The following is a 241,554-nucleotide window of genomic DNA, read 5'->3' on the forward strand; positions in this document are numbered from 1 at the left end:
GGTCTGGGATGAAGATATCAATTTAGATGTCATTAGCATAATCAGCATTTGAAGGTTTAGAAATGGCTGAGGTTGGCTAGGAAGAGAGTACACAGAGGGAAGTGAAGGGAGCCAGGAGGCCCGAGGAATAACGCATTTTAGGGTGGTTGAATAGACAAGGAGAATGAGGAGAGACCTGTGAAGAGAGAGTAAAACCAGAAGACTAGGGGAACAAAAACCAAGAGAGGAGAGCGTTTCAAGACTGTTGGAGAGGTTTGCTTAGAGTGTGGAAAGGTCCAATAAGATAAGGATAGAAAAATATTACTCACTGATGACTTTGACAAGAGCAGTTTCAGTGAAGTGTGTGTGTCGGGGGGTCACACTTCAAACAGCATACAACAGGTTGACAAATTAACTGGAGGTGTTCTTGCTTTGACAGCACGTATAGTAAAACTGGAACAATACAGAGAAAATTGGCATGACTCCTACATACAGATGACACACAGATTCGTGAAGTGCTCCATATGTTTTGTGTATGGATCTGACTTTTGGACAACGTTAGCTTTTACATATTCAAAAAAGAAAATTGAACCAACAAGAATGAAAGGGATCCTAAAACTGAATATAAACAGACAGAAATAAACCTAACTATATTTAAATAAGTAATATAACCATTCTGAAGGAAAATAAAAAACCGATCAGGATAACTTTTGAACACAGTACTTTGACTATATTCCCTTAGTCTAAAAACAAAACAAAAATGCAAACAAATATTGAACATTATTTAATAGATTGTTTTCGGGGACTTCCCTGGTGGCGCAGTGGTTAAGAATCCGCCTGCCAATGCAGGGGACACAGGTTCGAGCCCTGGTCCAGGAAGATCCCACATGCCGTGGAGCAACTAAGCCCATGTGGCACAACTACTGAGCCTGCGCTCTAGAGCCCGCGAGCCACAACTACTGAGCCTGTGTGCTACAACTACTGAAGCCCATGCGCCTAGAGCCCATGCTCCGCAACAAGAGAAGTCACCGCAGTGAGAAACCCACGCACCGCAACGAAGAGTAGCCCCCGCTTGCTGCAGCTAGAGAAAGCCCGTGTGCAGCAACGAAGACCCAACGCAGCCAAAAATAAATAAATAATTAATTAATTTAAAAAAAGATTGTTTTCTTTAGTGGAATGGATATAGCAATTCTGAAACTATTTGGTGTATATCATAACACTGAACAAATGAAAATAAGACGTTGATGCCGTTGAGAGCCAGAGTTCTCACTGTGGGAAACGGGAGATGCAAATCAGGAATTGGAGAAAGAACCCTGTGGTGTTGAACTGGAATTAGAGGTACCAGTACTGAATTCATGATTAAAAATAGTTGAACTATCTTAAGCTGCCTTTCCTCCTTGGCTCTGTTTACTTAAAGGGCCTAGAAGCAGTTACTCCCCAGTAGCAATGGATATATCTGGTGCCCAGATCTCGGCTTCTAAATAGCATTCCCCACCTAAAGGAGTGCTCTTTTGGAGAGAGGGATGATTTCCAAGGCTAGACAGGGAAAATACTAGATGAACCTGGAACACGGTATTATACCAGAAAGCAAGGAAATGCTAAAAAAAAATGAGCATGTGTTAAAAGGACACAGAAACCAGCTTAAAGGGGGTCTCTATGGCCAAATCTAGGACAAGTTGAACAATAAAATGAATAATGACAATGATGGATTATAACCTATTAAATAAAATAAGAATCCATGAGTTTTTTTTTTTTTACTGGTGATAATAAACAAATATATAGATAAATAAGAGAGAAGGGAAAGATCTTGCTTACAATAGAATGCTAACTAAGAAAATGTAGATGGGCTAATGGAGTTATAGAATCACCATCTTTTTTCTTTTGGCTGCACGGCTTGTGGGACCTTAGTTCCGCGACCAGAGATTGAACCCAGCCCACAGCAGTGAAAGCACATAGTCCTAACCACCGGACCACCAGGGAATTCTGTAGCATCACCATTTTGCAACTATCATAGTAATTGATTCAGGCAAGAATTATCAGTGAATGTGGAAACCTTTGGGCAAAAGTTTTGACGAGGAACAGGATATTTACATAGTCTCAGCATACCTCTCCACAGATTACTCATTATTTACATAGGAAAAAAATACTAACTTTTTTTTTTTGGTGCAGTGGTTAAGAATCCGCCTGCCAATGCAGGGGACACGGGTTCGAGCCCTGGTCCAGGAAGATCCCACATGCGGAGGAGCAACTAAGCCCGTGCGCCACAACTACTGAGCCTGCACGCCACAACTACTGAGCCCTCGTGCCACAACTACTGAAGCCTGCGCGGCTAGAGCCTGTGCTCTGCAACAAGAGAAGCCACCGCAATGAGAAGCCCCCGCTCATAGCAGCTAGAGAAAGCCCGTGGGCAGAAACAAAGACCCAATGCAGCCAAAAATAAATTTTTTAAAAATTTTGCGCCAAAAAAATACTAACTAGTGAAGACCTAGCAGATACCACCTTAACCAACTGATCAAAATGAATACGATCAATAATGGGACCAGGTAACTCCGTATTTCTCCTCATGTGACACACCATCCCATAGGTGGTATTCCTGCCCACTCCAAAAAAAGAAAAATGTAAATCTCATCATAAGGAAATAGGACACAAACCCAAATAGAGGGAAATTCTATAGAACAATGGCCTGTACTTAAAAAAAAAGTCAGTATCATGAATAACAATCTATTTTAGATTAAAAGAAATTAAAGAGTCATGACAGTTAAATGCAATGCATGATTAGGGATCAAGCACTGGATCAGACCTTGTATAGGATGGAAAACTGCTATATAGGATATTATCAGGCCAATAAGTGAACTTTGAATGTTGACTATAAATAAGAATTATATCAGTGATAAAGTTCCTGAATGTAATCTTCATATTGGGGGTGGGGGTGGGGAGAGGGGTGTATAGGTATGTAAGAGAATGTCCTTGTTCTTAGAAAATACACACTGAAGTACTTAGGGTGTTAGGGGTAAAGGCTCCAATTCAAATGGTTCAGAACTCCCCCCCCACCACACACACATACATCTATATATTTATGTGTGCATGTGTACACATATACACACACACAGATAAAGAGACTGTGGCAAAATACTAACTTTTGGTGCCCCTGGATAAAGAGTATATGGGAACTCTTTGTAATATTTTTACAACTCTTCTGAAAGTTAGGAATTATTTTAGAGTAAAAAGTTTAAAAATAAATTGGAGATGAGTAAGTAGAAACAGTATGTAGATAACCCTTTTGAGAAATTTGGCTGTGAAGGGGAGCAGAGAAGTAGACCCAGAGTCAGGGTTGTAAAATATCTCTTCGAAGATGGGAGAAACTAGAATAGGTTTGCATGGTGATGAGAACAATGATGGGCCTCAGTTCCTCCTTTTTAAGAAGAGAGATTTGATGATATACCCTTTCCTCAGGCCCTCTAAGACTCTCCTACCTTTAGATAATGTGAGCTCCTCTGAAAACACATTTTATTCCTTAAACTTCAACCAGGAAAAGACATTTGGGCTACCACTGGAGGGCAGTACAAAATGATGCTGCATGTCATTCTGATGGTTTTATTGTTTCAGCTGCTGGAACAAAACAAAGCCATTTACATGATTTTCTCTCAAATGTGTTACAAGAAATAAACCTCCTTCTAACGCACAACTTTTCTTTTTTTAAACATCTTTATTGGAGTATAATTGCTTTACAATGGTGTGTTAGTTTCTGCTGTATAACAAAGTGAATCAGCTGTATGTATACATATATCCCCATATCTCCTCCCTCTTGCGTCTCCCTCCCACCCTCCCTATCCCACACCTCTAGGTGGACACAAAGCACCGAGCTGATCTCCCTGTGCTATGCAGCTGCTTCCCACTAGCTATCTCTTTTACATTTTTTAGTGTATATATGTCCATGCCACTCTCTCACTTCGTCCCAGCTTACCCTTCCCCCTCCCCATGTCAAGTCCATTCTCTACGTCTGTAATGCACAACTTTTCGCAAATGTTCTACAGAAGAAAAGCCCAGCATAATTCATAACAGGAGTTTGGCAGGCGGAGTGAAGTGGTGAGAGGGTCTTATGCTTGGAAAAATGCCTGTCACATAAGTTTAATAAAGAATAAATGATAACGGAAAATTTAGAGCATGTCAGAGTTGGAAGGGACCCTAGAGAAGGATGACTGCAGCCCCTTTTTTAAAGATAGCACCTTGGGTCCAGAGGAGGGGAAGGACTTGGCCAAAGCTACAATGACAGAGAAGGTAATGGTTTCAACATTTATCTGGTTAGTCTGTGAAGACAGATGTTGTGATATCTTCAAATGACATCATAAATATAGCTTGCAAAGAGACTGACCCCATCATTGATATTGATACTGAGTTCCTGAAAAAATTGTGACACCTCAGTTGCGAGACTGTGTCCCTTCCGTCTTCCTCAACCTTGGGAGAATATGACAATTTGCCTTCCACTCTTATCTGCTGCAACCGGTCCTAATGCTCTGGACAGCATAATTCTGATCATATCCAGCCTATTTCCCACACCTTTCTCACAGGAGCTTCAGACCCATAAGGGATCACTGTCAGGCTTTCCTACCAACATTGGGGGGTGGAGTTGAAGGCTATTGGAAAGAAAGTGAATGGGCATGCGGCAGTCCATTGTTTGGAAAGAAACAGCTGTATCCGTGCATTCGAGGGGAAGTGATCTTAAAAGGACAATCAGAAAATCCTAGTGAAATGTAAAAACTCTAAATATGACCTAAGTACATAAAGGAAAAGAAAGACTTTAGACTGATCAAAATACAGAAAGCAATATGACTTCATATCATGCTAATAAGTAGACTCAATTACATAGAAGGCCCCTAATGTCACTATTACCTACATAAAATGTTCAGGCATTAGCCTGGCATTTTAGCTCCCACCCCGTGCTCCAGCCATTGTTTCCTGAACACTCGCTGCCATGGTACAACTGCTATGATATATCAGGCTATGCTTTATACTTGCTCCATTTTGAGGCTCATCTCAAATGCCACCTTCTTTGCCTGCATTCCTTTATCTGACCCTCACACTTACTTGAAGATTCTTTTTGGCTACAGCCATTGCATGTGCCTGTCTTTAGCATTCATTTCATTCTGCCTTGTCTTCCCCACTACATAGTGAGCACTTTGAGGTCTTACTACTACTATTTTTTTTTAATTTATTTATTTTATTTATTTACTTTTGGCTGCTTTGGTTCTTTGTTGCTGTGCACGGCTTTCTCTAGTTGCGGCGAGCGGGGGCTACTCTTCGTTGCGGTGCATGGGGTTCTTATTGCGGTGGCTTCTCTTGTTGCAGAGCATGGGCTCTAGGCATGTGGGCTTCAGTAGTTGTGGCTCACAGGATCTAGAGCACAGGCTCAGTAGTTGTGGTGCACAGGCTTAGTTGCTCCGTGGCATGTGGGATCTTCCTGGACCAGGGCTCGAACCCGTGTCCCCTGCATTGGCAGGCGGATTCTTAACCACTGTGCCACCAGGGAAGCCCTACTACTATTATTTTAGGGATCGTTTCCATTCATTAATAATCTACCAATAATCTTTCTTATCTTTCTATACCTCTCCTGTCTTTCCAGCTCACTCACTCCAACAGTTCTTTCGTTCCCCCCTTGGCCCTACAATCTAGTGATCCTAACACCTGTTCACCATTCCTTACCCATTTCATCTCCTCTCACTTCTCTTTTTATCCACTTCACTTCCAAGGTCCAATGTTATCATCATTCCTTTGATATGTCCTCTCCTCTCCTGCCCTGTCTTGCTTTGTTATTTTGCTTCACAAAATCCCTACCCTGGACAATCTAACTCTTCACTTACTCTCCACCTTTGGGAAAGTGGGTGAAGAAAAACCCACAACTATATCAACTGGACTCTTAAAATTCATCACCACTAACCTCATGTGGGCCGTTAGTGCTACCTGGGAATCATTTTATTTTAAAAGTCCATCCACTTTCCCTAAATGATTATTTCATACCTTTTCTTTCCTCAAACTTCTGACACCTTCCGCTTTCTTTTCCCTCTCAGCAGATAGCTCACCCACCTGCATCCATGCCGGCATACCCAGTCCTCTCTTCGGTACTCTAAAAATCAATCCTTTCCCTTCTGCTCCAGCAATCGTCTCTCTTACCTACATAATTAATACTTCACTTTCCAAAGGATCATCCCATCAGCTTAAAAAAGTGCTATGTTATTTCTTACCTTAAAAAACAAAATCTCTCCTGACTCCATATCCCCTTCTAGCTACCACACTTGCATCTGCTGTTCTTTTTACCTTGATTGTCACCCATCCTAGACATACTCTTGGTCAGTCTCTTACTTTAAGTCTTTTCTCAAATGTTTCCTTATCCATGAGGACTTTTCTGACCACCCTTAGACTCTCAACCTCTCCCATATAAGCTCATATAAGCTCCCATCTATCTTTCTTCCTTCCCTAATATATTTTTCTCCTATCAGCTTATGATTATATATATACATATTCATCTGTATGTGTATATATGTATACAATCATAAGTAAATAAGGAGAAAATATATGATTTATAAATTATATTTATAATTTATAAATATATATTATTTATTTATTTATAATTTTATATATAGTTTATATAATTGTCACTCTTCCCCCATTGAAATATAAGCTGCATGAAGGCAGAGTTTTGTTTGTTTTGTTTACCGTTGTATCCTCAGTACCTAGAACAGTGCCTAGCACATAGTAGACTCAATAACTATTTTTAAAATAAATGAACAAATCCTCATGATAACCCTACAAGGTAGATCTACTTTTATCTCCTCCATTTTATAAATGAGGGAACTGAGGTTCAGATAGGTTAAGGAACTAACCTTAAATCACACAACTCATAAGTGGCAGAGCTGAGGTTGGAATTAAGGTGTGTTTTCCTTTAAAACCCACAACTTTAACCACTGTGGTATACTGCCTTCTCTATATCCCTGCAATCAGTCTTCTTAAGTCTATCACCACTGCCTCTGCCTCTCTCCAATAACTCTTTTTTTTTTTTTTTTTTTTTAATTTATTTTTGGCTGTGTTGCGTCTTCGTTTCTGTGCGAGGGCTTTCTCTAGTTGCGGCAAGCGGGGGTCACTCTTCATCGCGGTGCGCGGGCCTCTCACTATCATGGCCTCTCGTTGCGGAGCACAGGCTCCAGACGCGCAGGCTCAGTAGTTGTGGCTCACGGGCCCAGTTGCTCCGCGGCATGTGGGATCTTCCCAGACCAGGCTCGAACCCGTGTCCCCTGCATTGGCAGGCAGATTCTCAACCACTGCGCCTCCAGGGAAGCCCTCTCCAATAACTCTTACCGGGATCTCTAAAGCCTCCATCCTTGACCCCACTGCTCCATCCATTTTTTTGTTTAATTAATTTATTTATTTTTGGCTTCGTCGGGTCTTAGTTGCAGCATGCAGGATATCTTCGTTGAGGCATGTGGGATCTTTCGTTGAGGCGCGCGGGCTCTTTGTTGTGGTGCCCGGGCTTTTCTCTAGCTGCGGCGCGCAGGCTCCAGGTCGCGTGGGCTCTGTAGTTTGCAGCACGTGGGCTCTAATTGAGGAGCACGAGCTCAGTAATTGTGGCGCGCGGGCTTAGTTGCCCCAATGCATGTGGGATCTTAGTTCCCTGACAGGGATCGAACCAGCGTCCACTGCACTGTAAGGCGGATTCTTTACCACTGGACCACCAGGGAAGCCCCTCACTGTTCCATCCTTTACCCAGAGTGACGTGTGTGTGTGTGTGTATGTGTGTGTGTGTACAGTTAAGTGGTTTTTACTGTACTCACAGAGTTGCACAACCATCACCATTATCTAATTACAGGACATTTTCATCACTCCAAAAAGAAACCCTGTACCCACTAGCAGTCACTCTTCTTTTCCCCTTCCCCCAGCTCCTGGCAACTGCTAATCTACTTTCTGTCTCCATGGATTTGCCTTTTTTGGACATTTCATAGAAATGGATTCATACAATATGTGGTTTTTTGTGTCTGGCTTCTTTCCCTTCCTTCAGTGTTCATCCATGTTGCAGCATGTATCAGTAGTTCATTCTTTTTTATTGCCGAATAATAATACTCCATTGTATGGCTATACCACATGTATTTATCTATTCATCAGTGATGAACATTTGGGTTGTTTCCATCTTTGGCTATTATGAATAATGCCACTAGGAACATTCATATACAAGTTTTTATGTGACTACGTTTTTAATTATGTTAGCTATATACCTAGGAATAGAATTGTTGGGGCCTATGGTAACTCTATGTTTTACTCTTTGAGGAACTGCCAAATTGTTTTCCAAAGTGGCTGTACCATTTTACACATCCACCAGCAATGTATGAGGGATCCAATTTCTCCACATCCTTATCAACACTGAATATTGCAACAATCTCAACGACATCACTATTTTGCATGTGGATATACAGTTGTTACTGTCCATTTTTAAAATTATAGCCATTTTAGTGGGTGTGAAGCAGTATTTCATTGTGGTTTTGATTTGTATTTCCCAAATGAGTAATGATGTTGAGCATCTTTTTGTGCACTTTTCGGCCATTTGTATATATTCTTTGGAGAAATATTGACTCAAATCTTTTACCCATTTTCAATTGGTTGAGTTGTAAGAGTTCTTCACGTATTCTGGATAGCCCACTTATCAGATATATGATTTGCAAATATTTTCTCCCATTCCTTGGATTGTCTTTTCACTTTCTTGATGGTGTCCTTTGAAACACAAAAATTTTAAATTTTGGTGAAATTCAATTTACCTATTTTCCTTTTGCTGCTTATGCTTTTGGTGTTACATCTAAGAAATCATTGCCTAATTCAAAGTCATGAAGATTTACATCTATGTTTTTCTTCTTAGAGTTTTATAGTCTTACATTTGCATCAATGATCTATTTTGAGTTGGTTTTTGTATATGGTATGAGGAGGAAGCCTAACTTCATTCTTTTTGTTTGTTTGTTTGTGGTTTTATTTATTTATTTTTGGTTGTGCTGTGTAGCATAAGGGATCTTAGTTCCAGGGATCAAACTCCTTCCCCCTGCAGTGGAAGCACGGAATCCTAACCACTGGACCGCCAGGGAATTCCTTAACTTCATTCTTTTGCGTGTGGACATCCAGTTGTCCCAGTACCATTTGTTGAAAAGACTATTCTTGCCCCAACTTGAATTGTCTTGGCAATCCTGTGGAAAATCAATGGACCATAAATGTACGGGCTTATTTTTGAAGTCTCAATTATATTCCATTGATTTATATGTCTCCCCTTATGCCAGTACCACACTAACTTGATTACTGTATTTTTATGGTAAGTTTGAAATCAGGAATTATGAGTCTTCCAACTCTGTTCTTCATTTTCAAGATTGAGTCCCTTGCAATTCCATAGAAATTTTAGAATTGTTAGTTTCTGCAAAGAAGTTAGGTGGGATTCTGATAGGACTTGCCTTGAATCTGTAGATCAGTTTAGGGAGTATTAAGTTTTCTAATCCATGAACCTGAGAAGTGTTTCCATTTATTTAGGTCTTCTTTAATTTCTTTCAATGATGTTTTTGTAGTATTCAGTTACAAGTCTTATACTTCTTCTTTGGTTGAACATCAGCAGAAATCTTTGACTTGCATATAGAGACAATATTGAAAATAACAACAAAAAACCCTCTCGAACACTGAGCACCGAGGGTGTATAATTACATTTATATACAGTTAAATGCAAATATGATGCTACAATTCTATTTACATATTTTGATTTTCTGGACTGGGGGACAGAGTGGATAGTGTCTCCAGTGCAAGTATGTGCCCTTTTTTGTCTCTTAGCACCAAATGTTGCTGTGAATTGGGACAGTCTCCTCAGATTTTTAAAATTCGACAGACTTACTTCAGATCTCTGTTAGGGGTGAGACAGTGTTTATCAGTAAAACTAATGAACACGGGTCTGTTATAAAGATAACCAAATCCTTAATCATCATTGTCATAACCATAATGTGATAGTCCCCATTTGTAGGGCACTTATTCCCATTCCCATGTGCCAGACACTGTGCAAAGTGCTTTATAAGCATCAACTATTTAATTTTCTTAATCACTCTGATACAGTTTGCATAAAACTGAGGCTCGAAGACTTTACATAACTTGTCCATGGTATTATAGATTAAGTGGAGACCTTGATTCAATCTCAAATTTGTCTGATTACAAAGCCCATCCTCTTAACCACTGTCCTGATGTTAGGGTTCCTGGCCTATAAACTTGACTTCCTTTTGGAAGGATAAAATAGGTTCCTGATTGTGTTTTTAAAAAATCAAGGCCACTAGATTTGAAAATACTATCAACACAAAACAATAATCGTCCCATTTGCTTCCAGTGGTGATTTTGCATCTCTGAGAATCTCCAGACAGACACATTTCTCTAAGCCTCTTCTGGCCCAGCCATGATTCCCTCTGGGTATTTCCTAAAATTCCCTCCTGCATCTTCCTCTGCTAGCTCCTCCCTCTCCCATCTCCACCATGCTCCATCCCACCAAACATCTCAACATGCCCAGAACATACTTGTTCTTCTTTGCTTTGTTGACACATACTTCACCTGGAAAGACCTGGCTCTGTTGTAGGTCAATGGTCAGGGGTTTGATGAGAAGTCCCTGGAGGGTTTTAAACAGGGAAATGATAAGATCTAACGAACATTTTAAAAAGATCACTCTGTCTATTATAAGGATAACAGACGTAGGTGCAAACATGAAATTGGGGAGATTAGTTAAGGAGCTTTAGCAGTGGTCTAGGAAAAAGGTGATGGTGGCAGTGAAGATACTGAGAAATGGTCAGATCTGGAATATATTTTGAAAATAGAATTGGAATTTCAGATATATACTGGAGGTTGAGCTAGCAAAACTTGCTGATAGTTTGGATGTGGGCTATGAAAGAAAGCACAGAATCAAAGAAGAAGAGCAATGAAGGCCTGAACAAGGCATCCTCTATTTGTGTTATGAGATGTTCAATACACAGTCATCGTTTTACACTGAGACACAACTGTGATTGTGGCTTAGAAAATCTTTGACTGAAAGAGTTGTCTATTTGTCATTATGTGTGCATGTGGGGTATCTTAGCTTTCTCCATGTACATGAACCTTCTAAGAGCAGGACACTGTGCTAGGTCTTTCACAAAAGTTGCATCATTTGACTTACCCCAAACACTTAGAAGCAGGAGTTAATATCCCCATTTTACAGAGAAGGAACTAAGAATTTATGATTTCACTGAGGTTACATATTTAGTAATGGGCTGAACTGAGACTTGAAGTCAAATTTTACTCTAAAGCCCATGCTCTTGTCACTGCAATAATTCAAAGGTACAGAATCAGAATTCCCCAAACTTTTCTCCTCATTAATTGAAGCCTCTGTTGACCTTCATGTGCCCTACTTTAGAGCCCAAGGCTGGCAAACAGGACAGCTTTGTTCTGTCTGTAGCCCATCTGCAGACTTGCCTTGTGATTTAGGGCAAGCTTCTTAATTTGATGGTGTCTCAGCGTTCCCCCATGTTAAAGCAGGACTTGTAATTAGTGATGGAGACAATTCTTTGAAATCTGCAGATGAAAGGACCTGCAGCCTTGAGTGTAGATATTTTCTTTCCCATGGTGATCTTTTTGTTTCATATAGCTTCGGGGACCCTTCATAAGGAAAGGAAAAAAAAAAAAAAAGAAAAGAAGAAAAAGGAAGGAAATAGGACAAGTGTAAAACTGTATTTGCTTGCTTGCTACAAGCCAGTGGAACTTTGGGGACATAAATGTAATAATCTCCCTTACTCTACAGAACTCAATAAACATTACTAATAAATGAATAAATTTTATTCAAAAAAACTTTAAGGTAGGCCTTTTTTTTTTTTTCAATATTCAGGTTCCTTTATTGGTCTCACTGAAGATCTTTAAAAATGATTTCTATGTTGTTTCTGGCTTCTTAAATCCTAAATATTCTCCAGTAGGAAGCAAAAGGAGCTAACGCTTATGTAGTGTCTGCTGTGTGCCAGGTATCAGGCTAACTGCTTTCACATGAAACCTCGTTTAATCATCATAATAGCACTATCAGGTAGGTGTTATTATTACCTTCAATTTAAAGGAGAGGAAACCATGGCTTGGTATAGTTCTTTGACTTGTCCAAGGCCACAAAATTAGGAAGTTGGACTAAGCTGGGTCTTCCCAGTTCTAAATTCAGGCTCTTCCCAGGACACCCCCTTGCCCTGAAAAATTAGCAATGACGACAATTTTGAACTGTGCTATCACACCCTGGGTGTGTGTGGCATTTAAAAATCTCTTACTGCTTGTTCTTTCCAGTCCCTGGCACAGGGACAGTTATTTGTGTAGCACAATTGTTGTTATTGTGCAGCCTCACATATTTTTTCTGCCCTGGGCAAACATGAACAATAATGGGCTATATTTATGAAACCAGCAGCTTGGAAGCATGAGCTCCAGATTACCATTACAATTGTAGTATACTTTTTTTCCTTTTTTTGTAGCTTAGCACTATTTATATAGAAGGGCTTTCTCAAAGTCTCATGCCAATAAACTGGTTCTTTGTATACTCAGAGGGCTCCTCACAGGTTTTTTTTCCCCCAAAGTTTCCATCAATCATCCTGCATTTCTAAAAGCTGACATCACAGACATGCAGTGTTCATGAAGAGCTGATACGACAGTCACCTCCCGAAGTTGGAAAATAAAGAAATAAAAGTAGCTGTGGTTTCTCTTAAGGATGGATTGGGGAGGGGGTGTGGAGTTAGAGTAGGATAGAAAGATGGAAAGATAGGCTGATGACAAAGCTGCTCATGATCTAAGTTCTCTTCTTCAAGAAGATCTTGGGTTTAGGGTTACTATAAATCCATAGCCTCATCTTCAGCTTTCCATGGTCAAAAGCTCCATATTATGAAGTCTTCTCGGGAGTGATCAATGTCTGCAGGACACCAGCAACACGCCCTAGTAAAAAGCACATTTGAGTCAGAACACCTATGTATAATTCCTAGCCTTGTCACTATGAATTTGGACAAATTCCTCTTCTGTAAAATAAAATTAAATAACACCTATAGTGAGGATTAAATGAAATAATGTACATTGAGGCAGCAGTTGTTGGCTATCAGTATGAAGTAAGTCATCGCACACAACTTTACCTAGGGAAACAATGACAGGGATATATGTGTCAGCTGTTCAAAGCATTCCTTTCTAATAGTTAATGTATCCGCAAAACTGACTTAGTAATTGGAGGGTTGTTTGACAGGTAGAGAGTTAAATGGTGATGTTGAAGAATGGTATCCTTATAGGGACTTCCCTGGTGGTCCAGTGGTTAAGACTTCACCACAGAGGGTGCGGGTTCAATCCCTGGTGGAGGAGCTAAGATTCCACATGGCTCGTGGCCAAGAAACCAAAACATAAAAAAAACAGAAGCAATACTGTAACAAATTCAATAAAGACTTTAAAAATGGTCCACATCAAAAAAAAAAAAAAAAAAGAAAGAATGGTATCCTTATATTAATAGCTGCCACTTACTGAACACCCATTTCAGGCCAGGCTCTTCGATAAGACATTTATGCATGATTTCTAGTCCTTACACCATCCCTACAAGGTAGGTATTATTATCTCCAATGTACACATGAAGAATATGAAGCTTACAGACCCAGAGACATTAAGTTGCCCTACAAAAAACAGATAAGTCCTTTCTGTCTGCTACATGAAGATCATTCTTTTTACAATGAATTAGATCATAACATATCTTCCATTAGCTACATTTTACCCTCCTAAAATAGATCTGGGATATGACCTAGTGCTTTGATGAGATCTGGGACATGAATTTGCAAACTCTCATTGGTGTGTCGTCTAAAAAAACATCCAGTCCCGGAAGTTCTAGGCCTTTTCCGGAGTTTGGACCATCACTCCCATCCCCCCATTATGTCAAGTTTTTAATTTAAACCAGAACCAATGAGCAAAGAAGGAAGCCAATACAAATTATTGGTGGTCTGGAAGGGAGCCTGGGGCAATTCCCATACAAGTAGTCTTCCCTTGCTTAGGGGTCTGATTATCACTATTATTATTTTAACCAAGGCCCAAACCTGCTCTAATATGGTTTGGAGGAGTCTCCTTGAATAGCAAGCGAATTTGTACTCCCAGTAGCAATTTATTCCATGACTTTAAGATTTCTTAACTAAATCCGTGTATCTACATCTTTAGGTATTTCCATATATGTTATCTCATTCATCCTCACAATAACCCTAAGGTTGTACAAGTAGTAAATAGTTGAGACAGGATTGGAACCTGGATGTTTCTGATGTCCAAGCCCTGTTTATTCCACTATGGTATACTGCTTTGGTTATTGGCTGTATAACCTTGGGAAAATCACTTCATGTCTATGACCTTCAGTTACCTCATCAGTAAAGTGGGTATGATGATTACTACCTTTCATAGTTGTTAAGTTCAAAAGTGATAATATAAATTAGAAAATTAAAGTAGAAACATCAGTGGTGGTTATAGCTGATAAATGTACCAGGTGGAAAAGGAGTAATTTAAAACATTATTTCCCCTTCTCCCTTAGGTTAAAAAGAATAACAGCAAAAAGAGGCCAAAGGAGACTCTCTTGAGTAAGTTGTTGCTCACCAGACCTGCATGGCTGGCTCTTCGTTGGCTGGACCTTGTAAAAATGGGGTCTGAGTACAGTCAGGAATTTCTGAGGGCATTTCTGGGATGGTTTGCCTGTGGTGGTAAAGGTCTAAAACCTTACATGGGGCTAACTCCATCCTTGGCCTTGTTCAGTTGGCCCTCCTTGTGTGTCAAACGGGGACTACTACAAGAATGCTAACAGGGGTGTGGGCCTGATAGAGTTATGGTTTGTTGTTGTGGGAAGCCAACATGACTGAGAAAGGAAGACCCATTCCGGGCAAAGACATTTATTGAGGCCTACTCTGTGCTAGGCCAGATTGTGAGAGGGATGTAGTTGTGAGTCAGCCCTCTATTCTCATGGATTTTACAATCTAGTGGGGGTATAGAAAAGCCCTCAACTAACTCTTAAAAACAAGGCAGAGTGTAAGGATCATATCAGAGCAACTAAGAGGTGGGGTGGAATTTCCTAGAAGGTTTCTTGAAGTAGGTGGCATATAAGCCAAGCCTTGAAGGATGAGGATTTCAAGTAACTGATTGGTTATTTCAACTGAAGAAGGCAGCATGAGAAAGTGTAGGCTGTGTAATGTTTAACTTGGCAGGAACTAAGGCCTTGTACTGAGTACATAACACATTCTAGTGTCTGAGGATATAGAAATATATCAGAAACAGTCCTTGCCATTGAGGAGCTCTCAGTCTAGTGGGTAGACAGATGTAAAGTCATTAGAGTGATGATGACTTCATAAGGTAGAGAAGAAATGTTAAAAAGAAGAGTGTGTAACTCCGACTTGGGAGGTCAGGAGATGTTTTGCAAAGGAGGTGATACTTGAGTTGTGTCTTGAGAAAGTAGGAGGGGTTTGCCAGGTGGACTAAGGGAGGAGTTGGAGTGCTGCAGGCCCCTGAGTTCTTTTATTGAACAGTCTGAGTATGGTAGGCAGCAAGTGGGCTAGGAGAGTATTCTTTCCCCTTCCCACCCAGATTTTCATTTAAGAGTCTTCTCTTTCGATATCACCCCCTAATAGCCGATGGTTAAAATGAAAAGTATTGGAGTCTGACCTGGATTCTAATCCACCAGCTATCTAATCAGCTTTATGACCTTTCGTATGACACATATTTGTGTTTCAGTTTCCTAATTTGAACAACTTATTTATGTCTCAGTTCCTTCACTTATACAATTTAAAAATAAAGCGTCCAGCACAGATTCTGGCATATGTAAAGTACCGCTATTATTTCCTATCATTATCTCATTTAGTCCTCACAAACAACTTGGACTTTGGGTATAATTTCCCCCATTCTTCCGAAGCAGAAGCTTAGAGTGGGTAGGTGACTTGCTTAAAGTTCTCGGGACAATCTGGAGTTGTCTGCCTCCACAGCTCGTGCGACTTAATTTCATCTCCGCTCCGGGTTTTCTCAGGCGGCCCCAGCGGCAGGCTCCAGTCCGGCGGCAAAATCTCCGGCGCCAGGATTTGGGCGCCGCCGCGGCCTGCGCCCAGAGGGCGGGGCCAGGCGGGGCCGGGCGGGCCCGGGCGGGGCGGGGATGGGCGGGGCCAGGCGAGGCGGGGCGGGGCGGGGCCAGGCGGGGCGGGTGAGAGGAGGGAAGTTGTCGAAGTTAGGGGAGACGCCCGCCTGCCCGCCCGGGCCTCGCCTCCGGCTGGTCCCTCCGCCTCTTCCCCGCCCCGAGCCCCCGTCAGCCCGTCCTTCCTTCCCCTCCCGTGCATGATGGAAACACCATGGCTGCGGCGGCCCAGCTCTCTCTGACACAGGTAACGCCACCCGCCAGTCCGCCTGGCTCGGACGGCCGGTGTCCCCGGCCCCCTCCCCCACCGTCCTATGGTTCACCGACCTGGGCAGTTTCTCTCCGCCCCTGGCGGGGCGGCCGATACTGAGAGCGAGCGCGCGCGCGCGCGTGTGAGTGTGTGTATGTGTGTGTGTGTGTGTGTGTGTGTGTGAGAGTGTGAGTGTGACTGGGGGAGGACGCCATCCCGAGACGGCAGCTCAACCGCGGCAGCCGCGACCCCGCCCCGGCCGGTCGGCGCCGCAGCCCCGCCCCACGCGGCGCCCCCTCCTCCCGACCCCGCCGTGCCCCCCGCCCCGCTTGGTGTGTGCCCGCTCCTCTCACTCCAGTTCGCCTTCACCCACCCAGGAAGTTTCCTCCTTCCAGGCCAGAAGCACCCCAGGTGAGCTCCTGTTGAGCTCTCGCGGATCAGCCTCATCCTCGGGTCAGCCCTTGCCCCACACGAGGCTCGCCCTCGGGACAGGCAGAGTCACCTTCCTGAGCCAGGCGCTCAGGGTCGCCTCCAAGCCAGTCTTTCCTCTCTAAACCGGCCTTTTCCCAGCGGAGTCCGACGAAAACCCTTCTCCAGCAGTTCTCTCCAGTGAGTCTCTCTTCCACATAAGTCTCATTCTACCAGAGCGTGTACTTACCTTGCTAGCCCTTCCTGGATTCAGCCTCTTCCCCTCCTGATCAGGTTTCCTGCTGGGTCAGATCCCCCGATTCAGTCTTTTCCTCCTCAGTTCTGCTACCACTCCTACCCGGTGGGCTCTATCGCTGTCCAAGCGGAAAACAGGGAAACATCCTTGAACAGGTGTGATGGTCCTACCAGTCTTGGTGCTGGGAAGGACGTAAGAGGTCACGTGTACTGGGGGAATCTTCACTAAAACCTGTTCTCAGGGTCTTTTCTCTTGCCATTCTGCTTCCTTCAGAGTCAGTCCTCGTGCTTCCCAGAAAACCGCTCAGCATCACTCTGGGAGCCTTGTTCCTCCCTCTCTGTAAAGAAAGACAATTGTAATCTTCCCGTGATGTCCTGAATGGTGAGGGGGATGTGCACCTGTCAGTCCCTTCCCACTTTTTTGACCAGATCTCACCCCAGCCTCACCTTCTCAGCCTGTTCTCTGCAGAGCTGGTGGCCATGGACTTATCCGTTGGGGCCCACCCCAGCCTTCCTGCCTGCCCTGTAGTATCTCCCCGCCACCTTGTAGTCTCCTTGGCCTGGATTTGTCAGGGCATCTAAGGCAGAACACTGGGATAGGTTATACATTGGGGCGGGAGAGTTTCCTGTGTTGGGATCAAGAGACTTTGGGGGTCTTTTGCCTAGCATTCGAGGATAGAGATACTGAGTGAAAAATGTTCTCCCCAGGAACCAGGAATCACGTTAATAACTTGTGCCTCAGGTAAAATAACTAACTTCAGCTTGCAGGAATTTTCAACTTCATAAGTGAAGTCTGTTTCTTTCCCAGTTTATTTGGTGTTGCTTATCCTATTTTGACAAGCAGATATTGGGGAAGAATACTTGGAAAATGGTGATTTAATCTTGGTAGCGAATCTCTTTGGAAGGGTCCTCCTGAAAACTCAGATTCGGAAAATGGCAACATTGACTTTTGGGTGTTCACTTTTTAAGTCTAGTTAGTGATAGGCATTAAGCAAGATCCTGTTGGCAGGCTGTTGTTCTCTGGCTCTGTTGGCCAATTCCAGCGGGAATTCTCCCCTCTTGAAGATTTTGTTCCCCTGAGGACTTCTATAGATTTGCTTCTTAGTTGTGTGCATACTTTATTCTCTCCTTGGGTAAGACCATGTTTTCAGTTTCTGTTTACTATCATCTCTGGATATTTTCTTCAGGCTCTGTCCATTTTATAGACAGTTAAGTAATTTAAATATGTTCTTGTGGTTATATATTTAAATATTAACATCTACACAAAGTAAATACTGAATCAGGAGTATTATCCTTCATTGTTTCACATATAAGAGAACAAACACTGATGGTTCATTTATATTGAATAGCCAAATAAGTCAATTTAGAATATTTTGATTTTAAGACATTAAGAGGCAATAAGGTATATTGTAAAGGCACAGGAAAAAGAAACTTCCCAAGTGTTAATATATGCCTAATGTGCCTCCTTGTTATTTAAAAACTTGGCTGATTTGTGTTTTTTAATTTAATTTTTTAACTGCTTGAGGCAAATAAACTGAGGTAACAGTGCACCCTGGTTTCACATTCATTGATTTGTTTATGTCACCATCTCCTCCCTGCCCCAGCACACATTTAGGCATAGCTATGCTCAAGTGAGATCCTCCAGGGCAGGGACATCTTTCAATTCATCTGTTTGCCTCAGTGCCCATCTGGAAGAAAGTGATTAATAACTGTTTGTCTTATGAATGGCTGAAAATTCTAAAGGGCTGTATGACAGTTACAAACATTAAACTGATGCTGAAGTTAGTTTCTGCCTCTGATCATGAGATGATAATAGTTTTGGAGTAGGTTCATTCATTCAACCAATATCTGTTAAGTACCTTTTATGTGCTATGCACTGTACTGGGATTGTCTTGTGTATAATTTTTTGCCTTTATCAACTAAGCAAAACTAACAGTTGGGGGAAAAACACCTGAAAAATATTTTAATTTACTCTTTCCTTCCTCTTTTTCCTGCCTGCCAACCAACCCTGCAACTCCCCAACCACCAAAATAAATTATGTAAATTATCATGGTCTAGCTTCTAGACAGGATAGACTATTAGAATAATGAAATGTTAGTTTCATTCCCAGCTCTGCCAGGAGCTAACTGTATGGCATTAAGTCTCCAGGCCTCAGTTTTCTTAGCTTTAATATTCATTCAACAAATATGTACTGACCATTTATTATGTACTAGGAATTATTCTAGGTACTGAGGATATACTAATGAACAAAATAGATGGTAATTCTTGGAGCTTGGAGACAAAAAACACATGGAGCTTACATTCTAGTTGGAGAGTTTGAATTAGCTGATCTAAGGACCTTTCCAAAGAACATTCTTTTTTATAGATCATATTCTATGATTTGGAGATCTAGTGGTGACTTTCCTACGGTACTTTAGTGCTATATAGACTTAGTGGTTTTTTTTTAAATAAATTTATTTACTTATTTATTTATGGCTGCGTTGGGCCTTGGTTGCTGCATGCAGGCTTCCTCTAGTTGCAGTGAGCGGGGGCTACTCTTAGTTTCAGTGCGCGGGCTTCTCATTGTGGTGGCTTCTCTTGTTGCGGAGCATGGGCTCTAGGTGCGTGGGCTTCAGTAGTTGTGGCTCGTGGGCTCTAGAGCACAGGCTCAGTAGTTGTGGCGCACGGGCTTAGTTGCTTTGCAGCATGTGGGATCTTCCCGGCCCAGGGGTCGAACCCGTGTCCCCTGCATTGGCAGGCGGATTCTTAACCACTGCGCCACCAGGGAAGTCCAGCCTTAGTGTTTTTTAATTTTAGTTTTCTTCGCTAGGTATTCTATTCTTGTCAATAAGAAGTAAAACTTGAGTGAGAAAGATCTTGTGATTTTTGCTTATGGTGGTAGATTACAAAAAGATATTAATGCTTCCTCTTTTTAAACTTTGCTGATTGCCCATTTCTTCCTTAAGGCTGTATCTCTAATAATAATGATAATAATACTATTAACTTCCCTTTGGGTGTTACTGTATGCCAAGAATTTTACTTCACTTAACCTAACACTCCATTTTACAAATGAGGGAAATAATTTACATAAATTAGTAAGTGATAGATCTAAGATTTGAACCAAAGTCTGTAGGACTTCAAAGTCTGTCCACTGTACTTCTCTGTGTACTACATGCTCGGCATATCCATTGCTCCCTTGTATTTTTTATTCTTTTTTTCAGTATATGCCTTGTTTTCCTAATTAGGTACTAAACTTCCTGAGTATGGAAGCATTATCTTTTGCCTCTGAATCTCCAGTACCTTTCATGGTTTCTTGACAGTACAATTGTGGGTGCACAAGTATTGCTCTTGATGATGAGGAAGGTTTTGTTTTATTGAAAGATGGCATAATATGAGTATTTTAAATAATCATCCATCAGTTCAGCTTTATGCTGAAGTTTTCTTGTTTTAATTTAGCAAGGATTCTTTTTTTTAGTAATAAAAAAGCCTTTAGAAAGGGACTTAATTAAAACAATCTTAATATTTGATAAAAAACAATACATGCTATAAGGATACTTTTTTTTTAATGCTTTTTTTAAATTGCAAGAGTGATAAAACTGCATTACAGAAAATTTGGACATTGGAGGGAAAAAAATCCCCATAATTTCAGTTTTTGGTGTTTATTTTCAATTTCATTAAAGTAGACAGTATGTGTTAATATGGGTATCACCTTTGCGGTCTGGTTTAACAGTTATGATGGTAAATACAGGGCAGAGTGTGAAAATTACAACATGTTCTCAGAAGCAGAAAAGGAGTATTTATTCAACATGACATACCATTTGAGTTCCTACTATGGGAAAGGCACAATAATTATATTCTTCTTTTTTGCCTGCAATTACAGTCCAGTATATTCAGGAAATCTTTGTTTCCTTGAGCAGTATTTAACAGTTTTCAAAAATGGCTTGGAATGTTCAGCATTTGGGAGGAGCTGTCACAGTTAAAATTAATTAGGAACAGTTGGTTTGTCCAATAGAGTGTATTCTTTTGTTTTCACTCTATTTGCAGACAGAACAATGATAACAGACTAACATGTAGTAGAAAAAGATTGAGCATCTTTATTTAGTAACGAATCATAGTTCTAATCTCCTCTCTCACTAATAGTCTAATTTAAGGTCTCAATCTAAGGTGTTTTACTTGCTCTTCAAGGAATTTTAAACACAGTTATGTGCTTCTTTGTTTTGTGAATTTTGGACTTAATAAATTTGGAACTCTGGAAACCAAAATCAGGAAAATGGCTTAAGCGAGAGAAGGGGTGGGAGAGGGAGGTATGTAGGGAGGGAGGGGGGGAAAAGATCCATTGATAGAGGTCTGGGTAATTTGGAGAATTGGTAGAAATAAATGAAAAATTAATCTAGGCAGAGTTCGTTAGGCAAACCCATATACTAAAATTTCATTTTAAAGTAGTGGAAGTCTCATCAACAAGATAAAATATTATATCTTCATTAAAAATTATGTTTATTAGGAGCTGTTGTTAATCTGAGGGATGTTGTAATTTGAATGCTGTATTACAGTACAGTGGAAACATTTTATTTAGACAAATAATCTAATCCACTTAAGCATCATAGAAAAAAGACTGGAAGAAAAAAACACCAAGATTTTACGATAGCATGGTTATAATTTTTACTTACCTTCTTTTCAACAGTGAGCATGTATTTCTTCTGTAATCAGCCAACTTAGCATTTCTATGTGACAACTTTTTTGAAAATTCACCCTTTTAAATTGAAATCAATAACTATATGTAATATTGATATCAACTATACTTCAATTAAAAAAATAAATAGCTATATGTTAAGGAAAAATTTGTGTTCTAAGATGGCATCTATCTTCACATTTCATCTTAAACATTCCCGTGTTTGGGTTTAGAGAAATTGGCCAGAAGAATGATAAAAATTATTATCACAATTGGTTTGGAGAATTCAGTCAGAGGACTAATTTATAATTTTGTGTGCTGCTTTATAATTTACGAAGCATTTTATGCTCTCTCATTTGATCTTCACAATAATCAGTAAGCTAGACTATTATTATCATTATTTCAAATTAGAGAATACTGAGGCTCAGAATTTTGACTTAGGTTTATGCTGGCTCTTTTACTTACCGACTGTAAAACTTATGTTAAAAAAAATTCACACATACCAGTGAAAGTCTCCATCCTGCTCTTGGCCTTCAACCCCATTCCAAGAGGCAGTCATTCTTGATGTTTTTTGTGTGTATTTCCAGCAATAGTCTGTGATGTAGTTGCAAAAAAAAATATATATATATATACACACACACATATATGCACACACACACATATATATAAGATATGCTATATATATAGTGTGAGTGTATGTATATTTCTTTTGAATAAGCTGCATATTTTGTGGCTTATTATTATTTAGCGTAATTGATCTAGGAGATTGTCCTATATGAGCACATACAGATTTCCCTCATTATTTCCAACACTTGAGAATATTCCTTTATATGAATATACTGTAATTTATTTAACTAGCCACCTAATGATGGACTTTTATGTTGTTTCTGATCTTTTGTTGTTACCAACAGTGCTGCAGTGAATATTCTTTTATACATCTTTGTGCACATGTGTATGTGCATTAATTTTTAGTAGGTATAATTTGGGGCCAAAGGATATTTTTAATTTGGATAGAGACTGCCAGTTTACATTCAGAAAGGTTATACCATCAACAGTGTTTGTGCCTTTTCCCCATCAACGTGGTATATTATCAAGTTTTGGTCATTGTTAACCTGGTATATAATAATGATGTTTGTTGAAAGTTGGCCTCATGCACTGTGCTTCCCTATCACATAAGTGTGAGCTTTTTAATATTTTGTACAAAAGTAAGATAGAAGTGAGGTATAAGAAACTTTGTGATATAAATCATGCTTTAATGAATTGCAAGTGCAATTAAAAAATAATGGTTGGTACTACAAAGCTACAGTAATCAAAGCAGTATGGTACTGGCACAAAAACAGCCACATAGATCAATGGAACAGAATAGAGAGCCCAGAAATAAACCCATGCACTTACGGTCAGTTAACCTATGACAAAGGAGGCAAGAATATACAATGGAGAAAAGACAGTCTCTTCAGTAAGTGGTGCTGGGAAAACTGGACATCTACATGTAAAAGAATGAAATTAGAACATTCTCTAACACCGTATACAAAAATAAACTCAAATGGATTAAAGACCTAAATGTAAGACGTAAAACCATAAAACTCCTAGAAGAAAACATAGGCAGGACACTCTTTGACATAAATTGTAGCAACATTTTTTTGGATTTGTTTCCTAAAGCAAAGGAAATAAAAGCAAAAATAAACAAATGGACCTAATTAAACATAAAGCTTTTGCACAGCAAAGGAAACCATCAACAAAACAAAAAGACAACCTACTGAATGGGAGAAAATATTTGCAAATGATATGACTGATAAGGGGTTTATATCCAACATATATAGATAGCTCATAACTCAACATCAAAAAAAAACCAACCTGATTAAAAAATGGACAGAAGAACTGAATAGGCATTTTTGCAAAGAGGACATGCAGATGGCCAACAGGCACATGAAAAGATGCTCAATATTGCTAATCATAAGGGACAATGCAAATCAAAACCATAATGAGATATCACACACCTGTCAGAATGACTGTCATCAAAAAGAACACAAATAACAAATGTTGGTGAGGATGTGGAGAAAAGGGAACCTCCATACACTGTTGGATGTAAATTGATGTAGCCACTGTGAAAAACAGTATGGAGGTTTCTCAAAAAATTAAAAATAGAACTACCATGTAACCCAGCAATTCCACTCCTGGGTATATATCCAAAAAAACACAAAAACACTAATTTTAAAAGATACCTGCACCCCAATGTTCATAGCAACATTATTTACAATTGTCAAGACATGGAAGCAACCTGTGTCCATCAACAGGTGACTGGATAAAGAAGATGTGGTATGTATATATATACAATGGAAATATTACTCAGCCATAAAAAAGAATGAAATTTTGCCATTTGTAGCAACGTGGATGGACTTGGAGGGCATTATGCTAAGTGAAATAAATCAGACAGAGAAAGACAAATACTGTATGATAGCACTTATACGTGGAATCTAAGAAATACAACAAGCTAGTGAATATAACAAAAAGAAGCAGAGTCACAGATATAAAGAAGAAACTAGTGGTTCAGTGAGGAGAGGGAAGGGGGAGGGGCAATATAGTGCTAGGGGATTAAGAGGTACAAAATATTATGTATAAAATAAGCTACAAGGATATATTGTACAACATGGGGAATATAGCCAATATTTCATAATAACTATAAATGGAGTGTAACCTTTAAAAATTGTGAATCACTATATTGTACAATTGTAACTGATATTGTACATCAAGAACACTTCAATTTAAAAAAAAAATAAAGGTTGGAACTCTTTTAAAAACTTGTTTTTACGCAGTACAACTATGCAAAGAAAAGTAAGCCTCACTTCCTCTTTAGATTGGGAATTTTGTAATGGGGATTTAACAGTACCAGGAGTTTCCCATCTGAAATAATCAAGCTGCTTATTTCTTGTTATGTCTTCAGTAAAAATTTGGCCAAGAACATACTTTTGGGGGGAAAACTTCTATATTACAATACTTTTTTTTTTTAAGATCATGGCTTCTCAACCTTGGCACTGTTGACATTTTGGGCCAGATAATTCTTTCGTGTGGGGGGCTGTCCTGTGCATTGTGGGATGTTTTGCAGCATCCTTATCCACAAGATGCTAGTAGCACTCTTCCCAGCTGGGGCCATCAAAATATTTCCAGACATTGCCAAAAACTTCCTGGGGCACAAAATTGCCCCAAGTTGAGAATCACTGATTTAAATATACTTTTTAAAGTTAGTGATCCACTAAGGCATTTGGCAATTACAGAAATATGTGCTTTCTTGGGATAGGGACAGAGGGAATAGTTTATCTTCATATTTTAATTTCTAAACCTGCCATGAGCCATGAATGACTAATTGTGCATGGATATTGAGCTTAAAAAAATGGTAAGACAACTGAAAATTGTGAACTTAATTTTATGTGTGATTTCTCTGCCTTTCTTAGTGTGGTCTTACTTTAGTTGTGGAACAATTCTATCTAGTGGGCTAAATATTAATGCAAAGATCCTGGAAGGAAAACATTCTTATGCCACTATTGAGAAGGAAAAGGACTGATGTTATGTAAACTAATAAGCAGTAGGTACTTTTAGGTGGTTTACATATATTATTTCACTTAATATTCACAGCCTTTCTATGAGTAGGGATTAATCTTCTGCATTACTTACTCAGGGTTGTGTTGTAAGTGGTAGATTTGAGATTTGAACCTGGGCACATCTGTTCTAAAGCACATTTGCTATGCTGCTTCCTGTAAACAGCCATTGACAATATTTCAGACAAATTTAGGGATAAAAATGAACATTCACATGATATTACATTCCTCTATTGTTATGTAAAAGGAGCAAATTACTCAGTGGGATCTGTGTGTGAGTGTGTGTGTGTGTGTGTGTGTGAGAGAGAGAGAGAGAGAGAGAGAGAGAGACAGAGAAGAGGTCAGTTTGAGGATACTAATAATTAATGCATATTGAGAACTTATGATTTGTCAGGCACTGTTTTCAATAATCCTTACAACCTGTTAACCAGATCATCCTTATTATTCTTGTTTTATAAAAAGAGAAAACTTAGGCACACAGGTGAAGTAACTTGTTCAAGGTCAAGCTACTGCTAAGTGGTAGAGCCAGGGTTATAACCTAGGTAGTGTAAACAGCTTATATAAATTGAACGAGTCTGTATTTCTGAGGGCAAAATAGCTCTGACAGAACTAATTAATGGTGCCATTCCTTGGTTATAACTGAACATATGTTCTAGGCTGCAACATCTTACGTGAAAATCAACTTTTCATTTCATAGACCACATCTCTAGAAAGTGATTGTTGTACCAAGTTATAGTGGAGGGTTTTTGTAGACATGATAGAAGGTAGTTTTACATTTTGCTACCTCTAGGAATTTATTGCTTATGAAAACCTAAGCTTATTTAGGTTAGTATACGTCACGTCAGTATTTACGTTTAAGCTAATAGTCTCTTGGACATGGAGTTCCTTCAGTATCGTATTACTAAAGATCATACCGTGTATCAGAGAAAATTTTCCCTAAAAAACAAACTATTTTACTGAGTAAAATAGAACTGCTAGGTCTGGGGATTTCTGGTGCTCCAGATATGAACAATTGTTGAGAGCTAGGGTGAAAAAATGGGAGTCTCGGGCTTTGCAGTCAGAATGTCTTGAGGTAAACAAGACTTATTTTCCTTTAACCTAACCAAAAAATTAATTATCTTCTGAACTATATCTGCATTTAGAAATATGAGCCATATCAAGTACTTTTATTTTATTTATTTTTTTAATACTTTTAAAATATATTTTAATTTATTTTTGGTTGTTTTGGGTCTTCGTTGCTGCGCGTGGGCTTTCTCTAGTTGCGGTGAGCGGGGGCTACTCTTTGTTGTGATGCACGGGCTTCTCATTGTGGTGGCTTCTCTTGTTGCGGAGCACGGGCTCTGGGCATGCGGGCTTCAGTAGTTGCAGCATGGGGGCTCAGTAGTTTTGGCTTGCAGGCTCTAGAGCGCAGGCCCAGTAGTTGTGGTGCACAGGCTTAGTTGCTCTGTTGCATGTGGGATCTTCCTGGACCAGGGCTTGAACCCATGTCCCCTGCATTGGCAGGTGGATTCTCCGCCGCTGCACCACCAGGGAAGTCCTCAAGTACTTTTTTTTTTTTTTTTAGAAGATTTGTTTATTTTTGGCTGTGTTGGGTCCTATAGTTGCAGTGAGTGGGGGCTACTCTTCGTTGCGGTGCACGGACTTCTCATTGTGGTGGCTTCTCTTGTTGCAAAGCACGGGTTCTAGGTGCCCAGGCTTCAGTAGTGGTGCCATGAGGGCTCTAGAGCACAGGCTCAGTAGTTGTGACACACGGGCTTAGTTGCTCTGCGGCATATGGGATCTTCCTGGACCAAGGCTTGAACCCATGTGCCCTGCATTGGCAGGCGGATTCTTAACCACTGTGCCACCAGGGAAGCCCCAGTCCTCAAGTACTTTTAATAAAAGTACTAGAGGTGCTGAATTTATAAAATGTTTAAAAATTGTTTATTTGTTAAGAGATGTTCTTTGAGCTTCCTGCCCTATTATTTCATTCTTTTTATTTCTTCTTTGGCTGCGTTGGGTCTTCGTTGCTGAGCGTGGGCTTTCTCTAGTTGCGGCGAGTGGGAGCTACTCTTCGTTGCGGTGTGCCAGCTTCTCATTGCGGTGGCTTCTCTTGTGGCGGAGCACGGGCTCTAGGTGCGCAGGCTTAAGTAGTTGCAGCACACGGGCTCAGTAGTTGAGTCACGTGGGCCCTGGCGTGCGTGGGCTTCAGTAGTGGTGCGTGGGCTCAGTAGTTGTGGCATGTGAGCTTTAGGGCGCTCAGGCTTCAGTAGTTGTGGTGCGCGGGCTCAGTAGTTGTAGCTCACGGGCTTTAGAGCACAGGCTGAGTGTTGTGGCTCATGGGCTTAGTTGCTCTGTGGCATATGGGATCTTCCCGGACCAGGGATTGAACCCCTGTCCCCTGCATTGGCAGGCAGATTCTTAACCACTGCGCTACCAGGGAAGTCCTATTTCTTTAAAATTTAAAAAAAATTACTTTTTAAACAGCCATATTGATGTACGATTCACATATTATACAATTTATCCATTTAAAATGTACAATTCAGTGGTTTTTAGTCTGTTTATAGTCATGTGCAACCATCACCACGGTCAATTTTAGAGCATTTGTATCACGTGAAAAAGTAATCTCTTACCCTAGGTATCATCCCTTCTCCTCCATGCTTCCCCCAGCCCTAAGCAACCACTAATCTACTTTCTGTCTTAATAGATTTTCCTATTCTGGACTTTGTATGAATGTAATCACATAATACGTGGACTCTTGTTGCTGGATTCTTTCACTTAACATAATGTTTTTGAAGTTTATCCAAGTGTAATAAGTATCAGTACTTCATTACTTTTTATGGCCGAAAAATACTCAGTTTTATTGTTAAACCACATTTTGTTTATCCATTGATGGGCATTTAGGTTGTTTCCACCTTTTGGCTATTATAAATAATCCTGCTATAAACATTCACGTATAAGTTTTTGTGTGGATACGTGTTTTCATTTCTGCTGGATATATCAGGTCATATAGTAACTCTATGTTTAATTGCTTGAGGAACTGCCAGACTATTTCCAAAGCAGCTGTACCATTTTATATTCCCACCAGCAGTGTGTGAGGATGTGGATTTCTCCACATCCTCTCAAATAATTGTTACTATCTGATTTTTCAATTCTGGCCATCCTAGTGGGTGTGAAATAGTATCTCATTGTGGTTTTGATTTGCATTTCCCTGATGACGAATGATGTCCAGCACCTTTTCATATGCTTGTCAGCCATTTGTGTATCTCCTCTGGAAAAATGTCCATTCTCATCCTTTGCCCATTGTTTGTCTTTTTATTATTGAGTTGTGAGAGTTCTTTATATATTCTAGATAAAAGTTCCTAATGAGATAGGTGATGTGCAAATATTTTCTCCCATTCTGTGGATTGTTTTTTTACTCTCTTGATAATGTCTTTGATGTACAAAACTTCAAAATTTTATGAGCCCAAGTTATTTTTTTCTTTTGTTACTTGTGCTTTTTGTGTGATATTTAAGAATCCCTTGGCAAATCTCAAGTCGTGAAGATTTATCCCTGTGTTTTCTTCTAAGAGTTTATAATTTTAGCTTTTACACTTAGGTCTTTGATCTGTTTTAAGTTAATTTTTATATATGATGTAAGGTAGTGCATTCTTTTGCATGGATATACGATTGTCACAGCACCATTTGTTGAAAAGACTGTTCTTTCCACATGGAATGATCTTGTAAAAATCATTTGACCATAGATGCATGAGTTTATTTCTGGACTCTTAATTCTATTCCGTTGATCTGTATGTCTCTCCATGTGTAGTATAGCACTGTCTTGATTACAGTTGCTTTATAGTAAGTTTTGAAATTGGAAAGTGCTAGTCCTTTAACTTTGTTTTTCTTTTTCATGATTGTTTGGCTATTCCATGTTTCTTGCAATTCCTTATGAATTTTAGAATCAGCTTGCCAGTTTCTACAAAGAAGTCATTTGGAATTCTCATAGAGATTGCACTGACTTTGTGATTAGTGGGAGTAATGCTGTCTTAACAATGTTAAGTCTTCTGATCCATGAACATGGGATTTTTTTCCATTTATATATATAATTTTGTTCAACAATGTCTTGTAGTTTTTAGAGTATGAGTTTTGTACTTCTTTGTTAAATTTATTCTTAAATATTTTGTTCTTTTTGACTTATTCTTATTTGAATGGAATTGATTTCTTAATTGCATTTTTACATTGTATATTGCAAGTATATAAAAATACAAATAATTTTTGTATATTGTCTTTGTATTTTGCAACTTTCCTGAACTCATTTGTTAGTTCTAATAGTTTTTTAGTAGATTCCTTGGGAATTTTTATATATTAGAGCATGTCATCTGTGAATAGAGATAGTTTTACCTCTTCTTTTCCAATCTGGGTGCCTTTTATTTCTTGTTCTTGTCTAATTTCCCTGGCTAGAACCTCCAGTACAGTGTTGCATAGAAGTGTTGAGAGTGAACATTCTTGTCTTGTTCCTGACCTTTGGGAGAAAGCATGCATATGTGTGTGTGTGTGTATGTGTGTGTGTGTGTGTGTATATATATATATATATTCAGTGTGTGTGTGTATATATATATATATATATATATATATATATATATATTCAGTACTTTGAAGGTGCCTAGTTCAGCCATTGATTGTTTAGGAAATCTAGTATTATTTGAAAGGGGTTTAATTCACATTTTGGTTATGTAGTTCAGGGTTTCTTGAGAGTGGTCCTGTACTATCAGTGTCACCTGAGAACTTCTTAGAAATGTAAATTCTTAGACCTCAGCCCAGTCCTATTCTGAATCAGAATCAGAAGTGCAAGGGATGGGGAATTACTTAGCTTTTTGCATGGTAAATGTAGTTCATATTTTAAAAAATTAATAATGCTACTAATGAGTAATACATATAGGGTTTTAAATATATGAAGCATGTAATATTCACAAAGACTGCTTATAGTAGGTATTCCCTCCCTCCTTCCCTTCCTTCCATGGAAACAACCCAGAGAGGTTATCAGTTTCCTATGTTTTGGGGCAGTGGTTAAAAGAGTTAAAGAGCATTGTTCTGCATGGCTTGGAATTCTAGTTCTGCCGTTTGCTAGCTGTGTGAATTTGGGCAAGTCATTTAATCTCTTTGTGTTTAAGATTCTTCATATGTAAGGTGTAAGAGTGTCCATAGAATTGTGAAAGTTAGATGAGATAATACAAGTAAAGTGCTGAGAATAGTGCCTGGTCCATAGTAAGTCCTTAATAAATATAAATACTTGCAATTACAGTTATTATTGGTTAAAAGCACCCAGCCATGGTCCATTTCGCATAACTTTCTGCTATATGTTTCTTGCTGTACCTGAAATTCATTCCTTTCCTTTGCTTCATTCATTTGACAAATACTCAGTACCTACTATCTGCAAAACACTGGTGTCCGTATTATGACATTACTTGGTGAGCAAGACAAGTCACTGGCCCCATGGGTTAATGTTTCTAGTCAGGGGTCTCCCAATAGAAACAAATAGATAATAAATATGTCAGATAGTGATAAGAGCTAGGAAGAACAATAGAACAGGATTAGGGAAGAGAGTGCCATAAGGTGGCACTTTAGATAGGGTGGTCAGAAAGGCCTCTCTGAGGACGTTATATTTGATCAGAGATCTGAATGAAATAAGAAGTGAGACATATGAATGAATATCTGTGGGGATGTTCCAGGTAGAGGGAACAGCAAGTACAAGAGTCTTGAGATAGGAGTGCTCTTTGCAGCTGCTTGACTGGTTCCTTTATGATTTAGTTTAGGTGTCACTTGTAAGTGACTTCCTCAGCTTTTTCTTAGTTTGTTATGAAATAATTCAGACATGACTTTTCTTTGTATGTCTCCCTTAGGTGTCACTGATGCCATAGCAACTGTGTTTGCTCCCTCTTGATGTACTTATTACAATGAATTGTTACTGTCTTTTTTTCCCACTGGACTGAGTTCTCAATGTCAGGGATTGTAGTTTCTTATTGATACTTATTTTATTATTCCCAGTATTTAGGCATATAGATGTACAATAGATGTCTAAATGAATGAGTAATGAATGAACAACCAAGTTTCTTACCTTCTTATTTCCTCAGTATATTTCTCTCTGTACTTGTTTCTGCTTGGTAATAATGATAGTAAGTACAATTTATTTGAATAGTTCTTTGTTTGTCTGGAAGTCAGCTTTTAGTGCATCAAATACATTTTGGTATTTAGCCATTGTATTATAATTTCTCTCTTTTTTTTCTCTATCTTAAGACTAAGGTCCAGGAGGGCAAAGAAGTTGTTCTGTTTGTTCATCTCTGTATCAGAAGCGCCTAGTATAGTAACATGTCAGAAATTGTTTGAATGCGGGATATGTTAGTATGCTAATACATTGAGTCTTCTGCTGAATCGCGTAGACTATATAGCATAAACCATATTTGTATAATATTCCAGTAGACCCTGAACTAGGAGCTTTAAGCAAAATAGATCATATTAGATATTCTTAACCCTCCTAACTGCTTTCCCTCAGCAGCACCAATGTTCATATAAGTGCTCCAACTAGAGTTACATTTTCTCAACTAGAAATTGAGACATATGGTCCAATAATTATATAGAATACTTGAAATTCAGACTGGATGAGTATTTTTTTTTAATACATCTTTATTGGAGTATAATTGCTTTACAATGTTGTGTTACTTTCTGCTGTACAACAAAGTGAATCAGCTGTATGCATACATATATCCCCATATTACCTCACTCTTGAGCCTCCCTCCCACCCTCCCTATCCCACCCCTCTAGGAGGTCACAAAGCACCAAGCTGATCTCCCTGTGCTGTGCAGCAGCTTCCCACTAGCTATCTGTTTTACGTTTGGTAGTGTATATATGTCAGTGCTCCTCTCTCACTACGTCCCAGCCTCCCCTTCCCCTGCTGTGTCCTCAAGTCCGTTCTCAACGTCTGCATCTTTATTCCTGCCCTACCACTAGGTTCATCAGTACCATTTTTCTAGATTCCATATATATGTGTTAGCATACGGTATTTGTTTTTCTCTTTCTGACTTCCTTCACTCTGTATGACAGGCTCTAGGTCCATCCACCTCACTACAAATAACTCAATTTCGTTCCTTTTTATGGCTGAGTAATATTCCATTGTATATATGTGCCACATCTTCTTTATCCATTCATCTGTCGATGGACATTTAGGTTGTTTCTATGTCCTGGCTATTGTAAATTGTGCTGCAGTGAACATTGTGGTACATGTCTCTTTTTAAATTATGGTTTTCTCAGGGTACATGCCCAGTAGTGGGATTGCTGGGTCATATGGTAGTTCTATTTTTAGTTTTTTTAAAGAATCTCCATACTGTTCTCCATAGTGGCTGTATCAATTTACATTCCCACCAGCAGTGCAGGAGGGTTCCCTTTTCTCCACACCCTCTCCAGTATTTATTGTTTGTAGATTTTCTGATGATGCCCATTCTGACCATGTATGATATCTCAGTGTGGTTTTGATTTGCATTTCTCTAATGATTAGTGATGTTGAGCATCTTTTCACGTGTTGGTTGACCATATGTATGTCTTCTTTGGAGAAATGTCTATTTAGGTCTTCTGCCCATTTTTGGATTGGGTTGTTTGTTTTTTTGATGTTGAGCTGCATGAGCTGCTTGTATATTTTGGAGATTAATCCTTTGTCAGTTGCTTTGTTTGCAAATATTTTCTCCCATTCTGAGGGTTGTCTTTTCGTCTTGTTTATGGTTTCCTTTGCTGTGCAAAACCTTTTAAGTTTCATTAGGTCCCATTTGTTTATTTTTGTTTTTATTTCCATTTCTCTAGGAGGTGGGTCAAAAAGGATCTTGCTGTGATTTATGTCATAGAGTGTTCTGCCTGTTTTCCTCTAAGAGTTTTATAGTGTCTAGCCTTACATTTAAGTCTTTAACAGACTGGACGAGTATTATCTCCGTACGCATGTGCCAAAATTATCCCTTCTTCCAATTCCACTGGAGAAATTCTTGTTCCTACTATCTTTCAGATAGACGTTAAGCAATTGCAGATTCTGGTCGAAGTAATTCTCTACGGAGTCTGCATGAATGATTAGTAGACAACCTCCAGAGCAATATTTAAAAGAGGAGTTTGCTAAGTAAGCCAAATAACAGATTGGTGGAATGTGTATAGTTGAAGGTAACACACTGCTAGTATTTTACTAAACTATGGATTGAAATGCTACAGATCTTTCCACATTATGTTATAGGTAAGCTGACAGTACTTTTCAGTCAAAGGTTCAATTTGGCTGAAATAAAATGCTTTGTATTTCCTAGCTTTTCAGTTTATTTCCAGGAAAAGACAATGAAACGTTTGCAAAGATGGTTCATCATATGAAAGTCGGTCAATACACCACTTTAATAGAATGAAGGAAAAAAATCGTGATTATCTCGATGCAGAAAATGCATTGACAAAATTCAGCACCCTTTCATGATTAAAGTATTCAATAAACTAGAAATAGAAGGGAACTTCCTCAACATGATAAAATTCATATATGAAAAACCCACAGCTAGCAACATACTGAATGGTGAAAGATTAAAAGCTTTTCCCCTATGATCAGGAGCAAGATGAGGAGGCCTGCTTTTTCCACTTCTTTTCAACATAGTAGTGGAAGTTCTGGCCAGAGCAGTTAGGCAAGAAAAAGAAACAAAAGGCATTCAAATTAGAAAGGGAGAAGTAAATTTGTTTGTCAATAACATGATTTTAAAAAAAAATTATTGTGGTAAATAACATGAGATCCACCCCCTTAACAAAAGTTTAAGTGTATAGTACAGTGTTGTTAACTATAACCACAGTGTTGTATAGCAGATCTCTGGAACATGGGTTCTTTGATAACCCAATATCAATTCTTTTGGATAAACACCAAGAAGTGGGATTGATGGATCATATGGCAGTTCTATTTTTAATTTTTTGAGGAGCCTCCATACTGTTATGTTTTTTTATATGTAGAAAATCCTAAAGATTCCACAAACACACTTTTAGATCTGACAAACAAATTTAGCAAAGTTGCAGAATACAAAATCAACACACAGCCGTATTTTTATACACTAGAAGTAAACAATTCAGAAAGGAAATTAAGAAAACAATTCCATTTATAGTACCATCAAAAAGAATAAAATACTTAAGAATAAATTTAACCAAGGAGGGAGAAAGGCTTGTACAATGAAAACTGCAAAACATTGCTTTGACTTAATGTTTAATTAAGAGGGAAAATGGTGGGTAAATGTGTGCAATTGTGATACTACAGGGAAAATGGTGGATAAATGTATGCATTTGTGGGTTAATAATAAAAAATTATTCTTTTAAATTATCTTTATTTTGATATTAAGTTGTGTTAAATAGAAGGTGGCCCTTACAACTAAAGGTGTTTTAGAATTGGAAAATATGGTAATACCTGTTATGGAGGTTCAGATGATACAATGCATATGAAAGATGCTAGTAAGATGATGGTAAAGGTAATAACATTGATAATAAAGGCAACAAACATAAGAAGTAAGAGCAAAAGTCCTGCAATCAGACTTCTTGGATTTGAATGCTGGTGCCAACTCTTAAATAGGTATGGGAATTTGAGTCAGCTACTCAACTTATTGATGTCTCATTTTCCTCATCTGTAAAATGGATATAATAGTATGTGCCTTGTCAGGATAAATGGACTCAGTGGGTAAAGTGGTTACGACTAGTACCTGGTGTATAGGAAATGCTCAAAAAGGAGTCAATATATGTTATTTACTATGAAGCTGTAAAATGACGACGTTTGTGTATATATGATTTAAAAATGTAGTGTATTTAAGTTCATACTTTATAATTTAACTTGCCTTTTTAATTTTTATTATTTTTTACTTATTTATTTTTTTTAAAGGATATTTATTTTACTTTTTTTTTTTTAAAGGAATTCCTTTATTTTTATTTATTTATTTTTGGCTGTGTTGGGTCTTCGTTTCTGTGCCAGGGCTTTCTCTAGTTGTGGCAAGCGGGGGCCACTCTTCATCGTGGTGCGCCGGCCTCTCATTATCGTGGCCTCTCGTTGCGGAGCACAGGCTCCAGATGCGCAGGCTCAGTAGTTGTGGCTCACGGGCCTAGTTGCTCCGTGGCATGTGGGATCTTCTCAGACCAGGGCTCGAACCCGTGTGCCCTGCATTGGCAGGCAGATTCTCAACCACTGCGCCACCAGGGAAGCCCATAACTTGCCTTTTTTAAAAGCAGCATTTCATTACTGATTCTTTTGGGTCTCTTGGAACTCCATTAACTGAAAATTTTCTTGTCTCATTTGTGCAAAGCTTATATTTTTTTCCCTATCTAATCTACTCTTCATTTGCCTGTATTAAATTTCAGCATGCTTGTTTACCTTTAACTAGCACAGGTCAACTTAACTAATCAAATCTATTAGTTCTGGCCTATTAATCATCCCTCTCAATTGGGTGTCAACAGTAATTTCTGAGGGTTTGCCCTCTCGTATTTTGTAAGTTACTACATTGATGAAAATTCTTTTTACCAAATTCTTTTCTGTTTTGGAAAGGAGTAATGGAACAACTAATAAACATGGGAAAAAAATGTTTTCTCAATTCATTTTAAGAAATTGATTTATTTAGGAAATGGTGTTTACTTCAAATTATACTTGAGATAAAAAAGGTTGTGTGGATATATTTTTGAAAATGTTAGGTCTATAATATGAAAAGAATTGAAATAGCAGACATTTCTGTTGGTTTATATTCTTTGGTTGGGTCTATATGGCTCCAAGTACCAGTCAAGAAGTATAAAACTCACTTTATCAGCCAGTTTTATTCATTCTTACGTCAGAACTTTTTCGTGCAAGTAATAGGAAATGGCAGTTCTGTCTTAAGTGGAAAGGAAGTATGTTAGTTTATGGAATCGATAAGTCCAGGAGTAGAGCTGGCTTCAGATGTGTTAGCATCACAGTGATAACCACTACTCAATTTTTCCTTCATATCTTGTCTCCAGTCTCAGGTAGGCTTTCCCATTATAGTAGTAAAATGAGCACTAAAACTTCAGGTTTGTATACTTTATAACTCCAAATCTGTTGGAAAAGAGAGCCTCTTTTCTGGTAGCTCCCACAAAAGAACTGTGGTTTTCTCTGATTGGACTAAAGTCACATTTCTACTTGGGATAGTTGTTATGGAAAGTGGGTTGAAGAGTAGGTTTGGCAGAAAAATTTGAGGTTACTGATTGTTATGGGTTGAATTGTGTCCCCCCTCCCCCAATTTATATGTTGAAGTCCTAACCTCCCAGTACCTCAGAATGTGACTTTATTTGGAAATAGAGTTGTTATAGATATAATTAGTTAAGATGAGGTCATACTGGAGCAGGGTGGGCTGCTAATCCAAAATCACTGGTGTCCACATCAAAAGGAGAAATTTGGACACAGACACACACACAGGGAGAATGTCATGTGGAGATTGGAGTTAAGCTGTCACATGCCAAGGAACTATCAAAAATAGGAGAGAAGACTGGAGCAGATCCTTCCCTAGTACCTTCAGAGGGAGCTTGGCCCTGCTAGCATCTTGTTTTTGGACTTCTGGCCTCCAGACTGTGAGACAATAAATTTCTGTTCTCCAAAGCCACTCAGTTTGTGGTACCTTTTTATGGTAGCCCTAGCAAACTAATACAGTGATCACGAATCTATAGTAAAACCAGTGTGTCCTGTTGAGTGACTTTTTTAGTGGCAGCCTTAAAGAAGGAGGATAGTTGGGTTCATCCAGGTTTGGAGTTTTGCTATCCTGGTGTGTTCTAAAAGAGGAACAAGGGAATTTAGGTTAATGACAAGAGGGTTATTGATGTCATACACGTAAAATATAAACTTAATGATGAGGAAAGTAAAGCAAAGAGACGGTTTGCTCTGATGGATCACAGTCGAAATAAAAGGGTCCATGGATAAGAGGCCTTATAAAGGTCAAAGGATGATAACTTGAAAGAGAAGGTTATGGTTGGAGAACAAGATGCTTGAAATAGTGGTTTGGGATATAGAGCAGTTTTGGATAACAGTAAAAGGGCCAGAAGTGATGTTACTATGAGAGTAACAGGATGACTGGGCCATAATATATCCATGTTGGTGGTACATTGTATAATTCTGTTTTGGAGAGACCACTGGTGTTAAGGACGTCAAGGAAGTAAGTAGCCAGGTTGTTGGATGAGTTGTCCAAGTCCATGGTGAAGTCATCCAGTTTGATGGAGGTTTAGGGTGGAGAGGAAGACAATGAGCCATGTGCCAAAGCCTTAGATGAGTGAAGTAGAGAGACCAGGAGGTTAAAATATAACAGTGATAAGGAAAGGGAGACAGTAATTTTGCTGAAAAGAGAAGAGCCTCAAAAGAGTAGAGCTTTCTTTTTTCTTTGTTTTTAAAACAAGGATAATGTGGACAAGCTGCACAGGTGAGCAAAGAGGGTTTTAATCCCATTTCTAGAACCTGAGATAGGCAGGAGGTTAAAACTGGACAGCAGCCATTTGAGAGGGCTTCAAGGGAGGTGAGAGATTGTTTCATTTAGAGCAGGGGGTTGGAGGTAACATTCTGAGGAAAGACTGTCAGGCTTTCTCTGCAGGAGAGGACCAGCTGTTATTTCACGTAGGGAGGTGGAGGGAACATTCTCAGAAGAGGTTGAGGAAAAAGGGACTTGCTTACTTCCTTCTGTGCTAGACTGGTAAAGCCCTTGAGAGCAAGGAATGTATAATTCATCACTGTGCCTGTCTCAATCTTTGGCAAGTAATAGGTTGTCAATAAATGTTGAATCAATTAATTTATATTCCCAGCAATATTTGAGAGTTTACTGTAAGAAGGAATTTCACTAATGATCATTTATTCAACTCATATTTTTTGAGGGCTGTAGGTATTGCAGATTTGATGGTGAGGAAGATAGATGTGATTTTCTGCTCTCATGGAACAAATATTATAGTGAGGGCAACAACAACAAGAAAGCAAACAGACAAAATGAAAACAAGTTGTAACAGGTCTCTGAAGGAAACAAGCAAGGCTGAAGTAGAAAATTTAAAAAACGGCCTACTTTATGATGATCCAAAAAAGTCTCTGAGTGGGTACCATTTAAGCTGAGTCCTAAAGAAAATGAAGACACCACCTGTGCTTTTCAGGAACAGAGAATGACATGTGAAAAGACTGAATTGGGACAGAGCTCTTTTAGAAGAACTGAAATATCAGAGTGAAGTTAGTGGCCTTAAGTGAGTCTGGAGAGGCGAGCAGAGGCTGGATCGTGCAGGGACTCAAAGCCACATCAAGGAGTTTGGATTTAATTTTTTGTCAAATGAGAAGCCATTGAGGGGTTTAAACAGAAGAATGTTATATTCTTATTTATATTTACATATACTCTGCAATCTGTGTGGAGAGAATAGAGAGAAAAGAATAAAAGCAGAGAGGATGGATTAAAGGTTCTAATAGTCAAGATGAGATATGAACTATGATACGGAGAGAGGTGGATGAGTTCAACATATGTTTTGGAATTAGAGTTGATAGCATTTGCATATGATAGATTGAAAATTGAGAATGAGGGATATGCTGACTCTTAGGTATTTGGCTTGTGCACCTACCTAGTTGGTGGTGGGAGAGGAATAGATTTTTGGAGGAAAAAAAAATACAAGTTCTGTTAGATGTTTGGGAGACATCCAAGTGGAGATGTAAAGTAGATGGTATATAAGTTGAGAGTTCAGAGAAGAGGTCAGAACTAAAGGTATCAATTGATATTCATCAACATAAGTGTAGTATTTGAACCATGGGAATTGATGTGATCATCTGGTTGTCCAGATGTGTAGAAAAAGGACATGAGAGATGAAGTTGTGAATGTCCTTTGTAAAAAGTAGGGGCTTCCCTGGTGGTCCAGTGGGTAAGACTCCAAGCTCCCAATGCAGGGGGCCTGGGTTCGATCCCTGGTTGGGGAACGAGATCCCGTATGCATGCTGCAACTAAGAGTTCACATGCCGCAACTAGGATCCCACCTGCTGCAACTAAGACCCAGCGCAGCCAAAAATAAATAAATTAAAAATAAATATTAAAAAAAAGGTAAAGTGCTGTAAAATGCAGAAAGTGGTTACTTTGTTTCACTTGTTCCTTATTTGAATTTTTATAACTCCACATATTAGTTATTCATGCTTAAAAATAATGCTTCTCCCAGTGATTTCTGTTTATTTTGGGCTGGCTAGAATGACTTATGTAGGACTCACTGTCTTCTGATGAGAGACCAAAACTAGTCTTTGTATTCATTCTTTGACACTTTGCCACCCAGATTTTTGGTCAGGTTGAATTGGATTTAACAAAAGCTAGTCCATTGTTGCTTTGAGTTGCTGGTATGGTCTCTTTACACCCATTGTTTTTCAGTAGTATACAGCTGTACTGTCTTTTGAAATTCTTCTGTCTACTTAAAGTCCCTTTAATCTTTCAATTCTGATAATCTCCAAAGCAAATGTATTCTTGTATTCAGAGTTTGAAAGCTTTCTTTAGAATACTGTTCTTAGAGTGTTCCTAGGTCTTTGCCTGCTAACTATGTTATCAATTTATAAGGGTTTGTTATGGAACAAGCAAGAGGTGTTAGCATGTTTGCAGAATGGAGCATTGCAACTTTTACTAGAATATAAGCTGTTTAGAGGGCAGGAGCCCTGTATGATTTTTGTAACCCCAGATATCTGAGCCTATTGTTCTATACTTAGAAGGCATCCAGTACATGTTTATTAAATTATTAAATGAGTTATGAATAACAGAGCTTAGGGTTTATACTGTTCATTCTTTAAGGGAACTGCTCAGATGGCTGCTTGTGTTTTGTTGGGCTCCTCCCCACCGGCTCTCACAGTGAGGACTGCTCAGATGACTTGCTTTTCTCTACCCTCTATACCCAGCTCCTTTTTAAAGTTTCTTTATTACTGACTTGCTCTTGACTCTCCAGACAGCTTCTGATTGCTATTTCCTTTGTCAGTTTGGATTGCTGTCGATCACTGTCGCTCCTCTTTATTTTTTCATTCTTGTCCTCTTCCTTTTACTGTTTGTTTCCATCCTGTTTTCCTTTGTATTGTGAAATACACAAGTCTTTTTTAGACATCACAATCCTGTCGGAAGGTTTTAGTCTCCTTCCCTGCAAGCCGGTCACATGATGTGTGTAAAAGCACAGGCTCTTCTGGTTGTATTCAGTTGGTACTTTGGTGGTAGGAGTTGCTGTTCCATTATTGGCAGGGTGGTTGGGGTGGTTGTGGAGGAACTGAAAGGATGTAGGGGCTAGTTCCCCTTCTGGTTCCTCAGATCTCTTGAAAATGGAGTATTAGAAGGCTGAGTTCTAAATAGCTGAAGTTTTATGTGTTAATATGTCAAATACACTTGCATGGCAAATTACCCAGAAAATCGTGTGCTTTATAACACTTATTTGTTTTTTATGTTCACTAGTACTGAGTTGTTAATCATTTCTTAAATTTTTAAAGAGAATAAAACTAAAAAGATTTTGAGTGGTTTATTTGAAAGAATAAAATCTATTCCTTTGTCTCCTTTTCACTACCTAGACTTCTATATCTGTTTGCCTTTATACACAGTATTCTTTTTGTCTGGATTGCCACCTTCTCTCTACTTCATCATGGTCTTCGACACCGCCTTTTCGTGGGAAGTTGCAAAAAGTAGTACAGAGAGGTCCCATATACCCTTCATCCAGTTGTCCCTAATTGTTGTAACACCTCGTATTCTTATAGTACAAGAGCAAAGTCAGGAAATTGACATTGGCACAATTCACACACTTTATTCAAATGTCAACAGATTTATAGATACTTATTTGTGTGTATATGTGTTGTTCTGTGCATATGCAGTGTTTTCATGTGTGGATTCATGTAGCTATAACCATAATTAAGATAAAGAACTGTTCCATCCCGAAGATCCTTCGTGCTACTCCTTTATATTCATACTCACTCCCCTCTTTATTTATTTATTCTTTGGTTATTCTCTGTATCATAGGACCTTGTGATTAACTGAGAAAAAGATTGGCATTTTGTTTTAGAGGATGTCTGTCTATTTTTACCTTTTCCACATTGTACTGTAACCATTTACAATAAGCCTGATACTATTTAAAGTTTCAGTTCATTTTGTGCACTGTAGAGTCATAGACTCTCAAAGTCATATAATCCAGCACCTCCTCCCACCACATAACCCCTGCTAACATGAAACTAAAAGTTTCATGTGAAGCAACTCTTGATACTTGTTTATTAACTTGTGAATTTCCCTAATAACCAGGACCTCTTCTTTCTCCCCCCCACCACTACCTGGTATACTTTGGTGTTAGATTACCTATGTGTTAACTTTCGCTAGATTATGCTGCACTAAGAAACAACCCAAAATATGAGTAGCTTATAATAGCAAAGGTTTGTTTATTGCTCACATTATAGGTTCCCTAGTAATCAGCTATGGTTCTACTCCACGATTCTTTTTCATTTCAGGATCCAGGCCGAAGGAGCACCCCCTATTTGTGACTTACTGTTCTCTTGGCAGAGAGAAAAGAGCAAGAGCTGGTGGAAACACACAATAGCTCTTAAAGCTTCTACTTGGAACTGGAACGTTCTCATATTTCATTGGCCAAAGTAAGTCACATGGCCAAGCCAACAGTAGGGTATCCACAGAGAGGCACTACAAGTCACATGGCAACAGGCAGAACAGTTAATACTCTTGTAAGAGGAGAATAAATGATTGAGGATTATGATACAACCTACCAGACCTTAGGATGGTATAACTTTTTTTCTTAGTAAAAAAAATGTTTTTCTGCCCTGCGGCAGGCATGTAGGATCTTAGTTCCCCGACCAGGGATTGAACCCTCACCTTGCATTGGAAGCATAAGAGTCTTAACTACTGGACCGCCAGGGAAGTCTCCTTAGTAAAATTTGTTATACTTGATTTTTTCTTAATAAAAATAGCAGCCCCACCCTTTTCTTTTCTTTTTTGTTTTTGTTTTTTGTTTTTCACTGCATTGGTTAGGATCACAGTGGCTTAAACAAGAGAGAATTTCTCTCTCTCAAGTAACTGTCCAAGTAAGATAAGTGGTATAGGGCTGATATGGCAGCTTCATGATAGTGTCAGAGACCTAAGCCCTTTTCTCTATTGCTCTTTTATTCTCAATCATGTTTGCCATCTCTCAGTCTGGGTAGCTGCTACATGTTTCACCACCAAATCTGCCTTCTGGACAGCTGGAAGAAGGACCGTGAGGTAGAACGCATTCTCCTTCCCTGTAGGTGCACAACCTGGGAGTTGGGCACATTATTTCCTTTCACATTTCATTGAGGGGAACTGGGATTGCAAGAGAGGATGAGAAATATAGCTTTAGGTAGATGTCCACATGTTCGAGTAAGATTTAGGGGTATTATTACTAAAGAAAGAAGAGAGTAAAGGATATTAGGGAACAATTAGCCATCTCTTTTTAATTCAATTAATTTAACTCATACGAAACCTATGAAGAATAGGTGTTGTTAGCACTTTACAGATAAGGATGCAGGCTTTGCAAAGAGGTGAAATAAGTTGTTCAAGATCATACACCTAAGAAGTAGTGGAATGGGCTTTGAATTTAGGCCTGATACCAAAATGTGAGTGTTTTTTTTTTACAAAACTATATTGGCATTCCAACATCTCTTATTTTCAAGCACTTAACATTTTTTTCAGAGTAGTAATAAATAGCCATTGACTCTTTAGAAGGAATTCTTCTTACATTTATGAATATTTTACTTTATGACAACTGATAGGTGTTTATGATCTAGCCAATGAATAAATAATTGCTTTAAATTATAATAGTGTTAGAATTTTTAAAAGTCAGGTTTTGATTTTGATAACTTTAGTTTAAAAGTTTTCCTTTAGAAATTAGTTACTAAAAATTTATATGTAACTTTGCATACTGATGTCAGATTTTCGGATTTTTACATTTTTCCCCAAACTGAAAATAGCTTTATTGTTTTAGTCTAATTATAAAAGTAGGAAGTGCTTATTATAAAAAACGTTTTCAGAGAACACAGAGTAGTATAAAGAAGAACGTAAAAATCATTTATAATTCCATTATACAGAGATAATTACTGTTACCCTTTTAGCTATGCCTCTCAAAATTTTTTCTCTGTGCATTCATTATGTGTGTTGTGTACGTGTGATGTTTTTTAAATCTAAAATGATCATATTTCAGTTAAAAAAAAAAAGCCAATTTTACCAAGATACACCAAACACACTCTTTGATCATCTTACTTTGAAGAGTAAATTGGCAATTTGGATGGCTTTTTCCATTCTCACTTAGCTGTATCGTATTAGTATCGTAAATTAGCACAGGCTGTACTTAACTTAGTCACTTAGTGAGCTAATGCTTTCTCAAATGTATTTATGTAGTAACCAGTGAGTCTATAATGTGATGATTAATAAGGTACAGTTTGGAGTTCAGAATTTCTTACTATTTATGAATTTTTTTCTGGGTACTGAAAATTCAACTGAATTGTCTTTAAATAACTCTTTGTTATTGATGGAATGTATTTCATTTGGTTTCTCTAACAAAGTATTTATACCCTTCTCTGGGAGTAGGGTGAATATGCAATTTTTTATTCAAACTGGGACATGTTTGAGAATGAAAGGGACATTACAAATATTTTTTTTTGACTTTTTTTTTTTGGCCATCAAAATGGTTTTATTACATTGGTAGATCAGTAAAATAGTTCTGTTTTCAGAAATAAAATTTTATAAAATATTTGTTCTATAGTACAACAAAATAAAAGTCTTTGCATTGATTATGAGAATATTTAAAAACAAAAGCAGAATAGTTATTCTGGGTAATAGTCATATTTTTTGTCAACTTCTTAGACATATCTGTCTCTAATGTTGTGTCACTAATACTTTTCTGAACGATGTCATTATTTTCCAATGTAGTTTATCTAGTTTTAATTTTTTTCATAAAATTATCTGCAGCATTTTTCAAAGTTACATTTTATGGTGTGTAGTTGTTAACCCTTACAGTTGACTCTTCTCTGTAACCAGTGCTATATATATATATTTTTTGGCCATGCTGCTTGGCTTGTGGGATCTTAGTTCCCCGACCAGGGACTGAACCCGGGCCTACGGCAGTGAAAGCACCAAATCCTAACCACTGGACCACCAGGAAATTCCCAGCAGTGCTATTTTTAATTGCTAACATACTCTCTCTATATGTTGTGAACTACCTGGCTACCTCAGAAACAATTTTGCTAAATGGAGAATACTGTTAATTCTAATTTTTTTCTTATTGAAAACTGTAAATTTATCAGCCCCAGTATTTTCACAGGCATTGTCTTTTTGCCTCTATTAAAGGTACTCTTTGACAAATTTTTAATAAGACAAATCTTGTCATATAATTTGTCCCTATTTATGATTATTTTACATGTTCTACTAAATTTAGATGCTGTGAAATCATAGACTGTAATTTCATGTCATTCCAGTATAGAATATACATTTATCCAGTTAAAAATAGGAAGACTTTTGATGGAACTTCTAGAATTCATTACAAAGTGTAATGATAGAATTTCAAAATTAAATCTTGTATTCTGTTTGAACTCTCATCATTTAATTTGTTTAGTACTTCCCTTGCTTTTGAGGGATATGTTTCAGTGTCTTGGCAAACTTTCTAATAATTGATATTTGCTAAAAGCTTTCAATAGCTGAAGTTTTTTTTTTTTTGGATTTTTATTCATTGAACTTTAATCTTTGATTAAAAATTTCCCACTGATTTTGAACAATATGCAACCAGTCATTAGAGGACTTGTTTTCAAAAAGATTCAATACTGAGACACTTAGGTTGGATCTATAAAGTCAGTCTTTCAAAGATTCCAGCCTTTAAAATCTGATGACAGGTTGCAAGTAGGGAACACATATTGCCATGTTTAAGTATTTTTTTGTTTTCAATACCATTTTTATACTTAAAATTTAAACCAGGGATATGTGAAAACATTTGTAAATTTTGGCATTTGCAGCTAACTCATTAACAGTGATGCCACTATAGCTCTATGATAAATAGAAGTAGCCTTAAAATTTTTATGCAAATTGTCTGTCTATCCATTTTCTAGAGAAATGAAAATTTAGTACTTAATTTTGTATTAAACATATAATTTCTTCTCTTTAGCTCATTGTTCCTGAAAGGGTTTACTGGATTAAAAAAAAGAAAAAAAGATTGTCAAACAACAAAATAAATAAACAGTTGTAGAATTATACCATACAATAAATGACAAAACCACCTCAAGTTTTTAGACTGTTGACTCCTCACACATACTTCATTTGCGCCTAACCTGTAATTTCTCACTTACTTGGCCGGCTAGTGGCCTGATGGATCTTGCAGGTCATTGCACATGTCACTGTATTGACTGGCACATCAGTCAGTAGCACCAGGAGCCAGCAGAAGCACCAGTGTAAAATATTTCTTCCACAATCTCGAACGGATATAAGGAGTTACCTGTCCATGGTTGCTTGTGTCTGAGGATACTTTTCACTGAGTCTTTTGCATGGTGTCCTTGAAAAGGTGTTAGTTATGTTTTATCTGTAAAGAGCCAGGAAAAAAGTGGAATTATCGTTAGTCCTCTTTACAATTTCATCACTTGTTCAGTGGTTAGAGCACTTAGACACTACTAGCTTGGCCAGAAGTTAGATGTATACAGTAGAGGTGTACTAAATTCATCCTGGTTTATTTTAATGTAGTGATTAATAAAAAATAGTTCATTTAAGAAAGTGAGAAATCTGAGACAAGTGGTAAACTGGATGGGATGCTGAGACAACAGATTGTACTGTCCTGAGCAAACCAGGGCATATGGGAAACAGCATGGTAATGTGAAAGAGGATGGAGCTTAGAGTGAGACAGTCCTGCATTTAAGTCCAGTCTCCGCCATTTAAAAGCTTGGACAAGTAACCTCTCTAAGACTAGGTGTGTTAGGGTTCTCCAGAAAAACAGAACCAGCAGGACAGACACACACACACACTGATTGATTAATTTTAAGGAATTGGCTCATGTGATTGTGGAGGCTGGCAAGTCCTAAATCCGCAGGGCAGGCTGGAGGCCTAGGGAAGAGTTGATGTCGCAGCTGAGTCTGAAGGCGTTCTGGAGGCAGAATTCCTTCTTCCTTGGGGGGGCATCAGTCATTTCTCTCTTAGGGCTTTCAACTGGCTGGATGAGGCCTACCCACATTATAGAGGATAATCTGCTTTACTCCAAGTTTATGGCTTTAAATGTTAATCACATCTTAAAAAAATACCTTTATAGTAACAGGTAGACTGGTGTTTGACCAAACAACTGGGTAGTTAATGGCTCTTGAATCTGTCCCCTTTTCCATCCTTGTTTTCTTTACTTTTAGCATGGCAGTTGAACAAGTTGTCTTCTATAACACTTTATAATCTTATCTGTAATCCTTATCACCATTCAGAACTCCTTACTATTCTCTTCAAACATAACTGAGATTTCCGTTGATTGCATGCATTTTTGCATGCTGTTACCTTTGTATAGAATCACCCTCTCCTCTTCTCCCTTACACCTCAAATTTCTGTACTGATGTCAACCCTATGAAGCCTTCCTGGACTTCCTTCCTGGTTCCAGAACACTCTTCACATTCATGTACAGGTGAACCTGAGCCTTCAAACATCGATACTCCTAAGCTGCCTTTCAGATGTTCATCAGCTGACCAAGGAACCCTTTGAACTGTGGTATGAATTGAATAGCACTCCCTTCCTGCAAGCATTTCAGATCTGATATCAGTATCATCTTTTTGTTCATTAGTTTGTGTATTCATTTGATTATTTTACTGAAGTGGTGTTTGAATCGTATTCATAGGTACCTTGGGCACTTGGGTAGAGGATGAATGCTTAAGGCTTTGGGCTTTTCAGTTCGTCTTTAACCAAATCATTTCACCCCTAATTTGTTATATGTTGGGTTTCTGAGTAAAATTTTACATGAGGAAAAGAGTTCTGATGTCAAAAATAATTTTAAAATTCTTGTTTTATTTCTTGTCTACCTGATTCTTGGTTATCCATGTGGCTGCCTTTATTCAATTTCCCTTCCTGCCCCCAGAAAGAAACAATACCAAACTTTTTGAAATCAAGGATATTTTAATCGTATTTATCTTTATTTCATATATCTGTTGGATGAATGCAAATATATTAATAGAAGTCATTGAATAGCATTTAATTTCTAATTATTTATTTATTTTAGTTATCAAGTGGGAATCCTCTATATGAAAAATACTATAGACAGGTAAGATGTTTGTTTCTTTGTCTTCTTAGATTGAACATAGAATATACTTTCAACTCCTGATTGTATATATGCAGATTACCATCCAGATGAATAAATTTGACATTTCTTGTTTTCATTTTCTTGTGCTTTAATCTCCTGCTTTGATTAATGCTTTTAACAAGCTCCCAGAAAAATGAAGGAAAGATAATTAAGCCCAAACACTTAATTGTCTTAAATATCTATCTTAAAAATCCATGTGGCATTAGATATATTCATCCAGATATAAACATCCAAATTAATTTATAAGCTAAATAGAAATGACTTTTATGTTGTTTTTAAGACTTATTAAAGTTTAATTTTCATGAAGTTAAAACCATGACTCATACAAATATAAAATGAACATGTGTCAAGGATTTTTTTCAACTCATTAATTATTGGGAGAACCAGTGAGATGTAAAAATGGGAATATGGGGCTTCCCTGGTGGCGCAGTGGTTGAGAATCTGCCTGCCAATGCAGGGGACACGGGTTCAAGCCCTGGTCTGGGAAGAGCCCACATGCCGCGGAGCAACTGGGCCCGTGAGCCACAACTACTGAGCCTGCGCGTCTGGAGCCTGTGCTCCGCAACAAGAGAGGCCACGATAGTGAGAGGCCCGCGCACCGCGATGAAGAGTGGCCCCCGCTTGCCGCAACTGGAGAAAGCCCTCGCACAGAAACGAAGACCTAACACAGCCAAAAATAAATAAATAAATAATTTAAAAAAAAAAAATGGGAATATGAGTTACAGAGATTTATATTCTCTATCAGAGAAAATTAATTTCATTGGTATGGATAGGAATCATTTGCATTGCTATCAGTTTTATATAATTTAACCTCTACCCCTACAGAGTGTAAAGTAGCCGAGTTGATAGAAAGTCAAAGGTGCAAACCATAGATCAGATTATCTAATCTCCTGAAAGTGTAGACAGTCTTATTTGCCCATTTCCCAATATCAGACCATTTTTCTTGATAATCTCTTCACCTTGTGATCATAATTACAGAAAAGGCTGGTCTTATACAAAGAAACTGGATAATCTACGTATTGAAGCAAGTGTTAATGAACCACTATAGGTCTCCTTGTGTGACTTGCAAATTTAAAGCCATACACCTACTATTTAACAACTTCTAAGGCCAGCTGATTAATTTCTGCTTGAAATTTCTAAAGAATCTCAGATTGTACTTTTTAAAGCCTCTGTTATTTATTCTTCTGTTTTAAGGCTAGGATCCAAACTTTAGAAATTCTCTTCTTCATATTTCACATGCAGTATAAATTTGAGTGCATTTACCTCATCTTGAGGTTTCCCATGTCTGCTAAGTTTTCTAGCCTGTTAAGTGACCTTGCTTTACTGCTTGAGTGACTGGGATCTTACAAACATGTTGCAGGCCAGTCTTCTTGCGGGGCCTTTGTAGACATTGGTTGTACATAAAGTCAATCCCTGATCCTTAATAGCGGCTTGTTCTATCTGAATAAAAGAATCATTCTCAAATATGGCCTTGTTTTTGTACAATTGGTTTACTCAACTATAACCTGATAAAAAGGAGAATAAATTGTTATTTAACTTATTTGATAACTATATGGCCATACAAAGTAAGGACATTCAGTTAAAGGATTTGTTTTTGATTTCTGAAGGGTCAGTGAGAATCAAATACCATTGAAAACTATTTCATTCAGTTTACAAAAGCAGAGCCTACTAAATTGAGGGTGGATATAGAGTAAGAAAGGGCTTTTCCACATATCCATTAGAAAATAGAATAGTAAAAATAATACCAACAATATTCCACGTAAATAATCATAATTGAATTTTCCTTAACACTTCATTCAGCCCTGCGTACTTAATTCTTGTTCCCCTGCCTCTTGGGTCAGGAGTCTGCTTTCAAGAGATATATCTACTTCCAGAATGCAGAGTCCTGGAATTTTGACTTGGTCTAACAGTACAGTCTGAAAGTTGTCTAAGTGATGTCAGCCCAGAAGTCTTTACCCAAAAGTCTATATTTTGAAGTGTTAATAGTTCGGAGTATGTGGTATCGTACTTTCCATGAGGCTCTGAGACTGCCTTTCTTTGTTAACAACACAGATTGTGGCCTTTAGCTTATGGCAGAGCCTTTAGGCAGGCATCAGAGTACAACAGAAACTGCCTGTAGATGACAAAGGCTAAATGGCTGTGTTTAATTATTATAATAACCAAAAGAATGGAAGATAGTAAAATTATTTATTGGAATACACTACATAAATATGTCATAAGAGCTTGATCTGGGTTTCCCTTTCCCCTCAGTGCCTCTGTTTCTAGGCTATGGAGGGGTAGTTGTTCCTTTTTTATCCCACCCTGGTCAAGGGGTAGGCAAAGAAAAGGAGTTGTGGAGAATTCTAGAGGCAGAGTTCCCAACCCTTTCTGTACCTCCTTGTTACCCCAAATTTGGATTGGGCAATTCTTTCCTTTTTGCTGAGTGCCCGATTTATCCCATGTTCTAGCACTTGAAAGAAAGGATTTCTCTTTTGCTTCTTTGCTGGGATTGGTCTGTCTGGAATGCTTTGTATATGTTTTAGCAAGCAATTTTTTAACTAAACTGGAAAAACAGCTAGCTCACAAATATCCTCGTATCATGTTACTACTATTCCCATGACTTTTAAAAATTTACTTTTCATTTTTACAAATAGAACTTTACTTTGGGAAATCTCTACGGAAGTGAGAGTCGTTATTTTTTTTGAACTGTTTTTTTGTTCTTGGTGACCTCATTCTGTCTTAAAGGAAAGTCCCCATCAGTTAAAATGATGTGTTTCCCTTAATGTACTTCAGGAACTTAGCAGTTTTTAAAATTTCTTTAAGTTTATACTGCAGTCACTGCTGGTTTTAGAACTGATATTGCTTTGATTTTTTAAAAAAGTGTTGCAGTTTCTTAAGAGTAAGTATAAAAGCAGAAGTTAATTATTTAAAGATATTTGAAAAAAAACAGATAACTGTGCAGCTATTCCCATTTATCAGAAGACCTCTCCAGGAACTATTGCCCTTTTCCTCTATTGCCATTTAAGTTTATTGGAATTTAAATGGCAGCTATAGAAGACTTGGAATCAGAAGACATGTATTAATGTTATGACTCCACTAATCTGTTCTACTTCCTCTGAGCTTCAGGGTTTTTTTTTTGTTTTTTTGTTTTCTTGTTTGTTTTTGTTTTTTAATTTGGCCGCTCTCTGTGGCTTGTGGGATCTATGTTCCCTGACCAGGGATTGAACCGGGGCCCCGGCAGTGAAAGCACTGAGTCCTAGCCACTGGACTGCCAGGGAATTCCCTGAGCTTCAGTTTTATCATGTGTGTAATGGGCATGATAAAAAAAACACTTTGTAGATTGACAGTGCTGTCTAGATGGTACTTTTCTCGTATGGGTCTGCAATATTCCATGGCCTTTGTTAGTCAAAGGATTCCTGTTCCCTTTTTGAAAAAGTCAGTTCCCAAATTACAGGGAGAAAGGCAGGTGAATAATCATAATTGTGTCTTTATGTTTGTTGTCAGCTTATGGTTTGTATCTTTTCAGGTGGATGCGGGCAATACTGGAAGGGTATTGGCTTCTGATGCTGCTGTATTCCTGAAAAAATCAGGACTTCCAGACCTGATACTTGGAAAGGTAGTATTTGTTCATTGTAACTAGATATAATGAATATTTATTAGTGTAGATAAATTGGGTGCAAATTCAGAAAGATAACCATTAAGAAACTTAGAAGTTAGAACTGTCATGGAAGCAGTTACAGTAATGCAGTAGAGGGAATTTCTGGTGTAGTGATTTACCCTCTCGAAAAATAAGGTGTTTTTCAGATTTTTAGAAAACAAATTACTTTTTAGTAGGATGAAATGAGGAAGTAATAGTACATTTGAGTGATGTGGGGAGAAACAGTGCAGGCTGGGAACCTTGCCACCCACTCAGAATTGGCTCTTTCCCTACTTCCTCTATTAGAACTGTCTCTGTGTTTAATATGTGGTAAATAGAGTAGGGGATGAGAGGCTTAGGAAGGAGCGCAAAGAGGTGGAAAAGTCCCTCTCTTGGCTTGATCTCCTTACAAATCCTTATATATGATATTGATATGTATTCAAACCCTGAAAAATAATCATTATTAATAATTTAATTATTCACAAATAAACATTAACTATTTCAGCTTACCCATAAGAAAGAATATCATCTTAATGAGGATCTAAAATCAAGGTAGCATGTTCTAGTAGAAAGTATTGGACTTGGAGTTAGAACCTGGGTTAATAAAAAAGTCATTGGACTGGAAGTTAGAATATGGTCTTCAGTTCTTTCCCTGATGCCTTGGATGTTCTTGAGTAAGTCACTTAACCTCACTGGACCTTAGTATCTTTGTGTAGGGTTGCACTAAGTGATCTTTAAGGTTTCTTTCCACTTTTAATTCTATGATTCTTAAATCTGACTACCAAAGAGCATGAGGTTGTAAATTGCAGGGATTTAATTTATCTTTAAGGTGATTTTTGTTAAAATTTTTTTTTTCTAAATTTCAGATCTGGGATTTAGCTGACACAGATGGCAAAGGTATCCTGAACAAACAAGTAAGATTCAGAGATTGACATGAAAAATTTTTGAGTGATTCAGAATAAAAAATAGTCAGCAATTTTTTGTATTTTTAAACTAAAAATTGGTTTTTACCAAAATTAGGGTTTTGCAAGGGCAAGTGTTATAACAGTGAAAATATTTCCAATCAGTAGGCATTAAAATACCTAATTCCCAAAGGTTAGTGTTAGTTTGGTGACATTTAGTTCTCCTGGAGTGTTGTAGTCTGTTTGGGCTGCTGTAACGAAATATCACAAACTGGTTGACTTGTAAACAGCATAAATTTATTGCTCACAGTTCTGGAGGCTGGAAGTCTGAGATAGGGTGCCAGCATGGTTCTAGTGAGAGCTTTCTTCTAGGTTGCAGACTTCTTCTTTATTCTTACATGGCAGAATGTGCTAGCAATTTCTCTGAATGCTTTTTTGTAAGGCACTTATCCCATTCATGAGGGCTCCATCCTGATGGTTTATGCACTTTCCAGAGGCTGTACCTCCTAATGGCTCTACCATTATTTTTGGGATTTTGAATTTCAATATATGAATTTGGGGGGACACATTCAAACAATAACATGGGATTTATTTTTCTTAGTTATTCAGGGAGACTTTGCTCTTTGTATCTTATTAATTAAGTTTCTTATGTGTACAGGGTTATAAATAAAAGTGGATTTTATTTTATTATTTTTCTTTAAATTTATTTATTTACTTTTGGCTGTGTTGGGTCTTCGTTGCCGTGCGCGGGCTTTCTCTAGTTGGGGCGAGCGGGGGCTACTCTTCATTGCGGCGCACAGGCGTCTCATTGCAGTGGCTTCTCTTGTTGTGGAGCACGCGCTCTAGGCACGCGGGCTTCAGTAGTTGTGGCATGTGGGCTCAGTAGTTGTGGCTCACGGGCTCTAGAGTACTGGCTCAGTAGTTGTGGCGCACGGGCTCAGTTGCTCCGTGGCATGTGGGATCTTCCTGGACCAGGGCTCGAACCCGTGTCCCTTGCATTGCATTGGCAGGCAGATTCTTAACCACTGCGCCACCAGGGAAGTCCAAAAGTGGATTTTATTATTCATGTGTTAAGATGGTATTGTGCATTTGAAGGGAAGCTCTTGGCTAATCAAACCTGAGTACAGTGTATTCTGGTCTAGGTCTTATCTCTGACATATAAACCAAAAAATGGTTTACAAGCCAGAAGTAAACCTTAGACCAGAAATATGTGAAAGTGGTTGTGGGCATTGGACACCATCAGAGAACTTTAAAGTTCTGCTTGTTGGGGATGGATTTCAGAGTTCTACAGGATTAAATTCAAAGCTTGCTACATGCTAATACATTGGCTGAGTACTACTACTCAAAGCTAATTTTCCCTATGGGGATAGCTGAAGCTAACTCAGAAAAGGGATGGAAAAAATTAGATGAGGGGGTCAGAATACCCAGTCTCTTATTTCAGATTCCAAGGTTAGATTGTGGTCCCCATTGGACCCCTGGGCAGAAGGGCCAGTTTGGTACATTGGAGACATTGGAAAACTAAATTCGCATGGACACCCAGGGTGTTCTGTACTCAGTCAGCAAATATTTGTTGAGTACCTGTTTTGAGCCAGGTTTTGGCAATGCAGAGGTGAACGTGACAGGATGTGGTCCCTATCTTCATGAACTTACAGTAAAATAAATTCTTCACTGCTGTTCCTAGACTTTGGATGTTTAGTTTGAGTTGTCTTTGTTATATCCAGGTGGCTGGATTTATGGATCTGCAGTTATAAACTTCGATGTTTGCATTGGAGGAATAGATTTTTGAATTAACATATGAAATTAAGAAAATAAACCAATACTTACTGAGTTTCTATGTGCCAAAAATGATAGTGTTTTCTTCCTATAGTGTGGTTTTAATTTTGTTCCTTAAAATACATTGCAAGGTAGATATTAGCCCCCCTTTTAAAGAGTTTTTTTAAACTTGCCCAAGGCCTCACAACCGGTAGCAGAACTAGAATTCAGTGCAATACTATTTCACTTCAGAGCCCATCCATACTATGGGAGTGGACCTGATACCTAAGAGTAATTGAATTTCATTAGAATGAGAAGAGAAAAAGGGTTATTTAGAGTTCAGCATTTAAAGGATGGGAGGAGACATTGATTTCAACAAAAGATACTTGAAAGGTCAGAGGAGAACTAGGAGAGCTTTATGAAACTATGCCGGTAGAGGAGAGCTTCAGGGAGGATCATAATGCCCAGGCCGCCAAAAGAACAAGTAGGGGGTGTTTCCCTGGTGGCGCAGTGGTTAAGAATCTGCCTGCCAATGCAGGGGACATGGGTTCGAGCCCTGGTCCGGGAAGAGCCCACATGCTGCGGAGCAACTAAGCCCGTGTGCCACAACTACTGGGCCTGCACTCTAGAGCCTGGGAGCCAAAACTACTGAGCCCATGTGACACAACTACTGAGCCCACGCGCCACAACTACTGAAGCCTGTGCGCCTATAGCCCGTGCTCTGCAGCAAGAGAAGACACTGCAATGAGAAGCCTGCGCACCGCAATGAAGAGTAGCCCCTCCTCACCACAACTAGAGAAAGCCTGCGCACAACAATGAAGACCCAGTGCAGCCAAAAATAAATAAATTTAAAAAAAAATTAAAAAAAAAAAAAAAGAACAAGTAGGATGAAGCTTTTTTTTAAAAAATTTATTTTAGAGTCTATTGTATTTGGCAGCTAGGAGTTTATTTGTGACATAGGCAGTTGTTTCTCTAGCTAATGGTAGGAGTTGAAATCAGATTGCATAGAAGCTTGTGTGGTGAATGAAAAGAGAAGGGGTGATCTTGAAATAGCATCTTTTCAAGAAATTTATTAGTGAAGGCAAAGTATTGTATAAACAGACAACGTGCAAGTTTCTAGGAATAGGTTAAGTATTGAGTAAGAAGGTTGTAGGTGAGAACAGATGTGAGAAAAGCAGTAAAGGGTTGATTGCATCAGCAACTGTACTGGAGTATTGACAAGTTGCAAGTAATCATAACTGGAGCAAAGGGTTTTGTTATGCTTATTCTCAGACCTGATTTTAACTCAGAACAGCTGAAAACAAGTTGCTTCAGTGTCATTCCACTAATTAAATTTTGGACCGAGGCTTCAAATGCCAGAAACCCAAGGACCTTTGGGAGAGATTTACAAATATTTTGAAGTCAAGCAGTTATATAATTGTTTTAGATGTTGCATAGTTTTTCTTTGTAGCTTTTCTGGAATAACAGTGACTGAGTCACTTGAATGATTGGTCTAGTGTTAAAATTTATAATCTTAAATCCAGAGACGGCTTTTGATAACCTTTTATTTATTTTCTTCTAGGTGCTATTTTATTCTTGACTTTTTTTCAAGATTCTTTTTCTCACTTAAACTATAAAAATCATTTAACATCTTTAAATATTCTTTGAAACATGATTATTAATTTTGGTATATTTCCAAATATATATATTTATCAGTATATCAGTTTATTTAATTATTTTCCCATTTATATTAATATTTTTTGCTATTTATAATATTAGGAATATCTTTGTACATAGATTCCTTCTTGATTTTAGAGCAAGTGTTTTTCAAGCAAATGTGCTGTTATATTCGCTGCAACATAAAAATCTTGGAGTAGTTGTGAATTGTTTTATATTTTCAGATTAAAGGTATGTGTGTAGATAGATGGATAGATGGATGAATGTTTAGATAGATAATGCTTTTAACATTCATACTTTTCTTTCTCAGGAATTCTTTGTTGCTTTGCGTCTTGTGGCATGTGCCCAGAATGGATTGGAGGTTTCACTGAGTAGTTTGAACCTGGCTGTTCCTCCACCAAGATTTGTAAGAAATGCTTTTAAATTTAAATTGTATTTTAAAAAATGATACCACATGATTTGAAAATTAAAATTTACTATATTAAAAAATTTTTCCCTCAACCCCTATCACTCAGCTACCCGATTTTCTTTCTTATGGCTACTGCTGTTATTAGTTTCTTGTGTATCTTCCAGTTATTATATGTGTATATAAAGACATATAAATACCTATATCCTCAGTTTACATGAATTGTAGCATACTATACACATGATTCTATGCCTTTTTAAATAACTTGATATGTTTCGGAGATCTTTACATAAAAGCTTCCTCATTCTTTTTTACAGCTGGATAGTATTTCCGTGCTTCTGTTTACCTTAATTTATTTAACTTCCTATTGGTAGGCTTTTAGCTTGCTTCCAGTCTTTTATTATTTAAAACATGCTGCAATGAATAATAACCTTGAATCTGTGTCACTTTGCATGTGCAGAAATATATGTGCAACCTCTCAGAAGTGGAATTGCTGTTTCAAAAGTTTGTGCATTGTAATTTTCACATATAATATCTACTTGTCTTCCATAGTGGTTGTATTAGTTCACAGTCCCACCAGCAATTGGTTGAGTGTACTTCTGCTAACATACTGTTGTCAAACTTTTGGTCCTTGCCAATTTGATAGGTGACAAATGGAATGTAGTTTTAATTCGTCCTTTTGGTTTTATGGAGTGAAGTTGAGTAGTTTTTCTCATGCTTATGAGCCATTTACATTGCCTTTATGTGAAATGTCTGTTTGTAACCTTTGTCCATTTTTCTTTGGTTGTTTGTCTTTTCTTATTGAATTCTAGAGCCTTTTTATATATTAGGGAAACAGTTCTTTGTCTATATGAGTTGCAAATATTTTTTCCCAGTTTGCCATTTGTCTTTTGACTTTGTGGTGATTTTTTTTTCCATACAGAAGTCATTGTTTTTAATGTAAATGAATTATTAGGATTTAAGTTTTTTTATGGTTTCTTTGTTCACATTTACATTAGTCCTGATGTAAGGTATGCGTATGGATTCAAATTTATGTTTCTTCAAGATGGCTACCTTTTAGACTTAATACAGTTTATTGAATAATCAATCTTTTCCATACCGATTAGAAATGCCACCTCAATCATGTGCTGAATTCTCATATGTATTTTGGTTTTTTTCTGGATTTTTTCTGTTCATACCCATTGATCTGTTTATCCATATGCTCATCTCACATTGTTTCAATCATCATATTTGGGAATTTATATCTGATAGGGCTAGTCCTCCCCACCCTACTGCTTTTTTTCAGAAGTTTCACGGCTCTTCTTGCTTGTTTTTTTTTTTTTAGTTTTTTATTTATTTATTTATTTTTGGCTGTGTTGAGTCTTCGTTTCTGTGCGAGGGCTTTCTCTACTTGAGGCGAGCGGGGGCCACTCTTCATCGCAGTGCACGGGCCTCTCACTATCGCGGCCTCTCTTGTTGCGGAGCACAGGCTCCAGACGCGCAGGCTCAGTAGTTGTGGCTCACGGGCCTAGTTGCTCCGCGGCATGTGGGATCTTCCCAGACCAGGGCTCGAACCCGTGTCCCCTGTATTGGCAGGCAGATTCTCAACCACTGCGCCACCAGGGAAACCCCCCTTCTTGCTTGTTTTTAAATTCAGTATTTTAGTATTTGGTCTGAGTATTATGAATTTAACTTCAGTTTTGAGAATTTCTGTACTTTGAAGTTTAGTTGTGGAGTCAGAGGGTTAATTTAGGGATTTGTTGCCTAACTATACTATTACAAAAAATTTTCAAACATATTCATCTGTCTCTACAAGCAAATAAACATAATAACTTGGACATGGTGTTGATAGGTTCATGTACTTGTAACTTAGAAGTCTTAAGTTGAGTTCTTGTTCCAGTCAGCTTTCCTTAAATAGTGTAGGGAAAAAGTGATCAGTTAACAGGGCCATAAACATTTTTGTTACATTCAGATATCTTTATCTTGATTTCAGTTGTAATAGGATTTCTTCTATAAGACTTAACATGTTTTAGTTAGTGCTCCACAGTCATTTAGTCATTTATTAGCTCCACTAACTCAGCTTACTCAGTTTTTGTTTCATTTGTACTCAGATGAAGGTCTAATAGAGTTAATGTAAAATAGTGTCCTTTTTGCATTGAGATCCAACATTTTGTCTGAGTATTTTTAAATCCAAAGATTATTTTCTCTTCATTGTTTATTGATGTGAGGATTTCAGCCCTTCATGTGCTATATTTTGCTTTTTAGCATGATACCAGTAGTCCTTTGCTAATCAGCAGAACTTCTGCAGCTGAGCTCCCATGGGCTGTAAAAGTAAGTAAACTTTGTAACTGTTCTCTCTTTTACTTCACTTTACTTCCTACATACATAATCCTTTCCCCCTACTTCCAAAATATATTGCAGTCTGCATTAGACTTTCATTTTTTACTGTGGAGGAAATACTGGTACTAGAAATTGCTTGAGGGATGTTACAGCTCTGTCAGTCATTTTACGACAGTTAGTATTGGCTTAATCTCATTTCTGTTATAGTGTAAACTAAAAATAGTGATCTCATAATCTTGTATTAACTAAAATATTTGATGAATAGGTAGTTTACCACACTGGTACTATTTCTTGTTTGAAAAGTTCTACTTAACTAGATATTCTCTTTATGACTCTAAAACACTTCTTTATGAAATCTTTTTCTAAAATGGGTATTTTGCATTACAGTTATTTGGAGGCACCAAAATGGTTATAGCTATCTTATCAAATTTTAAAAATCGTAATTTTAAAATAGAATATAACAGATCAAATAACCTGTAATAGATGTGTACAGTTTTGTCAGAAAACCATTTTCGTTTGTATGCCTGTGTATGCTTGTATGCTATTAACTTTAAAAAGTGTAAGGATCTGGCCTTGACTTGGAAAATCATGAACAATAGTTTTTTATGTTATACAAATAACTTCCTGGGATTTTAGAAAATACCTTGTTATTGATAAAAGAAATCTTGCTTTGGGAAAAATGGGAGAAACTTGATGTCTATTTCTGTGGCAATGATTTCCTTTTTTTTTTTTTTTTAAATTTGTTTGAGTTTGAAATGTAACTAAATACCATGTTTAGAAAGTCATAGAATGTCACTAATTAGCTGTGTGTTCTTACAAAAGTTACTGTTTTGCTTTGGATCTGTTTGAGTGAGAGGGTTGGACTAGATGCTCTTCTCAAAGCCCTTTGATCACTAAAATCTTTTGATTTTAACCTAACAGTAGAAAGGCAAAGATAGTATTCCAGCTACAAAAGGGATGGAGGGGATTCTAGACTTTTGAGTGGAGTAACTTTTAAATTATTATTTACTATAATATATTTTGATGAAAGTGAAAAATGTTTTTTAAATGATAGTTTTAAAAATGTTGTCTATTCTTTGAGGACTCGATTTTTAAAACTGCAGTTAAATTCCTTTCACCATTATTTGACTTTGATCTTTTTTGTATTATAGTCTGAAGATAAGGCCAAATATGATGCAATTTTTGATAGTTTAAGCCCAGTGAATGGATTTCTGTCTGGTGATAAAGTGAAACCAGTGTTGCTCAACTCTAAGTTACCTGTGGATATTCTTGGAAGAGTAAGATATTAAATTCTAAATGTAACTTTTATGTGTTTTAATTTTTTATCTACCAGGAACACTTAAAACTACATAGATCTTATTTTGAAGTTGTATTATAGAATTTTTTGTGTTTTGACTTAATATATAAAATTACTGCCAATTTATTTCTTTCTTTGGTTATTCCCTCTAACATATGAGTGTTTGAAATTAGCTATATATAATCCTTTTAGGTAGGTCCTTTTTTCTTTGAGCTGTGTGCTCTGACCTCCGAATTCCTTGATTTATTTTCCAGAGACCATCAGTATTGTGCATCTGCCATTTACTCTGTGGCTGTATCATACAGCCTGGTTAAAGCAATAGTTTCATCTCTGAAATCATAAATTCTACTCTCTGAAGAGAACTTCTTGTCTTTCTAGATTTCTTTGCTAGATACTTGCAAGACTAATTCTTTGACCTCATCAAGACCTTTATTTTTATTAATTTAAAAATTTATTTATTTTTGGGTGCGTTGGGTCTTTGCTGCTGCTTGCGAGCTTTCTCTAGTTGTGGTGAGCGGGGTCTACTCTTCGTTGCAGTGCACGGGCTTCTCATTGCGGTGGCTTCTCTTGTTGTGGAGCATGGGCTCTGGGCACGCGGGGTTCAGTAGTTGCAGCACATGGGCTCAGTAGTTGTGGCTCAAGGGCTCTAGAGCGCAGGCTCAGTAGTTGTGGTGCACAGGCTTAGTTGCTCTGTGGCATGTGGGATCTTCCAGAACCAGGGCTCGAACCCGTATCCCCTGCATTGGCAGGCGGATTCTTAACCACTGCGCCACCAAGAAGCCCGACCTTTAAATCAGACTCTTTTATTTTCCCATCTTTTGAATTTACTGTTTTCCTCATCCGTCTTGGATTTTTTTGGTCCACTGTTTCATGTCAGTATCCTTAGCTTCCTTTGCCATGTTTTCTAACTTTTCTCCTGCCTGGTGAAAATCCAACCTTGCATGAAGCTAATTATCTGCCTTCTCTCTGGTTGCATTCAGACTACTGAGAAAGTCTAATAAGATTGGTATCATCATAATTTCATGATCTTCAGCTGGGTTTTCCATACTGCAGCCACTCTTGTGCTGTTTCCATCATGATTTCTCAATACCCCTCTTTATATTTCAAACCTTATCTACTCTCATTAAACCTCTAGTCCTTTCTTTAATTCCTTGCTTAGTCAGACTACATGGGGTCAAATCCTGGTTACACCATTTCTTAACTGTATGACCTTGGGCAAATCATTAGAAAACCATGTCTCAGTTTTCTAATCTTTAAAATTAGCATGGTTCCCAGTTTGTAGGGTTATACAAATTAAATGTGATAATGTATATAAAGTACCTAGCACAGTGCTTGGTACATACTCTTTGAATGCTAGCTGCCATGATCATGATGATAACGACTCGCCACCACAACACCAGTACTACTGGATCAGTGTTGTATAGTTTAGGTGCTCAATAAATATAATAAATATTAATTTAAAAGCTATTTTCTAATATTGCTTTTCATTAATTATTTTTCTATTGTGTGATCTGTGTGAGATTTCTAAACTATAAATATAATCTTGTTATTTTTTACTTAAAAGTTACCCTCTTAGGTAGCTTCCCATTGCATTTAGGAAAAAGTCTAAACTCCAAAGCATTCAGTGACCAGGCACTTGCTTATTTTCACTCCTGTCACTTACCAGTATACCTTCTCTTACTGTCCCAAGTAAAATTTTGTTGAATATCTTAAATACCTTCATTTCAAGGATTTAACATAGTTTATAGCTGGTCTAAAGCTATGGATTCTACTCTAGAGTTAGACCAAATATACCAGGGCCTTTTAGATTTTATATTTATTTTGTATGCCCTGGACATTAGTTGGCTAATGATTAATAATACAGTGTTCATTGGACACTTATTTCAGATGATTAGAGATTCTGTATTATAGGGAAAACAATAATGGACTTGGTTGGAAGTCTTCACATTGAAAACTGATTCTGTTACGTAATAATAGTTGCATGATCCTAGATAAGTCATGTAGTCTCAGGTCTAAAACAGGTTTTATAGTACCACATGGAGTTGTTGCATGAATTAACTGAGATGTTGTTTTTGAAAAAGCATTATAGTTGTTTAAAGTACTGTGTTACATAATTGTTTTCTTACTTGAGAGGAACAAAATATTTTCTTTAAAAATTTGCAAAGGAATTCCTGTTTAAAAATACTTGGTATTAAGAATTATTATTTCTTTTTACAGTAATGTTAATATAGCATATAATAGTGATTTAATAAAATGGTCAGCATAATTGAAATTTCTCAGAGAAATAGATGTTATAATGTTTAGGCAAAACTTTTTCCTCCATTTAGGTATTGGATGTATACAGTTAGCACGTGAAATGACAGAATGTTAATCTTTCCTAATTCTTTTCTTTTTAAGGTTTGGGAGTTGAGTGATATTGACCACGATGGAATGCTTGACAGAGATGAGTTTGCAGTTGTAAGTAACATAATGCTTTTGAAATCTTAAACATCTTAATGGTTTTCTCAAGTGAAAATTTCCCCTTTTTGTTTATCTTTAGAGGCAAACTACATTTCTCTTAAAATTGATTGTATGACTGTATTTACCTAGAATTTATAGGTAGTCAATAAATATTATTAAACAAATGGATAATGAATGTTTTTGCCATCTTCATTTTATTTGACTTTAAGGTACATAAGAATACATGCTTTGGATAATGTACTCTAAAGATGCTGAGTATAATCTTTTGAATCCCAACGTGACCAGGCATCTCAGTACCTACTTCTGCTGTGGAATGACTTTACTTCAAATGTATCCCTGAATTTTCACATTTATTTGATTAAAGGAAAAGATGAATAACATAATAGTTTCACGTCATTTATGAAGGCAGAGAAAGTTTTGACATCTTATCTGAAGACATGTTATCCTTAGTAATTGGTTAGTTAATTCCGCACAGAGTTGTTTTCATGGCTTCCATAAAGGTTAGATAGAACTCTGCTGTGAACTCATGAATGGTAAATCTCTAATCCCCCCTTGAATCTCTTATTTGGAAATTAATCTTTTCAAATTTTCTCTGTTTTGCTAAGAAATTGTCCATTTCTTTGACTTTCAGATTTGCCACAGATTTGCACTATTCTTTAATCTCTTCTGGGTTTATGGTTGGGTTCCTTTCTGTTTCCAGATCTTATGTATTTTTGCTTCTTCTCATTCTTTGTTTAATTGGATTTTTTCTGGCCTATTGGTCTTTTAAAAGAGCCATCTTTTGGATTTATTTATCTTTTCTATTTTTTGACTTTCTATTTCATTCTTTTCCACTTTTATCTCAATTCCTTCTTTCCAGTTTGTTTTGATTTACTTTTTAATACATTTCTGAAGATAAGTACTAAGTCCCTTTGTTTTTTATCATCTTTAATATTGAAAACATTTAAAGGACGTATTTTCCTCTAAATACAGATTTAGCTGGATTCCATAGATATTGGTACAAAGTGTTCTCCTTTTCACTCCTTTTTAGATAATTTTTAAATTTTCCTTGGTCATCTATTTAGGAATATGCTTTTTAATTTCATAGTAGTTAAGTTTGTTTGGTTTTTGTTACCTTTGTATATACTTCCAGCTTGATTAGATTTTGGCTGGTGAATGTGGTCTTTAAAATTTTGTTAAGGTTTTCTTTGTTGCCAAGGTTGCAACCTGTTTTTACATGTGTTTCCTGGATATGTCAACATTTCTGTTCAGAAGATATTAGACTTCTGTAAATCCATTTTACTGATTTTATTGACTACACTTCAGTTTCTCTTTGTCCTTACTTTTCTTTTTTTTGGCCCTTTCATAAATTTTATTCTGTTTATATCCTAGGAGTGAAACAAAATAGGCAGAGCACATTTTATCACATTTGAAAAAATATATACAGAAATAGAAATTTTTTTCCTTATAAAGACAAAAATTAAAAATTTCAAAGGAGCATTTGTATAAGCATAGTTAAGCTAGGTAGACAATAGCATTATCTTCATTTGATAAAACAGTAGTATTTCCTAAGGTAAGTGAGTAAACACAGTTTGTCTTATGCCCTGAAGCCTTCTCCTAGGCAACTTTTTTTTTTTGTAATGAAAGTAAATTTTCATTAAAAGAATAATTTAAGAATAAACACACATTTGTAGGAAATTACTACTTCAAAAATTAATGAACATCCATATACCTTCTCCTAGATTTACTAATTTTAACCATTTTGCCACGTTTGATTTCCTTCTATGTGCGTTCCTCAGAAATTTTTTCCAACTTTATCCTGCTTAGTGCCTTTAATTTTGAATTCCAGCTTGTGTGATGTTAGTACTGCTTCTGCTCTCTTTTTTTTTGGATAACTTGATATTTCTTTTTTTTTTTAAAGATTTATTTATTGATTGATTGCTATGTTGGGTCTTCGTTTCTGTGCTAAGGCTTTCTCTAGTTGGAGCAAGTGGGGGCCACTCTTCATCGCAGTGCGCGGGCCTGCGCGGGCCTCTCACTATCGTGGCTTCTCTTGTTGCGGAGCACAGGCTCCAGACGCGCAGGCTCAGTAGTTGTGGCTCACGGGCCTAGTTGCTGCGCGGCATGTGGGATCTTCCCAGACCAGGGCTCGAACCCGTGTCCCCTGCATTGGCAGGCAGATTCTCAACCACTGCGCCACCAGGGAAGCCCTACTTGATATTTCTTATGCTTAAAATGTATCTCTTAAAAATGTCACTGCTGATTTTAATTTTTTACCTAATTTGACAGTTTTTGTCTTTTAAGATAATGAGCTGTGTATTGATTTTATTCCCCCTACCAGATCCTATTTATTTTACATTATTATTTTCTCTTTTTTCCTCTTCCTTATTGTTGCTAGTTATCAAGTTGTGATTCATTCATTTCCCCCCTCTAATTAATTTGGAAATTCTGTTATAATGTCTATTCCATTAATGGTTAATACACCCTTCCTTGTACTTACCATACTTATTGCTCCAGTATTTGAAAAAAAAATTGTTAGCCCTCATTCAAGTAAAATAAGACCTTTAGATTATTTTCACTTCTTTCTCCTTCGCCTCCCAACCCCAGAAGATTTTAGAACATTTTTTGTAACTAAAATTCTAGATTTTACTCAGTTAATTTAATTCTTTTGGTTCTAGGATTTCCTTTGTCAATTTTAATTTAATTTCCTTTTGTCAGTATTAATAGTCTCACTAGCATTCTTCTGGTAGAATTTGCCTGATAAATCTTTTTCCATCTTTTTACTTTCGTGACTGAGGCAATATAGTCCACACTATTTTAAAAAATTATAATTACTACAACATAGCCAATGTAACTGAGCCTGCAAGTCATTGATCTTTATTTATAAGCATCAGTATTTTTAAAAACTGAATTTTAAGGGTTTCTTTGAAAATTGAAGTAATTTTTTAAATGCTTTTGCAACAGTAGAATAACTAAACTCTATAAACATTTTAAATTATGTTCCTAAATAAGTAAAGCTAATGTACTTATTCATATGATCAGTTCTTTTGGATTATGACAATTTAAACTTTGTCAGTTTTTGGTTTGTTGAAGTATAACAGTATTTTTTCCTTTCTTGTTATGTATTATTTTACTAATTAGTCAAAACTATTGAACATGAGAGTATTTATGCTTAAGATTTAACTCTAAAATTCTTACCCATTTAAAAAAAAATTTATTTATTTATTTGGCTTGTGGGGTCTTAGTTTCAGTGTGCGGGATCTTCATTGTGGCATGCGGAGTCTTTCATTGTGGCATGTGGAGTCTTTCATTGTGGCGCGCGGGCTCTTTGTTCCAGTACGTGGACTTCTCTCTAGTTGTGGCATGTGGGCTCAGCAGTTGCACTCATGGGCTCTCTAGTTGTGGCGCACGGGCTCTCTAGTTGCGGCGTGCAGGCACCAGAGCGCGCAGGCTCAGTAGTTGTGGCATGTGGGCTCTCTAGTTGTGGCACATGAGCTCTAGAGCTCATGGGCTTAGTTGTCGTGGCACGTGAGCTTAGTTGTCCCACGGCATGTGGGATCTTAGTGGGATTGAACCTGCGTCCCCTGCATTGGGCAGGTGGATTCTTAACTACTGGACCACCAGGGAAGTCCTCTTACCCATTTTCTTTTAATATTTATTTATTTATTTGGCTGTGCTGGGTCTTAGTTGTGCCACATGGGATCTTCATTGCTGCATGTGTGGTCGTTGTTGCGGCACGTGGGATCTTTAGTTGTGGCACGTGGGCTCTTAGTTGCGGCATGCGGGATGTTTTTAGTTGTGACATGTGGGATCTTTAGTTGCGGCATGTGAACTCTTCGTTGCGGCATGTGAACTTCGTTGCGGCGTGTGACCAGGAATTGGGCCCCCTGCATTGTGAGCATGGAGTCTTAAGCACTGGACCACCAGGGAAGTCCCCCCATTTTCCTTTAGATAAAATGGTGCTTTATGTTTGTTTTAAAGATCCAGTATCTGCTCTGTGTTTATTATATTTTATTTATTTATTTATTTATTTAATTTATTTATTTTATTTATTTATTTTTGGCTGCGTTGGGTCTTCGTTGCTGCGCACGGGCTTTCTCTAGTTGCGGAGAGTGGGGGCTACTCTTCGTTGCGGTGAGCGGGCTTCTCATTGCGGTGGCTTCTCTTGTTGCAGAGCACGGGCTCTAGGCATGTGGGCTTCAGTAGTTGTGGCACGCGGGCTCAGTAGTTGTGGCTCGCGGGCTCTAGAGCGCAGGCTCAGTAGTTGTGGCGCACGGGCTTCATTGCTCCGTAGCATGTGGGATCTTCCCGGACCAGGGCTCGAACCCGTGTCCCCTGCGTTGGCAGGCGGATTCCTGACCACCGCACCACTAGGGAAACCCAAGGGTGCTTTATGTTTGTTTTAAAGATCCAGTATCTGCTCTGTGTTTATTATATTTTATTTTTTAAAAAATTTTTATTGAAGGATTTCCCTGGTGGTCCAGTGGCTAAGACTCCATGCTCCCAATGCAGGGGGCCTGGGTTTGATCCCTGGTCAGGGAACTAGATCCCACATGCCACAAGTAAGAGTTCACATGCCTCAACTAAGAGTTCGCATGCTGCAACTAAAGATCCCACATGCCACAACTAAAGATCCCGCATGCCGCAACGGAGATCCCACACTGGCAACGAAGATCCCACGGGCCGCAACTAAGACCCGGCGCAGCCAAATAAATAAATAACTAAATATTAAAAAAGTATTTTTTATTGAAATCTAGTTGATTTACAATGTTGTGTTAGTTTCAGGTGTACAGCAATGTGATTCAGTTATACATATATATATATAAATATATATATATTTTTTCAACATTCTCTTCCATTATAGGTTATTACAAGATATTGAATATAGTTCCCTATGCTATACAGTAGGTCCTTGTTGGTTATCTATTTTATATATAGTAGTACATATATTTTAATCCCAAACTCCTAATTTATACCCCCGCCTTTGGTAACCATAAGTTTGTTTTCTATGTCTGTGAGTCTGTTTCTGTTTTGTAAATAAGTTCATTTGTATCATTTTTTTAGATTCCAGATATAAGTGATATCATATGATATTTGTATTTGTCTAACTTACTTCACTTAGTATGATAATCTCTAGGTCCATCTGTGTCACTGCAAATGGTATCATTTCATTCTTTTTTTATGGCTGAATAATATTCCACTGTATATGTACACCACATCTTCCTTATCCATTCATGTCAATAGACACTGAGGTTGCTTCCATGTCTTGGCTATTTCAAATAGTGCTGCAGTGAACATTGGGGTGCACTCATCTTTTCAAATTATGTTTTTCTCCAGATATGTGCCCAGTAGTGGGATTGTAGGATCATATGGTAGCTCTATTTTTAGTTTTTAAGGAACCTCCATACTGTTCTCTGTAATGGCTGTACCAGTTTACATTTCCACAAACAGTGTAGGAGGGTTCTTTTTTCTCCACATCCTCTCCAGCATTTTTTATTTGTAGACTTTTTGTTGTTGGCCATTACGCCCAGTGTGAGGTGATACCTCATTGTAGTTTTCATTTGCATTTCTCTAATAATTAGCGATGTTGAGCATCTTTAAATGTGCCTTTTGGCCATTTGTATGTCTTCTTTGGAGAAATGTCTATTTATGTCTTCTACTCATTTTCTGATTGGGTTGTTTTTTTTTTGATATTGAGCTATATGAACTGTTTGTATATTTTAGAGATTAATCCCTTGTTGGTCACATTGTTTGCAAATATTTTCTCTTATTCCATAGGTTGTCTTTTTGTTTCTGGTTTCCTTTGCTGTGCAAAAGCTTTTAAGTTTCATTAGGTCCCATTTGTTTATTTTTGTTTTTATTTCCATTACTCCAGAAGACGGATCCAACAAGATACTGCTGCGATTTGTGTCAGAGTGTTCTGCCTATGTTTTCCCCTAGTAGTTTTATGGTTTCAGGTCTTACATTTAGTTCTTTAATCCATTTTGAGTTTATTTTTGTGTGTGGTATAGTGTTAGAGAATGTTCTGATTTTTAAAAAAATTTAATTTATTTATGTCTGTGTCGGGTCTTCATTGCAGCACGTGGGCTTCTCTCTAGTTGTGGTGCGTGGGCTTCTCTCTAGTTGCAGCATGTGAGCTTTTTTCTAGTTGTGGTGTGTGGGTTTTCTCTCTCTAGTGGCGTGAGGGCTCCAGAGTCCGTGGGCTCTGTAGTTTGCGGCATGCAGGCTCTCTTGTTGAGGCACATGAGCTCAGTAGTTGTGGTGCGTGGGCTTAGTTGCCCTGCGACATGTGGGATCTTAGTCCCCGACCAAGAATCGAACCTGTGTCCCCTGCCTTGGAAGGTGGATTCTTTACCACTGGACCACCAGGGAAGTCCTGAGAATGTTTTAATTTCATTCTTTTATTTGTAGGTGTCCAGTTTTCCCAGCACCACTTATTGAAGAGACTGTCTTTTCTCCATTGCATATTCTTGCCTCCTTTGTTGTAGATTAGCTGACCGTATGTGTATGGGTTTATTTCTGGGCTTTCTACCCTGTTCCATTGATCTATATTTCTGTTTTTTGTGCCAGTACCATACCGTTTTGATTGCTGTAGCTTTGTTGTATAGTCCAAACTCAGGGAGCCTGGTTCCTCCAGCTTCGTTTTTCTTTCTCAAGATTGCTTTGGCTATTTGGGGTCTTTTGTATTTCCATATAAATTAAAAAATTTTTTTGTTCTAGTTCTGTAAAAAATGCCTTTGGTGATTTGATAGGGATTGCGTTGAATCTGTAGATTGCCTTGGGTAGTACAGTCATTTTAACAATATTGATTCTTCCAATCCAAGAACATGGTATATCTTTCCATATATTTGTGTCATCTTTGATTTCTTTCATCAGATACTTACAGTTTTTGGATTACAGGTTTTTTGCCTCCTTAAGTAGGTTTATTCCTGGTATTTTATTCTTTTTGATGCAATAGTAAATGGAATTGTTTCCTTAATTTCTCTTTCTGACCTTCCTTTGTTAGTGTACAGAAATGCAATGGATTCCTGTGTATTAATTTTGTATCCTGCACCTTTACTGAATTCACTGATGAGCGGTAGTAGTTTTCTGGTAGTGTCTTTAGGATTTTTCTATGATAAATGTATGATATGTATGATATGTCATCTGCAAACAGTGACAGTTTTACTACTTCTTTTCCAGTTTGAATTCCTTTTATTTCTTTTTCTTTTCTGATTGCTGTGGCTAGGACTTCCAAAACTGTGTTGAATAACAGTGGTGAGAGTGGACATCCTTGTCTTTTTCCTGATCTTAGAGGAAATGCTTTCAGCTTTTCACCATTGAGTGTGATGTTGCCTGTGAATTTGTCATATATGGCCTTTATTATGTTGAGGTAGGTCCCTGCTATGCCCACTTTCTGGAGAGTTTTTATCATAAATGGATGTTGAATTTTGTCAAAAGCTATTTTGGCATCTATTAAGCTGCTCATATGGTTTTTAGTCTTCCATTTGTTAATGTGGTGTATCACACTGATTGATTTGTGTATATTGAAAAATCCTTGCATCCCTGGGATAAATCCCACTTCATCATGGTATATGATCCTTTTAATGTATTGTTGGATTTGGTTTAATAGTATTTTGTTGAGGATTTTTGTGTTCATCAGTGATATTGGCCTGTAATTTTCTTTTATTATTTATTTATTTATTATTTTGGCTGCTCCAGGTCTTAGTTGCAGCATGTGGAATTTTCATTGCAGCATGCGGGCTTCTTAGTTGTGGCATGCGGACTCTCAGTTGCAGCATGCAGACTTCTTAGTTGCGGCATGCGAACTCTTAGTTGTAGCATGCATGCGGGATCTAGTTCCCTGACCAGGGATCGAACCTGGGCCCCCTGCATTGGGAGCATGGAGTCTTACCCACTGGACCACAAGGCAAGTCATGTAATTTTCTTTCTTTGTGGTATCTTTGTCTGGTTTAGGTATCAGGGTGATGGTGGTCTCATAGAATGAGTTTGAAAGTGTTCCTTCCTCTGCAATTTTTCGAATAGTTTCAGAAGGATAGGTGTTAACTCTTCTTTGAATTTTTGATAGAATTCACCTATGAAGCTATCTGGTCTTGGACTTTAGTTTTTTGGGAGTGTTTCAATCACAGATTCAGTTTCAGTACTTGTATTTGGTCTGTTCATATTTTCTATTTCTTCCTGGTTCAGTCTTTGGAGATTGTACCTTTCTAAGAATTTGTCCATTTCTTCTAGGTTGTCCATTTTATTGGCATAGAGTTGCTTGTAGTAGTCTTTTATGGTCCTTTGTATTTCTGTGTTGCCTGTTGTAATTTGTCTTGTTTCATTTCTAATTTTATTGATTTGTGCCCTGTTCCTTTTTTTCTTGATGAGTCTGGCTAAAGTTTTATCAATTTTGTTTATGTTTTCAAAGAACTAGGTTTTAGTTCTGTTGATCTTTTTTTTTTTTTTTCTTTTGGTCTCTATTTCATTTATTTCTTCTCTGATCTTTATGATTTCTTTCCTTCTACTAACTTTGGGTTTTGTTTGTTCTGATTTCTCTAGTTGCTTTAGGTGTAAGGTTAGGTTGTTTATTTGAGATTTTTCTTGTTTCCTGAGGTAAGCTTGTATTGCTGTAGACTTCTCTCATAGAACTGCCTTTGCTGCATCCGATAGGTTTTAGATCGTCATGTTTTCATTTTCATTTGTTTCTAGATATTTTATTTCCTCTTTGTTTTCTTCAGTGATCCGTTGGTTGTTTAGTAGCATACTGTTTAGCCTCCACGTGTTTGTGTTTTTTGCAGTTTTTTTCTTGTAGTTGATTTCTAATCTCATGGGGTTGTGATTGGAAAGATGCTTGATACAATTTCAGTTTTCTTAAATTTACCAAGGCTTGCTTTGCAGCCCAGGATGCGATCTATCCTGGAGAATGTTCCATGCGCACTTGAGAAGAAATTGTAATCTGCTGTTTTTGGATGGAATGTCCTATAAATATCAATTAAATCTATCTGGTCTATTGTGTCATTTAAAGCTTCTGTTTCCTTATTTATTTTCATTTTGGATGATACGTCCATTGGTGTAAGTGAGGTGTTAAAGTCCCCCACTATTATTGTGTTACTGTCAATTTCCTCTTTTATAGCTGTTAGCAGTTGCCTTATGTATTGAGGTGCTCCTATGTGGGGTGCATATATATTTATAATTGTTATATCTTCTTCTTGGATTGATCCCTTGATCATTATGTAGTGTCCTTCCTTGTCTCTTGTAACATTCTTTATTTTAAAGTCTATTTTGTCTGTTTTGAGTATTGCTACTCCAGCTTTCCTCTGATTCCCATTTACAGGGAATACCTTTTTTATCCTCTCACTTTCAGTCTGTATGTGTCTGTAGATCTGAAGTGGGTCTCTTGTAGATAGCATATATTTGGGTCTTGTTTTTGTGTCCATTCAGCCAGTCTTTGTCTTTTGGTTGGAGCTTTTAATCCATTTTCATTTAAGGTAATTATTGATATGTATGTTCTTACTGCCATTTTGTTAATTGTTTTGGGTTTGTCTTTGTAGGTCTTTTTTCTGCCTTTCCTCTTTTGTTTTCATCTCTCTTGTGATTTGATGACTTTCCTTAGTGTTGTGCTTGGATTCCTTTTTTCTTACATGTGTGTATATTTATTATAGATTTTTGGTTTGTGGTTACCATGAGGATTCGGTATAGCAGTCTATATATATTTCCATGATTGTTTTAAGTTGCTGATCTTTTTATTTCAAGTGCATTTCAGATATCCTGCTTTTGTATTCTCCTCTTCTCGCGATTTTTGTTTTAGATATCATATTTGTGTGTGGATGATTTCCTACCTTTACTGTAGGTTTGCTTTAACCAGTGAGCTTTCCCATTTTGTAATTTTCTTGTTTCTCATTTTGGCCTTTTCTTTTCCACCTAGAGAAGTTCCTTTAGCATTTTTCATAAAGCTGGTTTGGTGGTGCTGAATTCTTTTAGCTTTCGCTTGTCTGTAAAGCTTTTGACTTCTCCATCAAATCTGAAAAAGAGCCTTGCTGGGTAGAGTATTCTCAGTTGTAGGTTTTTCTTTTTCATCACTTTAAAGGTATCATGCCACTCCCTTCTGGGCTGCAGAATTTCTGCTGAAAAGTCAGCTGATAACCTTATGGGGATTCCCTTGTATGTTATTTGTTGCTTTTCACTTGTTGCTTTTAATATTTTTTCTTTCTCTTTAATTTTTGTCAATTTGATTACTGTGTGTCTTGGCATGTTCCTCCTTGGGTTGATGCTGTATGGTACTCTCTGCGCTTCCTGGACTTGGGAGACTGCCTCCTTTCCCATGTTAGGAAAGTTTTCGCTATTATCTCTTCAGGTATCTTCTCAGGCCCTTTCTCTCTCTTCTCCTTCTGGGACCCCTATAATGTTAATGTTGGTGCATTTGATGTTGTCCCAGAGGTCTCTTAAATTGTTCTCGTTTCTTTTCAGACTTTTTTCTTTATTCTGTTCTGTGGCAGTGATTTCCAGCACCCTGTCTTCCAGCTCCCTTATCCATTCTTTTGCCTCATTTATTCTTCTGTTGATTCCTTCTAGTTTATTTTTTATTTCAATTATTGTATTCTTCAACTGTGGTTGTTCTTTATTTTTTCTAATTCTTTGTTAAAAACTTCTTTTAACTTCTCACTTTGTGCATGCATTCTTCTCCTGAGTTCTTGGATCATCTTTACGATCATTGCTCTGAACTCTTTCTTGGGTAGATTGCCTATCTCCACGTCACTTAGTTGTTTTTCTGGGGTTTTGTTCCTTTGTCTGGAACATATTCCTCTGCCATCTCATTTTGTCTAAGGTTCTATTTGTATTTTTATGTATGTGGAAGGTTAGTTATGTTTCTTGACCTTGGAGAAGTGGCCCTCTGTAGGGGAGGTCCTATGTGTCCCAGCAGTACACCCCCCTCTCATCACCCAATGACCAGGGACCAGCTGGTCCCAGGGTAGGTTCTGACCTTTGTTTGCAGGCTGAGTTCCACAGGCACTGGGACTGTATATTTCTTGCTTCTGGTGGGCAGGGCCATGTCAAGGGGTGTGTTTGGAGGTGGCTGTGGTCTCAGGAAGCCTTTAGGCAGCCTGTCTGTTGATGGGTGGGACTGTGTTCCTGCCCTGTTGGTTGTTTGGCCTGAGGCATCCCAGCATAGGAACCTATAGGCTGTTGGGTGGGGCCAGGTCTTGGTGTTAATGTCCCAAGTAAGATGTCAGCCTTCACTCCTGGGTATGTTCGCCACCAGCTTTGATGTCCCAAGAGAGAGTCATAGCCACCACCCACCTCTGCAGGAGACCATCCAAGACCAACAGGTAGGTCTGGCCTAGGCTCCTATGAATTCACTGCATTTGCCTTGGTTCCTGGTAATAAGACCTTGTGTGCATCCAAGAGTGAAGTTTCTGTTTCCCCCAGTCCTATGGAGTTCCTGCGATCAAGACCCGCTGACCTTCAAAGCCAAGTGCTCTGGGGGCTCCTCCTCCTGATGCCAGACCCCCAGGCTGGGGAGCCTCTTGTGGGGCTCAGAACTCTCACTCCTGTGGAAGAACTTCTGTGATATAATTATCTCCAGTTTGTGGGTCACCCACCTAGGGGGTATGGGATTTGATGATATCGCAAGTGTGCCCCTCCTACTGTCTTGTTGTGATTTCCTCTTTGTCTTTGGATGTAGCATATCTTTTTTTGGTAGGTTCCAGTCTTTCTTACTGATGATTGTTCAGCAGTTAGTTGTGATTTTGGTGTTCTCGTGGGAGGAGTGAGCTCAAGGTCTTCTACTTCACCATCTTGTCTTGTTTTCCTCACTGGGCGCCCCAGCAGGAACAGAGCACAGAGGTCCCAGGAGCCCTGTTACCAGGTCTTGTTAATGCAGCTTGTATACAGTCATCTTTGGTAAACCCTGAGAAAGTAGAGAGTAAACCATGTGGGAGCATTCAGAAAAAGGAAGGCTCTGTGCTGCTATTTAAGAAAAAAACATCCTGGATAAAAGTCAGCATGGCCCTCCTCAGATGTTGGGACGCATACAGGAGCTCTTTTCTCCTGCACATGTGGCCACATGCAGGCATTTGTCTCAAAGCCAAAGTGTATGTTTATTTTTTGAATGGGAATAAATAAAAATGAAGTTAATGAGAAATTCTAATTCGGTTTCTTGAATTACAATATGGATTTTTAAAAAGAATAACTTCTTATTTCACTAATGAACCAAAACTTGGTTGAACCTGAGTCTTTATGTTCAAAACTTATCTTTAAAAATTCTTAACCAAACCAAATTCTTTCTTTCCTTTTATAGCGTAGATGGGATTTTTGGTCGGTTTACTTTTTTAATTGGAATAAATAAAGTTGAAGTTAGTGAGATATTCTAACTTGTATAACTGCTCTTGCTTTGTGAACCTTTAATGAACGGTCCTTATTTCTTTTCAAATGTAAATGCTTTTTTATATTCTCTGAAACCTAGTGGTTTAATTAAAAATCCAGAATCTAGAATATCTTGGAGGTTTTTTGGGTTTTTTTTAACTGAATTTGTAAAGGTCAAGCCTTAGCATGCCTTGGGTGTTCTGGCCACAACTAAAATGACTTTTGAAGACTTACTTTCAGGAATCATTTCTGTAGTTCATAAAATGACTTTTGAGAGGGGCATGTGTGTATGTATACACACAAAAATAAAGTGGATTTAAAAAATAATTTCTATATCCTTGAATGTTGATTTTTTTAAATGTCTGTGACTATTATTGGTATTCTATTTGCTCATTGATGAATTCCATGATTAGAGAATAAGGATATTGGAAATACATCTTCCTGAGTTTTACTTCTGACTTAGCTTAGGAGAGAGTCTCTGACAGGGCATTAAGGGGACATTTTGCAAATGGGCCAAATTTTCCTCTCTGGTATTTGTTTCAAAACTCAAAATGTATATAAAATTATGGTATTGGTATTGAACCAAGGCAAGTGACTAATAATCGTGTTAAAGTTTATTGTTCCCTTTGTTGGGATGAGTTCCACCAGTATGCAGTCCTATTGTATGAAATAGTTCTTTGTTTTATTGAGCCTGAAACCATGGCTTTCAAACTTACTGGGGAGACCCCTAAATCTAGTAATTTACTATTTGGTAAATGAGCTTATGCTTATGCTTTTTCATAGATTTTTAGAGTTGGACAAGATTCTGTAAATTAACTCCTCTAAGCAGATCAGTTAGTGGCAGAGCCAGGGCTGAGCCTGGGCCTTCTAGATCATGCTGGGTTTTTTTTTTTTTTTTTTTTTTTGCTGCCTTGGGTCTTTGTTGCTGCATGTGGGCTTTTCTCTAGTTGCGGCGAGCGGGGGCTACTCTTTGTTGCGGTGCACGGGCTTCTCATTGCAGTGGCTTCTCTTGTTACGGAGCACGGGCTCTAGGCGCGCAGGCTTCAGTAGTTGCAGCATGCGAGCCCTAGAGGTGCGTGGGCTTCAGTAGTTGTGGTGCGTGGGCTTTGTAGTTGTGGCTAGCAGGTTCTAGAGCACAGCCTCAGTAGTTGTGGTGCACAGGCTTAGTTGCTCCACGGCATGTGGGATCTTTCCAGACCAGGGATCGAACCCATGTCCCCTGCATTGGCAGGTGGATTCTTAACCACTGCGCCAGCAGGGAAGTTCCAATCATGCTGGTTTTGTTTTTGTTTTTTTGTTTATTTGTTTTTTAAAAAATAAACTTTAAATTTTGGAATGGTTTTAAATTTACAGGAAAGTTGCAGATAGAGTACAGAGATTTCCTCAGTACCCCTCATCCCACTTCCCCTACTATTAACATATTACATTGCCATGGTACATATGTCAAAACTAAAACCAACATTGGTACATTACTGTTAATTGAACTCTAAGCTTTATATGCATTTCACCAGTGTTTCCTTTATGTCCCAGGATCCCTTCTAGGCTACCACACTACATTTAATTGCTATGTCTACTTAGTCTCTCTAGTCTATGATAGTTTCTCAGTGTTGCTTTTTTTTTTTTTTTTTTAAATAACTTTGACATTGTCTAGGAGTACTAGCTGGGTATGTCTGATGTTTTTCTCATGATTAGACTGGGGTATGGGTTTTTGGAAAGAGTACCACAGATGTAGAATATCTTTCTCGTCACATTTATCAGGGGTGGGGGGGTACATGATGTCCACATGCCTTCACTGGTGATGTTAACCTTCATCACTTGGTTAAGGTGGTGTTCGCCAGGTTTCTTCACTATAATTTCCCTCTTATCCTTCTCTATTCTTTGGAGTGGTAGACTCATGCTCCTTTTACCTTGTATTCTGTCTTCCTATCTATCTATTGGTTTTTACATTCTTACTAAGTCTTAAATTTTTCTGTCAGGTAAGTTCTTAGACTGAAGGTGGTCTAAATTTTTGTCAGTAGCATTTGTTGGATCCTCATTATGTGAAGAGTTTTTGGCACTTGGAGATTTATTACACGTCTCTCTTTCTCTCTCTTAACATGTTCACATTGCACTGAAATTAACTTTTTACATGTTTGCTGCTTCTTCTGTTGGGTTGTAAAAATGAGAGATCTCTTCACTTCTGTATTTGTAATGCCTAGCACAGTGTCTGCTGGCTAGAAATTTTTCAGTAAATGTTTTGTTGAACTAAATTGATGAAGGAAACCTGTATTACTTGGAAAACACAACAAACATCTGATACTTTCATCCTAGTTTGCTGTTATTAGAAATTAAAACTGGGAGTTCAACTGATTGAATAGACCAACAAGCAAACAAAACTCCTTAGGAAACTCCTAAAATACTGGTTCTCAAAGTGTGGTCTCCCATATACAACGTCAACATCACCAGTTAACTTATTAGAAATGCAAGTTCTCAGGCCGTACCTCAAACCAACTGAATAAGAATCTCTGGGGTTGTGTCAAAAAAACCTGTGTTTTAACAAGCCCTCCAGGTGATTCTAATGGCCGGAAATTTGAGAAATACTCCCTAAAAGCATAGAGGATGAAAAAAATCAAAGAAAGAGAACAGCTAGTGGTAATTGACTGCAACAGTGAAACTAGTCCCCTCTTTCCCTGCTGTCTCTATCCATGAGTAAGCTTAGGTTTATTTTTGATGCAGTTACCTTGAAATCATCAAAAAGATATATGAAATGCTTCTTAGTTAAGTGTCTATCTCTAGCTGTGCAAATGCATTTGCTAGTACATAGTACATTTCAGTTTAAAAACTAGTTGCTGGCCAGGTTTTTTTTGTTTTGTTTTGTTTTTTGGCAAGCGTTGTACATCATTTGATTTAGTTGCTGTATTTGTTTCAATGACATGCTTTGATTAGGATAAAGTACAATATAATAAGAAAACAAAATCATAATTCAACCGTATACTGTTCACTTTTTCTATTTTATTTGGTGGAAAAATTTTTGACTTCAGTTTTGTCAGGAAAATTATTTTCAAGGCAACATGAACTTAGTAATATATTTTTTTAACTTTCAAAAACTGTGTTGTCTGTTGGCAGCAGATGGCTGACATAGCTTTTTTGCTTCAAGTGTCCACTTTTCCAGGAAATGACTCCCATCTGTAGCAAGAGGAATGCTGACCTTTAATGTGCATGTTAGTCACTTCTTTTAGCTCAGTGCCAAGCTAATAATATTACATATATTGTGAATTTGGTTGAAAGTATGTGCTAGCCAGATTGTTTTCTTTCTGGAGTTTCAAGCTTTTGGAAATAGAAAGTTTGTGGGGGTTTTTGTATTTAATAATTTAAAGTAATTTTAATAGGTAATACATTCTCATGGTTCAGAAATCAGTACAATATAAGAAGATATTCAGTGGAAAAAAATGTCAGTCCCATCCTTGCCCTCAACTGCTCCATTTACACCTACTCTATATATTCTTATTTATCCTGCCTTTCTTGTTTATCCTCCTAGAATTTCTTAATGGAAACAGAAACAGATATGAATAATTATTATCCCCTTACCATAAAGGTTACACATTATTATTATACATATACACTGTTCACCGCTATACTTTTTTCATGTTAACGTAGTATCTTGGATATCTTTTCACACAGAGGGCTCCATGATTCTTTTTCTGGTCAGCTTTATTAAGGACTACTTTACATACAATGAACTGCATTCAATTTAAGTATATAATTTGATGAGTTTTGACAATTGTATATATCTGTGAAGGTACCGTGGCAGTTAAGATACAGAATATTTCCCATGGATTTGCTTTTTTTTGGGCGGGTCGGGGGTTTGTTTGTTTGATAGTATTTCATTGTATGGGTATACCATAGTTTTTTAAACCAGTCTTTGCTGATGAGCACTTGGGTGCTGATACAAACAATTCTATAATTAAAAACCTATTTCATACAGCATTTCCTATGCAGGCAGGTAGAGGATATCTGAGGATAGACTCCCAGATGTCAGATTGCTGAGCCAAAAGGGAAATAAATAATTTGGTAGATGTTGCCAAAATATGCTTCAGTAGTCTTGGTACCAGTTTGAACTCTCACTAGCCATGTACGAGAGTGCCTGTTTGCCCAGTCTGCTAACAAATTGTGTTATGAAACTTTGGACTTTTGCCATTAGAAGGAAAATGGTATTTTCATATAGTTTTAACTTGCCGTTTTCTTGGGAGTGAAAGTGAGCATATTTTTATAAGTTAAAGGATGGGCCATTTGTGATATATACTTTTCTGTAAAGTATCTGTTAATACTCTTAGCCCATTTTCCTACTGGATTTTGTGGTTTTTTTCTGTTAATGTCTAAGTATTCTTTACATATGAGGGAAGTTAATTCTTTCTTTGCAAGTATTTTTTTCCCCAGGTTGTTTTCTTTTGACATTACAAGACCTTTACTTGAAGGGTGTGTGTCTAAGTTTTTACTGCTTAGGATATCTTCCTAAAAGTTGCTTAGTTTTGATTTATTTCCTTTTCTCCGTCCTTCCTTTCATCTCTCCCTCTTTTCCTCTTTCTTTCCTTCCCAGCCTTATTTCGTAATAAAAGGATTTGAGGCAGCTTGAGGATGCTTTGTGGTTAAACAATAATCAGTTCATGGGTGGATGTTGTTAAATGATTTTAATATATATGACCCTGGCTCATCTGTTTTGAAGGCCATGTTTTTGGTATACTGCGCATTGGAGAAAGAACCTGTGCCAGTGTCCTTGCCTCCAGCCTTGGTGCCACCTTCTAAGAGGAAAACGGTCAGTATATCAGGCTCTGTGCGGTTGATCCCCTCTTCAACATCAGCCAAGGAACCTTACCACTCCTTACCACCTGTAGGCATTTTACCTACCAAAGCACCGTTAAGACAGGTATAGATTTATCAGTGTTAAAGGACTTTTTTTAAAAAACAAAATGCGTGGCATTTAACAGTTGATTGCTTGATGAAGATAGAAGGAGCAATCAAAGGGATCAAAAATTCAGAGCTCCCTCTGGTTGAACCTATATAATGTGATGTCCTAGAGAAGACAGATAATCCTCTCCTGCATTTGGCCTTACTTAGGTCATATGGATGTTTCATTGGCTTTGCCTTGATCTACCTGGAATTAAAGTTGGAGAAAGAAGATACTCCATGTTAATCTGGCATGCTTGCCCTGGCAAAGTTAATAGATGTTTTGTTTGTTTAATCTCTAGTTAACTCTTGATTCTTTGGGATCAAATTTTCCAATTTGGGGTTGTTCAAGGCCTTTTTTTTCCTACAACCCGCTTCTTGTTAGGTTGAGTAAAGGAAAATAATGACAGAATATGCAAATCAGCCAGTTTGGCTACAGTTAAGAACGGGGAATGAAACTATAAAAAAATGGAGATTTAGAATTATCTGAATCTTTTGTTTATGTAGACTCTCCTAGTTACGCATCTTAATGTGGTCATTCATAAGTCAAGAGTTAACTGTGCTTGAATTTACTCATTACTTTAAAAAAAGTAAAATGGGCATCTTTAAGTATAGTCCCTATAGCTAACCTATATTTTTATTCTGTAATTTTCTCTTCATCACAGCATTTCAGTTGGGGTGTGATGGAAGTGACACACTGTTGCTATAGTTAGTGGGGTAGAATTGCACAGAATTTGTGAAAGTTACTGTCATGGGCTGAAAGAGGGACACTTCAAAGTTTGTTTCGTTTTGGTGGAAATACTATATATATATTTTTTTTCCTGTAGTGGGTTGTAGCCCCTGCAGAAAAAGCTAAATATGATGAAATCTTCTTGAAAACTGATAAAGATATGGATGGATTTGTGTCTGGATTGGAAGTCCGTGAAATCTTCCTGAAGACAGGTTTACCTTCTGCCTTACTAGCCCATATTTGGTAAGACTTTATTTAAGTTGATTTAAAAAACAAATATGGATTTGTATCAACTCTAGTTTTGTAGATTCTTATTTTTAGGCATTTGTAAGTAGGACAGTTTTTGTTTAGAATTCTTTGTAGAGAAAAATTTAAGTCTGATGATTTCTTCTTATATCAACTAATTAAACTTCAGTTTTTAAGGGAGAATCCAAAATTCTGAAATTTAAACAATATAAAACAAACCTAGAATCTTCAAGGTATACTTGTATAATTTTTTCTATAGGGTATATGTATACTTTTATACCTTTATGTGGGAACTATACACTTGGTCCTTAAAAAATGACAAACTTTAGTGTCTCTAGTGAATTTCACATTAAATGAGATAATATAATGAAAATGCTTTTTATAGTGTGCCTGCTGCCAATCCACCTGACTATACCGAGGTTAGTTATCATGAGGTTTTCAAGGGGCAGCAAACATCAGAAGTGGAACCATATAGTTGCAAAGAGGAACTTAGAAAAGAACAAGGGACAGCAGATCTGCCTTAAAAGGAACAAGAACCCAAGACTGGGAAAGATTAAATATATGTAACTAGTGATAGCTGCCACTTTCAAGTGCCTAGGCTAGGCACTATGCTGAATAAATGGCAGCTGTCATGGGTTTGCCATTATGCCCAGACTTTTTATGTACTTTGTCTTTAATTCTCACAGTAACCGTGCAAGATAGGTGTAATCTCCACTTTATAGATGAAGAAACTTAGGCTTGGAGAGGTTAAAAAATATGGCCAATGTCACAAGAAGAAATAAGTAGAAAAGCTGGAATTTAAGGTTTCTTTGACACTGTAGCCCATAGTCTTTTTGTCAGGCCACATTGGTTTTCAATGAATCAAACAGATCAGGACTTTAGAAAGCTGACCTTAAAAAAAAGGGGGGGGGGAAGCAAATAGAATAAAACATTTGCTGTTTCTCTTCAAGTGATTTTTGTAAAGGTTTCCAGATTGCTGCCTTCTCTCCATACGTGATCTCCATTTGCAGCTGTTATTTTTCTTTGACGGTGATCCTGACATCCTCCTACTTCAAAAGTTGTAGGAAACAAGCCGACATGGAGTATTTTGCTTGTTTTAGAATCATTCTGATGCCACTAATGAACCAAATTTGTTGACACTTAGGTTTCATTTTTAACATCTTTTAATGTTGAAAATGTTGGGAGTAGAGAATGTTGGAATTCTTTGGCCCAACACAGCTTTTACTCTGTAACGGTTCTGGAAATTGGTAAGAAAGCACAGAGCAAACCCAAATTAGAGGGCCCTGCTCAGCACCAAGGTGAACAGTCTCTTTTTCTTACCATTTTAGCCGATATCTCTCTTCCAACATTTCAGTGAGTTTTTGGCTAGCCATAAGTTGGTATGACTTTATTTTTTAATTCAACTGGTGATTATTTCAAAGCTACATAGTCATATTAATTTTCCCCTGGATTTTTAGAATGGTAATTGTGACATTTACATACTGTTCATTTTGTTTATTTGTACAGGGCATTATGTGACACAAAGGACTGTGGGAAGCTGTCAAAAGATCAGTTTGCCTTGGCTTTTCACTTAATCAATCAAAAGTTAATAAAGGGCATCGATCCTCCTCACATTCTTACTCCTGAGATGATTCCACCATCAGATAGGGCCACTTTACAAAAGGTAAGACAACTTAAAAGAAAACCTTAATGCATTAACAGAAAAGAACAAATGCTATGTCAGGTGACAGAATCGATTTGTATGGAATAGTGGAGAAAATGTATCTGGCTAGAAACAGAGCAGTATACTGTTTGCGGTTTAATTTGTGCCTATAAATATGTTGGAATACCTTGTATGATATCCTTGGGCTACAGCTCATTTATCCCACCATTCATTACACATATGACAACCATACTTTCTGGTCTTAAAACTGGAAAATGTGGTCTTGTTTTTCCCCCATGGATTTGTGAATTAATTTTTATGAATAGAGTGTAAATTTTAAATGAAACCTATAAGAATTAAATTATTGCATTTCATTTGATAATTCACTCTTGGAGAAAACAATACAGATTTGAAAACAAAATCTAGGAGATTATGATTGCTTGTTGTCAATTTTACATAAAAAAAAAAAAGAAAAGAAAAACTTGTTCAGGAAAAGTCTGTGTGGTTTTTGCCATATAGATGACCCTCTATTCCTGAGCATACAACCGAATTTCATATCTGAACAGCTAGAAACAGGTTTTAGCTACTTTTGGTTCTGGCCAGCAGTGGGAATTTTCAAAACTACATGTTTCAGTAATGCTGTACTTTGATTTTTCTCTTCTCATCTAGAAACCCTTCCTAATATTGTGGTTTATAATATCTTGGCCTTATATTACAGCTTTAAAAGGACTTGCATGCTCTAGTGGCTGTTTGCCCTCCATACTTTGTGTCTTTAAGTATCTTGTGACCTACAAAGTAACCATGGATGTGGTGATTCTTCAGAGTTACATATATAGGAATTGTCATGTATTTGGTATCAGGAGAGTTCTCTTGAAAATGTCAGTAGAATGTCTTGCGTTAATTTTGTCACATAGGTTAAAAAATCCCATTTTAACAAATCTAGTAACAGTCAAAATTGGATTTTTTTCCTAAGTCAACTAAATGGAAATTTATAGCCACTAAGTATAGAAGTTACGTATAAGAGTTTTTATTCTTATTTTCACATTAAGTAACTACTTGATTTTATCTGCTTTGTGAGTGTTTTGGGGGGAGCGTTTTGTGAATTTCTGAAATTTCTTTTGATGTAGGACATGGGTTCCCTAAGTTGTAGAGAAGGCTAAAAGTGATGCCACCCAGAAAGATAAAGGTTACAAATTTGTATTTATGCCCCCTGCTCTAACTGTATCTCGGTTATGGAACGCTGTGTTGTTTCATCTTCTTTCACCTATGTAGACTGCTTTTTTTCCTCGCTGCCTTCATTTTATACCCACTGAGTCTCCCACCAACACAAAATACACATACAGCAGAACTTTCTGAAGCAAATTGTTTGTTCATTGAAGTCTCTGTAACATTAGTAGACACTTCGAGTTGCATCTGCTATACGGAATTTTCAATTAAGTAGATTTACTGAAGTCCATTCACTAGAGCATAGATACTTTCGTCCATGTCAGATATCAGTATTATTCATTAAAATGGGATTTTATCACTGTTGTTTTATCTATAACCAAAAATTTTAACCTTAAAAATTAAAATTTGCATTTGTTTTGTCTTTCAAATAATCTCTTTTCTCTTTATAATCTAATTTTTTTAGAACTGCATTTTTTTGCAGCTTTGACTAATCCTTTTTTGAATGTTGCTTTCCTTTCTGTGTTTTTTCTAGTTTGGACTATTTTTTCCATTCTGCAGCACTCTGCTTTTCGCCTTTCTTGTACTGTCAGTTTCTTAACTCTACTCTCTCAAGGTTAGAGCTTTTACTTTATGCCTTTTTTAAGCATTATGGTTTTTGGTTTACAAGATACGTTTTGAAATTAGAGGTTGTTTATGCCTCAAAGTTAATGCAGAGAAAATACCTAAACAGCATGCTTTTGTCACATGTCTGTCACTTGGTCCTTGTGTGCATTTTAACTTGCCTTCCCTAAGCTCTCTGATCCACTTAAAATCACCAAAGTGGAATTTTTGTGTAATACACAAAACAGGGTGAGAGAAAATATTTTGCAAGAAGGGGACATGGTACACTTTTCTTCATATGCCCTTCTTATACTTTATATACTGTTAGCCGAACTTTTTCTGTGCTTCCTGATTGCATGTTATTTTATTGCTCTAGAACAGGAGTTTAATTTTTGTGTCAGCAATTGAGAGTGACACAAGTACACTTATCAGTACCAACTAAGTACACTAATCTTCATTCTGGAGTCATCTATGGTATTACCTTATAACTTGTTTGAAGTTAAACTTATTTGTCTCACTCTTCTTATTTGATGATATTTTTAATAGTGAAAGACTGTCAATGTGAGTCACTTTTTTTGAGTTAGAGTGACAGAACAGGTATGGGAGTCCTGAGTTTCTTGGTTTGCTTGCACCTCTGATAGCAAATTTCTCAGTAGCACTTAAGTGATGTAAGTTACTCTTGGTGATAAAAGTGAGACTAAGTGCTAATTTTTCATTTTGTTCGCCTTTCAAATTGTCTGGCCAGGCTTAGTTAGCCCATAAGTCAAGTTTGGGCAGAGTTAAAATCCTAGTAAATACTTGTCACATTCAGAAACCCACTTTAAAATTTCTGACTTTTTAGAATGATAAGGGTCTATGTGTCAGTGAAACACATAATAGTAAAACATAGTAAGAGGTATATTTGGTACAAGTCTGTAATTAATATAAAATTGAGAATAACGTTAATTGAATCCTAACGGATGAGTTTTGGTATTGATAGTCAAAACAAAACAAAACATATGAGGACGGTTATGCAGTATAGCATAAAGAAATATAGAAGGAATTATTTACCACATTTTATTGATGTACCTGTTTATCAAGTTGGCTTTTAGGGTAATGGTTTCATTTACCTAAATGATCTTAATATGCAGGTGCCAAGGGGCATGATGTGAAATAGCACTTGAATTTGATTAGAAGTCTCCTGATCAATATCGCCTATTAGCTAGCTGGGTTCAACTTTAAGCAAGTCATTTAATATGTTTCCTTAGCTCTAAAATGGGGTTAATGATAATATCTGCCCTACCTACAGACCGGTTTTCAGATTAGTACTTAGGAAATTTGTAAACCATTATATACATGTGAGCAGATAGGATACTGTGAACTTTTAGGTTTCTTCTTCTGTTGTGCAAGTTGGTGACATACCTTAAGTTCACAGCAACATAAGTATAATACTAAGTTTTATGTTCTGCTAATAAGGTCCTCAATATATCTTAGTTTTACATGTTTAGGCCTCAGTTTTAACATTTCCTAATGATGATCATCCTGTTGTTTGTCAGTTTGGTTGTAGCATTGGGTGTAGGTCAGGTGTTTGAAGGAGCAGTTATCTTTTTGCCTTGACTTCAGCCAGCTATATAAGGCATCAAAAATGGTTCACAAAGGGGACTGAACCAGGGTGGAAGCAAGTCATTGGGAGCCTTTCCAACTTTCAAGAGCATATTCTGTTGAGGAAGTTAAGTATAATAATAGCTTACATTTATAAAATATCATAAAGTTTGTAGGGGGACTTCATATGCAGTGTTTATTTAATTTTTAAAGTGGGCAGGGCAGAGATTATTTCCCTGTTCTGCAGTGAAGATCATGCAGCTAGTAAAAGAGCAGAGCCCAGAATAAACCCAGCTAGGTTTTCTAAATACAAATACCATTCAGAGACTAATTTTGACACCTCCATTATTGAAAGAAAACCATATGTAAAGGATGTCATATAAGACAGTTTCATGTATGGTGATATTAATATTTACTATGGAACATGCTGAGTGGTTGGTTTTACTTTAAATAGACACTGAAAGTATTTAATAAAAGTAAATACTTGTTGAATTAAATAAGATCAACCACCATTTATTTAATACAAATACAAATAAATCACATTTCACCTCCCCAAGAAATTTATGCTTCAGTAGAGGAATTAGTTTATAAATCTGATATCTGCTTTACTGCAACATTCTAGACAGGCTAAGATCACGCGATGAAGACATTGGGATCTCAAGTGGTGGTATATATTATAGAACAACAGCTTTTAGAGAGTTGAAGGGAAAATGTCTTAGTATATAACTACCTGTGTGTGTGTGTGTAAAATTGCACTAGATAGGGTTTTCTTAAGTGAATTAAAAGTGTTAGTAATACCATAAAATATGTATCCATATAGTGCTTTTAAACATTTTTAATGCTTTGCCACATGCAATTTTATAGTAATAATGTTATAATTGTGAACTTTTTGTTTTTAGAACATCATAGGATCAAGTCCTGTCGCAGATTTCTCTGCTATTAAGGAGCTAGATACCCTTAACAATGAAATAGTTGACCTACAGAGGTATGTAAAGTAAAATTATACCTGATTATATAAATACATGCACACACTCTTTTCTCTTTCTAATGTATATCTTGGGTAAGTACTACTTTATTTGGTTAAGTACTATGGTTCTTAAAATGGGAATCGGTGTACCTTATTAAATCTAAGGCAAATAGAGAGCCCAGAGATAAACCCATGCATATATGGTCACCTAATTTACGACACAGGAAGCAAGAACATACAATGGAGAAAAGACAGCCTCTTCAGTAAATGGTGCTGGGAAAACTGGACAGGTACATGTAAAAGAATGAAATTAGAACACTCCCTAACACCATACACAAAAATAAACTCCAAATGGTTTAAAGACCTAAATGTAAGACCAGGCACTATAAAACTCATTGAGGAAAACATAGGAAAAACTCTCTGACATAAACCACAGCAAGATCTTTTTCGACCCACCTCTTAGAGTAATGAGAATAAAAACGAAAATATACAAATGGGACCTAATGAAACTTAAAAGCTTTTGCACAGCAAAGGAAACCATAAACAAGATGAAAAGACAACCCTCAGAATGGGAGAAAATATTTGCAAACGAAGCAACAGACAAAGGATTAATTTCTGATATATACAAACAGCTCATGGAGCTCAATATCAAAGAAACAAACAATACAATTAAAAAATGGGCAGAAGACCTAAATAGGCATTTCACCGAAGAAGACATACAGATGGCCAAGAGGCACATGAAAAGATGCTTAACATCACTAATTATTAGAGAAATGCAAATAAAAACTACAATGAGGTATCACCTCACACTAGTCAGAATGGCCATTATCAAAAAATCTAGAAACAATAAATGCTGGAAAGGGTGTGGAGAAAAGGGAACCCTCCTGCACTGTTGGTAGGAATGTAAATTGATACAACCACTATGGAGAACAGTACGGAGGTTCCTTAAAAAACTAAACATAGAACTACCATATGACCCAGCAATCCCACTACTGGGCATATACCCTGAGAAAACCATAATTCAGAAAGAGACATGTACCACAATGTGTACTGCAGCACAGTTTACAATAGCCAGGACATGGAAACAACCTAAATGTCCATTGACAGATGAATGGATAAAGAAGATGTGGCACATATATCCAAAGGAATATTACTCAGCCATAAAAAGAAATGAAATTGAGTTATTTGTAGTGAGGTGGATGGACCTAGAGTCTGTCATACAAAGTGAAGTAAGTCAGAAAGAGAAAAACAACTACTGTATGCTAACACACATATATGGAATCTAAAAAAAAAAAGAAGGGTTCTGAAGAACTTACCGGCAGTACAGGAATAAAGACGCATACATAGAGAATGTACTTGAGGACACGGGGAGGGGGAAGGGTAAGCTGGGACGAAGTGAGAGAGTGGCATGGACATGGACATACATACACTACTAAATGTAAAATAGATAGCTAGTGGGAAGCAGCCACATAGCACAGGGAGATAGCTCGGTTCATTGTGACCACCTAGAGGTGTGGGATGGGGGGGTAGGAGGGAGACACAAGAGGGAGGAGATATGGGAATATATGTATATGTATGGCTGATTCACTTTGTTATAAAGCACAAACTAACACACCATTGTAAAGCAATTATACTCCAATAATGTGTTTAAAAAAAAATAAATAAATCTAAGGCAACCTTTAACTGCAGGATGCACTATTATGTAGCACTGAAAAAAGAAGAAAACACTGCTAAATAAACAATGGCATTCCAACAACTATAAGGTGCTATTTGATTTTGGATAGTGAAATACGTATCAATATATCTTGGAATGAATGAAGTACAGTTTTTTTTTTTGAAGTTTTTTAAAATTTATTTTATTTTTGTTGAAGTATAGTTGATTTACAATGTTGTGTTAGTTTCAGGTGTACAGCAAAGTAGTTCAGTTATACATATATATACCTATTCTTTTTCAGATTCTTTTCCTTTATAGGTTATTACAAAATACTGAGTGTAGTTCCCTGTGCTATATAGTAGGTGCTTGTTGGTTATCTATTTTATATAGAGTAGTGTGTGTATGTTAGTCCCAAACTCCTAATTTGCCCCTCCCTTTCCCCTGAAATACAGTTTTCCTCCAGCTTCAGACATTTGAATAACAATAGGAAAAAATTATTATTTAATACATTGTATGGAAGGAATGTTAAATGCAGACACCATGCCAAGAGCTTTCATAACTTGTTATCTCATTTGATCCTCACAAAAACCTTGTAACTTGAGATAGATATTACTGTTCTGTTTTATAGGTACGGAGTTAAGATGCTTAGAGAGGTTATTTTACCCAAAGTCATACAAACCTGTAAGCAATAGAACTAACACCTGATCTCAGGACTGCTTGATTTGGAGTTGGATTTTCTTTCTTATACTCACGTACTGTGTAGAAACAGACTTGAATACAATTAGATTTGAATCTAAATACAGCAGGTCCTATTGGTATTTCCTAATTCCCTTGTTCCCTAGAAACTTTTTATAGTAATACTCATTGTAAAAATGACCTCCTAAAATTACTTTTTAAAAAGTGAGACCATTTTTCCATCTACAGGGCATTGGATTTAAATATCATTTTACTTACACAAACATTTTTTTTTAACCTTCACAATACTTTAAAGCAGATAATGGCTGATACTTTATTTTGTTGATGATATTGAAACATGAGGGGATTAAATGATTTAGCTGGGTTATATGGCAAGAACTTGGGAAAGATCTTTCCTCATCCATGAGACTACATTGAGATTATTGTAGAGAAACTTAATTATGATTTTTTTCAGTTGCAAGAAAGAACTCAACCCAGACTAAGAGTGAATTTATTTACTTGTGAAACTAAGACCTCCTAGAGGTAGGGATGGCTTAAAGCATAGCTTCGTACTGGGGCTCAAATGATATAATCAGTTCTCTTGCTCTCTCCATTTCTTGTTTCCACTTCCACTGCATGGTTCCATTCTCAGATAGGCTTTCCTGTTATGTTGTCAAGGGGGTTATTGCACATCTGAGTCTCATGTACCTATTATTTCAGATCTAGTGGAGTTACTCTCTTGTGGCGGTTCCTGAACAAATCCTAAGATTCAATCTGATTGGACTGGTTTAGGGTTCTACCTACTGAAACAGTCAGTGGCCAAGGCTGTATTGTTTGCTGATTTGTCATGAGCTCTGTCCTGGGCTGCGGGGTCGGGGGGTGGGGGGGTGGGGCGGCTAGTTTGCCACCGAGACCACATGGAGGAGGGGGTATCCCCACATGAAAATGCTGCCAGAAGGAGGAATGAATTCTGAGAGTAAATGTCTATAGAAAGCAGTATAGCTTCAAATCCACAGTAATTTCAGTGATTGCCCTTAGTATCATCTGCCAATTTGAACAGTATGTCTTGACATTCTGTAACCTTAGTCTGGGCACCTTTCTAAACGGGATTGTTCAGTTTTGACTTATCTGCCTTCTACTGAATTCTACCAAATTCTGTTTCCAGCTCAAAAATTGGCCTTTGCTTATTACATAAAGCTTTTAGTATTGGAATCAAAAAACAAACAAACGAGAACAAACCCTTGGAGATTACATAATCCAATTTCTTTTTTACTCATGGGGGAAAAAAATCAAAGTCATACATCAGGTCAGCAAAAGTGCTGGCTGGCACCCAAACCTGGTTGTATAGTTCTAGTTCTACATTTTTTTCTATTATGTAAGACAGCTTTTCATTAAGATTTCGAACATTTTTACTTTGGTTTGAAAAAAATGTAAACATTTGATTACTCAGTCTATAATGGTGTATAGACTTCATTTCATATGGTCTATAAACGGCCCATTAGCATTTTTGCTTGACTTATGAGAAATGTGCATTTAATAATAGCTAGATTTGGGGCTTCCCTGGTGGCGCAGTGGTTGAGAATCTGCCTGCCAATGCAGGGGACACGGGTTCGAGCCCTGGTCTGGGAAGATCCCACATGCCGTGGAGCAACTAGGCCCGTGAGCCACAATTACTGAGCCTGCGCGTCTGGAGCCTGTGCGCCACAACAAGAGAGACCTCGATAGTGAGAGGCCTGCGCACCGCGATGAAGAGTGGCCCCCACTTGCCGCAACTAGAGAAAGCCCTCGCACAGAAACAAAGACCAAACACAGCCAAAAATAAATAAATAAATAAATAAATTAAAAAAAAAAAGTAGCTAGATTTGAAAATACTTGTCATCTGTGCCTCTCAAGCCTATGAAAATAGACACATACCCCAGTATTCTAAGGCTTGCTTGATTTCAATAGTAGTTATTTTACTTATGAAATGTTTTTGTAATGAATTTTAATTGGAAGTAGAGCATCGTACATAAAATGTTCTTGCCGATACAAACATTTGTAATACAGTAAGTCCCCTACATACGAACCTTCAAGTTGCAAACTTTCAAAGATGTGAACATGTGTTCACATGTCCAGTCACATAAGTTAGTTCACGTGTCTGGCGTACATTGACACGTGTGTGCATCCTCTACAAGTGGTTGTGCTTCTGTGTACTTTACAGTACTTATAGAGTACAGTAGTACAGTATCTTTATTTCAAGCCCAGGATGTCTGGAAGCAAGTGTAAAAGCAGCAGTGATGTAGCTGGTACTGCCAACAGCCCCTGTATGCCAGCTGTTGTACTGTACTACTGTACTTTTCAAGGTACTGTACTGTAAGATTAAAAATGTTTTCTTTATTTTTTGTGGGTTTTTTTGTTTTTTATGTATTATTTGTGTGAAAAGTATTATAAACTTGTTACAGTACAGTACTATATAGCCGATTGTGTTAGTTGGGTACCTAGGCTAACTTTGTTGGTCTTACGAACAAATTGGACTTACGAATGTGCTCTCGGAATGGAACTTGTTTGTATGTAAGGGACTTACTGTATTAGTTACATTTTGATAAACTGAACTTTCAGTAACTTCTAGTTACCATAATGTTAAGTTGTACTAGTGGCAGTCTTATATAGTGAATTACAGCTAAACACATAAAAAAAAAATCTAACCTTTTGTGACTGTCTTATTAAGAAAATCATAGTGCTTCAAAACCTTATTAAGTTTTAAATTGTAGTCACATTTTATAAATGTGTAATACGTTTATACTTGACACTTGTGAAAATATTTTCCCTAGGCTTTTATTTTAGGTGAGATCTACAGTGTAGGCAAACTTCCATCATCTGTCAACTTCAGTAATGTCATAATAAGGCTCATCTACCCATGCTAAAATTATGGTTGTTAAAATTCAGTTTTGTAAATGGTTGTATTAAGTCACTACCACCAAGTGTTTAACACATTACATTATAAACCTTGACTTTTGTTACTGTGAATGACTATTTTTTCTGTGCAATGGTATTACTCTTTAGCCTTTAAATCTTTTATTAATATATCAGGCAGTGACGTGTATAACTACAAAAGAGGAAAAAAGAATTTAAACAGATTTTGTTTGTGGCTTTTACTAAATTGTCATCTGGCAGAAGATTAGCTCCTTCTTATTTGTTTGGTTTTCAGATGAAGATAATTTAATTTTAGTCCAGGGATCAAACCTGCAAATAAACGACGTACATAATATGGTACTGTAATGAGAATGTAATGAATATGGTGCTTTACAAGATTTGCTTTTTCCCCCTCAGTGATGGTTATAATACATACTCATAAAAATTTGGAAAACACGGAAAAGCATAATGAAGAAAGGAATGTTTATTTTGTTTTATTTATTTATTTACTTTTGGCTGCGTTGGGTCTTTGTTGCTGCACGCGGGCTTTCTCTAGCTGCGGCAAGCAGGGGCTACTCTTCGTTGTGGTGTGCGGGCTCTAAGCTCACAGGCTTCAGTAGTTGTGACATGTGGGCTTAGTAGTTGTGGCTCACAGGCTCTAGAGCACAGGCTCAGTAGTTGTGGTGCACGGGCTTAGTTGCTCCGTGGCATGTGGGCTCTTCCCGGACCAGGGCTGGAACCCATGTCCCCCGCATTGGCAGGCGGATTCTTAACCACTGTGCCACCAGGGAAGCCCCAGGAATGTTTCTTAGAATAATAATTTGTTCTGAGCGTTGAAAATCAATGGAGATATAAAAAACTATATATAACCTCAAGAGTTGGTTGGGTAAAGAATGTTCTTTGTTATCAGTCAGAAAATGAGATGTTGTTTTCTTCCCTAGTTCACCAAATTGTTTCTAGTTGAAAATATAGGACATTGGGAGCTTGAGGCAGGATGACTTTCTGTCATTTGTTTCTTTAAATTTTTTATATGATTCCTTCAACATTTGCTATATAGGGATTTAATTATATAAATCAGATTAAATTAGTATAATATTTTTAACTTAAGGGAAAGCAATGGTTATAAAATAATCTTATCAAATACCTGGATATCTCACCTGAGCTGAACACCTATATTTTTCATTGCCCAACTAGTGTTTTCATCTGAATGTTCAGTAGGACCTGACTTCCTAATTTTCCCCTGACCACTATCCTTGTCTCTTTTATTTCCCTTTCTCAGTGACATCACCATTTATTGTCACTCAAGCTAGAAACCTGAGATTTTTCTTCTCATTTTTATTCTTCTATTTTTGAGATGTTTCTTGAAATCATTCCTACCTCCTCACCTCCTTTGCCTGATCAACTCCTCCTCATCCTTCAGATCTCACCTTAGATGTTATTTCCTCTGGAAGCCTTCCCCTTCCCAACCCCCATACCTATCAAATCTTATTTAAGAGCCTATCTTACATAGTTTTAAAATTTACACTTGTCATAGCATAATTGTCTGTTTTATTTGGCTATCTCACTAGGCTATGTACTTCTTAATCGTAGGGACTATTTGCTTGCTCACTGTTAATCCCTACTGCTTAGCTTACGTAATAGATACAATATATATAGCTTATATAATAGATATATAGAGAAAATAATTTGTTCAGTATTGTTGAAATCTGTCCCGTCCTTTCTGCTTTTTCTGTCTAGTTTTAGCCCTTACCTCAGTTCACTTTTCTGAGTATGGCGTAAAATCTCTTCCTTCGCGGTGCTCTCTTGGCATCCTGACCATTCTTCTGTCTTAGCTACTTCCCACAATAAAGTAGGATCATCTCCCACTATGATACTGTAAAGCAGCAGTCCCCAGCCTTTTTGGCACCAGGGACCGGTTTTGTGGAAGACAGTTTTTCCACGGACCCAGGGTGGGGGGTTAGGGGGGATGGTTTCGGAATGATTCAAGTGCATTACATTTATTGTGTACTTTATTTCTATTATTATTACATTGTAATATATAAGGAAATAATTATACAACTCAACATAATGCAGAATCAGTGGGATCCCTGAGCTTGTTTTCCTACAACTAGATGGTCCCATCTGGGGGTGACGGGAGACAGTGACACCCGAAGTGTGTTGCTTATGTCCAGTCTACTCCGTAATCTCGTTTTGGCTGCTGTCACTGCAGAAAACCCTGCTTCACAAAGATAGGGTGTTGGAAATGGAAGCAGCCTTTTCAGTGCTTTTTGTGGCAATCTCAGGATATTCCGCCTTAGCTTTCATCCAGAACATACGGAGATTTGAAGTTGTCTCAAACATACTTTTAAGGCCAATGTCATTTGCGATCTCAACCAGTTGATCCTCTTCTAGCACGGACAAATTCGATTCACCTGGCTTATTCACAAATGGGTCGCAGATCCATTCCTTCCCAGTTTGCGGGTCTTTTGTGGTTGGGAAGTAATGCTCAAAGTCTTTTGAAAGCTGAGATAGGTGATCATGCACCAGCTGGGAGAAAGAAGGCCCTGGCTCAGTCTCTTTCAAAATCTCTGCCAATGTTTGAAACATGTCAAAAATCCCAGTGTTCACTCGTCGCCCCCATAATTCCAGTTTGGCTTTGAATGCAGCCACTTTTTCTGCCGACTTGAACACAGTTGTCGTTCTCCCCTGAAGTGACAGATTGAGTTCACTGAGCAGGTTGAATATGTCACACAAGTAAGCAAGTTTTGCGACCCATTCTTTGGCACTGAAATGTGCTTCCAGTGGTGACTTTTTCTAAAAGAAATCTCTGGAGCAGCTCTCTTAACTCAAAAGCTCTGGCCAGTGATCTACCTTTAGAAAGCCATCTCACTTCTGTGTATAAGAGAAGACGTGTGTGCTCTGCGTCCATCTCCTTGCAGAGCTGTGCGAACAAACGTGAGTTAAGGACGTGTACCTTACTTTGGTTGATAATTTTAATGATATCCTGCAAAACATTGTTAAGCTCAGGTGACATTTTTCCGCTACCCAGCATTTCTCTATGGATGACAGAGTGCATAGACTCACATTCAGAAACGACCTCTTTGACCCGACTAGTGAAACCAGAAGGCCGTCCAGTCATGGCAGCTGCTCTGCCCATGCATATACCGACACAAAATGACCCATTCAGTTTTCCTGATATGTAATCATTCAAAGACTTGAATAGTTCTGCAGCTGTGGTGTTGGTTGGCAACAGAAGTGCACATAACATATCCTCACGCACATCCTCCTGAAAAATATATCGCACAAAAACAAGCATTGTTGCCTTGTTGTCAACATTGGGAGACTTGTCAATCTGGATTGTGTACCACGGTGACTCATTAATCCTCTCTAACAATTGTGCCTTAATATCCTCTGCTGTTTCATCAATTTGTCTAGTTAGGGTGCTAGCCGAAAGAGGAACACGTGCCACCTTTTGAACTGCAGCCTCTCCTAAAAGTTCATGACAGATGTCCTTAGCAGCAGGCAGGATCAACTCTTCACCAATAGTAAAGGGCTTCTTAGCTTTAGCCATGCAGTTAGCCACTAAGAACGATGCTGTCAGTGCAGACACATTTGATGAAGTGGTGGCCTTCAATAATTGTTTCTGTTTTTCATGTTCACATTTTTTCCTTTTGAAAAACTCCAAAGGCTTGTTTTTTAATGCAGGGTGCTTGGCCTCCATGTGGCAAAGCAGTTTTGAAGGTTTCATGGCTGCGTTGGATAACCAGTCGCCACATATTATACAAAGCGGGCTTGGAGAATGTCAATCACCTGTTGCAATGAACCCGTAATTTAAGTAGGATTCTTGGTGTTTTCTTTTAAATACAGTTTTCTTTTTGTTGGTAGTCTTAGAGTTTTCTGCTGTTTCATCATTGGGTCTTTCCCCCTTTTCAAAGAAGCTCTCTAGTGACATTTGTTTTTTACTCATTTTGGCTAGGGTTAGCTTGTGGGCTTACCACAACTGTGACCGAGACAAGTGTGCAGTGCGGGAAAGAGGTGCAGATGGAAGTGGTAAATAAAATAATGGGCGGGCCACGCGCAGACTAAAACAAGTGTCGGATTCTGACTTAAAGCCTGCTACCACATGCAGCTGTACAATTGAAGTACATCAACTCACTTGCCACTATAAAACCTGCCACCACATGCAGCTTAATTGTCACTTGCCACTCACTGATAGGGTTTTGATATGAGTCTTCAAGCAGTTGATTTATTATGGTCTCTGTGCAGTCAAATCTCTCTGCTAATGATAATCTGTACTTGCAGCCGCTCCCCAGTGCTAGTAGCATCACCGCCTCAGCTCCACCTCAGATCATCAGGCATTAGATTCTCCTAAGGAGCGTGCAACCTAGATCCTTCGCATGCGCAGTTCACAGTAGGGTTCCTGCTCCTATGAGAACCTAATGCAGCCGCTGATCTGACAGGAGGCGGAGCTCAGGCGGTAATGCAAGCGATGGGGAGCAGCTGGAAATACAGATGAAACTTCGCTGGCTTGCCCGCCGCTCACCTCCTGTTGTGCGGCCTGTTTCCTAACAGGCTACAGACCGGTACCAGTCTGTGGCCTGGGGGTTGGGGACCCTTGCTGCGAAGCTCCTAGAACAGATACCATGTGTTTGCTCTTGTACTCTCTCTCAGTGTTCAACATAGTGCTCTAATCGACCATTTCAGTTTCATTCCTCTTCTCTAGCCATATGGTGGGTGGGCTTATTACCTCTCAGCTCAACATGCCACCAGTTTTTATTCTTCTGTGCCTCTGATCCTACTCTTCCCCTTTGCCTGAGCACACCTTTTACTTTGTAAAGTTTTATTCCTGCTTTAAGGCACAGCTTAAATATCATCTCCTTTGTCAAACCTTCCCTGAAACCTTGATTGCTAGTTCCTCTTTCCTTTCTACTTACAGAGTCTTTATTCCTTTATAATAGTACTCACCCATTTTAGTGTGATCTTTTTTTTTTTTTTTTTTAATTTTTTGGCTGCATTAGGTCTTTGTTACTGCCCATGGGCTTTCTCTAGTTGTGGCGAGCAGGGGCTACTCTTCGTTGCAGGGTGGGGGCTCCTCATTGCAGTGGCTTCTCTTGCTGCGGAGCATGGGCTGTCGGCACGAGGGCTTCAGTAGTTGCAGCACATGGGCTCAGTAGTTGCGGGAAGCGGGCCCTAGACCACAGGGTCAGTAGATGTGGTGCACGGGCTTAGTTGCTCCACAGCATGTGGGATCTTCCCAGACCAGGGATCGAACCGTGTCCCCTGCATTGACAGGTGGATTCTTAACCACTGTGCCACCAGGGAAGTCCTGATCTTTTTTTTAATGTGTCTTTTTTTTGTTTTAATTTGAACTCCTTCAGGACAGGGTCTCTGTCTTATTCATTTGGATATGTCTAGAAATTAATGCACACAGTGCCTGACACCACAAAATTTCAGTACAGGTTAGTTGGTTGAATGAATAAATCAAAGTTTGTTATAAATATTAGAATATTTCCCAGACTTAATTCCTGCAAAGTTTATGGCAGACTGGAAACCATCACTAAATGTTGAAATAAAGCAAATGATCTTCTGAATAATAGCTTATTTTGAAGACTATAGAAGAAGATTTTGTAGGCAAGAGGATTTTTAATCCTTACAGGGACCTGAAGGTTAATGGACTGATTTTTCGTATTTTGCCAACCTGTTCTTGTGTCAGGGATTTCCTTTGAGAATCTGATAAAGGCTATTAGACTCTGCCTCCAGAAAAAAAGAACATGTTTATCCATGTACACCGTTTTGCGTTTATTTCAGGAGTTCCTAGACCCTTAAAAACTATCCATGGACCAATTTTTAAGAACCCTTGTTCTGAAAGTAAAGTGGCTCAAATAGAGAAGTTCGTGGCAGTGAAAAGGCAAAACATACCAAGAAATTGCTTCAGTCTCTTAGATAGTGTGGTGGTGGTGGATTATGCTGAGGCAGGAGTTAATATTTATTTGTCTTCTACCAGCTTCTACTTCCTTCCTGTCTTCTGTCCTGTTAGCAAGAACATCAGGAAGTAAAAGCTACATCCTGTCAGCCCAGTTTGTTATCCTGGTCTTGGGCCAGTAAACAGGATAGATGATTACAATAATAGTTATTTGGCATTGTGCTATTCCTGCTGTATATAAATTCTCTTATTCAATTCTTGCAACACGGCTGAAGGGTAAGCAGTTTTATTCTGATTTTTCAGATGAGGAATGGACAAGTTTTCTAAGAAGTTTTCCTTGATATCCACTTCAGCTCAGAGAACACTTAATATCCTTCTCTCCGAACACTTACAATACTGAATTGTATTTCTTTCCCCAGTAGTCTCTGAGCTCTGTGTGATAGTACCAACTGTCTCTTAAAATTTCTAATTAGGCAGTATAGTGTAGTAGTATTTCAGAGCATGGGCGTTGTAACCAGATTGCCTGGTTTGATTCCTGACATGACTTAGACAAGTTACTTAACTGTCTGTGCCTCAGTTTCTTCATCTGTAAAATAGAAATATGAATAATCCCATGTAAAATGCCTAGTACAGTTCCTGGAACATGGTAAATTCTCAATGCATGTTAGTAATCATCATCATCATCCCCAACACCTAGCTCAGCACTTAGAGCACAGCATTCACTGAAAGGTGCTCAGCAGACATTGGTTGGAATAGCTGAATGAGCACTCTCTTCCCTAGTTGGAGACTGGAACTGTGTAGCTGGGTAGCCAGAATCTGGATTCCTAAATATATAGATCTCTACCTCAATCGTATATAAGAACTGATTTTTTAAAAACTATTTCAGGCAATGTTAGCATATGGTTTGAATTTTTTTTTAATTATGTTTTTGGTTTAGTTTAGTTCAAATACTGTGAGAAAACATTAGCTCTGGAGAGAGCATTGCTTATACTGTCGAATCTGGAATTCTTTTGCTTATAAAATCCAACGTGATCTGTTTCTGGCCCTGTGGTACTGATACTAGAAGGTCTCAATTGTGACTGCCTCAGCAATGGCGTTACTGATTGAGTAATCGAAGCTCGACATTGTAGTATGCGTTTGTTTGGTAATAAGGAGGCACCTTAATTCGTTTTCACATAAAGTACATGGCTCATCATTTAAAACCTCTGCTTAGGGAGACTTCCCTTATTCGAAACCCTCCTTGCTCAAGCTGAGTCTGTGCTAATACAGCAGCCACTAGCCACATGTGGCTATTGAGCACTTGAAATATGGCTAATCCAAATTAAGATGTGCTATTAGTATAAAATATACTGGATTTCAAAAGAAGAATGTAAATATTTTGGATATCTTGGATTAAATAAAACATATTAAAATAAATTTCACTTGTTTCTTTTTAATATATAGCTATTTGATCATTTAAGATTACATGTCTGTCATATTTCTCTTGGACCGCTCTGGTCTGAATCAGTTGTTTTCTATAAAAATTACGTTTTATTTGCTTGTATTATTTTGTGGCACTGGTAGCTTATTAAGGGACACTTACCTCTTTTAAGAGAGCAATACTTTTTAGAATGTGTTTCAGTTTGTCTTTGGGAAACAAAAATATCTACCAAGAAATTTCAGCTCCTGAAGGATTTAGGAGTCAGTCTCTATCAACATACTTAAGTCCTAACTGCCGTCACTCTGGATGCTTGATTACAACTTTCCAAAAAGCCAGTAAATGTTCTACTTTTATACTAGTAAATTGTATGATGATGATGATGGTGATGATCGCTGACATTTACTAAGCACTTACTGTGTGGTAGGAATTGTGCCGAAGTATTTCTAGATATAATATAAATTAGTCATCCCCATCAACTTTATTATCCCTTTTATTTAAATTACGAAAACCAAGTTCTAGTCTTACATTTCTTTTCTTAGAGTTTTTTCATCTCATTTTGTCCTGCTAGATAAGTAGAATAAATTAATTATTTGGGGTTTGCAAAATAAACTTTCATTTCTCCTTTTAAAAAGTGAAATATCTAATTTTGGATTCTGCCACTGACAGGGCAGTGGTCATGTGAGCCACACCCCAAAGTTTGTGTTTTCTCCTGATTCCAGTTAGGCTTTCAACAGTTTATGCCCATGAATATATTCGGACTTTTTTTTTCGAAACTAAAGCTCATTTAAAAAGCCACCCTCTTAGAACTAAGAAGTTTAGTTTTTCCCATAGGACCGAATGCACTTAAACTTTTATAGCAATTATCTTTTTTTTCTTTATTGAATTTGTTACAGTATTTTTAAAAATTAATTAATTTATTTATTTTTGGCTGCGTTGAGTCTTCATTGCTGCGCACAGGCTTTCTCTAGTTGTGGCAAGCGGGGGCTGCTCTTTGTTGCGGTGCTCAGGCTCTAGGCACACGGGCTTCAGTAGTTGTGGCACACAGGCTTAGTTGCTCTGCGGCATGTGGGATCTTCCCGGACCAGGGATCAAACCCGTGTCCCCTGCATTGGCAGGCGGATTCTTAACCACTGCGCCACCAGGGAAGTCCCTATAGCAGTTATCTTAACAGTTTTATAATTAATGGCTATGTTTGTTTTCCCAGCAAGCTGTAAGTAGGGGCCCTGGTTTAATCTTTTTTGGCATGTAGTAGATACTCAATAGCTGTTTGTTGAAAGAATGAAATAATATATAGTTATATAATGATTATATATTTAAGGCAAAGAGAAATTAAGGTACTTAAGGTACAAATCAATGTCTTTACTCTCAAACTTTAACTTAAGTTTTTATCAACTAAATATGAATTCTTAGAGTGAAAGACCATCTAACTTTCAGACTGGTTTGAATTACATGCCAGAATTTTCTTATCAACTGTCTGTAGTTTGTTACTCTAATCTAGCTCAAGACTTCTGACAGTTCCCAAGATAAGCAGAGTCAGAGTGTTCTATTGCCTTTCTAGCAATTGTCATCAGCTTTCTCAGTAATAAGATCCTCTGCTTCCTCTCTTCCCCCACAGAGCAGAAACCAGCAGAGAAAGAAGAGCTATGTTGTTAAAGAATGCCATTCAGAGTTCAAAAAAGCACAGCTCAGAAATCTTTAGGGACTCCCATTGCCAGTGAATTAAAAGTCTGTGTGTCTTTACCCAGTACTGAAGTTCTTTTATAGTCTTACCCTGATCTACCATTCCAGCTTTATTTACCACACATAAACCCTCCATCTTAGATAAGTTAGTCAGCTGTCTAGAATTTTCTCACCTCTGTGCTTTCTTTTTTATTAATTTTTTCACTGTGGTAAAATATACGTAGCATAAAGTTGACCATTTTAGCCATTTTTAAGCATACAGATCAGTGGCGTAGGTGTATTTACGTTGTTACACAGCTGTCACCACTGTTCATCTCCAGAATTTTATCATCCCAAACTGAATGATTTAATTGGACTTGATATCAACTTAACTTCGATGGTATACAAAATCCTACTTCTGTAAATTCTGTCCCTTCCACTTTATGTTGTTGATGTCATAAATTACATCTTTATACATCATATATCCACTAACATAGCTTTATAATTATTTTTTATGCATTTGTCTTTTAAATCTTACAGAAAATATAAAGGGGAGTTGTAAAGCAAAATTACAATAGTACTAGTTTTTGGTTTTGTCCATGTATCTACCTTTACTGGAGATCTTTATACCTTCGTATGGCTTCACGTTACTGTCTAGTAGCCTCCTTTCATTTCAATCTGAAGGACTCCCTTTAGCATCTCTTATAGCACAAGTCTAATGGTAATGAAATCCTCAGCTTTTGTTTATCTGGGAATATCTTAATTTTTCCCTCATTTTTGAAGGACAGTTTTTCCAGATAGAGTATTTTCAGTTGACAGTTTCTTTTTTATTTCAGCATTTTAAATATGTCATCCCACTGCCTTCCGGCCTTCAAGGTTTCTGCTGAGAAATCCGATGATAACCTTATTTTTGATCCCATGTACATGAAAAGTCTTTCCTTTCTTATTGCTTTCAAAATTCTGTCTTTGTCTTTCAACAATTTGATTATAATTGTCTCAGTGTGAGTTTCTTTGGGTTTTCCTGCTTGGCGTTCGTTGAGCTTCTTGGGTTGTAGATGTGTGTATTTCATCAAATTTGGGAAGTTTTCTTCTTGGTTTACCTCTTAGTCTGCCATTGTGCTGACATCCTTTTTGCTTTCTTGCATAAGCTCTCCCTTGCATTTGAAATGCCATTTTTCTACCTAACATTGATTCTTTCCTTCAAGGCTTAACTGAAGTCTCATCTGAACTGGGTCTTCAGGTTCTCTGTCACAAAGCATTCCCAGGCTGGAATAATTTCTTTTGAAATACCATATGATAAACATACCACTTACTGTCTGCACAGCTTATTTTTGCAATTCCATAATCCTGCCTTCACTGACACCAAGGAAGCCTTTTTAGACCCTCTCCAGAGTCAGGTACCCATCTTCTGTGTTCCCACAGCACCTTGTACTTACCTGTTGTAGCACCCAGTACCCTTCATTGCAGTTATCTTTTTATGTTCTCCTGCCCAACCCCTCACATACACTTAACGGAAAGTGTCTGTCTCATTGTTTTTTTGTATCACTAAAGTACAGCACAGTGACAGGTATGTAGTAGAATTCAGTATTTGTTTGTTAAATCAATACTTAGGTTTTAAAGTTGCATAAGGATATATTGGGTACCGTTGTGTATTCTCATTTTTACTCCTCACAACAATCTTTGTGTATGATATGTAAAGTAGATATTACCTTCAATTTACTTTAAGGAATTAGCTCACACAGTTGTGGAGCTGGCAAGTCTAAAATCTCTAGAACAGGATGATAAGCTGGAGACTCAGGTAAAAGTTCATGTTGCAGCTCAAGTCTGAAGACAGTTTGGAAATAGAATTGCCTCTTCCTTGGGGAAGTCTCAGTTTTTTTCTCTTAAGGCCTTAAACTATTGGGTAAGACCCACCACACTATGGAGGGTATCTACTTTACTCAAAGTCTGCTGATTTAAATGTTAATTTTATCTTAAAAGATACCTCTATAGCAACATCCAGACTGGTGTTTGACCAAATATTTGGGTACCATGGCCTAGCCAAGTTAGCACATAAAATTAACTATCACAGAGGGTGATAGCCAGGGCTTAAGCCCTTCCAAATTTCTCTGTCTCCTGCCTTTCTGCCTTTCTTTGTATGAAAATTTTATTATTCTTTAGACAGAGACAGCAAATGCCAACAACATCTAGACCTACATTTGCCCATCTTCATCATTTCACAAGAATGATTTTTCTTAAGAATGAATGAAATAATCCATGTAAAGTTCTTATCACATAACACCTATCATGTAGTAAATACTTAATAAGTTCTAGTTTCAGTAATTGTTATTGTTAGTAGTAGTAGTAGTAGATATGGTAGTGGTAATAGTGGTTTTCCATTAATTCCAAATAAAGGCATCCTTGATAAAGATTTTAACCACCTTGGCTTTGATCTTGGGCCCAATATTGAGGCAATTCCTGTTATTATGAGGTGGGAAGCTGTGACTGGTTAAGCTTTGGTCAGGAGCTAATCCCTGGCCAGTTATTACTCAGAGAGTTTGAGTCTGTAAAAAGATGGCATTTTCTACTTGAACTATATGGGTAGAAAGATAATAGGGAGAGAGGAGCAGTCTCCTAAAAGAAAGATTGCTGAGTACTAGGAGAAGGGAGGGTCAACCAGAACAAATAGCTGTTGCTACAGTGATTTAACAAAGATGACCTGTGATGAAACCAGTATTTGAATTCTGGACTATATTTTACTCCAAGTCTTATGCTTTGAAAGTCATAAAATAAGTTTCTAAAAGTAGACAGCAATTATTTTGATTATTAAGACAAGATCAATGTTTTATAAACTGTCTTATACCCCATAATTCCTTTTAACAAATTTAAAAATTACTCCATCAGTATTATTTAAAATTCTAAGTAGTGTTAATATTATGAGTAAAACAAAATCATAGCATAGGCTCAAAGCCTTCTTTTTTCTTAATTACTTGATATCTTGTACATTTCACCTTACAAATCTTAAGATGGTAGAGATATCAGCATCTGCAGAGTGAAAAATAATAATCAGAGTCGGAAAAACCGTTTCATGGTAGAGCCAGATTAGAATCCTGATCTCCAGTCTTGTGAGTGGCTTTTGCCTACTTCATAGTAGGTTTATGCAGTTATCAACTTTAGGCTTCTGAAAGCTTAGCTTGGGCTTTGCATTTCTTCCTGGTTCAGATACTAGGTTCCGTGGAATCAGAGCAGTCAACTTTTGGAACACCAGGGAGCTCTTTCTGTGGCCTTTCTTTATAGCTTTGGTATTTGTGGATTCCTCAGGATGTGCTATCATCTTGGGAGTGAATAGGGCCAGAGAGATAGTCTAAAATGGAGGGTGTATAGGATCATTTCCCTTTTTTAGAAGTTACTAAGGTGAAGGGAATAGCTTTTCCTGATGTCCAAGATAAGCGGCAAAATGCTCACACACCTGAAGTATATGAAGTAAATGCTCACACACTTGAAGTATATGTCTGTCTTATCCACATATATTGGTGGGCTCCTTAGGAAACTGCATCTAAATGTCTTTTTATTGTGGCACAGAATCTTGAAAAGAATTACAATTTTAAATTACTAATGTTAAACAATGCTTGGATATTCTTGTATTGACTATGTATCCATCACCTTTAGAAAAATATACTTGTTTGAAAGAGAGGAGAATGTAAAGAACATGGTCAACCATCGTTAGTTTACCTGAATGTGTGTTTAGATATTTTTACTTGCCTGAAATGAGAAGGATAGCTATAGAGGTTAAGTGTCTATGGAATACCACAGTATAATAATTTGGTATCTCTGAAATTATAATCTAAATTAATGAGAAAATTATTTGATTTTCAGTCTGGTTTATAGGACAGATTTTCATTAATAATGTTTTGTATAGAAAGTAATATAACTGATCATTTTATTATTTTTAAAGTTTTCTGTTTAGTACTTAACGTTATACTACTTGGTTTTGGTAATAAAAGGACTTATTAGACCAGAATTTTACTAGATAAAAGTGGATTGAAAGTTAAATTTAATTGATCTCAGACTAAGAGAAATTAATCCCTGAAGATTCACATATTTTATTTAGTTGAGAATGGTCTTCAGGATGTTTGACATCACCACTGCTCTGCACCCCTGCCACACCCAAAATTATGAAGAGAAGTTTGTACTTTCTCAGCTTCCTCCATTTTAGCCAAAAGTAGACTGTTTGCTGGTTAGAGCTGAGTGTCCTTTGTAATCTGTTTTCTTTTTTCGCTAAGTGAGCTTCCTTCTTTTGCTCTCCCATTCTTGTGTCTTGGCTGTGTTAAGTCAGCTCACGGCCTTCTCGCAGCCCTGTTTTCCTGCATGCACACTTTATCTTCTGAGCAGATACAGTGACAGCAGTTAACAGGGGAGCAAGAAAGGACTGAATACAAACATGCACATTAGTGTGTGCAGTTTTGGTCTATGATACCATGTTGCGTCTTCTGTTTTTGTCATTATCTACTGTCAGAAAGGAGGAGCTGAGCTGATATTGACCTAGTGTGGAATGCCTGAGGATTTGGGGTGAAGGGAGGAGGCTGGTGTTTCATGTGACTCATCCTTGACCTGCTGCGGCAGGACTGAAAGCACTCTCCTGCTCCCATGAGGAGGAAGGAAAAGATTTCCAAGATTGCACTTGCAGAATTTGTGGAGCATATTTAGATGTTTCTTCCTGTGTTTTTCTAGTGTTCAATTTTATCTAATTTTATAAGGATTGGAAGTGGGGAATGAGCTTTGCTTAATAAGTAGATTGAGGTATGGGAGTAACGGGCTGCAACAATGACTCACATGGTAAAAGAATGTTTAAAATCTCCACTGACATCTTGACCCACATTTTGCCCCATCTGACAAACGGTTAGTGAGCTCCTTGGCCATCTCAAGTATTTAAAAGTAACAGTATACAAATAGCTTTATTATTGTGCTTTTTTTCCTCCCATATAAATCTTAAGAGCATTGCACCTGCATATCCGAAACGGTTGATTTTTGTCTACATTTAAAATCTCACCTCAAAAAAGGTGAGAAATATAAATGTAGCATGTAGTTGTCCCTTAAGTATCTCCTTTGGTGTAATTTTCTCACTTTACTTTATGCCTCAGCTTAATGGAGGCTGAGCCTCTGTTTGGGTTATGTCTGGGATGAAACTGAAATATAGTCATGAAGCTCTAAGAAGAAACTCTGCAGTACTAATCTGGAGGACTTATTGAATGGCATCCTCCCTTCTTATTGCCTTCTTTTACCTTTCCCCCACCCCAAAAATGTATTGCTGCAGAAATCTATGGCTTTTTCCTCTCATTTTGTGGAAAAAAAAAGTGAAAGGAGTCGGGGTGGGGTGGGTAGATTTCAGTACAGACGGGCATTTAAATTTATTATGTCAAAAAAAAATAGCTCTGTTTTGTAATTCTGAATCTAAGGTTGCTTAAGATTCACTCATTAGGAATCCAGCTCTGATGGAAGCATATAAGACTTTAGATAATGATGTTTCAAACTAAAAGTGGATCCTAACATGTTTGACCTGAAGAGTAGAAAGAGATAAATGCTAATGTGATTCTTTTTTTACTTAGTGTACATTGTCTTATATATTTGATCAATTGGTATTTATGGGTGGTCCTAAAATAGCTTTTGAGCAGATGTGGTATTTAATAGAGCAAATGGCCTGTGTATTGACAATCTTTTTCTATTTTCTCTGTTGTTTCATTCTTAAATTGGTGCACACAAGTGAGATTTAAGAGGAAATTAACACTTCAGTAAATGTCCTTTTCCCTAATATTGTTGACTGTTTCTATTAGCCATTTTCATTTTATTTGACAGTGATACTTAAGGGTTAAGCTTCAGAGCTGATGCAACTCCTCCTTTTTTTCACCAGCAATTTTCATTGGGCAGCATTTCCATAGCAACAGTGAGATCAGTGAAACCTGAGTGTTTCATTGATTATTCTTCTCCTCTTCCTTTTTTAATCTATTCTCTCTTCACCACATTTTAGTGAGAAAGCGATTTTTTTTTTTTTACAAACAGAGCTTATATTGATTTCTGTTCCATAAATAATTAAAAGAGGGTAGAAAAATCTGCCCTTCATTTAAAAATTGAATGTTTCACTATGTATTTAAAAAACGATTCAGGATTAGGAGGATGGATAACCATACCGGCTGTAGCTGATGTTCTCAAATATTCTTGCATTGTTTGCTGGTCTTCTAGGGAAAAGAATAATGTGGAACAGGACCTTAAGGAGAAAGAAGATACTATTAAACAGAGAACAAGCGAGGTTCAGGTATGTGTACTGTAAAATTCAGTATTCCATATCTGATTTAGGAGGATTCAATTTAAATGTATGGGGTCGTTTACTATGTGATGGTTGTGGTATTGATGAGTAGGTCAAGGGAATGCCTGTTATTTGTGTGATATAAATCTTTATCTTTTGCAAAATGATTATTTTTCTCCTAATTCTGGCCTGCAAAGATTACACTACAATGATCAAGCAGTATTTTTCAGTGTAAATTTCTAGCTTTAAAGGTATTTTAAGATGATATTTATCTGCATATTATATCCTTAAAGGTAAGTTTGAATGACTTATGATATAAATATTATTACGCTAATAAAACTGAATATGTGAGATCATCATCATCATCATGAAAACGCAGATTGCTTTTTCATGGGTGTGAGATTTTGTTAGCTAGGAGACCTAGTATTTTAAAGGACTGTCTCATAATGATAGGGTGGGAAATGATATGGAACAATTTACAATAGTATTTTATAAGTTGCTTAGTAGCCAGGATATCTTAAACTTTGGCATAAAGAGATTTAGTTCATTTTCACTAAGTGCTAAGTAGCTTCATTTTACAAATAGAAAAGACAATAAAACTTCAGTTTCTGATTGGGAAATGACGCAAAAGAGGTATTTCAAACATTAAAAATACAGAAAATTGGGCAGTGTTTCATTTAGAGCAGTAAGCAATGCATGTGATCATGTTATTGGAGCACCATTTCTTAAATGCCAGACCAGCACATACAGGAGGTTGGATGTCGAAGCACTGTTAGCAGTTGCCAGTAAGAGCTCATGGATGGGCATTTCTTAACATGTTACTTGTATGTTGGATTTCCTTGTCCTGATAGTTTGAAATGGGCAAAAGCTCTAAAATTGTTAGATCCATTATTTTGTTTTAATGTAGCACATTCACCAGAGATTGTCTGACAGGTGGACCATGCTAGGGTGGGGAGAATGATTTACTGAGGGTCTGAGGAAGAAGCCAGAGAGAGAGACTTCTTATTAGAAGTTGATTCTATTATTGTACTTATTATACTGGAATTTTCTTAAAGGTGATACAAAGTTAAGAGGTCATCACTAATATATTTCTCTTTGTGGTAGTGAGATATGGAATGGTTACCTCAATTACATTATTTTTGTGCAATTTTTGAGCTTCTTAAGAAATGCAAAAGAGTCATAGACTTTAAGCAGTTATTGCTGAAAATAGCTTAAGAATGGAAGATAAAATAATCTCAAAAGTTTTCTCAATGTGAAGCGATAGATATAGTTACTGATATAATATTGGACAGCTTCTAAATTTAGCTAGATAACGTTTCAAAGTACAAAGGTTTTTGCAGTAGACAATGTTTTTTTATTTGTGTACATCTATCTATGGTTTTTCACTATTGCATCTTTTGAGGATGTGAATTTTAAATAGCCACTTTGGGAGAACACTAAAATTTACATTGTTCTTTTCAGGCTAAATTGGCTCCCCTCGAATATTTGATTTCTTATATTTATAGAAGTTTTATTATCAGTCAAAATTGCTTTGTTATATGCTTGTCCTTCTTTTACTTAGTGGTGATGGTAAGGTATATGTTAATTCTTTTTTTTTTTTAAACATTTTAAATATTTATTTATTTTTGGCTGTGTTGGGTCTTCGTTTCTGTGCGAGGGCTTTCTCTAGTTGCGGCAAGCGGGGGCCACTCTTCATCGCGGTGCGCGGGCCTCTCACTATCACGGCCTCTCTTGTTGCGGAGCACAGGCTCCAGACGCGCAGGCTCAGTAGTTGTGGCTCACGGGTCTAGTTGCTCCGCAGCATGTGGGATCTTCCCAGACAAGGGCTCGAACCCGTGTCCCCTGCATTGGCAGGCAGATTCTCAACCACTGCGCCACCAGGGAAGCCCAAGTATATGTTAATTCTTAAGCTTTGCTGAATCCAAAATGTGTGCTTGGCAGAGGAAGCCTAATTTTTTTGCATAAGGTGCTGTAAATAAAAGATATCTTGGAGCGTGGTTAGTATAGGCCAAGTTCTAATGGTTGAGCATGCAAGTTCATTGAAAAAACAACATAGGATTAAAGCTTTGCATTAGTAGATTCATTACTCATTCCACCCCAATACAGGTGTTGTATTGTCCATGGTAATGAGATACTAGATTAAGAATAACATGGATAATTGACATCTACAAGTAATTAAAACTTTTCATTTTAGTGATTATTTTCAATTTTCTGGAGCAAGACAACTTACCTGAAAATGGTAACAAGTATATTGTATTACCTATTGAGTTAACTCTGATTTAGCCATTGGTAATGAGGCACAGACTAGGAATAACATGAATAATTCAGATCTGTAACTAACTTGAACTCCTAATGCTTATTTTCTAATTTCTCTGGCAAAAGGCAGTTTACTAGAGCTTATTAATAACTATCAGAATCAAAGAACTTCACTGCTTCTTTCTGACCCCACTTTCTAATGTAGGTGCTAATGAATAATGCCAAAATGAAGACATGAAGGGAGAAGTAAGGAAATATTGACCATCAGTAAATGTCTTTCTGCCTAATCCAAACTTGGCTTTTCTGAGTATTCTTGCTTTTCTCCATATTTATAAAGTCACAGATAGTGATTATATGAGCTCATATCTCAAGCACAGAAACCAAAATTTAAAAGCCTCTTTAGATGTGACCAAAGTGCCAAAAGATTAGTTTTTTTTTTAGCATTTATATAGTCTTCCTAATTCAGTTAAATTAGAAAATCTGCTACATAATTAATTTCTACATGTTTTTTTCCTGTGTATATTCCCATGAATTACCATCTTGAAAACTTACAGTTCAAGACTTTTTTCTTAAAGAGCAAACCAGCGATTAACTTCCTATTTTATGTCGTGAGATGATCACTTAACTCATATGATATACACTGCTAGTTTGTCAAGTTCCATGGAGAAATTAGGCCCAAAATGATCCAAGGAGGGGAAACTGTAAAAGGATATTCTATCTCAAATGTTTATGGTTTGAGCTTTTTGTTGTTGTTACAGGGAGAAGGTAGACCCACATTCTTTCCTACCTTAAACTGCATGTGTACAGTTTTACTAAAAATTTTCTTCAGGGTAGTCAACAAATATTTAGGAATTCACCCTCTCATATGTATGCTTTTCAGTTTTGCATAGAAGTTTATAGGAAACGACTTGGTATCAGACAAACTTAATTCAGTTCCTGGTTCTGGCTCTTCCAAGGTTTGAGATCCTAAGGAAGAAATTCAACCACCCTACACTTAGTTTTCTCTTCTGTAACATGAGATAATAAAAATACCAAACAGAGTTTGCTGTTAGAATAAAATGATATAATGCAGGTAAAGTGCCTCAGAGTGATTGGCACAAGGTAAGCGTTCAGTATATGTTCTAATTAGTAGTAGTATTCTATACCTTACTGTCATCTCTTTGTTACTCTGCCTTCATCATCATGCTCTTTCTTCTCTGACTTCTATCTTCACATGGCTATCTGCATATAGGACTAACCAATTTGAAAATACCTTTTTTGTTGTTGTTGTTGTTGTTGCTGTCACTTTAGCTACCAGCCTGTTTTTCTCTATTGTTGTTTCTTTGTGTGGCCCTTTTCCCCCTTCCTAGCTTTTCAGTAACCCTACTTAGTTTCCTGTTCACCCATACCATTGTGCTTAATTTATCTCCCCCGGACCAAGAATAATCTTAAGGCCAAATCCATTGGTCCTTCCTACATTGGTTACTGATTTCTTGGGTTGCATTCTCCTAGATACTCATAGCCCTACCTCTTTGACCTTTTGCTTCTGTTGCCTTTGCCAGGGACTGACGGACACACTCCGACCCCCTCTTTCCTCCCTTTTCCATACCCCCTGTCATCCATATGCTGATAACTCACAAATATTTGTCAAGCCCTCAGTTCTCTTGAGTGCCAGTCTGACATCTCCAGTTAGGCATTTTGAGGTTTATCATTTCAAAGCCAGTATATCTAAAATGAGTCTCATGTTGTTGAAAAAAATTGGCTTCAAGTTTTGAACTTTCCTGTTTCTGTCAGTGTTTTTCTTTCTCACTACTGCCGCCCCTATCACCTAACATCTGAAATTTTGACGTCAGATGTAAGTGCTTACTCCATCCTCCTCCTGCCTTTCTTCCTAAACCAATTTTAATTATGACTCTCAGATGTGAAAATCTTTACTGCTGCCCACTGCCACTGTTAATAATGGGAGGATGTCATCCTCATGGATATATTGGAATTGGAAAAAAAAAATTATAGGCCATCCTCTTGTACTACTTATTTTTTGATTGCCTGCCTCTGAACTGTGCGCCATACACATGCTCTTTTTTATTCCCACCCTTATACCTTTTGTTGTTGCAATCTAGAATGTTCCTTACCCCCCCCGCTTATGTGAATTCTACCCATGCCTTAAAGTCCAGCTCAAACTCACCACTTTTCTAAACTTTCTCTTCTCTGTCCCTTCAGTCTATACCTGTCTTTCCTGTGTTGGAACTCCCAGAGGAGTGTGTATACACTTATATGGCACGTTCAGTACGTTACCTTATCGTACTATTTTAATGTGTATGTATATAGATTCCAACATCTTATAGCTTATATTGTGAGCTCCTTAAGCTTAGAAATTGTACCTTGGATCTTATCTTTCACTATGTATGGTAATATATTCTTAGATGGAGGTAAATTTAAGGAAGATATTGACAGTAGAAATGAATAAACTTCCATTTTGTGCATGAAATTAAAAATAGGGCAACACACACCCAGAAACCACAGGCAGAATGGATTGGGAGCACAGTTGGTATCATGAAGAGTCAGACATTTCCATATTGTTCATACTACCTTCATGAGAGAGAAGCTCCCAATTATTTAAACTTTATCAGTAAAGATTTAGTAGTTCATAGTAATTGCCCATATTTTTTTTCCCTAGATGAAGAAGGATGACTTATTTTGGGTAGGAATAAAATTAGATACATGAGCTCAACATTCTTTTCCTGGCGATAATGTTCTTAGAACATGCTGAGAAGCATATGATTGAGAAATAAAGGCAGGCTGTTAGTAGGGTTTTCTAACATCTACCCTAGTTTAATAGACTCCCTTTCTGGTCTTTGACTTAAACATCTTGCTCTATAGTTGATACTTTTTTATATGAAGAATATTCCTAGGGGCTTCCCTGGTGGTGCAGTGGTTAAGAATCCTCCTGCCAATGCAGGGGACACGGGTTCGAGCCCTGGTCCGGGAAGATCCCACATGCCGTGGAGCAACTAAGCCCATGCGCCACAACTACTGAGCCTGCACTCTAGAGCCCATGAGCCACAACTACTGAGCCCATGTGCCACAACTGCTGAAGCCCACGTGCCTAGAGCCCATGCTCCACAACAAGAGAAGCCACCCCAATGAGAACACACCGCAACGAAGAGTAGCCCCAGCTCGCTCCAACTAGAGAAAGCCCATGCGCAGCAACGAAGACCCAACACAGCCAAAATTAAATAAATTTTTTAAAAAAGAGAGAATATTCCTATAACTTCCATTTTGAGAATTAGGCCAACGTAATGAATGTACCTGATTATTTCTAGTTTTGGATTAGTCTGTAGAATTTTTTTTTGATCAATTAAATAGCATTTTCTGTAAGATTACCAAAATACTTCAAATTACCTTTGTTCTTTTTAATAATTCTTCAAGTATGGATATACTAGTGTACAAGTATAGATATACTGTATATATGGTTTGGGTTTTTTTTAAAGTTTTATTCATAAATTAGTGTCCTGTTGTTTATTTTTTACTCTGTATTTATATGAAACAGGTACAAATGTATTCATGTTTCATAGATTTACTTCTTTAGTTGTACAACTGACTTGGGTTGCTAAAATGAATTATTTTATTCTTAAATATAGCTGAGAATTTTTATGTATTTGTTTAAATTTTATTTCCACTACCCCCCGTAGCACTTGAAGGGATATGGAGGAATGGGGACAAATTTATCATTTTCTTTAACTTATGTGATTTCTAGAAAATAGGACACTTTCCTTGAAATTTATTTTTATTTTTATTATTTTTTTGAAATTTATTTTAAAATAAAGCCAAGATCCCAGTTCAAGGATCCCTTCATTCCTGGATGAGGAACCTTGGACGTGGCTTGCTTTGGTATTTTTCTAAAACAGACCTTGGCAACGCATTACAGTAGTCTTGTTCACTTTATCCTTGCCATTTTCTAGTTGCTGCTATCCTCTTTTCTTTTGTTGTTGATGACACAAGTGAACAAGTAGAGCATGATCATGGAAAATAGAGCGTAACTAGGAAGGCATCTGCAAATGTCTTTAGTCACTCACTTGATGAGATGGCATTTGATAGTAACTGAGGTTGTGCACTAATTCAGGAGAGGATTTTCCCAAAGGGCTACCTTAAGATTAAAAGAAAGTTATCCTAGTTTAGTGGAAGACACTGTTTGCTAAGAGAACCTGCTGCTGCCCTAGTCAAGGGTGGGCAGGAGGTGGGGGCAGGGAGGGAGATGTACATCTGTTGCCTTTACTTAGTCTCAGGATAAGCACATCTGTACCAAAATAAAATAGCCAAGTATATTTGGATATTGAAATTGTTGTGAAAATGCATTACAATGGTGGTAGTCTTAACCAAGTAATTTTACAGTGAAGTTTGATTCTTATTCTTGTTCACGTGTATGTTTGCATCTGTTCATTTTGATTTTGTGCAGTTTACTAAGTTTGCTTACTGAAAAAGAAGACCTTTGTGTGTGTGGATTAATATTGGAATTTTTTTTAGAGAAGATCTTTTTCATATTTAGATGAGACATGGAGAAACATTAATTATAATTAATTTTAATATGGACATCTATCCAGCTTAAAATATGTCACTAATGTGAGGTAGTTTCTCAGTAACCTTTCGCTTAAGGCCTGTATTTTTGTGTTACTATGTGGATTTTTACTATAGCTAAGAAGTGAGGTTGGGAAATTTGAGTGAATGTGTTTGCTCTTTGGAAGAGAAAGGGCAAGAATGAGTAAATATTATATTGGCTTGTTTATTCCCTTTCCTCTTGCATAAACTTTTCTTCTAGGGGTGCGTTTAAAGTGACTCTCTAAAAATGCAAGTTTTGAAGTCTGGTTCATTTTATTAAAGGAAACCAGCATCAATCCCACTATTGGTAGTTCGTATATAAAAATTCAGTTACATCGGAATATTTTTATATTGGTATGAAACCATGAGAGGTATGTGATACTTAAAAAACTGCAAACTTGACATTTTATGATTATAAAAGTAATATGGGTCCCTAGTAATCACGTAAAATAGAGAAAAATATAAAAAGAAAGAAACCCTACAATTTCACATTCCAGGGAGAGCCATTGTTAACATTTTGCTATATTTTCTATGAATGTATATAAATGGCTTTATATTTATTTGCCATTATACTGTATATGCCTTTGTATTCAACTTTTAATTTTTATTATTTTTTGTTTTTTGGCTGTGTTGGGTCTTCGTTGCTGCGCACGGGCTTCTCCTGCAGTGGCTTCTCTTGTTGCGGAGCACAGGCTCTAGGTGCGCGGGCTTCAGTAGTTGCCACGGGCCCTAGAGTGTGCGAGCTTCAGTAGTCGTGGCTCGCGGGCTCTAGAGCGCAGGCTCAGTAGTTGTGGCGCACGGGCTTAGTTGCTCCGCGGCATGTGGGATCTTCCCGGACCAGGAATGGAACCCATGTCCCCTGCCTTGGCAGACGGATTCTTAACCACTGCGCCACCAGGGAAGTCCCTGTATTCAACTTTTAAAAATTAACATTATGTCCTAGACATTTTCTTACATTACGTGACCCTTTTAAGGCAAATGTTATTTTTCTTAATTGTACTTACAATGTAAGTAGAGACATCATAATTACACCTATTTATAAAGACTAGGTATTATTAGTGATGTGAAGTCCAAGATTTTTCTTCAGGGTTTGGGAGAGGGTAGGAAAGTAGACTAGGATATTCGAAGATGGGAATAAGTAACATATTTTTCCTATTCCTATTAAGCATTTCTTAAAAAATGCTTTTTGGATCAGCATATCATTATATATAAACCATATAATAATTTTATGAACAGAGTATTGACAGTGGATTGTTTTCCCAAATATAAAATTACTTTAGATCTGCAGGTGGCATGCTTTCAAAATATTTTATAATTGAATTATGAGAATTTTTCAAACCACTGTAGTTTTTCAAGCTACTGCATTAAAGTGAAGCTGTTACTATACCTTCCTGAAGAGTAAGAATAGAATATAATATAAATGTAAAAAAAAAATTCATAAGTTTAAAAGCATGAGAAAGATATATGCCACAGTGACATGCTAAATCAATAAAGATTATTTCCATATAATGGAAATTTTATTATTTAAAAAAATTTTTTAAACCTTTTGGCTGCGCCACGTGGGATGTGGGATCTTAATTCCCTGACTAGGAATTGAACCCGGGTCCCCTGCATTGGAAGTATGGAGTCTTAACCACTGGACCACCAGGGAAGTCCCTGGAAATTTTAAATGTCAAATCAGTCTTGGTCTATAGACTGTACAAATATTGCATCAGTATAGAAATTTAGATATTATTTTAATTTAACAAAATGCATTTATTATAGGTCATAGGCTAGTTTTAATATTTTGCTATAGTTTAAATGCAGAGTGAAGCTTTCCCATAGTATGTTGAAAGAACATAAAGCCCTTTCTGTCAGCCTCAGGCACGTTTCCCACTAGTTACTCCCAGATACTAGAATCCTTGTGATAGTTACGAATCATTGCCTAATTAATCGTCTGGAATGTGCGAGGCATTGTACTAGATTGTGGAACCTCTAAGAAAGATGAGGCATTGGCTCTGTCCTTCAGCAGGTTATTATTTAGAGGTAACTATAATACAGTGTAGTAAGTGTCATAATAGAGGTTAGGTACAAACTGCTGTAAGAGCACAGGTAAAGGAACTTCAAAGTGGGTCAGAGGATATTAAATTTGGCTGGGCCTTGAAGAATGAAAAGTGAGCTTCCAGATAGCAATGGTGTGGAAGGGCATTCAAGGCAGAGCAGATGGTGTAGGAAAGGCACACGGACGTTGAAGTATATTGTCTATTGGAGAAAGAAGAGGGTCTATTGAGGATGGGGCACAGGTGACCATGAAGAAAAGAGGGTAGTAAAAGAGGAAGGATAATGTGGGGCCCAGAATTGAAGGTTCTAAGGTATCTTGTTGCCTGTTTTACTTTATCCTATAGATAAGAGGGAACCATCGTATATTTTTGAAATAGCAGAGTGATTAAAGAAATCTCCTTTGCAATGAGTTATTTTTTTAAGAAAGTTAGACATTTGGAATAGGAAGAAACAAAGGCAAAAAAAAATTATGAATCAGGAGAGGGACAGTGAAAACTAGCATGTGTTTATTGAGAGCCAATGTGAGGTGCATATCTAATATCTCCATTTTGAGTATGGATCGGTTAACAGTGTAGGCAAGGTTAAAAATTTAGACATAAAAAAAAATTCAGGCATGCTGCTAAATTAATAATAAAGTACTAGCAGAGCTCACCATTATGAATCTGTAGTCACCTAGACTCATGGAATGTTAGCCCAAGAAGAGTCTTTCATTGATCATCCATTGTGTTGGCTCTTTTAAGGGAATTTTTTAAGGAAAGCAGCATGGTAGTAGTTGTACTTTTAAATTAATCAGTTGGTTGAGAAAATATAAGTTAAAAAGCAATTATTAAAAACATTGTTCAGTGTCTTATTTAATCACAGAAGCATCTGCATATATTTGAAAAATAGTGGCACACGTGTGAAACATTTAGTCTACAGACAGTGTGTAGCATAGCATATAGCAGAGCTCAGACTCTGGAATGAGAAATGAGAACCTACTGTATTGCACAGGGAACTCTACTCAATGCTCTGTGGTGACCTAAATGCGAAGGAAATCCAAAAAAAGAGGGGATATGTGTATATGTATAGCTGATTTACTTTGCTGTACAGTATAAACTAACACAATATTGTAAAGCAACTATACTCCAATAAAAATTTAAAAAAAAACAAACCTAGTTTGAATTTATCACTTGCTTAATTGTATCTTTGAACAAGTTACTTGCTCATCTGTGCCTCAGTTTTCTCATGTGTAAAATGTGAATAATAGTATCTACCTCATAGATTTGTCATATGGGGTGTAAATGAGTTAATATATATAAAGAGACTGTAACAGTACCTAGCACAATGTAAGGGCCATTGAAAATGTTTGCTATCATGATGATGATGCTATCTTGTATAAGTCATGCAATCATTCAGAGACCTTCTTCTGATAAGTTTTTCTTCTATTTTCTTAGATTCTTATTCTGATGAATGATCATTGGGGTCTTTGAATAGTATGTTATTTAAAAGATATTGTTACTTTTAGAAATTTGTGTTCACAATTTTACTTCACTCTCTTCAAGATCTCTGCCCACCTCGTGAAGACACATGCCTTAGGAGTTATCAATCCATTCTTCTTTCTCACCTGTGATTCCTGGAGACAATCAAGTCCTAATTCCCTATGGAATCCTTTGTATATAATGAATTAACCTCTCTCCTGTGCATCTGCAGTGGTACTAGTAATTTACCATTCTTCAGAGAATTGGGAAAATAGTCATTCAAATGATCTTCTCTGGTTCAAATGAGGAACTCCAATTGTCAGAGGATATGTAAATTTGGCCATCTTGGCTGCTGTGTTTCATGGTGGTAATGATAATGGCAAGGTTGCATTCATCTGTCTCTCAACTCTCCCTTGTACAGAGATTTCCCATCGTATTTTTTTTTAATCTCTGTATCCTTTTTTTTTTAAAAATAAATTTATTTATTTATTTATTATTTTTGGCTGTGTTGGGTCTTTGTTGCTGCACGCGGGCTTTCTCTTAATTGTGGCGAGCGGGGGCTACTCTTTGTTGCAGTGCGCGGGCTTCTCATTGCGGTGGCTTCTCTTGTTGCGGAGCACGGGCTCTAGGCTCATGGGCTTCAGTAGTTATGGCGTGTGGGCTCTAGAGTGCAGGCTCGGTAGTTGTGGCGCACGGGCTTAGTTGCTCCGCGGCATGTGGGATCTTCCTGGACCAGGGCTCGAACCCGTGTCCCCTGCATTGGCAGGCGGATTCTTAACCACTGCGCCGCTAGGGAAGCCCCTAATCTCTGTATCCTTTATCATTAAGCATAAGGTCTAGCACATAGATGAATAAACAAACATGTCATTTTCAAAATGGTTTATCTTTTTTTGTTTTAAGAAATTCTTTCTTACACTGAGATCTGTAGTTTCTTCTGCACATTTTAAAGTTTTGTCTTTCACATTAGGTCTGTAATATACCTGGAATTAATTTTTCTGTTTGGTATGATTTAGAGACTTATAATTTTTTCTTCTTGCCATACGGGTATGCCCAGCATCATTTAACGAATAGTTAGTTCTCTTTTCCTCCAGTCAGTTTTAATGTCATGCCTTCTCATCATTTTTTCTGTATATATCTAGATCTGTGTCTAAGTTCTGTTTTCTCTTCCTTTGATCTATTTGTCTATCCTTGCATCAAACCAAACTGTCTTAGTTATTTTAGCTTTCCAGTAATTCATAATATCTAATAGGGTAAGTCCTTTTTACATTTTATAATGCTGTTTTTGGTTTTTTTCTTTGTTCTTCCAAATATGTTTCAGAATATGTTCTTCCAAAGCTTTTCAGGTTCCTTGGAAAATCTTGTTAGGATTTTCATTGGAGTGTATAGATTAATTAGGAGAGAATTAACATCTTTATTATGTTACTCATCATTCACTAAATAGTAATGGAGTACCTCTTGTATACTGGGAACTGGGAATATAGCAGTGAACAAAATTTGCAAATATCCCTGGACTCATGGAGCTTACATTCTAGTAGAAGGAAATATGTTCTATTACTCATAGTAGCCAAAACTAGGATCAGTGTAAATGTCCATCAAATGTATATCCATACAATGGAATACTACTCAGCAATAAAAAGGAACAAACTATGTATACATGCAGTAACATGGATGAATCTCAAAATATACTGGGTATAAGAATACAGTAGACTACAAAACAAAAACAAAGAATACAGTAGACTACACATTACCATAGACTACATATTATATGATTCTATTTATGTGAAATGTCTATAAAAGGTAAAATTATAGCAACAGAAAGCAGGTCACTGGTTGCCTGGGGCTTGAAATGGGAATGAGAATTGACTCCCAAGTGGTATGAAAGAACTTTTTAGGTTGTGGAAGTGTTATAAAACTGAATTGTGGTGATCATTGCACAACTGTATATATTTACTAAAACTCACTGAATTGTATACTTACAATGGGCAACTTTTATGGTTGTATAAATTATATCTCATAAAGCTATTTAATTATTTTATACCAACTCAGATGTAACTTGAAAACATGCTAAGTCGCAAAGAAGCCAGTCACAAAAAAACACGTTGTATGAGTCCATTCATATAAAATATCTAGAATAGACAAAGCTATAGAGATAAAAAGTAGATTGGTGGTTGCCTAGGGCTGGGGTGATTGGGAGGGAAATAGGGAGTGACTTGCTAATGGGTATGGGGTTTCTTTTTGCAGTGACAAAAATGTTCTAAAATTGTTGTGGTCATGGTTCCACAACTCTGTAAGTATACTAAAAGCCATTGACTTGTACACTTTAAATGGGTGAATTGTATGGTATGTGAATTATCTCAATAAAGCTCTTCTAGAAAATAAATAAAATTATATGCTGTATATGAAGGAGAATCAGTGGAGGGAGATGGTGGTGGGTGGTGGTGAGGAAGGCCTCACTGAGAAGTTACCAGTTGAGCAAAGACTTCAAAGAGATGGGGGATTGAGGCATGTGGATACTTGGGGGAAGAACTTTCTAGGAAGAGGGGATAATCAGTGAAAGATCCTGAGAAGGGAGCATATCTGACATGTTTGAGAAGCAGCAGTAAGGCCAGTGTGGCTGAAATAGAGTGGGCAAGGGAGAGAGCAGTAGGAAATGAAGCTGGGAGATGGGATCACGTGGGGCCATTGTAAAGACTTGGGTTTTTACAGTAAGGGAGATGGGGAGTCAGTGCAGAGTTTTGCATAGAGGAGTGACATCATCTGACGTAGGTTTTTAACAGTGGCTGCTGTGCTGAAGATAAACTGAAAGGTAGCATACGTGGAAGAAGGGAAACCAATTAGAAGGCAGCAGTCTAGGAGAGAGAGAAAAGTGACTGGGACCAAGGTTGAAGAAAAACATGGCCAGTTTTTTAAATATATTTTGAAGGAAGGAGCAAAAAATTTGCTGACAGATTGGAGATGAGATGTGAGAGAAAGAGAAGAGTCAAAGAAGATGCTATATTGTTTGGCCAGAGAAACTGAGAGGGGGGAAGATGGAGGATAAAGCAGATGGTGGTGGTGGTGGGGGAAATGCCAGGAGTTCTGTTTCTGATATGTTAGAGAAGCCCATCAGACATCCAAGGATGGATTTGAGTAAGCAAATTGAATTTCTAAATCTGGAATCTAGGAAAGAAGTCCTCAAGTAAAGATTGTATTTAAAGCTATGAATCCTCCAATCCATCAACACAATATACTTAATGAGACTTTACTTTCCCTTAAGATAGGCTTTGGGGCTTCCCTGGTGGCGCAGTGGTTGAGAATCCGCCTGCCAATGCAGGGGACACGGGTTCGAGCCCTGGTCTGGGAAGATCCCATATGCCGCGGAGCAGCTAGCCCCGTGCGCCACAGTTGCTGAGCCTGCGCATCTGGAGCCCGTGCTCCGCAACAAGAGAGGCCACGATAGTGAGAGGCCCGCGCACTGCAATGAAGAGTGGCCCCCGCTCGCCGCAACTAGAGAAAGCCCTCGCACAGAAACGAAGACCCAGCACAGCCTAAATAAATAAATAAATAAATAAATAATTAAAAAAAAAAAAAAGATAGCCTTTTATAAATTGTTAACCTTCCCCTGCCTCCAAAGATAATACATACATTAATTTTCCTGTATTTCAGGATCTTCAAGATGAAGTTCAAAGGGAGAATACTAATCTGCAAAAACTGCAGGCCCAGAAACAGCAAGTACAGGAACTCCTTGATGGGCTGGATGAGCAGAAAGCTCAGCTGGAGGAGCAACTGCAGGAAGTCAGAAAGAAGTGTGCTGAGGAGGCCCAGCTGGTAAAGTCTGGCGGTTTACTGCTGCCTGTGTCTGTACCTTAGTTGCTTTTGCTGGCTTAAGATGGAAACATTCTCTGCTTCTTGTTGCTTTTATTGTTAGGTGGCAATCTAGTCAACATGAAGTTCAGGGAATTGAAGGAGATGGGGCATGTTTCATCCAGAAATTACAGGGGAAATAGAACACTTCATATATTTTGTTTTCCAAATTTTAGTTGGAGGTATGGTACCTATGCTTTCCACTCTCCTCTATCAGTCCCCTGATGGCCCTTTTCTACAAAAAATACATCAAAAAACCACCAAAATAGTAAACTAAACAAATAAACATAATGCATTATGGAATGTTTTAATGACATTTCTTTTTTTAATCTCCCTTTCTTCTCATTCACCTCCATGTTATAGATCTCATCCCTGAAAGCTGAATTAACTAGTCAAGAATCACAGATCTCCACTTATGAAGAAGAGCTGGCCAAAGCTAGGGAAGAGCTGAGTCGCCTACAGCAAGAAACAGCAGAGTTGGAGGAGAGTGTGGAGTCAGGGAAGGCGCAGCTGGGACCTCTTCAACAGCACCTGCAAGATTCACAGCAGGAAATAAGTTCAGTAAGTCTTTGTGGCAGTGAAAAATACACTCAAATGGGCACTCACATATCCTTTTAGTAAATAATATTTTCTCGATCTGCTTCTTCTCCCTCTGCCTAGTTTATTTTTCATTTTCAGTCATTTTATATGAATAGGCTTCTTGTCACCTGTCATAAGTTAAAACTGTCATGTATCTTGTACATCTTATGGTTATCACTGGAGTCTGGTTGAGTGTGCAGGATTTGTAGTTAGATGGTTTAGGTTTAAATGCTGGCTCTGCCTCTTACTGCCTCAATCTTCTCAGTATCAGATTCCTCATCTTTAAAACTGGAGAACTTGGGGGACTTGCCTTGTGGCGCAGTGGTTAAGAATCCTCCTGCCAATGCAGGGGACATGGGTTAGCCCTGGTCCGGGAAGATCCACATGCTGCGGAGCAACTAAGCCCCATGTGCCACAACTACTGAGCCTGCGCTCTAGAGCCCGCGAGCCACAACTACTGAGCCCACGTGCCACAACTACTGAAGCCCACGTGCCTAGAGCCCCTGCTCCACAGCAAAAGAAGCCACTGCAATGAGAAGCCTGCGCACCGCAACAAAGAGTAACCCCCGCCACAACTAGAGAAAGCCCACGCGCAGCAGTGAAGACCCAACGCAGCCAAAAATAAATTTATTTTAAAAAAAATGGAGAATTGGGAATTCCCTGGTGGTCGAGTGGTTAGGACTCTGCCCTTCCACTGCCGAGGGCCCAGGTTTAACCCCTGGTCGGGGAACTAAGATATCCCGTAAGCTGCGTGGCGTGGCCAAATTTTAAAAAATAAATAAAATTGGAGAATTAACAGTACTCCTCTACCTCCTAGAGCTGCTTGTAAAGTTTAAATGAGGCAAAACCAGTGAGACATTAGAGCACAGTGTTTGGTAAATAATTGCTCAGTATGTGTTGCTTATAATAACCCAGTGCCTTCCCTTTTGGGATTCTTAAGATCAGTTTTGCTCATTTAGAGACCTGTATTTTTTGTAATTAGGAAATTGTTCTTTATATAGATAAATATGCAGTGTTACGGTAGGTCCAGAATATAGATCCTTCGCTATGCTATTTCTTGACTTCCCTAAATGGAGAATAATATTTTATAGAATGATGGTAAGATGGTTAGATGTGCATAGAGATAATGTAGCCCATTCCTTTCATTTTGAATTTGAACAAACTGAAGCCAAGGAAGGTTAAGTAACTTGCCTATGGTTACATATCCTTCAAAAGAGCCACAGCCTAAAATTCAGATCTTCTAAAACCTGGTCAGTTAATTATGATACATAATGAAGTCCTTCCCCTTGATATGGTTCCCTCCCCCCTCTTGTCTGGCAGGTGAATACCTGCTCACTCATCTTGCAAGACATAGCTTAACCTCTTATTTCTTTGTGGCATTTTCTGAACCCTGCCTTTATTGGACATTGTACTTCTGTTATAGCAATCATAACATTTGCCCCTGCACATTTGTTTATGTGTCTATCTCCCTCAGTAGATGGAGCTTTTTGGTCTAGAAACATACATTTTTATCCTAACATTTAGCACAATTCTTGTCCCAGTGTAGGTACTCAATAAACAGGTAGGAAACCCAAAAGAAAGTCATCCTAGTGGGAATGGTACCAGATAAATGGACAGTCTTTAAAATAGTTTTCTTTGAGTTTTTAAAAAAACTGTTGTTTAAAGTATAATTTATAGACCATAAAATTAACCGGTTTTTTCAGTGCTCTTTCTACTCTGCCGCCAAACACCACGACAGTCTCTGTCATTGGAAATCGAAATGAACACGGTGCACTGGGCGGTGTTTCCTTTTCTTTTTTCCTTCAGTAATAACAAACACGATTGCACAGTCACTCATAAAATGTTCGTTACTCTCCCCACCCAACAACATCCTGATGTTTAGTTTAAACTGTTAGCTTGAAGCATTAGGCATTTCAACAATAAAAAACCATTCTCTTTTCAGTATACCTTCAATTTTTTATTTCTTATAAATATTCAATTAAATATTTCCATTTGTGGTGGAAGTTTGCTGATTTACTGGAAGTTCATTCTGTTCCCCGGAAATGTCACTTGGGTGGCCCTGCTGGGCTAAAATGCAAAGTCCAAGTACTGATTTTTGAACCCAGAGTTCTGTGTAAGATCCAAAAAAAAAATTAACCAGTTTTAAGGATCCAATTCAATGATTTTCAGTAAATTTTGGAGTTGCTCAAACATCCCAATCCAGTTTTAGAACATTTCCATCACTCCCAAAAGATCCTTGTGCCCATTTATAGTCAGTCCCCACTCTTACCCCTAGGTAACTACTAATCTATGTTTTGCTTCTATAAATTTGCCTTTTCTGAACATTTCATATAGAGAAAATCAAGCACGGTGTGGTCTTTCTCATGTTGTTTCTTTCACTTAGCATAATGTTTTTGAGGCTCATCCATGTTGTAGCATGTAACAACATTATAGTCCATTGTATCAGGTATTTTGTTTATCCATTCATCAATTAATGGGCATTTGGATCCTTTCCACTTGTTGACTATTACAAATAATGCTGCTTTGAATTTTGTATTTGCATACAATTCTTTGTGTGGACATATGTCTTCATTTCTCTTGGATATGAAAGTTGTTTATATTGTAAAGTTATGTTAAACTTTTTTTTTTAACTTTAAACTTTAAATTGCCAAACTTTTCCAAAGTGGCTGTACCATTTTATACTCCCCCTAGCAGTGTATGAGGGTTCCAGCTTCTCCACATTCTTACCAACACTTAATTGTCTTTTTGATTATAGTCATTCCTGTAGATGTAAAGTGGTACTTCATAGTTTTTAATTTGTAGTTCTCTTATGACTAGAGATGTTGATCATCTTTTCATGTGCTTATTAGCCATTTGTATATCCTTTTGGATGAAACATCTGTTTAAGTCTCTTGCCCATTTTTAAAAAATGGGTTCTTATTATTATTAAATTATAAGAGTTTTAAAAAATATATATGTATTCTGGAGATAAGTCCTTTATCAGATAGTTAGTTGATTTGCAAATAGTTTCTCCCAGTCTCTGGCTTGTCTTTTCATTTTATTTTCTTTGACTTTTTTGAAAGAGGATTTCTTTCAAAGGAAGGAGCATAAATGAGAAAAATAGAAAGGACTCCGGATATTATAAATTATCAGAGAGAAAATAAAACAGTGTTTTTGAGCATGGAAAATAGTTTCAGCAGGCTGTACTACCAAGTGTGCCAGAATATATTTGGTATCTGTGAAAGGAATTAGATCCTTGTGTCTGATCTCCAAACCTTAAGAATAAACATACCAAACTGTTACACTTGACTCAGTGACTATATGTCTTTCCACAGAGGGCCTATTAAAAAGAAGTTGCTCTTGAAAGCTTAACTATAGCTTTTCTGGGAAAAGAAGTAACTAAAGAAAAATTTTCTGACTTGCTGAATTTTTATTTTTACTTCTTACCTTGTATTTGCAAGAAAACAAAGAACCTTTGACCTTAACTCTATGTAACTTACTTATACAATATATACTATTTATCCAAGTATTTCTGGCACTCTAAATGTTTATTGTACTTTTCTTGCACAATTTGCAAAGAGCTTGTGTTAGTTGTGTGATTTTTTTTTTTTTTTTTTTTTCCGTATCCTCTAAGTTTACGTAGAGAGTAAGGCTTAGTGACAGGTGCATGGGAGAACCAGACACAGGAAAGCCTAGTTGTTTTCATGATTCTATTGATTGTCTCAGAAATAACTATAAGGAACAAACTGTCCTAAATAGAACTTTCTGATAGGCAAGTATTTAACCCTACTGTTTCATCTGTATGATGGGTATTATTTAGTATTAATGTTTTAAATTTTAAACTGCAGGGTAGTAGTGGGCATTAAAATTGATTTAATGGTCATGATAAATTTTTTAAATGAAATAAGGGAGACCAGGGAATATCAGCATGCATTACACACAGTAAGGGTAAGTATTACTTCGTGGAACTTGTTTTACCACTGTATGTGCGTGTGTGTGTGTATAATTATATATATGATGTATGCATCTATATATGTGTGTTTATGTATATAAATACACACAGAGAGACATGTTCAAACGTATATATTTACTGGGTCAAGGAATCTATTTCTTTCTACGGATTAAAGTAAAAGTAAGTTTATAAGCCACTGCTCTGTAACACTAGGAATATACAAGGCCTATGCTGTGTATTAATAAATGTGTAGTATTTTTGGATTGTTAGTTTAAATCCTAAAGACAATGCAGTTTGGTAGATATGTACATATATGCTTACTGATGCCCACTGTTTAAATTTATAAGCATAATAGTTGTGTTTTTCAGTGAACGTATATTAAGCACTTACAGTATGCATCATTGTGCTAGATGTTGGAGATACAAAGTTGATAACAAAAATTGTGGTCTCTACCCTCAGGCTCAAGTCTTTAACTTTTTAAAAATAGAGTGAATTAGTGGAAAAGGAACAGGAAAATTTAATTGCTATAATAGTGACAAATGCAGTGTGCCAGGCGCTTTTACACACATTGTCCATCTTTTACATAGGCCTTTACATTTTACAGAGTTCTTTCAAATCTGTCTTTTGCTACACTTAACAGTCATCTATGGAGATAGTTCTTACTACCTTTATGGATTAAGAAATGGAGGCTTGGAGAGGTTACTTTGACTAAGCTCACCTAACTAGAAGGTGATAGAGCTAGATTTACATCTGTCTCCCAGTCCAGATGTTCTTTTCCCAGGTTATGACCCTGAAAAGACCTTTGGTAAATTACAGATTCCAAATTGAGCAACTTAAAAACCTTATGGGGAGTGTTAGGGGAATAAGATTAGTTAACAGAGCCTTGATTTACAAAATGTCAATAGGTAATTTTTATATTTGCTAAAAACAAAAAATACAACACGCTAATAAAGAGGACTCCAATATAATTAAAATATATATTTTTTTTGTGAAAATGGGTGCTATTCAGTAAAATTCCATTTATTATTCCTTTTCACTAGAAACATTTTTTGATTCTGCTATCTCAGTTTCTTTGAGGTATATGTAAATTTCCTTTTATTGTAGACGTTGGTATAAATAAGCATTTTTTCCTTCCTCTGGTGCCCCACATTTTTCTTTTTGTATATATTACAATTTATTGCATACCACTTTCTGTCCCACTGTTGTCCCAGGTATATAAAGTCACTTGGGTACGGAGGTAAAACAAAGTCCTTTATTTAACCTGTTTGGCATACCTTAGATTTAGAGACTACTTCCTAGGGCTCTAGCCCATTAATAAGTAATGCCAGAGGATAGGACACTAGCTTATTTCACCTTTGTCTTCACTTCTCTTCTTCCCAATAGGAATATGGATGGCTCCAAAGTCTTATGTACTCTCCCTCAACTTCCTTTATCTCTCCTAAAGCTTCATCACAAAATCTTCTCTTGCTCTGCCACTGTGCTATCTTTTTCCTAGTACCCTGACCTTTTTTCTAATTATATTCTAAAAGACTGCCAATTTGCAGATATTTGAATTAAAATTCTTAGAGCGTCAGAAGATGTACAAAAAGCAAATCCATATATATTGGAATTTCAAGAGGAGAACTTGCTGGGATGGATTACTAAGTCATGCTGCATTCCTTAATGGAAGCAAATTTATCCTTGACCAAGTCTAAGCATATAGTTATTTCTACATTACATGTCTTTCTATTAATAAATTCTGTTTTGTATTTCTGCTTTGTGTTGACAGATGCAAATGAAACTGATGGAAATGAAAGAGCTGGAAAACCATAATAATCAATTAAGTTGGTGCAGTAGTCCACACAGCATTCTTGTGAATGGCGCTACAGATTATTGCAGTCTCAGCACCAGCAGCAGTGAAACAGCCAATCTTAATGAGCACACTGAAGGCCAGAGCAACCTAGAGTCTGAGTCCATACACCAGGAGTCTCCAGTGAGTCTAATAGTTCCTTAAATTTCATAATCAACTTCAGAAAAAAAAATTGATTCAGATCGAAGTTTTGTTGACATCATACCTAATGTAAATATGTGGCCTTGCCTTATCTGAGACAGTTGAGAGGCGGAGAATGGGTTATAACAGTTTTAACTAGTGTAAAAATATAATTTTAACTGATCTATTGTTATAGAGCATGTTTTCAGAATAGTAGTTCTGTAGATAGTAACTTTTAAAAATAGTTTTTAAGTACTCTTGCCCAAAGCTGAAAGTAATTCTTTATTTCATAACATTGAGGACATTTATTTACTGGTTTTTTTGGAGAACACCAACTAATGCAAGAGTGCTGCTGTTATGTATGAGAGCTACAGAGACAAAAGACCTTTAACCCCGTCTTCAGGCTGCACACAGTCTAGTCATGTAACACTGTGTTAAAAGGCTGTGATAAAGTAAGCATAGGATATTCAGGTAGGACAGCTTGGAGGAGGCTCAGAGAAGATGTCATAGGGAAGCTTTACAAGTGGCCATTGAAGTGAGAAGGGGTTAAGCAACAGAGAAGGTGGTACATTCCTAGCAGAGGAAACAGCATTAGCATAGATATGAAATGGGAGAAAACATGCTGCATAGGATCATGAGAAGTTTTTGGAGGATATTTTGTGATGGTGGGGAATGTATTGGTAGGAGATGAGGCTCTCTCCTAGGGGGTTACCTGCATTACCTCTGGTACTTTTTATCAAGATAGAGATGTCTGTGCCCCACTTCAAACTTGTTGAACTAGAGTTTCTGGGTTGGAGCCAGGTACATATATTTTAAAAACAAATTCCATGGGTGATTATGATGTGTACCTAGATAAAAATGACCACTTTTAGGTCAGAAAGGACCAGAGAGTAAGAAATTTGGATTCATCTTGAAGCATTGGGGAATTCATCTTACTACAGTGAGTAGCTATTGAAGAATTTTTAAGCAAGAAGTGACAGGATTGAGTTTACCTTTTAAAAAATGTGGATAGGGAATTCCCTGTTGGTCCAGTGGTTAGGACTCGGCGCTTTCACTGCCGTGGCCCAGGTTCAAGTCCAGGTCAGGGAACTAAGATCCTGTAAGCCGTGCGTTGCAGCCAAAAAAAAAAAAAAGTGGATAATAGATTGAAGAGTAGGACTGGACACATAGCCATATGGTAAGAGACTGTTGGAATGGTCTGTGTGAGAATTGTTTTAACCTAGACTTAACCAGTAACAGGAGGGATGATGATGAGAAGAATACAAATTTGAGAGATATCAAGGATGTAAAATTAACAGACTTAATATTATTTAGACAGTGCAGTCTTGGATATATTATACAATATTTTTTTAAGCACAAAATGCAGATTACTAGGTTATCCTTCAAAGACATAGGGTGGTATGAAATGGAGATTGCCCTTTGCACTTCTTAGATCAGAAATTTAGATCCAGAAAACAATGGGAAGCCATTGAAGGACTTTTAACCAGAGAGTCATGATCAGATTCACATTTTATATCTATTGCTTTGGCTACCATAAGAAGGTAGATAGGAAGGACACATATTGGAGGCAGAAGGCAGTTGGAAGGTTATTACTACAGTAACACGGATCAGAAATGATGATACTGTAAATGAATGATAGTGACAGTGAAGATGGAGAAGAAAGGAAGGATTTAAGAAAGAGATAGGAGGTAGACTCAGCAAGACTTGGAATATAGCTGGGGGATGACCAAAGGGAAGTAGTTAAGAAAGACCTGAAGTTTTCTGGCCTTGAGTGGCTTTGATGCTTGGTAATACCATTTTCTTAAGAAAGATTATGGGAGAAGTCATTCACTGAATATGTTCTGCTTGTCTTTTAAAATTTTTTAGTAATTTTTGACTATTCTTTGTCCGTTTCCCCTGCCAAGTAGAAAATACATTGTAAGTGTATGAAGAATTAATATTTTGTAGGCAAGAAGTAGTCCTGAAATACCGCCTTCTGGTGTGACTGATGAAAACGAAGTGGTGACTACAGCTGTTAAGGAAAAAGTTTGTCCTGAATTTAATAGTGACAGACGTTCAAAAGAGGTAAAAATAATTTTATAAGTAAATGTTTTTATCACTGTCTTCTCAAGATGGGCTGTACACTATTTTAGGCTAAGGAAAGAGAAAAATGTGTTAAGTGGACTTTATGACCACAAAAATATTTGTTATGTTACCATCAGTTGATTTTTCAAACATGTTATTTTATTTTTAAATGTTACCTTTTAAAACTTTGGTTTCTAAAACTTTTTTTTTAATTTAAAATTATTTTTAGGAAGATCCATTTAATGTAGAATCAAGTTCACTGACAAATCCAGTTGCAGATTCAAACTTGGATTTTTTCCAGTCTGATCCTTTTGTTGGCAGTAAGTACTCTTATATTTATATTATAGATTTACCAAAAAGGGTTTTAATACATAAGCTGTATAGGAATTTGGGCTTTAGTTTTGAGAGCCTACTCGTTATAACAAAAGTAGAAGGGAGAGTGAGGTTTTATATAGTCAGATTTTAGTATTTGTCCCCTTCAGGGAACTAAGTCCTGGAACTAAGCCTTTGCTTATGTCTCAGGGACCCCTAATTAAGAGTATGTTTCTTCTTCAGAATAGGAGCCCAAGGAAAGAGAGGAGATTGGGCACTCTTAAGTCAACCGGGAATTATTTACCAAAAGTGCCAACACCATGCTTTTAAAAGAGTGGAAATTGTAGTAGTTAATAGCCCAATCACTGCCCTTAAGGTGCCTACAGTCTTACTGAAGAAATATGAGTTTAATAAATTAAAATGTCTGATGTCATTGTAAACTACGTTAAATACCATTTGTGTCAAAGTTCTTTTTGCTTTTTACTTATTTCCAAACTCACCTTGCGAAACTGTTAGGTCAGTTTTTATCAGTTTTAAAGATGGGAAACTGAGGTACATAAATGGAATAATTTGTTTAGAGTCATGGCAGAAATGAGCCTAGAAATTAGAACTCTTTTTAAAAAAACTTCTTTATTGCTAAAGTGTTAAAAGATATATAAATTGAACATTTTAAGTATACAATTAAATTGTTTGAGTACATTCACAGAGTTGTATAATCCTCAACTAAAATCTAATTTTGGAACATTTTTTATCACCCCATAGAGCAACTCCATACCCATTATAAGTCACTTCCCATTCCCCTATCCCCCAGCTCTAGGCAACCACTAATCTACTTTCTGTCTCTGTAGATGTGCATACTTATGGAATTACATTAATACATGTTTATGTCTGGCTTCTTTCATTTAGCCTAATGTTTTCAAGGGTTACTCATGTTGTAGTATGTTTCAATATTTCATTTCTTTTTATCGATGAATATTATTACATTGGATGGATATACCACGTTTTACTTACTCATTGGTTGATGGACATTTGGGTTGTTTCCACTTTTTTGGCTCTTTTGAATAATGCTATTTTGAACATTTATATACAAGTTTTTGTGTGGATATATGTTTACATTTCTCCGGGGTATATATCAGATCACAGTACTCTATTTAATCATTTGAGGAACTGCCAAACTGTTTTCCAAATTGTCTGTACCATTATACATTCCCACCAGTATTGTATGTGGGTTGTAGTTTCTCCATGTCTTTGCCAACACTTGTCACTGTCTATCCTTTTGATGATAGCCATCGTAGTGAGTGTGAAATGGTATCTTATTTGGGTTTGATTTGTATTTCCTTAATGACTAACATTGTTGAACATCTTTCTTTGTGGTTATTGGCCATCCATATATCTTCTTTGGAGAAACATTTATTCAGATCATTTGCCCTTTTTTAAATTGGGTTGTTTGTCTTTTTATTGTTGATTTGTAAGAGTTCTTTACATATTCTGAATATAAATCCCTTATCAAGCATATGCTTTGCAACTATTTTCTTGTGTTCAGTGTTGTCTTAATTTTGATGAAGTCTAACTTACGTATTTAAAAATTTTTTTTCACTCGTGCTTTTGATTTCATATCTAAGGTCCAAAGTCATGAAGGTTTACTTTTTCTGCTAAGAGCTTTATAGTTTTAGCTGTTATATTTAGGTATTTGATCCATTTTGAGTTAATTTTGTATATGGTGTGAGATAGGGGTCCAACTTTATTCTTTTGCATGTGGATATTCAGTGTCCCAGCACCATTTGTTGAAAAGACAATTCTCTAACCCCGTTGAGTTGTCTTGGAACTCTTGTCAAAAATCAAATGACAATAAATGTGTAAGGATTTATTTCTAGACTCTTCAATTCTATAAGCACTTTTTTTTTTTTTTTACCTCAGTGAAACTTAGTGTCTTTGTTTCTAAAGTGTTGATGGTAATACCTATCTAGTAATCCATTGAAAAGTAGAGATTTTATTTGTAAAATTCTTCCTCATGCCTGTCTTTTCCCCTCCACCTGTAATCTGACCTTGTGGTCAAGAGGTAAGTATAGTTGGCTCTAATTCAGATTTGCCTCTTTTATGAGGTGTATTGATGTTCTGCCCTTACTTATTACTTTTTAAAAATATTTCCTAAAGGTGGATGGCATTCATTGTTTTACCTACTTTGAGGTAGAGTTAATGAAACAAACTTTACTTTAAGAAACTTTGCTTTTGTTTTAAAGTTACCCTTTAAGTAATGGTGCCACAACAGTCAATGTCGTGATTTTGATTTCTGCTTATTTATTTTATCACAGATGATCCTTTCAAGGATGATCCTTTTGGGAAAATTGGTTAGTATATTATTGAGGTCCTTCTTAGCTTTAATTTGATTCTACTTAATTATAAGCTTATGTTATATTTAGGAATGAGATCTCACAGTTGGGTAGTTATAGGAAATGGACTTCCTTTTTATTCAGTTTTAAAATTGACCCAAGCCCTCACTAAGATGTTGTATGTGCCTGGCATTTTCAGAGAAAAAGTGGTAGATACTTGTGAATTTGCTTAATAAACTGTTAGCTGTACTTTATAAAAAAAAGATATTAGTGCTTGTACTTTGATGCTTTTAATAGTATTTACACTGATTTCTCCTTATTAGCCAAGGATTAGATAAACAAAATGATCTACATTACTACAGGGTTTAGAACTTTTGTTTTCCTAAAATTAAAGCCTATTTGAATGAATGGGGGAAGAGTAAAGATCTTAAAGAATTACTAAGTGTTAAGCTTTTTAAGATATTCTTTCTCTGGGATTTTTGCATTAGAATAAAGCAAATCTTGTGTACCATTTAGTTATGCTTCCCAAACCTGTTCCAAACTATTGGCTGTTACCCTTGAGCTCAGAGGGAGAAATACATTTAGAAGTTTTTGTTGTTTCTTTAGTTATGATAGCATAGAATAAGGGTCTCAAAATAGGATCACTTGGTATTATATGCTAATTAAAAAATAAGTTTATTAGGTGAAAGACTCTGTCTTTTATCAAAGCCACAAAGGAAACTGTGATTCTGTCCCCACCCCCAAAATTAAAATCACCAGTTTAGAGGAATTATTTAATCCTAGCCTGTAGGCAACATTTGTGTAGTAAGTGTTGGAATTACTGATTTGCTTTGAATGAATGATGAACAAGTAGGAAAGAATGTTAATTAAAGCTATTTAACTAGATGCAACTGCCTATACTTTTTTCTGACCAAATAAGTAGTCAAAATATAAAGTACCTAACTTAGATTCTACAGGAGTTCAAAATGCCTTTTAATTAAGTCAGTTGTCCTGCCTTTGGTGACAGGAAATTTAGAGTAATAATTTTGTAATCTCTCATATTTGTGTTGTATTTTCTTAGATCCATTTGGAGGTGATCCTTTCAAAGGTTCAGATCCATTTGCATCCGACTGTTTCTTCAAGCAATCTTCTACTGATCCTTTTGCCACTTCAAGTACTGACCCTTTCAGTGCAGCCAGCAATAGCAGTAATATGTCGGTAAGTAAGAGGGTTAAAAAATGTTAAATGGATAACAGATGTTCTGAGAGAGTTTCTTTTTTTCTTTTTTAAGAGCAGACAGTTTATTGAGCAGAAAACTAGTGAAATAACACGACCATTAATCATTGCTAGATAGTAAATTCCTTGAGGGTAGGAACTATATCTTATAAAACATTTAGCACACATGCCCTGCCTGTACTGTGGTTAAGTGGTCAATAAATATATGTTAACTTCGGTTTAATGGTCAGAGAAGAAGTAGGGAAAGAGGCAAATGTAGAAAAAAAATGATAAAAACAATTTACATATAAAGTCATACACTATTTGAGTCATCTTTCAAATCCGAAGGATATAAATAATTCAGTACTCTAGACAAGAAAATTACTTGCCAAACTGCCACTAACTCCTGGGAATGAGAATCAGACACCTTCCTGGTAAATCCTATTCCTTCCACATGGCAATATCAGGCATATACGTTACAAGTGAAGAACTAATTGGCCAAGTATATTTTGTCTTTAAGAGAATGGGTATACAGTGGATCTTTTGGATTCTGTCTGCAAATGAGTTTCTTGAAATACACAGTGATGAAAGAATCCTCTTGTAGATTACTTCTGATGGACCATATAAAAATTTCGGTCTCATCGAACCCATCTCGTTTTTGGTTCAGACTGGTATTTCACACCTTGGTCACCCATTGGAATTGACTAGAATAACTCATGTCATCCAAATATCAAGTCCACTCTTCAAAGGATCAAATTTTATCCCATTGGGGATATTAAAAATAAATGATTAAAAATCCATAAGCCAGTGTTCAGTAAAGCTTTTTAAAAATGTTTGGTATGCATTATTGAAATAATGAAATCAATTTAAAAGGAACAGCATTGATTTTTTTAAAAAATAAAATCATTTCTGTTATTTTATAGACATATCTGGAATGTTATTCTTGTAAAGAAGTATAAATTCCCACTAAATGTCAGACTCTCTTGATAACATATACATAGAACAACAATTACTATTTAATAACCATGAACTATGATCCCGGTACTTCTGTGTGCTTCACAGTCATAATTTCTAATCTTCACATCAATCTTGCAAAGTAGGTGTTGGTGTCCCTATTTTAATAATAAGGACACCGGGACTCAGAAAAATTAACTAAGTTCAGACAACTAAGTGCTTTATCATCTGGAGGCTTTGAAAACAAAATCTTTATGTTATGGATATTTAAACACATGCGAAATAGAGTAACATAATGAAATATTTTAACTTCCATGTATCTATCACCCAATTTCAATAATTATGAATGGTTTTGGAGGGCTTTTTAATTGCTTTTTTTCGTGTTTGGTTTGTTTTAAAGTTTTTATTTGAAGACTTATTTTTTTGAGACAGGATATTTCACATCTGTAAGTAAACCAGACCTAGAAAGGAACAGTTGATTGACAGGCATGTGAAGCAAAAATTTTGTCTTTTAATACTCTTAGATTAAGAAAACTTCCTTAAAAGAGTAATTGATTCTTTTAAAGATAATAGACTTTGGTGTTCTTGAATTACTTCCCTATTGTATTCTAATACAGTATTCAGTACTGTATTCAGCTACTTGGCCAGCAACTGGTTTTTTCCACTGATGTAAAACTAAGCAAATGCCTCTGTAACTAAATATTTGTGGTTTCCACAGGCTACTGGATACTCTGTTTTCCTACAACACTTAGTTTGCAGTGTGGGCCCATTTGCCAAATTTTTTTCAAATTGGCTGCAACCTGAATTCTTTTTCCTCTCACCTTATTTTAGCCTCTCATTATCCACTCTTATTGTTTAAAGAGCAAGAAAGCCAAAGCAGCTCTTCCTCATTTAAAAATAAACAAGTTTCTTTTGTTCCTCTTCCCTGGTGAAACTTTTCTACCATTCATTCTACTTACTTTTTCCCTTTTCTCCCCAGGTTTTGAAAGCAAAAATGCCCTTGCTGACAGCTCTTAATTTCTCCATTCAAAACTAAACTAAACACCAAATTTAGTGTTTGGTGGCAATATAACAATAGTTACTTTTATCTAATCTAGTCTATGCTCCAGGCATGGTGCTAAATTCTTTTCATGTGTTACCTCATTTAAGCATCACAGTAATCCTATGAGGCTCATGTTTCATCCTCATTTTAAAGATAAAGATCAATAAATGAGAGGTTAAGTGTAAGTTAGTGAGTGATACAACTAAATTCAGACCGTGGTCTACCTGACCGAAATCTAAGGTCTTCACCACTGTAGTCTAAAATTTAAACTCATTTCTTCCTAGCTACAGACCCCTGTTTTTTGTCATCTTCCTTCTTTTCAAACGGGCCTCTGTTAATGCCTCCAGACATGAATCTCTCCCCACAAATCTTTCCTATTCCTTCAAGGATGGTCTCTGTTCTCAGAGGGACATAATTTTAAAAACCAAACCAAAAAAAGAAGTGCCATTTCCTACTATTCTAGCTAGTGTACGGTAGCTACTGTGTACGTGCTAAGTCATACTGTGAAATGAGGGAGTGGATGGCTGATGCAGAAGAGAGAATTTCAGTGATAAATTAGGTGACTTTGTAGGAGGATTTTGGAACATTAATTCTATAAAATTGTACCATCTGTATTTTAGTCATGAAAATTACTTTTGTGTACTAAATTGCCTAATTATCAAACTGAACATAACATAAAGAGTTTTGTGGCCACTTATTCCCTCATGGGCTGCACAGTCCATCCTGTTCCCCTTGCTGTCCCAGTGGCCTTTTAGGTTGGTTGCACAGTGTATGATAAAGGAATAGAAATAAAACCTGATGCACAGGTAGGCATACTTTTTCTATTTCTCTCTGTGATGGTACATAAAATCTGCAAGCTATTGTTAAAAATCAGGGCTGTTAGTTTTTCCTTCTCTCAAAGTTTAGAGAAGAAGCAGTAATAGTTGGTGACTTTAGTTATCGTGTCTGTGACTGTCTCTCACACTGGCATTTTAACTATTAGGAACCATGGAGAGTTACTTTGCTATACAGACCAACTTGATATTTTTCCCCCTTGATTGCTATTTATGCATTCAGCAGATAGTCAGAGTATAAGGTAGTGTGTTCATTTTATAAAAATGTAATAAGTTAAGGTAAGCATCAGTTAAAATAAGTACTATCATTTTCAGTTCTGAAAACATCACTAGTATTCTTTCTGCTAGTAGTTTTGTTTTAATGGGTCCTGTTTTATAAAAAGAGAATATACTCTAAGTCCCAGTTAGCATTGCTTCTCTCTTTTCAAATACATGTTTTACTAGAGCTCGCCAATATCCTTTGACATTCAATTGTTAATACCCAATTTCTTGATGATTAGAAATGGATCCTGTAATACAGATGACATTGCTAGTCATGAGTCAGAGTAGGAGATACATATTCCAAAACTCTTTTCATGCCCCTTTTATCTAACTGTATGCCAAGGCTTTTGGCTGGCCTCTTGAAAAGAGCCTGATGCCAGAAAGTTAGTTCAGTTATCTTCTTAAATATACATTTTGTTTGACTATGATTTAAAAACAAAGTAAAGTAGGAAGACAGTTCAGTAGTCAGAATCTCTGGCTTCTGGTGAAGTCCTCACTCTTTGTAGCCTCTCACCTTTGCCATTTGATCCAGATTTTTACATGGCTTATTATTGAAAGCAGCTGAATTTTTTTAGCAGAAGAAAGCACTCTCCCTCGCTCAAATTCTCTTTCTCTGCCTCCCCGTCTCTTTCTCTCTCACACATTAACATTAGAGGAAGCTGAGTATAGGGCATATGAGAAGTCTCTGTATTATTAGGGATGGGATTGTGATTGGAGCGGGGCACATGAAGACTTTTGAGATGTTAGCAGTTTCCTGGGAGGTGATTGCATAGGTGTTCACTTGATACTTATTTATTAAACTGTACATAATGTTCCATACATTTTTCTGAATGTATGTTATGTTTCACAGTAAAAGATTAGAAAATGATATGTATCATTTCAGTTTAATAAGTTTGCAAATCAGTAGGGGTAAGCATTTGCTCCTAATTGATTTAGAGTTTGTAAAGAATATTTTCTTTGGTGTGGCAGTGAGGTCTCAGCTCTGAAATGTCACCTCTCTGAGTCATGACTTGTGTAATTTGTTTAGGTGGAAACATTAGAGCACAATGATCCTTTTGCTCCTGGTGGGACGGCTGTGGTTGCAGCCAGCGATTTGGGTAAGGAGATAACTTATCAGTCTCTTTCAACAGTAAACACCACCCTCTCTTTAAGCATCTTTCTTTTCGTGTCCAAATATATTCATCCTGTTTACTTATTTATGGCGTTAAAATTATCGCATAGCTATATCCTGTTGCATTCTACCAATAATAAGAATGGTGTTTTTGTATCACTTTCTACTTATCATTCATTATCTCATTTATTGTTCTTATTAAACAGCTTAATATGTACTCTAGCCAGTGTCAGTAAAACCAATAAAAACCCTTTTTGCTTTATAAAAGGCAGCGTTGCTTGGCAGTTTCAAACTCAGCATTGATTCTTATGGATCTTGACCTATATTTAAAAATTAGTGGCTTCCCATAGGTACTGATATTAGCTTTACAAATAGTACATAGGTCCTGTTAATAAGACAGAGAAGAACTAAATGTTATTCTGGTACCCAGTTTTCATGCTTTATTTATGGAATCTAATTTTCCATTTATCCTTTTTTTTCTTTTTTTTTTTACTTGTATATTTATTTATTTATTAACATCTTATTGGACTATAATTGCTTTACAATAGTGTGTTAGTTTCTGCTGTATAACAAAGTGAAGCAGCTATACATATACATATATCCCCATATCTCCTCCCTCTTGCGTCTCCCTCCCATCCTCCCTATCCCACCCCTCTAGGTGGCCACAAAGCACTGAGCTGATCTCCCTGTGCTATGTGGCTGCTTCCCACTAGCTATCTATTTTACATTTGGTAGTGTATGTATGTCAGTTCTACTTCTCTCACTTTGTCCCAGCTTACCCTTCCCCCTCCCCGTATCCTCAAGTCCATTCTCTACGTCTGTATCTTTATTCCTGTCCTCCCCCTTGGTTTTTCAGGACCTTTTTTTTTTTTCTAGATTCCATATATATGTGTTAGCATATGGTATTTGTCTTTCTCTTTCTGACTTACTTTACTCTGTATGACAGACTCTAGGTCCATCCACCTCACTACAAATAACTCAATTTCATTTCTTTTCATGGCTGAGTAATATTCCATTGTATATATGTGCCACACCTTCTTTATCCATTCATCTATTGATGGACACTTAGGTTGCTTCCATGTCCTGGCTATTGTAAACAGGGCTGCAATGAATATTGTGGTACATGAGTCTTTTTGAATTATGGTTTTCTCAGGGTATACGCCCAGTAGTGGGATTGCTGGGTCGTATGGTAGTTCTATTTTTAGTTTTTTAAGGAACCTCCATACTGTTCTCCATAGTGGCTGTATCAATTTACATTCCCACCAACAGTGCAAGACGGTGCCCTTTTCTCCACACCCTCTCCAGCATTTATTGTTTGTAGATTTTTTGATGATGGCCATTCTGACTGGTGTGAGGTGATAACCTCATTGTAATTTTGATTTGCATTTCTCTAATGATTACTGATGTTGAGCATCCTTTCATGTGTTTGCTGGCGATCTGTATATCTTCTTTGGAGAAATGTCTATTTAGGTCTTCTGCCCATTTTTGGATTGGGTTGTTTGTTCTTTTGATATTGAGCTGCATGAGCTGCTTGTATATTTTGAAGATTAATCCTTTGTCCGTTGATTCGTTTGCAGATATTTTTCTCCCATTCTGAGGGTTGTTTTTTCATCTTGTTTATGGTTTCCTTTGCTGTACAAAAGCTTTTAAGTTTCATTAGGTCCCATTTGTTTATATTTCTTTTTATTTCCATTTCTCTAGGAGGTGGGTCAAAAAAGATCTTGCTGTGATTTATGTCATAGAGTGTTCTGCCAATGTTTTCCTTTAAGAGTTTTATAGTGTCTGGCCTTACATTTAGGTCTTCAATCCATTTTGAGTTTATTTTTGTGTATGGTGTTAGGGAGTGTTCTAATTTCATTCTTTTACATGTAGCTGTCCAGTTTTCCCAGCACCACTTATCAAAGAGGCTGTCTTTTCTCCATTGTATATTCTTGCCTCCTTTATCAAAAGTAAGGTGACCATATGTGCATGGGTTTATCTCTGGGCTTTCTATCCTGTTCCATTGATCTATATTTCTGTTTTTGTGCCAGTACCATACCGTCTTGATTACTGTAGCTTTATAGTATAGTCTGAAGTCTGGGAGCCTGATTCCTCCAGCTCCGTTTTTCTTTCTCAAGATTGCTTTGGCTATTCGGGGTCTTTTGTGTTTCCATACAAATTGTGAAATTTTTTGTTCTAGTTCTGTGAAAAATGCCATTGGTAGTTTGATAGGGATTGCACTGAATCTCTAGATTGCTTTGGGTAATATAGTTATTTTCACAACGTTCATTCTTCCAATCCAAGAACATGGTATTATCTCTCCATCTATTTGTATCATCTTTAATTTCTTTCATCAGTGTCTTATAGTTTTCTGCATACAGGTCTTTTGTCTCCTTAGGTAGGTTTATTCCTAGGTATTTTATTCTTTTTGTTGCAGTGGTAAATGGGAGTGTTTCCTTAGTTTCTCTTTCAGATTTTTCATCATTAGTGTATAGGAATGAAAGAGATTTCTGTGCGTTAATTTTGTATCCTGCTACTTTACCGCATTCAGTGATTAGCTCTAGTAGTTTTCTCGTAACTTCTTTAGGATTCTCTGTGTATAGTATCATGTCATCTGCAAACAGTGACAGCTTTACTTCTTCTTTTCTGATTTGGATTCCTTTTATTTCTTTTTCTTCTCTGATTGCCGTGGCTAAAACTCCCAAAACTATGTTGAATAATAGTGGTGAGAGTGGACAACCTTGTCTTGTTCCTGATCTTAGAGGAAATGGTTTCAGTTTTTCACCATTGAGAATGATGTTGTCTGTGGGTTTGTCATATATGGCCTTTATGATGTTGAGATAAGTTCCCTCTATGCCTACTTTCTGGAGGGTTTTTATCATAAATGGGTGATGAATTTTGTCAAAAGTTTTTTCTGCATATATTGAGATGATCATATGGTATTTCTCCTTCAGTTTGTTAATATGGTTTATCACATTGATTTGCATATACTGAACAATCCTTGCATTCCTGTGATAAACCCCACTTGATCATGGTGTATGATCCTTTTAATGTGTTGTTGGATTCTGTTTGCTAGTATTTTGTTGAGGATTTTTGCATCTATGTTCATCAGTGATATTTCTTTCTTTGTGACATCTTTGTCTGGTTTTGGTATCAGGGTGATGGTGGCCTCGTAGAATGAGTTTGGGAGTGTTCCTCCCTCTGCAATATTTTGGAAGAGTTTGAGAAGGATAGGTGTTACCTCTTCTCTAAATGTTTGATAGAATTCGCCTGTGAAGCCATTTGGTACTGGGCTTTTCTTTGTTGGAAGATTTTTAATCACAGTCTCAATTTCACTGCTTGTGATTGGTCTGTTTATATTTTCTGTTTCTTCCTGGTTCAGTCTCGGAAGGTTGTGCATTTCTAAGAATTTGTCCATTTCTTCCAGGTTGTGCATTTTATTAGCATAGAGTTGCTTGTAGTAATCTCTCATGATCCTTTGTATTTCTGCAGTGTCAGTTGTTATTCCTCCTTTTTCATTTCTAATTCTATTGATTTGAGTCTTCTCCCTTTTATTCTTGATGAGTCTGGCTAATGGTTTATCAATTTTGTTTATCTTCTCAAAGAACCCGCTTTTAGTTTTATTGATCTTTGCTATTGTTTCCTTCATTTCTTTTTCATTTATTTCTGATCTGATCTTTATGATTTCTTTCCTTCTGATAACTTAGGGGTTTTTGTGTTCTTCTTTCTCTAATTGCTTTAGGTGTAAGGTTAGGTTGTTTCTTTGAGATGTTTCTTGTTTCTTGAGGTAGGATTGTACCGCTATAAACCTCCCTTTTAGAAATGCTTTTGCTTCATCCCTAGGTTTTGGGTCGTCGGGTTTTCATTGTCATTTGTTTGTCGGTACTTTTTGTTTTCCTCTTTGATTTCTTCAGTGATCTCTTGGTTATGTAGTAATGTATTGTTTAGCCTCCATGTGTTTGTATTTTTTACAGATTTTTTTTCCTGTAATTGATATCTACTCTCATAGCGTTGTGGTCAGAAAAGATACTTGATACAATTTCAGTTTTCTTAAATTTACCAAGGCTTGATTTGTGATCCAAGATATGATCTATCCTGGAGTATGTTCCATGAGCACTTGAGAAGAAAGTGTATTCTGTTGTTTTTGGATGGAATGTCCTATAAATATCAATTAAGTCCGTCCTGTTTAATGTATCATTTAAAGCTTGTGTTTCCTTATTTATTTTCATATTGGATGATCTGTCCATTGGTGAAAGTGGGGTGTTAAAAGTCCCCTACTATGATTGTGTTACTGTCGATTTCCCCTTTTATGGCTGTTAGCATTTGCCTTATGTATTGTGGTGCTCCTATGTTGGGTGCATAAATATTTACAATTGTTATATCTGCTTCTTGGATTGATCCCTTGGTCATTATGTAGTGTCCTTCTCTGTCTCTTTTACTAGTCTTTATTTAAAGTCTATTTTGTCTGATATGAGAATTGCTACTCCAGCTTTCTTGTGATTTCCATTTGCATGGGATATCTTTTCCCATCCCCTCACTTTCAGTCTGTATGTGTCCCTAGGTCTGAAGTGGGTCTCTTGTAGACAGCATACATACAGGTCTTGTTTTTGTATCCATTCAGCCAGTCTGTGTCCCTTGGTTGGAGCATTTAATCCATTTACATTTAAGGTAGTTATCGATATGTATGTTCCTATTACCATTTTCTTAATTGTTTTGGGTTTGTTATTGTAGGTCTTTTCCTTCTCTTGTGTTTTCTGCCTAGAGAAGTTCCTTTAGCATTTGTTGTAAAGCTGGTTTGGTGGTGCTGAATTCTCTTAGCTTTTGCTTGTCTGTAAAGGTTTTAATTTCTCGGTCGAATCTGAATGAGATCCTTGCTGGGTAGAGTAATCTTGGTGGTAGGTTTTTCCCTTTCATCACTTTAAATATGTCCAGCCACTCCCTTCTGGCTTGCAGAGTTTCTGCTGAAAGATCAACTGTTAACCTTATGGGGATTCCCTTGTATGTTATTTGTTGTTTTTCCCTTGCTGCTTTTAGTATTTTTTCTTTGTATTTAATTTTTGATAGTTTGATTAATATGTGTCTTGGCATATTTCTCCTCGATTTATCCTGTGTGGGACTCTCTGCACTTCCTGGACTCGATTGACTATTGCCTTTCCCATATTAGGGAAGTTTTCAACTATAATGTCTTCCAATATTTTCTCAGTCCCTTTCTTTTTCTCTTCTTCTTCTGGGACCCCTATAATTCGAATGTTGGTGCATTTAATGTTGTCCCAGAAGTCTCTGAGACTGTCCTCAATTCTTTTCATTCTTTTTTCTTTATTCGGCTCTACGGTAGTTACTTCCACTATTTTATCTTCCAGGTCACTTCTCCGTTCTTCTGCCTCAGTTATTCTGCTATTGATTCCTTCTAGAGAATTTTTAATTTCTTTTATTGTGTTGTTCATCATGGTTTGTTTGCTGTTTAGTTCTTCTAGGTCCTTATTAAACGTTTCTTGTATTTTCTCCATTCTGTGTCCAACATTTTGGATCCTCTTCACTATCATTACTCTGAATTCTTTTTAAGGTAGACTGCCTATTTGCTCTTGATTTGTTTGGTCTGGTGGGTTTTTACCTTGCTCCTTCATCTGCTTTGTGTTTCTCTGTCTTCTCATTTTGCTTAACTTACTGTGTTTGGGGTCTCCTTTTCATAGGCTGCAGGTTCGTAGTTCCCATTGTTTTCGGTGTCTGCCTCAGTGGCTAAAGTTGTTTCAGTGGGTTGTGTTGGCTTCTTGGTGGGGGGGACTGGTACCTGTGTTCTGGTGGATGAGGCTGGATCTTGTCTTTCTGGTGGGCAGAACTGCATCCGGTGATGTGTTTTGGGGTGTCTGTGAACTTATTAGGCAGCCTCTCTGTTAGTGGGTGGGGTTGCGTTCCTGTCTTTCTAGTTGTTTGGCATGTGGTGTCCAGCACTGTAGCTTGCTGGTTGTTGAGTGGAGTTGGGTCTTAGCGTTGAGATGGAGATCTCTGGGAGAGCTTTCGCTGTTTGATATTATGTGGAGCCAGGAGGTCTCTGGTGGACCAGTGTCTTGAACTCGGCTCTCCCACCTCAGAGGTACAGGTCTGACACCCGGCTGGAGCACCAAGATCCTGTCAGCCACATGGCTCAGAAGAAAACGGAGGAAAAAAAGAACAAAAAAAAGAAAAAGAAAATAAAGTTATTAAAATTAAAAAATTATTAATAATAAAAAAATTAAAAAGTAATTTAAAAAAAGAAGGAAGAGAGCAACCAAACCAAAAAACAAATCCACCAATGATAACCAGCGCTAAAAACTATACTAAAAAAACAAACAGAAATCAGACAGAACCCTAGGACAAATGGTAAAAGCAAATCTATACAAACAAAATCATACAAAGAAGCATACACATACACACTCAAAAAAGAGAAAAAGGAAAAAAATATATATCTATATATATAAAAAAAATAAAGGAAGAGAGCAACCAAATCAATAAACAAATCTACCAATGATGATAAACTCTAAATACTAAACTAAGATAAATATAAAACCAAAAACAAATTAGATGCAGAAAGCAAACCCCAAGTCTACAGTTGCTCCCAAAGTCCACCACCTCAATTTTGGGATGATTCATTGTCTATTCAGGTATTCCAGAGATGCAGGGTACATCAAGTTGACTGTGGAGATTTAATCTGCTGCTCCTGAGGCTGCTGGGAGAAATTTCCCTTTCTCTCTTTGTTCGCACAGCTCCTGGGGTTCAGCTTTGGATTTAGCCCTGCCTCTGCATGTAGGCCACCTGAGGGCGTCTGTTCTTTGCTCAGACAGGACAGGGTTAAAGTAGCAGCTGATTAGGGGGCTGTGGCTCACTCAGGCCGGGGGGGGGGTGGAGGGAGGGGTACGGAATGCAGGGCGAGCCTGCGGAGGCAGAGGCCAGAGTGACATTGCAACAGCCTGAGGCATGCTGTGTGTTCTCCTGGGGAAGTTGTCCCTGGATCATGGGACCCTGGCAGTGGCGGGCTGCACAGGCTCCCGCGAGGGGAGGTGTGGATAGTGACCTGGGCTTGCACACAGGCTTCTTGGTGGCTACAGCAGCAGCCTTAGCGTCTCATGTCCGTCTCTGGGGTCTGCGCTGATAGCCGCGGCTCACGCCCGTCTCTGGAGCTCGTTTAGGTGGTGCTCTGAATCCCCTCTCCTCGCGCACCCCACAACAATGGTCTCTTGCCTCTTAGGCAGGTCCAGACTTTTTCTTGGACTCCCTCCTGGCTAGCTGTTGCCCACTAGCCCACTTCAGGCGTGTTCACGCAGCCAACCCCAGTCCTCTGCCTGGGTTCTGACCCCCGAAGTCCGAGCCTCAGCTCCCAGACCCCACCCGCCCCGGCGGGTGAGCAGACAAGCCTCTCAGGCTGGTGAATGCTGGTCGGCACTGATCCTCTGTGTGGGAATCTCTCCACTTTGCCCTCCGCACCCCTGTTGCTGCTCTCTCCTCCGTGGCTCCGAAGCTTCGCCCCCTACCACCCCCCATCTCTGCCATTGAAGGGGCTTCCTAGTGTGTGGAAACTTTTCCTCCTTCACAGCTCCTTCCCAGAGGTGCAGGTCCTGTCCCTATTCTTTTGTCTGTGTTTTTTCTTCTTTCTTTTGCCCTACCCAGGTATGTGGGGAGTTTCTTGCCTTTTGGGAAGTCTGAAGTCTTCTGCCAGCGTTCAGTAGGTGCTCTGTAGGAGTTGTTCCACATGTAGATGTATTTCTGATGTATTCGTGGGGAGGAAGGTGATCTCCACGCCATCTTGAAGGTCTCCTATCCATTTATCCTTTTAATAACCTTTTAAATAATATTCCCATTTTAAAAATCAGGAAACTGAAGACCAGAACATTAAGTAACTTGATCAAGATTTACAGTTTACTAGATTTGAACCAGTTAAAGCCAAGATTCAAACCTAAATCTGAAAGAGTCTAAAAGCTTTTTCAACTAAGTAACTGTTTCTTTCTCACTATTCATTTGGAAATAAAACAGACCAGCTGTTGGGTAGGAGAGCAGGGAATTAGGGGGAAATAGACTCAAACATGTAAATACTTCAAAAATAATGACTTATTTTTCCAGATGAAAATAGAGTGAGTTATTCAGTACAGAAATTTGCTGATTGTGACAAATTGAGGATTATGAGTGTAAAGAAAGATAAGTAGAAATTCCTTCACAATTTGGATTTCTTGTGCAAATTGTAACAAGATGAGATTTAACAGTGTGAATTATTTGTTTTCAGCTTGAAAATTAACTTCCAACAGGAGCAGCTAGAAGAAGGAATGTAAAAAAGCAGATATGTAGAAAATAAGATTTAATGTAATGCTGGGTTTTGATTTAAACCAAAATTTAGAATGACAGCAAATAAGATTTCTAAAAGGCTTATTGTAATAAAAGTAGTTAAATTATATCTTTTTAAAATACGTGTGCTCTTTTAGATTCTCATTATTGAAATGATGAATTAATATATTGCTAGGGATGTTACATGATTAGAAAGGGTAAGCTAAGAGAATAAAATGAGAGGTTAATACATTTTAATTAACTCTTGATTGCCCACAGGAAGGAATGGTAAGTGCCATGAGAATTCATTAAAGCTGCAAAAATTTAAAGGAAAGGGAGATTGCCTCCATTTAGGGCAAATCATGAATGTTTTCAGAGCAGAAGGTGGCCTTTGTGGTTTGCCGTGAAAGAATGGGCTACATAAGTAGATATGGAGAATAGTAAAGAAAACAAAGAGAGTAACATGAGCAAGGAATGGAGGTGGGACATATAGGGCATGTTCAAAGAAAAACAGACATTATGATAAAGCTTGTTTATAGAGAGAGGAATAGGTTAAGGCTGAAATGGTAGATTGCCATCTCATTGTAGGTTTCTATTGCCTTTGTTGGTCTCATCTTTCAGTTCCAGTTCCTAGCTCGTTTCCTGTAAAGTGGTAGAGGAAAGGACTATAATAGCCTGGAAGGGGGCTAAGGTTTGTTGTTGTTTATCATCATAGTAATAGATACCATTTATTGAGCACTTACTTAGTTCCGGCACTCCATGTGCTAACCATTTTCCTGTATTTGGTCTCGTTTAATTCTCACAGCAACTACCTGAGAAAACTGGTATTATGTTTATTGTACAGACAAGGAAAATCTAGAAATGGAGAGATGAAGCCAGTTCACAAGGTTAAAGAAGTAGTAACAGATTGACTCACATTCAGATGTTGTCTCTGGTTTTCCACCAGCCTCTTTGGTCATTCCTTCTGTCTCCTTTGCTGATTCTTCCTCTTTTCCCCAACTTCTTTATGTTGTGTTGCCCCAGGTGTCAGGCTGTGGACTTCTCTTCTTCTCTGTCTCTACTCCTTGGGGATCTCATCTGGTTTCATGGTTTTACATACTCTCTATATGCTGATTTTTAACTCTAGCCACATTTTCCCCCTGAACTCTAGACTCATATATCCAACTACCTATCCATATCTCCACTCAAATAGCTCATAGATATATCTAACACAACATGTCTAACACCAGACACCTAATCTTCCTCCCCAAACCTGCTTCTCTTGAACCTTTCCCCGTCTTAATTAATGGTAATTTCATCTTTAACACTGCTAAGACCTAAAACCTTAGAATCATCCTTGGTTCTTTTTTTCCTCTTACTCTGTCTCTAATGTATCAGGAAGTCTTCTTGACTTCCTATCAGGCTCTACCTTCAAATTATGTACAATAAAAACCTTACAATGGCCTAAACCTTTCTAATAATATCTCATCATTATTCCCTTTACTCGCTCTGCTCCAGCCACACTGACCTTCTTACCATTGCTCAAAAAACAGGCTCGTGAACCTTAGGCCCTTTGCTCTTAGCTGTTCCCCATTCCTAGGATGATTTTTCTTCATATAACCACATGATGATCTCCATAACCTCTAACTAATCTTTGCCAAAATGTCACCTTCTCATCTAGCCCAGCACTCCCACCGTATTGTTCCCTACTCTTTCTTATTTTATTTTGGCTTATTACTTTCCAGCATACTATATAAATTACTTTGTTTTTCTCTTATCTGTCTCCTCCTCCTCCTCCCACTAGATTTTGAGGTCCACAGGACCTTAACTTTTTCTTCACTGATGTATCCCAAGAACTTTAAACCATACCTGGGTACATAGTATTACTTAATGAATGGGTGAATCAATTACCGTCCTCACAGAGCGTGTGAAAGGAGCTCAGTGGATGAGAATCTTTGTAGGGGGAGGGACACATTGTTTATTTTTTCTGATAAGTGGGTTTTTTAACATTGTGGTAAAATATACATGACATAAAATTTACCATTTTAACCATTTTTAAGTATACAGTTAGTGGTATTAAGTACCTTCACATTGTTGTGCAACCATTACATTCATCTATCTCCAGAACTTTTTTCATCTTCTAAAACTGAAACTCTGTACCAGTTAAACATGAACTCCCCATTTCCCCTTCCCACCAGGCCCTGGCAACACCATTTACTTACTGTGTTTATGAATTTGACTACTCTAGGTACCTCACATAAGTGGAATCATATAGTATTTGTCTTTTTGTATATTGGGCTTATTTCACTTGGCATAATTTCCTCAAGGTTCATCCATGTTGTAGCATGTACCAGAATTTCCTTCGTTTTTAAGACTGAATAATATTCTATTGTATGAATATACCACGTTTTGTTTGTCTATTCATCCATCAATAGACACTTGGGTGGCTTCCACATTTTGACTATTGTGAATAATGCTGCTATTCATATGAGTGTACAAATACCTATTCAAGTCCCTGGTTTTAGTTCTTTTGGGTATATACCAAGAATTGCTAGATCATATGGTAATTCTATTTTTAATTTTTTGAGAAGCCACTGTACTGTTTTCCATGCCTTACTATTTTACATTCCCATCAATAGTGCACAAGGGTTCCAAGTTCTTTACATCCTTGCCAACACTAACTACTTTCTGGTTTTTTGATAATAGCTGTTTTAATGGGTGTGAAGTGGCAGCTCATTAATTTGATTTGCATTTCCCTAATGATTAGTGATTTTGATCTTTTGTGTGCATATTGGCCATTTGTGTATCTTTGAAGAAATGTCTGTTCAGGTACTTGGCACATTTTTAAAAATCAGTTGTTTGCTTTTTTGTTGTTGCATTGTAGGAATTCTTTATATACTCTGGGTATTAACCCCTTAGGAGACATATGATTTGCAAATATTTTCTCCCATATCGTAGGTTGCCTTTTCATTCTGTTGATACTGTCAGTTGGTACACAAAACTTTTTAATTTGATGTAGTCCAGTTTATCTACTTTTTGTTTTGTTGCCTATGCTTTTAGTGTCCTATCCAAGAAAGTATTGCTAAATCCAATGTTGTGAAGCTTTCACTTAAGTTTTCTTCTAAGAGTTTTTAGTTTTAGATCTTACATTTAGGTCTTTGATCCATTTTGAGTTAGTTTTACTTCATTCTTTTTCATGTGGATATCCAGTGTTCCCAACACCACTTGTCCTTTCCTCACTGAGTGGTCTTGACATATTTGTAGAAAATCATTTGACTATACATACATGGGTTTATTTCTGGGCTCTCTGTTCTGTTCCATTGACCTAAATGTCTTAAGGCTAGTACTGTTTTGATTATGATAGCTTTGTAATAAGTTTTGAAATCAGAAAGTTTGAGACCTGTAACTTTGTTATTCTTCTTCAAGAATGTGTTTGCTATTCAGGGTCCCCTGAGATTCCATATGAATTTGAGGATGAATTTTCTATTTCTGCAAACAAATGTCATAGGGATTTTCACAGTGATTACATTGAATCTATGGATTGCTTTGGATGGTATTAATGTCTTAACAATACGAAGTCTTCCAATCCATGAATGTGGGCCATTTTTCCATTTATCTGTATCTACATTCTTTCAGAATGTTTTATAGTTGTCAGTATACAAGTCCTCCTTGGCTAATTCCTAAGTATTTTATTCTTTTTGATGCTATTGTAAATGACATTGTTTTCTTAATTTCCTTTACAGATTGTTCAGATTATCCGTATATGGAAATACTACTGATTTTTTGTGCATTGATTTTGTATCCTGCTACCTTGCTCAAGTCATTTATTCTAAACAGGTTTTTTGTTTGTTTGTAGAATCTTTAGGGTTTTCTGCATGTAAGAGCATGTCTTCTGCAAACAGATAATTTTACTTCTTCCTTTCCAGTTTGGATACCTTTTTTTTCCCCCTTGCCTAATTGCTCTGGCTAGGATTTCTATGTTGAATAGAAGTGGTGAAGGTGAGCATCCTTGTCTTGTTAAAAATTTTAGAGAAAAAGCTTTCAATCTCTCACCATTGGTATGATGTTCAGTGTTGGCTTTTCATATATGGTCTTTATTATGTTGAAGTAGTTTTCTTCTTTTCCTAGTTTGCTCAGTGTTTTATCATGAAAGGATTTTTAATTTTGTCAAATGCTTTTTCTGCATCAATTGAGATGATCACGTGGGGTTTTTTTTCCTTCATTCTGTTAATGTGGTATATTACATTAGTTGATTTTCCTATGTTGAACCATCTTTACATACAAAATGAGAGCCTGTATCTTCCTCACCGATGATCTGGCTGACATCGTGATTTGAATGAGGATCTTAGAACTAAAACTCTTTAGAATTGAATGGGCTTCGTGTTAGTGGTGTCTGGGGCTGAGTTATACAGACTTTCCACAGACTCAGAAATATCAGAGGTCTGAACGTTCTTTCTCTTTCTGTTTTTTTTTCAAAGCTATATACAAGGTCATCCAAACTTTGTTTTTGCATTTTTCTCATTTAATCTTTAAAATGGTTATATGAAACAGGTGCTATTCTTTCTCACTTTAATAATGAGGAAAATGAGACTCTGACCAAGAAGTTTGCCCAAGATCACAATAACTGTAGCAATGCTCAGTTTCTAATCCATGTCTTATTTCAGAGCTCATGCTGTTAATCACTTTGTTACCATGCCTCTGCCTTATATCTTCTCATCCAGTTCTGACAATACAAAAATTGGCGTAGGGTGATGCCACAGATTTTTTTCTCTCTCAAACTTACATTACTGCCTTTGTTAGAGCAGAAGGAACCTTAGACATGCTATGGACCAGAGTTTTCACATTATTTTCCACGAAACCAGCTTCCAGAGAGGTTCAGGGAATTGGCAGAATCTAGTTTCATTATTTTTTAAGTGTCTTTGAATTTTTAAAAACTGCAAGTTAATTAGGTATATGCATTCATATCTGTTACAAACCAGATTTTAACATATTGGAATGCACTGGTGCTTTAAAGAACTATCAAGTTAAGTGGTTTTTGTGCAAACCTCTGAATAAACATTTATTTAAACCACCCTGAGATTACAAGACTGTTGTTCAAAACTGTATGTTATAGCTACTTTCTTGGATGAATTACGTTTTTCAAATAGAGCAACCAAAACCAAGTACAGAAATAAGTTTCATCCCTGACTTTAAACATTTGTGTTAATCAAAATTGCTTCATTGTCGCTGTGATAAATAAATGTTATAAATTTGAACTTAAAAATGAATTTAGAGGGCTTCCCTGGTGGCACAGTTGTTACGAATCCACCTGCCAATGCAGGGGACACGGGTTCGAGCCCTGGTCCGGGAAGATCCCACATGCCGTTGAGCATCTAAGCCCGTGCGCCACAACTACTGAGCCTGCGCTCTAAAGCCCAGGAGCCACAACTACTGAAGCCCAAGTGCCTAGAGCCCGTGCTCCGCAACAAGAGAAGACACCGCAATGAGAAGCCCGCGCACCGCAAGGAAGAACAGCCCCCGCTGGCTGGAACTAGACAAAGCCCGCATGCAGCAACGAAGACCCAACGCAGCCAAAAATAAGTAAATAAAATAAATAAATTAAAAAAAAATGAATTTAGAGTTAACTCATAAAATCCATCTTACTTGTCTTATATGTTGGAATTCCATTTAAGGTTTGAGAACTATTATCTAGTCTGATTTCTTGATATACGGAAGGGAAGCTGAGCCCCAGGACCACATACCAGTTTTCTTCTGAATCCGTGTTGATTGATTTTTCCACTATATTATCCTGTCTCTTTACTTATTTACTATGTAAATGAAAAAATTAAGGTACCTTTGGAACCCAGAATTTGATGAAGGGTACTGAGAGCATGGGGGAAACAAATGAAAAATGTTAGGTAAATAGATGAAAGAATCTTAGTAAGAAACTTATAAAATGTCTATAAAAGGACTCTTTGGGGTTGAGGGAGAAAAATTCAGACTTCAACCTTATTGGGCTCTTGTTCCAACAACAACAAAAAATAATTAGGAAAAAAGTCGGTTTTTTGAAGCAAACACAGGCAGTGACTTTGGAGATTATCAAGCTTTTTGGTCTCAGGACCCCTTTTAAAAATAAATGAAGACCCTCAAAGAGCTTTTGCTTATATGGGTCTTATTTATCAGTCTTTACTATATTAGAAGTTAAAACTGAGAAATTAAAATTTTTTAATTCATTTAAAAACAAAAACAATAAACCCATTACATATTAACATAAATAACATATTTTTCAAGAAAAATAACTCCAAACCAAAAAAAACTGTGAGAAGAATAGCATTGTTTATACATTTTGGCAAAGCTCTTTGAATGCCTGGCTTAACGGAAGACAGCTGAATCCTTATATCTACTTCTGCATTCAGTGTGCTGCACTATGTGTTTTGCTTGAAGCATGTGAAATGAAGAAGATCTACCTCACACAGATAAGTAGCTGGAAAAGAGACAAGTATTTTAATAATCTTTTCAGATAATTGTGGATATTCTTCTTTGATACTGTACCAAAATTCAACAAATTTTAAGTTCAAAGTTAGTTACAATATGGAATATGAAACTGTTATCAATGAACTTTTCATACTCTGTTATGTTAAACTCCATTAGTCTTTCTTCCACATTGAATGAACTTTTTATCCATATATGATTTTGTAACATGCATTGGTCATTTGGAATTGGTTCACTGAGTTATGCATGTCTTCCAAATGTTGACACATCTCATTATAAATAGTTTTTTAAATCATCTTTATTGATATGACCATTCATCTCATGAGCGTCTTTTAAGTATTGGTATAATGTTAAGCTTACGAGGCAGATAAAACTTTCCAAGATTCCGGTTTTTACTTGAAAGCTTGAATTTTCATCATCCGCAACAAATACAGTTGTTTTCCTTAAAGTGACAGATTCACTTTATTTAGGAAGAAGTGTTGCCCAATACCTAGATCTGAATAGCCATTGTTATCTGTCACTTCTTGCAAGTAAAAATGGTGTTCCATGAAAAAAGCAGCTGGTTCACCTTGTTTCTCAGACCATCATGTAAGTGCTTTTCCTCCAGATAACTGATTATACTTTGGTACTCAGCAGAAGTGCTTTGTGTGTATTTCTCCTTTTGTCTTCCATAGTTTTTAAAAGAACCTAAGGGTCACAGATTATTTTAAATTAATAGTTTTTATTGATTCATCAAGGACAGATGTTCATAAGTGCAACTGACCTTTTTTTCCCCCTGTGAGTTTGTGATGGTGAACAGTACAGTTGCTACCAACCAGTACAGTTTGGTGCTACTGCCTTGATTCCCGCTAAAGCACTCACCACTTTTTTTTTTAACCCACCACTGGTTTTGCAACATTGTTGCAGATAATACAGTGAGAAAGATAAATAACATCTTCATATTCTGAAAATAGTTTTGACCTTACAGACCTCCCTTAAGGGGTCTTGGGGGACTTTTGGAGTGCGTGGACCACACTTTGAGAACTGCTGATCTAGTATGTTCTAAAACATTTTCCTGTTGCCCTATATTGCACTGGTCTCTGTTCCCTCAGGCCAGTTTGCTCCCAGGAGGTATCTGGGACAGATGTCTCCTTTTATTCAGAACAAGAGCAAGAGAATAATCTCAGTGTTCTGGAGAAAAAACTGAAGAGCGAGGCTATCTTTTTAGTCCCGTATTTAGGCTGGTCCTTCTGCTCTTCTCTAAATACACACTTCCTGTGGTGGTGGTGTCCAGTTCTGTGCCTTCAACTACAGCCTGCTTCCTGATGACTCCTAGATTTTGTCCTCTATGCCTGAACTCTCTCCTGAACTTCCAGTAGTTTCACGTTGCCTGCTGGATATTTCTCCTTAGGTGTCAAGCTCAACAATGCTTAAAGTTAATAGTCATCTTTTACAATTAGTCTCTCCTTCAAAGTATAGTATAAACAATAACAAAGAGCCAAGCTTTACCTCCTTGTACATTGTGCTTTATGTACTAATGACACTATTATTGGCCCTCAGCCAATCGTCCTAGACTTTTTCTCTATCATTCCTCATGTCCAATAAATTGCCAAGTCTTGTTCTTTTACCCGCAATTGGACCCTGATTGTCTGTTCCTCATTATACTCAGCTTTGTTTGGGTCCTCATCATGTTTTACCTGGACTATGATATAAAGTCGCCTCCAGTCTCTTTACCTGCTGATCTTGCATGACTGCCAGAATTGTCTTTGTTAACATTTGATCATATTACTAACCACAAATCTAAGTCACTAGCCCTGTGCTCCAAATATATGTGTGTGGGTATGTATATAATTTTTTATTATTTATATTTATATATTATATGCTATTTATATTGTAAACATTTATATATCATATATTATTATATATTTTTAAATATATTGTCTGTTATATTTATATTATTTATATTATATGTGTATATATACATATATTTGATGGTCTTTTACTTAATGTGTCACAGATATATGTCTGAAAGTAAAGTTGTCCACCTTATGAAATGTAAAACAATACTAAACATCTGGATATCCCATCTCTGCTAATAGCGCTACCGTCTACTCAGTTGCCCAAGCAGAGACCTGCGAGTCATCCCAGGTTGCATCCCTACTCTCCCATCCCAGAACTTTTGAGACATAGCAAAGGCTTACAGATTGACTGCTGAAAAAATGAATAAATGATGTGTCTCAAATCTGCTACATTGTCATAAGATTTTGAATTCAATGGAAACATAAACAGTCGTGAGAGGAGTTGTCATCAATAGGACATGGATGCTTGAGTCCAGCTGCCTGAACTTACTCAGATAACATTGCTAGTTCCTTAGGTTTTCTAAGTCTCGGTTTCCTAAACTATAAAGTGAGGTTAATAATTACACCTCAAGCTTTGTTGGGTAGATTAAATGAGATAATGTATGTTAAAGTATTTATTGTGGTTCCTGTCGTAGTAAATGGTAGTTGTTGTGATTGCTGCTACTGCTTTTTAGTTTAATGGTTTCCAAATGCAGACTAGTTACTTGTAATATACTCTTCATCAGTTCCCAATGAAATAGAGACAAGGGAGAGGGAGAGAGTGAGTGTGTGTGTGTGTGTGTGTGTGTGTGTGTGTGTGTTGCCAGCTCTTTTCCTGGAAAGGATTCTTTTAGTCTACAATTGTTTTCTCTTCTCTTTAGTTTTTAAAGTTCTTTTTGTTTGACAAATGAAAGCTGGACTTTTTTTTTTTTTTTTAGTTTTCATGGTTAAGTTGGTAAATATGTGTTCCCCGCCAACTTATATATAGGCTCTTAACATATTTATTTAGTTTACTTGTTCATAAACTCTCAATGTCTGAAAACCACGGAGACTCAGAGAGGTGGCATTACATACCCAAGGTCACAAACACAGGACATTTACCTTCCTTACTCACACCTCTATACCCCTGTCCTTTTTCACTGGGGAATTTAGTCAGCAAAAAGATTAATCCCACAGAACAGGAGAATTGTAAGCTTTCAAAATAAATTAAAAACATAAGGGTAAATTTTTGTTATTAAAAATCAATCACTCTACACCTACCTCTAAAATGTTATAGTTATGATAGTAATAGGAGGATGTTAAATTTTTTTAATATTTTGTCTCAATTATTTTAGCATTTCCTCCTGGTGATAGACACATTGCAGACTAATAAAGAAAACTAAAGAAAGCAAATTCAGGTCACTCAGTTTCTACATATATTTTATTTTGACTTGTAAATGTTCTTTTTACGCTTCATTATAAATGAGATTAGTTCTGGTGCCAGAAAATTTTTTGCATGGAATATTTTACTAACTCCTAACTGAGAAAATGCAGAATCTTTCCAATTCTTTTTTTTTTTTTTTTTTTTGATAATCTTCTGTTACTTGCTACCAGCTACCTGTACAAATGAAAATTGCATTGATGGTGACTATCAAGAATTTGAAGAATTCTTTTTTTTTATTTTTTAAATTTTTTGGCTGCACTGTGTGGCATGCGGGATCTTAGTTCCCTGACCAGGGATCGAACCCACACCCCCTGCAGTGGAAGTGAGGAGTCTTAACCTCTGGACCGCCAGGGAAGTCCCTCCAATTCTTAATTAAAGCTTTATAACATTCTGAGGATATAGAAGGGAACTCATGGTGTCCCCAGAGCATCTTTGACAGCAGCATTAGTAAAATGCCAAGTAGGTCTTCGTTTTTACAGACAATGACTCAGGCTAAGCATGCAGATGTTCATATAGTTTACAATTCTTAGCCTCTGCTTTCTTTCATGTTTCTTCTCTAATTTTCTCCATTTCCACAAACCACAGGTCATGAATGTTTCTTCAAGGCCACTTAATTTTTGAATGGAAAAATGTGTGTGCATGAGCAGGTGTATATTTGGGTATAGTGAGTGTATATCTCTGTCTCCTCCCACCTCCTTTCTGTCCACAAGTAAAAGTGTGAAAGCTTTTTTGTAAAGTCTTTTTTGCCCCTTCCACATAAATCTAGGTGTTATTTCTCCTTTACTCTCTTTGAACTTTAACACTTACTGTGTAGCAGTTGTGTACATGTATATCACTCAGTTAAATCATGAGTTCCTTGAAGGTAGATGTTGTGTCTTATTTCCCCCTAAATCCCTAGTACCTAGGCTTGAACATAAAAGATGCTTACTAAATGTGAATGGATTAGTGGGTCAGTGAGTGAGTGAACTAATTGAAGACCAGCTTGAGACAGTAGATCCTTTACTAATGACTATGATTCACGAGTATCTCTTGAAGGTTTTCTGTGAGCTTGAGCTTAATTATTTTATGGATTGTGAATGGGTCATGGAGAAAAAAAAGCTTTCTTCTTCCTCCCAGGATTCTCTGATAGACAGCTGTTCTTTGGGATTATTTGTGAGCCTTAAGGTTTCCCTTATTCCTTGTTGGTCAGCTGGTTGTACTAAGAAATGTTATGGTATCTGTTTGGAATATCCTTAGTAACTAGATGGTTTCTGTCCTTTTTATCCTTTAATATTTTCAACAAATATGAGTGTTCTTGAGCTTGAGGATACAGTAGTGAACAAAACAAAGTTCCTGTCTTTTTTAGAGCTTATGTAAACAAATATATAACATGTCAGGTATGATGATTGCTATGAATTAAATGAGGGTAAAGGGGTAAAAAGTGATATGCCTAAAATGTAGCTTTATCATTCACACCTCACAAAAAAGCATGTCAGCATAGTATGATCTCAAATATGTAAGGAAAAAAATACCAGGGAAAAAAGCTGGAAAAGAAGTATGCTAAGATATTGGTATGGGTTCTTTCTTTCCTTCGCTCTCTTTCTTTCCTTTCTTTTAAATTGAAGTGTAATTGACAAGCATTATGTTAATTTCAGGTGTACAACATAATGATTCAACATTTGTGTGCATTGCAAAATGATCACCTCAATAAGTCTATTTACCATCTATCACCATACAAAGTTACAAATTTTTTTCCTTGTGATGAGAACTTTTAAGATTTACTTTCTTAGCAACTTTCAAGTTTGCAATACAATATTACTAACTTTAGTCCCCATGCTGTACATTACATACCCATGACTTATTTATTTTATGACTGGCAGTTTGTACCTCTTGACCCCTTCATCCACGTTGCCCATTCCTCAACCCCTCTCCTCAGGATTATTTCCGCTAATCAGATTATAGATGATATTTTTAAATTATGCTTTTATGTATTTCTCCAAAGTGATCATTACCTTTATTCTGGGGGAGAAGAGGGTGCTAATCAGATTGCCTTTGCATTCAAAGTCTGATTCTGCTGACCCATGGCTCCTGTGTGCCTCAAGAAAAAGAAAGCCACCTATTGAGTTCCTCTCCCAGTATTTCTGGGACTCCTCAGCAGGCGTCTCACACATAATGTGAACAAGTTCATGCTCAGTGAGTCCTTCCAGTTTCTGGACAGGTCTCTGCTTCATATCAACCATGATCAATATCTGAGAAAGTTCTTTCCAAAGTCTTATTTTCCCAATTTAGGCAAAAGTGCTTTGTCATTCATCTAGGATACATTTCCCAGTGTTTGGACCAATGCTGAATAGACCATTTCTTATGATGAAGGACGTATAGAAAAACTCTAAGGAGACCTTCAAGATGGCGGAGGAGTAAGACATGGAGATCACCTTGCTCCCCACAAATACACCAGAAATACATCTACATGTGGAACAACTCCTACAGAACACCCACTGAACGCTGGCAGAAGACCGCAGACTTCCCAAAAGCTGCGTGGCTGACAGGGTCTTCATGCTCCGGCCGGGTGTCAGACCTGTGCCTCTAGGTGGGAGAGCCAAGTTCAGGACATTGGTCCACCAGAGACCTCCCGGCTCCACGTAATATCAAACGGCGAAAGCTCTCCCAGAGATCTACATCTCAACACTAAGACCCAGCTCCACTCAACGACCAGCAAGCTACAGTGCTGGACACCCTATGCCAAACAACTAGCAAGACAGGAACGCAACCCCACCCATTAGCCTAAAATCACAGTAAGGTCACAGACACCCAAAAACACACACCGGACGTGGTCCTGCCCACCAGAAAGACAAGATCCAGCCTCATCCACCAGAACACAGGCACCAGTCCCCTCCACCAGGAAGCCTACACAACCCACTGAACCAACCTTAGCCACTGAGGGCACACACCAAAAACAATAGGAACTACGAACCTGCAGCCTGTGAAAAGGAGACCCCAAACACAGTAAGTTAAGCAAAATGAGAAGACAGAGAAACACACAGCAGATGAAGGAGCAAGGTGAAAACCCACCAGACCAAACAAATGAAGAGCAAATAGTCAGTCTACCTGAAAAAGAATTCAGAGTAATGATAATAAAGAGGATCCAAAATGTTGGACACAGAATGGAGAAAATAAATACAAGAAACGTTTAACAAGGACCTAGGAGAACTAAAGAGCAAACAAACAATGATGAACCACACAATAAATGAAATTAAAAATCCTCTAGAAGGAATCAATAGCAGAATAACTGAGGCAGAAGAACGGAGAAGTGACCTGGAAGATAAAATAGTGGAAGTAACTACCGCAGAGCAGAATAAAGAAAAAAGAATGAAAAGAATTGAGGACAGTCTCAGAGACCTCTGGGACAACATTAAACGCACCAACATTCGAATTATAGGGGTCCCAGAAGAAGAAGAGAAAAAGGGACTGAGAAAATATTGGAAGACATTATAGTTGAAAACTTCCCTAATATGGGAAAGGCAATAGTCAGTCAAGTCCAGGAAGCACAGAGAGTCCCACACAGGATAAATCCAAGGAGAAACATGCCAAGACACATATTAATCAAACTATCAAAAATTAAATACAAAGAAAAAATATTAAAAGCAGCAAGGGAAAAGCAACAAATAACATACAAGGGAATCCCCATAAGGTTAACAGCTGATCTTTCAGCAGAAACTCTGCAAGCCGGAAGGGAGTGGCAGGACATATTTAAAGTGATGAAAGGGAAAAAGCTACCACCAAGATTACCCAGCAAGGATCTCATTCAGATTCGACCGAGAAATTAAAACCTTTATAGACAAGCAAAAGCTAAGAGAATTCAGCACCACCAAACCAGCTTTACAACAAATGCTAAAGGAACTTCTCTAGGCAGGAAACACAAGAGAAGGAAAAGACCTACAATAACAAACGCAAACCAATTAAGAAAATGGGAATAGGAACATACATATCGATAACTACCTTAAATGTAAATGGATTAAATGGTCCAACCAAAAGACGTAGACTGGCTGAATGGATACAAAAACAAGACCTGTATATATGCTGTCTACAAGAGACCCACTTCAGACCTAGGGACACATACAGACTGAAAGTGAGGGGATGGGAAAAGATATTCCATGCAAATGGAAATCAGAAGAAAGCTGGAGTAGCAATTCTCATATCAGACAAAATAGACTTTAAAAGAAAGACTAGTACAAGAGACAAAGAAGGACACTACATAATGATCAAGGGATCAATCCAAGAAGAAGATATAACAATTGTAAATATTTATGCACCCAACGTAGGAGCACCTCAATACATAAGGCAAATGCTAACACCCATAAAAGGGGAAATCAACAGTAACACAATCATAGTAGGGGACTTTAACACCCCACTTTCACCAATGGACAGATCATCCAAAATGAAATTAAATAAGGAAACACAAGCTTTAAATGACAATTAGACAAGATGGACTTAATTGATATTTATAGGACATTCCATCCAAAAACAACAGAATACACTTTCTTCTCAAGTGCTCATGGAACATTCTCCAGGATCATATCGTAGGTCACAAATCAAACCTGGTAAATTTAAGAAAATTGAAATTGTATCAAGTATCTTTTCCGACCACAACGCTGTGAGACTAGTTATCAATTACAGGAAAAAGTCTGTAAAAAATACAAGCACATGGAGGCTAAACAATACGCTACTAAATAACCAAGAGTTCACTGAAGAAATCAAAGAGGAAATCAAAAAATACCTACAAACGAATGACAATGAAAACACGGCGACCCAAAACCTATGGAATGCAGCAAAAGCAGTTCTAAGAGGGAAGTTTATAGCAGTACAATCCTACCTCAAGAAAAAAGAAGCATCTCAATTAAACAACCTAACCTTACACCTAAAACAATTAGAGAAAGAAGAACACAAAAACCCCAAAATTAGCAGAAGGAAAGAAATCATAAAAATCAGACCAGAAATAAATGAATAAGAAATGAAGGAAACAATAGCAAAGATCAATAAAACTAAAAGTTGGTTCTTTGAGAAGATAAACAAAATTGATAAACCATTAGCCAGACTCATCAAGAAAAAAAGGGAGAAGACTCAAATCAATAGAATTACAAACAAAAAGGAGAAGTAACAACTGACACTGCAGAAGAAATACAAAGGATCATGAGAGATTACTACAAGCAACTCTGTGCCAATAAAATGGACAACCTGGAAGAAATGGACAAATTCTTAGAAAAGCACAACCTTCCAAGACTGAACCAGGAAGAAACAGAAAATATAAACAGACCAATCACAAGCACTGAAATTGAGACTGTGATTAAAAATCTTCCAAAACACAAAAGCCCAGGACCAGATGGCTTCACAGGCTAATTCTCTCACACATTTAGAGAAGAGGTAACACCTATCCTTCTCAAACTCTTCCAAAATATTACAGAGGTAAGAACACTCCCAAACTCATTCTTCGGGGCCACCATCACCATGATATCAAAACCAAAGATGTCTCAAAGAAAGAAAGCTACAGGCCAATATCACTGATGAACATAGATGCAAAAATCCTCAACAAAATACTAGCAAACAGAATCCAACAACACATTAAAAGGATCATACACCATGATCAAGTGAGGTTTATCACAGGAATGCAAGGATTCTTCAATATACGCAAATCAATCAGTGTGATAAACCATATTAACAAATCGAAGGAGAAATACCATATGATCATCTCAATACACGCAGAAAAAACTTTTGACAAAATTCAACACCCATTTATGATAAAAACCCTCCAGAAAGTAGGCATAGAGGGAACTTACCTCAACATCATAAAGGCCATATATGACAAACCCACAGACAACATCGTTCTCAATGGTGAAAAACTGAAACCATTTCCTCTAAGATCAGGAACAAGACAAGGTTGTCCACTCTCACCACTATTATTTAACATAGTTTTGGGAGTTTTAGCCACGGCAATTAGAGAAGAAAAAGAAATAAAAGGAATCCAAATCAGAAAAGAAGAAGAAAAGCTGTCACTGTTTGCAGATGACATGATACTATACATAGAGAATCCTAAAGACGCTACCAGAAAACTACTAGAGCTAATCACTGAATGTGTTAAAGTAGCAGGATACAAAATTAATGCACAGAAATCTCTTGCATTCCTATACACTAATGATGAAAAATCTGAAAGAGAAATTAAGGAAACACTCCCATTTACCATTGCAACAAAAAGAATAAAATACCTAGGAATAAACCTACCTTAGGAGTCAAAAGACCTGTATGCAGAAAACTATAAGACACTAATGAAAGAAATTAAAGATGATACAAACAGATGGAGAGATAATACCATGTTCTTGGATTGGAAGAATCAACATTGTGAAAATAACTGTACTGTCCAAAGCAATCTACAGATTCAATGCAATCCCTATCAAACTACCAATGGCATTTTTCAGAGAACTAGAACAAAAAATTTCACAATTTGTATGGAAACACAAAAGACCCCAAATAACCAAAGCAATCTTTTTTTTTTTTTTATGTGATCAAGTTAAGGATCGTTTTTTTTTTTTTAATAGCTACTCTATTTATTTATTTATTTTATTTTTAGCTGTGTTGGGTCTTCGTTTCATGCGAGGGCTTTCTCTGGTTGCAGCAAGCGGGGGCCACTCTTCATCGCGGTGCGTGGGCCTCTCACTATCGCAGCCCCTCCCGTTGCGGGGCACAGGCTCCAGACGCGCGGGCTCAGCAGTTGTGGCTCACGGGCCCAGTTGCTCCGCGGCATGTGGGATCTTCCCAGACCAGGGCTCGAACCCGTGTCCCGTGCATTAGCAGGCAGATTCTCAACCACTGCGCCACCAGAGAAGCCCCAAAGCAATCTTGAGAAAGAAAAACGGAGCTGGAGGAATCAGGCTCCCAGACTTCAGACTATACTATAAAGCTACAGTAATCAAGACAGTATGGTACTGGCACAAAAACAGAAATATAGATCAATGGAACAGGATAGAAAGCCCAGAGATAAACCCATGCACATATGGTCACCTTATTTTTGATAAAGGAGGCAAGAATATACAATGGAGAAAAGACAGCCTCTTTGATAAGTGGTGCTGGGAAAACTGGACAGCTACATGTAAAAGAATGAAATTAGAACATTCCCTGACACCATACACAAAAATAAACTCAAAATGGATTGAAGACCTAAATGTAAGGCCAGACACTATAAAACTCTTAGAGGAAAACATTGGCAGAACACTCTATGACATAAATCACAGCAAGATCCTTTTTGACCCACCTCCTAGAGAAATGGAAATAAAAAGAAATATAAACAAGTGGTACCTAATGAAACTTAAAAGCTTTTGTACAGCAAAGGAAACCATAAACAAGATGAAAAAACAACCCTCAGAATGGGAGAAAATGTTTGCAAACGAATCAACAGACAAAGGATTAATCTTCAAAATATACAAGCAGCTCATACAGCTCAATATCAAAAGAACAAACAACCCAATCCAAAAATGGGCAGAAGACCTAAATAGACATTTCTCCAAAGAAGATATACAGGTTGCCAGCAAACACATGAAAGGATGCTCAACATCAGTAATCATTAGAGAAATGCAAATCAAAATTGCAATGAGGTATCACCTCACACCAGTCAGAATGGCCATCATCAAAAAATCTACAAACAATAAATGCTGGAGAGGGTGTGGAGAAAAGGGCACCGTCTTGCACTGTTGGTGGGAATGTAAATTGATACAGTTACTATGGAGAACAGTATGGAGGTTCCTTAAAAAACTAAAAATAGAACTACCATACGACCCAGCAATCCCACTACTGGGCATATACCCCGAGAAAACCATAATTCAAAAAGAGTCAGGTACCACAATGTTCTTTGCAGCTCTATTTACAATAACCAGGACATGGAAGCAACCTAAGTGTCCATCGACAGATGAATGGATAAAGAAGGTGTGGCACATATATACAATGGAATATTACTCAGCTATAAAAAGAAATGAAATTGAGTTATTTGTAGTGAGGTGGATGGACCTAGAGTCTGTCATACAGAGTGAAGTAAGTCAAAAAGAGAAAAACAAATACTGTATGCTAACACATTTATGTGGAATCTAAAAAAAAAAAAAAGGTTCTGAAGAACCTAAGGGCAGGACAGGAATAAAGACATAGAGAATGGACTTGAGGACACGGGGAGGGGGAAGGGTAAGCTGGGACAAAGTGAGAGAGTGGCATGGACATACATATACTACCAAATGTAAAATAGATAGGTAGTGGGAAGCAGCCACATAGCACAGGGAGATGAGCTTTGTGACCACCTAGAGGGGTGGGATAGGGAGGGTGGGAGGGAGACGCAAGAGCGAGGAGCTATGGGGATATATGTATATGTATAGCTGATTCACTTTGTTATAAAGCAGAAACTAACACACCATTGTAAAGCAATTATACTCCAATAAAGATGTTTAAAAAAAAACTCCAGTAACCTACATGTAGCGTATTCTTCATATACAAGTGTCATGTTTTTTATTAATGTCTTTCACAATGTACACTTCATAATATTTCAGTCAAACCTGACCTAACTCAGCAGTGTTGTCACATGTATTATGACTGCTTGTAAAAGCTGTGGTACCATGGCAGAGCAAAAGCATGAAGCAGATTTTTCAGTCCGTCAAGTGAAATGAGCCCAATTCCTTTTCCATCGTTACCCTTATACCAATCAGGAGAGCGTCTGCATCCTGCTCAGGCTGTGCCTCAGCTGCCACTGCATCAGGAATTACAGGAAGAGGAGGAGAAAGAAGGGAAAGCCTGAAACAGCACCCGTGACTAGGCAGGGCCTGAGGCTGTGGGACGCAGCAGATATGTAGTAATACAAAACCATCTTTTATGGCTAAAGCTGTAGGATTTCCTGTAACTCTGGACTCTCAACATCCTCTTCAGGTTCAGAGTTATTGGTGTGTCCCTAAAGGACTGATTTTCTCTGTGCTTCTACCCACCTCATGACTGTCTTGGTGACAAGACAAAGATAATGTATATCTTCCTTGCCCCTCTTCTGTATATGTCGATCGTGTACTCACTGTTAGAGGTAAGGGCACACTTTACACATTTAAATGAGTGGGTGAGCACACTTTGTCCTAAAACTGATTTGATGTAAAGATGAGTTAAGGAAGAACAAGGAGCATTTTTCTGTGCCTCTTTGCTCTGTCTTACCCTCACTTTTGAGATTCACTTTCTTCTTCCTTTGTTTCTTTCTGCTTTCTTATATCAAGCAGCAATTCCTATAAATATTCTTTGACCTTATTGGTAGCCTTTATGCCTGAACAGACAAAGCCTATCTCAAAGTAAGTCAGTTTGTTCCAGCTGAAAATGTTAATCTGTCTGTTAAGTGCACTATGATGGAACAGATAACTTCTCATGCCTGTGGAGCAGGGATTAAATACTGCTTTTGCAATTACTGTTCCTTCTGCCTGGAATAGATTTTTCTCCCCTACCTCCATCTATTCAGCAGACTCCATCCCTTATTTAAAAGACCTAGGTCAAATGTAATGGCTTATTTGATGCTTTTCTCGATTCTCCCAGTTATTGGCTTCTACGACAGGTTTTTTGTACCTCTCTAATAGCTCATTTAAGATTATTTTATTATTGTTTGTGTATATGTCTGTCACTATACTATGAGCTTTTCAGACGTAGGAACTCTTCTTATTTTCTTCAGTTTTATATATGGCCAATGAATCTTTTTTGACCATTCGTTCTTTATTGGATAAGTGTTATTCCTTGTTTTTAAGGACCTTACAATCTAGTAGGGGTGATGTATCAATCACAGATAACCATAATACAAACTAGAATGCTGTCAGTGCCACAAAGAAGGAAGAAATCACTTCTTGCTGTGTGAATTAGAGACACCTAGGTTATTCTAGGCTTTGTGGATATGGTAGTATTTGAAATGGACCTTGAAGGGTGTGTGTGAAATGTGGAATTAATGGTGTGTAGTTTTTTTTACTTCATGATGTCTTTATTAGAAATAGTTTAAGCACACGGGAGCTATATTATTTGACGTGTATTCCAAAGCCTTAAACACTTTACCTAGAGTTAGTTCACCTGTTTTTGATTCTTAAATCATTCATCAGTGTGCTAAACTGTCTTTGTGGACTTAAATTCAGGGACTAATATTTGGGATTAGATATTTTTCATTTGTCTGAATGTTACTAACCAAAAGAGGACATGAAATTTGATGTCTTTCTGTCCTGTTGCATTGATTTTCTTTATTCATTTTAGCCACAGACCCCTTTGCTTCTGTTTTTGGAAATGAATCATTTGAAGATGGATTTGCTGACTTCAGCACATTGTCAAAGGTAATCTGCAGTAATTAGTAGGAAAGTAAAATATACTGTTTTTCCACCAAAGGAGTGATCCTTCCTTTCGATTTTATAACCTGACCCTCTCAGAGATTGCAACTTGATTTCAGTAAGGCACAGCAAACATTGATTTCAGACAGAAATGAAATATAAGATGTAATCAAAGTAGACATTTCTGTGCACAAAGACAATGGTGATGGTACAGATAATTATAATTTTCTACTGGCAGGTTTGCTCAACAACTTTAAGAGTCTTCTGTCTCTTTAAACATGTTTCTTCCATTTGAACTACATTTTCCCCCTGTTGACTGTCTGGGTCAATAGCTGTAAAATCTGGGCATTCATTCCATCCTTTCTGTACTGGTTGCTTGATTTTATGTTCTGAGACTGTTAAGGTTAGTATAAAGATAATTAATAGCCCAGCACTATATGTCCACTACCTATTTTCCAATGTAGCCCTAGGATTGATTCAGGCCAAAGGAGTAAAATTAGAGTATATGTCACATTGTCTCTATCATTGGTTCTCAACTGGGTGTTATTCCCCCCACCCCCACCCCTCAGGAAACATTTGGCAATGTCTAGAGACATTTTCGGTTGTCACAGCTGAGGAGGAGGGCTGTTCATATCTAGTGGATAGAGACCAGGGATGTTGTGCAACACCCTGCAACACCCTGTCCAGCGCCACAACACAGAGCTATATCCAGCCCAAAATGTCAGCGTGCTCCTTTAGAGAAACACTGGCCTAAACTGTAATATCCGATTCATTATAGAAAAGTGAATCTTTCATTACTCCATGTATTAGAGAGGCCAGGTCTTCAGACCCACAATAAGACTTATGCCATGGGATCAGTTTGCTTTAAAAAAAAATTGACTTTCAGGTTGTCTTTAATGTTTTTTAAGATGCCATTTTCTTTGACTTTAGTATTAAACCTTTCCTATATTTAAGTGCATTGGCAAGTGTGGAATCGGTATTTTTTCCTTTATCATTTGGATCAGATATTCACTTGAGGAAAAATATATTAGTCCCTTTATAAAGGGCCTCAGTGGTTTTGTATCACCTGAATCTTGATAAACCTTTAATCCAGAGTTGGCTTGTTTTGGCATGATCTGTTGCTCTTAATAAGTAGTGATGTTATAATCACTACTCATACAGAACAATTAAAAAACTTTTTCCATTTTGGTTCTGAATGCAAAGGTTAAAATGTTAGTGCTCTCAGAATTGAAATAAATAAAGCTGCGTAATACTGAAGATCACTCTTCCAAATGCTCCATAACCACGTACAGTTTGGTTGGCATAGTATATATAATCATGAGTAATTTCTTTTCAAACAAAGGTCAACAATGAAGATCCTTTTAGTTCAGCTACATCAAGCTCCATCAGCAATATGGTCATTACAAAAAATATGCTTGAGGAAACATCCATCAAAAATGAAGATGTACCCCCAGCACTGCCACCAAAGATTGGAACTCCAACAAGACCCTGCCCACCACCACCTGGTATGAGAGTTGATACCTTTCCTAAATCAACTACTTCCTTTTTCTTTCTGAAAAGTATTGTGTGGGCCTTATTTGTAGACTTTATATAAAGGGCCTTAAACAAAACAAGTCCAAAAACACAGCAGAAGCCTGCTGCTATCATCTGTTCTGACCTCAATGCAGAACTACAGATATGTGCCTAAGAAGCCAGCCTGTGTAACTGTCATGAACTATTTTTCTAGCAAGAGCTAATTTCTCTTTAAATCATTTTAGAGAGGCAGTAAATGAAAAAAGGAAAGCACCAACGAAATCTCTTACTTTCTGGAAGCTCATTGATTACCATTTGAACAACAGTTTCCTGCGCTTTGGTATTTTAATAAATTTCTGTAAGCGAAGATTAATTCAAAGTCCCTTTCTTTTTCCTGCTAAATGTGAAGTCTTCCTTAAGTCCTTTAATGTGAGAATATATGGCCTTTTTGGTATCCAGAATTCAGCTTTTCAATATCAGAATTTTAAAAGAAAGTATTGTTTTTCTTGAAGGAAAATATTATTTTACTTGACTTAATAAGAGACTCCTTTATTTTATAAAAGTGATGTTTTTGGTATAGAAACAAATTCTTACTATTCTTATTTTTTTTGTTTTGTTTAGCACTATACAAAAGAAAGGGGTTTTGTTTGTTTGTTTTTAATGAAGATAATAAAGTTCATGAGAAGTGGTAAAAAGGCAATCCCCTGAATAGTTGTAGTGCTACTTGTGAGAAGACGCATCTGGTACATTATTGTTTTAATCATATATCATTCCGTGGTAAATTTTCAGCCTCAGTAGTTCTAGAATATTATTCTTGCCTTTTCATAATAGCCTCCCTATGGTATTTCTTGGGCAGATTTTTTTTTCTTCTTTGATTTAAAGAATTGCAAATAAAATTGTTAATACCCAACTACCTGTTGAAAAATCAGATGAACATGATATTTTTATCTTTTAAGGAAAAGTAGCCTGTATCGTATATCACTAGAGAGTAAGGTTGTCAGAATATATTTTAAAAAAATGATAGTTAATTTGCTCATTTAAGTTTTATACCGGTAAGGTGCCAATAATGAGGTTATTTTTTAAATCCTAAGTAAACTAATATACTAGTGCTGTAACTAAATCTAAGACTTCAGCAAAGTGAGTATATATCACTGTAGAAAAATCAAGGAAAGAAGGATGGTTTGTTGAACTGCAGCTTAAAGATCTGGCTTCTAATTCTGGATATTCTCTGATTAGCTCTGTGATCTTGAGTGTGTAACTTCATATGTCTGAACCTCCGCTATCTGAGCTATTAGATGGTGGCATTAATTCTAATGTTGCCTACCTTCACAGGATTGTGGAAGGATCCTTTGAGATATGAGATGTGAACACCTTTTGTAAGCTGCTACAGTGCCAGAAAGAATCTGTTGTTATGATTGCTCTTACCAACTTAACACATCTTTAGGAAAATATATATATTTGAAGATATTTTAACACCTGTTCTTATTATCCTTTCTTCAGGAAGTACTGAGTTTAAGTCTTTAAAATTAGAAAACTTGTTTGAAAATGGTGCTGAATTAACGAGCAACAGTATGCTGTTTGGTAAAAGATTTAGTTGATCAGCAGCCACAAAGGTTTAGGGCCTGGGCTTCAAAGCATTCTCTTTCTTCTTCAGTTTGAAATATTGTAATAGCAAGAAATAGGTGGGCTTTACCAAGGTAGTTTTTAATTTCTTGCTCCCAGGTATTACATATAGATCCAGAGAAAAATCAGAAGAATATTAGCATTTTTCAAAGCTCATTTGCCCTTCCTGCCACTAGTGGATAACTGTATCAGGCAGAGGTTATTACAGCAGAGGCCATTTTTGTCATTATTCTTTGTCATTCTCCTGCTGTTTTGTCCATTCCTCTCTCTTTTCTTGGGAACATGCTGCTTTGGAGAAGAGAAGGTCAACTCTCTGGGCAGATAAGATTCCCGGCCCATTTCCCCCCTTTGCTATTTTTCCATTTAGCTACATAGAGCTAGAATGTATTTGAGAGGTTGTGTGTGAAAATTTGAGGACAGAGTGTTGGTTGTGATAGTTTAAGACCATATTAAGAATGTGTTTGAGGTACTGACCCCCATTCCCCACCCCCAGCTCTTTAATGCTCCCTGTGTTCATGTTCTTGTGTGTTTGTGTTTGCCATATTTGCTGGTTGAGTTAATTGTAATGATTTTGATCCAGGGAAAAGACCCATCATCAAATTGGATTCTTCTGATCCCTTTAAACTGAATGATCCATTTCAGCCTTTCCCAGGCAATGATAGCCCCAAAGAAAAAGATCCTGATATGTTTTGTGATCCATTCACTTCTTCTTCTTCTACTACTACTACCACTACCAATAAAGAGGCTGACCCAAGCAATTTTGCTAACTTCAGTGCTGTAAGTACTGTGAATGGGCTGTTTGGGGGAAAATCTTTCCATTTACAGTTTAAAGAGTTTTCAAAGATTATTTTGGAGTCTGCCAAATTTGCATTATTTCAGCTAAATTTACCAACATGTTAAAAATGACCTTTATTCTTCCCCCAACCAAAAAATCTCTGTTTGATTCTGTTTGCTGGTTCTAAAAGTATTTCATTGCTCAAATGATTTTTGTAGTCTTAATTCTTGGGATATATACCAGTTGTTTTGCAAAACCCTTCTCTTGATCTTGGTAAACAATATAAATAAAATTCTGACAGTTATTATTTTGCAAATTGTTTTGGATGATGGGCCATTAGAGAGTCATTTGCTGTCTGCCCTCTGGATGAATAATGCCAATAATGAGTTTGTGTATTTGTAACTGTGTTTGTGTGTTTGCGTTTAAAGCCTTGATGATTTCTGGAGACCAGTCAACAACTATGAGAGGATAGGGCCAGGAATTCTTTGAATTGAAAATAAAACTCTGGTTTCATATAATAGTGTTCCTAAAAAGTAAATGTTGGTTTTATTAAATAAATATGATTGTTAAGAGCTAAACAGTCTTTAATTATTTGTGGGGGCTCTAATTTACTAGCATTCCATATTTACTCTGCATCCTCCCGGAGCTGACTAACATAGGCAGGCCAGTAAAGACAATCGAAGAATGCTGTGACAAGGCCATAGGCAGGGTCTATAAGATCACAGAAATGGGACAACCAACTTGAAGTGTCACTCTGGAGGGACATTAAGCAATGACATGTATTCCATCATTATTTAGATAAAAACAAGGCTTTTTTTTTTAATTCTTAGAATAACTGACAGTGTTTCATTTTCCCAGATGTTTTTTCAGGTAAAATGACCTTCATTATCGCTGTCTATTTTATAACAAAGCAATTTTCCTCTACTTAATACCTTAAGCACTTGAGATGATTTAGAAATAAGAGATCTAGTGGCCAGGTGACTCTGACCACAATCTGCCTAATGTCTCCCTCAGTGTAGCATTGGGTCCCTCAACCCGTCACTTTATCCCTGCAGCCATTTCTAGTTAGAAAGGAGGTAGGCAGGAATCTGTATGCAACTAAGGCAGACAGAATTAGTCTCAGCTACGCAGCTTTTGAATCTGTACTCTTAAGTTTCAGTGGCTTCCTCTGAATGTAAAGGAGCAGAATAGGAATCAGTATTTTGAATACTGGAAAACGGAGAGTGTCAGAATTATACTGCCTTTTATTAGACGGAATTTGAGTTGTTTCAAGCAGAGAATCCAGAATTGCTCTTCTTAGTATAATCCTCTTAATATAAAATAACCTTCTGGCAGTTTGTGGCATTTAATATCTTAAATATGATTTCAGCAAGTCAAAACCTGGTTGGAATGAGTCTTGAACAATAGCTAAGGCATTTTGCTTATTTCATATTCCAGAATCTCAGTATAGTATAATATTAAGCAGCTCATAATAAAGATGTCTTCTTTTTTTAATTATGAAAGATTTGTTAAGTATTATAAGTTTCAAAGGCCCTCTAATTCCCTAGGGAAAAGGCTACCCTTTTCAAAAAGCCTGACAGTTTCTTTCACTTCATCCTATTATGGTATTCATCCTATTATGGTATTCCTCTATATGACAGGACTTGAAACCAGGTAGAATTTTTTTATTTAGTATCTGCCACGGTTGCTCTTTCGGGTAGATAAGTGTATTTCCTTGACTTAATAATTACCAGCATTAAGGTTTTATTTAGACTAGGTCAAAAAGTTCTCAATGTCTACTGAGTTCTTTATAATGCATTAAAAAAATCGATTAGGTTCACATCTTATTTAGTATATCCAGTACTCTTATTTTATGTATGACAAAATTTATGTATGAATAGATATTCTTTGCTTCATAATTTTTCTGTACCTGAAGGGCTAAGATAAGGTAGGAAATCACCAGTGGGATTAAGTTGAAAATGATTTATCATGTGAGGATGCTCACTGAAGTTGAAGTAGTAAATGTTTCACATTAGATAAAAATGCTAACCCTCTCCTGTTTTTAAATCTCCTGATTCACCTTAAGAATTTCCACTTTTTAAAAAAATGATGTTTTAATGTTCAGTTTTATAGACTATCTGTAGACTGCATTAATTTTTAAGATTAAATCATATTTTAATAACTGATTAAATGTGTTTTCAGAAAAAAAAATTAACAAGTAACAGGACTATTTACAGAGTCCTTCAGAAGGTGAAACAAATAGTTAAATATCATTTTGTAAAAGTTCTTTTTCCTTCTTGTGTTTGTTCTGCTCATGAATTTATTCGTTTGTTCATTTGTCTTTTAAATGGCAGTATCCCTCTGAAGAAGATATGATTGAGTGGGCCAAGAGGGAAAGTGAGAGAGAGGAAGAGCAGAGGCTTGCCCGACTGAATCAGCAAGAGCAAGAAGACTTAGAACTGGCTATTGCACTCAGCAAATCTGAAATATCAGAAGCATGAAGAATTTTCCTGTTCTTTGTCAATCACACAATACTCTTCTTCCTGAATACTGAAGCTATTTACAGTGTGTATCAAAACTACCTATGAGCATGGGAATACAAAAGGTTTGAGATTCCTGTAAATGTGACAAAAGTTTTTGTTTTTTTTAAACTCCATTTCAGATTTGTCCTTTTTTTCCCCCTGTAAAAGCGGTAACCCAGATAACTTCACCTAGGCCCCCGTTCTGGTGTGCATTTAGTGTGAGCTTTTGCCTGCTTGTGCTACTTTTACTTGGAAAGCTAGAGCACCCAAACTTCTGCCTTCTGGAATATAGAGAAATAGTTCCATCCCTTTGCTACCCTTGTTCTGTAGTTACTCTGATGATAGCCAGTGGGATTCTTAAAGTTGGCAGTATTCTCCCCTAATTTAAATGGTTGAAAGAGGGGAAGGGAAAGAACATCCTATTTCTTTTATGATAGAGCAAATTGGCTAGTTTAAAGTACATGTTTGTATTTCCTTATAATCAAAATACTGTTCAGTTTGTTTTTTATAGACAAGAAAAAATATTTTGCATAAATTGACTCCACTATCGAAAAAGGGATGCTTTAGATTGAACCATTATAGCTTCAGACTCAATCTTTTCCTAAATAAAAACTTTAAAGCCTCATGTGTGAAATATATTTAAAATTTTCTTCTCTGGATTTAGGGAATTTTAGATAAACACATACCTCTCCATAATTTTAAGCACTAGAGAGTGGAGAAAAATTACCACTTAAAATATACCCATCAATATAAGGTAAGCAAAAATCTTAACCTGGCAGCCATTTTGCCACTGCCATGGCACTGTTGTCCTCTTTAGTTCATGGTAGGTTTATTTTTCTACTTTTGCAGAAGAAACTTTAGCAAGCTAGAACTGGAAGGTACTTTAACTTTTTGTATACATATATATATATATTTTTTCTTTAATGAAGGTTCAGTTACTTGAAATGTAAAAACATTCACTGAATACAACTGAAAAAAGTGACACATATTAAATCATATTATTGCTTTTTGTCCATTTTTGTGGATTAAAATAGTTTATTCTCTTTGTGTTTTTCACCTACAAAATTGGCAGGCTAGCAAAAAAATTTTTTGTTTTTTTTAATTGGGAGAGAAGAGACCTGCCAAATTATCGAAGCTCTTTATGTGTTAAAAGCCTATCTCCTGTAAAATTGACCTAGCAGACAAGCTGAATTTAAAATGGACTGTGAAGTAGGCTGTAAATTGTAATCTTAATTTTTTTTAACATGAGTCAGTGATTTAGATAATGTATTGAAAACCAAGATAAAGGAAAATGCACCTAAAAACTAATTAAATATCTCTATGGTTACCAAGTCAAGGTGGTATTGATCTGTGTTAATCAGAGTAACTTGTTGCCTAGCCTATGAATAAATTCCAAAATATCCAGTTCATTTCATCTTGAAATGGTGCTTTTTTTCTCTCCACACACAATTGGATTGCTGCAGTTTAAAACAAATTTGAAGCACTTTCTTGCACTGCTAGCTTTTTTCTACTTTTATAGATTAAGACATTTCAGCATAAAAGTCATACATATGAAGCAAGGGCTGAATCATAATCACAAGGGTTTAATTTTGATAAACTAATCCAGTTATAAGGATATACTGCAAAAGTTGATTGAGAAGGTAGTATTGGGAGTTGTGAATGGTAGTGAGTTTTGGGTTTTTTTCTTCCCCTTACACTTTAGGAAAAAGGTAAGTTGACTTGAACAACCTTCTTTTGCACTGGGAAAATGAACAGATGTTTGAAATGGTTTTAAAATATTTTTTTTAATTAAAAGAACACTCTGGAAAGTACTAAATATCTGTAACTTATAAACACCAACTTTCGATGTAATAAGTGTACCTTAATCTTATGTGTGTTTAACTGGATTACATAGATTCTTATCTTTTATTAAAATATGTATACTCAGTGGACCAATATAATATTAAAGTGTGTATATATTATATAAATATATATATATATATCTCTAAATCTCCATGCTCACTTGTGTAGGATGAATGTCTTAGAGTCATTTATGATTATATTTTATGTTGTTGACTCTGGCTCCAGAGCCTGTGCTTGAAAAGGACAGATAAGTATTCCTGAGAGCTAAGTGGCACTACTTACGAAGCTTTAACCATCTTCTACCTACTTGTTCAGGTTTATTTGAGTTCTTTTTATAGAATTTTCTCTTATGTTTCAAACTTCTAAACTGTAGCCTGTAATTATGAGAAAAATAAACTTTAAGTTATAATAAACCATACTATCCATACATCCAATCTGAAATGGAGTTTTGCACGGTTCTCTGTTATGTCCATGCTGTGTCCAAGGAGGGGTAGGCATACAGTCAGCACAGATTAATATGTGTAAAGTGCTTGAGACAGTACCTGGTATAGAATAAAATACTCAGTAAATGTTAACTATTTTTTAGTTGACATGTCCTGTTTTTTTGAAAGAAAGATAGGAAACGGGTATGCATAGAGACAGTGCCTGAAATGTGGGTGGTGTGTATATATTCGTTGAATGAGGATTTGTGACATGGACCCTAGGAGGGCACTGTGGTGTGAAAAATTCAGACAACCCTGGTCTGCCATTTTTAGGAAAGATGACTTTGACAAAGTTACTTAGCCTCCCTGAGCCTCATTTTCCTCTTCTAATGAACATCATAATACCCAACTCACAGGATTGTTCTGAATGATTTGAGTTTGACAGCTTTTTAATATTATTTATTTTAATCAAACAAATGCAGCCATGTTATTATTAATAGTGAAAATAGCTATTGGTTATTGAATGCACTATACTAAGCACTTTATGTGTGTCTTCTTGTTTAATCTTCACAGAAGCCCTGAGTAGTACTATTATTATCGCCTGTTTTAGAAATAGGAAAAATGAGGCTCAAAAACGTTCAAATAATATGCTTCAGATAATACTGCTAATAAGTAGATGAGCCAGGAATTGAACTCTGGTCTCTCTGATTCTAAAACATGATACTCTTTCCAGTTTACCGTGCTTTGTCTCCTTTTGTGTGAAAAAAATATTGCCTATAGGAAATGCTAGGAACAGGGCATGATAAATAATAACAGATAACATATATTGAGCTTCAGGCAGAATCCTTAGTGCTTTACGTATATTATTTCATTTAATCCTTAGAAAAGTAACCCTGTAATGTATAGGTACTATTTTTGTCTCCATTTTACAGAGGAGGTGCCCTAATTAGGCCACAGTTATGTAGCTAGTAAGTGACAGAGCTGGAATTTGAACCCAGGAGACTGGCTGTACTGTTTTGACCACTGCTCTCTATTCCGGCTAAAGGTGAGAAGCCAGAGGAGAACTGTCATAAATAGAATAACCATGTAATCTCTGCTCTTGAGGATTAATGAAATAAACCTACTACATAGCACGTGGCATCTTATAAAACATTTCCTAATTCATTTTCATATTTAATCTTTACCAGGATTTAGAACAGTTTTTTTTTTTTCCTAAATTAATGCTTTTATTTATTTATTTATTTATTTATTTTTGGCTGTGTTGGGTCTTCGTTTCTGTGCGAGGGCTTTCTCTAGTTGCGGCGAGCGGGGGCCACTCTTCATCGCGGTGCGCGGGCCTCTCGCTATCGCGGCCTCTCTTGTTGCGGAGCACGGGCTCCAGACACGCAGACTCAGTAGTTGTGGCTCACGGGCCCAGTTGCTCCGCGGCATGTAGGATCTTCCCAGACCAGGGCTCGAACCCGTGTCCCCTGCATTGGCAGGCAGATTCTCAACCACTGCGCCACCAGGGAAGCCCTAGAACAGTTTTTGACACATGAAAGCACTTAACCATTGTAAGTTATCAATATTATGATAAATGATAAATCGGAACATAGGGGAGACAGCCAACCTTTCTTTTATTAAAGAAATACAAATTTTAAAACCACAAAAGCTGGCAAAAACAAAAAATAATTTATTAGTGCTGGCAAAGCTCTGGAAAGAATACATTAAAAGGCAGGCAAAGAGTAGATTTTGGAGAGTTTGCCACACAGACGGAGGGACAGGGCATTCTAGGCAGAGGCCATGGTTGTATAAAGAAAAAGTGGTAGGACACGACATAGTGTGCTAGCACACGACATAGTGTGCTAGCACACAGCAAGTATTGAAGTAGTTCAGTGTAACTAGAGTAGGTTTGTGGGCAAAAGAGTGAAGTATTTGTGTTTGTGTGTAAGAAAGGTCTCACTGGTAGTGATTTGGAGGATTGCTTTAGAAGGAAACCAGGTAAGGCAGGGAGAGCAGGTGAAGGCTGATGGAGTCATTCAGGTGAGATGGTAGGTACCTAAAATACAGCTGTGGCTGAGGCCTGAGAAAAGGGGATTGATTGAAGAGAATTACCAGGCCTTAGAGTCTGATTAGATATGGGTGGTGAGGGGAAGGGAGTGGTTGCAAACTTCAGCAAGCATCAGGATCACCTGGAGGGCTTGTTAAAGTACAGATTGTGGACCCCATCCCCAGAGTTTGTGATTTCAGTAGGTCTAGAGTGGCACCTAAGAATCTGAATTTCTGACAAGTTCCCAGATGATGCTGAAGTTGCTGGCCCAGGGACCTCGCTTTGAGAACCACTAGAATAGAGACTGGCTTCCAGGTCTCTCTGTTCTCCTGCACGTCTTATTAGATGTACTCATTTAGTTTGCAGTGCTCTTGCACCTTGTCATGCTGTACTTGACCTGTCGCTCTTGCTTCATAGTGTAAAGCACCTCTAATCTTTCTTGTGGATAAAGAGAGTTTTTAAAAATAATAATTGCAGGCTAACAGCACTTACTATGTGCCAGTACTATTTGAAACACTTTAATATACAGTCCCCAACTTAATGATGGTTCGACTTATGATTTTTTTACTTTATGATGGTGCAAAAGTAATGCATATTCAGTAGGAAACATACCTTGACTTTTGAATTTTGCTCTTTTCCCAGGCCAGCAATGTGCGGTACAATCCTCTCTCATGATGCTGGGCAGCGGCCTCAGCTCCCAGTCAGCCGCACGATCACAAGGGTGAACATCCAGTACACTTACAGCCACCCAGTACCCAGACAACTGTTCTGTTTTTCACTTTTACTACAATATTCAGTAAGTGACATGAGATAGTCAACACGTTATTATAAAATAGGCTTTGCATTAGATGATTTTGCCCACCTGTAGGTTAATGTAAGTGTTCTGAGTATGTTTAAGGTAGACTAGGCTAAGCTCTGATGTGGTAGCTTAGCTGTATTAAATGCATTTCTGACTTACGATATTTTCAATTTATGATGGGTTTATGGGGATATAACCCCATCGTAAGTCAAGGAAGATCTATATGCTGATTCATTTTAATGTCCATGACGATCCTTTAAGTTAGGTACTGTTATTTGCAGTTTACAGATGAGAAAGCTGAGGTACAAAAAGGTTAAACAACTTGCCCAAATCACAGAGCTAGGATTCAAACCCAGGCAGTCTAGATCCAGAACCCCTGCTCAGTCACTCTGCTCTACTGAAGAAAAATTATATTAAAATACTTTTGATGTATGGCTCAATATTGTACTTCTTACTGCCAGAAAGCCCTTTATTATCTGAGTTTTGGGAATGCACAGAGAAGATCATTATCATTCCGTTCACCTTTGCTGAGGTGTATTGTGTTCTGGGTACTGTGCTGGGTCAGAGACAGAGAAAACTCATATGAGGCCATCAGTGGTATAGTGGGGGAGATAGACATTACTTACAGTTAATTTCACAACACTGCACATTGAAGATTATGATAGCAGTGCTGGGACACCCAGAGGAAGGAGAGAATAGTTCTGGCTGAGAGGACTGGGGAAGGCTTCCCAGACGAGGTGTCCCTAGGACACAGTATTCTGCTCCTAGCATTAGTAAAAGTGTAGATGGCAACTGTCAAAATTAAAACAACAACCAAAAAAACACAGCTTTCACAAGTCCACATCATTTGATGTCAGAGCTCTGTTGACTGAAAAAGGCTGCCAGACAGTCTCCCAGGAAACCTCATTTAAGTGACATTCATTACTTAGTGAATTCAGCCTTATCCAAGGTCTGACCTTAAAGTTTAGAAACCTAATTTTCATCAGTAGAAGAGACAAAGCTCCCATTAAGCAAGTTCACAGGGACTGATGTAAAGACCAAAATGTCAGTTTCCAGTAAAAGTTGCTGTAGGGCTTGAAGTGCTCACAATTGGTTGAACAAGACTCCTTCTCCCTGCTGGTGCTTGGATGCCTCCTACCTGTGAGGTTCCTCACTCTCTGCAGCCAGGGCTGCCTGGTCCCTCTGATGAACACGTTTTTTAGACTAATATGTTTGATCAGGTTACAGTCTGGTTTGGCTGGTTGGGTAGCTATAAAGTCTCTTAGGGGTGACTTTGCATATCTTTGTTTTCATCACGTATGTAGACTATATTTAACTCCTTCTAAGGCAGACTTCCCCAGTTTATGAGTTCTTAGTGAAACATCTCACTCCCTGGGCTCTGACTTCACCCTTTCATTGATCATGTCATTTACTGAGTGTATATGTGCCAGGCCTTCTCCCTGACTCATCCTCCTCCAAACCGTCAACATGACCTAACAATTCTGCCTTTTAAGTACCTCTCAAATCTGTCCTCTCCATCCCCAGTGCCACTCCCCCAATTCAGGTCTTCATCATCTCTCTTCAGGCTTTTGCCAAAGCTTCCTAATATCCTTGCTGCCAATCTCTTGTTTTTCTCTCTGCTTCCAGACCATCCTCCGTGTTGCAGTCAGATTCTTCTAGAATCGAAATCTGCTTTATCACTCCTGTAATAAAACATACCACTGATTCCCATCACATTCAGGTTAAAATCCTAACCCCTTAGAAAGCTTTTCCTTCATAACCTTAATTTCTGATTGATATTCAATCAGTAATGGCTTGAACATGTAAGCTGGTTTTTTTTTTTCCTCTTTAAACAAATCTTGAGAAAATGCTACCTTAAGGAAATAAAGGCACTCTAATATGATTGTAGCATATGGAATTCTTTGGGGATGTGCATAATTTTACTCTCTAACTTGATGTTTTTCAATAGGCAGGTTGTAATTCCTTAGTTGGGTTGTGAAATCAGTTTAGTAAATCCAGCAACATGGAAAAAATGTAACCAGAGTAGTACAGGCGTACCTTGGAGATAGTGCGTGTTCAGTTCCAGACCATCGCAGTAAAGTGAATATCACAATAAAGTGAGTCACACGTTTCCCAGTGCATATAAAAGTTGTGTTTACACTACATTGTAGTCTATTAAGTGTGCAGTAGGATTATGTCTAAGAAAACAATGTACCTACTTTAATTTAAAAATACTTTATTGCTTAAAAAATGCCAAAATAATTACAGTAGTTACATCGAAGATCCCTGATCACAGATCACCATAACAAGTGTAATAATAATGAAAAGTTTGATATTCCAAGAATTACCATATACACTAATATGTCTAAAATGGATAGCTAATAAGAACCTGCTGTATAAAAAAATAAATAAAATTCAAAAATTAAAAAAAAAAAGAATTACCAAACTGTGACACAGAGACATAAAGTGAGCCAATGCTGTAGAAAAATTGTGCCGATAGAATCAATGCAGGGTTGCCACAAACCTTTAATTTGTAAAAAAATGCAATATCTGCAAAGCGCAGTAAAGCAAAGTACAATAAAATGCCTGTAAAGCAGAATGAACACTCATGTACCAATAATCAGCTTCAATAAATACCAGTTCACATCCAATCTTATTTTATCTATATTCCTACACACTTCCCTTTCATGTCATGTTGAAGCAAACCTTATATTTCATTTGTAGATTTTTCAGTATGTTACTGATCATTTTAAAAATTATGAAATAGAATTTGTTATTGAATACATACTGGGTCACAAGATAAAATGAAAGCCACTGATTTTTTAAATTATCTCTTTTCAAGTAAGAAATGTGGGTCCTACTGTTGTGTATATGGGTTACTAATGTGTAAAGGATTATCTCGTGGAGGGAAGGTGTGTCTTTGCTGGAAGACCCCACCTATTTTTCTTCCCCACTGCAATAAGTGTATAGAATGTGTTCAGTTGCCCAAGACCTAAGGGCTTAGTTTCAGCCTCTCCTTTCTGTTTCCTCTGGAGTCAAAACTTGAGAGGACTGAGTTATTTTGTAAAAAGGAAAAGAGACAAGGAAAAGTAGCTGACACTTACTGAGGACCTTCTCTGAGCCTGGCACTAAGGCGCTTAGAATACATTACCCTACTTAATGCTCACAACACTATAACAGATAGAAAACATGAGGTATAGAGAGATGGAAGTGACTTGGCCAAGACCCCAGCCCAGGTGCCTTGGCTCTGAGACCTACTCTTCCAGCACACCAGGCTGCCTTTTGCAACCCTGGCCTTAAAAGCAGCCCTTTGAGCCTAAGCATCAACAGAGATCAAACAGAGCAGCCCTGGGCCCTAAGCAAGAACTAATGTTCTCAAAGAAAACCCTGATGCATCGCAGCTTCCTGAGAAGGTTCCTGGCCTTACTGTTTGCTAGCTGTGTGACTCTGGGTAAATCTCCTAACCTCTCTGATCCTCAGTGGACCAGCACTGGGGAGCATCAGGTGCGTGAACAGCACTACTGAGGGGAGACGTAGCTGCCCAAACCTGACTCCCAGCCCACCTGAGGTCCAGCTCACCTGAGTTGCCCTCCCAGGTGGCTCACAGGTTGCAGTCCTGGTGCTGCCACTGGCCCTCTGTGTGACCTTGGACAAATCCCTGGCCGTCCTGGGTGGGCCTCAGTTTCTCCTTGTGAATACTGATGAGTCTCGACGGCTCTGGACGGTAGTGGTCTTGCCCTGATTCCTCAGGTCTGCTCGTGGGACACCGACGTCCTTGCCAGGCAGGGTTGTTGTGAGGATTAAAGATGATGGATATAAAGTCTTCATTCCTGTTACACGGCAGATACTTACCAAGTAAGAGCTGTCATGTCTGTGTTTAAGAAGACAGAAAAGGAAAATATTTTAGGAAAATATCTATGTAAGATTAAGGGAATAAACTTCAGTTATCTTGAAAGTTTATTGATACTAAATGTTCCCACTGATTCTGGATAAAACTATCACACACACTGTGTGTCCAACACTATTCTCTTTTGTTTGCATTAACTCATTTAGTCCTCACAACAACCCTTGTGATAGGTGTTATTATTATCCTCATTTTACAGATGAGAAAGCTGAAGCACAGAGAGGTTAAGTAACTTGCCTGGAGTCACAGGCAGCTATCAAGTGGTGAGGCCAAGATTCTAACCCAGGCAGTCTGGCTCCAGAGCAAGGGAAAGAATAAAACCTGCTGTACCTTGGGAGTGTTGTGAGATTCAAAATAAGCTAAGCTTTGGGAAAGTGGTTCATAAATGCTGTGTGCATTCTAAGAGCTTGTGTAGCAGGCAGACTGGGGCTGGGGTTAAGATACAGACTCTAGTCTGGCTGCTTGGGTTGAGTTCTAGCTCCTGCCACTTAACTAGCCTTTGTTATCTTGAGCAGATTGCTTAATCCTCTGCTTCACTTTCTCAACTATAAAAATTGGGGTTGTAAAAGGACATACCTGATAGGATTATTTTGAGGATGAAATGAGTTGGTACACGTAAAGGATTTAGAATAATGCTTAACAAAGTTCTAAGCAAATGATGGTGATGAAGATAAAGAAGAACATGATGATGAAGATGTCCAGATGTCAAAGAAAAAGAACAGGAAAGAAGCCTTGAAGTTTGAGAACCCTTGGATTGAATCCCACTCCCTAAATTTTTTTCTTTTTTTTTTTTTTTTGCCGTGCCGCTTAGCTTGCGGAAATCTTAGTTCCCTGACCATGGACTGAACCCGAACCCCCCAGCAGTGAAAGCACCGAGTCCTGACCGCTGAACCGCCAGAGAATTGCCCCCAGTTCCTAATTCGATCTCAGGAACATTTCTAAACTTCTGACTCAAATATTCTCAAAACAAGAGTTTCCCAGATTAGAGGTAGTGTATGTAAAAGCCCTCAGCATAGTGCCTGCCACTGAGTGGAAACTTGATAAATATTAGGTCCTTCTCCATTCTCTCAACACTGAACATCTACTATGTGTAACAGTGGTGCTAGGCTCCGTGGAAGACACAAATGTGAGACATTCTCTGTACCTTCAGATAGAAATCTGAAGAGTGAGACTAATATGGTCATTGATAACCAATATAAGGATTAAAAAATATATAGTGCTAAATGCTCTGAGAGAAAAATGTAATCTCTGAAGAAGGAGGTAGTCCTCCACTGGGGAGATACAGGAGAGCCTTCTGTAGGAAGTGGTGTTGGTTGTGGGCTTGGAGGCTGGGTGGGACTTTAATTCCACCCAGGATTAGACTGGGCTCGGGGGCCTATAGGAGACCAGGCTTCTGAGGCCCTGTGGTATTCATGCCTGTGAGCCTAGGAGGAAGTTGGCTATCTGCAGTGCCCAAAGCTGACAAACTGGGCAAAGCTCTGTGGGCTGAGGAGTTTGGGCCCATGGGAGCACTGTAACTGGAATTTCCAGATCTGGAAGCTCCAGCTGTGTGGTCAGATAGGCAGCATTCGCGGGCCCTTGTTGATCTGCCTAGACCATGACATGAGTGCTCAGAGAGATGGGGAAAGGTTGTATTTTCTCTGCTGCTTACCAAGGAAAAGTGAGAGAAACTGCCCAGATGATCCCTGAGGCTTCTGCCCTCTGCTTTGCCCAGGCCTCCCACTCCATGCCTCGCCCACCTGCAAACCACAGGCAGGGTTGGGAGGGAGCAGCAGATGGGGCAGACAGATCTGGGTGTGAGGCCTGATCTCAGGGAAGTCAGTTAACCCCTCTGAACCTCAGTTTCCTCAACTGTGCAATGGGGGCAAGTATTTAATAAGGTGAAATTAAATGAGAATTTGTGTAAAACACCTGGCTTAGGGCTTGGCACATTACAATTAGTCACCATTTACTGACACGTGATTTGTGTTGCACAAGACCTAGGATACAGACCCAGCCCAAAAAGAGACAGCAGTGGTCCCATTGCCACCCTGTCCCTGATCTGCGTTCAACCCCCATACTCCCTCGCAGAGAGAAGTCTCCAGGGACCCCTGAATCCATCCTGCACACTGGACCTCGGAGTGATCCTTCTCAGATACCTCCTCAAGGTGCTCCCTTGCTCTCTGCCTTTAGTTGTGCCTCCCACGGAAGCCTGCTAGACTGCACTGCCAGGGGCTAACCTTGCTCCAGAGCTGATTCTTCCACTTGTTAGTTGTTTAAAATAAAAAGTAAAAATGTACATGACCTAAGGCAAAATACGGGGTTTCAAATAAAGTGTGAACTGGAGACAGGCTCATCCTCCTCTGCCCCCGCTCTCCGCTGGGAATCAGAGGTCTGTGGACAGGGCCACGTCCCAGTGCCTCGCCTGGTCCGCAGCCTCCACCGCCAGGCCCACGCAGCTCCTTCCTGTCTGTCCGCTCCCGTGCCTGCCCCTCCTGCTCTGGGCCCTGCACTTGGGGGCAGTCCCAAGCCCCTGAGCCCATCCAGGTACAGCCCTGGCAAGGCAGGTTCTGCACTTAGGCAGGTGGGAAAGGCATTGGTGACACCATCACCCATCGATACGGAGGACGGGCTCTATACTGGAAGTGGAGGGGCCTGGGGTCGGTCCTGGTGCTGCCACTGGCCCTCTGTGTGACCTTGGATAAATCCCTGGCCTTCCTGGGTGGGCCTCAGTTTCTACTTGTGAATACTGATGAGTCTCGACGGCTCTGGACGCTAGTGGTCTTGCTCTGGTTCACCAGGTCCGCTCCCGGGACACCGACACCCTTGCCAGGCAGGGAGGCGGTGCCCGGCCGCGGCGGGGAGGAGCCACGGGTCCCGCCCCGCCCAACCCGTCCAGGTGCTGCCGCCGGAGCCGCCGCTACAGCTACCGCCGCCACGAGGGGCCGCCCGCGCCTCCATCCAAGTCCGGCCTGCATCCATGGCCTTTCTGACCGCCTGGAAGGGGGCGGCCTCCGGGGAAAGCGACCGCAGGTACCAGGCGGGGGCGGGGGGACTCGGCGGGAGGCACTGATGGGACTGAGGGGCGTCTGGAGAAGAGCCGACGGGAGGGGCAGCTGACGGAACACAGCTGGAGACAGCAGCAGTGTGCGGGCTGCTGGTCGCGGGGTAACGGCCGAAGGGCCCGGGGAGGGGCAGCCCAGCCCCTCTCACCCCAGCCCCCCCACGTATCCCTTGCTCGCGTGTTATGGCCCCCAGCAGGGCTGGGCCTGGGGGTGAAGAGATAACACCCCCAACACCCCGGTCCCACCCGAGCCGCGCTTCCGGTGCCGCAACCTGTGAGCCACCTGTGAGGGCAACTCAGGTGAGCTGGACCTCGGGCGGGCAGGGAGTCAGGTTTGGGCAGCTACGTCTCCGTCTCGCCTTAGCAGTGTTGCTCACGCACCTGATCCTCCCTAGCGTTGCATGAGCAGAGATAGGGGCACGTGTGCCCCGACAGGTGAGAGCAGATACACTATCCCCCGCCAGGGGTTGTCCACATCTGGGGGCAGCAGTGTGGAGGGCAATCCTGCGTCCCAATGCCTGTCCATGGTGGAACTGTGTGCACCACAGCTCCTCCAAGGTCAACCCTTCAGGGATGTGTCATTGCCTCCTGTGTGTCACCTCCAACTCCCAGCTGTCCCCACCTCCTGGGTGAGTTGGTGTCTCCAGATGTGTTCTCATGAGAAAGGGGAGAGGGGACAGCCCTGACCTCTCTTCTGAGCTGTGACCCCCAATTTCTTTCCTTTATATATTTAAAGTTCACTCTGCCACTCCCTGGAGAAGGGCAATCTAACTGCCTTCCCAACACCTCCATCTGACTGTCACATGGGCACATCAAACTCGGCAAGCCCCAAATCAAACTTCACATCTTCACCCCCAAACCTGTTCCTCCTCCTGTGTCCCCATGGCATAGTCATCCACCCAGTTGCCCAAGCCTGGAACCTGGGAGTCATCCCTCTCACCTCCCTCCCTCTCCTCCACCCTGGTCTCCAAGTTCTGCTGATTTTATCTTTTTGATGTCTCTCAAAGCTGTTCATTTCCCCTGGACTATTGCAATAGCCCCTAACTTTTCCATTTCCTCCAGTCTCCCCCTTTCCATGCATCCTTCAGACTTGTCTTTTCTAAAGCACAAACCAGACCATGTCATTTTTCTGCTTTAAAATTCTTCTATGGCTCTCTATCACAGAGGTGAAAGGTCAAGGCTCTCCAGGGGAGAAGCTGTGACCTGCCCAGGCCCGCTCCCATCACTCTCTGACCCTCACTCTGGTCCAGCAAGAACGACTGGCTTTGTAGGGCTCTCACAACTGTGCTGGGCTGCTCAGGGCTACCTCTGCCTGGAATGCCATCCTCTACTCCTGACATTCACCCTATAAGATTCAACTTTAGATGACCTCTTTTCTTATTAAAAAAATTTTTTTTGACTTTTAAAATAAACTTTTAATTCAAGGGTAGCACATATACAGAAAAGTGCACACATTTTAAGTGTACAGCTCAATGACTCTTCACAAAGTAACCAGCACCCATGTAACCAGCACCCAGATTAAGACACAGACTATTACCAGCCCCCAGAGTCTTCCTTGTGCCCCTCCCAGCCGCAAGCCCCCAAAGGTAACTATTGATACTATCCTGACTTCTAATACCATAGGTTTGATTTGTCTGGGTTTTTTTGTTTTTGTGGGTTTTTTGTTTGTGTGTTTGTTTTAGTTGAAGTATAGTTGATTTACAATGTTGTATTAATCAGCAAAGTGATTCAGTTATCCATATATATATATATATATATGGATATATATATAAGAATATATATATATTCTTTTTCAGATTCTTTTCCATTATAGGTTATTATAAGATATTGAATATAGTTTCCTATGCTATACAATAGGACCTTGTTGTTTTTTTTATATATAGTAGTTTGTATCTGCTAATCCCAAACTTTGAATTTATCCTTCCCCCACCCCCTTTCCCCTTTGGTAACCATAAGTTTGTTTTCTATGTCTGTGCATCTATTTCTGTTTTGTAAATAAGTTCATTTGTATCATATTTTAGATTCCACATATAAGTGATATTATATGGTATTTGTCTTTCTCTGTCTTACTTTAGGTGACCTCTTTTAGAGAACCTTTCTGACCCCACCCTGAGTCAGGCTCAGAGGCTTTCTGGGCTCCAGCATCTTTGCTTCCCTCTCATGGCTCTCATTCAGTTTTTCAGCAAACATTGTTGGGCACATACCATGTTCCAGGCATTGTACTAGGTGCTGCGGATATGGTGTTACTTAAGACATACAAGCCCCTGCTCTCAGGAGACCACATTCTAGTGGGAAAGACAGATTAAACAACTAGGCAAATAAACAAGTAAACACCAGAAACAGATGCTGTGTAAGGCTTAAAATAGAGCGACGTGATGGACAGTAAAATCCGTCTTGCCCAGAGCATTCCCTGCAGTGAGGATAGCTCCTGTCAAAGCCTGAGATGTGTCTGAGGAGCAGAAAGGTGTGTGTGTTGTTGAGGATCCCTGCCTGCTGGGATCCAGGAGGCAGGCTGCCCAGAAGAGGGCCGAGTTTGGATTTCATTGTGTGTTGGGAGCCACTAGAGGGCGTTAAAGAGGGGACTCACGTATTTAAAGATGATCCAGCTACCCCATGGAGAAAGGATTTTAACGCTGGGGCATGGTCACCCCTTTCTGTCTCCCCACTACATATGGAGAGGGGACGGGGTTCATCTGCCCCCATGTCCCCGAAGCCCAGCACAGAATGCTTCGGTTTTGATGAGAACCTGGGGGAATGATTTCTGAGGAGGGTGAGATCACAGTTGGGGTGCTGAGGAGAGGCTGGGTTTGCATGGATTTCTTGCCTGCCTGCCCTCCTGTAAGAACCCAGCTGTGCTCTGTCCTGCAGGCAGCCTGCGTGCTGGAGTGTAGGTGAGGGCCTCAACACATGTACCTTTCTACTGCAGCTGGAACTTGCTGGACACAAATACCCAGAGAATTCTGACTCCCAGTTGCCCTCACAAGATCTCACACCTGGGGCAACAAACCAGGTCTCCTTTCTCTCAGCTCGGGACCTGTGACTTCTCCACCCTCAGGCCTCACCCACCACGCTGCCTGTCTCCCACAGCCTGGCTGAGGGGTGAAGGGCTTGGGAGGGTGCCCGGCCCCTGCTCTGCCACTTACATACTGGCTCTATGACCCTGATTCAGTCGCCTGACCCATGTGAGCCTTAGTTTACTCAGCTATCAAATAGTAGCTACTTACCAAGTAGCGGAACACCTGGTGAAGCCACATTGGTAAAGGACCTAACAAAGAGCCACCGAGCATATTTGGCGACCAGTAAATGTGAGTTCACTGGTATGAGGGAATCTTCCTTCTGAGGTATTTGCATTGAACAGAGGGGATTCAGAAAGGTTTGGGAGCCAATGGTGGGATTCCAGGCACCAGGACTGGCTAGCCAGGGACTGTTAGGAGAGGGAAATGATGCCTGTGCATCTTAAGATGGGGATGGCCACCTACTTGGCCGACAAACAGGGTCCCTTCCCAGTCATACCAGTAGCCCCTGCCCCCACGCTGTGGCTGCTCCCGTAAGAGACAGCACCAGGAGCAGAGAGGGAAGTGCAGGCAGACAGAACGCTTTTTAAAAATTAATTAATTAATTTCTTTATTTATTTTGGCTGCGTTGGATCTTCGTTGCTGCGCGCAGGCTTTCTCTAGTTGCGGTGAGCGGGGGCTACTCTTCGTTGTGGTGCACAGGCTTCTCACTGCGGTGGCTTCTCTTGTTGCCGAGCACGGGCTCTAGGCGCGCGGGCTTCAGTAGTTGTGGCACGTGGGCTCAGTAGTTGTGGCTCGCGGGCTCCAGAGTGCAGGCTCAGTAGTTGTGGCGCACGGGCTTAGTTGCTCCGCGGCATGTGGGATCTTCCCAGACCAGGGCTCAAACCCATGTCCCCTGCATTGGCAGGTGGTTTCTCAACCACTGCACCACCAGGGAAGTCCAGGCAGAACGCTTTTGAGAGAGTAATTCAGTGGCAGAGCTTGTGGGAGGGAGGGGCCGCCCCAAGAATGGAGGGGCCCTGCTGGGCTGTTGTTGACAGATTTCTTGCTCTTGGTTTGAGTATGAGCACTAGGAGCTCTCAGATGCCTCTAGGTAGGGAGTTTCGAATTTGGTGACTGGAATCCTTGGGCAGCTATGGGGTCCCTTCCTTGGGACTGGATGTGGACTCAAGGCCAGTGCTGAGTTTTCACCTCTGGGATTCTCAGATCCTGTGAGCTGAGGCATCTGTGATCACCAGACTCATGATTTAAAATTCCAAATTTCTATGATGTTGAAGCTACTGGCCCCAGGATTCTGATTTACCCCCTGTTGCTGAGGGCAGCTGCATGGGGTAGGAGGGGGCTCTGGTGTGGGAGGCACAATGTGGTCCCTCAGATCCTCAACCCCTGGTGAGGATATCATGGAAAAACTCCAAGTAACCTTTGTCCCCCTTTGTCAGTTATGGAGGGATTCTGACTTGGGATATTTTTTGTCCTTTCTTGAGGTCAATGGCAAATAGATTATTTAGGTTGCAATTTCAGTTCTGCCAGCATGCCACATTTCCTGAAATCTCTTCAATCTGTAGCTCTAGTTGCTTGAGTTGCTTTGTCCTTCCCCTGAAAATTTCTGCCTCTCAGCTCAGTTTCTGTCTGTGGTCAGCTCCATTCTCTCCTAATGCTCACCTACTTCTCTACTCAATGCAAGACATGGCTGCCAGCAGTTTCCAAGCTCACGTCCTGGGACAATAAGACAAAGCAGTGAAAAGTCCTCTGGAGCCACACAGGTTGATTTTGAATCCTGACTCCGGGCCTTTCTACCAGTGTGACCTTGGACAGGTTGTTTAAGTTCTCTGCGCCTCAGTTTCTTCACCTGTAAAGTGAGGGTAATGGTAGGACTTGCCTCACAGGGTTGTTGTGAGGACTGCATGAATTAGGCTATGCAAAGCACAGAGGACCGTCCTTGACACATAGTCGGTGCTATACCCAGGAGTGTTACTGATTGTTATGATTAGTCTCCCCAGGCCAGGAGAGGAAGGGGCTTCTCCACCAGCTCTAATATGAAAAAGCTCAGGGAAGTATTCCAATTGGCTCTTCTTTAACCAACCGCTGTGTCCTGGGAGGTGGGGTCAAGGAAGAGAACGCACCTCCCGTTCAGCCATTGAGGCAGGAGAGGAGAGGAGGAGAAACAGTTCTCTAAAAACAAGTGGGTGGCAGGGGAGGGTTCAGGGCGAGGAGGGTTGTAGCATCCATGTGGCCACACGGCAGGCCTTAAAATAAAGCCATAGTTTCATGAAGTACCCAAATTATGATTTCCTTGGAGCACCGCTGCCCATCTGTCTCAGTCTTCCAGCTGTTGTTGACCCCCTGGGAACTGGGAACTAGTCCCTTATGAACCCCTCTTGGGACCTGTGCCCCCCACCACCCCCTGCGATTGTGGCTTTGCCAGCCCCAGTCCCATTCTCTCCATGACTACCACCACCTCCCTGGCCTAGAGAGGGTATAGGCTCTTTGCTTTATCACCCATCCCAAGGGTGGGACAGACCTTTTCCCTAATTCCCTACCACTTGACTAGGACCAGGCTGTAACTTTTAAGGCCACCTTGGGACGCAAGGAATGAGCAACTGAGTTTTATGATTCTATGGCTCCTCTCCAAGCCCCTCAACCATCCTGGAAGGAGCCTTCCTGCAGAACTTCCACTTCTGGGAGGGCCCAATATATGTCTTCCAGCATCTTCCCTCCCAAGAGAGGAGGAAATCTCTGCCTTAACCAAGACAACCAAGCCTTCCTTTCCTTTCTCAAGATCAGCCCTTTCCCAGGTGAACAGCAGTGCAGAAATCTACTGCTTTCAGGTAAAATCCTTTGCCCAGCCTACTAACTGGCTGGTTATATTATAACCCAGACAATTATATTAGAAATTAATACAGTAGGTGGGACATCAGGCACCTGTCCAGGTAGACCTGGGTCAGGTCTATTCCTTTTGATTTCCTTTTTCCCCCATCAGACGAAGTTTGTCCGTGCACGTTCCCTCCCACAGCCTCAGGGGTTCCCCTTACCCGCTCGCAGAATCGCCCTGCAAGTACCCACCCCCTGCAAAAATTCATCTCCAGCTAAGAAACAGCCTCCCCCAGAGAGAGCATCCAAGTGTCAGACTGAAGTAACTCTGCTCTCTTTCCAAGAAAATTGGTGGGTGGGTACTTCCTTTATATCAGTGACTGAAGGGCACACCCAAGCACTGTCCCTGAGTGCAGGCCAGGCCAGTCAAAGGGGGATGGCGGCTCCCCAGGCTCTGAGGACAGCACTGCACTCAAATCATCACCTTTCTCCACCTTCACTTGCCCCTGCTCCCTCCAGCCACAGCTTCTCTCCCCAACACCCTCTTAACTAGGCCCCTGCCTCCAGAAGACCCTGTGCCCTTCCAGCTCTGATGCCTCAGTGATCTGTAATAACAGCAAGATCTGCCCTTGGCTGTGCCCTGACTTGACATGCATCATCACCTTCGATGCACCACAACTCTGACCGGGGGCCCTGTTGTCTCCAATTCTAATAGATGAGGAAATTGAAGCCTCCTCATACTTTCTCAAATGCATAGACATTGGGGTTTTCTTTTTAGTACTGGATGTGTAATTTTGTATTCTGCTTTTTTCATATTTTTCCACCTTCTCAAAAACTCATTCATGCAATAAATATTTATTGAGCACCTACTGTGTGCCAGGCACTGTTCTGGGCACTGAAAATATGTTAGAGAACAAAGCTGGAAAAAAACCCAAAAATAAACTCTTCTCTTGTGGAGTGTAGAATTTAGTAGGGAGAGACAGAGACTAAACGAATAAGCAAAATATACAGGATGTCAGATAACAAGTGCTATGGAAAAAATAATGCAGGGCAAAGGAATTGGGAGAATGAGGGCAATGGTTCCATTTTAAATAGAATGGTCAGGGAAGGCCTCACAGAGAAGGTAACATTTGAGCTAAGTCCTGAAGGAGGTGAGGGACTAATCATGTGAATATCTGCAGGAAGAGCATTCCAGGCACAGGGAACAGGAAGTGCAAAGGGCCCAATGTGGGAGCCTGCCTGACATATTTGGAGAAGAGCAAGGAGGCCGGTGTGGCTGAATAAGAGAGTAAAGGGAGATGATATCAGAGAGAGAGATGGGGGTGCAGGGCATCCAGGCCTGGTGGCCATGCGAAGACTTTAACTTTTGCACTGAGCACCATGGGAAGCCAGTGCAGAGGTGTGAACAGGAGCGTGACATGATCTGATCAAGTGGGTCTGGTGCTGTGTAGAGAGTAGACAATAAGGGGACAAGGGTAAGAGCAGAGAAACAGGAGACAATGCAGTAATCCAGGCAAATAAATTCTGTATAAATTTAATATCCGCAGAATAGTTCACCCTACAAATTCACTATAGTTCACTGAACTAATGCCTTATTTTTTTTAATATATATTTATTTATTTTTGGCTGCGTTGGGTCTTTGTTGCTGCGTACGGGCTTTCTTTAGCTGCGGTGAGCGGGGGCTACTCGTCATTGCGGTGCACGGGCTTCTCATTGCAGTGGCTTCTCTTGTTGCGGAGCACAGGCTCTAGGCGCGCAGGCTTCAGTAGTTGTGGCTCGCGGGCTCTAGAGTGCAGGCTCAGTAGTTGTGGCACACGGGGACCAGGGCTCGAACTCGTGTCCCCTGCACTGGCAGGCGGATTCTCAACCACTGCGCCACCAGGGAAGTCCCTGAACTAATTCCTCATTGATGGGCATTTAGGTTATTTCCAGCTGTATCTTTATTATAGGAAACACTATGATGAACATCAATGTACCATAAATCTTTGTGTCTGTGATTATTTCTTAAGACATGTTTGCTACCCAGGTGTTACTGGTCATCTTTCTGAGGCTTTCAGCCGATAATTCCAGTTGCCCTTCAGAAAGATAGTGCCACTTTCTACTCCCACCAGCAGTGAGTGAGGTAGCACATTTGCCCTGAGGGCATGTAGTAAGTGTCCAATGGATGCTGCTCTGTCCTTGTGGTCCTGGCCAGGTCTGGGTGCACGTCATAGGGGAAATGCCTCTTCTCTGGACAGCCTTGCATAGTTCCAAAGCTCTTTTGGGTTCATTTGCTTATTTAATGCTCACGACAATCTTGTTATCCCTGCTTTATGGGTGAGGAAATTAAAGCTCAAAGAATAATGATAAGGCCCCATTCCAAGAGCTTTATGTATTTTATCTCGTTTAATCCTTACAGCAACCCAGTGAGGTTGGTACCATCAACATCCCCATTTCAGAGATGAAGTCCAGGGTGTCAGAGGTGGGGTATAAGCCCTGGCTTGCAAACCTGCTCTCTGAACCGCTCCCTGCCCTGCCTCGAGCTAGTAGGGTGACTGACTTGCTTGGGGCTGCACAGCCAGGACATGGTGGGGCAGGAGTCCAGCCAGATCTTCCTGGTCCTGCAGCCCAAGTTCTAACCTCTGACGGGATGCCACTTGATGCCAGAAACCCTTCATTAGCATTCTGTATCTTCTTTTCATTCAGAATTGTTCTTGGTCCTTTGTGCCTGACTGGAGGCTCCTTTCTTAGACCCACCCTTGGCAGCTCCTGGAGACCAGACATTCATAAAAGAGCTCAGATCCCAGAACTGAGAACATCAGAGCAGGGAGGGCCCTTGACTTCCTGGTGCAATCTTCTCTCCCTTTTATATTTGGTGGGGAGAGAGAAACTAAGGGCCAGAGTGAGGCAGTAACTTGTCTGAGGTTCATAGCTAGTAGGGGCCAGAGTCCTTGAGGAGGAAGGCAGCCGGCCCAAGAAGCAGGCCTCGTGCTCCCTAAGGGCCTCTCTCCAGGGAATACTGAAGAACTGTGACTGGTTCAGCCCTCTTCCAGGGCCCTTTGTGGATGGGCCTGTTTACTTGTGAATTATTAACGAGCCCAAGCCTGTAACCTGCTGGGTGGGGCTCACTCACTTTAAGAAAACCTGCTTTACAGTCACCAGCTCAGCTGCGCTGGGAGGGCTCTAGGGTCTGAGGTGGGTAGTTCTGGGCTTTAGAGACAGTGGGGGTGGGGCTGGGGGTGGAGGCTTTCTCCAGGGAGAGGTCTGGAGTAAGGCACTGAGAATAGGGAAGGGGACAAGGGGTCACCCAAGTAATGCTCAGTAAGCCTACCAGCATCCCTGAGAGGTTGGCACTATTATCCCAGGTTTACAGATGGAAGACTGAGATTCAGAGAGGAGAACTGACTTCACAGCTTAAGCTCCTTCTATGATGGCATCACTTTTCACATGCTCACACCCCTATTTCTGTGACACACATACACACACACACCCATTTTCTCTACAGGATAGAATTGAGACCTGGTTTAAGATATGGCTAGACCTGAGTCCAAGTCACACTTGGTCTAAGCCTCAGTCTTCTCATCTGTAGGATGGGAGATAAAGCTACTATGGAGCTTTCTGGAGCATTCTGAGGAGGTTTCACTAAACAGATACTTATTGAAGGCCTTCTTCTTTTTTTTTAAAATCTTTTTTAATTTGGCCACGCTATGCAGCTTTCGGGATCTTAGTTCCCTGACCAGGGATCAAACCCGGGCCCTGACAGTGAAAGCACCAAGTCTTAACCACTGGACCACCAGGGAATTTCCTGAAGGCCTTCTTAAGCTGAGAGATGGTATTGGTGAAAACAGTCTATACTGAGATGTCTCAGGGCCACTGAGAAGTGCAGTGAGCCCAGTGGTTTGTTCTTGCAGGCTGAGGAGAAGATGAGAGAGGAAAACAGGCCTCGCATCTCCCAGGCACAAAGCACCAGAAAAAAAGGTCCCCTGGCAGGGGAGGAAGGAACCCAGGACTCAGGATGCTCTCCTGGTCCCCTGGGAATTAGCAGGTGACCTGAGCAGGGTCACCGGGGTTGGGAGGCAGAAATAATGGTGACTCACAGGCTCCCCAGGGTTGGGGCTAGGCAGGAGCTCTTGGGGGCCGGGAACTACCCAGGTGCAACCCTCAGGAGGGGTGGGCCACTCTGATGCTCTGACTCACCAGGCGAGTAGCCCCAGCATCACTGCCACCGTTGTGGCATGGGCAGAGTTCCAGCTCTGAAGGCAAAGCTGAGCCTCAGTTTTCATCTGTAGAAGGGGGAGAATAATAGCATCTACCTTGGCACTGTCACCACCATCGTCAGAGCACTTATGTAACACCGTAAGCACATGCTAGGCACCATTCCGGGCATTTTACACATATAAATGCTTAATCCTCACAATGACCCTTTGAAGCAGGCAGTACTTCCATCTTACTGATGAGGAAACTGAGGCTCAGAGAGGTGGTTAAAAGTGTGCATTAAACGAGATAATCCACGTTACATACTTAACATGTGTGGCACATAATAAGCCTTCGATGAATATCAGTCATTATTATAATCATTACCTCAGAGGAAAATGGTAAAGTGCTAGACTCAGTGTTAAAGTTTTTGGTGATTAGTTAGGCACTGATACAGAGATGTCTGACCAGGCCCTACCCTCCAGAAGGTCCCAGTCTGATGGCAGAGACAGTCACATACAAACCTCACTCCACCCCCACCATACACAGATGGTGTTCACCCAGGGTGATAGGGGAGGTCAAAGTGGGTTAGAGCAGTGTGTGCCCAGGAAGCCCCTGACCCATCTAGGGAGGAAGGGCTTCCTGGAAGAGGAGGCATCTGAACTGAAACCTGCAGGGTGAGTAGGAGCTTTCGCACAGGGCAGGATTTTAATAAATGTTGGTCAAATACAGTAAATATTTACTTTGAAGCTAATGTAGCATAAACCTTCAGAACTCCTTACTCACCTGGCCCCTCCCAAGGCTCTGGGAGGACCCTGGCAATTTTATATTGGTAAATTTGTATTTTTTTTTTAAAAAAAGAAGTCTTTCAATTGTAAGCTTTTGGATCATCCCTTGGTTAAATGAATGAATAATATGTGACAAGGAAGAAGGTGTGTTCCAGGCAGAGGGAACAGCATGTGCAAATGCCTAGAGACCTGAAAGTGCCTGGCATGTGACAAGACCCCCTCCCCCCCCACCGCCAGCCTCCTCACCCAGGCTCCTCTTTACACACAGTGCTGGCCTTCTCACCAGCTTCACAAACTCCAGCTGTCCTCAGTGTACCTTTGCCCACTTCCATGCTTTTTCATCCATGTACCCATCTGGTACATCCTTTCTACAACTTCATTGTGTATAAATAATACAAACTTCAAGGCTCAACTCTGTCCACCTTCTCCAGGAAGCCCCCAGCCTATATAGCACTCTCCCTTATCTGGACTTCTGTAGATGACAGTGGATGTTATCATAGCCCACTCCTTGTAGTTAATTATCTTTTCCATGCCTATGTCAGAATCCCAGAGGTGGGATGACCCTTGCTAGTGAGCACCTGGCCTCTGCTCACATATGGACAGCATAAGAACTCACTACCTTTCCAGGCAACCTGTTTAGATTTAAACACTAATCCCCTAAACCTCTCCCCTCTGCCACCAGGCCCAATCTGCCTGGCTCTCCCAGGACCTAGTCTAAGCCCTCTTTCTATCATGGCTGCTTCTACAGACTCCTCCTGTTTCCTTTTCTAACATCCTGGAGCTCAGGGCAGATCCAGGGGTGCTGGAGTCCCTCCTCCTTCTGTCCCCTGCCTTTGTGAAGGGACAGCTCTAATGGCAGCCACGTGCTCTGATGAGTCATGATTAAGAGCATCTGGGGCCTGGACATGGTAGCTGGTTAACTCTTCATGGGCCAGTGGCTCTTCTGCCAGGAGACCAGGTCGGCTTCAATCCTGGTCCTAGACATATACCTTAGGGCTGGGCACACAGTAGGCATCTGAGGAGTGTTATGGGTGACCCCACATAGGCCCTGGGGATTCAGGGGAGAGGGGACCCAGAGGGCAAGAGTGTGCACTTTGGAGTCAGGAGGGTTGAGTTCCAATCACGACTTGCCATTTTTTAGGTGAGTGGCCTTGGGCAAGTCACATGAACTCTGTGCCTTAGTTTCCCCATCTGTAAAATGGCAGTTATGGGGACTATTTGAGGAGGCGAGTGTGAACTGCTGGCTAGCAGTGAGTGCTAAACCGCGTTATTTTCTGCCTCTGGTCTCCTGAAAACACAGTCAAGCTGTGGACAAGTGGGTGGGATTAAAATCCAAGCCTGACTCTGGAGGCCGTGCCTTTCTTTGCATGAATGCCCCCCACCAGTGCAGTAGGATGATGAAGGGCTCGGGTCGGGGCCGGTGAAAGTGGCAGGGAGGTGGACCTCAGGCCTAGGAGAACTTCCCGGGACCACACTGGTGGGGCTCCTTGAGGAAGGAGTGAGCCCCCGCTCCCGGGGGCATGGGCCGGGCAGACCTTGGGCGCCCCGGGGTCTTACCCATCAGAGCGGAGGTGGGGCGGGGGCGCCTTCCGCTGGCGGGCCCGCCCCAAACAGCCCCCGCCCGCTGCTGGGCCCGCGTCTGCGGTCAGCCGGCGGCCTGGCCCCACTGCGCAGGTGGGCAGACCGAGGCCCGGCCCTGCCCCGCCGCCTTCCCCGCCCCCGGCGCGCCCCTCCCCGGCCGCCGCGTCCGCGGCTCGGCGGCACAGCGCCCGCTCCGGGTTCCGGCGGCAGCACCTGGGCCGCGGCTGGCGTCCGCGGGGGCACGCTGTCCGCCCCCCTCGGCGATGACCACGGCCGGCGCCCTGGGCGCCGTGCCCGCGGGGTAAGTGCGCGGCGGAGCGGCCCCGGAGGGCGCGGGCGGGGCGGGGGGCGGTGCCGGGCCTGGCCTCCCCCGAGGCCCGCACTGCAGCTTCCAGCCTCTGCCGGGCGGCACTGCGACCCCCGCCCCTCCCGGCCTCCGGGTGCCGCCGCCGCCTCCGGGGAGCGGGGATGGGGCTGCGCGGGGACGGTGGAGGCCCTGGGCACCCTGGGTCGGTCGGTCACTCCCCGCTGGGTCCCAACTTTGTTAGGAAGCTGTGGCCACAGCCGGGTCAGAGCCTCCTTCCTCCGCTCGTGGCGTTTACACCTCCACACCTGTGGGTGGGCTCTTATTGTCACTTCCGTTACAGGTGAGGAAACTGAGCAGTAGCTCTTAAATGACTTGTCTTAGGTCTCCCAGGAGGTGAGAAGTGGGCCTGGGATTTGAACCCAGCGATGCCAGACAGTACTTCATCTTCAGGGATATTCGGAGGAGTAAAAAGACTAAGATAGGAACCGGCCCGGCCCACCGGGCACAGCAGGAACAGGGGTAGTAAAGGTGGGTGTTGTCACTTCCAACGTGGCACTTCTGCTCATCCCCACCCCACCCCGTTGAGGAACCCTGTAGGACCCCTACACCGCCCCTGTAGCAGTGACAGCTGCCAGCTGCTGGGAGACCTGGAGCAACTCTTTGCCATTCCTGGGCCCCCGTGGATAGGGGCTGGGAGCCCTGCTGCTGGGAGCCGGCACTGCTAGGAGGTTGCTGGGTGGAGATCCTGCGCAGGTGAGCTGGGAGGGCTGCCGTTCTGCCTGGAGCCTCACCACCAGGGACAATATTTGCCTAGGGCCTCAGGACTAACACATGAACAGGGAGGTGACTAGGCTGGTGCCAGCTGTCAGCTGGAGGCCTCCACAGGGCCTGTGTGTGTCCCAGGCTGAGGGCTTGGAAGTTGGGTGGCCGGTGGACACCCTGGCCTGGGGGAGGGTCGCCTGGTGAGTCAGGCAGCATTTTGTATGACATCGACCAAGTCCTTTATCCTCCCTAGACTTCTGGTCCCTCCTTTGGAAAATACAGGGAGGCTGGGCTGGCTGCTCCCTTCCTTCTCTGGGCTGGTCTTTGTAAATCTGGAAGCTGGTTAAATCCCTTCTGCCCAGTCCTGAGCACCACCCCATTGGGCCCAGAAAAGTGGTTTCCAGGAGAGAAGGCAGGCATGGAGCAGGGCACCTATCAAAGAATCCTGAACTCCCAGACTAGAACCCTCATTCATCTTTCTTCCTTGCACACTCACATCCCTGACTGAGTCCTCTCTACAACCCAGGGCTCCTCTGGCCCCTCCTTGGGCCTCCAGGGCAATGAGCTTGCCCTTCTAGCACTGGCAGGTCGTCCTCACACTAAACCATACCTGCCCACCTGCATGCCCTCCAGGTCCATCTGGCCCTGGCCCTGGTCAGTGCCATTCTGGTGGGGTCTGAGTAGAGCAGGGGCAAAGCTGTTCCACCTTCACCATAGACACTCATTCAGGCAGTCAACAAACACTCCCAGGCCTGCTCTGGGCCCGGCCCCATGTGTGAGGCTCAGTGGTGAAAAGACCAACATTTAAATCTCCTCCACTTTAAAAATTATGAAATATTTTCAGCCTTCAGAAGAATATCGCAAATAATAAAATGAACTCCATGCCCTTGCCAGCAAGCTTTTTCAGATGTTAACATTGTGCCCTGTTTATTTCATATTCTTTTTAAGAAATAAACCATGGCAAAGACCGTCAAAGCCCCTGTGGACCACCCCACCCTTCCCTCTACAGAGATAGTCACCATCCTGAATTTTGGTTTTATCATTTCTCTGTCTGTTTTTATTCTTTTGCTGAGTATGTATAAGCCTAAAAAATATGTAGTTCTTTAAATTTTTTCTGTAAATGGAGTCATATAGCATAAATCATTCTGCAGCTTGCTTTTTCTCACTCAGCTTCAGGTTACTGAGATTTAGCTCTCTTGATCCTTGAAGCCCTGGTCCCCACTTGCCTTGAAGTATGATATGCCACCTGATGTAGAGACCATCATTTATTTATTTATCCAGCCTTCTTGGTGAACACTGAGGTGGCTCCCAGTGTCTTGCTATTCAAACAATGAATATTCTTGAATGATTGTCCTTTGCACATATGTGAGTGTTCTTCCAGGTTGCCAGGTAGGAGTGGAGTTGCTGGGATTTTACAGGATATGTGCACTCAATCTTTTAAAGTTACTTAGTTTCATTATAAAAGTGGTGCTGCTCAGTAAAAGAAATGATGGAAATACATAATCTTAGGAAAAAAAAATTGCTAACGTTTCCTGAATACTTCTTATTGTGCTTTCCACTGTCTCAGTCATTCTTCCCAGCAGCCCTGGGAGGTAGGTCATTCCCATTTCATTGATGAGGAAACTGAGGCTCATAGAGGTTAAAGAACCTTCCCACGTTTCTCCAACAAGTGATTGCTGAGCTGCAGCTTGAGTCCAGGGGTGTCTGCTTTCAAAACTCCACGCTACCTAGGCCACACCACATCACTCCCTGCCACATGGTACTCGCTTTATGCACAGCTAAGCGGGACTCTGGGAGCAGAGTCACAATCGTATTTGCAATTTAGAAAGGTTACTGTGGAAGTGACAGGTCCCCATGGATAGGTTGCCTTACCCCCTGAGCCAAAAGTTCCCCCTGAATGCTGGAAGGAAGTAAAAGCCAGCTCTGATTCCAGTCTGCTCTCTGAGTGACTGCCTCGCCCTGCCTCCACTGCCCCACCCATCTCACCCTGACTGGGGTCAGGGTAGGAGGGTTTCCTGTCTCCAGCGGAGAAGAGCGTCCCCCAGCTCTGCCCATCAGACACTAAGGTAGTGGTTTCCAGGCAGACCACCGTGGGGAGGTGGGAGGGAAGGGGAGTGGGGTGGCTCTCTTATCACTTTGGCTTCAAGCCCCCTCCCCCACTACACTAAAGTTCCTGGTGTTAGTCATCACCAGCCATGCTCCACGCTCCACCCTGCTCGGCATCCTCCCCATACCAGAGTTTCCACCTGGCACAGCAAAGAGGCCACCATCACCACTTGGGAGCCCAGGAATATTTTGGCCTGGGCCCCGGCAGGGTGGTTTGGAGCAGAAAGGCCTTAAAGACATGGGGGCAGCCTGCAGGGAAGTGGGGACCTCAGTCACAGCCAGGGGAGGGGAACGGTTTGGCAGGTTGCTCTTGCAGAAAGTATTTCTGTCTTCTCCCAGGTTCCTGGGAGGAGGACATCAGGTTCCTGTCTTCACTGTCTTCACTTATCTGTCAAATGCAGATAAGAACATCTGGCTCTTGGGGCTGGTGGGAGGACTGAGTGAAATAATGCAGTCATCAATTTAGATAACTTGAAGTGATATTCTCGTAGTGGTGATAGGTGTTTGTTCATGCTATTATTAGGTCAAATGGGGCCAGTGTCCCCAGCCAGCCTGAGCTCCCCAGCCAGCTGGGATGCCCCCATCCCACCCGTCCACTTACAGGCCTTCCAGAGCCTCTGTCTTCTCCACCTGCCCCATGAGGGCCTGTGCCCCCTCCTCACTATGGTATCATGCCTCCAGCCCTTTGCTCACACTCTTTTCCTCTTCTGGGACTTCCTTCTCCATCTTGTCCTCAATTCAGGGCCATCTTATCCAGAAAGCTTCCTTGACGGCACCCCCCTTCACTTCCGGGCCTCCCCAGCCCCCAGTGACTCCCATGATCACAGCCCTGATGGCTCTGGCCGTCACTGTAGCCCTCGAGGGCAGGCCCACGTCTGGGTCCAGTTTCTTTCCCCAGAGTCCAGCCCCAGGCCTGGCCCAGAGCCAGAGATCGGTGGATATTTGTGGCAGGGAAGAAATCAGCTCCAGGGCTGCCCCAAAGCAGCTGCCCGTCTGGAGAGGTCACTGCAGACCCACCTCACGACAGTTAAGGGGAAGTGGTGCTGGGGCTGCCAGGGGAGGGACCTTGCGCCTCTGTGCTGTCAGTCCATCTGTCTGTGCATCTTTCTCTCCAGGTAGACCGAGGAGGCAGAACCTCTTTCTTGATGGGGGTGGAGGTGGGGGTGGGAGCGGGGTGTGCGCAGAAGTGGGAGGTAAGCTCTCGACTCTGGAATCGTTTAGAGATGGGCAGAAGCCAGGACAATGGACTTGACTTCCTGGGGCTGAGCTGGTGGGCACTGGCTCAGGCAGAAACTTGGCTGCTTCCAGTGGGGCCTTTTTGGTCCTGGAAAGGAACTTGATCTTTATCCTAAGAGTAAGACAGTGAAGGATTTCAAATCCAGAAGTGACATGGTCAGATTTGGGTTTTAAAAAGATAATTTTGGCTGTTATGAGAAGGACAGAGTAAAGGGAATAATGCTTCCTACGTTATCCCTTTAAAAAACTACCTAGAGGCTGGATGAGTTACAACATACATCCTTTAAAATACATTCCTGAGTGCCCACAGAAGTAACAAATCCTCTCAAGCCAAGAATTAAGAGAGAGCTGAAATCAGGCTGGTAAATAAGATGAAGCCACAGCAACCTGAGGGTATTTACAAATTCCAGAAACCTAGAACCTTGAGTTTTAATGACACTTAAGGAATGGGAAATAAGGACTTGGGGCTACCCAACGACAGTGTGAAGAGTTGGAACTTAGCCTCCCTACCACCTCACGTGAATCTGCTACCTTCAAAGGGCGTCCTCAGCAAATAGGTGCATTGACTAGAAAAAAACACCCACCCACCACAAAGGGAGACGACAGTTCTTGTGGGGACAAAGAGGCTCCCTAGACAATTATACATGTTGGTCTGCCCTCACACAAATTTCAGGTTTGAATATACACTACCTCTGTGGTCCTGGAAATGCAAAACTAAAAAAAGTAACATAAATGGTCTTGGGGGGGGGGGTGGTAGCACCCCAGGGAATCTGGCTGAAGTAAATGAAAATCCTCTCTGGAGGAATGGATTCTCATTTCAAAATCCCTTTGGGATCAGTCAAATAGGAGCTCATGGTAAAATTACAAAACACACAAGGAAACAAGTCACTGTGAGCAATAGATACCAGAAGCAAGAAATAGCAGAATTAAGAGTCTAAGATCCTAGAGTGATAAGATATTGATTATAACCGATTGTGTTTAAAATGTGTAAAGAAATCAAAGATAGACTTGCCACAATACACAGGGAACAAAATACTGCCCAAAATGACCAAGCAGATTTGAAAAAGAACCAAGTGGAATTTCTGGAGATGAAAAATAAAATCACTGAAATTAAAAACTCAGTAGAGGATAAGTAGCAGATGAGACCCACTTAAAGAGAATTAGCGAAATGAAAGACCTAAAGAAATTACTCAGAATCTAACTGAGAGAGTGAACGAGATGGCAAAGAAGAGAGAGAAGAGGCATGAAAAACAATAAAATGGGATAACAGAAAAGAGTTAGGAATGGACAGGAGTAGAGGAGGGGTCTTCCATCAGACTTGGGTACAGATGGTAGTGGCCTGGACTGGGGGGCACTGGGTGTAGAAGGAAGTGGATTGAGAGATGTTCAGGAGGTAGAACTGATAGGGCTTATTGATGGAGTAGATGACGGAGACCAGGGGGAGGATGTGTCAAGGGTGACTATTTCTGACTTGAGAAACTTGGTCGAGGGGTACTATTTATTGAGATGGCAAATCTGGAGAACAGATTTGGGAGAACAAACAAGAGTTCAGTTTTGACCAAAACATGTTTCATTTTGCCTGGGAAGTTCTGTTGATGCATCACAGAGGAGGAGACATTAGAGCTGGGCCTTATGATAGGTGTAGAAGTTTACCTGGTGGAGAAAGAACTTTTCTTAACTTTGGGGGCAAAGGATCTCCTTTCAGTAAGATTGTCGGGACACTTTTTAGAACCTTCTCTACTTAAAAGAGACCCCTTGAGAAGAGACATTCATAAGACCATCAGACAGGACTTTTGGGATCATCTCTCATCTTTCAGATGGGAAGCTGAGGCTCAGAAAGGGCAGGGATTTGCTCTCCTAGCCCAAGACTCTCCATCCATCCATCCATTCATTCATTCACTGACTTAACCTATATTTATCAAAAGCCCATTTTGTACCAGATACTAGGTGCCGGTGATACAGCAGTGAACAAAACAAAGATTCCTGCCCTCAGGAAGCTTATATTTTAGTGGAGGGAGACAGACAATAAACACAAAAATAAGTAAAAAAAAAAAAAAAAATATGTCAGAGGGTGATAAGAGCTATCAAGAAGTGTAAGGACTGGAAGGAGGTCGGGTGTACTGGAGGTGCCATTGGGAAGGTGGCCCTTGAACATAAAAGGCCCTGGGCAGCTCTTACAGGGTGGCTGCCCACTATGGCCCATTGTGACAGCGCCTGTGGGGTTCTAGAGTGCAGGCCTGAGGAGGCCGGGAGAAGGCCTAGAGAAGGAGGAGGTAAGAAAAGAGCTGAAGTGGGATTTAGTGGGTAGGCTGTGCCCCCCAGTGGGGGCAGAAGAGTCCAATGGGTCAGAAGGGCCACAAAGACTCCTTTTACCCTTGTGAGAGGTAAGATAAATTTATTCCTGAGGTTTCCTTGCACCAACCCACCACATCCCATCCTCAGCCCCTCCCACGATCTCAGATGACACCACCCCCTTCTGCTCCCCCTCCCACCTTTAGGGACACTTAGAGGTAGGTCCAAATTGTCCTGTGTCTTAGTACAGAGTGGGCAGCCTGGAGGAGCTCATGACAGGCATCCAAGGACCACCAGGGAGTTCGAGTGGGCCTTGGGCGGCTCTGTTCCAGCCAGGACAGTCGAGCCTCTCAGCTGAGGCTCTGTTGAGAGCTCCCAGGTCATGCCTGTGTCTCTCCCATCAGGACTCCTGTGAGCAGCCTCCACGAGTCCCTGGACCAGTGCATGACCGCCCTGGACCTCTTCCTCACCAACCAGTTCTCAGAAGCACTCAGCTACCTCAAGCCCAGGTGAGGCTTAAGCCCAGGTTGGGGATGGAGGGGGTGTGAGTGTGTGTGTGTGTGTGTGTGTGTGCGCACGCGCGTGCACGCACACATGTAAGTGTAGGGATGGGGATGTTGGATGGAGAACCAGAGGTTTTATGTGAGAGGAACCCTGTGTAACTCAATGCCTTCAGCCTTCTGGGTCACTGTGACCCCTGAGAATCCCATAAAAATGGCTCAGGGTCCCCATTCCACAGCCAGGAACAGCCAGGCCCTCCCCTAGGTCACTGTGACTTCCTTCCCCTCAGGTCTTGCAGCTTCTTCCACTTTGATTTCTTGTTCCCACTGAATCCAACTCTAAAACAGCCCCTTTTTAAATTTTCCTCCAAAGCGCTGAAGACTTGAGTTGCTTTTACTCAAGGCTTTAGGGCAGTGATGACAGTAGTTTAGCCATTTCTTCTAGTGTTGACTGCCTTATTTCTTTTTTTGGCTGCATTGCGTGCAGGCTTTCTCTAGTTGCGGTGTGCGGGCTTCTCATTGCGGTGGTTTCTCTTGTTGCAGAGCACAGGCTCTAGGCACGTGGGCTTCAGTAGTTGCAGCACGCGGGCTCAGTGGTTGTGGCACTCGGCCCCGAGAGCGTGCAGGCTTCAGTAGTTGCGGCGCGTGGGCTCTAGGGTGCGCGGGCTTCAGTAGTTGTGGCGTGTGGGCTCAGTAGTTGTAGCTTGAGGGCTCTAGAGCACAGGCTCGGTAGTTGTGGCACACGGGCTTAGTTACTCCGTGGTATGTGGGATCTTCCCCGACCAGGGATTGAACCCGGGTCCCCTGCATTGGTAGGCAGATTCTTAACCACTGCGCCACCAGGGAATTCCCTGCCTTATTTCTAAATAATATGCTTAGAGTGCTCTTTCTTTACTTACCACTTTTTTCAATTTTTTAAAAACTGAAATTAAGTTGAGATATAATTCACATACCATAAAGTTCACTCTTGTTAACTTTCTGCTTTTACACATCACCTGATGGTTGACAAGAATTTAGCTTTCTTATACCCCTGCCTCACCTCCCTTCCCTCCTCCTATCATTATATCACAATATCTGGCTAAATCAGTAATCAGTGTTTTCATTATTATAACTATGTAATTATGCTCATTGCAGAGACAAGTCTTACATTATAAGATTACATTTTCTTTCTGGAGTTAATAATTGTCTTGTTTTTTTCATTTGCCTGATTTGCTATATGTTTATCTTGAACTCTTTATAACTACTCCATCAAGTCATGAGGTTTTCCGTAAATACTCAGACATATCAGGTAAGCCCTCAGTCCCTCTTTTTCCTGGAAACCTCTCCCCTGGAGGACAGGCCTGTTTACTGGCCACCTTCCAGCCAGCTCCTGGAATCCCCTTTGCTTCTCTCCTGTTTGCTCGGCCTGGCTTTTTCTCTCTCATATCTGTATCCTCCCTCATTTTACTAGAGCATGTCCTCTAGAAATTTCCAAAGAGAGAGTTGCATGAATATGATCTTTCCCCCTCAGAATTTTGAAGGCGTTGTTTTCTGCCCTGTTTTCTGGCATGTACCGTAGCTGGGAGAATCCTAATTCTTCTTACATGGCATGGGGTCTTTTTTCCTTCTCCAGAGATGTTTAGGATCTTCTCTTTTATTCCTGCAAATCTAAAATTTCACAATGATGTGCCAGAATGTAGGTCTTTTTATTTGGCATTTTTTTTTCTTTGTTTGTTTTGGCTGTGCTGGGTCTTCGTTGCTGCACGTGGGCTTCCTCTAGTTGCAGCGAGCGGGGGCTACTCTTCATTACGGTGTGCGGACTTCTCATTGCAGTGGCTTCTCTTGTTGCCGAGCACGGGCTCTAGGCGTGCGGGCTTCAGTAGTTGCAGCACACGGGCTCAGTAGTTGTGGCTCGCGGGCCCTAGAGCGCAGGCTCAGTAGTTGTGGCGCACGGGCTTAGTTACTCCATGGCATGTGGGATCTTCCCCGACCAGGACTCGAACCCGTGTCCCCTGGTTAGCAGGCAGATTCCCAACCACTGCGTCAACGGGGAAGTCCCCTTGGTATTTTTTTATTTGGAAACTGAGTTCTAGGAAATTCTCTCGTATGATCCTTCCACGTTCTGTTTCCCTTTCCTGGGCTTTGTTTAAGGAAGGTATTGGACTTCCTGGATCAGTCCTCTTCTAAGATATTTATCTGCACACCATCCCCCTCGCATTTCTTTATCTTTTTTCCTCTGATTTATGGGAGAGTTCCTCAACCTTATCATTAAATCCACTGACTTTTCTGTCTTGTGTGTAATCATATGATTAATTCCCTAGTACTCTTCAGTGTTCTCTGAATGTTCTTTTTTTCCTAAAACATCTTATTCTTTGTTTATGAGTGCACTGTGTTCTTTATATGTATATTTAAAAATATGAGTGTCCTGAGGATAGGACCTGGCATGTAGCAAGCCCTCTAATAAGTATTTATTGTTGTTATTACTATTATCGCAGAATATTATCTCTTTTAAAAATATTTTATTCTTTCCATGCATAATCTTGGCTTTCTCCAGGTTTCCTTTTTCTGTTTAATGGGGGGAATACTCTCCTCATGGTAGGGCAGGGGGCGCTACCCTGAAATGCCCGATGGTCCCTGGCTGTCTGTCTGGTCGTATTTAAGAGCAAATTCACTCAAAGGCCAACTGGAAAGTCTGGGCCAAGAAGCCTTGTAATTGGTGGGATCAACTTTTGGATGATCTGGCAGAGAGCGGGCCCCAGATGTTAGCTTTTCCAGAGGAGAATCCTCCATTCCTCAATCTGGACAGAGAGCCCCTGGCTGCCTGAGTTCTGGGACTGGGATAGGGGTGAGGGGCCAGGGGTCTAATCATGCCTGCTGCCTGCTTGCCTGATCCCCTCTTTTCAGCTCTAGGCTGTCCTCTGCCACCACTGGTTCCCCCAGGTCCCCAGGGAAAGCAGGTGCTGGGGTAGGGGGACGGCTTTCCCCAAGCCCCAAGCCAGGCCTGTTCAGTTTCTCTCGGCCTGACTGACCCATCGAGCTCCTGTCTGGGGTCAGTGGCCCAGCTTCTGAGCGGGGCGGCTGCAGGGCTTGGTGGTCCCGAGTCGTACGGTAGTCCCTCCGCCAGCAGTGCTCACACCTCATCCCCACCCTCGGTGGGGATCCGGCTTGAGGTGCGGCAGGGCCGGGTCTGCTCGGGAGTGTGGCCGCTGCCTGAGGCAGGCCAGGCCCCATCTTGCCCCATCACTGAACATCTGGCTTCCCCTCCCAGTGCTGTTGGAAGGCTCCCCGGCTCCCCTTCCCTGCTGGTCACTACCCGTCCCGAAGTGGCTCCTCTCTGCCACTGCCCCCTCCCGCCCTCAGCCCCCTCCCCGCTGAGGGGCCGCCTCACCTTCCCTCACCTCAGGATGGCCCTCTACTAGGGGTTCCGCAACCCAGGCCCCCGAGAGGCAACGCCTGCCCTGAAGGAAGCACCGCAGAGAGAACAGGCTTCCTGTGAGGCCACCTTTCATCTCACATGTGAGGGAGGCCCTGTAACCTCTCTTTCTCTTGACTCCTGCCCCATTCCGGAAAAGGGTCTTGCTTTCTTCTGAGTTGGAGCGCTTCCTCCCCAAACAGTGGGTGTCATGAGCACACTCCCGGCCCCTTCTTGTGACAACCAAATAGTGTTTCCAGAAGCTGCCAGCTGTCAGGGGAGGGGCAGGCAGATTCAGTAAAAATACCTCCCCATCTCTGTTAAGAACCACTGGTCTAGATAAAATAATTCTTGCTCAAAAGTGGTCTCCTCTCCCCATTCACAGCCGCTGAAGCTGTGAGGGATGCTGGGGGGTCAGTGTCATCCACTGCTCCCCATGGCACGCATGGTGTCTCGTTTCACTGTCACCCACGCTTTGCCCTCGGGGAGTAACTGGGCTCTCCAAGCCTCCCCCCCGCCCACCCACCCCCAGCTTCTGCTTTCCCTTTTTCACTTCTTTCTTTTTTTTTTTTCCCAAACTAACACCAGAACCTGCATGTTATACTACTTTGGTTTTTGTTTGTTTGTTTGTTTTACAGCAGGTTCTTATTAGTTATCTGTTTTATACAGATTGGTGTATACATGTCACCATATATACACCATTTGCCTTCCCTTTTTCACTTCTTCGAGTAGCTTCTAGTTTATTTTACTTCGTGCTGTGTGTGTCCCTGAGCACTGTCTCTGGAACGTGGTAGCTACACTACTCATTTGGTGAAAAAAATGGTCATGGTTGATAAGTAGCAGGACCAGGACGCACATCCAGCCCCACTCAGCTCCACAACCCACACTTTGCCCCCGGGCCATCCTGGATCTCAAGCAGGTGGAGTTTCCCTGGGACAGAAGGCCTCACACCTGCCACCACTTCCAGGAGGGAGGGAAGGAGGTAGAACAGGTGTGTGGGGCGGAGGCAGGGTGGTGTGCCCCTGCACTGTCCTGGGATTCCTCTGAGGGAGGAAGCAAAGTCCCCTGCTGAGAGGAAGGGGCCAGGCTGCTGCTGGGCTGGGGAGGTGACAGGGACTGGGCAGAAGTTTATGAGTGGCATGATGGGCCGAGGTTGGGGTTCCCGCTCAGAGCGTGCCTGTCCGTGTGGCTGGCGCCTTCCTCCTGCCTTGCTCAGTGGCAGCGCTGCGGAGAAAGTAGGCGGTGGCGCGGCTCCTAACCAGGGCAGTGGGAGTTGGCAGGCCAGCAGCGAGGGTTTTGACGAGAGAGTGGCTGGTATGAGGAAGCTCAGCTGGGGGGTCAGGGAGAGAGGACAGGCTGGAGGTGGGGGGATGGCGCAGTGGGAGTGATGAGAGCGAGCGCACAGACGGAAGGCGGGGAGTCTGTGGCTGGGAGGGTGGGTGGTATCGTGCAGGACTCCAGAAACAGAGCTGGTCTGTGGGTTGACGGGGAGGTCAAGGGGTGACCCATGCGATGGGGTGGTTGGACGCCTGGGGCCGGTTCACTTGGCAGCGCCTCAGGAGTGCCCTCGTGTGGCCGGCGGCGGGCCGGGTGCCGGGGCTGCAGTACTGAATGGGGCGTGGGCCGTTCTCAGGGTTCCTCATGGCGCCAGTGAAACAAGTAATAATGGCTTTAGGACCAGCCACATACCTTCCGGGGTGCACTGCAACATGAAAATGTGGAATTCTTTGTTCAAAAATTATTAAGGGTTTCAAGACGGTGACAGCAGAGCATTAAACCAAGCATGGAGCCCTGTGTGACTGCACAGATCGCACACCCGTGAAGCCAGCCCCGGAAGTCTTCCTGGAGGAAGTGACAAATTTAAGTTGAGAGAGGCTGGATGAGAAGGAGTCAGCCAGATGGAGAGGGCATTTCCAGGCAGAGGAACAGCCGGTGCCAAGGCCTGGCAGTGAACGAGGATCTAGTGTATTTGAGGAAGACAGATAGTCAGCCTGGCTGGGGTGGGGAGAGCTGGGGCAGGTCCCAGAAGGGAGAGGGCAGGGTGATGGAAGGTGGACTGGGGATATGAGTCCCCCAGAAGGTGGTTGGGCTGGAGAGGAGGGCAGCGAGGTGGGTCTGAGAGGCGTGGGGGGATTTCATGAGGGTGAAGGAAAGTGGCTTGGAGGCAGGGGGTCTGTCTCTGAGACAGGCTGCAGGGGGGCATCCTCGCCCAGAGAGGGCCTCGGGAAGTAAGGCCTTAGGCTGCAACTGCAGGGGGGTCCGCAAGAAAGAGCAGTGGGGTTTGGGTCAGAGTCAGTCGTCCTGATGGTGAGGACAGGATGGCTGACGAGTAGCTGACAAGGGCCTGAGCCCTGGCTACTGGCAGAGGAGGGAAGGGCTGGAGGCCGCTGGGCTTAGCAGACCTCCAGGTGGCCAAGGAGTCCCCGGTCCCAACACCCTGCTCTTCCGATGGCTCTTCCAGTGCCCTCCCCATCTTGACAGCCGGTCTAGGCCTGGCAGGTGAGACCCCATTGGGCATCATGTCCTAGAGGTGGGTCTAGCTCAGAGGTGAGGGGATCGTTGCTTCTAGGGGTCTGGTCGCCATATGTACAACAAGGACTTTGTGGAGTGCAGACTAAACTTGGGGTGCCTGAGGTCTGGGGGGTTGTTATACCTCTGTGCCCTGAATCCCAGTCCAGACCAGAGTTGGGAGCTTCCACGTCATGGGCTGGGGAGGGGCTAGGATTCCCAGCTGCAGGTGCCTGTCGGGGCCTTGGGCCTCAGACTAGAAATTCCACTTCGCCTGCCAGCTGCCCAGGCGGGGCTCTCCCTCCTACTGGGCTGGGCAGGTGGGGCTGAGTCCCGGGCCTGGGACCTGGGGCTGAGGAGGGTGAGAGTTGGAGAGGCCTGGGGGAAGGGGATTATCTGGGAGGTGGGTCTGTGTGCTGCCCGGGAAACCCTTCCTCAGGGAGAAAATTTTTATGTAGGGCAATGACCCTTGACCCTGGCAGGACACAGAGGGACTCAGACTCACATTCATTGAGCATCGGTGTTATGGCCCTGGCCTGGGCACCCTACTTAAGCCACCCAAAGTCCTGGGAGAGAAGGGTTATTGTATCCATTTTACAGAGGAAAAGCCTGAGGCTCAGAGAGGCTACAAGACTCACGAGGATCACACAGCTGGTGACTAGCGAGGCCAGGATTCCAACCTGTGTCTGAGAGACTCTGAAGCCTGAGTTCTGTCCCCACTGCAGACTGTGGCCTCCTTTCCACAAGCCACTGCCCTCAGATAAGCAGTTCTAGCAGAGACCTGGGAGGTGTCCCGACAGCTGCCAGGACTGGTCTCCTTCATGAACCTTTGACTTCCAAGGATAATATCACCTGAGAATCACCCAGAAGTAAAAAAGCAACTTAATTTACAGAGGTGTTTTATGAATGAGGAACGGGTGAAGTCTTACGATAGAATAGATGGTCTATAAACCTTAGTCATCTCTCTCTCCCCTGAAGTTCCCAGCATAAGCCTGGCACTGAGGAGTTTGGAAAATAATTAATAAGGGAGTGTAGGGAAGGGAGCAAAAAATTACTGCAGCATCTACTGTGTGCCAGGCAAGGGTAATCCCCAGCCAGACCCACATGGACTCGGGTAGGCCAGCATTATTGTCCCCATTTTGCAGAAGCATAAGTCAAGCCCCAGACACATTGTGACTTCCCCACGTACAGAGGGGGACTGGCATTGGTCCCATCCTTCCTTGCCTGTTGCTCTCTGCATGTGTTAGACTAAATGCCACCCCTCTGCCCCCCAACACCCTTTAGATGCGAGGTCTGGGGCTGTGGCGGAGCCGGGAGACAGGACGGAGAGGCTTCCTGAGACCGGCTCGCTCAGCCCTGTCATGTTGGTGCTGAGTCAGAGATAAATCTCACACACGCTCTGTCCTTGAGGTGCCCACAGTCTGGGAGAGAGCTGAGCCTCGGCTGATACAAGTTCAGTGTGACCTGTGCCTCAGTTATAGACACATGCTCCCTTTGGGAGGGAGCCCTGGATTCCCAGTGGCCTTTGAGGCATTTGAAGGCCTTGACAGATGAGTCAGGGGATGCGGGGGTAGGGGATGGGCATTTCAGGCTGAGGGAACAGCAAGGACAAAGGCCTGCAGGAGGGAAAATGGGGGCTTTTCTCGAGGAGAGTGTGTGTGGTTCAGTGTGGTATAGTCTTGAATGTGACCAGATGGTGGGTCAGAAGCAGAAGTGATAAGAGGGCTGGGCTGGAGAGGTGGGCAGGGCCTGTGATGTGTGGAGCCTCGGGCCCCCAGCATTGTCTCATGGGATGTGGAAGTCACGGGAGGGCTCAACCAGAGAGCGACAGGATCAGATGGTGGGGTGGGGAGAGGCAGGAGGTGGCGAGGTCAGTGAGGTCCGGGGGACAAGGATGGGCAAGCCCGAGGTGGGGCTTGAGGAGAGAAGAGACCCCACAGACAGGACCTGCGGTAGGTGGGGCAGCAGACGAGAGGCAGGCCCTGGCGCAGGGGAGTACCACCTCAGGCCAACGCACTGTGAGCTCTTTCGGAGTCCTCACGGCAGCCTTGCTGCTGCCATCCATATGGAATGGGTGAGAAACCGAGGCTCAGATTTGGAGAGTCACTTAGAGCCACTCAGCAGGAAGAAGAGGAGCTGGGATCCGAGGCCTCCTGAGCAGCAATGGAAGGGTCAGCCCTTGGCGAGTCCCTTCCCCTCTCTGGACCTGTGTGTCCTCCCATGCGGGATGGGGGAGGGGACGGTGGGTGATGACACAGGGTCAGCTACCTTGGAGTTCTAGGAGTTTATGCTCTCGTGTCCCTTCTCTCTGGCAGAACCAAGGAGAGCATGTACCACTCACTGACGTATGCCACCATCCTGGAGATGCAGGCCATGATGACCTTTGACCCCCAGGACATCCTACTTGCTGGCAACATGTTGAAGGAGGCCCAGTCGCTCTGTCAGAGGTCGCGGCCGGGGGTGTGGACAGGGATGAGGGGTTGTGAGGCCCATCCTTCTGTCACCTTGGCCCATCCCAGTGCCTAACATGCCACTATTAGTCCTACTCCTTTTGGCTAAAAAAAGGTGTCCCCAAGTGCTAAAAGCCGTCCCTGTTAGCACTGCCTCAGGAGCTGTGTTGTCTGAGACAGTCATGGAGGGCTTCCAGAGGCCAGGCTGGATTGGGAGGAGACAAATCCTGGCTCTGTCACGTAATAACTCGCTGACCTTGGGCAAGCCCCTTTCTGGTCTGAACTTTCCTCATCTGTGAAATGGGTGTGATGACAGCGTTGTTGTGGGGACTGAATGAAGACATCGGTTATGGGACCTGGTGCATAGTTTGTGTTCAGTACACGTTAACTGCCTGAACGCGTGAATGAATAAGACCCTCAGGGTTCATGCACAGGTGGAGCCATCATTCACTGGGACACACCCCTGCCTGCCCTAGGCCAGGCCCTGTGCTGGGCACTGGCCACCCAGGGAATCATCAGACCCCGGCCCCTCTGATGCCTGAACTGCCTGATCGGGGAGACAGGCACAGACAGTAACATCCCAGCACGATGCAGGGAAGCTCATGGGGTCGTGGGGCTCCAGCTGGAGGAGCAGGAAAGGCATCCTGGAGGAGGTGATGCCAGAGCTGGGTCCTGTAGAGTGACTAGGAACTGGCCAGGGTAGAGGGGGCAGGGGAGGGGGCTCCATGCAGAGGCAACAGCAGGGGCAAGGGTGTGAGAAGGCCTGGATTGGGGGGAGTTGCCGGGAGTTTAGTGTGTGGAGTCCTACGGGAGGGGCAGGAGATGCTGTTGGAGGTGCCTGGGCCCTTCGCTCACCCTCCCTGAATGACCTGAGACCCCGTTTTCCTCTTCAGGCACCGGAGGAAGTCCTCTGTAACAGATTCCTTCAGCAGCCTGTTGCACCGCCCCACTATGGACCAATTCACAGAAGGTGTGGCATCTGGGATGTCCTCTCAACTCTGCTGACGCCAGGCAGCCCGATTCCAGGCCCAGGAAGGGGTGGGAAGGGGCAGCTGTCCTCCCAGTTGTCACCCAGGGGGCCGGGCCCTGCCCTAGACACTGGGACACAGATGGGTCAGACCTGGGGCCTTTTGAGGACTGGTCTCAGGTGGGGGGCTGGGGTGAGGGCGGGGGAGCAGGTGAGACTCACTTACCTGACGGTATTACCTGCTGGAAATTGAGGAAAGAAAATGCTGTCACAAGGTCTGTGCACTTTGCTCCTCAGGCCAGTGTGGGCTTAGGACTGTGTGTGCAGTTAGGTTTACTGGTTTAATTATCTTAGTGATCTCACATGCTCCTGAGAGGAATGTGGTTCTAGAGGCTGACACACTGAGATGAAACAGCTGGGAGCCGTGGAAGAGAAGGTCTGGGCCGCCAGAGCCATGTGGCATCTTTGTGCCATGACCACATGTGGCAGTCCTGGAGACAGCAGCAGCCAACCATGAGCAATTTGGGGCCCTTTAGTGCAGGGGCGAATGGCCCTGCCCACCTCGAGAGCCCTTTGAAGGTTCCAGTGCGAAACAGTGCTTATGATGGTGCCACTCTCTCCTTCATACCTTCCATGGTTCCCTGCTGCCCACAGGACCAAATCTGCAAGCCTCCACCAGTGTTTAAGGCCCTTTACAGCCAGACTTCTGCCCCTCATCTTTCCCTGTCCCCTAAATCTCTCCCTGCTCCACCCCATTTCAACCTTCTGTGGCTCAGCTGTCTCCCAGGCACCTGAGTTGTTTGGCTTTCCTGGGCCTCTGCCGAGAAAGCTCTTCCTGCCTCATCCTTCCATCCCATGTTCAACTCAAATGGCCCAATTCAGGTGTCTTCTTCTGGAAGTCTTTCCTGACTTCTCGGGCTGTCTTAGTTCTCCTTCCTTACTCCTGCAGCCTGCGGCTTCCCTGGGTTTATCCATTCATCCCAGCACTGTAGGGGTGTTGGTGCACAGCACCTACAGTGACGCCCGGAGGACAAGAGGACAAGGCCCAGGGCCCTCTGCTGACTTTCTCGGGGGTGGGGTCGGGGGTGTGAGCTAATTCAGGACAATGGTGCGTGCCACCAAGGAACCTGGTGATGGGGATTCGGGAGGTGGCAGGCAGGTGCTGACTCAGGCTCCCTTTGCCTTTTGGGAAGTGGGATGAGGAGGATTTGGCCCAAGCCTCCTGCCAAGAGTCCCAGGAGGCCACAGGGCTTTGGTTTTCTCCCTGCAGTGGAAATCCACGCTGAGGTCTGCTACGCAGAGTGCCTGCTGCAGAGAGCAGCCCTGACCTTCCTGCAGGTAGGAACCCTCTTCTTGTACAAACAGCCTGGGGGTTTCAGAAGATGGATCACCACGTCTTAGCCTGAAGGGTCTAGAGCAGCCATGCCCAGCCCCCTTGGGGTTGAGGCGAGGACTGAGGCTCCGTCACCCCAACACTCCTGGCCCTGGGCAGGCTCAGTGGCAGAGGTGATGGGTCCTGCCCCTCCACACGGAGCACACGCGTTCCCACCCACTACCAGGATGTGCTTCCACCTCGTGACTGCTGCTTCCCTGCTGTTTTTATGTCACGGGGGTGACAGAGCCTGCTTTACATTTGATTCATTCAGCAGACTAGTCTGAATGAATCAAACGTGATTCATTCAAGAACTTGACTTGTAGAACCTGCAACATACAAGGCTTTGTATGTACATTACAGGCATGTCGTTTTAACATACCTTATACACATTGCATGGTTGTTTTTACCTACATTTCTATGTATTATTTAATCAGCACCTCACAGGCCTATGAAGGGGAGGATTAGCGGGGGAGGAACCACCTTCCCAGGGTCACATGGTTAGCAAATGGCAGAGCTGGGATTTGAACCAGGTCTGGCCAACTCAGAGCCTATGCTCCTCACCACAGTGGAAATTATGAGAACCATCACGTCATGATTTTACCAAAAAGACTGGATTATAATTATAAAATATAATCATCATGTAAATAGGTGTACTGGGGTGGAGAGGCACATATAAATTTTATTGTTGGGGTACTGTTTATTTTTGCCAGTGATTTTTCTATCTTTTTGGACCTCAGATGATTAGAATTGGATTAATCTTAATTCTTCGTTAGGATCACTGTAATAATTGCACCATGAATGGCCTTTTATTTCCGTTGTTTGTTTACTCTATTATTACACATACGCCCACGAACCCCCCACCCAACCGGAGAACAGAACCCTGCTGGCACATCTCCTTGCCCTCTGCCTCCCTTCCCCAGGGGAAACCACTACCTAGAGTTTGTATTTATCATCCCCCGCGCTGTTTTTAAAAAATGGTTTTCTCAGCTTCCTATTCATGTCTGAAGAGCATATTGTTATGTTTTAGTTGCCTTTGAGCTTCTTAAGGCCTCAAGCTGTGTGGGACTTGCTTTCTTCACCCAGTCGTACGTGGCTGTGTAATATTGCCTTCTATGAATATACCAGTTTGTTTATCCATTATCCTGCTGAAGGATATCTGGGTTGTTTCTGGTTCTTGGCTACTATGAACAGTGATTCTGTGAGCATTCTTGAAGACATTCATCCATTTCTCTTGGGTGTATACCTGGGAGTGGAACTGTCAGGGGGACTGTAGGTATTGGTGCTTTTTTGTTTTGGCTGCACTGTGTGGCATGTGGGATCTTAGTTCCCCAACCAGGGCTCAAACCTGTGCCCCCTCTAGTGGAAGCATGGAGTCATAATTACTGGACCGCCAGGTAAGTCCCCAGGTCCTGGCGCTTTAAATTACAAATGTGATGGATACCTGCTTGTTGTAAAAAAACACAAGCAATCCAAAAATGAACGTCTCTCTTCCTTCCCCACAGTTCCTCCACTGTTAACCGGTGGGAGCATCTCCTCCAGGCCTTTCTCCAAGCACATGGTATAGGTACATGTGAGCCTGGTAAAGGAGGCAGTGGTCGAGCCCTGGGCATTGTGGAGGTCTTGTTTGGCAAGCAAGACCCTCATCTCAAGTACCAGGGGTAGAGTGGGGAGGCCTCTGACCCCACCCACGCGGGGCCCCTCATAAAGCTGGGCCCAGGGAGGGCCAGGCAGTATCCAGAGCCTTGTATGATCCCTCTCAAGCCTGTGGCTACCCACCCAGGCCCGGCTCTTAGCATCTCTCCCCCCTGCAGGACGAGAACATGGTGAGCTTCATCAAGGGTGGCATCAAAGTTCGAAACAGCTACCAGACCTACAAGTGAGTGGGGCTGGCCTGGGGGGCCTGAGGCCACAACATCTACTGCCCTGTGCCCCTCAGGCTGCTTTGTGGGAGGTAGAGGGCACTGGCTGGAGGCAGGAAACCTAGAATGCTGTGTGACCTCAGATAGATTTCTGTACCCTCAGGACTTCAGTTTTCTGGAATATTATTCCCCTGTGTGTATCCGTTCATTTGGTCCCCCTGAGAGCTGACTCTGTGCCTGACCCTGAGCTAGGGGAAAACAAGGCACATATTCTGTACAAACAGCTCGGTCTGGTGGGGGTGGGAGAAAGACACAGGAACAGTCATTTTGAGAAGAGCAGCAGGACTCCTACCCATCCGTAAAGGCCCCATCCAAATGCCACTTTCCCCGTGAAGCCTTCCTTGAACCCTCCAGTACACAGGGATGATGTTTACATAATACACACCACCTCTCCAAACTGGGAGCTCCTTGACAGCCAGATTATTTCCATGCCGTCTCAGCACTGGGCCACACGTAGGCCGTGTTTATGGAGCAAAGAATGAAGACTCAGTCCAGAGCACTTCTGCCCAGTGTGGTCCCGCAATCCTTCTCTACAATTCCAAAATCAGAAAAGCTCTGAAAATAATTAACCCTCCCCCCTGCCCCAAGTTTGGCATTGAAACTCTTTTTCCATTAAAAGTTGACTTGAATTGACTTGAGACTATCATCTTTATTTTCCCCACTTAATGTGACTATTTCCCTGCAGAGAGATTGTGAGTTTGATTTCCAGGTATTACTGGGGTATAGCACACCATGCAGTATATGGACACCACACTGCTTTGTGGGTCTCTGCTGGAATTGTTCAGGGAAAGCAGACTGTGTTCTGGCCCTTCTAGTCTCCCTACCAGCTGCCAGAGTGATGTTTTCAAAGCACAGACCTTGTCAGGTCAGCCGGTCCCTGCCAACTCCTGAGACCCCCTCCTGCTCTTAGAATAAAGTCCGGGGTCCTGCCGAGTCATTCCTGGGAGGTGCCCCTGTCCTCCTAGCCGTAGCTCCTGTCCCACCGTGCCTCAGGCATTTGGGCCTTCCCTCTGGTTTTCAAACATGCCAGATTTCTCCCTCAGGGCCCTGGGACACACTGTTCTCTCTGCCAGGAACACTTTGTGCCAGGCTAACCCCTCATCCCTCAGTTTTCAGCTCAAATGTCAGCTCCTTGAGGAAACCTTCCCAGAGCCCCAAACGAGGTCAGGCTCCAGGGTTCCTCCTCATCCTCACAGTGACTCGATAGGGGTGTGTCTCTACGAGTGGGAGAGTTGTGAGGACAGCAGCTTGATGGCTTTGCTCCCTGCTGTCCTCCGGTGCTTGGCACAGAGAAACCTTAGTCCGTGTTTGCTGAGCGAATGCCCTCAAGATGCTCATGGCCTGGAAGGGAGGCAGGTACATCTTTAAAGCCCCTGTCCTGCCCCAGGCAGACTGGGATATGGACTCTGAGATATTGGTGACCAGAAGAAAGAGGGTTGGATTCCAACCAAGAGACTCCAGAGGGACTTCCTCAAGGAGGTGGTGTTGGAGTTAACCCAGTGGTTCCCAACTGGGGGCGGTTTTTCCTCCCATGAGACATTTGGCGATGTCTGGAGACATTTTGATCGTCATACTGGGGGAGGTTGCTGCTGGCATCTAGTGGGTAGAGGCCAGGGTTGCTGCTGAACATCCTAGGACGTACAGGATGGCCTCCCGCCCCCATCTGAACAAAGAATTATCCAGTTATCCAGCCTAAAATACTAGTAGTGCCGAGGTTGAGAAACTGTTCTAGACAGAATGCAGAGCACGAGCAAATGCCTAGATGTTGGACAAGGCGGGTGTGCTAGGGCTGATAGAGCTGAAATCCAAGAGCGAGCGGTGTGTCATTACGATGGGAGATGGGGCTAGAAATTCCTCAAATATCAGCTCTCCGGATGGCCAGACGGTTACAGATCCACCACCAGGGAGTTCGAGATTAGCTAGGAGTATAGGGGCAACTTGGGCCCAGCTGGAAGAGGACCCAGCCCCCCAGATGTGGCTGAAACAGGCTTTGCATCCCTCCGCAGGGAGCTAGACAGCCTCGTGCAGTCCTCACAGTACTGCCAGGGAGAGAACCACAGGCACTTTGAAGGAGGAGTGAAGCTCGGTGTGGGAGCCTTCAACCTGGTGAGTGGGCATGCCCTCCCCACATCCACAGCGTCTTGGTTCAAGATTAATCTCCCCTGCACATCCCCGCCCTACACATGGTCTCTGCCGAGCTACTATCCCGGGCCCCAGTGATGAAGCAGACCCGTGGCCAGCCTGGGGGCTCACAGCTGGGGTGGAGATGGGGGCTGGCCGTGGCTCCAGAGTCCCTTCTGTGCGTTTCTTCCCAAAGCAAGTTGAAAGCTTGAAATCCACTATAGTGGCAGTATTCACAGCACCAGAAACTGACAAACACAATACATCAGGGCCTTTTCCTCCCTGGAGGGCTGGTGGTTAAACATTGACCAGTGGCGGGGAAGGAGACAGGCCTGGAAACAGCTGACAACCCACAGGGAACAGAGAGCCAGGACTCCTTCCTGGGGGAGCCCGGGAAGGTTTCATGGAGGGGATAGTATTTGAGCTGGATCTGGAAGGATCCATAAGCGGGGCAAGTTTTCCAGGCAGGAAGGGCATTCTAGGCAGAGGGAACAGTGTGAGCTGAGGCAGGGAGGCTCAGAAGAGTTGTGCCTGCTCCTGGGAGGAGGAGCTGGTCTCTGACGATCCAGACTCCTGGCCCTGGGTGGCCAGGGACTTACCCACAAGTGTGAGTGTGGCCGGGGGTGGCTCTCTCCCCTCTAGGCAAAGCCTGTTCTGATGGGGGTCCCTGCCCCGCTCTGGGTTCCAGATTCCCCATATGTAAATGGGAGCAGTGATCCCGGCCCAAATGCTGGGAAATACAAGCTGCCACGTGCATCAGATACTTTAGCAGGTTATAGCTGGACTGTCTGCGGTTCGAGAACTGGCTGCACCACTGATGAGCTGTGGTGCCTCGGACATATCCTGTCACTTATCTGTGCCTCTGTTTCTCCATCTGTTGAAAGGGGTTAGTAATCCCTTCTTTGAAGGACTGTTCTGAGGATCAAAGGCAATGACAGAGCCCCTGGTACAAAGTAGGGATTCAGTGTAATAACGATAGCTAACTGCTAGGTACAGGCCCTATTATGTGCTTCACATGTATTAATTTGATCCATCTAGTAGGGGCTATTATTATTTCCATTTTACAGATGAGGAAACTGAGGCAGAGAGAGGAAATGTAACTGCCCGAGCTGGGAGTGTTGAGACTAGGATTTAGACGCAGTCTGCTCCTAATTGTCACTCTGTAGTGCCTCTCTATCTGGGGAAGTTGGCTTTCGGAAACCTAGGCCCTCCTCATGGGCATTCCAGAGACAGGGCCTGCACCTCTGGGATTACCCCCAGGACTCTGGAGGCTTGGAGATTGGGAGGGTCAGCCCCCACCCCTTCACGTGTCCACCTGCCTCTTCCTGCAGACGCTGTCCATGCTTCCTACCAGGATCCTGCGGCTGCTAGAGTTCGTGGGGTTTTCAGGAAACAAGGTAACCACCTTCCTTCTGGGGATCCCAACTGCTCAGCCCCAGGGCTGGAGCTCAGCTGGACAGGATGAGGCTGAGGGGCTGCGGGGCCTGAGTGCCAGTCCTGGCTCAGCCCCCCTCAGTGTGTGGCCCTGGACAAGGCTCAGACCTCTCTGGACCTCAGTTTCCTCTCCTGCAAATGGGGCCATTGATCCCTGCCAGGCCCTTCCCAGGGTAGAGAGGCTCTAGGGTAAGGGTGGGTGTGAAGAGCAGCTCCTGGGGTCCTTCAGGGGCCTGGGGCCATATTCTCTGAGCCTGGCAGGTGTCAGGAACCTGGTCCTTCTCCCCTCAGAAGACCTTGAGCAAGTCCCTTCCCTTGGGACTATTTTCTGGTCTGGGAGATGCCCAAGGGAAGCCCTACTGTGCATTGGGCCTTGAGGTGGAAACCAGAGGACTCAAGCACCCAGAGGCTTTACTGAGGGCAGGAACCTGAGTGCCAGGTAGCAGATCAGGGAGGGCTCCCTGGTGGAGGAGGCCTGGTGTGGTACAAGGAGCATTAACGTGGAAGTCAGGAGCCCTGGGTCAGTCCAGCCTCATCCTCTTCTCCCTGTGAGTCTGAGCAAGGCCCACCCTCCTCTGGGCCTCTTTTTTTGTAAAACAAGGGGCTTTTTTTTTTTTTTTTTTTTACATCAGGTCAATGTTTCTCCAACTTGGACTTTCTCCGGCCCTTCCTGATTTTTGCCATGTCCACACACCTCTATATTATTACTTATGTATCATTTTTCTCAAATGTGATTCATATTTTTTACTTAAATTTATTTAAAGGAAACATTACTACACAGAAAACCCGTATTATGTGGCACGATAAGAACATAATCATAACAATTAATACTATAAGAAGTGAGCAATCTTACAAAAGCCCTGTCTGTGCCCTGAGCCTGTGGTTAGGAGTATCTGCCTCCTTGTCATTCCTACTCCCCCACCAGACTTGGGGCTGCTCAGGGCCTTGGTGCCCACCATGGGGACTGAGCAAGTGAATAAAGGGGGGAATGGGGAAGGGGCTATTGAGGAGGTAGGGGACACCCACACCTTTGCCCTGGCTGTGGCAGCGGTGTCCCCTGCCCTCAGGAAGATGGCTGAGGCACTGAGAGGGGCAGCCCCTTGTTCGAGGTTGCACAGCCTGGGAGCAGCTGACCCAGCCTCCAGGGCTCCAGACTCGGAGTCCAGCACTCTCTGGTCCCTTCTGTGGCAGCGTTGCCCTCACACCTGTCCAGTGACCTCCCAGGCCCCTCTCGCCCCCCCCCCCCGGGTCCCTTGGTGGACCCTGGGGAGCTCAGGCCTTGCTGGCCTCAGCCAGTCTCCGTCTTTCCTCCAGGACTACGGGCTGCTGCAGCTGGAGGAGGGGGCATCGGGGCACAGCTTCCGTGCCGTGCTCTGTGTCATGCTGCTGCTGTGCTACCACACCTTCCTCACCTTTGTGCTCGGTAGGAGCGTGCTCGGGGCGAGTGCTGGGGCCTCTGGGCTTTGGTTGGCTCTAAGGGCAGCGGGTGAGAGGGCAAGGGGCTGCAGACCCTGCTCGGGCCCCCAGGACTGGGCATGGGGCACTGAAACCAGAAACAGCAGAGCCGAGTCAGCTGTCCTGGGGCCTGGCCTGCAGGCCACTTCCTTCCTCACAGTGTGACTGGGTTCCAGCCCCAGTTTTCTCATCTGTGAAATGGGGGTGGGTCATGCCCACCTCAGAGAGGGTGTGAGGATGCTGTAGGCTGTACTGTCTAATTCAATCCTCACATCACCCTGGAGATAGAAGAGTTATCATCCCCATTTCACAGAGGGGAAACGGAGACCCTGAGAAGCCCCTGGTAGGTTGCTGGGAGGAGGATCACCAGGGAGGATGGTGACATGTCCTATTGTCCCCCCACCTCCTTCAGGCACTGGGAACGTCAACATCGCGGAGGCAGAGAAGCTCTTGAGACCCTACCTGAAGCGATACCCTAAGGTGAGCCCTACCTCCTGGCAGATACTCCCAGCCCATGTGTGCCTTGTGGGCCCACACGGACCCACATGCATGTTGTTGCAGGGCGCCATCTTCCTGTTCTTTGCGGGGCGGATTGAAGCCATTAAAGGCAATGTTGACGCGGTGAGTAATGGGGGTCGGAGCCAGTGCTGGAGGGCCCTCGGGTCTCCCAGGCCAGTAGGAAAACACAGATACACACAGACGAACTCGGGGACAGGGCAGACTGGGAGGAGGGCCCCGAGAGAGGACTTACGAGAGAGCGGGGGCAGGAGAGGCACTTTGACTGAGACAGTCTGGGAAGACGAGGGAGGAGTTGGCATTTGTGGTGAGTAGGATTTGAACGGGAGATGGAGGGCTGCGGCATCCTTGAGTAAGGCAGAGAGGTGGGAAGACCCGCTGTCCAGGGCAGGGCGACAGGCTGGAACCTGGTGCCAGGGGGTGAAGCGGGCACCTCGAGGGTCTGGCTAAGGAGTCTGGGCTCTGTAGCTGGGAGGGAGCCATCGAAAGGGTGAGAGGGGGGAGGGCCACGGTCCGGGCAGAATCCCCAGCATTAAGCCAAGGCCCAGGACGGACTCCGTGACCTGGAGTTCTGGCGTCTCCTGCTGGTCCTGGCTGTGGTTCCTCAGGCAGCAGGACAGATGCCCCAGGTCCAGGTCACTTCGTGGGAGCTTCTGGAACCTTTGGAGTTTGCTCTGAGGCATAGACGTTATTATATCACTTTAAGATTAGCACTTTCCACTGCCTGTTATCCCTCCATTATAGCTCTGTCCCACCCTTTCATTTTGTGCTGCAAGACCAGAGTCCCCAGGAGGGGCAGTAACTGGGCCCAAGGTCGTGTAAGACTTAGGCGGTAGAACCAGGACTGGAGGCCACAACTCCTGTCTCCCCGATGCTGCCCCTCGCCCCCTCCCCGAGCCTGGCACAGGGCTGGGCCGCTGTGCGCGGCAGGAGGCTGGGGCTACGGTGGAGCTGGGCGGGGACAGAGGGTGCAGAGAGCGGGGCGGGGGCGGGCCAGGGGTCGCCCACCGAGGCTGACCAGCAGGTGCCCACAGGCCATCCGGCGGTTCGAGGAGTGCTGCGAGGCCCAGCAGCACTGGAAGCAGTTCCACCACATGTGCTACTGGGAGCTGATGTGGTGCTTCACCTACAAGGGCCAGTGGAAGATGGCCTACTTCTACGCAGACCTGCTCAGCAAGGAGAACTCCTGGTCCAAGGTGGGCTGACACCATGTGCTGGGGGCACGGAGGGACCAGGCCAACCCAGACTGGCCATGAGCCCCCAGAGCAAGGGCCAAACCCCTAACTGAACGCAGATGTCTCAGCTGGAATTTAACCAAAACCACAAATTCTACTAGGCCTCAGGGTTGGAAGAAACTAAAGACCATGAGGAACAGATGACCTTTAGAACTACAGTGTGTCGAGATTTTTAGTCACAAGGGACAGAAGTGTGTGTTGTGACTCACATGGTCTATATGAGTGTCGCCCAACAGAACTTTCCATTACCGTGGAAATGCTCTATTTCTTTTTTTAAAATTAATTTATTAATTTATTTTTGGCTGCGTTGGGTCTTCGTTGCTATGCGCGGTCTTTCTCTAGCTGCGGCGAGCGGGGGCTACTCTTCGTTGCGGTGTGCGGGCTTCTCATTGCAGTGGTTTCTCTTGTTGCGGAGCACGGGCTCTAGGTGCGTGGGCTTCAGTAGTTGTGGCATGTGGGCTCAGTAGTTGTGGCACGCAGGCTCAGTAGTTGTGGCGCACAGGCTTAGCTGCTCCGCGGCATGTGGGATCTTCCCGGACCAGGGCTCGAACCCATGTCCCCTGCATTGGCAGGCGGATTCTTAACCACTGTGCCACCAGGGAAGTCCCGGAAATGCTCTATTTCTGCACTGTCCAATGTGGTAGCCCCTAGCCATACGTGCACACCGAGCACTCAAAATGTGCCTACTGCAATTGGGAAACTGGATGTTTTCAATTTTATTCCATTTTAACTAATTTAAATGTAAAAAGTCACATGGAGCTAGTGGACATAGTACCTGACTATGCGGGTGTAAACACAAAAGGCTCAGTGGTTCATATAACTGAAAATTCTAGGCACATCTGACTTCAGGTAGGGCTGAATGCAGGAATTCAAATTATGTCGTCTGGGCTTGTTTTTTCCACCTGGGACTGTGCTCTCCTCTATGACATCTTTGTCGTACAGGCAGGTTCTCTCCATGTGCCAGCTGCCTGCCCCTAACTCACATCTTCCCTTTGGTTTCAACCAGAGTCCCTGGATAGAGCCTCATTGGTCTGGCATAGATCACAAGTCAATGCCTGGAAACAGGGGTGGGAGGACCCCTCATGGATTGGGAGTAGGAGATGGGTGGTTCCCCAGAAGAAAAATGAGGTAATGCCCCAGAATAAGTGTGGATGGGGGTGGGCATTAAAGAGATGCCATGTAGGCAAAACGAAGCAAAACAGATGCTCAGCACAGCATCTTATAGCTTATAACATCATGGTAAGTGATGAAATAAGTATCAGGCGTTATCATCATAGTAATGATAGCACAGACTTCTGAACCAAGGGTCTTAGAGTCATCTAGATCCTCACAGAGCATCTGGTAGTGTCAAAACCATAGCACTTGTGTCTCAGTGACCTTAAATCCCTATTTCTCATCTCTCCCCCACCTCTGCATGAAAGTCCCTTTTCAGTCCCCCTACCTGGGGCCCAAGCTGAAAGGGAACTCTCCGGGTGTGGGCAGGTGGGGCTGGCAGGAGGAGTGGGCTTTCTCGGAGCTCTGTGTGCCCAGGCGTTGTCTCCATCAGGCACAGGAGGGACACAGGCTTAGAGAGGGCGTGTGACTGTCCTGGGCCACACAGCTGTTGCTGACAGACACTGGATTTGAAGACAGTTCTGTGTGACTCAGAGACCTCTGCTTTTCCCTTGCTCCTCAAGTCCTCCCAGGGAGGCCCAGCTTGCCCTGAAACCAGCCTCCTGTTGAAGGACTTCCTCAAGCCCAGGCCCTGTGGGCCCAGCATTCATTCCTCCTCACCTCCCACTCCCAACACAGCCTCGGGGAACCTTTTTAAACAAAAGTGACCTAGAATCCTTCTTGTGAAGTGGGGCAGGCAGCTGGGCCCACCTACCCTGGGAAGGAGAGACCTGGGGTGGCCACACGGCTGCTGTGCGGAGCAGAGGGAGGACGAGGCCTCCCAGGTGTCAGGAAGTCTGGCTTCCTGAGTCGGCTCAGTCTCCAGCTCTGTGACTTTGGGGTGGTCAGCCCCTCTTTCTCTGCAACGCTTTCCTCAGAAGGGTTTCCTGTGAAAGTAGGGGTTGTGGCACCCCGAGTTCTGGGGCTTCATTCATCCCTAATCTCCAGCACTTGGCCACCAGAGTCCACCAACTTCCAGCTCTAGGAAGGTGGCCTGTGGCCACTGCCATACATCCCGGCCCCTCCGCTCAGCATTCTTCTCTGCCTGTACTATGCCGAGTCGTCCCTTTGGGCCCGTCACGTTTCCCGCAGTGCTCGCAGCCTGGGTGACCAGAAACCAGATGGTGACAACTGTGTGCTCAGTGCTGTAACGGGGGAATCTGAGGGGAGCTCAGAGGCATCCCTGGGCCCAGCCAAGGGGACAAGGAAGGCTTCTGGAAAAGGAGATGTCTGAACTGAACCTTGAAGGAGGAGGCATTAGGGTGGCAGAGTGGAGGAAGTGGAAGTTCTCTCCCCAAACTGAGAGAACTGCAGGGGCGTAGGGTTTGTGGGTGGGAGTGCAGAGGGACTGTGGAGGGACCGTCCCCCTCTAAGCCACTCGCTGTAAGCTTCTTGAGGACAAAGACTGTCTGATATCACAGAGCCTGGTAGAATAATCCAGCAAAATAAATATGTGGACTCAATAGGCAAACAGATAACTCTGGGAGACAGGAGTCCCATCAGGGAAGGTGGCTGCAGTTTTCCATCAGTGTGGCCCCATAACATCCCCTGGTAACTTGCATGTCCATGGGTCTCACAACTCTAGGTCACTGCGTCCATCCTAATTCCTGTGGACTCAGTGAGGGTGCGCTGTCCGGGGGGAGTAGGAGAAGGCTCTTAGAGGAAGCCAGCAGACGAGCCTGGCAGAGAAAGGACAATGGCATCCCAGGCAGAGGGACAGCACAGGCAAAGGCATGAGGTGAGTTCAAGGAGGGATGGGGAAGAGTGGCCAGAAGAGGAGGAGCCAGAAAAGCAGGTCACAAGGGCCCTGAGTGGCTGTTTGGGCTTCAGTCTGACAGTGGGGGAGCCCATGCTTGTGGCTTAGATTTGTGCTTTTAAGAAATCCCTCCTGCAGTCGCTGGGCACGCTCACACGCCGCGTCCTGTTCTAGGGCAGGACATACGCAAATGAGCCGAGCAAAGATCCCCTCAAGGCTCATGTTCTAGTGGGAAGAGAGAGAGAGACAAGAAACACACAAATAGATGATGTACAGTGTAACATAACGTCAGGTTCCAGGAAGTGTGATGAAGAAAAATCGGTAAGGTACGGGTGCAGGGCGTGATGAACAGTGTGGTCAGGGGAGGCCTGTCTGAGAAGACACCAGAATGGAGTGAAGGGGCAAGCCATGTGGACATCTCCGTGAAGAACAGTCCAGGCAGAGGGCATTGGTAGATATTAGGGCAAGTGGGGGAGGAAGCTGAAGCTGTGAGTTGATGTATTCTGGAAACAGCCCAGAGGCCAGTGTGGCTAGAGTGATATGAGTGAGGGGGCAACAGTGGAGGGGAACTGGAGAGGGAACGGGGCGGACTGCACAGGGTCTCACAGGCCATGACCGGGAATTTGGATGTTCTCCTAAGTGTGATGGGATACCGTGAGACGATGTCTAGGAGGGACTGATGTGATCTGATTCTAAAAGGTCAGAGTGGCAGGTGGTGTGGAAAATGGCTTGCAGGGGCAGGAGGGGGAGCAGGAGATCGGTTAGGAAACCGCGTGGACTAGGGCAGTAGAAAGACATCCCTGGTGGCCCGGAGCAGGGAGATGCAGTGGAGGCTGGTGCGATAATTGAGGTGAGGGCTAGGGCAAGGCCAGTGGGATTTAGGAGCTATATAGGAGGTAAAATCATGAGGGCTTGGTGGCTCACTACCAGGGCCGGGGAGAGGGAGAAGGCACAGATGACACTGGGAGGTTAAAGATGGGATGGGGAACAGATTTCACAGAGGGGAGCTTCTTCTCAGCACACCCCACAAAGACCAGCTTTTCCTCATGTTGGGAAGGGCAGACTGCGGTGCTGAGGGCAGACTGGAACTGGGAGTAGCCCTGGGCTTCAGCATGGGTGGGACTCCCAGGTGGAGGTTGCTTCCCACCTTCTCCTAAGACTAGACGCCAGCATGTCCGGCTCCCTTTCCTCCTCCACCTGCTACACTTGTTAGCTGGGTAGCTGCCCCAGGTGGCAGGAGCTGTGGTTCAAGACTTGGCCACTGGAGGGCAGCACAGAGCCAGACTCCCCTGGCACTGGACTTCAGGCAAAGGGGAGCGGCTTTCGGGGATGGATCTTTGGGGTGGGGTTGTGGCAGCTGTCAGTGGCGGCTGTGGATCCAGTGGGCAGACCCTTGAAGCCACACAAACCTGGGGTCACTCCCAGCTCTGCTCCTAGCAGCTCTGCTGTCCCAGGAAGTAGAGGTGGGGTACGGATTCCTTTCTGGCATTGTCTTTGGGATCAAGTGAGGTGATGTATGTAGAGTGCCTGGCACACAGCAAGGCAGTTTCACCAAGGAGCCCTGAGCTGCGCCCTGACCCAGGGCCCTGCTCATTCTTCTGGCCTCACACCTCTTCTTGTACACATCCCATGCTTTATGCTAGTGATTTGTATCCTACGTACACACATCTCTGCCCTCCCTGGCTTTGATCAGGCTGTTCCCCTTGCCTGGAAGGTCCTTTTTCTGTCTCTGTGACTCTTCCCATTGGCCTTCAAGGGCCCAGTCTGAAGTGGCTGCTTCCCTGAAGCCCGTGCTGCCCCGTCTTTGTGTCTCCATCCTGTCCTCAGCGCCACCCCGTACATCCTCTAGTTGCTTGAGTCTGTCCTGCTGCTTCGGAGTGGAGAGGGCAGCTGCTTAGACACAGCCCATCGTGGATTTAACTCCTAGCTCAAATCCTCAAGCTGCTTCGGCTTCCTCGCCCAGTTTCTCCCCTGGGGCTTGGGGATAATATAATGTCAGCTACTATGCTGGGCCATAGTGAGGTTCCAGTAAGGTACTGGTGCCAGTTCAGGACCGTGATTGGAGGGCGGGTTGCTCACACCTGACTGTTGCTCTGCCTCACACAGGCCACCTACATCTACATGAAGGCCGCCTACCTCAGCATGTTTGGGAAGGAGGACTACAAGCCGTTCGGGGATGACGAAGTGGAGTTGTTTAGGTGGGTCCGACCGTTGCAGCCCATCGCAGGCCCTGCCCACAGCCAGCCTGAGCAGAGGGAGGTGGTGGGGTTGTCGCCTCCCCGACACTCCCCCACAGTCACCCCACGTGCCTGTCCTTCCCTCCCATCGCCGCTGGCGCTTCCTGCTGCTGCTGGTGAGAGCCCTTTGAATCCATTCAGAGGTTTTCTTTCACAAAAGTGGTTTTGTCAACATTCTTTCCACTGAACCTCTTTCACCTGGAGTGTAGGACAGATGTAGACACGGAGGTCCAGAGAGTTTCCTTCTGCTGAGTTCACCTGATCCACTGAGAAAAGCAGAGCTGGAATCACATAAACAGGATAAAATCTAGCCTCTGCCATTTGTTAGCTGTGTCACCTTGGACAATTTCAGGATCTGTAAAATGGGAATAACAACCTCTGCCTTTGCGGTGTTGTTTTTCGAATCAAATAGAGAATAGATTTAAAGAGCCTGGGGTAGGGCCTGGAGCCAATAAATGGCGGCTGTTTTTATTCTTATCTGCACTACTGTGTTTGCCTTCTGCGAAGGGCCTAGAGCAGGGCTCAGCCATGGCAGGCTGAGGATGGAGCCTAGGGCTTTCCTCCAGTCACTGTGAGGGTTGGCCACAACATGCAACATGCTAGGTAACCCTAGCTTCCTGGGCTGTCACAGTCACAGGGTGTTTATCATTTACTTGGTGACTTTGTGTCTCCATCTTATGTAACTCTTCCAGAAGATCTGTGAGGGTAAGAATCTGTGGGGGAGGAAGAGTAATTTTTTCTCCATCCTTCTAGGTTCTTGGCTGAGACCCTCGTAATAAGATTAACAGGAGAAAAGCAAACAGAAGTTTAATAACTCCTGTATACATGGGAGAGACTCAGGAAAACTGAGTTAACTCTCTGAAATGGCCCGAGCCATTACCTTAAGTGCCATCTCCAGCTAAAGGACAAAAGAAGATTTGGGGGGATAGGGAGCCAGTTGTGGGAGGTTTTCAGGCAAAAGAGGGTACGTGGTTGTTACGCAGATTTAAGTCTCTGCCTTCTCCACTGATAAGTTTCTAGAGATTTAGTTATCCTCCTCTTCCTGGTACAGAGAGAGATAACCTTACAAATGGAGATTTCCCTTATAAATGTAAATGTCTTGTACAAAAAGGTAACTTCTACTAGGCTTTCAGAGCTTTTTGTGTGTCTGCTGTTTCTTAAAAATAATTAGCCTAAAATAATCTTTATGCCAAAGAAGCATATTTGGGGGTAACAACTTCTCCCTTTCATATCATCGTCTCCATTTGAGGGATGAGAAAGCAGGCCCAGAGAGGTTCCACAGTGAATAAGCAGGGGAGGTGTTTGGTGGGGGACCTCACAACTAGGTCCAGCTGTTTGCTGGGCCTGGACAGCTCAGGTCTGAAGGTCACAGCCATACCCCCATGATTGTGGCAGAGATAGAGGGTAAGGCGGAGCTGGGTGGGTGAGGCCCCAGATGTGGAGGCTTGCCCAGCTGCATACCACATTTTACCGTACCCTTGGGAACAGCTGAGGAGGCCACAACTCACGTGGCCAAAGTTAATGAAAGGTTTGTGCTGTGTGGTCTTGGGCAGGTCCTTCCCTTTATGAGTTTTAATCTCCTCTGTGAAAGTAGGGTCAGACTTCCGCTGGGCCCTTAGGAAATGGGGGCTGGGAGCAGAGAGGGACAACTAAAAGGCAGAGCAGGCCTGGGGGGTATGTGTACATTCTCGCCTCTGCCTGCTGCTGCGGGGGAGCCCCTTGCCTGGCCCCAGGAAGTGCTCGGGTTTTGGGGCAGGGCCTGTGAAATAAGGCCAGAGCCACAGGCTGTGAGTCCAACGTTCTCATCATGTAGATGGGGAAACGGAGGCCCAGAGAGGGGCCAAGCAGAGGCTGGGCAGGCTGGGGACTCTGTCCTTTCTAGCATTTTCTCGCCCTCTCCCCACCCTCCTCATCTCTTCCACAGAGCTGTGCCGGGCCTGAAACTCAAGATTGCTGGGAAATCTCTACCCACAGAGAAGTTTGCCATCCGGAAGTCCAGACGCTACCTCTCCCCCAAACCTATCTCATTGCCCATCCCTGCTCTGGTGGGTAGGAGGGTCTTGACTGGCCCTGAACTCCAGTTTGGGATTGTGGGGATGAGCTGAGAGCCAGGGATATAGCCACTGACCCCGGGGGAAGTAGATGAGGGAAGAAGACCTCATGCCTCAGGGGTCTGGAGAGGATTTCACAATTCACCTGGGACTGGGTGGGGGACACAGATGAGCTGGAGCCTGCCTCAACCTCTGAGAAAGCACTGGTCTACTAGGGATGGGGGTGGGGAGACAGGTGAGTCGGCTGCAGGCACCTCAAGGCAGAGAGAGCAGCCCCCCCAGACAGCCCCACACCCCTGTTCCCAGGCAGAGGCATCCCTCGGCTGTTTGTGTTTCCACCCTGTTTCTGTCTTGTCACACGATTAGAATTGTTGTTTACACTGTCCCGCCCTCACTGGACCAAGATTTTCTGAGGCTGGGACCATGTTATATTACAGTCAACTCTGAAATAACAGCAATTGCTGGCATTGTTATTGGGCACTTGCTGTGTTCAAGGCTCCTTATACCCATTGCCTATGGCCTCATTTGATCCTCACAACAACCCTCTTAGTAGGTGCTGGTGGCATCTCCATTTTACAGAAGGGGATAATAAGGCCTAATAGATAAGTAGGAAGATAAAATATCTAGTAAGTCGATAAGATATAAGTAGAAAAATGAAATAACTTGTCCAAGTCCCATAGCTAGTGAGTTAGCCAGAATTTGAACCCAGGTAGTCTGGTTCCAGAGCCCATATTCTGAACCACAGTTTTGATGCTAATTCCATGCATGATTTGAGCAGGCATCAGAGAAGTTTCTAGTTTGTTAAGAGTCCTTGTTATTCAAATAATAAGGCAGCCAGAAGGTAGAAAGGGTGCTGCTTCAGGGACCTGGCTCTGCTATTCACTAATTGTGTGACCCTGTGTAGGGTCCCCTTTCCATTAATGTAAATAATAATATATTCCTTGCCCATTTCATAGGGCAGTTATGAGAATCAGCTGATAAAACATGTTAAACACTTTAGAAATCAAAAAGTTCAATATTTATGTAGAATTTATTTAGATTTCGTGTCCTGAATATCTTTAAATAAAATTTGAGCTATTTTACAGTTTAAAATATACAATAAAGCTGTTATCAAATGGGGGCATATGTTGTAAGGAAGGGCAGGGGAAGCAACTATACCAGAAATTTAGGGGAGAATTTCCAAAACTATAATCTACAAAATGCTATTTGTACATAAAATGATTTCTGTGATTAAATACATTTGGGAAAGACTGGCCTAAACAAAGTTTATATACTGTAGACCTTCTTGGAGCCTTTATATGCTAATCTGCATGGTAGGTCTCCAAGGAGAAGCTTGAAGATGCAGTTTTTCCCTAACTTATTTGGCCACAGAACAATCTTTTAATGGAACACTTGCTAACTTGAGACCATATAACAATTTGATAAAACCTTGTCTAAACTTAAAATCCCTCCCTGGAACATAACAAAAGCCATAACAAAAATCTTTCTGGAACTTTATGTATACAAATCACTTTCACATCCATTGCCTGGTTTGATAGTTTAGGAAATGCTAATCTAAGCTAACAGAATTACTAGAATGAAAATTTAATTTAGTATTCTGAACTTCCTGGCAGTTAAGGCAAAAAAAGGAATCAAATATGTTTCATGGATGGATACTCAAGCTCAGTGCCTTGGCGAAATAGGAGAGAAGGTAACATGGTCTTAAGCTCCTGAAGTGCTTAAGTAAGTTATGGTTCCTCCAATATAGGAGGCCCTATTAGCTGGAGCAAGGAGGAGGACTCCCTGGAGAGTGTGGGGCATGACCTGGTCCTCAAAGACTGGGAAGAGTTTGGACACAGAGAGATTGGGAGAGAGCAGAGTAGTGCCCCAGGAAGCCATGAGCAGAAAAGTAACTGAAAACTATCGGCAGCTATGAGCAGAAGAGTGAGAATACGCGTCCATCTTAAATTCTCACTGGCGTAAGGAGAGAGCTCAATAATAAGTAAGAGATAAGACTCCCCCTAACTCCCTCAAGTCCACAGCTTCAAAGGCTGGGCTGAGACTTGTCAAGGCTGGGCTGAGACTTCTAGAGTTAGAAGGGCCTTTAGTGATCCTCTGATCTGAGCTACCCATTTTACAGATGAGGAAACTTGAGGCCCCACTGGGGAGGAAACCTGGGACTGACTTGCTCCCCTGCCCCCAGGAAATGATGTACATTTGGAATGGCTACGCTGTGATTGGGAAGCAGTCGGAACTCACAGACGGGATACTTGAGATTATCACCAAGGCTGAAGAGTTGCTGGAAAAGGGCCCAGGTGACTACCCGCAGGCCCTTGAACCTGCCAGGCTGGGTCAGACCACAGGTCTTTACAGTTGAAGATTCCCTCTACCAAAAATGTCCTTCCTCACTTCTCTACCCTGGTAATTGTCCTTTGCCTTTCCAGACTGAGCTTCAGTGGCAGCTCCTCCAAGAAGCTGTCCCTTGTCCCCCAGGTAGGGTCAGGGCCTCTTCTGGGCTCCCACAACCCCCGGGCTTCCTTCAATCAGTCCTGGTATCACTGTATTGTCATCGTCTCAGTATCTGTCTTTCCTCCCCAGATGTGAGCTCCCTGAGGATGGGGACCATGTGTGAGCCGCCTCTGTCTCCCCAGGGCCCAGCACAGAGTAGGGGCTCCATGAGTAACTGCTGAAAAAATGAACAAACCTGTCGTCTTCCCTCACTCCCCTATTCTCAGAGAATGAGTACTCAGTGGATGATGAGTGCTTGGTGAAGCTGCTGAAAGGCCTGTGTCTGAAATATCTGGGCCGTGTCCAGGAGGCCGAGGAGAATTTCAGGAGCATCTCTGCCAAGTAAGTGCCTCTGTGGCTGCTCCCGCTCCAGATAGCCTACTGCTGGGCCCGCAGCTCCAGGGCAGTATTTTCTGGGTTTCTCTTTCCTCATGCACACATGCACAGTGCCTGACTCTGGACTACCCCTACTTGCTCCACATGTACTAGTGTCTATCCTGTGCCAGGACCCTTGCTGGGCACAGATCATTCCCACGTTGTCCTCTAGGGCCACCAGATTGCCCAACTACAGGAGCCCCTCCGCAATGAGTTTCGTGTGAATGGTGCCCCCTGGAGTTTGTAATTTATCAACTCTGCCCTTGGGGAGTGCAGATGTTAGAGAGAGACAGACGGCTACAGCCAACTCAATCTGGTACGGTGAGGGCTGTGCTAGAGGAAAGCAGAGGACAGCAGGTGCCAGGAGGAGGGAACTAAACCTAATGCTAGATACCAGGAAAGGCTTTCCAGGGATGCCACTTAAATTGGGAAGTTTATCAGGCAGAGAAAGCAAGGAAAGAGGAGTTTTAAGTGGAGCAGGTAGAGCATGTGCAAATGCCTGGACACAGGAAAGACACCTGAGGTTGGGTGACAGTGGTCAGGTCCTTCCCTGCCTGGGTGAGGTTGTAGAGGGAAAGGGTTGCAGATGAAATAAAGGGGGGGTTGGGGACTGAGGTGGGGGTGGGCTAACTAAGGACATGACATGAGCTATATAGGTTGTCAGGGACTTGGGGCCCCAGGTGCAGAGGATCGGAAGGCTTTGCTGTGGATCTTAAGCCTTTCTCGGGCTAGGTAGTGGGAACCCTCCCAAGCTGGAATTCAGATCAGAAAACCCCACAAGACCATGAGTTGGATCCTCCCATTCGGGAGAGGCTCAGGAGGAGTCTGAAAGACGTGCCTGAAGGATGTCTCAAGAGCAGAGCCTGTAAGCCATGTTTTCCTCTGTCCTGCAGCGAAAAGAGGATTAAATATGACCACTACTTGATCCCAAATGCCCTGCTGGAGCTGGCCCTGCTGTTTATGGAGCAAGGCAGAAATGAAGAGGCTGTCAAACTCTTGGAAACTGCCAAGTAAGGCGTGATTGGCCTTGGTCTGTCCTTTGTTCCCCATGAGTGCAGGGTATGGGCATAGGAGGCCAGGCAGCAGTGAGGGAGGAGGGTGCTGGCAAAGGCAGTATAGGCAGCCCAGAGGCTGGGTCCATGTCCCTGGGGAACCCAGCTCTCACCTGGCATAGGGAGGCTTCTTCCTCAATTTACCAATGAGGAATTGAAATCCCAGCATCAGAGACTGAGTTACCCAGGGTCACACCACAAGCCAGCTGCAGGGCTGGTGTGAAGATGCAGGTCTCCTGCCTTCCAGCCCTTGGATCTACCTCTTGAAACCACTCCTTCAAGCTCAGGGACCCAACAACAGGACCAAGAGTGGCACCAGAGGGCATGATAACAGGTAATCCCTATTAGTCAGGGCCCAACTCTTTCTTTAGACAGAGGTAGGGATCTAAGTCTCTAAAAATATTCCTTGGCTAGTGGGCTCCCACAGTTCAGACGAAAGGAAAAGCACTTCCTGGAGCAGCCTCATGTGTCTGATTCTCTGGTTTCTTCTAGGCAAAATTATAAGAATTATTCCATGGAATCAAGGACACATTTTCGAATCCAGGCAGCCACACTCCAAGCCAAGTCTTCCCTAGAGAATGGCAACAGATCCATGGTTTCATCAATGCCCTTGTAGTTTTGTGCAGCATTCCCAGGCTGGAAGACAGAGTCAGCTGGACAGAGAGCTCCTGGAAACATTTCAAAAAGATCCCCTCCCCCTGCCCTGCCGTTGGGGTCCACCGGTGCTCCAGTGCGATGACACGACATAGGTATCTGTGCAGAAGCGACGCTGGCATTTTCACCAGTGTGGCCAAGGTCCTTTGCCAAGGACAGAGTAGCTGGAGCCCTCTGCCTGCCCTATCACATATACGGGTACTTGTTTTTCACTGTGATGTTTAAGAGAATGTATAAACAGTTGTTTACATTTTCCTTAGAAATACATTGATGGGATCAAAGTTGGCTTTGGAAAAAACTACCAACCAACCACCTGTAAATCATTGTTTTAACCCATACTGATGTGGAGGTAAATCTATGATGCCAAGGGCGAAAGTGCTTTTCAGACTTCAGCGAGGTCTCAGCTTCTAGGGCTGGAAGGACCCAAAGGAAGATCTGCACCGCAGGCTTCGAGGTTTCTGGGGGTTGAACATAGAGGTTTCACACACTCCCACTACCTTACTTCTTACACTCCCTTTGTAACAACTTTCCAATTTAAAAAAAATCAAACAAACACGTCTTTTTAGTGAGATAATTTTGAGTCCATCTGTAGAGAAAAAAAAAAATCAATCTTCACCACTAAGGAATAGCGATACCGAGGCCTGAAGGAAGGGGGAGCCCTGTGGCCCTTTCTGTGCCAAAGCCAAGAAGTTTGGCAGGTAAAGTTTCTCAGACACCAGTCTGCTATATGCCAAATTGAAACCACTGGGAATGATTTATGAAACATAAAAATCTTCTGTACTTCCCTTCGAGGTACACTTGTTTACTGACAGCATTTTTCTTAGAAACAGAATGGTTATTCTTGGCCTGTCTGTTTCAGATTTTTCAGTTAAAAGATATATTTAAGTAATAAAACTTATACACTTAAGAGATCATGCAACATCTATTTCAGTAAAATATGTTGTTGCTTGAATTCTTAGGCTGGGCAGAAAGTTTGAATCAGAAGTCATATGGCTCAGGCATGTTTTATTTAGCCAACATAATGTTTTAAAATTTTTAGAATAAGTTACTAACATTTTAAAATGGGGAGATTTCACAAATAAATCTGGTTTCTGGCATCTTATTTTAATAATCTGGCAATATTGGGCCTCATTCCCACAAGGCAACAATCAGTTGGAGCTGAGTAGAGGCTCTTTTCAACACTTACAATCTTTCTGGCGCCTAAAAGCATCTGAATTTGCACCCAGTGGGACTGTTAAAGTGAGGACTCAAGTTCAGTGACCAACAAACACCAAGTTTTACCATTCACAATCTAACAACAGCATACTTCAACTTAACCATTTTCCTGGTAAAACTATTCATCTGTGAAAATGTGATTCCTCAAACACATGAATGCAGTTTCTGTAAAGGAAGAACCACAAGATAACTTTTCCAGTCTTCCAGCCTGCTGTATTTAGCAAACAAACACTTTTGAGCATTTGCCAGAAGCTAGGTGGTTTAATCTATTAATATACAACCAAGCTTCCTGTGACTGATGCTGAATGAAGTTATGGGTTTTAGGTAAAGCATATTCTCATTAGGAAAACAAAGCCGAAAACCCTCATCCAAGATCCTCTTCTGCACTTATTTAGTGTACTGTCATAGCAGAAATGCTATGAAAGGAAGAGTCCTTATTTATTTTGTTAGAGCTAGACAAAAGAATGCTTTCCACAGAGGGCAAGTCCTTTGCAAGCTCTCTCTCCTCCACAGCCTGAATGCTGGGAGCCCAGCCTACTTCCAGGTTGTTGGGCAGGGCAAGTGAAAGGGGTGAACTAGAGCCAGGCTGCTGAATGAAGGTGGCCTGTTGTCCTCCCTCACATATTAGAATGCTACCTATTGCAGTATAAAAGCAGCGCCGGTCACAGGATACCAAACATATAATTTGCAAAATTGCCATTTACAAAACACTTTCATCTCAATGTTCATTTTAGATGCTTTTATTCTTAAATTTTTTTGCCAGGATGGTTTCCTAGTTGTTGCTGTTTCCTGCTGGGCTTCATTAATTAGCCTCTGTCACCTTTACCTCTGGCTGCAGTCTGGCTATGAGTTTTGTCTCCTTTATCCTACCTGCAGCTTGAGCTAGTCCATCAAAAACATGTATGTGAGGGAGTTCCCTGGTGGTCCAGTGGTCAGGACTCAGCGCTTTTACTGCCGTGGCCCAGGTTCAATCCCTGGTGGGGGAACTAAGATCCCGCAAGCCAAGTGGAGTGGCCAAAAACAAACAAAAAATGTATGTGAAGCTGAAAATGCTGGGTGTCTGACACCACCATATCCTTGTGCAGAGGCCTCTGAAGGTGAAAGTTCTGTCATGGGCTTCTCATTGTGTCTTGAGCCATTTCTGGTCATTGCTTCTCTAACACTGCAGACCTTTCTAGCACATCTGCCCTGAAGAGGCACCTGATCAGGTGAGGAGAGTCTTGGCCTAGAAATAAGGAGACCTGAATTCTAGTCCTTGTTTTGCTGCTGCCTTTCAGAGTGACCTTGGGAAAGTCACGGACCCTCTAAAAATTAGTAATTTGGACTAGATTAAGGCTCTTTGCTGCTGTCAACAGTTCTGATTCTAATTCTGGTCAAGTCTGTTTCTGGGCTTTCATCTCCAAAAAGAGGCAACAGATATATACCTTCCTACCTTTTGTCAAAGCCTTGTGCCACCAGGCTGCTTACCAGAAGTGATGATAGCCTTCCTCCCAGGACACCCAGAGAGCAAATAATCCTCATTTGGGGAAAGTCTGAATCCTGTGCCACACAGAGGAACTCAGTTGTTAGGAAGCAGCAACTGTGTAACATGCTCTGAATAGGCTCTTGGCAACAGAAAGTCTACCTCTGCCTCTCACTGGTCCCAGGCCTTGGACTGGCAGGGTAGCTTCCAGCACTGTGCTGGTCCCTATCAGCTCTCCCATATGTTGGCAGGATTCCCTATTCCTTATCTCTCAAGTCAGAATGGGAGTGTTTCCAAGACAGCTGTCGTCATTCACAGCAAAAAAGCCACGACCTGACAGCAAAGCCAGGACCCTAAAAGGCCAACGCCAACCAAACACTAGGCTGAGGTCCAGGTGGGAGATTCCCAGCAACTGAAGGGAGCATCAGGAGGATTTTAAAAAGCCCCAGCCTGCTGAGTGCTTGAATCATTCAACGAGGGAATAAAATCCAAAGACACTTTTCTCTGGAGTTACTCCCAAGTTTATCTCTTCTAAGATGATTGATAGGGAGTGGACAACATTCTTCTTCTCTGCTTCAAATTCAAAGCCCAACAGCGTGCCTTTTCAACAGTTTTCTTATGTCCTTAGCACCATCACACTAATTCAGTAATAAGTGAGAGGTGCCTGGATTCTGAAAACCAAGCAGCAAATGGGAACTTCTCACCCTCGCCCTCAGATGCAGCTTTCCAAGGTTGGAAAGTGCCTTTCTTCTTGGGTTAGCACAGCTCTGTGGAAATCTGGTAGAAAGTTCATCACTGTCCAACAGGGTAAGTTAGTCCACAAACAAGGAGCCTCGTTCAGGGGCTTGAAATATCCATTTCGAAGTAAGCAATCTATGAGTTGCTTCTACTGTCTAGTCAGCTCTTAAGTGACAAAATATAATAGAGCCCTTACTTTGGTAAGACATGCAATTACAGAAGATCGCTATGGACTTCTAAAAGCTGACATTTCAAGTTTAATCAGACACATCACAGCTAACACCTCACAGATGACTGAATAGGATGGTTTTGTTTTTCTTCACGTCCTGAACACACACTTCATAACACCAGATACCATATGCTGTCGGTGGAATAATACTAGCTAATATTAAGTGCTATTTACCAGTTGTGATTCTAAGTACTTTACATTTGAAGTGGAGCTATTATTGCCATTTTACAGATGAGAAAGCTGAGAATAGGTTAAATAACTTGCCTAAGACCACACAGCTATTATGCATTAGAAATATTTGAAGTCAGGCAGCTGAGCTCTAAAGCTCATACTTTCCTGAACCGCTGGTCAAGCTTTCAAATTATCAGCTTAAAGTCGGATCTGACTTACATTGACTCTTGGGCCACTGTTAAGTATGGAAAAGGTACTGGCTGGAAACGCAAACACTAGAAATCCTTGGCTTGGCGCACATGGAGCACATGCCTGTGTGGCACGGTTCCCCTGTGGCACTTGGCATCATGAGGTAGGGACAGGGTCTATCTTGGACAAAGGCAATCCTTAAGCAACCATATTGCTCATAAAATCATCAGGATGTTGAAGGAAAAGGCATGATCTAATCCCCAGCTGGATAGGTAGAGCTCCAGTCAGCTACTCCAGAGATGGGAAGTGAACCGATGCAGAGGCTCAGGCCTGGAGTGAGGCCTGAGTCCAAACCATATGCTAGAAGAGGTTCGGTGTAAGACAGTAAGAGGTAGGAACATTGACAAACTGGGAAGCATATGATGCTGAAGACACTCTTAGAATTTTAAGTTTAAGCACCTAAGAGTGCTGGCTGGCCAAACACATCACACCTGTGGGTCAAAGTGGTCCATGGGCCAGAAATCTGTCACCCTTGGGCTAAAGGTGACTTTCAGACAACTATCTATGGAAAAGAGGTGGTGAGCAAATTCGTAAGAGAAAAGCCTGATCTACTAAAAATAGCAACTTCAAATTCTATTAATTACATGGGATAATAGTGGATAAAAGTACAGACTGAATTCAAATTATTCTGCTGCTTTGAGAATCAGTTTACTCTTCTATAAAATGGGGCCAATACCAACTGCTTCACAGGGCTGCTGAGAATAAAAAGAAATCAACTAAGCAAATAGCCCAGCACAGTCCTTAGTATATTAAGAAGGTAAATGTATTGGCCCACACACTGTGGGAAGGCAGTGGTGAGTTTGGCCTAGGGGATGACTGAATCAATGGCTCTAGTGCATCCATTAGGCCTTCTCCATCTCTTGGCTTTGCTCTTGTGTTAGATTTATTCTCTTGAACTGACTTCTCTGCGTGGCAGTTCAGACCTTACATCCTTACAGCTTTGTGACAAGAAAAGGGCTCCTTTTCCTACCTCCAGTATGAAAAATCCCCAGATAAGGACTCTGATTAGTCTGACTTGGCTTGAGTGTCCATCCCTTAGGCCAGTGGTTCCCCAGATCAGCATTAGATATCAGGGAGTTTGTTGGAAATGCAAATTATCAGCCCCCCTCCCCCTGATGCAGGGGTGAGGCCGAACCACCTGAACAAGTCCTCCAGGTGGATCTGATGCACACTGAAGCCTGAGAGCTACTGCCTTGGAAAGGGAGTGAGGTGCTACAATTGGTCTATCTTGGATTACATGCTCGGTTGGGAGTTATTACTAAAAAAGATGGGGTACTGGGCAGACAAAAACATGTATCCAATATGTCCTTTCTTTCGAAAGTTGATATACAGGAACTATGACCTGCCAACATTCTCAGGTGAAGGGGAGGATGAGGGCAGTACTGGTTAGAGACAGGCTTATTAGAAAGCTGCCCATTCCGGAAGAGCTTTGCCTTTGTCCTTCCCCTTGCAACCCTCAAAAATCTTTATAAGACCCCAATTTTCCAATGGGAACCTCCTTGATGGTGGCTCCCACTCCATCAGAAATGCTCAGACTCCTTAGGGCTTCTCTTCTTCCCTGCTTTCTCCTTCCCTTCACTTAATAAATATCTGTTGAGCACCTAAATGTCCTGCTCTCATGAAAGTAAACAAATTAGAGCCATGGAGTAAATAAACAGGGGCTGTTGGTCCAGAGAGTAAGAAACCAGCCATCAAACAATCTGGGGAAGTGAACTACAGGATGGAACTACAGAAGATCTGAGACAGGAAAGAGCTTGGCATTTTAGAAAGCACACAAAAAAGTCTAGAAAGTAGAGTACTATGAAAGGAGAGAGGCAGAAAGTCTACTGTCTCCATTAAGAAGCTTGGATTTTATTCTCCACACAATGGGAAGCAATTAAAAGTTCTAAGCAGATGAATGACATCATCCAATTTACTCAAAACTATTTTAACTGCTGTGTGAAGAATGTATTATATAGGGTTAAACATGGAAGTTGGGAGGCCAGTGCCATGCCAAAGGCCAACAGCACCAACTGCTTCTGCTTCATGAGAATTGCCATTAAAATACCTTCTCTTCCCTGCACCAGCTACCACACTTAGGGGGAAAAATACTTTCAATATGCTGCTAAGTGATAATCAGGCTCTAAGAGTCAATGTGAGTTGGCATTTCTTGTTCTTTACTCTTCATGAGAAATGAGCAACCCAGTTTATCAAAAATCCAAACCCATAAACATGATTTCTTACTTCAAAGATATCTTCAATGCCATTAACGCAAAGTTTTAGAAATAATCCTGAGAACAAGGCTTGCAAAAATGACCAACCTGACAATGCCATTAGCACCCATCTCACTACTGAAAAGAAGAATGGTTATTATTCCTCATATCAAAGTAACATCATGGACAGTGATTATCAAGGGCCATGAGGACAAATGGTTTGTGAAAAACAACTTCCCTTCACCGCATACCCTCAAATTGTAGCCATTAACTTACCTGTCTGCTTGAGTTCGGCTACCCTCATGGAAAGAAGATCATTATTCTGCACTATCTCAAAGCTGAAGGACTGGCTGTGATCCTGGAATTGGCAGAATGTAGCTTATCCCCATACCTCTGGTATGGATAGTGCTGGAAGCCAATCTGATAGCACAGTCCAGGCTTCCCAATTCACACAACGCCTAAGACTCGCTTTTGGGTCCTGAATGACTAGATGAACTACTCTATGG

General features: G+C 40.8%; 2 protein-coding genes and 2 non-coding genes across 9 annotated transcripts; all 4 read left to right on the top strand.

The window, feature by feature from the left end:
• The first annotated feature begins 400 nt into the window (after nucleotides 1-400).
• Nucleotides 401-509, top strand: LOC133089229 (U6 spliceosomal RNA). Its single transcript, XR_009700610.1, has one exon. It is a non-coding gene; the product is annotated as a U6 spliceosomal RNA (small nuclear RNA).
• A 15,682-nt stretch (nucleotides 510-16,191) lies between these two features.
• EPS15 (epidermal growth factor receptor pathway substrate 15) lies at nucleotides 16,192-174,352 on the top strand. 3 transcript variants are annotated; one of them, XM_061184235.1, is made up of 25 exons: nucleotides 16,192-16,379; nucleotides 47,465-47,506; nucleotides 51,051-51,140; nucleotides 52,028-52,075; nucleotides 55,782-55,877; nucleotides 58,122-58,187; nucleotides 59,348-59,473; nucleotides 61,891-61,950; nucleotides 78,980-79,069; nucleotides 80,028-80,173; nucleotides 81,683-81,839; nucleotides 86,066-86,151; nucleotides 106,552-106,624; nucleotides 120,589-120,750; nucleotides 121,150-121,347; nucleotides 127,065-127,268; nucleotides 129,213-129,329; nucleotides 129,559-129,649; nucleotides 131,954-131,989; nucleotides 133,032-133,168; nucleotides 137,283-137,352; nucleotides 165,588-165,664; nucleotides 167,001-167,163; nucleotides 169,374-169,570; nucleotides 171,902-174,352. In XM_061184235.1, the coding sequence occupies exons 1-25, from the start codon at nucleotides 16,347-16,349 to the stop codon at nucleotides 172,046-172,048; spliced, it is 2,712 nt and encodes a 903-aa protein (XP_061040218.1). In that variant the 5' UTR covers nucleotides 16,192-16,346; the 3' UTR covers nucleotides 172,049-174,352. The 3 variants fall into 3 exon arrangements, with proteins under 3 accessions (XP_061040218.1, XP_061040220.1, XP_061040221.1); XM_061184237.1 differs by lacking the exon at nucleotides 131,954-131,989; XM_061184238.1 differs by lacking the exon at nucleotides 169,374-169,570 and having other exon boundaries at nucleotides 171,902-171,994.
• Nucleotides 174,353-184,033: 9,681 nt separating this feature from the next.
• TTC39A (tetratricopeptide repeat domain 39A) lies at nucleotides 184,034-234,945 on the top strand. Of its 4 annotated transcripts, none has more exons than XM_061186598.1 (18): nucleotides 184,034-184,056; nucleotides 203,562-203,666; nucleotides 211,872-212,003; nucleotides 212,900-212,976; nucleotides 214,244-214,311; nucleotides 216,160-216,224; nucleotides 218,274-218,373; nucleotides 219,720-219,785; nucleotides 221,137-221,245; nucleotides 221,690-221,757; nucleotides 221,839-221,898; nucleotides 222,828-222,989; nucleotides 228,043-228,134; nucleotides 230,098-230,218; nucleotides 232,407-232,518; nucleotides 232,939-233,053; nucleotides 233,980-234,096; nucleotides 234,631-234,945. In XM_061186598.1, the coding sequence occupies exons 2-18, from the start codon at nucleotides 203,602-203,604 to the stop codon at nucleotides 234,752-234,754; spliced, it is 1,653 nt and encodes a 550-aa protein (XP_061042581.1). In that variant the 5' UTR covers nucleotides 184,034-184,056; nucleotides 203,562-203,601; the 3' UTR covers nucleotides 234,755-234,945. The 4 variants fall into 4 exon arrangements, with proteins under 4 accessions (XP_061042581.1, XP_061042579.1, XP_061042580.1 ...); XM_061186596.1 differs by lacking the exon at nucleotides 184,034-184,056 and adding an exon at nucleotides 196,673-196,755; XM_061186597.1 differs by lacking the exon at nucleotides 184,034-184,056 and adding an exon at nucleotides 196,673-196,755 and having other exon boundaries at nucleotides 228,064-228,134.
• Nucleotides 234,946-236,921: 1,976 nt separating this feature from the next.
• Nucleotides 236,922-236,993, top strand: TRNAK-UUU (transfer RNA lysine (anticodon UUU)). The gene has a single exon. It is a non-coding gene; the product is annotated as a tRNA-Lys (tRNA).
• The last annotated feature ends 4,561 nt before the right edge of the window (nucleotides 236,994-241,554 follow it).

The sequence above is a fragment of the Eubalaena glacialis genome, chromosome 3 (genome assembly GCF_028564815.1).
Source record: "Eubalaena glacialis isolate mEubGla1 chromosome 3, mEubGla1.1.hap2.+ XY, whole genome shotgun sequence".
Lineage (NCBI taxonomy): Eukaryota > Metazoa > Chordata > Mammalia > Artiodactyla > Balaenidae > Eubalaena > Eubalaena glacialis.

Excerpts from the sequence above, each read along its gene's own strand:
- TTC39A (XM_061186596.1), top strand. The coding sequence starts at position 196,718 with ATGACCACGGCCGGCGCCCTGGGCGCCGTGCCCGCGGG. Across the intron at positions 221,758-221,838 it reads ACCTGAAGCGATACCCTAAG|GGCGCCATCTTCCTGTTCTT; the intron begins GTGAGCCCTACC and ends ATGTTGTTGCAG. Across the intron at positions 233,054-233,979 it reads TTCAGGAGCATCTCTGCCAA|CGAAAAGAGGATTAAATATG; the intron begins GTAAGTGCCTCT and ends TCTGTCCTGCAG.
- EPS15 (XM_061184235.1), top strand. The coding sequence starts at position 16,347 with ATGGCTGCGGCGGCCCAGCTCTCTCTGACACAG. Across the intron at positions 52,076-55,781 it reads AAGGTATCCTGAACAAACAA|GAATTCTTTGTTGCTTTGCG; the intron begins GTAAGATTCAGA and ends TTTCTTTCTCAG. Across the intron at positions 127,269-129,212 it reads CCATACACCAGGAGTCTCCA|GCAAGAAGTAGTCCTGAAAT; the intron begins GTGAGTCTAATA and ends AATATTTTGTAG.